Source organism: Poecilia mexicana, unplaced genomic scaffold, assembly GCF_051168715.1.
Source record: "Poecilia mexicana isolate PSO_F unplaced genomic scaffold, ASM5116871v1 scaffold_18, whole genome shotgun sequence".
Classification (NCBI taxonomy): domain Eukaryota; kingdom Metazoa; phylum Chordata; class Actinopteri; order Cyprinodontiformes; family Poeciliidae; genus Poecilia; species Poecilia mexicana.
The window spans coordinates 10566105-10822530 of record NW_028263387.1 but is presented as its reverse complement, the minus strand read 5'-3'; the positions used below and the strand labels follow the sequence as shown (position 1 = coordinate 10822530).

The window sequence follows — 256426 nt, the reverse complement described above, 5'->3', positions numbered from 1 at the left end:
TCTCGTTCCCCTAATTACTCCCAGTGTATTTTAGCCCACCTGTTGTCTCTGTCCTTTGTCAGATCCTTGTCGTTTGTCAGTTGTCGTCTGTAGTTCTCAGTTGAACTGGATAGTCCTGAGGCTACCCTGCTCCGTGATCAGTCTTTTGTCAGTTGCTACTGGTATTTAGTTGTGTGCTATTGTCTCTGCTGCCTGATCTGGACTGTTTTGAGCTACATTCATCATTAAATGCATCATCTTCATCACAACCTGGGTCGTCAGCGTTCGTTCTCACCACCACAAACCACAAATCTTGACAATTTTGGCGTAGAGTTTCTCAAACCCCAATAAATTGTTACTGTACAAAATGATTAAAAAACAGATCAAAATATGAACTGCTGGAATTAGGATTTTCTGGGGTACAGGTTGGATTTGCTCAAATCTGCAATTATACCTTTTTCAATACCACACTTTTTCCTTCTACTCAATTTTCCATTAATAACCTTAGATACAGCACTTTGTAAACAGCCAGCTTTAGTATAACTCATTATCTACCAAACAACATGGCCTTAAAATAGCGCTTCTGAATTAAAATGTTTTCTTTTCAAGTTTTTTCTTTTTTTTTTGTCTCATGTCAGCTTTTCATTATCTCAGCAACTGGGTTTTGTTTGCTTGAATAAAAAATACATAAAATACATGCTTGTAACATAAAATACATGCTTGAACATGGGTCTCGCAGTGGGGCGCGGTGTTCCTCGAAGGTCCTGATCTAGTGTCTGACTGCAATGAGTTTGAACGTTCTCAATTTGAAGTAAGTTACCACAAAACATAAATTTCCAGTCATACTCTAATTACTGAGATCCATTTGCACCTTATCCAACTTCAGTCAAAAAAAAAAAAAAACTTTTAAGGTCCAATTAAATGATACACAGAAACAGCAAATGTTTTTTGTTCCTTTCAAAAATAATTCTTCAGATTCTTTGTTTTAATTTGATGTTTCATCTCACATCCTCATTCAGCGATGGGAATCTATGGGAGCACAGCTGGGCTGCAGCGCATTCAGAGCAGGGAGGGTTTCTGTTATTTCGGTCAAGGTCGCTCCGGCAGCACAGAGGCTTTCAGCGGCAGCATCGTCGTCGTTGTTGCTGTCCGACACGTTTTTACTCTGAAAGCATCTACAGGGATTTAATATGAAATCCACCTGGCTGACACTAAAACACTTCCTGAACGACTGACGCACACAGAGCAGATTAAAAGGCAGATTAAAAGGCAGGGATTACACTGATTCACAGATACAGAGGAAAAATTCAACCACTGCATTTAGTCAGAGGGGAAAATTGAGATTGAAATGGAATAAAATTAACATTAATCTGTCACTTGGTTTTCTCCTTTAATACAGAAGGAGACAGTGATGTGGTTACGATGCGGGTGGTTGCCCAGGGTGGTATTAGCTGGGAGGATGTTTGGTCGAGGCTGGAGCTGATTTTGGGCTCCATCGAAGTTGAATTCAGTTCATTTCAATTTCAGCTTGTTTATGTAGCAAATCTAAACAAATATAAACCAGCAGATTGCACACAGTCACTGATTCACAGCATTCACTCCTCCTGACTTCACTGCAGTCCTTCATTCGGAGCATGTATGTAGCAACAGTGGAGAGGAAAAGCTCCTCTTTAACAGGAACAAACCTCCAGCAGAACCAGAGCCTGACTCAGCGCGAGCGGCCATCTGTCACAGTTTGAGAAGACAGAGCAGACACACAAAAGAGGGAAACATGCTTATCAGGCTTAGGTCTTTCATTCAACCCTGGAGTGATTGTTCCTTATAGAGTCAAATTATGTTAAAGGCCCAGAAGAGTTTACCAAACTTTACTTGTTTATGTTTGTGATGGTAGGGTGGAAAAAGGCATTTACCTGGACTCACTCCCAAACAATCAGTTAGATTGCAGAGTTTCTCCCAGAAAACCTGCTGAGCCCGGTGGTTGGGGGCGCGAGGACAATCATTCTGCCGTGTTTTTGAGTTTAAAATGCTTCAAGTTGACAGGAAATTTGAAAATATCACTTGATAATTGCGTGTTATTGGAAGATTAATGCTTAAATACCGACTATAAAGTCTTAAAAAATGCAAACATTTAAAAAAATTAAATAAAATAAATAAGAAATGCTCAGCCTGGTAGGGGTACAAGTAAAGCCTGGTGGCCCGCCAGGCTTATAAAACACAGAAGGAAACCCTGGATTGTAAATAATGTCAAATGGTTGTCATGGAGACATGGTGACCCTAAGATGCTGCAGTTCTCCAGCCAGCAGTGAACTTTGGGGATTTCCCGCTCCCTGCGTGTGGTAACAGGATGATTATGGGTCTTCTTCCTGCAGATTACTGCTGGAAACAAGCCTCTGTGACATGCCTTATTTATATCTCATATAAGGAAAGTCATGGATTACTAATAAAACGTTCTCCAGCACTCTGATTAAATTATCAAAATTTAAAAAACTAAATCCCAGTCACACAGAAATTAGATGTTTTTTTTCTAAATCTTTCAAAAAATGGATGCAGTTTTCCTGGAATCTGTAGAAAATACGTTTGCTCTTGTGTTTATCACAGGAAGGAGCTCGGCCGCTCTCACACCGTCCATGTTGCTTGCAGACGTTTTGCTGCAGCAGAGCAGTTTCCCTGGACAATTTTTCGTAGGTCATCATGAGAGACAGAGTTCAGTTATTATGGATAATTTGAGGGCAGATGCTGAGTCATTATCTATCAACAAGCCGCAAAATGCCTCTCGGGCTGTGGACAGCCTCTATTTTGGGACGTAACTCCTGTTTACATGTAATGGTGGTTTGTGTAAAATAGTAAAATTAAAATCCGTCAACAGAGTGTAGACCACTTTTTGTTCTCATTCATGAAAAACAGATTTTTTTTAAAGAACAGTAACAAAAGATTTATGTGTTATTTATAATCTAATGGCCTAATAGCTATAAAACAGATTATTTCAGTTTTATATGTTTTTCTTTAATTTCACAACATTCAGCTGTTAAACTGAATGTTGTTTTTGAATGTTGTCATATTTAACTATTAAGTTTTTGCTTGTTTTATTTTTATTTGCTAGCCATGATTGAAATAAATTGAAACTCAGTATTCTGTTAAGCTTTTAGTACGGAGACGCTCATTGAAATAGGATATTTCAGGTAGATATTAAATAAAAAAAAACACATTCAAAGAGGGCAGAAATATAAGCTATTATTTAGAGACAATATTTCAATTAAAAATGTCCAAAACTAGTCACCAAGAGTCTCTAGAGACAAAAAATGGCTGCAGTGTTGCAAAATTAGGGAAAAACAATCTTAGAAGTCTTTAATTATGATGACGAAGATTATGATGATGAGTTTGGTTTGACAAAATATTTGAAACATACTGATCACGTATTGATTAATGTATGTTTTGTGAAGATGTTCTGAACAAATGTGGTTATGTGATTCCAAAAATAATATCTACCAGCTACCAGGCGACTCAGACAGGGACAAGGATAGTTTAAGACAAAATAACCAAAGGTAATTTACATTTAAATTGTATTTGATTGTTTTTTGTTGTTGTTTGTTTTTTTGTTTTTTTTTTGTTTGGTTTTTTCAGAGTCATTTGTCTTCAAAAGTATTTCTCTGAAAAAAAAAAAACCTGACCTGGGCTTCGTTAAAATGGCAACCTGATAAAATCAGGACAGAAAAGATCAAAAATCGGACAAAAATAAATAAATGCAAAATGAGAAAATATACCGTAAAGGGGTCACACATTCAGAGACACGATGCCAAGTTTCGTTTGCTTGTTTTGTGACTTTTTCAGTCTGATTGTCTTTGTCACTCTGCCTGCTATTGTTTCTCTATTCTTCCTTTAAACTTTTCCTCATTAAAATCAGCAAAGGCTTAAAAACATTAACTTTCGTGTTTGAATAGTCGAATGTTCATTCATCGTATCTCAAAAAGAGGAAACTGACATTGTTTCCTTCTTTACCTTTTATCACCTTTTAATCAGCGAGGCTTTAAGAAGTCAGCAATCAAACTTAATCACACTCATTGATCTGATCACGACACTGTAATGGCTTTGACTGAGGCTGTGACGCTTCCTTCATCATCTTCCTCATCTGGTCAGTATCAAATCAATGGCGTCGTTTTGTTTGCTCGCTGTGATTGCCTCTAATTACAGTAATGTGATCAGAGTCGGTTAAAGAGGTTTGATGAAATCATTGTGAGGTGATAGATTTGGGAAATAGTCGCTGCAGTTTATTAGTCCCATCTGAGCCAAGATGTATGCTAAAAACAAGAAGGTCAAGAGGTCAAATATTCTACTGTTATTACTGAATGAGGCACGTCCTCTTCCAGTTGTTGGGTTTGTTGGATATAACATAAACATTGGTTTCTATTTCAGATTTTGATCCTTAATATATCCTTAAATGCATAAAACTTCACAACCAAAACAGTCAGCATTAAAGCAAAGCTGTTCATGAAAAACTTCTTACACTCTGATCTTAAAGTTTTTGCAAGGTATTGCTAATAAAACCTGCATGTTTAGGTGGTAATCAGCAAGTGAGAGGACCACTGTAAAAGCAGGAGTTCTGGTTGTTTGGAGAACTCAGATGTATGTTAGAACAATCAGCAGTGATCTCAGAGAAACAATCATTTTCACAAAATGACGTCAGAAAAGCAACAACAACAAAAAATATATATGTAAACCTATGAGATGAGACACATCACTGTTCCTCTGGAAGAGTTTCCTGTAGTTTGGTCAACACAGAGCAGATGAATTTCCAAACTAATTCAGAATATCAAAAAAATCCTTAAAATTTGACCAAGAGTCATAACTTTCATACAAATCTAACCGAGGATCATGTTTAGGAGGAAGGTTTCTGTCATGACAGGGTTAGAAATTCCTCTTTTTTCTGAGTCTGAGAAGCAGATTCCTGGTAAGAGGTAAGAGACGATGCTCCAGCGTCCTGACTTAGCTGTTAGGAGTTTATCTCTGTGGTAAAAAACAACCCTGGACCCACTTTCTGCCTCGTGCCGTGTGCAGAAACAACACCTGCACACACACACACACACACACACACCCCCACACACACACACACACACACACACACACACACAAGGACACCTTCTGCAAAACAAAACCCCCTCTTTGAGCTTTTTCTGTTTCACAGGCAGAAGTCCACCCCGAGATGATCCTCACATTTTACTCTTCAGTCTTCAACAAAATGGACATTTGAAAGAACATGCTGCACACAATCTGCACTGTGCAGCAATTCTCCAGATGAGGCTGTCAATGATTAACCCCACTACTCCTTCAGGTTGTTTGCTGCTCAGTGGCTGGAAAACTGGAACAATAACATGCAAACATGAGGGGTAATGGCTGTGGTGCCAGGCAGGCAGAGCACACAGAGAGGAGAACGATCCACACACACACACACACACACACACACACACACACACACACACACACACACACACACACACACACACACACACACACACACACACACACACACGTTTGTGTTGATATCTTTGTGGGGACTTTCCATTGACTTCCATTCATTTCTACAGCTTAAACCTTACCTTTACCCTTTTCCTAACCCTAACCATCACATACCTAACCCTAACCAAAACTCAATTCATACTTTAGCCCTAACTCTGACCCCTGACCCAAAAACAGGGTTTCCCCTTGTGGAGACCAGGCTCCGGTCCCCACAAGGAGCAATTGGTCCCCACAACATAGTATATGTCAGGAAAATCGTCCTCACAAGGTATTACAAACAAACGCACACACAAACAAATGCACGCACACACACACACACACACACACACACACACACACACACACACACACACACACACACACACACACACACAGATGAGGCCGCTTCAGGTCGTTTCACTCTATAAAAGTGATTGAGCTGCATTCATCACGGCTACAGTGGAGCAAACTTCACTCGAATTTTTATTTCATTGGAAAAAAAAAGAAGCTGAACTTTAACTTGCTGTAAAGGTAAATATGTGTTTTTATTAAAATTTCATGTGATGGATCAAATTAAAGGGAAAGTACAGAATGGTTCGTAGTTTTCACAAATAAAAGTTTTTTCATATTTAAAATAAAAAAAATAATAAAACCTAACACGAACACGCTATGAGACATGGTGGTGGCATCATGATGCTGTGGGGGAGGAGTGAGGGGGTTTGGATGGAGTTAAATTCAGGAAGAAAACCTGCAAAAACTTGAAACTGGGATGGAAATTAAGGGAGCTTCCTCGAAGCAGCTGTTTCAGAAAGATTTTATTGCCGTGCTGTTAGAAAACCTCATGAACAGATTCAATAAAGCTCTTAAATGCAGATCAGAGTGCAGGAAATAAAGGCCAGAACTGCTGCTCTTGCCTAGAAATGTAATCTTTGCCCTTTGGTCATGTGACGGGATCTTAGATTAAGGGGGGAAAAAAACTGTTCATGTCCAACTTCTGCTGCAACCAGACGGAGCGAAGCAGAAGCCAATTAGTTGGAAGATGAAAGAGGTTTTGTATCTGTTGGCTGAAATAAGAAGTGACACTGCACCAGATTCTTCTGGGAGAGAAATGGCTCTGATGGTGTCGAACCTGGACTGCAGCCAGTTCATCACAATAATGGACTGACCCGAACCAAGCTCTAATCTCTGCAGCAACGTCCTCTTTTCCAGTCCTTTGTGCTTCAGGGCTCCTGTCAGCATAGCGGTGATCAGAGTGATGGAACTGTTTTCAAAGAACTTTAAGTCAAATTTGGAATAAAAGTCTAGTGAAAAAAGCAACATTTTAAAGACACATAGAAGGTTTCAATTCAATTTATTTCATGGGTTAGTTTGTACTAAACAAATAAGGTGTGTGTGTGTTTATCTTCATAAATTAGAAAATTACTAATAGAGGTTAAAATGCTGCTTTTCTAAAGTAAGAAAAAATAATAAAGCAACTTGAACCCTGATAAATAAGACTGAACAGAAACCCAAGTTACGAATCAAAAATCTCCAAAGCCCAATGTGAGAAGATGGAAGCAGGAAGTGATGTCATGGGGTCAGCAGGTCTCCATAGCAACCATTAGAACCCATCTACATTGTCAACCATTTGTTTAGGAAGTATGACAGACATTTTTCTGTCCTACCATCACAAATGTAAACATGAGTATGGAACCTTGTGCTTCGGTTGGTTGGTTTTGTGTAAAAAAAAAAAAAAAAAGAAAAAAAAAAAAGATGATTTTCTGTAAATTTCAGTTTTAACCATAAAAAATGGTTTGTGATGATGTGACATCACCACAAACATCCCCGGGAACTTTGGTAGAGTCGATGACATCATGAAAAGTTTGAAACACCGTAAAGATGTGGACGACGGTTTGAGAAAACTCACAGTGGGCTGAGCACAATAAGGGAATCAAAACGCATGCCCGAATCATCTGCTCACAAATCAACCTTCTTCATGGTCAGCTCAGCTTAAAGGTTGTTTTTTATTTTTTGCAGATTTCTTTCTGTGTGATTATTCTGCTGCCAGAAAGCGGTCAGAAACCTGAAGGTGATGCTGTACACAAGGAATATCTCAATTAAAGAAATTAAGTTTAAAAAAAAAAAAAAAAAAAAAAAGGCGGCGTCTTTGAGAAATGATGTCTTCATGAACATCTTCACAGCTGCAGCTGCTGAAACGCTTTGGGACTTTTCGCTTATAGTGACTACTTGTAATAGGATGCGATGATTTAACTAGGTCATTTTGACTTTAGTCTGTGGTTGAGGTGTTGTCTACTGTTACAACATGCTCTATTTTCAGCTGTTGTTGACCCATTATGTTAACCAACCCCCCAGCCCCCCTTCTACACCCTCCACCATAAGTTATTCTGACTCCAACCATTCACTTAGCTCTTATGAAAAAGAAAAACAACACATTTACGAATCAATCTTGTCTATGATTTGACGATGTTTGAAGGGCAAACAGACAAAGGAGTCTCAGCTCCAGGCTCAGTGTGATGGTATAAAGTGATGAGCCAGAGGAGCAAGTCAAAACCAGCTTAACTTGGAATAAGACGTACATGCAGGGGGAGGAGGTGCGTTTGTCTGAGCCAGATTTCTGTCTCCAGGGGTGAACTGATGAGAGTGCACCCTGCACAGGGTGCCTGTCCATCACAGGGCGCAGGGCCCGAAATTACACAAAAAACGAGTTAAAAATGAGGAGAAAAAAGCAAAAATGTCAGTGAAAAGTACAAATATTAGCATCTTCTTCTGCACAGATTTGAAGTGTCTCTTTCTAGCAAAGACAAAATTGCCTTCTTGCAGAAGTACAAAGATAAAGCAGCTGGTGTAGAACATTTCATTCGAAGATCCACTCAAAGCTTACATATGGAGAAACACAGCAGTTCATAAATGTCCCAGAAACGTATCCGAAGATCGACTGAGCACATGTTTACTCGGACCTCTGGGTATCACCGAAGCGACATAGTGCTTATTTATGAACGGGTATTCATCAGGCTATTTACCGAAACTTAAGATGGGGTTGCTCAACAAACAGGGTCGACAGGAGGGGCGTTACAGGGGGGAGGCATTCGAGGAGGAGCACAGGAAGGGAAATGTCTGGAAAGCAGAAAGGAGCCCAGTGACCTGAGCGAGAAAAAGAGGAGTGTATGAATCCACAGGAAAACAAGCTCCAGGGGGAAAGAAAGAGGAAATAAAAAGAGTGAGGAGGAGGAGGAGGACGAGGAGGAGGAGGACGAGGAGGAGGAGGATGGGAGTGGAGGTGGTAATGCGAGCCTTGTGTTTACAAAGTCCCCAGAAACCTGTGGGCTGCTGGGACAGGGTGTGCGAAAACACAGACCGATCACGATCAAAACATGAGGATTCAGGTGAATCTGTAAACACAAGGAGCCACAACACATTATCAATGCTGGTTGTTTTTAAATGTAACAAAAGGGATGCCATCATTAAAGTATACAATACTGTATTCATGATAACAATCCAATCTGACTGCAGATGGATCCATTCTGCTAAAGTCGACTCTGAGCATCTTGTTAAAGATGCGATGTGGACAGAGCGTTACAACAAATTCACATATTTTAAAAAGAATCTGCAAATAATTTTTTGGGATTTGTGTTTTTCCGGTATGAAATCATCTTATATATATATATACATATAGACTGAAGCTGAACTTTGTACAAAACATAAGGTAGGACATCTGTTTCATTATTCTTTTTGATGTTTTCACATCAGTTTGTTTTGTCTATATCTAACAGCAAAAAACTGTTTAAGTCACAGAGAAACAGGGCAGCAAACGTTTTGCAAAATAAACGTTCCTCGTTTCATTTTGCAAAGTGGTTCACACTTTAGGAGTTGCTATGGTTACAGAAACATTAAAATATGAAATAAAAATGCAGTCCTCTTCAACATCTTAAAATATAATGAATGTGTGCTTTTGATTTAGCCATACATTTTTTTCAAATTATTATTTTAACCCATATTGTACATTAATATCCTGTATTGGGTAGACAGTATTTTCTATAATAATAATAATAATAATAATAATAATAATAATAATAATAATATTTACAGCAAAATCCAAACTTATTATAGTCAAGTTTAAAGGAGGGGGAATGGTATATATTATCATTGTCTCACAGCAGGTCTAAAAACATTTGACAAGTGTTCACAAAGCTCACCCTGGGCAGAAAATATCAAGAAACATTTCAAAAGTGAAACATTCAAAGTTTCCCCTGTTCTGTTTCTGCCATCATAAAACTACACTTCCTGCTTGTTTAGTTTTGCTTTAAGTTATTCAAACTTGAATTTGAGTTAAATAAATTGATTTAAATGACACACTGTCTCGTATCCAGCAGAGTCTCCTTGTAGAAGCAGCCGAGCTTATTGGAAGATCACGTTCATTGTGATTGCTGATGTATCTGAACCAGTCTGAACTTGTTTGTGTTTTGTCTCATTGCTCAATTTTTTTTTTTTTTTTTTGCTGAGTCGCAATTGCAAAATGCATCAGAGTTGACTCAGAGTTTCAATGCTCCTCCTCCAGATTTTAATCAGCTCAGATACTCCGCAATCAGTTTTCCCATTAGGACAGGCTGCTGTCAGGACAAAGGACGTCTGACTGGTGTTTTTTTTCTCGTAAACATGCGTTTCACATATTTTATGATTGGTTCCACTGAAAACCAGGTGTTCATTTCTGAAGGAGAAAAAAAAAAAAAAGATATTCAGTCAAATAAGTGACTTTGTGTGATTCTCTGCTTTGTGCTCCTCGTCCAAAGTGTTCCTCCCTGCAGAAAAACATGTTTCCTGTTATAACCCTGTTTGCTGAGCCAGCAGCACAGATTGTTTTTGTTCTCCTCAAACTAACATGAGTATAACTTCCTGTTTCAGAGCATGTCTCAGAGAACAATGTTTTGCAGATATAATAATGAAAAAAAAAAAAAAAACTTAGACTGGGTTGTTTTTAAGATGAGGAATCCTCTTCCCTCTGTGTGATCGTATTAGCTTCCCCCTCGCTCGCTCAGCACCTTCTGCTCTGGGCTGTTTTCGTGGAAGTCTGGCTGGATCCAGTTCACACTGCTTCAGGACGTGACCTAAAGCAGAGGGTTGCTCTCTCCCCTCTTCTCCCTCTGGACAGATTAAGACGGAGGAATACGAGGCTGTGAAAAACCTCCAGACCGTTAACGTTTGGACAAACTGCACTCATTAAGAGCAATTATTCTCGGGTCTGTTGCGGCTTTCTCTCGGTTTTTCTTTGGGCAGTTCGTCCTCCTGACCACGACAGTGCAGCAAACTTAAATTAGAGAGCAAGGGGAACAAAGTAAGGACAAGAGAAAAAGAGTCAGGGTTAAAACTGCAAAGCAAAAGCTTACAAGGTGTTTTTGGTTCAGTTGTTTTGTGCAAATATCTTATAATATTGATGAAAAAATACTAGTTATATGTGAAATAATCTGCCAGTAGATGAAGGCATTTTAGCTTTTAATATTTGAAAAATGCTTCCACAAGCAGATCATTTCACTTATAACTAGAACCTTTTCATTAATACCAAGGAATTATTGACTTAAGCTCCTTTGTCGTGATGAACGGTTACTTGTATCTTAGTTTTGCCAAATTCAGATGTATGCAGATATTTGCAGTAGAAATTAGACCAAACATATTTGGTTCTGTGTTTTTGCAGCTTAAAAAGCATCTGACTGTGAGAGTCATCGTCACCTTTAAGCTAATATGGGAAAACATTATCAGACATTGTGAAAGTGTAGAAATCCCCTGATGTTCTTCCCTTAAGAAAATCTTTGATGTATTTTGGATTCATGTGAAGTGGAAAGTAAATTAGACAATTTGTCGGATGTGTGCGCAGCAGTGGATGTAGTAAATGATCGTGTTGGTGTGATTGAGTTACACCACTACAAAAATCACAAAAACAGATAAGAGAGAAGAGAGAAGGAGGCTCAATCACTTTTTTTTTTCTGTGTGTGGTAACTTCCCTGTTTTGTATTCTTGAGAAGTTTGGAGCGTGTGCAGAGCGCGACAGTCAAACAAGATGACGCGTATTTAAAAATACACGTTTTATTAGGTGGAACACAAAAAAATAAATCAAATAAGCAGCTTAACGCTTTGCGTTTCTAATGTTTATTCCTTTGGCCCAACTCTGGAGGGCAGCATTCTCACTGTAATGAGAAAGTTAAAGTTTCACCTCATGTTTCAATCATTTTGGTCGATTTTACAGCGCTTTTCAGCTAATGACCCCAGAAATTTGCTGATGCGTCCACACTGACTCCTTTCATGAGTATCTGACGGCGCTGCTCAGCTACGGCTAGCAGACCCAGTCAGATCATCGAAAAGAGACGAGCAGCTGCGTCCGCTCACCTGCCGGAAGAAAAACCAGCTACGAAATAACTGGCAAGGCTAGAAAAAAAAAAAAATGTAAAGAAACTTGTGATAGTTTGTTCTTAGAGCTCAGTTTAAAGCTGCTCTCCTGGATCGCTGCATGTTTTTCTTCTGCTGTGTGTTTGAGTTATTGCTCTAGCCAAAGTGTTGAATCTAGCACTCTTCTTCTTTGTGTATCTTTCCCACGATGACGCTCACTTTCTTTCCTTTCAGTCCCCAGTGTGACTTTTTGTTCTGTGCTTATTTATGCAACTTTGTCGTGCGAGGAAAACTGAACGGGTGCATAGCCTGGAGGCCAAAGGTCAGAGGTGAGAGGGCCTCAGCAGGTACAACTCTTTCATACTTCAAGAAAAAAAAGCACACATGCAATGATGCATAAGATAAGTATGAAAAGAGGTGAGCACTGATATAGAGAGTTGAACTGACCTGAAATGAGAAAGAGAAAAAAAATATTAAAATGTTATAGGTAAATAAAATTCAGGGTTTGTTTAATTTGTTTGCAGATATCACCTATCATCTACTAGATACTACGGCAATGAAATAAAATATCTTGCAAATTCATATTCCTTGAACTTTTCACATTCTGTTGTGTTAAATTCAAAAACCTCAGTGGATTTTATTGGGATTTCATGTGACAGACCAGAACGCCAACTGAGAAGTAGAAGGAAAATAATATGTGGTTTTCAAATCACTTGTGTTCAGCACTTTTGACTCAGATACCCCTAAATAAAATGAGGTGCAACTAATTTCAGTATACTCAGACTTAACGGTGTGATTCTTACCGTGTTTGAAAGTGCTTGTAGAAAAAGATAACATATTTGTTATTTACCACATTAAAAACTAAGTGTAAGTCGGGGCCTGTGAGCGATGCAGGTGCTTCACTTCAGACTGTGACGTAAAGACATTCAGTGAAAAAGGATGGTATGTCTGTGATTTGGGGTTTTAGCTGAAGGACAAAGCCTTCTGCAAAGCTGGATGGCTTTTAAAATATTCAAGTAGTGTGCGAGTGCAGCCTGTGCTATAAATAGAGTCAGCTCCACTATAAAACCTTCCGATCCAGCATTGCTGTCCTACAGAGCATCACAGATACTGTTTTTTTTTTTTATAATTAATCAATGAAAAAGAGTTTGAAAAATTTTGTGCATTGCATCGACTCGTGCAAAAATGCAAAGGTGTGTTTGTTGACATCTGAGCCTCTCTGATCCAATATATTGGAACAGTTACTTGTCAATATTACTGTACTGAAAATGAATTGTATTTTCAGCATAATATTGATAAGATTTATGATAAAATAACTTGAAAACATACCATTCTGTTGCCGTATTGCGCCTATTGGTTTTGTGCTGTTTTTAATGTCAAATACAAACACTTGCGGTTATGTACGCTGACTTATGTCGAAAGTCCTGGGTCTATTGCCTTTTGAAAACTGAATAATTGTTATTAGTTTGTAAAAAGAAATAGTTAACTGCAAACATATTTTTCTATTCTATTCTATTAGTTGCACTGTGTAGCACTTTGAGATTTTTTCTAATGAAAAGTGCGGTACAAATTAAATTGATTATTATTCTATTCTATTCTATTCTATTCTATTCTATTCTATTCTATTCTATTCTATTCTATTCTATTCTATTCAGAAGTAAATCTACAGATTTTGCGATTATATTCAAGCATTACAAGAAGTTTGAGATTCTCGTTTTCCCCGAGTGAAGTCTATTTATATCAAAGGGTGCGTAACTACCCCACCTAGCGGATTAATTAAATCACTGCACTCATGGTAGTGTACTAATATTTCTCTGCCACCAGGGGGCAATGTAAAACAAACTTGCACCAGCTTCGAGAAACGGCAACTCTGGCTTTTACCAGGTTTGTAAGGCTTCAAAACTTTGACACTGTAAATTAGATAAAACTGGGGCAACTTGTGGTTTCTTATGAAAATGGTCATGTTTTATTTACAGTTCGTCCCTCCCAGAGAAAGTCTCTGTAGCGTTTGCGTCAGCCTGGAAATGCTAATTAACTAATTAGGACTATAAAACTAGCTAAATTGAGCGAAAAAGCTAGTTTTAAAGAGACAACTCGGTTGTAAATGGCTTCTGGTGGTTCCTTTTGGCTGTTTATAACATTTTTAAGTGACGACAAAAAGCCTGAAAAGACCAAGAAAGGAACTATTCTCTAATCCAGGGCAGAACCTTTCAAAGGCAGTTCTGGTTTTATGGGCGCAAAGAGGCAGCTTACGTTTAAACTGGCTTGTGTTTTGCTAAAATTAATAACTAACAAAGCAAGGGCCCTGTAGTTTAAGAGTGTGTAATTTGACTGCAGCGTTGTAAGAGAAAAGCGGGTTTGCTTTATGCTGGTAGTTTCGTCAAAAGGTGAAATAAGCACCGGTAAAGGGCTATTTTAACACTTTTGGCTCTGCAGTGACATTTTTAACACAGTAGATGATTACATTAATTAAACACCTGTGTTTTTAAAGCTAGCAAATATACAACAAGAGATTCCAGTGAGATTATAGCCGCTTGCAAAAAGTTGAAGCATGTTCAGTCCGTTTTTTTTCTTTACTTTTTAGTGGATCAAAAAAAGATCACAATTATAACTTTGTTGGGTTTTCTAATAAAAAACATTGTCAGTTTTGCAGGGTGGAGGCTCAGTTTCACCGTAAAGTTTCAATTAAATTAGGAACTGGGCTGTTCGACTTGAATGTGGACTTTATTGTCGTCGTTGTGAAGTTTTTCTCAGTCAGTGAGCAAACTAATTCAATTTATTAACACTTTTAAAGTGTGAATGTAACAGAAACTGCTTCACATAATTCATCTCTGATTTTTGAGTCAGTATTAACATGTTACTAATCTCAGCATATTTGTTTTAATAGAACCTTTATGTTTAATTTGATCAAACCTTTTCTCTTCTGCTGCACCATTTTAAATTCTCTTTTCCTATGGATAAGGCGTTAAATAAATTTTTTGCTGAGTTTTGTATTTGATCCTTTAGGCCTGAAAAAAGAAATATGAGGAATGTGTCATCACTTGTTGCTACTGTATCTGATGCCTCATCCTGCCCTGAGGACACACTGAAGAACCAGGTGTGTGGGGAGTCGGTGGAAAAGCCAAGAAAACAGCAGATTTGACTTCAAAGTGAGTATATATGTTTTTGATACATGCTCACTTGTTTTTTTTTTTTTTTTTTTTAGAAGTTTAGCTTTATCAAACTACTTTTCTTTGAAAGATTAATGGCCATTTTCAAAGTTTGCACATTAGAGCAGACCTTTCCCGTCACCAAAATTCAACGTCATGCATCCTTTCTTCTGTGCAACAGTTACTTTACCAGACTTCCTCTGGTTTTCTGGCCTTTGTGGTATTGTATCACCATATGTATTTGTGCGCTTCCAGACTAAATGGTCTGGTTTTAATGACTTTACAAGAATACCTCCCTGGAATCTCCATGACAAAACGTACACTCTTCCGCAGTCCATGTCCGGAGGTTCTGCAGCACATTTTGGTCTTCACAAAGTGGATCAAGTACTTTAGCTTTCCTCCCAACGGGCATAAAATGGTCCATGTGACTAAAGACTGCTTCAGTTTCCGGAAGAACAAACCGCAAGAACAACACGGGCGGTTCTGCGTCTTTAAGACTTAACCGTCCAGGATTTCGTAGAGTGAATATGTTTGTGTTGACTTTTCGTCTCGTATGCCTTTCACATATTCTTAAGACTTTTAAGTTTTGTTTTTGTAGAAGTCCGTTTGGTACGGTATAATGCTTTGCAAAAGTTTCTATACCGCTTTTACCTTCACCAACTCGTACCAGAGTAAAAGAAAGTACAAACGTGTGATGCACATTTGTATTCAGCTCCCTTTAATCTGATGTCTTCAGAACAACTTTTCAGTTATTCAGCCTCCATCAGAGTCCAATCTGCAAAAGCTGCAAAAGACTTGACGCTGGGACATTGTCCAGCAGAATTAATGCGGCCGGAGGTGCAACAGAAGTGTTTTATTCATGTGCTACAATGACCCAAAGTCCAGACGTGCATCCAGTTTTAAATGTATTGCACGATTTGAAAATTTGAGGGACATGATACAATCTGTCCAATCTGAGGTGTTTTCTAAAGAAGAATGTGCGGACATTGCAGTCTCTGGATGTCCACAGGTTATAGAGACATGAATATTTTGCAAGCATCTTAGTTTTAGGGAGAGTAATCATGAAATGATCAGTTTGCTCTCGTTTGATGTGCAACAGATCTCAGGTCTGTGTGGTTGGTCTGGTTTTTGTTTAATAGATTTGCTTCAGCGCTTCCTTCTTTTGAACAAACACAAAAGTTTGGATCTTTGTGCATTTTATTAAAATATTTGAGATGAATACACAGCCCCCCCTCCTCATCCCTCCCATCAGCACACATGCCCTCAAACTTCCTCTACATCCACCACTCCCCCTGTCTCTCCTGGGAGCCATGCAGAAGTCTGGTTAGGGGTCTCCAAATGCCAAAATGCAGGAAGTCACAGCTGTGCTCTTCCCCCTTTCAACATGTTTGAGGCTGAGAGCGTATGTTTTTTGTCTATGTAGCAGCATCTGTGTGTGAATTTAGGTCAGGGTGCGTGTTTTCAGCCTGAGCACGCCGGTGTTTTTGGGTCCGAGTGGCTCTTCCATTCAGTTTATCTGGTTGGTATGACGCTACTTCCTTTCCCTACTTCTACAGAAGTTTCCAGCATAATTAAAGTATGGCTTATGGGCCAACAAAACACTCTTCGTCTGAGCTGTGTGTTAATTTTTGAGGGTGATAGTGCAACAGAGTGTAATGTACTGCTTTGGAGATGCACACACCGGCCACCTATACTTAACATTCTTCAATAGTTTCTCACTCCTTCACAAAGAATAGAGATGACTATGAACATAGATATTGTTGAAAAAACATGAATGCTGTTTTAATTTAGAATCTTTTTGTTTTCAGTACCATTATCTGGCTGATGTATCAGTCGTCCATGTCTCTCAAAACACATTTAACTCCTACTGGAGTGCATGCTTCTGTTTACTGAGCATAATCATAAAATTAGATATTTAATACAGAAAGTAAAAATAAATTTTAAACACATCGACAACTCATGAAGACCATACGTGCTAAGAAGTCAAAACATAGTTGTTTCTAAAGTTATGGTACCATTGTTATGGTAGCATTGTTCAGGCCAAGCATCATCATGCTAAAACCCACTGCATCCAGGTTCTTCCTGCCAGACAAGTTTCTGAAGATTTGTCCAAAAGCCAAGGACAACTCTTGGAGAGCTTCAGAAAACCTGGTAATTAACTGGTGTAATTGCTTTCAAAGCAAACAAGAAGGTATTCACACAACCACCATTGCCTTTGGCCACACAAGACTCCACTTTTGAACAAACCTGTGAACTGCTGTGAGAGAATGCTCTGTTTAGATGAGATCGATATTAAACTAATTGAATGCCATAATGTACACCATACGGCAAAAGGCCCTTCAAAACACCAACCGAGTGAAGTTGGGTTGGTGTTTTTCAGCATACTGGCTGACTTTGTGTAATTGAAGGGACAAACATACTCAAGACATTCTTGATTCCTGCTTCCATCTACCAGGATGATGAGAATGAAATGAGGGTGAATTTGTTCAACAAGATGATCCCAATCACAGTCATTGAAACTCTGGTTTAGGAGAGAGAAAAAAGCAGCTAGCATGGCGCAGTCAATCATCTGACCTGAATATTTGAAAACAATATCACAGACGAGGTTCTGCCTGCAGGGTTGGATGATTGTGTTGAAGAATGGGTGAAAAGCACTGCATCACACCAGTGTCTTCTAACAGGATCCATCTTGAAGCTGCCACCATTCACTTGGGCCTTTGTATGAAGTATTCAGTAGATTTTGTTAAGCGTGTTCAGTAGTTTTTCCGTGTCTGTCCATTTTGTTACACATAACTTAGTTCATTGACCTCATCGGTTTGATTTCTTTGGACTTTATGAATCGTTAGAAACACCTGGTGAGAATTTCATGTCAGCGACACCTTTAGAAATATATTTACTTAGAAAATTGGTGAGGTTTGATATTTATTGTACTAGCTGAAGACATTCAAATTATGTCCTAGTTATAATACAGCTGACCAGATTATTTAAGCCTGTCCTACATTGTTCTTCAACATTGGTTAAATCTAGACAACGGAGTACCCTCATATCTCACTTGTAACAACATACAGTAAGTAATTTAGCATTTTATGCAACTTTCATGTTATTGATGCGAGACATGCGTCATGCTGCACCAGCAGAAGGCAGACACAGTAAATCAGGACATAAACAATGGCTGAAATTTATAATTTGAACTTATGAAAGAAGTTTGTGTCACTCAAGCACATCAAAACACAATCCCACTACTTCTGGCTCTGACTGCACGTCCAATTAAACTTCTCTGCAGATGTTGCAGTCAGTCCTCCAGAAACTGCCATTAGTTGGTCATTAGGCCATGATTAGTTGTGCTTTATTTTTATTAGCTCCCTTCCTGATCTTGTGACAATATTTCTGGCTCCCATTGCTGAATAAACTTTAAAAACAATCCATAATTCTTCTGTGCAGATCGCCGTAGGGTTGCAAATCGTTCACACAGAAGTCTCATTGTGGTCGGGTTTAATTGGCGGTATGAACCACGAGAAGTAGAAAAATTCAGAATTGAGGATCAAGACCTGCTGTGTGAACGTGGCCAAAGAGATTTAGGGCTTCATCACATATTTTCATTATCGCTTTCTCAGATAGAACCACCGTTATTATGCAGACATTTTTACAATTTTACCCATCTTGCATTTTCATAACTTGCTTACCAACCAAGATATGATCGTCCTCCTAAACTGGCAGGCTGGTTTAGAGGCCCAGACTTACTCTGGAGGAGCTGCAGAGCTCCACAACGTAGATGGAAAAATTTGTCAGAGTTACTAATCTTTAGGGAAGAGTATCAAGAAAAAAAACATCTGATGAAAGAAAGTCAACAAAAGTCCCGTTAAGTTTGTCACAAGCCTCGTAGAGCAGTGCCAGTGTGGAAGAAACTTTTCTTATCAGATGAGGGGGACAGAAAAACACACCATGCCCACTGTGAAACACAGTGGTGACCCCATCATGCTGTGGAGCTGGTTTCCTTCAGCAGGAACAGGGAAGCTAGTCAGAGCAGAGGTGAAGGTGATCGGAGATAAACACAGGACGATCCTGGAGAAAAACCGCTGAACTTGAGACTCTTCCTTAAACATAGTGGTGAGACTTGAACAGACATCCCTCTACATTCAATTTGACAGAGTTTGAGCCACTTTATAAAGAGGAATTGGGACATATTCAAGGCTCTAGATGTGGAAAGCTGATAAAATTTGTACCAAAAAGACTCTTTCCACTTTACAATTCCCCACAGCTTTATGACAAAAGAGCTCTTTACAGTAAAACCAGAGTTTTTGCTTTAATAGGCACAGTGTAATTCTGTCTGCCTTTGTTTTGGTTACAGATAAAAATCACCCAGGAAAAACAGAGGTGGAAAGAAAGCGACTTGGGAGACTGAGGTGATGTTGGAAAATGGCACAGATGGAAGCCTGAGTGTCTGCGTGTGAAAAACCAGACAAATCCAAAGTACAGAAAGGATAGTCTGTCCTCTAGCTTGACGTGTTGGACAAGATATATGCAGAGATGTGGCTGGACAGAGATCCAGATTCTTTCTTCCTAAGTACTAAACCTCAGACGTGTCTGCTAGAGTTTCCCTAGATGTGTTTAATCAGACCGCTTCTCCACTTTCCCTCCTCGGCGTGCTTGATCTTCGTCGGATGCCACCGGTCTGATGTGTGAAAGTGTGGACATATGGAGATGATCACAGCGCCTGTTGCTGATGAGTTTCCTCTGGAATGCTGACTGCTTGACAGGCGAGTTGCCGCGCTGACATGAAGCCTCCGTCCGCCGTCTGAATGGGAGAGATTGACAAATACCGGCAGGGAGACAAGTAGGAGGAGGGGGACAGGAGAGACAGAAAGAGATAGGGGATAGAGGGGGAGGTGGGAGGAAAAGAGGAGGAGAGATGAAGGGAAAAAATGACTTTACGCCACGGCTGGACTGCCCCCTTTTTTCCTCTCAACCTCTCTTAACTTTTTTCCTCCCTCCTTCCCTTCACCCTCCTCCTCCTCCTCTGTTTGTGTGTTTTAAATGATTTGGGGAGAAGAGGGGGACAAGCACTCTGAGCTCGGCCGACGGTGCAGGCAGGAGCGTCACACAGACGAACAGGAGCCTGAGGGGCTGCAGTCTGGGACTGGAGAGGCATTCAGGGGGATTCTGGATCCTACACACAGAGCAGATAGGTGATTGACAGCCACGCAGGAGGACAGATAAAGGAGTATTGACTCCCTGGAAAAACAAAAATAGCACGTTTCAATGTAGGGACTGTACAAAGAGCAAGGGCAAAGATATATTTATTTATCGGACTGCAGGAGAAACGTGTTTTCTTTCGTGCTTTCATGAGGGAAGCAGATGAAAGAACCGCATTTTGAATGAGGGAATCTTCATCCTCTTCTTGCGATGCTTTTAAGGAACTCTGAACTGAGTTACCCTGCGGACTGCTGACGTGACAGGATACATTTACGGTCACTGATTGCTCCAGAAAAGACAATCTACGTTTTACCTCCTTTTCTTTATTCAAAAGGGCTCCGGCCGAGGTGCCGGGCTGATCGATACTATGTTTCGCTCTTTAACAGCACCTTCGACTGCCTGTCTTCTTGTCTTGTGCATCCTGGATGTATGGACTTCAGCCGGGCCGGCCGTCCAGCAGTCCCAGCGGCGGCAGCAGTCTCGCAGGTCCAGACAGATGTCCACCCCAACGACGTCCGGCAACCTGTCGGAAAGTGCCGAGAGCAAGGTGGAGCGCCTCGGCCAGGCGTTCAAGCAAAACGTCCGCGAGCTGCGGGAGAAAAGCGCCTGTTTGGACCTCGTCTTCCTGGTGGACGAGTCCTCCAGCGTAGGGTCCAACAACTTCCAGAGCGAGCTCAGGTTCATCCGCAAGATGCTGTCCGACTTCCCTGTGGCGCCGGAGAACACGCGGGTGGCGCTGGTGACCTTCTCGTCCAAGACCCACGTGGTTACGAGGGTGGACCACATCTCGGCGCCCAAGTCCCACCAACACAAGTGCTCCCTGTTCAACCAGGAGATCCCCTCCATCAACTACAGAGGAGGAGGCACCTACACCAAAGGAGCCTTCCAGAGGGCAGCGGTAAGTCCCATCTTTAGGGGAAAATCCAGACAATTGAGTTGCTCTCATTTGGAGAGCCACGTTCCCTCTCCTGAACGTATTCCCCTTTTTGTGCCGTCTGTGTGTGTGTGTGTCGGTCTGCAGCCTGATGTCTGTATGTGTATGTCTACACGTGTAAGGAATGACTGTGGTCTAGAAAGGTTGATGTTAATGAGGCTTTGCTGTTGCAGCTTCCTCTAAATTACACAGCAGCAGACGGTGAGGGGAAGCTGCTTGCTGGGTAATTGTTCAGGGCTTTCCAGAGATGAAAATACCCGAAAGAGCAAAAAGAAATGCATGTGTGAACAAAAACTGAATTTAGGAGAATAAATGACTAGAGACGGACTACTGTGCCTTGCAAAAAGTATTCCTATGTCTTGAAAGTTTTCACATTTTATCAGCGTGAGGCGGTTGAACATAGAAGAATTTATACTTGTGAAGTTGAAGAAAAATCTATTGTTTCTAAGATTATTTACAGATTTACAGATAAAAATCTTAGGCTTTTCCCTTCCCTTAATTGACCTAATGACTTAATAGAAACTCGGTTCACTGCTGGCATCTCTTCCAGCTGTGCACATTGTTACCTGTTCTGTTTTTGGAAAAATATCTCGACCTCAGATTGGATGGAGCATCAGTGATATTAGTTTTCCTGCCGTGAGCTAACTGGGTTGTTTAGGAACTAAATATGCTCCCTCCTGAGCTGTGGCTCTCTGCAGCTCCTCCAGAGTTACCACAGCTGCTTCTCTGATGTTCTGCTCTCCTTTTCCTGCCTTTCTGTTTAATTAAATGACCAGGTCTCGGTATGTTTGCAGTTGTACCAGATTATTTCTGTTTTCAGGTCGCAGCTTAACTCACGATCTGTCGGGATATATTTTTTTAATCATATTTTAATTCTGCACCGTTTGTGTTGATCAATCAAATCTAAATGAAATACACTTAGGTTTATGGTTGTAATTTGGCTAAAAGCTAAAGAAGTGTGAATACTTTTGTAAGACAGTGGAAGTCGAGGAGTGTCACCTTAGAGATGGGAAGTTTTTTATTTATTTTTTTTTCAAATTACAGTATTTTTTGTTGTATTATGTGGTGACTGTGTTAGTTTGTTGTATTTGGGATGGTGATATGAGCAGTCTCAAACCCTGGGCATCCAAACTAGACATATGGCACAACTCGTCTGTCAACTCTGCAGTAAAAGCGGCCCTGGTGTTGTGTTGTACGGTGGCCACTCCTCTATAAACGCCACCCGGCTCATGCTTCCGATATGCAAATTCCCCAGAAATTCAGCTTTTGGACGAGATAAACAGTTTTCTTTCTAAAAGCTGGATGAAGGGAAAAGTCAGTGACACATCAGGGAGTCCAAACCGTCTGAAATGTGAAACACTTAGTGTGAGTAAGCTTTCTTTCAGCAGGTCCTTGTTCCGACTAATACTGCTGGATTAAATCCTCCAGTTAACTACTGAAAGCTCGGCCCTCAGGCAGGTTTACATCCTTACTCAGGTGCTGAGAAGCAGGCAGCTGGCTGTGTCCCCGCATCTCAACCTCAATGAGAAAAAAACCTTCTTGGTCAAGCTTGTGTTTCTTGTAATTTATTGGAAACACCTTATTGTTTTAAGCTATTTACAAACTGATCTATTAGTAGACTGAATGTGCTCTAGGGCTCTTTAGTTGTGTAGATTCAGGTTTAACAAGATAATAAAACAAAGTAATGATGCAATTTTCTTTGCATCTCTGAAATCAAAGCATTTGAGTCCTTTTTCTTTTGTAGCACATTCAGTGTAAGGCTCAGGCTGACTAGCTGCAGAGCTGACACAGTTTTTAAAATGAAGATAAATGAGCCTGGCAGGTTCAGACCTAGATGTGTAATGTTAATTGGGCTCCAGCAGCACCTTTCCACCTAATAGATTCAGCCTGGTGTTTGCTACGCCTCTTTATATGGTCAATAAACTAAAAAAAAAAAAACCTAGGCTCTCTTTGATTTATTATCTAATCCAAGGTATACTTAATTGCCTGTCTGGATGGGAATAAAAAAAGGGGAGAAAAGTGTTTTTCTGTTCCATTAGTCACAGAGAAGGTAGGTCAGTTAGCTCTGACGAGTCGAAGCTGCTCTTTAACCAACTAAACTGCACTGCTGCAGCATCATGTTGCTGTTAAAATTGAGATTTTACATCCGTTTGTCCAGTTTAAGAAAAAAATAGAAGTGCGAACATGCATGCAAACATCTGAGACGCGCGGGTTTGTGCATCTGTGCAAAAAAGAAATAGTCCAAGTATGAAAGAAAAAGCATAATTGATAATTGCAGTGTAATCATAATGTTATACCGTTTTTTATTCCCTTGGCTGTTCTGAGGGCTGCAGAGAGCTGGGATCCATTAAGAGAGACATTTTTCCACCAGCCGTGCATGTAGAGACAGGGCTCTGCTCCAGCTCTCTTTATTTCTGTCTGTCTCATTCTCACCCCCGTCTGTCTGTCTGTCTGTCTGTCTCACCAGATTCATCACTCAGTGGGTTTAAAGCCTGGGATTTCTGACTTAAACAGACCTTTTAGGATATATTGGGCTTGATTTATTAACTTGAATTAAACCTTTAAAGTGTCTGAAAGCTTGACTATAATATTTCTGATGGGTATGCAGACTATATGCTATACCATCCATTTCATACCCAAAAGGTAACATTTTGTCCCCTGGTACTTTCAATTTGAACTGTTTCACATTCCCATAATGTACATTTTTATTTTTTCTGGTAATTTCAGTTACACCGGTTGTAGTTATTCTCGGCTTTTGGGACATTTGACCTGATTATGACCCCTGATCATAATCGGAGTGGGTCAAATTTATCCCCAAAGTGAGTAAAAATAACTGAATACTGTTAAAAAAAACTTAAATGGTGACGTTATGAAAAAACAGCACCAATGTTAATAAACTTTTAAGGATACATTATTCATACCCCTGTCAGGTTTAGGTTTAATATTTTAGTTTAATCAACACGTTTCTTCTGGCTGGATGTAGTACCAACATTTTAGTTTGAAATCACTGGAGAAAGCAAGATATTATGGTGAGGGTAGAGAGTCCTTCCAACCTCAAAGACTTGGAGCTCATCATCAAAATACCAGCGGAAATATGCAAAACGCTGCAATGATGGCAATAAAGAGTTTTCCATTTTATATTGAAAAGGGTGTTATTTTCAGCATGCCAATTTTTAAAATGTATTTCTTAAAATAAAAGCATGACTTATTTGTAGAAATCCTTTCTATAAACCAAATGATCTTTTGATAAATGGCTCCCTTTTACTCTCAGAAACAAACGTAGTTTAATAAAAACAAAGCTTAAATTTGCCAGGGGCAGTTTTTGTATTAAGTTACCTAAAAGTGGATATTAATGTCTTACACATTATCCTCGAAAAAAGCTTAAACACTCATCAGTAAATGAAAATAATGTTTATTGCTGTAACACAGCAGGACTGTCGGTCAGGTATTTTGGTAAAATATGCGTCTAATGTGTGTGTTGTGCCAAAGCTGTAAAACTGTGCAGCCTTTAATTCAGGAAAATGTTACATTCGTGTTTTATTCTGGAAAAAATCAATACCCAACTCTAAAAATAAAGGAAAGTAGCAACAGAATACCCACAAAACTAATAACTAAGATCTAAAATAAGTTTTTACAGTAGCTGCATCAACCAAATCTATTTTCCTAACAAGCAATCAATGCAAATATGAGAGAGTGGCGAAATGCATAAAGATTTTTTATCACTCTGTCATTGATTAGTAATAGTAAAACAGCTGCTGTTGTTTTTTGTGTGTTTGTGCTGGAGTCCACATTTTATTGTTTTCATTATTTCAATGCCAAATAATGAAAAACTATATCCCATAAAGAAAACAAAGTATAAACAGTAGTTCCATCTCTGCAAAAGCTAACATGACTAAACCCTCATCAGTTTTGTCCTAGAGAGGACGCGATGCAGAGTTAAAATCTGAAATAGATTTTTCTAAACCATCCACAAAGTGTTTTGTTCTAACAGCCCCAGTCCTGCAGAGCTTGGGGAATACCAGCGTTGCACAAATATCTTAAGAAATACTTGGCCTTCCTTCACAGAAGTCGTTTTATTTTTTTCACCAGCTCTGTCTGCCTGAAGTGTGGCGTTACTGTGCTTTCTTCTCTAATACACCCCAGAGGTGCTTTGTTGGAGTCGTATGAGGCAACATACTTGGCTAGGACCTGCATTTTACGTTTTCTTCTTTAAAATATCTGGTGGGATTTTGGCAGCGTGCTTCAGTTGTTATCATAGTGAAATAATTAATTAATCTTCTGATAAGGTTCAGGACACTGTGATTGTTCGCTGCTGCGAATATTTTCCCCGTTTGTAGATGCTCATGATGGGATGTTTTATTGTTATCTGAGCCAGAAAACATTTAAATTAAAGAGAGGAGTTCTGAGTTCAACAATCTTTACTTAATATTCTTTGAGAAATATTGGTCAGTCTTACTCTGTAGCTGTTTGCACTCCTGAAGGGTTAAAGTGGAAAGAGTTTGATAGTTTCCTCTTTCACATTTCTGGACATCTGGATAATAACTTAAAGTTTTGCACAGAGATCCAGTCTCTCAAAATGTCATTCACAATACTGTTCCTAAATAATCACAAACTTCAGTCACTTTATCTTTCTTTTCACAAGTTTATCATTTACAAATACATGAGTCCTAACAGTAGACCTTCTATTTATATCGCCTGAAATAAATGTCTACTTCTTACACATCTTTGATTCACATATTTACCCCAAAGAGTTCCTCATGTTCTTAATGTTCTCATATTCTACTATTTTCATCATTTTTGATGGATTTATTGAGTTGCTTGAACTTGACTCACCAGCTGGTCTTACTTGGATTGAAAATTACTGAAAAATATACAAGTGAGGTGCAGCTACGTGCCAGAAATGATCATTTTGTTCTCTTGTAGAACCTCTGTCTCAATTTTTGGATCAGGCTGAACGACTTCCAGCAGAAACCATTAAAAAGCCGTTTTACCAGATACAAACAGAAGCCACTTCAGAATCTGGTTAAAGTCCAGCAAAGTCTTAACTAAGCCCAACAAATCAACCTTAAACTCTGTTACTTGTAGCTTGTTGTTTAGCCATCGACTGTCTATTTAAAAGCTTCGTATTTTGATGAAATCACCCATTGGAAGTTCATGTTTTTCACCCTGCTGATTGCTGAAGAGGAAATGCCCTCCTGGCCTTGAACGTTGGAGATTTGTTTTTATTGCAGCTACACTTTTTACAACGAAGGGGACAAAACATTGGGCAAAGTTCTTGAGCTTATAAATTATGGAGTACTTGTAATTATCTTGCAACCCAGAAAATGAATTAGAATACACTTAGAATCCAGAGAAAGTCATATAGAGAAGCTACTCATTACCTTTAGGATCAACATTTAGGACCATCTACTTTATAGAATCAAACATGGAGAACCTACACTTATATTAATTTAGCTTATTATTATCCAGAGAAACTCCTCATTTCCTTAAATCAACATTATCAGAAGAGGAATCCAGAGAAACCCCTACTAATTTATAAATCACAGACTACTTATTCTTAAATGTACCTTATATTTCAGAATCTGGGGTATGTTAGTAGGGGTTTCTCTGGATTCCTGTAATGTTGATTATCAGAACTTTTTTGTATTTTTTCTTCTTTTGCTCTGTCCTTTGGTTTGTTGTCTTGTTGCATTTCCTTCTAATTTATGTAAAGCACTTTGAACTGCCTTGTTGCTGAAAATGTGCTATGTAAATAAAATTACCTTACCTTGAGTCGAACCTCTAATCTGCTGGTTGGAGGACAGATGGCCTCAGTGAATGGGACGCTCTCTCTACCCCATGACAACCCATTCCCAATAGACAGTTTCAAAGCTGGTTATCCAACCTCTTGCCACTATAGCAGCTTCAATTCTTTTGGAAAATTTCTCTACAGACGTTGAGTGTTTGTTGGAGTATTTCACCATTCTTCCACATTAGTGAGCTCAGGAGCTGTTGCTGCATGAGTTGGACTGACTTTCAGATTTTGCTCTAATCATTCCCAGTTTGGTTGAGGTCAAGACTCTGTGCAGGCCAGTCAAGTTCATGCTCAACCAACCAATCAGTGTTGTTCATTCTTATATACCCTGCTTAGAGAATGTTGGAGTGAACCATCACCAATCTGTTCAAACCTAGTTGGGAGGATTGATCGTCTAAATGTTGCAGAATATAACCTGCAAAACAAGCCCACACCACAACCATCCCTCCACCAAACTTTATATTGGTCTAATTGTATCGCAACAAGTACCATTCACTGGAGACCATGAACCCAGACTCATTCTTGGGATTCCCACTCAGCAGAGAAGTGCGATTCACAGACAGGTGGAGACTTATGAACACTGGCATGTTCAGCATGTTCTTTCCCCACTATGTGATTTTATGTGATCTACCACTTCTTGGATCAGTTCCTAATATTTTTAGTAGCTTTCACCTTGTACTGACACCGCTAATTGTGTTTTTTAACCACAAAACGACACTGGAAGCTACTGGGCTCCTCCCATTGTCCAGTTGAGACATCTGAATTTAACCGTTTGAAGGGGTTCCTCAATCATTTTGTATATTGTGTATTTGTAATGCAAAAATGCTCATAATTTTCCATGTTTTTCCACTGTTGGCCAACAATCTTATATATCCACAGATCACGACTGTTGCTTTTTATATAACATTGATTTGGATAACTGTTTTACTATAAAATAGGACATAAAGTTTGATCTCATCTCTTCTTGCCTGTCGGAAACCTCCGCCATCATGAGCTGCCAAGTGAACCCCTACTTGCTTTCTTCAGTCAAACCTGGCTTTGGCAATGGAAAACAGTTGGCTAAACCAGCCGTGTCTTGATGTCAATCTGTCTTCACAGTTTCATAAGACGGCAGGGCGTGAAAAGCAAAGATGAAAGATAGACTGGAAAATGAGGGGGAAGCAGTTGAAGATGATTGCTCCCAGTCTTGTTTTCAGAGTGGTAAGCTGTACGGCTGCTTGACTCCAGCTTGAAGCGGACGTTAGTTGTCCCCCGAATGCATTTACAATCACTGGATCAAAGAAACTTCCTGTTAGGACAACCAGACTACTTTTAGGAAATAAATTAGTAGAAGTTTGTTCTGCAAGTGGCTATTCTCCCCTTAATCTTTCAAAGATGTGTGTCTTCATGCTCTTTATTCCTACAAACGTTCACACACACAGTTTATGCAGCAGCTGCAGGAAAGTCAGAAAGGTCACGTCATGGACTGTTAAAGCTACAGTGCCCTGAACCTCTTTCACATGTTTTACTTTAAAAGCACAAATATCAGCTGGTTTTTTTAGGGTTCTATGTGATCAAAGCAAAGTTGTGTAAGCAAAAGTCTGAAAACTTAACACCCAATACTTGTGGGACCATCTTTTGTTACGCTTGCAGCTGTAAGTCTTTGTGTTTCTCTACAGTTTGTGCAAAATTCTCAGTTGGTTTAAGATCAGGACTTTGACTAGACCATTCAAATGCAGTCATATGCTCTTAACCTTTCCCTTATAGCTCTTCCATATTGGCCAAACAGTTCAGTGTTGGTTCTGTGTTGCACATTTCTCTTGTGCTTATGGTTTTCTTTCAGTAGTAGGTTTTCCTTCTGCTACTTTTCTGTAAAACCAGGTTAGTGGACTGCACAACCGATAGTTATCCTGTCTTTAGATAATCCCACTGAAGTTTTGGATCATTAGGATTACTATGAGCCTTTTGGACGCTTTTCTTGCCTCGTTTGTCGATTTAGGTGGATGTTAATGCCGTGGTAGGTTTGCGGTTTTGCCATATTCCTTAATTTTCTGACTGTGGAACATTAAGTGTTTAAAGCTTGTTTTATAACCAAACTTTTCCTTAAAGCCCTCCATAACTTTATCCCTGCCCTGTCTGATGTGTCCCTTAGTTTTTAATACACTATCTATGCACTAATGTTTGTTTCTGAAAACTAAATGTATACATTTTCTTTGATTTCTTGTTTGTATGTCACTGTTTTGTCTGCAACAAAAGCCCAATAAAGTTCATAGAGGTTTGTGTTTGCAACATGACACATTAAAGGTAAATAAATGCTTTTGCAGAACAAAGTAGATGCTTGAGCATGATAGGTTTCTCAAAATTAATAACACAACAAACTGGAATGCAATAATTGTATATTTTTTCAAAGTATTAGGACCTCAACCTTAGCATGTTACTATGATATTTAGCCCTCTGGAGTAAATGCTTCACCTTTCAGACCACAGTGATCAATAGGCTGAAGTTACACACAGCTGAAACAGAGGAGTGGAGAAATTGGGTTTAATAATTTAATACTAATATTGTGACCATATAACGTTGGAATATTATCTAATAAAAAACAGTTTTTATAGGTTAAGCAGTGACATATGTGTCTAGTTTTCTGCTAAACAGTAGTGAAGTAAGCTTTGGTTTTCAAGCATGTAAAACATCTATGTGACGTTTCAGAGTGGGGGTTGGTTATCAGTCTTGTTTTCATTGAGGTTCTTGCCAAGCTATTATCAGCTATTTATTTCTGCAACCAGGATTAAATAAATACTGATGAGTGGGTTATGAAACCCATATCCTCTCCCAGTGAATTGACCTCATTTCTCCTCCTCTGACTCCTTTTTGTCACCTAATGCTCCACAGACCTCCCCTGCAGACCTTTCAGGAAGTGGAGCGTCCTTTCTGTCAGCTTTGACGTATTGCGCTCAAAACATGAAGTTTCATTTTACAAAATATTGTCTCAGGTTAAATGAGGCCCGGCCCGTGAACGTTTCTTGTATCCGTCCAGTGGAGAAGGATCACTAGAGTTGGGTAGTAAACTAGTTGCATTTAATTGAGTAACTTTAAAAAAAAAAAAAAAAACTTTTAGGAGTGTTTTTACTGCGTTGTACTTTTTCCCTTTTACTTGAGTAATTTTATTATGAAGTATTGTTACTCTTACTTGAGCAAAATTTCTGGATTCTCTACCCACTTCACTGAATGAAGAACAAGCTTGTTTTACCAAAAATTCACCAGACAAAGTTGCAAAGCTGCATTTTTGTTAGTTTCATGTTGTACTCTTTGCTTAATTCTTGCTGTTATGTATCACAATTTGTGCAGCAGATTCATATTTATTTGTGGATCTAAATTTGTCCATCTGAGAAGAGGAGCAAAGTTGATGATGGAGCGAGTGGAAAACAAAGTTCCCTCTGCAGCACGCAACAGAAAGGTCCATCTTTGTTCTTGTCCTTGTGGCCAGACGGTGACAGTGATTAAAGCACCGTTTCCTGTCTGGAGAAACGCTTCCCGACATCTCACTCTGGATCACGTCGTCTCCCTGATTCCGTCTGCCTCCTCCCTCCTTGTCAGTATTGCATGCAACATGCAGATGGATATGCATTGCTGATTAGTTTGGATGTTAATGAAAGCCATTTCTCAGTCTGGATGATCCTTTCAAGTGGACTACAGAGGTTCCTCTCAAAGATCAATCTTGAAATAGGAAGTTAGGAGTTCACACAATGGCAAGAAAGCGGATACTAGAAACTTCTACTATAGATGTGCACCAAGCAGAAGACCTAACGAGAAAGATATGAGTATTTTAAAGCTATAGGATTATGATTTGTTTTTGGATGCAATTTAATTTTCCTGCAACACTCTGTATTTTGTCTAGATTTATGGCAGTATTTGTGTTTCAAAACCATCACAGACCCACATAAACACTCAGGGCATACCTGTTATTTGTCCTGAGGTTGAAGTTGGCAAGTTGCTCAGGCTCTGTCATGGTAATCGACGCTGTAGACTCAACATGAACGTGTGCTCTGTGTGAGATTGTATGTTTTGGGCTCTGAAGGAAGAAATGCATCAGTCTCAGGTTTTGCTCTGCTTGGCTTCTTCATACTGAATCACTCTGGCACAGAATCCCTCCATTCCTTCTGATCTGGGTTCCTCAACCACAAATATGTTTTTCACTGAGCGATTCTGCGTTTATAATTGGTTCATAAGGAAGGAATGGCCGTTTTCAGATTTCCTTTAACCTTTTAGTGTATTGGCTGCATGGTAAATCCAGTTTCATTGTTCCTGATTACCTTTTTATCAGATAGTCATTATTATTCTAATTAACTTGCTGTATTTTCTGCCTTTTAATATGGATCAATGCAGTGTAACTTCATTCTTTAGTGCATATTTGATATGATTTCTGAATGAGAATCTAAATTTGAAGATAAAACTGAGGTCAAACCAAATTCCAACAAAAAACACAAAGTGTAGCTATCTTTTACTGCTTATTTATTCTATGTACTTCCTGTATTCTTGTTGTATAACTTTATTTTTACAGACATATTGGCTTTAACTAATTTTTTTCAGGTAGCCGTGAAATTAGTGTTGATAATCTTCGTTGTTCCTCGTTTATCTGTGGAAAAAGGGCTGACAGATGTTCAGGCAGAGCAGCGATTTGGTCAGCGGACAAACGGTGGATTTATCTGCAACTTGTGAGGTGCAGACAGGCTCATGAAGGACCGAGCGTGTCGCAAAGATCCTTGCTCCGAAGGGGGATTTAGTTTTTAGAACATCTGAGGATCCTTGGACCATTGCAACGACCTTTTTAAATGAGAGATTCTGCAGCTTTCAAATCACCTTTCTCTTTTATTGTGCCTCTGTGTAATAATAAAGCAAAGCCAAAGTAGAGATTTATTTTGCATGAGAAATCCGGGGGGCTTTATTCACCCTAACAATGAATTTAAACACCTTTGGCAGCACCAGCTTGCTCTTTGAAATTACTCTACAAGCTCAGCACACCTTGTGTTTGGATCAGCCTTCTTGTTTCAGGCAGTAATGATAAAGTTTGTCCATGTTGGAAGACGAGTAACAGTGCACAGCCGCTTGCTCTCTGTTCCAGGTTCTGGCTGTAAAACATGTAGCAGGATTCATGCAGGTTGAGATTCTCAACACCACAAAGAAGTTTGGCAGCCAAGTCAACAGATCTGACGATGAATCTTAACCTCTGGCATGTTAGAATGACGAAGGCTGGAGTGCTTTTGGTCTCCGTAAAGCGTTATTGTGACTTTGATTTATTTTTATTTTTTTCTTTTACATTATCTCTATCTTTCAGAGCTGCAGGGAGTTTTTCTAGACTTTAAATATACGGCACATGCCTACAGCTGTGTCTCCTAATTATGTCCAATTAACTCAAAATAGATGCAGTTGGGCTTTATGATGCTTGGCTTTGAAGTCTTGCAGATGAAGTGCTGGACTTATAAAGACCATAAACGAGTTTGTAAATAGGAAATTATTTTCTCGTTAATTTTATTCTTGGAGACCGGTTTACTTTACACCAGTGGAAGACTATAATGTAGCCTAATGACTGGAAGGAAACATTTGAATCCACTTTACAATTGCTCTTAAAGATAACAGAATGTGGAAAACTTCAAGCGCTCTAAAAACTAAACCCCCCTCCATATTTCATTTCTGTTTTAGTATTTCTTTCCTTTCTCCTGTGTCACGGTTAATTTTCCTGCCTCAAAGTTATGTCCCAGCATTTTTTCAGCAGACGTCAGTGTATGTAGCATGTGGTGGTTTTGGATGCTGCAGTATCCCGCTTGGCCTCGGGGCAAAGGCTTCTGTGGTCAGAAGCTGGAGTTTGCCCCGGCCAAATCCAGCGATCGGAGCGAACGATAAGGAGGTGAATAAAGTCGAGGGGTATTTGTGTATATCTCTGATCAAGTAAATTGCGCAAAATGGTATTTTCTTCTCCAATAAAGACTTAAAAGTGGCTCTAAATCACATATTTCCCTTTCCTCTCTTCCAGTTAGAGGAATTTATAGAAACTTATAAGATTAATATACCGTAAAATACGGATCTATAACTAATTGACAGCTGTTCTTTTTCTGTTTTTCTTTTGTTTCCTGTTTAATGAGCCACTATTTCCATTTTCAACTTTGCAACATGAGACCCTCAGTTTTCCTGGCTCTGTAAGCCAACAGACGGAAGTGTATATAAACATTTCCACAAAAGTATTATGAATATATCATTGCACCTTCTTTATTTTGTTCGTTGTGAAAATAAATCTGTAGCTGAGTACAGAGAGGAAGTCCAGTAAATAAAGTCTGACCTTCAAGAGAGACGGTGTAGATTTCAGTTCTTAAGTCATCGGTTATATGAACATAAACTAGATAAATTTTCAGATTTTTCACATTAAAGAGTAACTTTCTTTACTTAAAAAAAATTATTAAAAAAATAGCATAGATGATATTTGAGCATGTGGCGTCTGATGTCGTCTCTGTGGTTAAAAAAAATACAGTCCATGTTTGTCTCACTGCTATCCAGTAATAGGTGAGATTACAAAAAGAACCAAGTTGGTAAAAGACTCGAACATAATGTTGAAGTGGACTGAGTGGGTTGAAGTCGACCCGTCTCGGTACAGTTCTGATGGAACGACGGAGTTCAGTGGAGCCCCGGTGTTCAAATTCCTGCGATCCTCTGCTTATTTTTATTAATTCAAACACCAAATATACATTCATATTCATTAATGCACACAATGGAAACCATCTTAGCATTTCCACAGAAGCTAGTATTTAAATCCTTCCTAATCTGCGCCCTTGTAGGTACAGCCAATCAGCGCCAAGGAAAGTAATTGCCACTCCTTGATTGGCTTTTCAAACATCATCTGCGCGTCAAACATCGATATTTCAACTTCCAAAATATTTTATCGAATATTTTTGACATACTACACAAATAGTCAACATTTCTCCCCAAACTATGGAGTCTGAGAATAAATTAATCCTTTATACTGATCTGAGAACAAGCCGATTATTATATGAAAGGTTAATGATTATAATGAAAGTACTTCTTGTAGGATGGGTGACGATACTTGTTTATTGTAGCGAAGGATTTTCTTTCTTTCTTTTCATGCTGTTGCCGCCTCCAACCTTTTTACCCAGTTACGCCTCCCTGCATTAACAGCATTGAGATTAAAGACACAAATCTCACAAATCCCTTAAACACGTGGATTTATTTTGGCAGCTTGAAATTGAAATTTACCAAAAGCGTCAGAGATTGGCATGTGAAGAAACCAAAAGTATTTCAAAGTGCCAGCAGTGGCAAACTAAATAACACGTTTTTATGAGCTAAGGCGTGCAGGTCTATTAGTAAACCACTTGCTATGTTGAGGTTGGAGATCGAGAGTGCCAGATTCCACTGGGTTGTTTTCCTTGGTGAGCGAATGTGTGTTCTTGTTTGTCCGTCTCGACTGAAAGCAGATTACCGCTGCGCCCGTACGAACCCGGGCAGACTCAACAGACCCGGGCATGTTTGTTGTCCTGCTTTGTGTTAATTTTAAGCCTTTTTATGTGAAGTTTTTAGCGTTCCTCACGTTTGATTGTGTAAGATTTCAAGTTCAGAGACCAGTAATTGTGTTTCCAAATGTAGCGTCGTGTTCCAGATAGTTTTCCAAATGCAGAGACAAAGTATGCTTTAGCCTTGGCTTAAGTTGGCTCATTATGAAACGCTGTGAGGAGGCAATAAAAGACTTATCCTCCAGCTTTTGGCATACTTTAATCAGTCTCCATTCACTAACCACTAAATGCAATGTTTCACGGGCAGCCATCTATGTATATAATTTAATTTATCTTCTTTTTTTATTTTTTTGCATTTTGTTCTTGTTGAGGCCACTAAAATTATTTTTGCCCCCTTACCAGACCTCATTAGGTTGTGCTCGGTTGTAATGATGTGAAGTTTAGTGTAATTGGTCTACTAACATGGTAACAAGAGAGTCGATGAGTTAAGCCTTTTCTTGAATACGTGCTGCATTCGCTAATGTCTTATTTTTTTCTGTTAGAAAGTTTTACCTACAGCCATGCCAAGACCAACAAACCCGACAGGAGAGAAGGAAAATGTAGGAAAGACGAGGATGCAGCCCGCGCAACAATCAGTGCATTTTCCTGTTGATGCACGTCTGCAGCGAAAGTTTCGTGGACATTTTATGCCAAGTTGGAGTAGCCAATCACTCATTTTCATAAGCGCTTTCTGCACCCCAGTCTGGAGCTGGGATCATGCTTCATCACACTGTTGCCATTGTTTATTTCAAACTCTGAATTGAGCCTTGGAGATGGTGCGGCCGCTGCTGTGTGCTTGAGCAGTGAGGTAATGAATGCTTTGTTGCAAATATTACATAACCCTTCGCAATCTGGAACTTAAAACCGTGAAAGTCCACGTCCATCAACATAAAGAGAACAACCTAAAACTACCAACTTAGAGGGAAAGTGATCATCATCACGATCAAACCAGATTAGGGAAGTTTACTAAATAAATTCATGCTGAATGCTGGAAATAAATAAATGGTAAATATAGAACCTCTAAAGTCTGATGGTACCCTATGATCAGCAAAAACATCGAGAAGCAAAGAAAAGTTGGTCATTTTGTATTTTAAGTGGTACTGATGATTGCGAACTTGTCATTTTTGCATAAATAATAAATATTTATTTGAATAGGTGGCCCATAAAGTCCAGTCTTGGAGAACAACTTGACAAAGGATGCATCCGAGAATTGCCGGATTGTAGCATCTATCTGATATAAAACAAAAATTTACCTCTTATCCACGTAAAAAGACCTGTGTGGGTTCATGTTGACTAAATTAGGTTGAGACGATGTGACCCAAAGATCCAGCATTTGCGCTGAAAATGCCTCCTTTGTTCTGGTTGTGGAGTTTCTCAGTCAGTAAATTAAACTTGTAGCTTCGGTTTGAGCTCATGACCTTATCAGAGGAACTGTTAAAGGCCTGAACTGTAATTTTGCATCTTCACATGGTGTTTAGGTGTGTTAGCTAATGCTGCAGACCAAATCTTTCCTTTTGCCTGGTGGGTCTTGCTATACAAGTAGTCACCAAAGTTTCTCACTTGTTTGAAGAGAATGACTTCATGTGATGAAGCTTCTCCTAAACTCCTTTTGCAACGTTTTGATGGATTAGGATCCATGTCAGATCTCATCAAAAACACAAGCAGATGTGCAGCCTGATGGTAAATATTTCTATATTTGCTCAACGCCTGCATCTGATAATATTAAATCTATCAAGCACACGAAATAAATCAAGCATGTAAAAACCAAAGAAACACAAGACGGACCAACAAGTCTTTCTGACCAAATAAATGTGCCCAACCTCTTTCACATGGCACACTCTTCACTGCTGAAAATGTTTTTTCTTGTCTTTTTTTCTCCACACACACACTAGACTGAGGCTGTAAAACCCGAGAATTATGAAATGAGCCAGCTAAGATGGCCTTTACTTTTGGCGTCACGGTAAAATTAGCTTCCCTCCTTTTCTTGGCATCTTTCTTTCTCTCTTGCCGCTTCTTGTTGAGTTGAGTTTGATAAATGGTGTTGTGGCAGAACCTGTCAAGGTAACGTACACAGTTTTCCAGCCATTTTGTCTGGTAATTGACCGATTGTCCACACTCTCTAACTCAACTCTACTTTGTCACCCTTGTCATTTGTGTCTCTCTTTTTTCTCTCTCTCTCTCTTCTTCACGAATTTGTAATGTACAAGCAAACCTTAATGAAAACCTTTAAATTATTGGGTAGCATGAGGCAACTTGGTGGTAGCCAAATTTGGGGCAATTTCCTTTAATGCTTTACTTTTTCCAGGAACAGTTTTCCCTTCCTAGCTTTTTGTGCAAACACACCCCAGACAGGTTGACAATTATCTGTGTTGTGTTGCTTATGTAATGTCGAAAATGTTTTGTGGTTTTGCAATAAGTAGCCACAAGTGTTTTGATCGATGTGCAAAAGGAGAAATACAAGTATGTATATCTATATGATCGTGAGTGTGTGCCCTCAACATTTCAGGTCTTTTCATTGTCTCAAAGCTCAGATGGTGTAAAGACGGAGTCTGCAGAACTTAGCAGCTGTCAGTCGGACACAAAATGTCAGTATTTGGGTATTATGGAGCAAAATGGATGCTGTTGTCTGCACTGATTATAAAAACAGAACAAAACTTGGGAGCTACATGGCTACATTGGTATCAGAAATCAAGACATCTTCCGTTACAAAGAAAGATTTAAATAATCTTATAATGACTAACAAAAAAGCCATTTGTAAAATGATTGTAAAATCTTAACTGTGGGAACATTTTCACTGCTAAATGTGCTTTACTATTGCACTGGAGTACCGTCTGTGATCCAAAGGAATAGGATAAACCAGACCAGAATTGATGGTTTTTACCATAGCAACTGAGTTGAGATGGTTTAACGTCCCTATGTTTTAATGGCTGACAATGAAAGAAATAAACTTGGTGATCATCACCCAATGCCTCTTGTTTAATAGAGGTGCAGCCGTGGGACTTTTCCACTCAAAATCTCCTCTTTTTTTAAAAGGCAATTCATAATGTTTACAACTTTTTCTTTTTAATTTTATTCAGGCTCGTCACTTTGTTATATTCATTTTTTTTCCAAATAAAAGAAAAAAGCATTAAAGAGAATAGATGGTGAAGGATGATGAAATATCATTTCATAACGCAAGAAGAAGCCGTTAATTATTAATGTCTCCTGTTTGGATGCGAGTTGTAAGGTGAAGAAATGTATAGTGATTTAAACAATGTGGAGGATTCAGATGCGAGAAATAAATGAGAGCAGTAGCTTGGAGACCTAACCTACCAGCACCCTACCCAGGGATTTAAATGCACGACACCGTCTGCTGGCAGTTCACCACAGTGGTAAATCGATGCTTCAGGCAGAAAAACTGTTGTTCAAAACACAGAAATACTGACAGCATCTTGGGTTCAAACCTCTGGATTGTTTTTGAAATTTAGAAAGAAAAGAGAGAAGCAGCCTCCACCTGCAAAGCAGTGAAAAGTTTTCTGTTTTGCTGAGATTTAGTTCATTTTATCTTTCCCTCCAATAGCTGCAAACTGTCTGAATGAGTCAGGTATTTCTAACCTTTACTTTTTTTTTATTGGTACCTTTAAAAAAAAAAGTAGTAAGAGCAAAACCATCTGCAGTGAGACAGATGGAGCGCAGACACAGTGTAATTTCTCTGTAATAAACAGAAGCCATTAGGTAAATGACTCTCTGTTTATCTTCACAACTACTCAGTAACAGGCAAACATCCGACTTGGCTTCATTTCCACTGCACACAAATAAATCACAAATGAGCCAATTAAATTTTTTTGCTAATGTCAAACTTTGTATGCATTACTGTAAGCCACCCTACTAAACACGTCGTACCAAATTAAAAAAACAAAACACATGTCAGTGTGGATTTTATGACTTATGAATGACGTTTCCTGGTTTACAAACTGACAGCCTCTAATAATGCAAAAAGCTGCATGTATTAAAACTATTACATAGTATTTTTGCTACCTTATTACCCAACATGTTAAGAAGTTGAATTTCAGTCGGTTCTAATTTGCAAGTTTATTTTAAAGGCATCAACTATCCCCATCTGGGTGGCCTGCTGAGAGTGGAAACCCTGAAAGTGTCAGTGCCTCATGGCTCCATACTGAGGAAAACTTAAGCATGGAAAGTTTTCTGAACCTGACGGAGTGAAACCGAGACGGTGTTGCATGGAACAAATGGAACTAAAGCTGAAAGGGAAACTTACAGCAGCTGATCTAGGAAAAATGGTGCAAAATTAAAGATGTCTGACTTTACAGCACTTAACGTAAAGCATTAGCTGCCAAGATGGTATGAAACGTTGGGGTAGTTGGGGAAAAATCTAAATTAATTGAAAATGGCCTTGACTATCTTGAATTATCCTAAATTGTTGCTGAATAATGTCTAGTGTTGCGTCAGTAGCTGTGTGCATGTATGTTGTTCTGTTGGGCCCCAGCAGGAGTTTTGTTTTTCTTGCCACCCAAGCCAAGAGCAGATAGCCTGTCCAAACAAGCCGTCTAACTTCCGACTGACGGGAAGAAAACTTTCCAAACGGATTAACCCTCATTTTACTTTTCTCTCCTCCATGGAGATCCTGTAAGTAAAGTTTTAAGGCTAAACATGCATTGTGTTTGAAACTGTAGTTTTCCTCAGTTAAAAACAGGAAAGAAGACAAGAAAAGCACTTGATTGTGATTTTTTTAAAACTTTTTAACCAGCGTCCAAAATAAATACGTTTTTATTTCACATCACTGGTTAGATTTAGCTGTTCCATTTCTGGATTCTGATTTTCTGGTGTGTTGTAATAAATGAATAGTCAATGAGCTGTGATCAAAGCCAGAGGAGCAGCTAATGGGAGGACCGCAGCATGGTGCCGATGTCGGGTCTGGATCCAGGATGGCTCTCTGCATGCAGAAGCCTTTGATTAGCTCCGTGCCTCCATCAGCAGCTCCTCAAGGTGTCAAAACTTGTCTAATTTCTTCTGCCAAATGCAATCAGATGCCTGCTTCTAATCAGATTAACATCTGTTGTGCAATTGATCATCAGTTCTTCTATTTATTTAAAACTCAAGGTGGATATTACCAGAGATAACGCAATATGAAAAATGTTCTCAATCAGTAATGGTCTAATAATGAAAGTAAAGTAAATAGCGGTGTACGCCACTCAGATTTTCTGGTTGTTTTCCTCTTTGTTTCTCAGTCTAAAATGTCTTTTCACTGTGATTTTTGGGTTATGAAATAACTACATCTAGACAGTCTGGGGACTGGTGAGGAATTTCTTGAGCTCATTGTGGAAAGACCAATACTTCATAAAAATGAAAACCTTTATGGACAACGCTGAGGATCCTCCTCACAACAAATTAAATCAATAATTCAATGTTTTGAGTCAAATATTTATCCAGATATTCTGCAGCTCAGGCCTCTATAAAACCTGCTTCCCAAAGTTTCTACCAGATCTTTGAAGAAACCGGGGAAATAAAGCCAGTAAGGATTGAACTGATCTGTTTGCTTGGCTTCTCCACAAACTATATATGTCTTTACATATCATGGATTTCCTTTATCTGCTCGTCATACATATGAATATCATTGTGATGGATTTGGCTTGTGGCGATGCCGCTGGATGATATTTGGACCCGTTATTGACATCTTTGATTTACATCTTGTGAAAAATATTACGGAAACTCCCATTCAAATGGAATCTGCGTTTTCTTTCTGCGGTTGCTGAACAGAGGGACTTTTTAGACCCTGACACAATAATTATTCTGACACACAGCCAAGCAGAAAACAAGCTGCATACCAGCAGAGGCTGAAGAGATCCCAGATATCCACATGAGTGTCATTAGCATCAGTCCTTTATCCTGGCAAAATTCTGCTTTTGATTAGGCTCCATCGGTCCTGTGTTTTTGTTGTTTTTTTTAAATCATCTTGCATTTTGTTTTTGATTCTGGACTGGTTTGGGTGTTTTTGTTTTTGTTTAGGTGTGAGAAGAGTGGCAGCACATGATTTCAGAGTTTCTTGCTATAACTCGAGTCTTTAACTTGCTTTTACAGCAGACCAAAAGATAAAACTGCAACTTTGCAGTCTGTAAAAACATCTGGAAGGGGAAAAAAAATAATTTCTGATAAAGCAAGGAAACCTCCACCAAATGTAGATGACGTTCTCAGCAGGTATTTTCATAGCTGACCGTACGAGTTTGAATGCATTTCCGTGCTCGGTGCAGACAGTGTAAGTTTTCCCGTGCAGCATAATGGAGAAGTCCCTGCCTCGACATATGGTCGGCTCATCTCTCGGTTGCTTCCTGCCAGAGTGTGAGGGCGTTTTGGAACAGAGGAGAATCCGGTTACCAGTGTTTCCTCCTGGCCGGACAGTCCCTGTTCTGTCGTTACTTCCTTGATAGACGTCGCTGGACCCAAGCCATTTAGACCCGAACTGTCCCGTCACTGATTATGTCATCTTTAAACCCAAACTGTCGACATAAAAGCCTTTCAGGAAATGTCAAATTCCCGCAGAGTTCAAGATAAGTCACTTTCTTTAACTTGCATCACATACATGTGGTCTAGACTGTAAAAGAGCTTGAGGAATATTCCAGTGCCTTTCAGATATATTCATTTTGTCACTTTGCATCCTCCATAGCTTTTGGTGGCCTTTATAAAATTGCATGTGGCAGGATAACACAAATGCATAATAAAAGCTTCTGCAGCAAAACGTTAGGCGTCTATCAAGTTGGTGCATTTCTTTAAGGTTATGTTTGTAAAGGAGTCAGTCAGTACATCTGCTCTTAAGTCTTGTAACAGTTTAAGTTTGGATTTCGGTCTAGATTAGGAGTTTTAAAATTCAGTTTTGGACTCAAGTGATCACATCAAATTCTGCTGTGTTCCCGACGTGGCAAACTGGATGCGATGACTTTCTTCTTACTACTCTGACATAGAAACCACGTTTTCACGTAGGTAATGGTTGTCCTGTGAGCAGATTCTCCCACCTGAGCCTCTGGTCTCTGCATCTCCTCAAGAGTTACTAAAGACCTTAGCTTAAATGGACAGTCATGTTATCGTCGGTTCTCCTCTTACCTCACACTTACTAATTTTCAGATTTTGTTTTGGTTTAAGCTAATGTTAACCTCTGAGGCCTCCAGAGAACAGCTGGATTCACACTGAGATTACAGTTCTGGACTAGGTTTACTGTCCTGATGATATTTAAAGAGAATTACTGGTTCTAGTAGACACAACATAGTGTTTACCTATCAACCAAAATCCCAATACAATACATCAAAGTAGTTGTAATGTGACAAAATGTGTAAAATCCAGGCACTGTATCATTTTTATTTAAAAATGCAGTGTTTATCAAGAATAAATGGGTTAAAAAATAAACATTACGATGGATCCCTTTTTGTTTCAACTTGACGCTTTGATGGCCAAAACCTTGAGGCTTGTATTTTACAGTTGTTCATTCACTTCTCAGCAAACGGACCTTCAAATCAAGATTTTTCTTTTCCTCTGTTAAAGGACCTTATGCACCGCAATACTTGCAAAATGTGTTTCTCTTATCAGCCGTCGCCGTTTGCAGCATATGTGATTTTCCGCTCTGTCTTTTTGTGCCGTGAATGATAAGGTGCGCCCTGAGTGTTTCTGAGAAGTGCAGCGTGTTCCCACACACTGGCATCTGTGGCCACCTTTATGTTAATACTCTGACCTGAAATATGCCACGGCTGTTCGGGAGGCTATTATTAGTGGGCACGCTCCGCTCGGTATCGTCTCCACGGTCTCTCACAGCAGCCACTGACTCAAGGCTAGCTCACAAACCACTGTGACCCAATGCCAAGATGGTGAGCAATAAAATAGCAGCCAAACATGTTTACAAATTCAAAACAGCTTTTATTGTTTTTGAGGGGGTATTAAAAAAGGGAGGCACAAATAACAAGCTCTCTCTTGCTTTAAGGTTTCTTTGGGTTTCTTGATGTGTTGAGTTGGCGACTCGAGTTTGTCGCAGGGAAAATAGAAAGACTGGGTACCATTCCTTGTTTGAGACTCCAGGATCTCGGTGGACTTCCTCCATTTTGAATGGTTTCCAAGGTGAAAGAAGAGGCTCATTTAAAGCACCGTTCATTCATGAACTGCCGCTGCTTATACAGAAAAAAAATTACAACTGATGCTGTTAGTCAGAGCGGAGCAAAGACAGTAGAGGCTTTTCATGTTGGGTGTAGTCAGCATCTCCAGAGTGACAACCAGAAAAGCAGACGACCTGCAGCTTTCCCCGTTTTTGTCTGTTCTCTTTCCATCCTCTTTTTTTGTTTTTCTTCACAAGCTCTTTAATTATATTACTCCTGCCAAAGCTGCTGCAAGTGCAGCCAGTTGGACAATAAAGTCCAGAGCCTTTCTCTGCCTTGTCTCCCGTTTCGTTCTGACTGTGGTCACACCCTTGCACGTCTTCGTTCTCTTCAGCTGTAATCCTCTGTCATCTAGAGCTGCTGTCCCCTTCTTGGTTGGAGAACAAAAGGTCCTTCGTGTTTGATTATGTTTAAGTAAGTCTGCAGGTGGATCACTGTCGTTCCGGCTTCACCTTGGCTGCTTTTGCGTTTCATATTTTGTCGTCCATTATTCCCTGGGTTTTCTCTACACATCTCAACGTCACTTAAAAACCTCCATGCTCGCTCGCTCTCGAGTAACGCTGGCAAAAAGTTGTGTTGTTTCTTTATTCTTCAGAGAAAATAAAGATATGTTGCTCTGACTAATGTTTTTTTTCTAATTGTATGTGGTGGATTGTAAACGCTGGCTAAAGTTAGCTTGAGAACTGTAGCTGGTGTCTGGGGCGTGCGCAAGAGCCTGGCCTGCAAACTCTGTGTTCGCCAGTGGTTTCAGACCACTGGCCAGCAGCTGCACAGTCTGTTGGAGAAATAATTACAATGGTAGAGCTCGCTCCCGTTTTTCTGCTCCCTCTTCCCATCCTTCCCTTGCTGGCTGCGATGCTGATGTAGGGTTTTTTGGAACCATAGAAGTATGGGCTGTTGTTAGTGGTCTCGTGTGACGTTCTTTTGTATCCTATTTAGTCAGGTCACTAAAGTCGGGGCGACGTTGGCAGCAGTGTGCGGGATGTGTGTCTGAACAGTCAGGCCTGTGACACATGCAGTGACAGCAAAGACTATATTAACGTAAACATCATTTTGGACAATTTCTCCAGTGCAAGTGCAATGCTGTGTACATTTTTGAAACATTTGAAGGAGATCATTAAAAGATCTGAAAGAGGTGTTCTGGATTCCTGCGTACCGAGTGAAATAAAGCTCGCAAGAAACTTGTTGCGCTATTAAAAAGTTGGATGCATAATAACTGTAAATGTCTTCTTCTCTTAACAGCAAATTCTCCGTAACTCCCGCGGGAACGCCACCAAGGCGATCTTCCTCATCACTGACGGCTACTCTAATGGGGGCGACCCTCGGCCGGTGGCGGCCGCGCTCAGAGAGCGAGGCGTTGAGATCTTCACGCTGGGCATCTGGCAGGGAAACATCAGAGAGTTGCACGACATGGCCTCCCAACCCAAGGACCAGCACTGCTACCTGGTACACAACTTCGCCGAGTTTGAGGCGCTTGCTCGCCGGGCTCTGCATGAAGGTAAGGAGGAGTGATGCAGAATCTTGGAAGTTTCGAGTTGTAAAGACAAAACCTCTGGCTTACATTTCTGGCGTTAAGGAAATAAAATCTTAAACATGAATAATCAAATCTTACATTTCCTCTTTCACGGCAACATCTTTTTTTTCCAAAGACCAGACACTTCTTGGTCTAACCGATGTAAGAGGGAGATGAGGTTGTCTCAAAATGACCTCCTTCAGTACTTGGTCCTTTTGAGATAATTTCTTATTAATAAAATCAGGCCACCTTTTGAACCCTAAAATCTCCGCCAGGATATTTTTTGCTTATTTTAATTGTGCACAGTTAAGTAAGAAAGGACACCCTCCAATGCACAGTGTTGCTCCCTTTGGCTAAAACAACTTCACTGAGATCAAGATCTGACCTTTCACCCCAAGTATTGGAAAAATGTTTTTGTTGTAGGTCATCTGCAGAACTACAGTATAAACAAAATATTCAGTTTTAACAGGATTCTGTGCAAACAAATATGGCTGCTGGGATATATGGCAAGGAAACATTGACATATTTTGACTTCCCTCTGTGTATCGTAGTCAGCAACAAGACGGGTTCATTTTTAACATTTACTGGTCTCGTTTGTCTATTTTTTAGACAACTTTACACCCAAAGGAACTGCACACCTTTATGTAATATATATACCTTTATGTAGGCAACCATAAAATATATGAGACTTAGAAATAATCTGAAACTTTAGGTCAAAAGGTAGCTAAGATTTTGGCAAACAGAAGCCAAGCTAATATCTTCTCCTTCTTTGAAGCTTTAATTTTCCCATCACCATTTGACCTAAAGCAATCTCTTTTTTTATTGCACCTCGTTTCTTTTCTTTTTTTTTTTTTAACCCAGTCCTCATTTAAAATGATTGGAGTAATATTTCACCTACAATCTGACAACATATGTAGGGCAGATACTTTCTTCTGTTTTTTTTCGCCAATAACCGTCCGAGCTCACTTCCATACATCAAACAGCAAATCCATTTTCTCACAGTAGGAAAGAACTTCCTGTAATGTGGTTAGAAATGGGTTTGTTCAGGGCTTTAAAGGCCGTGCTAGCTCCATAAAACATCCCGGCCGAGGGCATGCCAGGTTCGGAGGGAGCTGTAAATCATACGTGTGCGTGCAGGTAGACGAGGCGTGTGTTTCTGCATACAGTGAAATTCCAGATGCAAGCGCGTCGGGAAAGGTCGGTGAGAAAGCACGAGCAAAGGTCGGGGAGAAATTAAAGTTTAATATGCTCCATCATTCAAAGCAGACAGCCACGTTATCAATAGATTATTAGAGAAGCTGTCGCTGCCTTGTCATTTCAGCAGTTTCTGGACCTATTTGTATCAGTATGTTTATTTCTTTTTTTTCTTTATCGTGACAGTCAACTCCCGTTAAATGGCCACATTTTTTTATGTGTGGAGACTTAAGAGGGGGATTATTTCCCCTCAGAAAGTTGTACTTTAGTGTGATGGAAACATTGTAATTATTGCCCATTTCTCTTTATTTTTGCAGGCAAATTTCCCTTTATTGTCAATTGGTTGTTGTTCAGTTTTGTCTTTCTCCTGGACGGATGTTATGATAAACTCTTATTATCATGAAACTCAAGAACTTTTTGCTATGAACTTGCACTTGTTTTCACCGCCAGACCTCCCGACAGGGAGCTACATCCAGGAGGATCTTTCCCGCTGCTCCTCCCTGTGCGATGAGGGCAAGGACTGCTGCGACGTGATGGCCAGCTGCAAGTGCGGTATGCACACCGGACAGTACGACTGCATCTGCGAGAAGGGATACTATGGCAAGGGCCTGAAGCACGAATGTACAGGTGGGTAATCCTAACCAGTCTGTCAGTCATTCATGCCAACAAAGCTTATCGTTCTCAAACCGCCTCTCAAGTCTTAAAATTCTTCCTTTGGTTGCAAAAACGAAGGTTTTGCTGGAATCACAGCAAGACCAAACGAGTGTATTGAGCCAGGCAAAAAGGCTGCTCAGTTTTTTTGAGAGGTGGACGTTAAATGTTCATCCCGTCTGCTTGGGTGTTCAGAGGACAAATTGTGTTTAACGAATCCAGTGAAATGCTGAGAGGGCTGGAGAAACAATGTTCTGATGTTTTGGGTTTTTTGATGCTTTAGGCAGTGTTTGCTCACCTTCGACTCCGATTCCCAGCAGAACTCGTCACAATCTGCTCTCCTGCTCTCAGCTTCCTCCTTCAAATCACAGCTTAGACAATAATGTCTTTGGTTTATAAAGGCACCAAAAGAAAAAAAAATGGCGGCTGTCATTTTAAAACTTCTTATTGCTTCGCTGTCATACAGACCCATTTGTGAACCAAAGTATCTGTTTCATGTGTTGCCAAAGAGCCCCGGCTTTTAGGGCAGCGCTCCCTCCTGCTGCTTATTTATGCTGCCAGTAATGTTCAGGGGCATCGTGCTCAGTGACTTCATTTTAGATAAAAGGCTGTCATGGCTGCAGTAGAGACCAGCGTCTATTTGCATTCGTGAGATCGTGACTGCCAGTACGTGTGAACGTCTTTGGTTTTTGAACTTAAGATGTTCAAAAACTAAAAATTGTTTGCCTGCTGCAGTAGATTTTAATGAAGTGTAAATAAGATGTTGGATTAATTTGGCTTCATGCATGTTTGGTATGAGGGATTGTTGCAAAGTTAGCAACACCAGTTGAGCAATTTTTTATCTTTTATTTTTTCTGAAGTGCCTTGAGACGACGTTTGTTGTTAATTTGCGCTATAAAAGAAATCAACAGATTTTTTAATGATGCAGAAAGCATGAACTACATTTTTTTTACAGATTAAAGTACAAGTTCAATTAATACAGAAGAAGAAATGTGTCTTAATAATTAAGTCTAAATCCACCATCTTGTTTGAATCTCTTCTATAATTTATTTGTCCCATAGTTTTCTGTCCAGAACATTTTAATAATCATCCAATTTAATTAGCATTTCAGAGGTTTCAGTGAAAATCAAAGAACAAGTCAAATACTTTAAGTTATTAGGACGACTGCCTCAAACTAGAAAGATGTTTTCGCTAAAAGCAATTTTAAATTGCTGCAGGGAAAATACAAGTTGAACTTTTCTTTTTTTACTTTGTGAAGTTTACACACAATTTACATTCTGTTCACTTTTGGTTTGATAATCTCCACCTTTCCTGGTGTAATGCTGCAATCTGACTCTGTCTTGTGATTTTAAGGTGAGGGGTTAACGTGTTATTTTTACTGAATGTGCAATCAGCGAATTCACCAAGGATTATAGTCGTCTGTGAGTGTTGGGGAGCAGAAGAGCCAGCAGATGCACTGGCTGCCCTCGGTGTCTGTGTTTATAGAAGCTAATTGCCGCATTAGGCCTCAGTCATTTAGACAGCTACTCCGTCTTAGACATGTGGAGGGGTTAACGACTTGCAATTATCCTCTCCCGTCTCCCCTCCCGAGACGACTCCGACGCAGAAGTGTGATCTAAAATATTCCCACTTTCACACATTCACACTTAGTTGCTTTCAACCTTAAAGTTAGATGCAAAACATTTCATAAAAAAAAACCAACATAAAACGTAAGAGCTTCACAAGAAGATGAAATGCAAACGAAAGGGCATCTGAAGGCAAAACGCACATTTCCACGATTCTCGTCTCATCTGGAGCGTCCGCCGCGTATTAATCTGTTTTTATGGTTTAATTAATGTCAGGCGTTAGAGCAGATGGAGAGAGGAAGGATGCAGCACTGCACTTCAACCACAACTCAGGGAAACGTCCTCTGGCTCCTCCACAATCAGACATATAGTGGATCTCGTGGGAGGGGTAGGGGGTGATCTTGTTGCTTGATTGTCTGAGGCTCCTTTCATGTTACAGAAGTGAAATACACCCTTAACCTCAGCCAGTGTTGATGTATGTGTCTCTATAGAAACTGCTTGGAAACATTGGCAAGCCCAAAACACTTCAAACTGCGAGCTTTGTTTTCATTAACTCATCTGAATCTCCCTCGTATATGTGCTAAAGACAGACTTTATGAACTCTCACTCGAGTTATAAGGCTGTCTTGGAAATAAAAGTGGCTCCAAAACCAATTAGATTTAGAGGACATAATTAAGAAAGATGTAAAATCTCTCAGCCGACTCCTGCATCTTTTTCTGATGTTGTTTATATGATTGTCGAAGCAATAATCGTCGAACTAATTAACGACATTCCCACAGTTTAGCCCCAATAGTTACAAAATTAGACAAAAGCGTAAATGTTGCAATAAAATGTTTCATCTACTCTGGACGGTCACTGTGGCATCATCAGGTTTTACAGTTGTTGTTTTTTTTATGTGGTCGTTTGAGTTTAAGAGTCTTTGCACTTTGATTTAACGTACTTCAGTCCCTGACACATCTGAAAATAATTGGTCCAAACTATGAGGCCGTCAGTGGGTCGTTATTATCGCTGGCAGGAGGGCTCGGTTGGAAACACTATCTAAATCTCTGCGCCGCGCAGCCGTGCTGTTTATGAATCTGTCGTCAGCCAAGGGAAACAGCCTCTTCCACAAAACACGACTGGAATCCCGGCAGATAGAAACGAGCGATGACCCCAGTTCCTGCATAGTTTGGCACTAACGGGCCGAATCGGACGCCGTCGTCGTTTCCCTTTGAATGCCGAACGCGAGCCCTGGATATCTGCGTCGCTCGGGATCAGCGGAGGAATGGGGAAGTGGGTAAAGCGGAGCAAGAGGGCTGCGGAAGGGCAACATGTTTTCCTCCTGTCACACTTTCTGACTTATCAGCCTCTTCTGTAGCTGTAGAGCATGACAGCAGCTCTGGACTGTGTTAGCGTGGCACAGCAAAGGCTTGCTCTCCTCCAGATGAGCGGAGAATGAAAGGGAAGGAATGGAAGAAATACATTCGTATGTCGAGGCTGACCCCGGCTGACTCGTCTGCTCACGATGTGGTTTTTTTTTCCATTGGCATGAAAATGTCAGCTCTATTTAACCTGATGTTACACACCTCACCTTTCTATTTGGCTGACTTTAAAATTGGCTTGCCTTTATTTAGCAGAACACGTTGAAACATAAGCAAATTTTTACTGCTTTCTTAGGTCATGTTAACCTCCTGACCTTTAATAAAGTCAAGTTACTGGTCCGTATATGAATGTTGTCCTAATCCAGGTCCTTGGATTGTGCTGTCTTTTATGATTTAGTCGCATTCGTGCTGCTTCACAACTAATTGAAAAGCGTGAATTATCTTTAGAGCGTTTCATCATGTTGCGCACACAAGCTGATAAAGATTCATGAAATTAAACCAGGTGTGTTGAAGCAGAAAACGTTTAAATCACACGGGTCGGTATGCCCAGAGGATTAGGGTCAGAAAACAATATCTTATGAGAAAACCGTTTTTTTAGGCTTTTGAAAACTCGTAGAACTGTGCAAAAGTCTCGAGTCTTTCTTTTGGTGCTTTGGACCGTGCAGAGTGGATCATTATGCACTTTGTTTCAAGCACATAGGTGTGGTTTCACCTCATTCCTTTGGTTTAATCTCTGAGGGGAACAAAAAGATAAAATACTATTTTAGCGTCAACAAAGATCTATTAGCTGGAAAATAGGTATACACATCATTTTAAGAACATAGTATCTCATGGGTCTCACTGGAGTTTTTTTTTTTTTAAAGCCCTGACTTTAAGACCAAAAGGTTTTTGATGTGCACGTCTTCTTTTGTCCTCCACTTGTCTGTTTTTCTTGTACAGGTCCAGGCCTTGGCCCTGAAGCAAATGAGAAGCAGCCAAAAACCACGAAACTCTAAAAGACCTGAGAGAATATTTATCTAGACCACTTTAAAAGTAATAAAAAGTCTCCCTCAACAAATGTAAGAAGTAAAAAAAAAGAGATATAAAATATTTGCACAGTATATTTTAGAAGACAGTTTTGAAGTATGGTCAAAGGGGAATGTGTGAAATGCCATCAGCGTTGAATTTTATTACCTTAGACATAAAAAAAACTAATAAAATGTGATTTGGCATAAATGTAGCTGAAGTCGTTACTGAATTAACAGTTGCGTTTACAGACATTTTTGAAGGTTTGAGTTCACTGGTGTTTTCCTCTGGGCAGATCGCGTTTCCCTGAACCGCTGCTGGACGAGTGTGTGTGACCTGGAAATGAAGACACATCCTTAGATTATTTATCCCTTTTTCAGGATATTGACTTCTGACTGGAATGTTGTTGTTGCAGCCAAGCTAATCTTTGCAGTGATGCTAAACAGCAAACACGATTATCCAGTGAATGAAACCCGTCTTCATCCCTTGCGGAGACGCGTGGCGGCATTGAGCTTTGACTCGACCCTGCTCAGAACAACATCCGACCGTCTGTCGTCAAGGACGGGACGCGCTCCACTAATCGGCTCTGTGGAGATTTGTGACGTGAATTAGCAGATTTCTAGAACAGAAAGCTATAAAAGCGATGAAAAATTAGTGAATATAATCATCGCATATCTGCTTCCAGTCTTCTTATCCTGAAGCTTGGCTGTAAGATTCGGTGCATAGTCGAAACAAAAGCACAGAAAGCCACAAAGCAGAGAGGTTGTTTTTGTAAAGGAATGTGGCCAATCTCCACATGTCACAAGTTATCACAGCTCTGGACGCTTTGCAGCTCAAGTCGCTTTGTACTGTCACACTGAAGCTTGCTTACATGGTTGTATGCTACGCAGATGCAGCCTTTGCTGATAAGTGCCGCCTCAGATTTCTAATGAGCTTACTCATATTTTAATATGCCACTTTAAAGGTTCTGATGGGTACCAGATAAAAGCACCGAGTCGGAATAGATCACCCTAAACGTACAGAAAACACCACACCGGTGATCCTCTGAAACCCGATTTAATTTTTCAGAGAACGTTTTGAAAATAATGGCTAACTCAAAATTAACTAACATAAGAGAAAACCCAGTATCAAGTTGGAAAAAAATACTAAATTAGTAATAAATGAAGCTAGAAGATATAATATATCTCCAAATGCATCACTGAAAACATTTGGAGACAATAAAATCAAATTTTATTGGTAATATTCCTACATTGCTGGACTGAGGGAACCTTCTGACAGCTGGCGTTGAAACTCGTTGAATTCCTCCGCGTCTCGGCTGCTTGACAGCGTTTAATTTTCCGGGCTGCAATCCTGTATAAACTGCTCATGAAGTAAGATGACACAAACCTGAGTCCTATTTGTTTTATGTTCTTCTGAGAGAGTTGAGACAAGTTGCTGATTAAACTGCCTGTGCAAGCAAAAGGCAACATTTTTCACCGTCCGTCCAATGAATTGCACTTATTTGAGGTCATTTTGTGGGAACGAGTATTTGTGCTCAACTTCGCATTAGTATCAGCTCGTATGTTGCAGAAATATAAGAACCTATTTCTTTAAATGCAAAATCAATCTACGCAAGTCAGAGTAACAATAATAATATTACTCAAGCAAAAGAAAAAAGTACAGTGCAGTAAAACTAAGTGCATTTTTCCCCAAATGTTACTCCAGTAAATGTAGCTGGTACATCAAAGATAACAAAATTAGTAACCTATTCTTGTTAACAAGCTTATTGGCGTTGGCTAGTTATCATTTAGCTATCACTATCTGCATCCAACAACATTGATCAACTCACTCTGTTATCTTCGGGGGGGGGACTGCAAAGTTTTGGCCTGTTCATGATTCTATCACACACCTGCAGCAGCAGCAGTTCTCCATCGCTGCCGTTCAGGTGTAAAGCCGACGCTCACGTTGCGTTTAAAGGCAGCTCGGAAAAACATGCTACGACATTTTAACAATGGATTAAACAGTTGTTGGAAAAAGTGGCGCGGGGGCGAGGGGGTTTGGACTACAACTTATTTACTCTAATACAGGAAATTTACTGGAAAACACTAATATGGGGTGTCCCAGCCAAAACGGGAGACTTGACAGGTATGTGCACCACATATATACGGTAATAAATGGTAAATGGATTGATAGCAGTCATTTTGACCGCTCAAAGCGCTTTACACTCGGTTAAGCGCCAACATGTGGCAGGAAGAACCTGGAATTTAACCCACAACTTTCCTTTTGCAAGACGGCTACTCTTCCCACTATTCCTCCCTCAGTCAGGTAGAGTCCAGCCGCTGCATAGAGGTCGCCGATTCCAGCCTGTTGCATCCAGGAGCGTCCTCTGGTTTTGGAGGCCTCTGGTCCACTGGCGAAGCAGGACTGTTGGCCGGGATTGGTCTGCGTGGAGTCGGCCCGTTTCCTCTCTCTCCAAACTGTTTTTCCGTGGGTGCTACTCCTAATACGTTAGACGTTGTTTTAAATACAGATCTAATCCCTATTTTTGAAACATTTGGAAGCTGAAGGTCAGCCAGATGAATCATAAATGTCAAATAAAAAGACTGTTAACCAAAGTTTGGCATGTCTGATTGTTGTTGGCTTCGCAGTCTCCCCGAAGATTTAAACTAGACTTTTCTTTGCTCAGTTGCTTGTTCTTGAGTATTTTTCAAACTAAATTTATACCAGAAAAAGTAAGTTTGGTTTAAAAAATGTTATATAAACTCTCTTGTAAAGTCTGTATTTACTTTTCAAGCAAAAAAAAAAAGTTATTCCTTCCAGCGTCAATAGCCACGGCAGTCTGTCTGCTCCTGTCCAGTTTCTTACTCCTCTATGTTTTTGTGGTGGGAATTTAAAGCCCAAGTTGCTCAACATGAATTCCTGCTCATTTTGGTCTCGGGGTCAAACGCCTGGGATTTCCTGACAACAAGCCGAGGAGGGTTTCTATGCTTACACTCCCCATTAATTGCTATAACTGACCGGAGGCAGGTTTAGGTTGGTGTTTTTCTTTAGTGCAAACCAAGTGGGAAAAAAAGAGAGAGAGAGGGAGGGCAGGTCTTTCAAATGGAGACACACATCTATGGATGGAAAGCGTTTGGTAGCTGAATGTTGTGACTGTAGCTCTTTGTTGGGACAAGCAGGAAGAAAAATGTCTTCCTCCTAGAAGTCTTTCAAGACAAGGGGAAGTTTTATGGTAAATAATTGAGCTTGTAGGGTTTGTAAAATCAGAGAATTTGTTGGTGAATTAGTCGTTCTTTGGATGAACCTGTCGCTGCTGCTCTTTGTTTTGTTTCTGTGACAGGAGTGCACTGAGAAAGTACTCAAGTTTATTTGTGTAGCACATTTCAGCAGCAAGGCAGTTCAAAGGATTTACACTGTAAAAAAAACATCATACAGTCACAATTATGAAATAAGCAATAAATAATACATTTTTCAAATTTCATCATCAAAATCACATCAAATACGTTGATCAATGTTTCAGTTTTTATGAATCAAAGGCAACTCTAACTACGTGAAACACTGATTTGAAGGAAATCAGTGTTTCGGTTGTTTTTGCAGTTTTCTGGAAGTTTGTTCCAGATTTGTGTTGCATAGAAGCTGAATGCTTCTTCTCCATCAATTCGTATCATTTTAATTTCCACATTTGTCATAATTCAAATAGAAACGTCTATTTTGGGGATATTTTATGTCGGCTCTTCCAGAACAAACGCATCGACGACGATCCAGCCAAATGTGCAGTACCGTAATTCCGCCACACGTTGGCGCCATCTGAAAAAATCCAGCGGTTTCTGAAAGGGGGTGATGTTGCGCTTTACAGCCAATATCGGGTTATTACTGTAACTTCACTCCCACCGTAGCAGGAAGTGAAATTAATCTAGGGCCGCTCTTTTAATCGACAATAAATTGCAAAAATAACTTCCTAGATACTGAAAGTTCCAGTTGTTATGGATAAATGGACAAATATATTCACACACAGGACATTTAAAGAACTGTGTACAATTAAAATAATTATTGGAAAAAAATACATATATTCGGGCAGAGATTTGAAATTTAGGTATAAAAGGATTAAAGACCAAAAAAAGTAGCAAAGAAGGAAAAGGAGACATTGTTTTTATGATTTTTTACAAATGTGAGCAGCTTGGTGTGCACACACATTTCTGAGTCAAAACATTTCAGAACCTGCTTTGACTGCCGTTAAAGTTTCAGGTCTTTTGTAGCTTATCTGTACCAGCTTTGCACATTTAGAGAAATAATGTTTTGTTTGCATAATACCTCCTTAAATTCAGCTTGTTTGCCTTTCTAATTGACTCTCATCTGTCCAGATTTATTTATTTATTCATTTTTTCACTTTTTCAGTTCGTGTTTGGATAATTTTTGTGTGGTCTTTTGGCTGAAGTGTATTTATTAACAGGAGGTAATGAAGAGGGACACAAATTCATGTTAAGAGTCAGAAAGTCAGCAGCTGTCTTTTTTTTATTGGAAGAGAAACATTTGTTTTGTTTCTACTGCCTTCAAATGTAGATCCACAGAACAGCTTTTTGTTCAGATCACATCTTTAGGCACCTTGTTTAGTAAGAAATATTCACACATGACCTGTAGAAACGTAATTTGTTTAGTTGCAGTTAAATGACCAACCACACAAAATGATTTTCCTATCCTCTAATAACTGCTGTTGTCACCAATGGTGAGGAAAATCCAGGCATACTTTTGAAATTTGAGTGAAACTCCTAAACTAACTGCTTCAAACGACAAAACGCCACTAAAGTAGACGGGAGGATCTGGAAGTGGATGAATTAAATGCCAGCTTCATAGACTGCTTTGCTGAGGAGATGAAACTGAACTCTGGAGCTTCCAGATCTCAAGAAAACGATCAGAAAACAAAGTCAGAGAGGGTGGAAATGGGAAACCAGAGAAAACAAGGATCAAAGTGTTAGTCATCACATAATGAAATGTCAGACTTGCTCATGGTCAGTTAATTGGGTACATTTTATAAACAGCAGTCAGTAATTCCTATGGAAGCAATAAAACACTCAGTTTTCTCATGCAGCTCCTGAGATTCACCTTCTCCAATAAGTACGGCGTGTTTAGTTGTTTTTTTCTCGCCTATATATCGTTTGTCTACAAACAGGTCGAGTAACTTAAGCCAGAGCAGTAAGTGTTTGAGGAATTTGGAGAAATGGTGATATGTCGACTCAAAAGGAAATGAAAACGGCTCGTCTTGTTTAAACATGTTGGTGTTAACCTTTCGAGTGTTGCGCCTCGTGGTTCCAAGCGCGCTGAAATCATTGAGATCATGCCGCGTCCCCTCTATTACGGCATTTCTCAGCACACCGACATCTGTAATCAGGCACACCGGCTTGGAGACCGTCCTGTGTTTGTACAGTTGTTTAGCGGTCTGCCTCCGTCTTCCAGGGGTTTCCAGCATCCCAGGAGCCTCTAATAAGCGAGCGGGGACGTCTTTGCTGCTCTCGGATGCATCTAGCGATTGTGGCGAAATCTTTTCAGGAAGAGAACTGAATAACAAGCGGGACAACAGTAGACGCTCGACCTTTTGCCGTTTCCTCCCAGTAGAGCTGCTTGCATCAAATCTCAACACTTTTTTTTTTTTTCACTGTCTTCTGCAGGGGGGTGAGGGGGCTTGTGGAGGTCCCTGTTCCTCCCAGATGCAGGCGTTGTGTGACAACAGATGTGCAGCAGCCAGACCTCTATTTTTACCCTGCAGCTCGAGTGAAAGAATCACTGGGATTCCTGCGATTTGATTTAGGTCTTCCTGATGTCTAACAAGGGGAAGATTACAAAATATTTCTAACTCCAGATGAGAAAGTTTGTGTTGCTGTAAGGATGTAGACATACAGGATATCTATGTGTGTGTCTCGGCTCATATATGCACTGGTTGTTTTTCCAGGTATAACAGGTTGTTGTACCTTTAAAGACTCACCGATGGTTCAGACTGATGGCTTAAACTGTGACTGTAATGATATGGTTAGGTTGAGAAACGTGTGAAGAGTACAAGAGAGTGACGTTGTAGATAATTGATGTTTTCTGGTCCTGAGGAAGTCATAAGGCAAATAATTTATCTATAAGTGAATCTTTGGTGGCTTGAAAAACACTAAATGCGCTTGTATGGTGGCCCAGAAGGGTCAACAAGATAACTTATGCTACAAGAGGATTTATGCTAAAGCAGGTGTTATGCTGTAACACAGTAATTACACTAAAAAGGGACTTTTGCTTAAACCAAATTTATTCTAAAATAGAAGTTATGATCAGATAACTTCTAACAGGATAACAAATTTTCCCAGACGATAAATTATTCCAGAACGTATTGCGACAAACAATAACATTGTTGTTTTGAGACCATGTTCAAGTAATATGATAGTAATAATACAAGAATATTTCTCAAAGATCAATAAACTTTAAAATTTTGATGAGCATTTAAACATTGGAACTATAAAACATTTTAAATATCCAAAATAAATAAACGAAACAACAGAAACAACAAATAAATTATTTCTGAAGTCTCTGTAGACAAATTTGTCTTTCAAAAAGGGGAAAGTTGAGACCAAAGCACCAGCCTGATAGAAAGAGAAAAGAGAAAAACGACAAATCAAGCAAATGAAAATTATTGACTTTATTTTAGTTTATCATGTTTAACTGATTTATTGTGACAGGCCTAGTTATGAAAGTTATGGCTTTTGATCAGGGATCCCCAAACTTTTTCCTGCGAGGGCCACATAGCTGTTCCTTTCTCTGGTTGGGGGCCGGTCTCAGTTTTTGGAGAAAGAAACCTTAGAGAATTCTTGTCGACGGGGGGGAACACATTCGCGCTTTTAGATAAATTTTTTTACCCAGAATGCAAATGGAAAAAACCGTGAGTGAAACGATGACTGGGACTGACTAGTATATATTCCATTGAGGGAAAGTTAGTTTCACATCTGCTCAAGCCCCCTGGTGGTTGAAGAAAAATCCACATATAAACCAGAAAATACAATATATGAAAAAAAACACTGAATGCTCTCTGGTATGAGGAGGCGGGTCGGATCCGGCATTGTTCAGGGGGCCGGACCAAATGACGTGGCGGGCCGTAGTTTGGGGACCCCTGCTTTTGATATTTGTTTTGTGGCTTTTGTTGCTTTGTAGTTTTTGCAGTTTGTGTACTCCGTACCCTTGAACTTTCCACATTGTTCCTTTTATTTATTTTATTGTACCATTACATGATAAACCAAAACAAAATGATGCATTGGTTGCAGTAATTCAAGTCCTACAACAAATTTCCAGGATTATCCTGTATTTAACTCCATCAGTTCCGACTCCATGCAGAATACAAATTACATCCCACAGCATAATGCAGCCGCCTCCGCGTTTCCCCGTCGATATGATTTGTAAATCAGGATGAAGTCCAGCGTTTGTTTCCTCAACATATTGTTGAAAAAGTATGGTCTTCTAACCAGAGCATCTTCTTCAACATATTGGGTGATTTTGGTTGATGCCTCATAGTTTTGCTTCACCGTTTTAGAACTTAATCAGAGATTCTCAATACCAAACTCGTGATGTGCATGTCTGGGGATTCCTGTGTTTTAGTGGAATAGACTTTGCAGTTTCTCACAAATTTGTCTGTTTATGCACTTGAAGTGACGGTTTGAGTTGTGTGAGGTGACTTTGCATGCTACCATTGTTTTTTTTTATAGTCCAGGGGAAAGCCCTGGAATTTAAGATCCAACTTAACAAGGTCTCTTGTGTGAGAAGGCCTTTGACCGCAAATGACCATGCCTCTGCTTGCGTTCGTCACCTCCTCCTGCAGGATTTTAGGGTTTCCTTCATACCCAGGCTTTGAAGAAGACGGACGGACGGATTTGGATGACCACACGTTTTAAACGATCTCAACCTTTGCTATTTTAGCCACCTGTTTTTCTCACAAAAAAACTAAAATGCTGGTCGCTTGTCTCTGCCACACTCTGTTTTTACAAAATCCAAAAGTATTCAAGTGCTCAAATACTGTAATCAATAAAAAAAAAAATGTTTGTTCAAAACCTTCGCAATACAGGTTTCAGTTAAGTGTGACTGACGGGTGATTTAAAATCGCCAGTATTTACAACTGAGAGTAATTTTAGTCATCTAGTTTGTGGTTTTTAAGTGACTCATCTCATATTTGAGTGTTTTGTCATTGAAATGAGCCACTTTTTCTGCCTTGCCGACTTGCAAAGTTTGAATAAACAATCAACCTAGGATGCATTTCTTTGGAGATCAGGAGGGAATAGGAAGGCTCGAAGAAAACCCTATACGCAGTAACCTACCATTATTAAAGTTGTTGCTTAAGTAGGGTTATAAAAACAAGTAAATCATTTCTGAAAGTCCTCAGTCGTGCCAGTACATTTCAGTCAGCAACATATTTTTTGTACTTCAAAAATGCAGGAGTTGAGCTTCAGGGTTTTACATTCTGGACTGTAATAGTCATGTCTTTGTTCGATCTCATCCTCTTAGTTATAAAATATCAGATTTATGGTCACATTTACATGAGGGGAGTAGTAAACGCTCCAATGTATTGTCTTGACTGTGTGTGTGTGTGTGTGTGTGTGTGTGTGTGTGTGTGTGTGTGTGTGTGTGTTTTAAAGCACATGTTTGTGGATTTAGTTGGACCCTGTTTGTGATTGTGGCTGGGAAGGCAGATGTTCTGCCCCCCCTCTCTGGACCTCCTCTCAGTTTCCGTCTGGGTCTGTTTTTAGGTCTGGCTAATCGAACACACTCTCCCCTCCCAGGAGATCCAGGAGATTCTCGTGTGATAGTAACTTTGGCTCCAGGACTCGACGTATCTGCCAGTTTACTTTGACTTACTTTGTGTTACAACAAAGGACTTTAACAGATGAACTTGTCTGCACTTGTGTTTTTCCACCTACTTTTTTTTCCAGCTTCTTCTTTAACCTTAACAGACTTCGCTTTGTTCAATTTGTCACTGTTTAGTTGAGTCTCAGATTAGCGTTGTTTTCAGAGGTGAAGTTTAAATCTAATTAAATTTAGCTTTAGCAAAAATATTTTTTATGTCTAGTTGACCGGCAAGAATAACACATTTTTCTTCCCTTTTTTTTTTTTTTTTTTTTTTTTACAAGACTAACGTTGATTAAAAAGAGTCAAAAATGAGATTTAATTTCAATATTTTCCAAGATCTGAGTCCGTTTGATATGATCATTCAGTAACAAGGAGCAGCAAATGGAAAAAAATTCTTTTTAGTTAACTAATTTTTATTTTTACTTAAGCTTAAAATATTTTTGCTGCATGGATTCAATGTCCTTATGGCACTTCTGCATGGTAATGATGCCTAATGTTTTGAAAATTCAAAGACAGTTTCATTTAAATGTCATCTGCAAAGCAATAAAAAGAAAAATCATAGAAAGGAAAGCTTGGCTAGAGCGCATAAAAAGAAGAGGACCTTGAGCAGAACCCTGAGGGACGCCACGTCGAAACTACGGATGTAATACAAATGAAGTAGCAGGGTGACATACTGCAGTTGGAAGTGTTTTATCAGTCAATTACTTGGTAGTATCAGGTTGAGAAACTTAATTGGAAAGTGTTTGTTTCATTTCTGGTAAATGTGACATTGCTAAGCACACAACAAGTCACTTCACTGATTCATGGTTGTTATATGACAAATACTTCCTGGTAAGGTTTAGATGTCCTAGTGTTGGTAAATTAAGTGAAATTATGATGTAGAAAAAATAGAGACAGTTACTTCAAATAGTAGTGTAATCACTGTAACTAATTAGTCATTACCATATATTTGTCTGCCATATTCCAGTTTCATCATCAAAACATGCATTAACACAACAATGTAACATTTATCAGCTTAGTTTTACCACATAGTTGCTTCATGGTATTATAAAGGTGTTCTGTGTCTGTACACAGTCCAGACGGAGCAGATCTTTAGGTTTTTGGTCACTTCCTGTCTTTTAGACAGGAAGTGACTCTGCTACATTGCAGCAGAGTTACAGTAAGTTAGCCAAACAGAGATGTTTGGCTGCTGCATAATTCAAAGCAGCTTCATCTCAGCGCCTGAATGTTCCAATAATTTTCTCCATGCCCACCTTTATTTTAGATCCACGTCTGCTTGTCCTACCATCATTTCGTCCCTCGTAGCTGCCCCCCCCCCCTCCTTTCGTTCCAGTTCCCCTCTCCAGAAGCCAGGTCTGGTCTTTTTATGCTGTAGACCCGTGCGTCTGTTTGCGTATGTGCGATCATACCACTGTGTACTTACTACCTGTCAACACATGCGGCCTGCCAGAAAAACTGAAATGTTATATTTTTCAGGTACAGTATTTCCACTGTGGAGCTGGAGGTGACTTATTATTCAGGTTCAAATTAAACAGGCTTCCTGTAAACCTTAAATGAAGCTATAAAACAGATTCTCATGGACTTTCTGCTCTCACTCGGTCTTACGTAAGGTGTCTCCTCTGAGTTTGAAAGCCACAGAAATATGACGGACCGTCACATGCTTTTGTTATCAAATGAAAAGGGGCAGACCGAGACGCAAGTTGTCTGCACCAGATGAGGTATTCCTTCATGGTTTTCTCTCTGCGTTTGCATTTGATGTGGGTTACTGGGTGCATTTCACTGCCAGCAGCTGCTGTGCGCTTTACAGTTGGTTAACTTCTCCTGTCTGACCTGCTGCAGCTGAGGAGAAGGGAGGAGGAGAGAGAGGCCAACCTGGCAGCAGCTCTGCAGTGGAAATTCACACCTAGCCTCGGGCTTCAAGAAAAGTCAACGAGTTGTGAAGAGCGTTGGGGACTGTGGATTCTCTGTTGCAGCCGTCATAATTAAAGCTGCTCGCCGAACGCGTCTGAAAGTTGCTGTCATGTAATTTTTTTATTCCTTCTACGGTCGTAAAGGTTAGAATTACTTCGGTCTTTCCGTTCGACTCAAAGAGCCTCGATTCCCACGAGACTTTCCATGTTTTTGAATTTCTTAAACTTGTTCCCGCCTCGTGTGGAGATTTATGGCTTTCTTGTTTTCGAGCACATGCTGCCATATTAAAGCTGCTCGAAACACCCGTTCGTCTGAGGATAGCTGGATTTGAGCAAGGGTGTAGTCAGCGTTGGAGATCGGCTTTATTAATTGTTGCAAACAATTTTTGGATTTGCCTGAACAAACTATGGAAGAAACAAACTGCTGCGTGTTTGCAAACTAACTTTTTGGGATTAGTGGCTCAGTTAGAGCGACAGCATTTGATACCAACTATGTCTGAATTCAGTCAAAGACAGAGTTAAAAACATTCTGTGCTTGTAAAGTTTTGACCTGCACGTACTGATTTTATCCTATTTCAACTCCTATTTAACAAACATAGTTCAAGAAAATTAAAATGCTGTTTTCTAGCTGTCCTTCTATGAGTGGTGATTAATTATTTACATAAGGAGCACAGGCAGCAACATGCCGTGTGAATCGCTGTGTAAATGTTTCACGGTTTTAACACAAAGACAAATGATTACAGTGCAACATGTCAGTAATTGCATAAATTCAAGTTTCTCCCTGTATTTTTAGAGATTATGGATATTTTCAACTTAAATGTTAATGCAGGTTTTTTTCAGATTTGCTGACATTTTCAAGTCTTGCACATTCCTTAACAGACAGGTTAAAAGCTTAAAAGAATAAGACAAAGCGTCTTTGCTGTTTTCACTTCTCCCTTCTTGCTACCTGCTGAAAGTCGTGCTCTTTCATTTTCCCGAATCTAAAATAAACTTCAAACATGCATAGAAAATACACTTCCTTTTCGATTTGCTTCTTTCACTTCTGTGTGTCCAGTGACTTCAATTTAAACACATCACTGATTATAAACACAGTTAACTTTGCATCAAATGTATTTTATTATCTTTAGTAAGACAGTTTTTCATTCCAGCTCCATTTTCATGTCATAGATCTTCATTATTCTTACTTTAGTCACTTTGTGACTTCTCTCATATGTTTCATATTAAAGCCCTGTGGGATCGGTTTCTGAACAGCAGTGTCTCCCCTGTTCTCTCATCTTCACAGCTTGTCCACCTGGCACCTACAAACCAGAGGGCACTCCCGGAGGACTGACCACCTGCCTGTCGTGCCCTGACGCGCAGCACACGTCCCAGCCTGGCAGCACCGCCCTCCATGACTGCGTCTGCAAGCCGGGCTATCAGCCAATAGGCACAAGCTGTCAGGGTGAGACAAAGCTGCTCTCTGGGAGCAAAACTTTTTTGACATGCGCACCATCTGAATTACATCGACGCTGTCCAGCGGCACTTTATGTGTGGCTACTGTAAATATTTAGACTCTGGCATGATTTTTCCAGGAAAAAGCTGAGCGTGAATGTTATTTTTTTTTTCTTTTTCTTTTCTGGCTTCCAGTCAGCAGTATTTAAACTCAGTAGATCTTAAAAGTTTCACTAATGGTAAACACAGCGATAAAACCATATTGTCTTTTTTTGGTCATTGTGCCTTAGTTGCATGTGTTGTAGCAAAGGTTTACTTTGCCAAAAAAAAAAAAAGAAGCTTCTCTGTAAACGGCTCATTTACGAGAAACTCAGTGCAGCATGAGTCCACACAAAATGTAAAAATACAAAAAATAAAGTTCACACTGAGCTGAAAGCACTCCTCAACATTAAATGACGAGCAAGAAAGTGAGTTGTGTCTGGAGAGCTTGGAGCGATGAAGCATATTGTGAACCAGGTGTGTCACAGGTTTCCAGACTATTTTGTATGTGCACCAAATATCTGAGATGAGAATGTGGCGGCTCATTATCATGGTAGCTGAATATCTGATGTAGCTTTCCAGTTGAACTCGGAATTGGGAAATTCCCACATCCCAGTTGGAAAAATCAACTGGTACGCCCTCCGAAGTCAGACTTCCCACTGGAAACTTGGGGCCATTCCGACTACCCACAGTTTCGACTTGTAAGGCCAGGTTTGAGTTTTAACACAGCCGTTTCTTGCATCAACAGCAAGATTTTAGAAGTGCGTCTAAAATCGATGTTGCTTGTAGCGTCTGCAACTCTAAGCTGAACAAATTAAAAGTGGTGTGGAAACTAAAGCTTAAACTGACGTTCGGCAAGAGCTGTTCAGAAATGTCTGTTGACGTTGCCATGTTGAAATTCTGACTTCTCAACTAGAACGCTGTTACCTTGGAAAGAATCTCTTCCCACAGCTGAGAGGAATAATCCATGCAAAAAGAAGAAGAAGAAAAAAACAGGCAACTTGCAAATAAAAATATGCATGTTTTGTTTGGGAAGAAGTGCACACATCTCCAAATTGTGCATATAAGCTAGAAGCTGAGACACAGAGATAAATTCCAATATTGCTAGGCTGCTATGTAAATGCAAAGTTTACTTATAGTGCTGCCAAAGAGAGGCCAGAAACAGATGTGATATTTGTGTGGACAGCAGACAAAGCTTCAAGGAACGGCTTGGAGACATTCCTTCATGCTTAAAGGACATTTTCTAAATTGTCTGCAATCATTGAACATTCTTGGACCTCCTTGAGTTTGTAGAGTGTTTTTCCTCTGGTGTGAAGAGAACTGAAGCATAGTTTACTTAAGCTAGGATCCTTTGGTTTTTTTGGTGCAAAGGAGCAGAAACTAACTACATATTCAGGGGGAATGAAAACACAGAATAACATAAAAATGGCCCTTTGTAGATGAATCCTTTGCTCTTGATTTTGCTTTACTCAGTAAAACCAGACAAATGCTTCTGCTATTCAGTTGGTCATTATGTTACCTTATTTGGACCTGCAATAAAGCAGTGCGGACGAATTATTATAAGCAACAGTCCTGGGTTGACGGGAAAAAACGCGGATAGATAGTAACTTCAATAGAAACACTTAACACTTTTCCACAGAAGCATAAGATCAGAGCGAGCCATATCTCTGAATTTGCATCCAGCTGTGAACTTCCCTGTTGTTTGAAGAACAAGCCAGACTTTCCACTTGATTTTTCATCTGAAAGCAAAGGTCTATTTATCACCAGCTTCAGACTCTACAGTATGGTTTCTCTTCCTCCCTCATCGTAGATAAGACGGTGAATCTTGACATATAATATTCTGTTAGTCTTTCTCTTGTAATATTTTATGTATTCATAGCCTTTTCCATGAAGTGTAGACTATCTTAGTTTTACCGAGTGCATAGTTTATCATTGTGCAGTGGCTCGTCTCTATTATATTGACTTTTTAAATCTCCTCCAATCTTCTCGTTCAGTGATTCACTGCCCAGCACTGACCCCTCCAGAAAATGGCCTTTTTGTCCAGGATGTGTGCAACAACCACTTTGAGGCTGCCTGTGGAGTTCGGTGTCAGCCGGGTTTCGAGCTTCATGGAACCGGCATCAGACTGTGTCAGGCTGACGGCACCTGGTCAGGGACACCTGCTAGTTGCACAGGTAAGGAACACATCACAGGTGTAGCTTTGAAAAAGAAAACCGGGCCAATGGTCACATTTTACACCCTTACAAACCAATAAATAGTTTTCAAATATAAAACAGACGTTTTTCTGATGCTTATATAATTTCCAAAAAGTATCTAAAGTTGCCAGGTCTACAGGCTTCCAGATAACCAACAACAGTTTTAAGGAGCAGCAAGAGAACAATAAGAAAACGCTTGTGTCGGCAGTTCTGCCATCTGACTCTTTGAGTAACCTGATTTTACACAGGGTACTTTTTTCTTTTTTATCCTGTTTATTAGTCATTAGGCTTTGCCTTGTTCTTTAAAGTTGGTTGCCTCTTTATTAAAATGTAAAGGACTCCAATGGCGCCATTTTACCCAATAAAGAGTTGTGCTTTCCCTTGTAAAGGTTTGATGAGTTTTTTTGGTTCTGAAACCTAAAAAACATATATGAATTGTTCTTTTAGATCCCAACAAAATAAATAAATAATGTTTATTTGTATGTTTTCTCATTCTCTAGTGTTTCTCATTTCCGGTCGTCAAGGACGACTGCCCTGCAAACTTTAGATGTCTGTGTTCAGGAGCACCTGATTGAAATGATTGCATGGCCTCCTCTGCAAGCCATGAAGTGCTGCAGAAGCCTCTTAATCAGCCATTTATTCAGGTCAAATGTGTGGCAGAAGTGTTCCCTAAGGACCAGAACTGAAAAGCGCTACACAATTTCTTTCTTTGTAGGTTTATGGACAAAAGTAGCTCTTTGATTTGTAAAGGTTGCTGCTCCATTGTATGTACTTTTAGAGCCACTACTTTGCACCAGTCAGTCACTTTGCAAGCTGTTTGAAGCAGTCGGTAAATATCAAGTCCCCCAGGTTAGTTAGACTTCTTAGTTGGTGGCTTCAGTCACTGTAAGATTTTCTTAAACTCTAAGTAAATCTAAATTAAATGTAAAGTTTATATCTTTCCCAAACTATAATGAGAAACATGCATTAGGGCTGTGCAGTGGAACATGTTAGCACTGTTGTCTTATCACAAAAAGGTTGTAGGTTTGAATCTCCGCCATGGTTTTCTGTATAGTGTGTACAAATCCATCCTTTGCTTTTCAACAAGTACTCTGACTTTACTATCCCAAAAAATCCATATTAGACTGACAGTCAACCCTGAATAACTCTTAGGGCTGCGTTCACAGCCTGAAGGGACCCAAATCCAATTCTTTTTGCCGTAATGCGACCTTTATCTGATCTTTTCATGACAGTCTGAACGACACAGGTCAGACTTTTTTCGGGTATCCGATACGTTTCCGATTCAAATGTGTCCTGAACGTCCGGGTCGCCTTCATCCGAATACTCGACACATGTCACTATTCTGCATCCTGATAAGCGCAAGCGGGAAGAAAAGCAACAATCATGGCGGACTATGACGAGGATTAAGTTGTTAATATTCTGGTTCCGGGTGGACAACAACTTTAAAATCGTAAACTGCGCTCTATCGTTAGCATCCATGTTTACTTCCGCAAACACTGAGCACTTGTTCTTCTTCTTTGTGGTGATTGGCAGAACACTGAGAACGCTCTCTATGTGTGACGTTATTGCGCCCTCTACTGCGCATGCGGGACATTTTCAGATCGTTTGCCGTTTACACTGGAGATCACATACATGTTGCCTTTATTTGGAAGTGAACGACCACGGCAAAAAAAAAAAAAAAAAAAAACCTGATTTGACAAAATATCAGAATTGGGTCACTTCGGACCGCAGTGTGAACGCAACCTTGGTGCAAAAGCTATCAGCATTTTTGAACTAACCAACTCGGTTGCACATTCCTGTGAACTTTAGTATTTTTTATAACTACACGGTATTTATGTTGACATTTTGTAGAATATTTTTATTCTGTGAGTCTTGTTGCTGCTATTGTCTGCCACTTTGCTGCTGTTGCACTTAAATTGTCCCATTGTCAGACGATAAAGGATATTTTTATTCTGTTTTATTCAACAACTCTGCAAAGAGTAAACGGGTGTAAAAAGTCTATGAATGAGAAAAACCTACAATGCTCACCATCTTAATATTTTCTTTCTCTCAGTACTCAGATGGGATTACCTTACATTACGTTCTGTATAATTCCTCACTCAGCCCAGATACCTTAAAGCATTGCAGCACTTTCCTATGTATGCAGTGCTGACTTAAATTGTCAAAATAAAGGCTATAAGCTGATTTGTTGGCTGAGTTTCTTTTCTTTCTTTTTTTTTTTGAGAGTCTCCAGTGATTCATGTGGGAGTTATCCTCAAATAGCATAGTCTCCGCTCCCTACATGTGTTTTTTAGAGCGGGTGACAAGTTAACATTTCCTGGGATTCCACCTCGTTTTGCCCTGTCAGACGGCACGAAGAGGAAAAGGAGAGGGAGGATTCAGTTGAACAGAGACGGAGTGACCAACAGGAGGAGCAGATAAAAGTCAAAGTTGAAGCAAGCAGGAGCAGAGTTGGGGGGGAGTTTCTGTAAGCTGAAGGAACAGAAGAGGGGGGAGCTCCAGAGGTCAAGAGATTAATGAGGAAAATGCTCGTTTTAGCAGAAAGGCAGCAGCGCAGTGACTCACAAATACCAAGACACTGAATATGTAAGGGTGTGTGGTACAGATTTATAGTATGTGGCTTTGAGTATATATTTTCTAAGTGTGTGTGCATATGTCTGCTTGTATGTGTTTGTCTCGTCTTTGCCGCGTACTGTAGGACCTCCCTGCTAGTTGGACCCTGAGGGAGAGGGGGCTCATCTGAACTGCCTGTCTGTCTATGGGTGGCGATGAGAAATAGCACACCGCACACCCTGTTACCAGACCTCAGCATAACTCAGAGCAGACACACACATACTAGGAGTGTTTTTTTTTCTCCCGCCCTCCTTTATTTTATAGGGACTTTCACAGTTTTGGTTAAATGATAGGCCCCAAGTTACAGCCAAAGATGATTCATTCATGTATTCCACTCCTCTTGTGATTTATGGGTTACAGCATCCGAGTTTATCTGTTACGTTTCATATTTAGTGTTGGCGAATTATGATCTGTTTGAAGAACAAACTGGAGTTGCCTTGGAGAAGCCAACATGTGGGGCTTATCATGATAAGATTTCATTGAGGAGTTTGAGATTACAGTACGTTTCCAGTGCTTGTCATGGGATTACAGGGTAGAGGTTTCCCATTTTCAAACTAACCTTAGATAAATAAATAATTATGGAACAATAGATCCAGCAACAAACAGAGCAGCTTTTGTTTCACTTTCCCTGGTTTGGATCCTGGTGTTTATCGTCTTCTTCTTCTTCTTTCAGTGCGCTCCTGTCCGGTCCTCTCCCGGCCGCAGCACGGCTTCCTGCGGTGCAGCGACAGCGGGGTGTCCTACGGGACGCAGTGTCAGGTTGGCTGTGAGCGAGGCTATAGATTAGAGGGAGACTCCACACTCACCTGTCAGGCTAACTCCCAGTGGAGTGGACCTCTACCTCGGTGTGTGGGTAAGCCTTCACGTTACTCTTTGCCGTCGTCTCAAATAAATGTTCTGAAAGCTGCAGGATGTAACGTTTATTCAAAATATTTTTTCACATATTTGTTGATACTGCCTCTATGTCGTGACAGTTTGGCATGAGACTGACACTCTGTGAAAAAATTTAGCTTCTCTGCCTCCTCCCAGTGCTCCCAGTGCTACCTGTAAACAATCAGAGCCAGTAGGCGGGTCTAAGTGCTGTCAATCACCCCTCTGATTAAAAGAGCCTTTTGTGAACGCTCAAGCTAGTTAGCATGACCACCAATGATGGTTTTCCTGTAATGGTAAGTGGTTTGTCTTCCATTAGCACCAGCGAGTACACAGGGCTGATGGGCAGCGCTAAGATTCTGGCTCTGATTGGTTGTATTTAGTCGGGATTGGTGGATTTCTCAGATGGCGATATTAACTCAGGGAGAAGATAATTTTTTGTAGATTATCTGTCTCATACTGTCACAATATGGTGACAGTTTTAACAAATGTTTTTGAAAAAAACTACAATTTTTTATAAAAATTACATCATATAGATTTGTTTTGTTACCTTCATCTAAAAAGCAAAATCTGAATTTGTAGACTAACAGAGGCAAAATGTGAAACCTGAGAGAAACTTCAATGTTTTTAGCGTAGAACATGTGTTGTTTCACAGTTTGTCATGTATCAGAACAGAAAACATGAACAGCTTTGTTAGCATTGTTGAAGATCTAACCTCTTAAAGGTCCCATTAAAAACCTCACCGTAAAATCCAAGTGCAGGTCTGAATGAATTCAAAGCTTTTCAGGGATAGTCCCCCCCCCCTAAGGGAAACCTGTGAAGGTGGTCTTGGATGCTTTTGATCAAATTAGCAAAGTTTAGAAACAACCTGAGCAGAGACGCACTGAAGGACCACCCACTGGCGTGACGTCAACCGCTTCAAGCAGAAAGATTATTACCTGGATGGCTACCAGAAGAAAAGTTCTTATAAAAAAAGCTTTGTTAAATTAGACATATTCTTGGTCGTTTACAATGTTAAAATACCCACCTAACGTTTAAATGGTTAATGAATTCAATGCTAGAACTGTCCTCCAAAACTGAAGCTTTTTCAAGAAAGCAGGATTAGATGGATCAGTAGATTTCAGGAGTTTTCTGTGATGCTTGATGTGTATTTAGCTTTTTTTTTTGTTTTTTTTTTGGAGACCATTTTACACTCTGTGGAGGCCGGTTGTATAATGTATATCTCCATATCCTGGACTGGTCGCACTCTGAAGGTGTGCAGAGCTGCTGCCAGCAGGCGTTTAGGCTTCACTGCTGCTGGTCGGTATCGTCAGTGTCTGTGCGCCGACATTGACCTCTGACAAGGCCCACTTCATTTATTGTCCTCTATTTGTTGCATCTCGTAAGTCCTACACAACTCAACAAAAAAAATTCAATGATTAATATCTGACTAATAATATCTTACTGTTGACTTTAAGATGAAGTTAAAAACCAGCTGTAAAGGCTCTTATTTGAGGCTGTCAACTTGTATCTGAACTGAAGGAAGGAATGTCAATACCAGGTTTGCTGAGCTAGAAGGAAAATTTTCAATAATAATGTTCTTTCTGCCTCTCGAGTTTAATCAGATTAGGTCCCTTTGTTGAATATTTGCAGTGCTGAGCTCTTTAAGACCCATAACAGACTTGTAGCAGCACATCGTTCTTGTAACCTGACATGTAACTATAAGCTCAAGAGATTTGTTTTGCTTCAGCTCATTGAAACGTGTCTGCCCTCACTAAGCCCAGAGAGAATTTATCAAACGAAGGAGCCTGAAATAACACATGATCTGTATGTTTCTGCCGTAATCATGTGGTTTTACACACGTATGTAAACACACGTGCACGGCGCGGCTAAACACACGGTGTATATTTGGACCTATAGTCGGTGAAAGATATATCTGCTTTCTCCCAGCAAAATCGTGTGCATTTAAAATTGCTCGCACACTTTGAAACTGATAGTTATGTTAAAATAGTTGCACACACTCGTGCCCACCACAAAGAGCTCTCAGGTCAGGCACACAAGCACACAAAAAAGGGACAGTGTGAGAGTGTTTAGCCGCAAACCTCCAACCTCACTGCTCCGGCTCGCGCTGACGCACTGCCAACCAGCCTGCCAGCTTGGTGAGCTATTTAAAAAAAAAACCCGAGCCAACTGCATCCGCTTATCAATATATCCCATCTCTGCTGCTGTGTATGGAGCTTGTTTATTTGATCATCTGGCCCAACAAACTGTCAACACTTTTTTAACACAGACGAGAAGCTTCTGTGGGCTCTCGATGCAGCTGGCTGGATTGTTTTACTGTTTGTTTGTCCTGTGGTGAAGGAGAGACTACTCATCTGGCAGTGGAGGAAACGGAGATATTTTAGTCTGTTTAAAATCTGACTTTATGAATAACCCTAGGAGAATTTTCTCTTTTAAGGCTACAGCGAAGGAAATGCAAGTCCAGATAGGAAGAGCAACCTGTTATCATCGGAAAGCCACCGAGATCCGAAACTGGTTCACGAAGAGAATCAGGTCGAGAAAAGACCTGAACTTATTTCCTTGATTGTCGACTTGGGTTCAGGCTTCTGTGGTGCCATTTAATAAGCAATACATCCAGCACCGAGAACGACAAACAAGAATGCACGATATGAAGTCATATCAATCTACGTATTATAGTCTAAACACAGGTAGTTTAACCTGCTGAGGAAATATAGTAAAAACAGAGCAGAAGTTAATCAGACTGTGGCGAGCGCAGCGTACTACACCCTGCTCCTCTCCAGCGGTTGTGCAGATAGGATCCTATCAATCACACATCCCAGATGACTTGACCTTGACTCACCCCGTGGCCACAACAAGCGACAAAACGGAGCTGGAAGACGTTAAAACTAAAATTGGGAGAACTTACACTGCTTACTCTTAACGGTGGTCTGAAAAGAAAAGCAGCAAAATCTTAATTAAAACAATATGTTGGGTTTGCTCCGGGCTCGGGCCTCTAATTAAAGTTAAATAGTCGGGTCGGATCAGGCCTTCAGGCTGGATTTTGTTTTGTTTTGGTTTTTTTAGGCCTGATGGAGTCTTTTGTCCAGAAGCAAAACCCAGAAATCCCTCTCCCCAAATGACTGCAGCTCGTTCTTGAAGGTTCCCAATGCAAAAGGGACACACGCTGGTTAGGCATACCATTATGACCGCTGACCGTACCTGGTAGTGGATGGGATATATTTACCAGTTTTGTACTCAAAGTCAATGTGTTAGAATAAAAAAAGAATGGATCGGCATGAGGATCAGAGAGTTTAACAAAGGTTAAACTGAGATACCTAAATAACAGGGTCAGATAATCTCAATCTGTAACTCTTGCTGGATGATGAGGATCTATCAAGAGTTGTCCAAGGGATTTGGGACTGGAAAGGTTTGTCCGCTGAACTGCGAATGGACATGTTGGGATCAGAACTGGATGAATCGTGTACATGGCTGGATATAGATGGCCTACATTGGAAACAACTGGCACTAACTATATCGGAAGAAAGCAAGCCAGTGGAGCCAGTGTGTGATTCCTCAGACAATGTTGTGGTTAGGCCTTGACTTGACCTTCAATTTCCCAGATCTCACAGCCCACACAATAAAAGCCTTGTGGGAATCAGCAAAACACGTTTCAGCCGGACATCCTGACTCTGGTGATCCTCGCAGACGATTCCACTGGGTCACCGTTTTACGGCCAGGACAAAAGCCACACGTCTCGTCCCAAATCTGAAAGCTCTCAGTGGGTTATGGCCTCTTTCTAACGCCATGGAGTACGTTTTCCCAGAAAGGCTGAATAGATTCTCTGATCCTTTTTGCCGTCATGTGTTTTTTCTTACTGTTATACCTTATTGCAGTAGCCCTGGTACCAAACAAAGAGAGACATACAAGATCTTGAACATCTTTTATGTGCAAAAATGTACAAGCAAAATTATAAGCTACGTCGTACATTAAAGTAAATTCAGCTTTTCTTATTTTGCCTCCCCAGAGGTTCGTTGTCACCCCATCGTGAATCCAAAGAATCACATCGTGTTGTCGCCTCCTCCCTGCGGGAAAAGAGCTGTGGCTCCAGGCTTCATCTGTCACCTCACCTGTCGCCAAGGTTACAGTCTCCAGGGAAACCGCAGGGCGGCGTGCCTGGGATCTGGGAACTGGACTGCTAATGTCCATAAAGCTACCTGTAAAGGTGAGGAAACTGGCCTTTTCTCTGAAGCCTCTGAAGGTTAAAGGTCATGGCAGGTCAAGCTCTAAACAGACCCTAGACAACAGTAATATTAATGGTGTTGTTGTTGGAGTTTAAGTTTGTGTTTTACTTATTATTTAGTTATTTATTTATCTACAGGTACCTCAGTAAATGAAATTATGCGTTCAGATGAGGCTAATCTGTCAGATTAAAACAACCATTTGAAAGCATTAAACATACTTATTATTAACCCATATTTCTATTAAATATTGCTTTCTAAATTTCTCCTAGCTGATGTAAAAATCTAATCTAAGCAGAAAATCATCACAATTTAAAGTCTCTAAAAACATCAGCTTGTGTGTAATTAAGCTACACGAGTTTCACATTGTGGAATAAATTACTGAAATTAACTTTTTGAAAATCATCAAATTTATTGAGATGTAATCATTTTCTTTTCAAACATATTGATACACTATATCTAAGCTCATTCACATCAATGTGGTTTTTATCCTCATTTATCCAGCCAGCATAGCAAAGTGCCGTAGAAATACAAATAAATCAACATCTTTAATATTACAAAGCAATAAAGGAAACTGTAAAACCCATTAAACCGCTGATACTCTCAGCAAAAAAGTGAAGGCCAAAAATAATTGACAAAATGTTCCAGGAGTTTTAGGACGTCTGAGTCGAGCGGTAAAAGCAGTTCATCCAGAGAATCGCCGTGTCTTGTTTTAGGGCTTAGTTTTAGGCACATCCAGGGAAATATGACTGGATGACTGCAGCTTTGAGTTTGTCTTGGTGAGGTGGTTTCAGTGTATTCATAGATTTAATAGTCGGCAGTAAAACTCTGAAATCAATCCTGTCTTTAATAAGTCTCCAGCAGAGGAAGTGTAAGGAAAAAGCCATGGATGTTTTTCATTGCACGAGTGGAGCTGTTGCATTCAGGACTAGCTGCAGGGCTTTCACTGGATGTATAGTAATCAAGTTAACAGACTGTGCTCACCTTCTGTAAATCTGGACCCGAGTCTCATCTGGAGAAAAACAAGACTTAACAACTGAGGAAATCTCTGATTATGAAGGCAGAGGAGAAGGTTATTACCTCTGCGTAAAAGCCTAAAGGGGAAAATAAACCTCCTTCCTATTGCTATCCAAAACGGTTAATGAGAACTTTTGAGAGAGAAATAAAGAGAATAGGCTGACAAAGTAGAAGCTGTAAAACGGGAACAACAGGGGACTTGGAGAGCGTTCCCACTTTCCATTCTTGTTTTCTGCATTTCTCACTGCTTTGTGAATGATGCTAGCTCTCTTTAAGCAATCCTGCATGTCTTTAACTCGAACCATACCATGACCGAGCTGTCATGTCTCCCCCTTCCTGCTCCAAACTGGTCTCTGGAGTTTATTATAATAAACTGTAGCACTCCAGATGCCTTGCAGGTGTAACAGGTGGTACAAAGCAACTTTTACCATTTCCCTGAATGTCCTCAGTCCACTTCTGCCACTTGGCTAACGGAGGAACAGCTGCTATTAAGAAGGAAAAGAAGTGTCGTAAAGATTAAAACAAATGGAAAGGTAATGGTGACAGGGAAGGGGAAAGCATGGATGAGTCACTCCAAGGGGTTTTTGGAAAGGTTTAGCAGGTTTTTTTTGTTTCTGTTTCATATCCTTTGAGCCTGAAGTGGGCAGTGCTACAAAATCAAACATAAAGCTAAAACCTTCAAAGCAGGCTCCAAATTATACCTTATCATGAGGAGCCACAGAAAGCAAGAATTTCTAGGAAGTTTCTGTCCTTTCATGCGTTCTCCATCCTACCGAAGACATCTAAGAGATGCTTCCCTTGTTGTTGAGATAAATAAAACAGATTGGATCTAAGTGTGTTAGTGTTAGGCAGAGAGAAATGCCAAAGTGAATGGATCATCAGGTCCAGATGAGAACAGTTCTCTTACACAGTCCAAGAGGCATGACCACTTTCAGATGGGAGACTGGACTTTTTGAAGCTTAGCAGCTTACTGCAGGCCTGAACTGAGTTGAACTGGGTTTGTTTCTGATTACGTAGGGTTCAGGAGGAGGAAGCGTCCTTGTGTCTGTTCCACAGAACAAATCGAGAGCTGATATTCATCCTCACATATATGCGTCCTCCTATATTCTCCTCTGCATGGCCAGGCTCTCTGCAGATGCTTGAATCAACCCTGGCAGCTGATTGTGCAACTCTGTTAAGTTTGTGCTTTGTGTCAGACTTTTTATATAATTCTTGTATTTATTTTGAAGCTTTTTAAGAAAAATCCAGCCACACCTTTCCTTTTCAAAAGGCGTGTCGGCCCTAACAAACCAGCAACCCAGAAGAAATTAAGTTGGCCCATCAACTTTGTCTGATAAAAAACAGCTGCTTGTCCTACGCTTTGCTCGGTAGAGAAGTTTCTGGACCCACTTTACTGAGAAACTTGAGACGTAGACTCTGTTGATGTTTTAAAGTTTATTGGATCTGATTTTATCCAATCGCTAACGTTTGACCGTGACATTTGTAGTGCACCAGTTTCTGAAGCTTACCAGAAATTGCCCACGCTGTAAACAACCATCCTCCACCACAAAGAAAGAAGTGGCGGTCCGAATGAGGCGGCTGTTAATGTAAACTCGCGACCAACGCGGACTGAACGGCTTTGTTCACTTCCTCCGCTGCCGCTGCTAAAACTACAGCGCAGAAAATCAGCGGCATCATTTCCCAACTTCTCCTTCTGTTTGCTGATTGGCCAAGGTGAAATGTGTCCTGAGAAATCAAACTCAGTGGGAGAAATCCCAATCGGACCACTGAAGGGAAATGAGAATTGAGTGGTCCGTGTAGGAAGGCAATAGCCAGGCTATGATTCACTGTGCATGCAGATAATTACAATCTCACTTAGGACTCACCTGACTGATTATTCTTTTCTGTTCATGCCACCATTTCACTTTTTTCCCTTATCACTCAATCGAAAAGCACCACGGTGTTGCGGTTATCTTGAAATCTTTCAGATTGATGTTCATGATCAGAAACCTTTAAAACAGGTTGTAACCACAATCCGCTGATCTCTGCTCCACATCAGTGACATCGTATTTTTTTCTTACGCAAACACAATATTTAACATCCTTCACCAGGACCAGAGCCACTGATTTATTGGCCTGCAGGGATTAAGACAATGAATTTTTAAATCCTCAAAGATTTAAGACGCGGCATATTGTTTGGACTTGAAGCCTGGTTGGAACGGTGATGCTCCCTCTTATCTTTCCTTGGATAATGATCAATAATGAATGTATGATGTGTTGGGATTAAAGACACCAGAGGTCAAATGACTTCATGCTGCTACTCCCTCTGTGATAACAAAGAGCAGAGGAAGGTCACTGTGAGGTTCTTGATGTGACTGCATAAAACTCGTAACATTTGGCTCTAATGGAAAGCCAAGAGTTAATCTGCCAGGGAGTCTTATCTTTTTTTTTCTTTCTGTGTCTCTTCAGATACTGAGCCGCCAAAGCTCCAGTGTCCTGCAGACATTGTTGCAGAGACGGATGAACGGCGCGGGACCGCCAACGTCAGCTGGAATGTCCCCACCGCCGTCGACAACTCCAACGAAGAGGTTGAAAACATAAAAACATAAAAACCACAGACTGACAGGAGCAAGCTTAAAGTGTTTCCCTGCTCCTTTAACTTTAACTTTCTCCTCCGTCTGCAGGTGGTGGTGCAGGTGAAACCAGTCTACAATCCCCCTCAGCTGCTGCCCATCGGAAAGGAAACGATCACTTACGTCGCAACCGACCGCACCGGGAACCAGGCCAACTGCTCCCTCACGGTCACTGTGATCGGTGAGCTCATCCTGAAAACAGTCGATACTGCGTGTGTGGCCCTGGTGTTACTTCACTGGTGCATTTAATTACAACAAGGGAGAAGGCTCCGCAGTGGGACGTTCACATGGTTTTCAACGGCACCTGGAATAAAATGAATCGCGTTCTTTAATTGGTTCAAAATTTCAAACATGCTGGATTTTTATAAAAATGCTGTTCAGGATTTTCTTGTTTCAGAAATTTTACATTTTAATTGGATGCCAAAACAAGGACATTTTGTAATAACTTTTCACTTTGTAAGATTAAAGGACAATAATCAGATTTTTGCAACTTCTCCCTTTTATTTTTTTTCAGCCTCATCAATAGTTAAATTATTTTCTATGTCCAAAGTTTTGTAATGTATAAAAAAAAGTGTGTGAGAGACAGAAACTCACCCAGAATCCAGACAAAAGTTGCAAACGAAGGATAAAGTTGAACAAGGGAGACAAAACTCAGGCGTCATTTCATGAGTGAAAACCCAGATTAAACCCAAAATTATTCATACGTCTGACAGACTGGTTGGAAACGCTCCACAACGATGATTCACGTTTTGCAATGAGCTCAAAATATTTGTGTTTTGAAAGGTCTCCATGTCATTACCCTAATCTTTAGCTCTCCTCACAGATTCTCTACACTCAAAAATGTTATTACTTCCAGTCACACAAACTTGAACTCTGAACATATTTTTAAATCTGTAGGTGCCAGAGTAATACATTACTTTGGACGTAGCTGGGTAAGTTGTTGCGATTTTTCAGAGTGAGGACGTTGTACAACAGCGTGGAGGCTGAGCAGACCAGCACTCGACCCGGGCTCTGTGGTGAGCCCAGTCTGACTGTAATTCACCACAGCGGTAAATGACGACTTGTCAGAAAAACTGTAATTTTAAAAGTCTGGCATATGCTGTAATTTCTGCTCTGGTCTCTCTAGCATTGTTACCCACACAGGCGGGCACCATCCCTCCCTTTTCTCCCAACAACTGGGTCACCAGGATGCTTCAAGTCATCGGCTGAAAGTCTCTCTTCTCTTTACATCGACTCCACTCAACCTGTTTAAATCCATCCAGCCGCTGCCTATTGCCCTTTGACCTTTGCCAGGGTTTATTCTGTGGTAGCTCCACTGTTCAGCCCCTTCTTACGTCTATATATGCTAATTTTTATTAGAACAATTTTCTGTCTTATTATTTTTTTGGCTAATTGTCTCCAGTCATCTTGGGCATGGAAGAACATTGAAGACAGCAGTTGTTAATTTAATTTAATAAAACAATCTGTGGATTTTACTGACAGAGGCCACTTAAAAATATAAAAAAGAAACAAAGCAAGGCGGTGGGGAAACTTTGTCTTTCCTCACAAACAACACCCACAGTTGCCTTGACGGTCTGGCTAATCTGTTATAGTTATAGCATGAACTGGGTTGTTTCCTGAGAATGACGATGCTGTTCTATTTTAGAGAGGGGTGTCCCCAAAAGAGCTCTGTTTTTTTTTTTCTGCCACGTACATGCTTTTTAAAACAATAGAATAACTATTTATGTTCAAGATTTACCCACTTATGGCTGTAAAGCATAAAAATTCCCCTTTAAAAAGATTGATTAGTCTCTCATGCACACTGCAACATGTTTAACTCTTTGCAGACTAATTTGTTTTCTTTGACACACTGTCTTTCCTCTTTATTTCAAGGTTAAAAAAAGGTGGAAGTTATTGAGATGTTCTCCAGGAAGGGAGTTTATGTGCCCTAACAGGTGCCAGATATTGTTTCTGTAGAGGATGAAAAACGCGGGTCAGCCTCTCGGTAATCACTGCATTCGGGGGGAGAAACCTCAAGCATGGTAGCCGTGAACATTTCCATGTGTTGTTATGGCTGAGGAAGGTTTTTATTGGAGACATGTGTTCAACTTGTGCCCTCTGCCTTTAAAAAAGTCGGATCACGGCACAGCACTCCGTTATCGAGTGTCAACTCCTCGACATCGTCTAAATCTGCTCTAGTTTTGGTCCTGTTCAAAATAGATGTTTGTTCTGGTGTGATTGTGGCTCCTGGTGAGTGATTTTTGTCTCTGTATTTTCAGATACCGAGCCGCCGTTCATCGACAGGTGTAGGTCGCCCCCAGCAGTCCAGGCCACAAACACAGAAGCAGCAGCAGCCGTCGTCTGGGAAGTCCCGCAGTTTTCAGATAACTCAGGTACGTCTGCTCAGCTCTTCTGTTTGTGCTCTCCTCTGCGCCGCCGACCGTCTCCGCTGATTATGGTGGAGCAGGATCTTTTCCAAAGAGTGATTGGAAAATGTGAATCAGGAAAAAGCTGCGTCTGTGAATGAAGAGTGGAGACAGTGGACATTTCTGTCTGTGTTTAGGAGAGAGAGAGAAAGAGAATAGGACGGAGGGAATTGATGAAGTGGTTACAGTGCCTGCTAATGTCGTTAATGTTAAAACAGACGGAGACAGTGGAGAGACGCAGGTGTTTTTGCAATGAAAAGCGTTATTCAGAGGGAGTGTGTCCTCGTGCCATCCATTTTTCACACAGTCGTTTGTATAATTAAACGAACACACCCAGTGCTGTACTCCCTTTCTATTCTATTCTCAATTTTAAAGTTTATTTTTACATCCGTGCAACTTTGTTACACAACGAGATCGTAAATAATCCTCAGTAGAGGCAAAGCTTAGGCTTTAGCAGAGGTGAATGGAGTTTCCAACAAGTAAAAGTAGCACTGCTTCAACATATTTTACTCAAAAGCAGATGTAAAAAGTATTACTCAAATAAGGACATCAAAGTATTTGGTAAATAAGCAACTCAAGTACTAACTGGTTATTTAGTATTTAAAAAATTACATCAACAGCAGGACCAAAATGTAAGGTTGTGTGAAAATGTTATTTTAAAGATCAAAATGAAAATAATCCATAATTACACAAACAAAATCGAGCCAATATAAAACTTATGAACCTTTAACAAAAACTGCAGGTGTGTCTGATGAATGTTTGGTTAAAACTATCTTGTTCTTCATTTAGTGAAATTGGTCACAGTGGGTAAAGTCTCCAGAAATTTTACTCAAAAGTATCGGTACTTGAAAACAAAATTACTCAAGTAAAAGTAAAAAGCACATTGTTGCAAAAACACTTCTAAAATAAAATCTTTACAAGTTATTCAAGCAAATCTAACTAGTTACAGAGCATTTGAATTGGTGTCGGTGTGTATTTTGTTAGTTGTGACAAATTAAAAATACCAATTAAAAATGCAGGGTGGGGCCTGGCTGCGTGTCTCCACTGAGCGAGAGGCAGGACACGCACACGGCTCACCAGTCTCTAACATACAGTCATGGGAAATTAAAGTTTGCATTACAGTCCATGCTGTTATGGGAAAAGGTGTTCACAACGCTGCCATGGTAGTTAGAATCCGCCTGGATATTTTTGCTCATCTTAATCGTATGTAAATATCCTGTGTGTAAATATATTTGTCCATTTATCCATAACTGGAACTTTCAACATGTATCAAGTTATTTTCGCAATTTACTATCTATTAATAGGGGGGTGAAATTACCGTAATAACCCGAGACTGGCTGGAAAGCGCAGCGTCTCCCCTTTCAGAAAGCACAAAGTGTGGCAGAAACACAGTACTGCGAGTTTGGCTGGATCGTCGGCTCCCCTTTCGGTCTGGAAGGGATGATGTGGATCGTTCTCAGAGCTTGTTTTCTCTCTTCTCATTAAATCTTCTTCAATGTTTCTTAGTTTATCAAAGTTTTTGGACATCTGTGCTTGCATTGACGTCTGAATTTTGACCAAACCATTGCAACGCCTTGTTTTCTTTTTCAGTGATTCTGTTCTGGATAATGTCTCTCTTTCATGAGCCAACCTTTCACTGCTGGACATTTGACTCTAGAACACTTTGACTTTCAGAGGAGTTCATGTTGGAATCAGTGACTGATGGGCTCCCAGGTTCTGAAGCAGCAAACAAGCCCAAATCATCACTCCCATTCCAACATTTCTGTGAGGTATTTTTTCCAGATTGGTCTCCTCAGTGTAACGGATGTTGTTGCAGAACTTTTACCGCAAACAAGGAAAGGATTTTTGAGTTTTTTTCTACTCCTGGGAGGACCAGCAGCTGCTCTAAATGGTTTCAACTCGCAAACATCGTTCTCGTTGACTTTGAAATTGCCTCTGCCAAAGTCTTTCTGACTTTACTTTGTGTTAGCAAAACACCTTTTCATTCTCCAAACCAGCAAAGTGCATAAACTCCTGCCTTAAAGAAGTGGTTGCAGTCGCTGATGATCAGGTTCTGCTTTGCAGGCCATTAGTAGAACGATGATGCCTCTTTCCCTCCTAAATATTATCAAAGCATTAAAGGTGGACTTGGTTATTTCCATGGCTGCACTGACAGTCATAAAAGTTTTTCCTTTTTCCCATGACTGTAGTTCAGACCATGTGTGCACATTTTTCATAGGCCAGTCAAGCCTCATATGCTTATGTGGAAATAAAACATGTAGGAAAACAAAGGCCTTAACAGAGCCTCTATTTTTTATACCTTTATCATTGCATTTTTATGTAAGCATGCAGTTAATTTTTTAACAGAGAGATTGCATTGAAAATTTGCTCGTATTTAAAGTAGCACCTTCTTGTTGTCCTTCCTTCTCAACTCAAACTATAGAAATGCATCTAAAAAATGATCATGGGAAATACTGTGCTAAACTGTGAGATGGTCTATGTTGGGAACACAAAGTTAAAGAAGAGTTAACCTGGGAAAATATAGCTGCAGCTACATTTTACAGCAACAAAATACCGTAAAGCTTGTCTTTTTGTGTGAGGGTTTGAAAAATGTTACCTTTGTGCTTGGAGGCGAAGGAAATATTTTTGACAGCTTTTAGGAAGCCAGCCTGGTTTAGCAGGATCTGCATCGAGTAGCTTGAGTGAAAACACGGAGCGATTGTAGATCTAGAGGTCGTTCTGTACGAGCAGAAAGTTAACGATAAAGTAGCGTTTTGTATTTCCTGTTTTTATCTCTGAAGTGATTTTGACTTGCTGTTTAATTTTTCATTGTCTTGTTGGCACCAGACATCTTCTAAAGATTATTCAGTGATGTAGAAATTGTTTTTTGTTGTGGATTTGTGTAAATCATACATATACGACAGACCCGGTCCATGTAACTCCACTCCCGGTGTCCTGCATGTTTTCTCAGCATGTCCCCAGGTTCAATATAGTCCTGGTAATAATCAATTCATTTGTTTTAGATTTTAACAATAGCGAAATCAAAACGGTTCAAATTGCACCGCGCCAGACGCTCGAAACGCGTTTGCTGTGAACGTACCATAATTAGCCAATGTTGTGTCTGCTTTTTAATGTCCATGTTAAAAATTGTCTGGGCTGACAGAGTTTTCCCAAGTAGCGATGGGAGACGGATCTATTTGGAAATGTTTGGAGAAACTGAAGTCCCCAGTATATTAGCTCCAGACAAGTAAAGGCAGTTATTGATGTTTGAACACGACCAGTATAAAGTTAGACATCTCACAGGGTCAGTGTATTGAACATACCAGAGATCCTGTTAGCTTCATTTCATAGCTGTGTTTCTAAAACCCGTTAGTGAGTGGCAAAACAATCGGTTTCATACACGCCGCATTGCAATAAATGATCCAGATGTTCTCTTAAAACGCTGAGCGCTGGGCTGGACACCTGCTATTGTTATGACGATCTAATAAACAATCTGTTCAGACTAATCTTCCAGCAGAGCAGTGCTTGAAGGCCAGTCTAGCAAACAGACTAAATATTGGACGCTTTCTCTTGGCACTGCAGCTGTTCCAAAACGGCTTGACTTTGCTGACTCCGACTCTCTGTTTGCACATTGGCTCTCATGAGTTAATGAGCCAGAGCCCCAAACCTCACATCCCCACTCACAAACAACTCAAAGAAATCACTTCCCACCTGTCTGTGGAGGTGCGCCCCCATCGAACGACCTCAGTAACACACACACACACACACACACCCCCACGCACGCACACTAATAACAGACTGCTACTGCTGCGGCCGCTCCGGGTCCACACGACGTCAGCGCAGCGCTGCTTCGACGTCAGTGTTTTGTTTTTCCAGGCCCACACCCTGATGCCAACTCTATTTATAGTCAAGACTTGTTAGGCGCACACATACAAACACACACACTAAAATTGAACATAAAGGGAGACTCCAGACGTGCGCCAGTCCCTCTGGAACGATATTTGCCGCCGCTAATGGAGGAGGTGGACCGGAGTCGAGTGAAAGGCAAATCCCTCACTTCTCTCAATGCGTCCTGTGTCTCTCGCTCTTACAGATGTGCTCATTGTTCTTTTTCTTCCCACAGCCCGTTTCTGGCCTGCAGACAAACCTCGAAGCATCACACACCAGCACACAACTCCCAACACAGCGTTGTGCTTCGGCTCCTACTTTCTAACAACCTTTGTGCATTTCCATTCTTTCAGACAGAAGTAATGTATTTGTATAAAGCTCTATAGTCAACCTACAAGAGTGACTCACTACCTTCAATCTAATCCCAAGCCTGCCCTCTACAGGACATGAAGAAAAGCCCTTTTAATGCAGAGTAACTTAATGCAGCTTCTGGTTGTGGAGCTTGAACAGTTGGGATGATTTTGTATTTTTATTTGAATATATTATGATTACAGTGATTTTATTGTGTTTCTCTGTTTGCTCTACAGGTGGTCGCCTCACTGTGACCAGTAGCCACAAACCGGGCTCGTTGTTCCCAGTAGGAGAAACTGTGGTCCAGTACACTGCAATGGACACAGCAGGAAACAGCCGCATCTGCAACCTCACAGTAACTGTGCAAGGTGTGAATTAAAAATCTGCTTTGTTCCATGGAAATTTTTATGTATTTTTTCCTTTTTGAATTGGATTTCTTTAAATTAAAATTACAGTGTTGCACCATATGTTGTATATTTTTAGGTAATATCTAAATATTAATAGAAAAGCAAACATTTATGACTCTAAAAAGATAAAGCAGGAGTGTATTTAAAGTGTTCCTGTTTTCCAGGTCTACCTGTTGAAAGTATATAAGTGCATCTGGATAAACTAGAAACTCATTAAAATGTTAAATTATTCAGGAATCCAAGTATACATATGGTATATGACGATATAGGTATTCATTACACATACAGTGTAGATTTTATGGCAAAAATAAGATTTATTACACAGGACAAATAAAAAAACATTTGATACAGAAACAATGTCCTGCTGGAAAGTGTCCATGGACTTTGAGGCGGTCTTATCCTGAGAAAACAACCCACATTTATTTCTATTTTTTATGTTGGATTTAATGTTGTTCTTTTTCTTGTCCAGGGACTACTTGTGAGCAGCCGTACGTCCCAGTGAATGGAGAGTTCATCTGCTCTGAGGAAGAGGAGGGGGTTAATTGTACTCTTCAGTGTAAAGAAGGCTACAGCTTTGCTCAAGACGCGGTGCAGAGCTACTTCTGTGCCTACAACGGCGTCTGGGAGCCGGCGTACTCTTCAGACAGACCAGATTGCTCCTGTGAGTGCAGCTCATGCTGAACTATCTGTACATTTTACAGACTACAAATTTGTACACAAAGATATTTCTGAGACATCTGGAACGTTTTATGAATGGTAAAATGATAAAATGGCCTTGAGTCGGGTTTTGAACCTGAGCCACTGCGGCTCCAGTTTATGATCAAATTGCACTCAATGGGGTAAAATATCACATATCGTCTTTTTTCTCTCCGTTTCAGTGAACCGCATAGCTAACAATGGGTATAAACCCTTTGAGATGTTGTTTAAAGCATCTCGATGCGACGACGCAGAGCTGGTCAAGTCGTTTGCTGGTCATTTTAATGCCAAACTGGGAAGCATGGTGAGGACCAGTACGCGCACACTCGCAGAAATACACACACGGCCTGATTAACCGCGTTTTCCTTTCCTCTGTAGCTTCCCTCCATTTGTAGCAGTGATGAAATCACCTGCAAGCTGGAGGTCATGTCCCAGGGTCACTGTCTGGAGTACAACTACGACTATGAGAACGGATTTTCAATCGGTAGGCGTCTGTAGATGTTCTTACTCAAAACAAAACATCTGACCTTCAGTTTAAGTGAAGCATCATCAGTCGATTGTTGGGTTTTTTTGCCTCACAAACAGCACCAGGAGGCTGGGCCAACAGCTGGGGCTCTCAGGGCGCGCAGGACTACGCCTACTTTGAGTCGGGCTTTGCCACGGGCACCCGACAGCTCCCGAGTCGGCAGCAAGACGGCAGCGTGAGGCAGCGCTCCAAGAGGCACAGGAAGATCAGAGGTCCAACCAAAGACCACAAGATCCAAATTTATTTCAACATCACAGGTACAACAACATTCTGTGTGTTTAGGGAAACTAAGAGATTATTTTGAATTTGGTTGCAAAACGTGTCAGCAAAAGTAAGCGTAACATTGTGACGGTTTTAAGTATAAACAAATCTTATTGCTAACCATTTTGGTGCAGACCACTGTGCACCACAGAATAGGACAGCAGAAGTGTACACACCTCCAAATTGCACAGACATGCTTTTGGCTAAGCAATACGCACAAAGATGTCTGCATTTAAAGGTTTATTTCAAGATATATCTGTTGTCAATGCACTAATCTTTGGCCGTTCTCCCAGCAAGCATCCCTTTGCCTCTGTCGAGGAACGACTCAGTCGAAGTGGCCAATCAGAAGAGGCTCCTGCGAACGCTCGAGCAGCTCACCAATCGCTTGAAACGGACACTGGCCAAACAGCCGCTGTCCAGCTACCACGTCTCCTCAGAGATGATCGTTTCTGATCCCAAATCGCTGGAGAGCAAAAAGGCCTCATTGTTCTGCCGGCCAGGCTCGGTGCTCAAAGGCAGAATGTGCGGTAAGCTTGAAGAAAGGAATATTCTGACTTAAATTAATTAAATTTTATGCACACTACATTTACAGCATGACTAATAGTGCCGTGTAAGATTTATGTGTTCCAGGAAATCGCTAAGTGTGAGCTTTCTTTTTGCAGTCCAATGTCCAGTGGGCACGTATTTTTCTCTGGAGCATAACGAGTGTGAGAGCTGCTGGCTGGGCTCCTACCAAGACCAGGAAGGTCAGCTGGAGTGCAAGTCCTGCCCCGAAGGAACATCTACAGCCTATCTGCACTCCCGCAGCGTCACCGAGTGCAAAGGTGTGTTTGAGGACAAACGTCAGGCTTTTCATTGTCAGTCAGCATTTTGGCCATCAGTTAGGAGTAAAATGATTAGTTTTAAGCTTATTCTCATAAATAAAAGTAAAGTGTTTTCTGTTTTGTTGATGGTGCGATGTGTGTGTGTCTGCAGGGCAATGCAAACCTGGCAGCCACTCGCTGAATGGACTGGAGATCTGCGAGTCCTGCCCACTGGGTCACTTCCAGCCTGGTTATGGTGCCAGGAAATGTTTAGTCTGTCCTGGTGGAACCTCCACCGTCACCAGAGGAGCAGTGGATGAGACGGAGTGTGGAGGTGAGGCAGTCTGACGATGCTGCCACACTTTGTAGCTTTATCATCTTCAACTCTTTAGAGTTTGACTTGATTTCTGCCTTAAATATGGATGGATAAACCTGGTAATTCAGCAAATTTTATAAAACTATCCTGACAAAACACTTTTTTATTATCATAAAATAAGTTTTTTATATAAATATTAGGCTTCAGTTTGGATTTGCCTCACTGAATGCTACCATCTGATCATCTTGGACATTTTTTTTATCATTCTGAATTACTTTGTTGACTCTTATTTTCCTCTTCCTCCTCCTTGCAGTTCCCTGCATGGCGGGTCATTTTTCCCGCACTGGTCTGGTTCCCTGCTACCCGTGTCCGAGGGATTACTACCAACCCGATCACGGACGCTCGTACTGCCTGTCCTGCCCCTTCTATGGGACCACCACAATAACCGGGGCTTCCAGCATACAGCACTGCTCCAGTGAGTCTTTCTGGCACGAAACTTGTTTTGGTGAACAAATGACTGAACTTGACCTTGTCAGGTTATGTAGGGAGTTTTTCTACCGTCTTTATTGGTAGAAGTTGAGGACCTTCAGAAAAACCACATGCTTTATCTTCCTGTGCAACTACTTTAGCAGTAATCTTAGGATCATTGTTCATTTGGAAGACCCATCTACGCCCACGCTTCAATTCCCAGGCTCATGCCTTGAGTGACGTCTTCAATCTATTTTGTGATGCACACTAAAGAGTTTAAGATGTCCCTGAGAGCTTTTGCAGCTTGTAATCTCAGCTTCGTAGTAATGGCACCAATAGGGGAGCAGCTAGAGTCTCTTACCAGCCTCAGACATCTTCCAGCATCTTCACAAAGTCTTTTGGTTTTGTTCTGGAGTTGATTTTCACATTTCAAACAAAAACACGTTCACTTCTGGGACACAGAACCCGTCTCCTTCCTGAACAGAACGACAGCTTATTGCTGCTGACCTTTGCAGATATTGAGCAGATGGCACCTGCAGGCACCAGACTAGTCCACCTCCACTTTTCTCTTCCTGATTTCTTTTGGCTTCCCCATCTTGTCTCAAAAGGACAGGTGTGCCTCTGGTAAACCCTGATTCTGTCTTAACTTGTCAAGAGCCTTCAAAGCCATGACATCATCTTGGTTTTACCAAATTGTTTAAGATTATATTATTCTTACTGTGTGTATAGATCATAATTTTAAAAGAAAAACCAGGTAAGACAAATCCAGAAGATTAAAGTGGTTTTGTGGGTTAACCGTGTCGTACAGTGTTAGGCTGACATGTGAGTTATATTAACTCTCTGTAGAAAGAGCCAAGTTACGTCAACGTTGCTGTAAAGGAACTGCTTTGTGTCAGCCTTTCCCATGTACGACACCACTTGTGTGGTGGCTGATCTGTGTCTTGACAGCTCAATCCAATTGGAAACAGGATTACTGAGCAGGATCAGGGGACGTGGTAATAATAAGGTTTTTATTGCTGTGAAGCAATAGAAAATAAACCACACTGCATGCCTAAGTGCAAAAACGAATAGTGGTTACAGCAAAGCGCCAGTTATGAATTCAAACAGACCTTTTTCCTGGCTTGTCTGCCAGTCTTCCATCTAATGGCAAGTTTTTTTTATGACGGTTTTGTAGTTTTTTGCATTAATTTGACAGCATGTAGCGAGAAGGAGTTGATCACAGACGGCAAATACGGGGGCGACTGGCAGTAAATTGGGCATTGACTTTTGGCCCCTCTTCAGTTAGTTTTATTGCCCTCCACCAAAATCTGAAACCTCCCACTGAGGCTTTATTTTTTTTACAGACTTTTCTCTGCTTACATTTTACGTTCTCTGGGTGTCGTTGTCAGGTTTTAGCTCAAGCTTTCTCGCTAAGGAGGAGAGCGTAACTCCTGCTCCAGAAGTGGAGGTCATTGAGGACTACCAAGTCAGCAGTCAGGTGATTATTGATTATCGTCTTGCCACTGTGAAATGAAAACATTGAGGACATTTATTCCTGTCATGTCTTCAAATCCTCTTGGAAAGCGTTAAATGTATTCTCAGTTGCCACCTCTTCCTATAGAGCTTAAAACCTGCTTTACTCTAAGAATAAATTATATTTTAAAACTTTATTCCTGCAAAAACACAAAATCTAACAAAATATCTTCTGTCAGTTACATAAACGATTATTTGACAGGGTGTGCGTAAGACTGACATCATCACACGACCATAAACATGACATCACACCTTCATGAATGTTTATGTCGTGAAGTGTCATTCGGTAAATAATGACACCTATAATGCAAAGCTGGCCAATTTCATAGACTTTGTATTAAAAGTGTCATTATTTACCGAATGACACTTCATGACAACAGTGGTAAACATCAATAAAGACTTCTTTATGTTCATTCAATATTGTTTTATCACGTTTATGACAGTGTCATGTCAGTCTGATGCACAAATGTCAAAGTGTTACCCTTCTGTCTGGCTTTTAATGCAGATATCTTGGAGGACTTGAAATAGACAAAACTAAATTACAAGTAACTTTTCAGCAAAATACAGGAGCTTGTTTGAAGTGAAATAATTTGCTAGTGGAACGAGACATTTTTCCCGTATTATCCCGTATAATCTGCTTGTTCCACTGGCAGATTACTAGCACCTCTAGATCGGCTCTGTACCAATTATCCTCAGGTGGTCAAATACTTTGCCACTGAATTTATCATAATTATTAGAACTTGTCTGAAAAATAAGTAGCAATTGAGAAACAGCTAGAGCCATAAATATTCCTTTAAATTAAATAATTTCTTCAGGTTTTCCATGAGTGCTTCCTGAATCCCTGTCAAAACAAGGGGACATGCGAGGAGGTCGGAGCGGGATACGTCTGCACCTGCATGCCTGGATTCACAGGTAAGTAAATAAATCCCTCTCATCAGACATCAGATGCTGTAAGCCACCGCTGTGACGCCGCTGACGTTTCTCCCTCAGGCGCAAAGTGTGAGGTCGACATAAACGAGTGTGACTCCGCCCCCTGCCAGAACGGAGGCCTGTGTAGGGACGGGATGGGGGACTTCCAGTGTCAGTGCAAACCTGGCTTTTTAGGTATCGACGCTGCTAATTTGTTGCTACTAAACAATAAAATTTTTAAAAAGCCTTCACTGATACTTTGAAGGTTATGAAAGGCTTTCTGTTTGTCTGATTTAGGCGCTCTGTGTGAGGGCGAAGTGAACGAGTGCCTCTCCTCCCCGTGTCTAAACGAAGGGCTGTGTGTGGACGAGGTCAATAGGTTCTCCTGCAGCTGTGCTGAGGGCTTCACAGGTCGGTCCTAAATGGGCTTTAAATCAGCTGGACTTCACTTTCAGTTCATGATAACGTTTATATCTGCTAAAAGTCTTTTTCAGTTTTAACAAACGAAAGCTGCACTTTTCTGTTCATCAATCTGAACTAATTCATATCAGGTGACAGATTTTGATCGACGAGCAACATTAAAAAGTGAGGACGCCCCAGATAACATGTGGACACCAGCATGTTTTCTGCTGTTTGTATGCATTTGTAGTTAATAAGGAGTTGGCTCCCCAAAGTTGCTATTGAGAACAGGGAGCCTGTTTTACGCCCTTTGTGTGAAAATGCATTTTATCGAATTTAGAGCACATGTGTTAAACTGAAGGCCGGGGGGCCAAATTCGGTCCGCCGTAGCTTCATTTGTGGCCCTTTAAACTCCAGAGGGACACATGAAAAGAGGCTTCAAGATAACAGCTAAAGATTATTTCCAAAATCAAATCAAAGCAGCTTTTATCAGCATACTGCCAAATTACATCAAATAGATTCTCCAGTTTCTTGTGATTCTGTGATTTTTTTTATTTTTATGTAAAAACATCAGATTTCTGCTCCTTTTTTTTATCTTTGCGATAATTCATAATTGTGGCTTTATTTCAGATTTTGGTCAAAAACGTCGGGCTTAATGATGCCAACGCTGACCTGTAGGTGGCAGGTTTTCTTACTTCTATTACTTTGCAGCCTCAGCTGGACATAATGTCAACTTATAGTCTGTAATCGATGTGGAGAATAACAAATAGTCACACTTACTGTCAGACATAAGAGCAAATATTACAGAATTCCTTGCAAATATTTCTAAATTTGCACCACAAAATTTTAGGTTTTTATTGCAAACAAATAAAAAAAAAAAACATTTGCGAGGGACTGATCATATTTAATTTTAAGAAGAACTTATATAAAGCAGAGACACTTATTTATTAATACTTTAAGAGTTTGTTTTATCAACACATTCAGAAACTAGCGGCCCTGGAGAACGGTCACGATCTTAAAATAAAAACGCGGTTAACTCTCCTGACGTAGAGGAGCTTCCTAACGTCACTGTTGAATTTCCACAGGCTCTCTCTGTGAGCTTGAAATCAACGAGTGTCTGTCCAGCCCGTGTTTGAACGGAGGAGTGTGTGAAGACTTGACAGGAGACTACAGCTGCAACTGCGCCGTTGGATTTTCCGGGGATCGCTGCGAGATCAACATTGACGAATGCTACAGCTCCCCTTGTCTCAACGGAGGCTCCTGCGTGGATGACGTCAATAGCTTCAGGTAAAAAAAGAGAGAAAAAAAAAGGTCATGATAGCAGCTGAATGCTTGCATGCATCTGTGCTTAGAAAAACTAAGAAGGACCAGAGTTTTAAAAACTGTTGCACGTCCTTGTTGCCCGTCCAGGTGTGAGTGTGTGGAGGGCTTTCGGGGCCGGCTGTGCGAGGTGGACGTGGATGAGTGCAACCCGAACCCCTGCGTGAACGGCGCCAGCTGCTTTGACGGTCTGGGCTCCTACAGCTGCCGCTGCCTCCCTGGGTTCAACGGATCCAGGTGTGAGACAGGTACTACTGTATAGGACAGATGCCACAACACCATGGCAACTGAGGGAAACGCAACATGACACGTTTAAAGGGCATAGTTGATCAAATTTACTCTATTTTTTTTCGGTTCTGTTTAGGTTTTTATTTCGTTGCATTTTTATTATTTCATATGTTCTGCTTTAGAGCTTAATTTCATCATGTATTTCTCTTTACTATCGAATGGGATTCATATTGAACACAGAAATGGCCTGCTTATTATTTTCTGGCCTGTCCTCAGAGATGTCCTCCGCCTTCAACCTGGACTTTGAGGTGTCCGGTATCCATGGTTACGTGCTGATGGATGGAGTGATGCCGGCACTGACGGAAATCACCTGCTCCTTCTGGATGAAGTCAACAGACATCACCAACTATGGAACCCCGGTTTCCTACGCCGTAGAAGGCAGTGACAATGCTTTCCTGCTGATCGACTACAACGGGTCAGAAACACAGAACCATCTGGAAAAAGCATCAGTTTAAACTTCCTGTTTGACCATCTTTAACTGTTGTTCCCCTCCCCCCCGTCTGGTTTGACGGTAGGTGGGTGCTTTATGTGAACGGTAAGGAGCGGATCACTGACTGCCCCGCTGTGAACACGGGCCAATGGTACCACATCGGTGTTTCGTGGAGGAGCTGGGACGGCGACTGGAGGATTTACATCAACGGGAAGCCCTCAGACGGAGGCAAAGGCCTGTCAGTCGGCACCACTATCCCAGGTGTAGTGCTATCCTCAGCCAGGACTCTTTTCCTCAAACGCGTTTTATTTTCTGGGTGAATGTTTGTGGGTTTTACCGTAAAGTCGTTAACCCCGGTGCTGCTCGTGTTCTGCAGGCGGCGGGGCTCTCGTTTTGGGTCAGGACCAAGATCAGAGAGGCGAGGGTTTCAACCCCGTCGAGTCTTTCGTCGGCTCCATCAGTCAGCTCAACATCTGGGATCGTGTTCTCACTCCACAACAGGTAAACGCCAAACTTTCTCTCTTTGCAGTCAACGCTGTGACACAAATAGATTAAAGTACAAAAGATGCCGTTTTGTGTTTCTAACTTTGAATTATGTCCAATTAAATCTGTTTTGTTTTTTTGTGAACAAACAGATCAAGGTTCTGGCCAGCAGCTGTCCAGCTTCCCATGTGACCCACAGAGGAAACGTCTTGGCTTGGCCCGACTTTCTCAGTGGTGTGGCAGGCCGAGTCAAAGTTAACCTCAACAGTATTTTCTGTGCTGGTAGGAGAGATTTACCAAGAACTTGCAGGACAGTAGGAGAGCTTCATTAAGCCTGGTGGTGAAGTACAACGGGTTTCTGTTTCTGCAGACTGCCCTAAGTTGGAAAGCGCCGTGTCCCACCTGCATGCTTCCAGCGTGGAGGTGAGCCCCGGTGCTCAGGTGCACCTGTCCTGTGATCCTGGCTTTTACCTGGTGGGGGAGCCGGTGCTGCAGTGTCAGAACAAAGGGGAGTGGAGCCATCCGCTTCCGAGCTGTGAAAGTAAGGCCCAAAACCTCTGCTTCTGATTGCAAATGGCTAATTTAAGACTGGAAAAGCTAGAAAAATGTACAAATGATATACGGAGCTTAAGACATTAATCCTAGTAAATATATTAACACGTCAATTTTTTAGTTTCACGCTTTGATTACACTCTTTGTTGGTTTTAAAACTCTTTCATTTGCTCACATAATCCCATCATTATATTGTTGTTGTCTTGCTCATAACTTTCATAATCTCTGGGCCTTTTACTGAAAAAAATACTCAAATGCAGTGAATGAATACATAAAAAGTCAGAAAGAGCATGTGAATGTGGACTACTGAGGTTAAAATGCTATTCATAAAAAATATACATAAAATATGTAATAAAACTGTAAAAACATGTTAACAAATAATACTTTTATTCCAACACAATAATACGTGTTTCACAGCTTAAAACTGTTATTTAAACAACTGGTATGTTATGTATAATAACTTGATAACTATGGACATTTTGAAAGGGAAAACTGAATCCAGTTCAGTAAATACTGACATTATTTAAAGTTTCATAATTTTTATATTGCAAAGAACATAAAATAAATGAGTAAAGCACTTAGAAAAAGAAATAGTTTTGAGTCTGTAGAACTTACTAAATTCCAGTAAAATATTAAATCATCCATCCTTCCACGGATTTTGTGATTATCACAGCTGTTACCAGATTACCATGTGCCAAATTTTACTCATTTGTTGTTTGTATTTTTTTTCTTTTGAGTAACATTATAACGTAAGATTAAAAACGAAATTTATCATGTTTGATTTCCAGCTGAGTAAATAATTTATCCACAGGGTCAAAAATATTTATAAAAAATAATTTTTTCTTGTTTCAAGTCACCTGTGCCACCATTGTTGGTCCCTCCTAGAATAAGACACAACTGACAGGTTCATTTATTTTAGCCACTCTTTAAAATGGGAAAGAAAACCAACCAGACACATTCGTAATAATTTTAATGTTTGCTGTTGGAATTCAGTAGCAAATTCTTAGCTGGGAGCAGAAATCCAACGCGTCGCCGTATATTTCTTTCTCTGTGTGTGTTGCAGGAGTGTCGTGCGGACCTCCTCGCCCACTGGAGAACGGCTTGTACCAGGGTTCGGATTTCCAAGCGGGCAGCTCCGTGGTCTACCAGTGCAACGTCGGCTTTTACCTGCTGGGCGACGCCAAGGTCCACTGCAGCAACAGCGGCCAGTGGGGAGGACATCCACCCGCCTGTCTGGGTAAAAGAGACGCGACGCTCGTCTGACGCTGGCAGCGAAACGACAAAATGTCCGACTCATTCTGCCCGTCTCTACATGCGTGTCGAGTTCAGATGTGGACGAGTGTGCGGTGGGGTCTGACTGCGACGATCACGCCAGCTGCCAGAACACGGAGGGCTCGTACTCCTGCGCCTGCATTCACCCGTACACCGGAGACGGCAAGAACTGCACAGGTACGACGACGCCGTGGTTTCCGTGCTTAATATTAGCGGATGAGTTATGATGCCAGCAGATCAGGAGATAACGTTGAGCCGTGCTTAAAGCTTTAATAAAAATTCATAAACCCTGTGATTGTCTGTTTTCAGAGCCGGTGAAGTGCCAGAACCCCGGGTCTCCAGAGTTTGGTCACAGAGACAGCAGCAGCAGCAGCTTCCTGGTGGGCAGCGCTGTGGCGTTTGGCTGCGACAGCGGCTATGAGCTGATTGGCTCTTCACGACTCCTCTGCCTGGAGTCAGGAACCTGGAGTCATCCTGTCCCTTACTGCAGAGGTGAGAGCTGCAAGTTTTTAAACCATTGACATTTTTCCTCTTACTTCAAATAAGTCAACATTATTAAGTTAAGCTTGAGATTATTATATGATTTGTTATTACCAACATGTATCTTCTAACCGGAAGTAATATTAGTGAATTGGACTGAAAATTATGGTGATGAAAAGGGTAAATAATGAATGTGGAGTTTATTTATTAAAAATACCAGGAGAAACCAGTAAATCACTGATCAACAGTTAAATTAAGGGCTTGGTGGCTGTAATACCTATAAAAATTATTAAAAAAGGTATAAAAATTGTAGTTTAAATTAATGCTTGTTCTACATTGTTTTATCTTTTGAGAAATCCCCATTATATTCCCTGAGAACATAATGAGAACTGATGGGGCTTGACTTGAATGAAAAGTAACTTTAGATATAAATCTGCAAGGGTTGCTGAATAATTTTGTCCTTCACTGTACCTAAGTTATTCAGTTAAATAGTTTCATATCTATTTTACTTTCATACCACGAGAGGGGAGCTTATTCAAGCAGGAATATCTGCCATTGCTAGTACAGCAATGAGTGGAAAAAATGAGACTCTTGGCTGTGATCTCGCGCTGCAGCACGTCTATTGTCTTTGCAGAAAATCTGCTCTGGGAACAACAATGCGCTTTTATTATGTCCCATAACAATGGGGAACTGAAAATTACTGAATATTTTAGAGTACAAGTATGTGGTTTCACTTGCAAATTATGTCTTCTAGACACAGACACAGATTTTAGATCAAAGCCTCAAATTAAGTAGTAGTAATAAAATCCAAACATAATCTCCCTTTATTTTGTTTTCTGCACTGACTCACATGCAGCAGGTTTGTTTTGGATTCAAATTAGAGTTTTCTTCACATTTTAACGCTGATTTTTGATCTTTTAAATTTAAATGCAATTGTTCTGTTTCAGTGCCTTTCTCAGTTGTAAAACTGTAAAACAGGCACATTAAATTTGATAATTGCATTGAGTTATACAGTTCTGTCAAGACTACAGTATACAGCTGTGACTGTGTGGAAAATGGATATGTGACATACTTCAGGATATAGAAAGATATTTTTAGATTTATTGTGATATTATAGATACACAGCGACAGTTTCGCCGTCTGTTATTTGAGTTGCAAGAATGGTGGATTGCATATCAGCTCTCTTCCTGTCCTCTTTCCCGGCCACTGAAGCGTCTCCATCTTGGCTCGACGCCACGGCGTTACTCACAGGAAGTGACTGTCTGACGTATTCGGCCCATTTAGTCTTTTTACTGCCATGCTGACCACGGCTTTTCTTTTAAAGGCACATATTACACACAACAAATGGTTTTGACTGCCTCACATTACTTTAGCATCAACACTTATATCATGTGGAAAATGCAATAATTTTATAATTGCTGCTGGGTTGTTTTTTTTTATCTTTGAATAATAATATTAACAAACAACGTTTCTATTTGTGACTAGGCACGTTAGAGCCATGTTTATGAGAGGAAATAAATGTTACAGTGAGCCAGTTTTGCTTTTTGAGCTCCACCCTGAATTGAAGCAGCTCGTCTCTTTAAGATGTTTACAGTGAATGGAAAATGTTGCGGTGCATAAATGATGCAAGGCGTCTTGGAGACGACTAATCTAATGAAAAATTGATTCTGCGAGGCTCAGATATCTTAACATAAAAGTTGCAATTAAGAAAGCATAAAAACAAGCAGGTATTAATAATTTCCCCATCTTCTCTCTGCAGCTCTCTCCTGCCCGACTCCAAGCGTCCCTGAAAACTCTGTCATGACAGGAAACAACTTTACGTTTGGAAGCAAGGTGACTTTCAGGTACCACGTGCATCATACTGCGTGTCACTGTGACAAACATTAATCCAACAAAGGGTCTTAAATTTTGCAGAAATTAAAAATAATTTTGTCGTTTGTTGCCCCTCAGCTGTAAAAACGGCTTCCTGCCTCAGATGCCCTACGAGTTCCACTGTCTCTCGACTCTGAGGTGGAGCGGGGCGCCACCCATCTGTTACCCAGTGACCTGCGGGGGGCCGCCACCTGTGGAGCATGCAAGCTATGTCCTCGACACAAACACCTACCTCTCTACTGTTAAATACTCCTGTGTTGAGGGATACAGGTATGGATGAATTACAGATGACAACGTCTCTTTTACTGCAGTAAATTACCTCGTTAAACAAGTGTCCATACTAAGTACTTTGTTGTTGCAAAGACCACAGGGCTCCATGGAAGTGGTTTGTGAAGCGACAGGCGAGTGGAGCCGGCCCATTCCTCGCTGTGTGAGCATCCTGTGCAACGAGCCGCCGGCACTTAAAGACGCAGTGATTGTTGGAGAAAACTATGAAGTGGGAAATAAAGTTCACTACATCTGCAAAGAAGGGTAAACGTGGATCTACTACATCAAATCAAAACTTAATTAGCTCAAAAAATGACTGAATTTACATTAACCAGAGCTGCAATGGAGTGATTTAGATTCTTCACTGTGTTATTTGCTTTAATCTACACTTAAGAGCAAAACAAAGTACATATTCTTGCATTAGAATGGCCTAGTCAAAGTCTCGACAACAATACAAAGAATCTGTAATCTTCTCATGGATCTTTTCATATGCTTTCCATGCAGTCTGACTGAGCCTAAGCTGTCCTGTAAATCAAAATGGCAGCCATTTGATGTTCTCAGTTCAAAGAAACATTCCACAAAATATCTGTAAATGCAGCAAAAGTTTGTTCTGCAAAGTATTAACTGTAATATATTTATATATATATATATATTTTTTTTTCTACTTCAAAATTAGTCTGTCAAAAAAAATCCAATGGCATGAACTTGAAACATGAGAAAATGGTCAAATCTTCAGGCAGTGTAAGAAGAAATAAGTCTATACATTCCTTTATGCTCTGCTCTGTAGGTACACTCTGATTGGCCCAGAAACCAGGGAATGTCTCCCCACTGGCCAATGGACTGAAGGCTATCTGCAGTGTGTCCCTCGCTCTTGTGGCCCACCCCCTGCTGTGGACCACGCTGTGCCCCACGAGACCCACAAGCTGTTCGGAGACACGGCCAGCTACTACTGCACAGATGGATACACGGCCAGCAACAACTCCAAGATGGTGTGCAACGCTAAGGGAGTGTGGGTGCCCCCTGACGGCACGGAGGCCCCTCGCTGCATCGCAAACTTTTGCCTACGCCCGCCTGAGGTTTCCCACGCGATTTTGGATTCAGTCAACAAACCCAAATATGCCAGCAACACTGAAGTGAGCTACAAATGTGAAGAGGGCTTCATGCTAAATACCACCGCCACGCTCCGATGCTTGTTAGGAGGGACGTGGGAGCCTTCGCCGTTTGAGATCGGTTGCGTGCCGGTGAGGTGCTCCAAACCAGAGAGCATCGATCGAGGGTACGTGAGAGGAACCAACTACAGCTTTGGAGCAGTGGTGGCGTACAGCTGTGAGACGGGGTACCTGATTCGAGGGGAGAAGAGGAGGATTTGCAAGGCTAATGGAGAGTGGGGAGGGAATCTGCCCACTTGTGTTCCTGTGTCCTGTTCCTCCCCGCCTGTACTGCTAAATGGATATGTCTATGTTAGTACAAAAGAGAAAAAAATACAAAAAATACTTTTTAATTCGTTTTTGTTTGCTATTTTTATGGATGTTTGTGTTTCCTTTCTTTTAGGTCAGAACTCGATACACTTTCAATAACAAGGTGACTTATGCCTGTAATGCTGGCTACAAACTGGTGGGCGGGCCAGAGCGAGTCTGTCAGGCCAACCGACAGTGGTCCAACAACGACCCACCCACCTGTGTCCTTTTGACCTGCGACCCTCCTCCTGCTGTGATCCACGGACACTACAAGGGCTCCACCTTCCGTGTGGGCAGCAAGGTGGAATATTTCTGCGACGAGGGCTATGAGCTTGGAGGGAATCCCATCTCCACCTGCCTCAAGAACGGAAAGTGGGATCAGCCCAATCCTCCGCGCTGCTCTCCTGTCAAGTGTCCAGAGCCGCCTCTAGAGGAGAGCCACCTGGTCCTGAAGAGCCTGTACTCTGAGTCTGGAACTGTGGAGTTGTCCTGTGAGGATGGCTACATTCTGGAGGGCGCCAACGTTCTTCGATGCACTCCATCTCAGGAGTGGAACGACACGTTTCCGCTGTGCAAGGAGGTGTTTTGTGGACCTCCGCCTGAGGTGACTTTTGGTGCTCCAAACAATACCTCTCATTCTTTCCCTTTTGGCTCAGTGATCACCTACACATGCATAGGAGGCTTTACTTTCAGAAAAGAAGACTCTGTGTCTTGTCTAGCCAGCTCCCAGTGGAGTACTCCATATCCAGAATGCATCCCTGTTGAATGTCCTCAGCCTGTGGAGATTTCCAATGGATTTGTTGACGTCCAGGGTCTGATGTACCTCAGTAAAGCTCTGTATAGCTGTAGGACTGGATATAATTTAGTGGGAGACTCCACTGTTCTTTGTGGAGACAGAGGTGCATGGATTGGTGGGGTTCCATCGTGTCGCCCTGTAGAATGCTCCATCCCTAAACAGATAGCCAGTGGGAAAGTGGTTTACACAAAGCTCCAGTATGGTCACAGCGCCACCTACTCCTGCCACCGTGGTTTCCGGCTCCGAGGCCCAGAGACTCTGAAGTGCTTGGCTGATGGGGAGTGGGACTCAGAGCCCCCTGTTTGCACGCAGATATCCTGCACTCTTCCCCAACCAATCGAAAATGGCTTTGTGGAGGGTCAGGATCACAGTTTCGGCGTAACTATTTTCTACAGCTGTTTCCCAGGGTTCCAGCTCGTTGGCCAGGATCATCTAACCTGTGAGGAGACAGGCTGGTCTAGTTCTGTTCCTATGTGTGTACCCTCTGACTGCGGACTCCCTCCTCACATTGACTTTGGAGACTATGTCAGGGTGACCGAGTCGGACACTGCTCCAAAAGACACTGTTCCAGCTTCCCTCTTGGACTTGAACTTTCTTCATGGGACACTGATTGAGTATCGCTGTCATCGAGGTTACAACATCAGCCGCCACACCAGGCTGGTGTGTCGAGAAGATGGGGGCTGGAACGGAACGGCCCCATCGTGTGTCCCGACAGAGTGCGAATTACCACCCAGTCCACATCATGGCTCCATAAATGTGACTTATGCTCCTGTTGGCAGTGTGGTCAGCTACTCTTGTGAGGAAGGTTATGAGCTGGTGGGAGAGCCTGTAAGACAGTGTGTGTCTGGTCGACTTTGGACCGGTGACGAGCCAGTGTGTCGACCTGTAACCTGTGGCGATCCCGGTGCTGTTGCTAACTGTTTGACTCATGGGAGGGATTTTGTGTACCCTGAAGTTCTGCACTTCGAGTGTAATCCTGGATTTGTCCTAAAGGGGACGGACACCATCGCCTGTCAGGCAGATGGAAACTGGAACGGTCAAACGCCACGCTGCGAGCCAGTGTCCTGTGGTCCCCCAACAGTACCTAGTGACCTCACTGTCCAAGGGAAAGAGTACACCTATAATAAGGAAATTGAACTGAGGTGTCAGCCTGGTTTTATCTTAAAAGGAACATCTAAAAGTGTTTGCCAGGCTGATGGTACTTGGAGCCAGGCGGACCGTTCCTGTGTTCCAGCTCGTTGTGGGAGGCCGTCTCCTATACCCCACGGCCGCGTGGTAGGGTCAGAAACTGGATTCAACAGCAAACTGAAGTATGAATGTGATGAAGGATACAAGCTTACTGGAGATCCCACAGTTGTTTGTCAGTCAGATGGACTGTGGGACAAACCCCCACCGCGTTGTGACATCATTAGCTGCGACCCACCCGAGGACATCAGTCACGGCTTTGTGAACGGCTCAGGGTTCAACTACAACAACGTGGTGGAGTACGTCTGTTTCGAAGGATATGAGGTAGTCGGCGATCCCGTCCTGCGATGCTCAGCTCAGGGACTCTGGGTGGGCTCTGTTCCCCAGTGCCAACCTTGTGCCTGTTCCCCGCCTGAGGTTCGGTTTGGGACGGTCACAAGCCCTGGCCGAGCCTGCGGAGACCGAGTTCAGTTCAGCTGTGATCAGGGCTACAAACTGCTGGGTCCCTCTGAGGCAGTGTGCGAGAAGGGAGGCGTGTGGAGCCCCGGGGTGCCAGTGTGTGGCAGGGGGAGATGCAGCGTTGCCCCGCCTGTAGTTCCCAATGCAGTACTACAGGGCGGCACAACTGCCTTTCCAGAAACGGTCACCTACATGTGTCGCCCCGGCTACCTGCTGAAAGGATCCTCGCTCCTCTCCTGTGGAAGAGATGGCAGATGGGGGGAACCCAGAATCCGCTGTGAGCCTGTGATCTGTGGAAAACCGCCTGCGGTAGCCCATGGTCAAGTGGTGGGGGACGTCTTCACCTTCCCCAACCAGGTCACATACAGGTTAATACTCACCCTACTTCTGCAATATGTATTAAAATCTTTTGTCATGCTCATCAAAACAACATTGTCTTGTTTTATGAGCCAGATGTTTTGTGTCACTCCTAGCAGGTAGCCGTCTCACCTCTGTTTTTCCAATTGACGTCAGACATATTCTTTATTTCGTGTTTCCTGCTCTCCAGATGTGAGGATGGATACAAATTGGCAACAAGTAGAGCCTCTCTTTCCTGTCAGAGTGACGGCACCTGGTCCAAACACAGCATTCAGTGCCTTCCTGCCCCTTGTCTGCTACCCACCAACATCTCCATCCCCCACCTGCAAATCAATGGGAGAGACCTCACTCCTGTTGGCGGCACAATCACCCTCTCATGTCCCACCGGCTTCTACCTGCAGGGGTCAGCACTAGCAGAGTGTCAGGTAGTGATGGGTTTTTCTTCCTAGTTAAAAGCCAAATTGCAGCTTCAAATAGCATAACATACATTTAAATCTGTGTATTTTTGAAGATGGTTATATGGTGATGTAACCATTCTTTCTATCAATTAATCAATTAATTTTGTGGTTAGATGGGAGGAAGCTGGTCTCCGAGCATCATCACGGTTTCCTGCGAGGTGGTGATGTGTGAGAAACCGTCTCCTCTTCTTCACGGTGTCATGGAGGGCGACAGCTACACCTATGGAGACTTTGTGCTGTACTCCTGCCTGCCTGGCTTTGATCTGAAGGTGATCATCAGAGCAAAGTTCACTTTTTAAGCCCCAACAACTGGAAAGATCAAAAGAAAAAAAAAAAAAGAGAGGCAGAAATTTATATCTAGTTTAGAAAAACAAATTTCTCCTAAGAAAACCTGCCATGCTTCTGCTACCATGAAAATAGGAATAGTAAATAAAAACATAAAAATATGTGTCTTTTGTTTCAACATTCGATCCAAATAACTATAGAATTTGAATGATTTCATTGGCGTACACAGGTCCAGCACTACTTTTAAAATGCTGTGTCAGACCATTAACCAGCTGCACACTCAGAGTTATTGGGAAAGAATCAGATTACAGTGAGTCACATGATTTACCCTCAGCTGTTGGAGTGGGGCAGGAAGAGCTGACTCTTTTTCCTGACAGAGATGTCCTGCATGTCCAGTCTGATCAGTTTTCCCTTCAAACATGTTCTGGTACTAAAACACGGTCCATCTATTGGTATCGCTTTATTTGTGTTTAAAATACTTACATTTCATGACTAAAAACGTCTCAGCTAGCAAATGTTTGAGCTTCCTTCTGTTAAATTACTGCTCTCTATAGAACCGCAGTACAGGTAGACATTGCAATGTGTCTCTGCATTTCAAAATTCTGACATTAAGCGTCTCATTGTTCCCACAAATGTTTTAATATCAAGTATTTACTTTATAAACACTGTTAAACAGCCACAGTTTAGAAACGCTTTATCCTTCTAAGTGGTGTTGGATTTGAGAGTTGAATAAAATTTTTAACGGGGTTTATTAAAACCACCTGGGGATATTTGTTCGTGGCATTCCCTCCCTAACCAATCTCGCTGTTATTAAGGGGAAAACTTTATTGTTTTTGTCTAAAGTTCAGCAGGTTTAAAGCAAAGCTAGCTCGTTTTGCTAGTTGCTGGTTCCATGAATTTAGTTCAACTTCCTGGTGAACCTGGTTGTTTTCTCTGGTCTGGAGCAAAGGTGGGTCTCAGGATACAAACACAGTGGATTTGAAACATGGAGATCAGCTTGCTCTGTTTTTCTGTTTCGCTGTTTTATCTCAGGGAGACAATATCCAGACGTGCCAAGGAGATGGAACGTGGAGTGGCGCGCAGCCAGTGTGTGCTGGTGAGTTTATGTGCAAATAGACGATATTTGGAAAAGTGCAGGTCACCATTTCACTATTTCACATCTTTGTTTCAAAGCATCAACAGACAGTGCAAGTACTTTTCTGTACTCTACACATGCTCACCTGTGAGGAAAGATTTTTACATTTCTCCAATAAAAAGGATCTGCCAGAGTATATTTAGTTACTATGTCGTATTTTACATCAACTGGTCTGAGCAGTGAGCAGAGTTAAAATGGGAACAGTATAAATATAAACGGTTGTCTTAAATTACACCGGAGTTCAAAAAAGTAATTATAACTAGACAATATGTTACTCAACTTATCCTTAACTGCTGTCATAAATGCCACAATTACTGCAAAAGTTTTGCGCAAAAGATAAATGAGAAAAAAAGAGATAAACATATTGGAGTTGTGTTTTTAGGAAAGCTGCACCGCGCTCTAAAACCCGATGTTTTGTTGCTACGGTGATGTGTTTAAAACGACCTCTCAATAATGAAATGTGTGAATAATTTCGAGTCCCCACCACGACCTTTGACATCTGTTCTTGTGTGTCTGCAGCCTCAGCAGGTTCCTGTGGGCCTCCACCTTTTGTGAAAAATGCTCAGATCCAAACAGGAGGAGCTAATCTGCAAAACGTCACTTACGTTTGCGATGAGGGGCTGCAGCTTAACGGCCCGAAGACTCTCACCTGTCTGGCTAACGGCACCTGGAGCATGCCGCCACCTACGTGTGCAGGTACGGAGGGCAAGCTTTGAGTTTTAATACGTGGCTCACTATCAAAATCCTAACCTTTTCTTTTCTTCTTTATGATTACACTTGTAATTCCCGTCGCCGTCAACCAAGAGGTCAGAGGTTGCGACAGTCCCAAACAGGTGCTTCACGGTAGAGTGCAGGAGCACAACCTGAGCTCTGGACGCGCTTTGGAGTTCCTGTGTGATCGCGGCTACAGCCTGGTGGGAGACGGCCTGGTGATGTGCATGGGAGGAAACACCTGGAGTTCAACTTTCCCCATCTGTCAAGGTGGGAAATAATTTTCTCAACACGTACGCACACAAAAGGAAAGCAATGTTTTTTACAAAATTATTTTCTTGGCAGCTAGCGTCGGTCATAATTGTGATACTTACTTTTTTTAGGGGGCTGTTCCTTGAACAAATCAGCAAATCCACTGCGGCTGATATTGAGACAGATTCCAGTAGAAATAAAAAGTTTCCTGATCCATAATTAAATAAAATGCCAGGTTTTTGTGGTCTAAAAAAAAGAAGCTAGTTAACTATTTAAACGTCTAATGAGGGATGGGGATATGAAAATTAACCTTTTGCGTGTGCGGACACCCTGACACAAATGCTTTGTTCAGCCAAAACCATAAAATTTGTTTCATGTTTCCTGATTTCAAACTCGACTGAGTGAACCTGCAAATAAGATGAATAGAAAAACATGTTTCTCCTCTCCTCATGGAAAAGAAGACAGAAACTGGTCAGGAAGGATATTTCGGGTTGAAATAGCAACACCGAAGAAGCTGCAGGAAGTTCTGACATGTACAGTTTGTTCGCTACATGAAACAATGTAGAAAACGACCCGTTCTCTTCAGATGAAGAAGATTAAAGATTCCTCCAAAGAAAACATCTGATCACGTTTTCTAAGCAGTGTGTTCTGGTTCATTGAAATAAAACTTGAACTTCCAAGCCACAATTCCAGAAAGAAAACCGTCCACAGAGTGAAACGTGTGATGGTTTTGTCATTTTCTTCAGATGGAATAAAGACTTTTTGTCTCGGTAGATAGACTTGATAGACTACGAAGTTGAAGATGAAGAGGGGTTTTGTTTGAGCATACTTTCACATCAACATCATAATGATTTCACCAAAAACAATTGTCAAATTTTAGAAATAGAGTCACAGGCATCACCTGGAGAGATCTGTGAACTAGTTATCTCCACACAATCTAATGGATTTGGAGAACTTTAGCAAAGCTGAGTAGAAAAATAACAGCAGCTCCGGATTTGGCCTGTAAATAAATCAAATGAATCTTCAAGAAAGTGTCAGTTAGCAGTTTAGCTTACTATTTTTTTTGTGCAGGTTATTGAAGTTGATTTATTTTTACAGATTTTCCTCTGTCAGATTTGTTCTTCAGATACATTGTATCGGATTAAAAGAGAAAAATGTTTTGCGAGAACTGGTAAAAAAAAAAACAACAAAAAAACTTGGATTTGATAGGAATGTGTATAAGTTTGAGACCTTTTGTATTTGAAGTGGGTATTTATGTACGCAAGAGTGATTTTAAGTTTGCTATTCATCTTCCTTTTTGGCTTTTAGCAACAGTAAAATATAATGTGGAAAGCTTAATAAAAATCTAGAAATTTCTGTTTTTGAGGTAAATAGCTTAAAAATCTTTTGGTGTTTGTCCCTCACAGCGAAGTCCTGCCCCCCTCCCCCTTGGTGGATCAAACACACCAACGGCGACGGATCCCAGCCGGAGTTTCACGTCGGGCAGTCAATCCGTGCTTCCTGCCCCAAGGGGCAGCAGGTGAAAGGCAGCGGCACCATCACCTGCAGGCCAGACCAGACCTGGACCCCCCTCAGTTCAGTTTGTGAAAGTAGGTCGTACCTTCCCACCCAAGAGATTCAGACATTTAGACAGACTTGTACTCATTTAGTTTTTTACTTTTACTGTAATAGTTGCTTAATATTTCAGTCGTGACAAAAATCTGCAGAAATTCTCGCCATGTTGACATTAGACAGAACCGCCAGATGGTTTTAAAACTGAGGCAAAGTTAAAACGAGGAAATGCAATGAGTAGCGTCTTCCTCTGTTACATTATGAATATATTTTACAAACAGAGTTAACAGCCTGGCCGTCTTATCAAACACTAATATTAACATTTAATGTCGTCTTTTACTAGCTGACAAATTGGCTGAAGTGAAAATCATCCACAGTAAACAAAACTGTCACCTTGTCAGTTGTTTTGAATGTATCAGATTAATTGTGAATAATCATATCTGTTCTATTCTTCTTGTTTACATGGACTATTCACTCCCACTTTTTTTATTTGGCTTTTGTATTCTGATCTGAATCTGGTCCCTATTTAACCTGCACAAATAAAGGTGAAATTAAATTAACACTTTAGGTTGAAATTTGAGAAATGTTTTACATGTTTTACATTAACCTACCAACCTTTCCCTGAAACATCAGTAGCAATGTTGCTTTTTTTATGGTGAGCATGGAAACCAGGTCATGGTGTTGACGGGACATGTTGTCGATGATAATAAAGTGAACAGCAGACATACTTCTGTGCACACCACTGCATGCTCTCACCTCGCACCAGCTGCTTCTCCTCCCTTCACGGCTCCTTTGTCATGTCGCCGGTTTGTTAAGCTGCCTCTTCTTTCCCTCTTTTCATTTTCTTAATCAAAACAAACGATGCTGCATCAGGCTCTGCTTCTTTGTTCTGCTGGCTGAAATGATCACAGGCCCCCTCTATGGCAACCTTTGCCTGAATACAGAGCTCAGCCGATGTTGCTATGAATCCTTGCATGCATTTGCATGACCTTTTTTCTCCTGTATGCATGAGGCCATCAGTGTCCCTTTTGGTCCAAACCGAACGGTCAGAGACGGCTACAACTGAGCCACAGAAGTGAGCCACATCAAATGTTTGTAGCGTTTAGACACGTTGCATGAAAATCAAATGCAAATGATTCCAAAAAAATAATCATCACAAATCTTTTTTTCTCTGTTTCGTGCACAATTTGCTTCACGCGATCACGCGGGGGCCAGTTAGCTGTAATCGCACGTAACACAAATATTTAACAGCATCATTGTGTTGTATTGCAGGATTTCATATTTGCAACGCAACGCCCTCGGCGTGTTGAAAACTGAGAGAACATAAAAAAAATACCTTAGTGAGTAACTGGTGGCTGTTGTCCAGGGGTGTCCTGTGGCCCCCCACTCCATGTGGCCAACGGGTTGGTGCGGGGGGCGGTGTTCCAGTTCGGGGACTTGGCGGTGTACTCGTGTTTCAGCGGCTACACCATGGAGGGCGCTGACAGGAGCAGGTGTCAGGAAAACGGCACCTGGACGCCCCCTCCCACGTGCAGAGGTAGAGAGACGAGTGGAGGGTTTCTCCTCCTGTCTGAACAGCATATAACTCACTGCAGCTCTTTACTAACCGAACCAAACCACCGCTTCTCTGCTGCAGGTCTTTTCGATGTTTCCTCTCTGCATGTAAGCGAGGGTGGGGGATTCTGGAAAGGGTTAAAAACTAGAAACGTAGCTGGCTGCCTCCTTAGAAGTGAACCTGTAGCCTGGATTCAGCTACGATCAAAACAACCTGGACAACATAGTGGAAGATTTAGGTTATTTATTTTTATAACTTTATTTGTATTACTTTTAGAATATTAGTTTATTTTATGATTGATTTACTTCGCTTTTAAGTAAAACATTACTTAAAAAACATAAAACATTTTTCACAGTGAAAAAAACCTTTTAAATTAAAAAGAAAAATAATTTCTCTAAACAGCATGCAAAACTGGAAATTTAGTTTCTAAATCACTCTTTTACTTTTTATGTATTTACTTACACATTTACAGCGTTGAGTACTCGATTATTTATTAAACTTCTGCGTCTGGGACCTGAGTTTAAATTTCGTACCGCAAGCAAGCGAAATGGTACGACGCTAAAAATCCTTGAATCCTTTTATTTAAAAGAAAAAAGTTGATCAGCTCTACAGTGTAAGTAGAGGAAAGGATGCAACAATATTTGCTCTGTTCTAAAACTGGCCTAGGTGAATTTGAAACCATAAATAGTAATTTAGATTTTTATTTATTTTTGTCGTCTCATATTTAGTAGTATCTGTATATGTGGGCACAGAGAAAAAGAAAATTGGTAAATATAAGTGGAAAATAATCAAATTTTATAGAAATAATTGTTCAGGCAGTATGGAACCTATTTATCACTCCATCTGTCTTGCAAAGCGAAAGCTGAGTCCAGGCAGACTCCTTTATGACTTTTGCTGAGTATGCACTCTTTACCGCTTTGTTCCGAGGAAACGAGTCTGTTGCATGTGACCTCTAGTTCCTGTGTGCATGTTTCATATTTAAGCGATGCATCATATGTTCTTCCAAAGAAAAAAAACAACAACCTGTGGTTCTTTTCTTTCTTTTGCGGGGAATTCATTGTGCAATTTCTCCAAGCTGAGCCTGATGTTCGTTGGTGATGTTCGTTGGTGTGTGCGCGTGTGTGTGTGTGTGTGTGTGTGTGTGTGTGTGTGTGTGTGTGTGTGCGTGTGTGTGTGTGTGTGTGCGTGTGTGCGTGTGTGTGTGTGTGTGTGTGTCCTCCCCCAGCGAGGTGTTGGCTGCAGTGTCAGAACGGAGGCGTGTGCCAACGGCCCAACATCTGCGCCTGTCCCGAGGGCTGGATGGGTCGACTCTGTGAGGAGCGTAAGTACAAGGAAACCTGAGAAACGACAATGAAAGCAGCCAGAGCAGAGGTTCACACCGTCAACCGCCCTGCCTTCTGAGCCGCCGTCGCCCCCCCACTGACCTCACATTGAACAACGTAGATAAATTTAACCTTTATTTTTAAAGCTTGTGTTCAGTGGGGAAATAATCGTCTTTTTAAATGAAGTCTTTTCATACATACTGTAGCTCACATGCACTGGCAGCGCTTTGTGCTGTTCCAGTCGACCCAGCAGCAAAGTAATCCTCCTTTATAAAAGGTCAGTGACCTATGCAGGCCCACAGCTCATTGTTGAAACGCATGCAGTGCCCAGACAAAGCTGTGCCATCCTCACCATGTTGCCATCGGCAGCAGATTCTGCTGATCAACTTATTTCTCCGATCAGGCTTACGTCTACCTCCAGATAGAAGCGGAGAAGTATTTATTGTATTCTGATAAGATTTTTGATTTACCATTGTCATAATAGTTTCCAATTAACTATGTTTAAATATCCCTAAAACTGTCCGTGCTGCGGGGTTCGATATTTTTACTGTTTTTCAATACCCTTTGTTCAATATGATTAAATGTAGTTTTTATTTTAATGACTCAAGTCACACTTCCTAATGTGACTGGTGTCCTAAAGAACCGCACTTCAAATGGAAATGTTTTTCAAGAGCAGCATCTGTGCTATAAATCTTCTGTCATGCAGTCTCAACCATGACAGAAGATGTAGTAGTAAATAGTTTTTATCTACATTTTTATCGCTACGACAACAGCACCACAAAATATCGTCACAAAACTTTGTCTGCATCGCCCCCACCCCTACCTCCAGATGCAGATCACCATTGTAATATTAGTGAACTGGGAACTTTCTAATTCCATCTTGAGGTGTAGCTGATGAAACAAAAGATTATGTTACTTTGCTGAAATATGAATTTAATTTAATACAGTTTACACATCTTCATCAGTGGTGCAGATAAATGTGGGGGGCAAGTTACACATGGTCTAGTGTGAACTTTTGTCCATAATGTTGAGGAGAGAACTCGAATGGATGAAGGGATCAATCCATACATATTATATAATTTTAAAGGGGTACATAAAAGGTGTTTGTCAAAGATAAAGAAAGAAATGACAGTGGTGAATATCACTGGATAAAGAACTTTGAAAAGAGTTCAGGTTTAGTTCAATGATTAATAAAAAGCAGACCAGAATCTTTGTTTTTCACTTCATGTTTTTTTTTCTTGACATACTTCCTGTTTTTCATTGCAGCTATCTGCATCCTGCCGTGTCTGAACGGTGGGCACTGCGTGGCACCGTACCAGTGCGAGTGTCCCTCTGGGTGGACGGGCACCCGATGTCACACTGGTGAGTTCACCCGATCACAGTTTCCGTCTGGGTTAGCAGATTACTCAGGGAGCGTTTGTTTCATGAAGATGGTTCTGATGGTTGCGTTCCTGTGTGTTCCCCCTGCCTCTCGCAGCTGTGTGTTCGTCGCCGTGTCTGAACGGAGGAAGATGCATCCGGCCGAACAGATGTAGCTGCACTCCTGGTTGGAGCGGACACAACTGCTCCAGGTGATCGCCCAACGTTCAAAATACTGAAGACTCGCAACATGAAAGCACATTTCTCTGAGTGAAAAACCCTCTTTTTTATCTTATACTGGTGGTATGAAGATTTTTGAATTTGATACATATTACTATGCATAAGACAGTGTAGTTTAACATCGGGGGTATTTGGTGTTTTGGTAAAATAACCTAAATGCAAAAGGACAAAATGGATCCATTATGTCCCAATCGAAACCTGCAGGGTCTGAAAACATCGGAGCATTAAGAGGCAAATAAATTTCAGCATAAAATTAGGATGCTACATTATTTTAGTTATGATGCATAAAATTAATTTTGCATTATTTTTCAGTTTGTATTACATTTTGTAATCAGGGTTCAAGTCGGTTAGTGTCTATCCCTAGTGGCTTTATACATCTAGAGATCAACATTTTTACCAAATATATCATATTCCTCCTACTTAATTGTGCTCTCCTTTTATTTTACTCATAAAATCCAATTTAAATGCATTCACAACTCCAGCTTTAGGGGATACAAGATGAAGAAATTAGAGTTATGATAACTTCTGCCATGCATTGCCCTCACTAATCTAAAACATGCATAGAAATGAAATGGGCTTTAATTGTTGTGATTTAATGGCTGGTTGTTTGTCGTTGCAGGAAGAGGAAGTCGGTATACTACCACTTCTGAAACCTTCACTCGCCTCCTTGTGGGACATCTTATGAAGGGAACTCTTGTATAAATTACACATGAAAACCATCCACTCATCTCCGCACAGGCAAAGCAAGAACCGTTCTGTAAATTAAAGCTGTATTTTTTTCATATACAGACTCAACAGTATTAAACATTTGCTGCTATATACTTGTACGATGTGTAAAAACTATTTGATGTCATGTTCCAGTGTATATGTGTAAACTATTCACCTTTTTATTAAAGCATAAAATGCCACTAAAAACACTTTGGTCATTTTGTACGTCGTTTCTAGTTATACGTCTTCCCTTAGTCACTCTGTGTTGGGTTTCCTTCTCATTAGTCGTCACTGAGATTCATTCTCTGATATTGGTGTCAAATTTTCCCCTTTTTGATTTGTAAATCCATTTGTGTTCTAGTTCACGTTTCTGTGTTGGTCTCCTTCCTCCCTCCCGTCCCTCTGATTAGACTGGTATCAATTTCACTCCTCCTCACTTCACAGTATTTTTAATTCATTAGTAGATGCATATTCGCTACAGAGGATAAGGAACTTATAGAATCAATAAACAATAAAGAAATTCTACCTTACCTAATCTCCATGCAACACCAGTTTCTGTTCCATGCAGCTCATGCCAGACAGGTTACCAGAACAGCATTGTTCATGGACCGTCTCCCTCCCCTTCTCAGAAATTCCCTCACTTGACTCTTGACACCAGATTTGGAAAGTTACGCAATCCCTCCTTTTTTGCCGCAACAATTTACGACTGATTTAGCCCTAGCATGCCTCTCAGGAATCCCCAACAACTCGTTTATCCGATTTAACTGGATCAGTTCTCAAGCAGTGTCATGCAGTGGAAAGACTTTAAAACTAGTCCATCCATAAATGTCTCAGAAACCTTACTCCGTCACTGAATGTGGGCAAACGGCTAACAGAGTCATGAAGCAGCATGTCGGCACGTCATCCGTTTGTCGAAAATAGGGGTGAATAAAACAATGAACCAATTTTAACAGAAAACACGACCATTTGATGTGCAAACATGATTAAGACTCATTGAATTCTGTCATTGCTTTATTGCTGTCAGAGCACAATTACATTTATTTGAAGTGATTTGAAATCGAGAAGCACTGCTGATGTCTCTTTTTAAAGCATAAATGCGTAACGTAAGTTACAGCATTGTCTCGTCTCTAGAACGGCTCAAGTTGGAGAGCCATGTCACAACATGACGACATGTCGGAGCAGTGGCAAATACCAAAATGAATCACAGCACACTACATATTAGGTTTAGTTTCAGCCCCATCAAATATTTCTGAAGAATATTCAGTGCTCACAGTCTGCAAAACAATTTTAACACACATCGACATTCTTAAGACGGCTCACAACCTAGCTTTGAATTGTTTGATCTGTTCCCCACAGGGAGGGCCTACAGGTGCCTTAAGGCAAAGATGAATAATTCAGAAATTCTTCCAAAAAGTCATTACCTGGGCTTCCACGCATTCTTACAAAGTCTTACATTTTCATATCTAAAAATAAGGTAATTTAAAAAAAAAGAAAATGCACGTTGGCCTTATATGTTAATCACAACTCCTATATGTCGTGGTAGGACTATTTAATCTCATACATTCTATGTAGTTAGTTGTTGTTTTTATAATAATAATAATATTTTTTCTTGTCAAACTTTTCTGTCAGGCTAAAGTTTGAGCCACCCGCATCTTCATCGCGTTCTGTGACTAAAGATCGAGGCTATCGGCGCTAGCTAGCTACTAAAATACACTTGATAACTAATTTTTTCATGTCCATACTGGGTAAGTGCAAATTTATCGCCAATTTGTCGTCTTTTGTACATTTCTGTCGCCATACAGGTGTTAAATTGAATTCATAGTCTTCAAAAGTTTTAAATTTGAGTTGGTGAAATCTGTAGAAACCATGACTAAGTCTGAACTGAACTCCTGAATTTCTTCCACCAACTACTAAACACTGAGCAACCAACCAAGAGCCGTGTCACAAGATGAAGTTGTTCTAGTCATGTTTAAGAAAGTCTTTAAACCTCCCAGTTTAAAGAAGACTTTCCTGTTATGATTTTGCAAAATTCAAAAGCATCGCTTGGAACACATAACTTTCCTCCATTGACATGCAAACTTATTGTTTCACAGCTCTGGCTCCATCTTGGCTCTTGGCCACATATTTAGTTTCATATGACGAGGATGTAACTTACTAAGCACCAACAGACCGAGCCAGTCAGATGTCTTCAGACCACACCTTAGACTGTCTTGCTGATTGAGAGATTGACAGATGACTAGTGTAACAGGTTCCTTGTTTCCTTTACTTATTATCAGGTTCCTTTCCTTGCTGTATATATTGTTGTTAATAGATTCAAATATTCTCTTTTATGTCAGCCCCCTGTTTTCTGGACAACAGCAGCACACTCTGGGCAAACAGCCAGCAATCACATTAGAGAAAACCACGTGATTTCACTGCAGCGGTCAATAGGTGTGTGTTTTCAACAAGCCAGGGGAAAGAGCTGAGTCACTTTTCCTGATGCTAACACACACACTCTGCATTCAGTCTGAATGTTCCCTACAATCAGGCTGCAGACCTCAATGGCTCCCAGGCGTTGGTTTGAATTTTATATTTGATGCCAAAGAGATATTCCAGTTTAAAAAAAAAAAGCTCTGTCGATACAACTACCTCCTCAGGATATATTTTGCGTTTTTAGTTCATGGCATGAGAGTCACAAGGAAACATTTTAAACACCTGAGTAAACAAAAGAAAACACCCTGCAGGTCCTGTTTAAAAACCAGACCATTTTTTTTCATTCTTTTGAAACAAAACCCTGGTTTTACCTCCAAAATCAAAAGGAAACCTTTTTAAAGAGTACAATTGTGAACATAGTCAAATAGTGTCACAAAGCACTACTTCGCAAAAGAAACAAATCCAGGTAAAATACAGAAGTCTTTGGTTGCGACTGGATGAAATGTTGAAGCGTTCAAGAAGTTTGAATTTGTTTACAACATAAATGTAATATTCCCTGTCTCTGCAACATTACCAAACAGGAAAAGAAACAATGGTCAAGAGAGAGAAGTCATGCAAACATGTACTTCCGTCTAAGTTGCGGTGCTTACCGGATAAGGATCCTGTGGTAATAATGGTGTTTTCACAAACATCTGCACAACACAGAACCCCGCCCTGGTCCCCTCTTCGGTTTCTCAATCAGTTTCCCAACATTGACTTGCAGTCGGTTTTATCATCTCCTCTTTCAGATGAAACAAAACCAAAAGCCTTCATAACAGAGAAGCCAATGTTTTTGTTTTCCTTGAACTCTTTTAGAGACATATATGGAGAGTAAATAGCTGCCATTTTGAAATATATCATTCATTTTCCTTTATCTTTGACTCTTTTATTTTAAGGGTTGCAAGGTTTAGTGCATATATACATAGACAAACCTAATCTTTTGCTTTTGTATTAAGAGGAAGTAGCATCATCATCAGCAAGGTTAAGCATGTCTATGAAAGCAGGAGTTTTAGTGGTTTGCTGGACTGGACGTCAAGAAAGAACGATATCAACAATGACCTTGGAGCGCAATTAATCTGGCAAGGTTTGCCTCGTTTTTAGAATCATCTTTATTACTAAAATTTAACGTTTACGCTGCCTGTTCATTTTTTTTAAATTTTTTTTATTTTTCATTTTAGAACGTGATGTGGCCGATCATTTCACAAAGGTACATGAAACTTAACAAGAGAGACACGCTTTGAGCATCCTAGTTTTTAGTTTTTCTCTCTAATGTTGATGATAACTGAGCAAAACTGAGTTTGAGTACAAATCTATCTTGCCTCATCGGTTTCATTGTCAGTTTGCTTTAAAGGGTTTAAACAGAGCTGCATCAAACGCTGCGTCTGTGTCCTGAACTAATTACAGGCCCCCTCTGCAGCCGCAGTGGAAACCTTTGTCTTGACATACTTTGATGTTTAGTGGTCCTGAATATGCAGCTCAGCGCCGATGGCGTTGCTGTGGTTCCTTGCATGTATTTGCATGGCCTTTTTTCTCTTCTGCGCATACTTATCTGTGGCACAGATAAGTATGCTTTAATAAACATGCTTAGATAAACATGCGCAGAAGCGATCTCATTCTCCTCTATCTAATTCTCCTTCGTCTTCTATCCTGTTTGTAGTGCTCATGGGCAAGACCTCATGGCGAAGAGATGCAGAGTTTCCTCTTTCCTTTTCGCGGTTTTGTTGGCGTCGTCGGGTCATGACCCTCAGTCTGCACTGAAGATGTTTGCCGTCACATTTGAAGTTCGCCTGGTTGGGGTCAGTTTCATTTTACGCAAACGGAGGAGCTTAGGACTCTTGGAGTCGTACGCAACTTTAATACCTCAAGAGAAACTGAAAAGCTCTTGTAAATCAGTGCACTAATGATCTACAATTTATGTAATTTGAAGTGGGAATAAATCTGGGGGGGTGTCCTAATTCATTCCTGTCCAAGAAATTAACAGAAAATCTTAGCATGTCTGTTCTTCAGTTTTTATTGTTTACATTTTTTTTTGTATTGTTGAAAGTGATCAAAAAAATTTCCAGCCATAGTAAAAAATAAAGTTGTTGAAATTATTTTAAGAACTGGGCAAAGAGCAAAGCCCTTGGTTTACTGGGCTGTCTACGTTTCAACTTTCACCTCTTCTAGTCGATTCTTTGCTCTGCAATGTTGATTAGTCGCAATGACGTGACAAAACTGATTCTTCCAAGATGAAAGATGATGAACCAGATGAGTTTGTCAGATAGTTTGAGTTTTATAAAAATATAAAGTCATTTACCAAAGTGGCAAAGTCGGGCTAAATGTTCTTAAGGGCTGCTGGGACACACTGGATTAGGGGCGTCCAGAGTCCCAGTGGTTAGAACAGGCGCCCCGTGTCCAGAGGCGGCAGACCTCAATGTGTCTCCCCCGTTTGATTACTATTAAAGGCCACTACTAGTGCATTCTTTAAACAAGAAAAAAGGCTACCAGAGTAGCGTGTGGTGTGATGTATGGCTCTTTTTCATCCATCCATCCAACTGGTCAGCGCCACCGTGAGCGCTGAAGCTTCCAACCTGTTGGCTCATTGCCCTAATGAAGGCCTGGCAACATCTGACTGTTGTGAGCTCGAACTCAGAATGCAAGTCGAGCTTCATTTTGAGGACCTGACAGAGGTCATCTCTGCCGTTGTTGCATCAGGCTTTGTCTAGGGTATCAGAGTGAAGGTTTTTTGTTTTTTTTGTTTGTATTTTTAATTGAGTAAATGAATTATAATCTGTTCCCCAAAAAGTACTTTGAAGTTTTTAACATGTAAAATTGGATTTGAGGCGTATCAGTGCTTTTGTGAGGCCAAGTACCTGTTGTTATCTGCACATATTGACACCCGCAATATCTAACTAGGAACATCTAAGCCTCGTATGAGAGAACAAGAGGAAAGCAGCATGAGATTCTAATCTCAATGAAAAAGTTTGTTGACTGGTTAAACCACAAAACTTAAATCAAAACGGAGTTTTCTCTAAAACCTTCCCGCTTGTCTGCATTCCTAAAGTAGGAGTGTGTTTCCAAAAAGCGGCACATGTCCTAGAGGCTCTTCCAAAATTAAATCTGTAATTTTTTTCTCTTGGTGTGGGTGTCACCTTTGGACTGTGGCTGAGTCTGTATTAAGTTGCATAAAACTCGCATTCATGTTCATATTTCTGTTTCACATTCTGAATGGACTGGCAAGAAATATTGCACTTTTTCACAGTGTTACATTTTTTTTTTTTTTATGTACTAGTAGATGCCAAACACAGGAGTGCTTAAAAGTCATAGGGGACATTTGTGGCCCTTGGAATGATACAATGAGGCCTTTGGCTGCTATTCAGGCATGATTGAAAGATAACATTGTCTTTTATTGAAGAAAATGTAATTATTGTGGTGGTCTTTCTGAGACAACCTAGAACTGGTCGAAATGCAGGTGTAGCAGATCATGGCAGTCAAGCTAAGGAAGGGGGTGTCCTAATTTATTCCTTTTCAAAAAATTGTGTTTATTACACAACAGAAAATCTTCAAATGTCTGTTCTTCAGTTTTTACTGTCTACATTTTTTAATTTTTCAGTATTGTTGAAAGTGATAAATATTTGTCCAACCATGGTAGAAAAGAAACACACTAGTTCTGGCAGGGTGATTTAATTTTCTTCACGTCTGTACAAGTTAAATATATTTTTATACCTTATGTTTATTTTCCTTTCACTTAAATGAAACGGTGCAAACAGTGATTCATCATTTATCAAATCCACATTTTTGAAAACATTCAGAACATTTCAGGATCAAGGCCCACTCATAGAACATCACTAATCAGGTTCAGATCTAATTGTAGCCCATTTTTAAGGGCGATCCATATAAACACTGAAGGAAACAGCGCCGTGTGGTCGTGTGTGGATTGATCAGCAGGACTACTGCCTCAGCTGTTCGATTTTTTCCTTCAGTTTATTCTGGTTGGCACCGGTAAACTCATCCACCTATGAGACAGAAAAGAAGAGCTTCCATGAAATTCATGAAACGACACACCTCCCTCGTCTCCAGTATTTTCATGTCTCTTCTTCCAAGTTGGTTGCTAAAAATAAATAATTAGAAATGAATAGAAGTTCCCTGAACTCAGTGAAGTCGGGAGCTCTAGCACATTTTAAGAACTGCTCACAGATTAGGGAACTTAAATCTAAACTCAGCAGCAGGATGGTACACATTTAATTTAATGTTTCACATTCGCTCATCCAGATCCTCAAGCTCTGAGTGCGTTGAGCTGTTATCACAGTAAATGAAAAGCTTCATCAAGATTAGTTATTTGAAGGTGAAGAAAGAGGCAGAAAAATGAGAAAATAGTATCACTAGTTGCATTTCCCTAAATGGTACAAATTCTAGATCAATATAAGGAAATGTGGCTTTCCAGTTTTTAAATAAAACTCAAGCAGGATCAGTCAACAAACTCCTCCACCTCAGTGTTTGATAAACTTGTCAGTCATTTCGAAACTGGAAAAACTAAGGAAATTAACTGAAAATTAAGAGTATGCTCATCTGCTTTTATGTAGATTTTCTGTGGAAAACACACCAGAAAATATTTTTTGATGTCCTCATTTGTATCATTTTGAAGCTTTGTGAAACATCATACAGACCACCTGCTTGGTTGAGTTTCCCATGTTTATCACTTAAAGAAAATGAATGAATGAATCATGGGGAATGGTATTTAGCTGCCTTCCTATTTGTGAAGCTATGATGTACCTAAAGATTTCCACCCAGGCTCTTTATCTAAGCTAAATTTCTAACCTGATGATCTGACTTGTTTGTGGTTCCAGTAAAGTTGGGAGGCTTTAATTGACATCTTGACAAAACAATTCAGACAAAGCATGTTAGATTTTAGCATCTGGAACAACATGTCTGAAATACCTGTGACACTAAGTCCTTTGTGACGTAGCCTTCACCGAGTGCTTGTACTTACTTTCTCTCCATTTTTGTAGAAGTGGAATGTAGGCATGCATCTGATTCCGCACTTCTGGCTCACATCCTGAAAACAAATAAAGAAGCTCAGACAATTAATGGACCAAACTTTAGGAATGGGTTCAGCTTTGGCTCGTCATAAACTGAAGAATAAACCATCATATCAAAATATGAATTAGTGACATCCCGCAGACTCAAACACGGTAATGTTTGTCCATACAGTAAGGTGGGTCCATTTGCATTTATATGTTATGGATGTAAATACCAGACAAGCTGTCAGGCAAGTGTAAGACTATAACATGGTACTATTCACCCTCCCATCAATACAGGCCACTGCCATGAAATCTTAAATTAGACCTCGTTTACTGCTTTTGCAATAAAATCGGCAATTTATTTGACAGTACAAAAGCAAACACTTGAGAATAAGTTTATCCACTGATTTCCTGATTTTTTTTTTATTAACTGTCAATTAGCCACAAACCGAATCCTGACATTTTCAAATTTAATTGATTGGAATCATTTTTTTTTTTTTGCACATGGATTCAAGATCCTATAAAATGCCGTGTTATGGTGTTTGTTAAACGATATGAAAAAGGATACTTACTGAAGCTTCATCCACATCCACCTTCAAGAAAATCACATCTTTGTTTGCAGGATCCCCTGCCAGTTTCTACAAAAGCATGGATTGTGCATTAGAAAAAAAGTATGTGCAGCAAATTACTGCAAGAGTAATAATGGGAGATATTGTCTAAACTGGTCGAACTTTTCCTTTTTGCAAGTTATTTGAATGATCATTCCAGAATTTGCTTCTTTTGTATGGGTAAGGCAGAAAGGTTTTTCACATTTTGTTAACTTCCTGAGTCTCAACCGTCTACTTACTTCAAATACTGGACCGATCACTCGGCAGGGACCACACCAGCTAGCTGTGAAGTCCACCACCACCAGTTTGTTTCCTGCTTGAGACAGGATGTTGTTGAACTCTTCCTACGAATCAGAATACACAAGCAACAACATATTTAAAACTCTCCCACGATCTTAAGAGATGGGGCCCATTGAACCCGTTGCGTTTTCACCAGGCTTTTTGCTTTCAGGAACTGACGGTTCTCCTGAACGTCACGCTAAGTTTAAATACTTGTTCTCGGATTACACAACTTGACTTATTGTGACACAAATGTGAAGGAAACATCTTAGTTTTTATGAACAAACTTGACCAGTTCAAACAGAATCACAGGTCATTTTAAATCACAGGGAGTTGATTTGAAGAGTCCCAGTTTACCAAAATGATAACTTGATAGCCTGAAAGAGAGAGGCCCAGAAACCAGTTTTTAGTAAGAACAGGAAGGGAAGGGGCACTGGCCCACAACATGGAGCTTTTATAAATTAGTCAAAAATTTATAAAAGCTTTCACTGAAAAGGTGAAAGCTGCAAAAATTGACATAAAAATTATGAACTTACCAAATTTTCCACGAATTTAACCATGATTACTGTTCAGAGATGCCAGGCAACCACTGGGAACTGACGGCTGTAAGGTACAGAATACCTGTATATGTACATTTTTAAGCGCAGAAAACCTGAGTCATTTGAACACACCTTAAAGGTGTTTCTAAATTCAGAGCTTATGGCAAGCTATTTTAGCATTTAATCAATAGCCGCTGTCTGTAACTCCTATACTAGGAGTTTGAGGGGCGACTGTGGCTATGTGGGTAGAGTAGTCGTCTCGCGATCAGAAGGTTGTAGGTTAGATTCCAGCTTCCTCCTGCCATGTGTCAATGTGCCCTTAGGCAAGGCACTTAACCCCAAATTGCCTACCGAGCTGCTTATCGGTGAATAAATGTGTGAGCTTTTGTGAGTGCGAACGGGTGAATGTGACTCTAGTGTAAAGTGCTTTGAGTGGTCAAAAATGTTCGGATAAAGCGCTATATAAGTTCAGTCCATTTACCATTAGACTGCAATAACATCATTTATTATGGTATCATTAACAGACAAAATACAAATTAAGGCTATTGACATGAATATTATCACCACTAGAAGTGATATTCATGATTACAGTTGCACAAGCAAGAGATAAGTGTGAGATGTCTCAAAATCCCTAAAAGCCCCAGGAGGTGAGGTAGTGGTCAGGTGTTATTTCACTTTAACAAAGCATTTTTCCCATGTTATAAGTGAAATAATCTTTCAATGGAACAGGCACTTTTTTATATCAATATTAAGGAATTATGGACTTAAAACAAGTTCATATTTCTTGCTTAAAAGTTACATACAGCTAATTTTGTCTTATTTCAAGTGTAAATTCATTGACCGTTATAAATTACAAATAAGATGACAGTGACAAATTAAAGTAATGAAGGTTCAAAGGAGTGGGTAAAAGTATAAACTTATTTTAAACCCATCTGTTTTAAATTTTCAGATTTTCTATTTTCATGCTTTGTTGGCCACTGTTAACAGTGGATTAGGCAAACCGGTAACACTTTATTTGAAGGGGGTTGAATAAGACTGACATAACACCTGTCAGGAACATGATTAAGCCTTCATGAATATTTATGACTGTTGTCATAAAGCGTCATTCGGTAAATTATGACACTTTTAATACAAAGTTGACATGATTCAAAATGTCTTTGTTATGACAACTTGACATTAACCAAGAAATCATTACTGATATAAATTTGTTATAAATGTATTACTGATTGCACTTTAAAAATTAGGTATCTTTATGTTATTAAAGGTAAAGTTTAAACAGTAATGATTTCTTGGTTAATGTCAAGTTGTCATAACAAAGACATTTTCAATAATGTCAACTTTGTATTAAAAGTGTCATAATTTACCGAATGACGCTTTATGACAACAGTCATAAATATTCATGAAGGCTCATTCATGTTCATGACAGATGTTATGTCATGTTTATGACAGTGTCATGTCAGTCTTATTCAACCCCCTTCAAATAAAGTGTTACCGGCAAACCTTATCACGCATACATGATGGCAAAGTAAATCTACAGGTGTGATGTGCAGCTCTGCGGCCAAGCGGATACATGCAATTAGCACTACACAAAAAAATATTTAGTATTAAGGCGTCTTTGCTATATATTTTATATCTACAATCAGTTTTACATACAACCATTTTACATAGTCTTGACTACTGTGGTAAATGTGAAATAATGAAACTCAGATTTCAGGGATGAACTTACTGTGTGTGGGCAACCCGAGAGAGGCTGCTGATGTTAATTTAGGCAGATCTAATTTGAAGTAGCCATTTTCTTTAGTATCATTGCACACTAACACAGGAAGTGATCCTGCAGAGAAGAAAAAAACATAAATTCTTAATAGTAAGATGTTTCCTATTTAATCTATGTAGAAATAGTCATTACTAGTAACAGTTGAATTGTAGCTATCTGAAATAAGTTTCTCCATGTAAGAATTCAATGTCATTTATCTACAATGGTTATTCCAGATAATGTATGTGTATACACACAATACATGTGTATTGTATACACAATGTAATGTCATTTGTTCTAAGGAGAATTACTTTAAGAAAGTTGTAAAATAATCATATTACAGATAACTATTTTTTACTGGGAATAACTGATGAGATATCTGGAATACAAATCCAGTCTATTAAATGATGAAACGGCTTGCCACAACAGGCTACACACTTCGGAGAAACAGGTATAGGCGATTTCAGGGGTGGGGGAGGGGCCACCCCTGAAATCTGATTGGCCACTCCTTTAACCGCCCTGGATCTGATAGGTTCTCAGGTTCATTTTGTTATGCTGACGAGGACAACACACCAATCAAAGATGAGGGCTCGCTTCAGTTGGATCAGGTATTGTTTACAAGTAGCCAGAGAGATGGTGAATAAGAAAACTGACTTCTGGTCAGTTATACGTCTGTTTTGGGGATTATAGTCTGAAACACAGTGCGTGGCGCATCCCGGTTTTAACAGAGTTATCTGGTGATTGATTGGTTCATAGATTTATTAGTTGTACCTCTTCCCTATCAATGTTTGAAAATATTATCCACTTCACCCAGTGAATGTTATCTACTTGGTCCACATAACTAACTAGCCTGCTGGAAATGTACCACGCATACAATTCTTTGTTCCTTTATTCCTGTACAGCCTAGTTGGAGCTCAGACCTAAATATTAGACATTCCCATTTGCTGATTTAATCCTACAGCAGCTACAATGCAAAATCAAATAGACTTATAGCTGTAACTGAAAAATACGGACATTTTTCTGCTTTGTTTTTGTAAGACATTTTTAAACCATATACTTTCCTTTCCCGTCAGCATGAATCCACCGGTCTGTAGCATTCAGTCTTGTTCACATCTCTGTCAGCTAGTGTTTCTACTTTAAATGAAAAACTGCAACAACAAAAAATTCTTGATTCACCATTTATTAAATCCACTTTTTTTTTTTTTTAAACATACAGACATGTTTAGTCAGTCATTTTGGAATCTAGCTGAAGCTCAGTCTAAAGACAGTCGAGACATACTGAATTAAACAGGACCACGGGTCGTTACATAAACGGTGGAACATAAGTTATTGTTGAAATGGGACAGCGGACATTATGGTTACATGAAATTCAAGAGGGAATCCTCTCCAATGTGTTTAGAGGGTAACAGCTTCTACTGGAGGCTCTGTACAGTGTGGTCGTGTGTGAATTGGTCAGCAGGATTTCGGTGTCTATCTCAGCTCTTCAAGTTTGGACTTTAGTGTCGCCAGGTTGGCTCCAGAGAACTCGAACACCTGAAACGCAGAAAACAAGAGTTACCACGCATAATCGCGACATATCCCATCTCCCACAGCTCCGCATTTCGTGATTTCGTGTCATTTAACGTCTCAAATTGATCTGAAGCCTGGATGACGGTGCTTTTCTGGTTCCAGTTCTTTTGTTCAGTAAAGAACTGGTTTGCTTTTCCACCACCTGAGAGCCAAACCATTAGAGCTCATTCATTTATTGTTTGAGCCTCTCGGTGTTTTATTCTGTGGTTTTTATTAAGTGCAGCGCATGGAGACAACTTAACCACAACTGTGTCTTCACCGCAAAAAAACAAAACAAAAAAATCTAAAATTTTACCTAAATATGTTTTATTGAATCCATTGATATACATGTACAGTGTGGCTGAGGAAGGAGGAATAGATCAGATGCTGACAAGTCAATGTTTTCCAAGTTTCAGGTCACAATTCAAATGGTGAGTTTGAGTCTTATTTTGTGTCTGAATCTAAAGCCAAATGCTACACATTTCTCAGTCAGACTGTTAAAAAATTAAATGTTCCCACAAAAAAAAAAAAATCACACTAATAAAAGACTCAGGGTCACACCTGCAGAGTGACTGCTGACCACCAGCTGGTTTAATAAACTAAAAAGGTGAAACTCTGGTGTTAACTTTGATGAAGGCGACATTTTGAACAAACACGCCACTAGGTGGCGTCAAAAAGCTAATGTCAGAGTCCGTTCCACTTCCTCTATAAAATAAAATGAGATGCAATTTAAAGTAAGTCTAGTTCAACCCGTGAGTGAATATGATTCATACTCTTTGTGGGGGTTTGGAACATGTATCTGAGAATTTAAAAACTGCAATTAAAATTGTTGAACCCAAATTTTTTTACATTAATTACAGATGCCTTAAAATTGTTTCAATAGTAAATCTGTACACTGTGTAGGAAGAAAGAAAATAGTATAAATCTCATCCTTGTGACCATGATTCTGTAGTCTCACTTTAAAGAGCGGGACATAATATCACACTTCAATCCGAGAGTTTGAGCTCTACAGAAACCCCAACCGTCATTGTTTTTACACCAGTCATTGTGGACATGCATGTAGAAAGCTGTTGCACCATAGTTCCCAAAATTGTCAGATGAAATGGACTGAACAAAACCAGAACAGTTCCCCCAACCAACCCACAGCAAGAATCTCCTCTTAAACCGAACTGGTCAAATATGCAAGAATCACGCAGAGCAAATATTCTCACAAAAACGTGTTCGTAACTTTTCAGGATCCTGATCTCTGAAATAATAGACGACTCTAGTGTTCCTCCAAAAAGGGAGGAGGACACTTTTTTTTTTTTTAGAAAAGAAACATTTTACAAATGAGTGTTTGGACTCACCTTCGTGCCATTCTTGTAGAAGTGGAATGTAGGCATGCATGAAATTTTGCAGTGACTGCTCACATCCTGACAAAACAAGAAAACATACATTTTATGGGGTTACCACAAGTGCTTAAAAAAAGAAAAAAAGAAAATCAGGGCTGCTGATTATTGAAGGCATTTTTCCTGCATGCCATTTTATGATAACCTGAATCTTTTTTTAACTAATTTGTTTGTTTAAAATTAAATGCCAATTCCAACTATTAGTTTCATAAAGGACTTTGGATGATGCGATACTAAAATCAACAATGATTAAGAGATAAAAAGGAGACTTACTTCAGCCTCATCTACGTCCACTTTCAAGAAAACCACCTCCTTGTTTTCAGGCAGCTCCGACAGTTTCTGGAAGAGAACCAGTTGAATATATTTTTTAAAAAAAAGTACAAAAAGGATTTTTTTTTTAAAGTAAAAGTATTTTGGTATCCAACACAAGTTATTAAATAAATGTTTTTCCATGAAAAGGTATCAACTTTGGTCAAAGTTGATACCTTCGACTATAGTATCATGTATCCCTGTGTAGCACTTCCCTTCAAGGTGGGGAAAGCAAACAAAAGGTTGCCAAAGCAACAAGCTTCCTCTCCAAACAGATGCCACACCCTTCAGGGCCACCGTTAGTAGAGTTTCACTTTACAATAGCCACCCTTATTTTGAGCCAAATTGAGCTTCTTAATAATACTGCACACACATTTTGCATTCAGACTCAAAACACTTACAACAAACTCTGGGCCAATTTGTTTGCAGGGACCGCACCACGTAGCTGTGAAGTCCACCACCACCAGCTTGTTTCCAGCCTCCTTCAGGATGGACTCGAAGTCTGTCTGTGAAACACATCAACACACAGAACATTTATAAACTGTTAACACTCTTGGGTTTCTGCAGCATTGTGTTGCGTCTTATTTTTGGCATGGCCTTGCCTGTGCGGATGCCAAGGGTATAAAATTTGGCAAGGCGAAACAGTTTGGGGAGAATTTTAATTTTTCATGATTGTTTTCCCCCCTTTAAGCCTTTCACCCGTTTTTAAAAGTAGAGATCAACATTTCTTCAACATCTTTTGTCACGGGGTTCAGGCCCCACGATTCAAAATATCCATCCATCCACTGAAAATAATAACTGCAGTCATTTTCGGGCCGTTGTGTTTGGATACTGTACTAAACAGATCAATGAGTCACAAGGCTGCTACTATCTCACCATATCGGACAGCTGCATTTTTTTTATTGAGCTGTTTAAGTATCATCAGCGTCTCCACCCTTCGTCCTGGGCCTGCTGTGAATGGCGGCGTTGCCTAACGCTGGATTGGTCCACAAGCGCCCAACTTTGAGCTTTGTCTGTTCCTCAACTTTATTTACTTTTTGTGCACAAATGATTCTAGCAAGTAAACCAGACGGGCACACAGTCCAAGCAATACCTTTGAACACATGTTGACAGCGGCGGTGTACCAGATAGGGCTAAAACGGCACGGAATTGGCTTCTCATTTGGCAGCCAAGTAAAGGACTTAATTCTGCTTATTTTAGCCTCCAAATTCCTATATACCATGTCCGCTTATGCAAGCAAAAGCTTCACAACTCAACTCTATAGCCGTCTCTACTATAGCAGAGTCTAGTTTAAACGTATATATTTACATTAAGAATACAAGACTAACCTAGACGATTTAGTTCGATGTCTAAGTGGATTTAATTAAAAAGAAAAAACCGCACGCAATGTTTAAAATAAATAAAAAACACGAGATAGCCCTTTTGCTAACCACAGGATTCAAGCGCTACGAATCGAAAGCCAACTTCATAGTAGCGGCGTGTGCCACATCATGGTAAAAGTCCAGCAGCCGATGACCCAGTAAGCCTCGTGTAACCTGCTGGGACCACGGTGACGGCGGGTTTAAGAGTTTATAAGCTATTAACAGCTACACATCTTGTGTATAAACGTAGCTAAATGAACTCCAAACAGACAGGCCCGGATAAGGGATCAAGCATCACGATAACTCGAGAGCTGCAAAAGAGGCGCGAGGGCAGAAGCATGGATGCGTTTCTATCCTACCAAACCCCAAAGTAATAATGGCAAACATGATGGAAATTAAAGCTGTAAAATCGAGACGCTGCGCGACAAAATAAGTACTTACTAAATCCTTCACTTCCCGGACCATGATAACTGCCTTTTGATGTGTGCCTCAATGGAAAAAGATAGCCTCAGGGCTTGGAAAATACCTTCGTTTCAGTGAACGTCCCCACGTCTTTTAAAGCCTCGGACAAGCTAGTCTAAACAGTAGCGGAAGTCAGGTTAGCAGTTAGCAAAATAAAAGTCTTTAGTCCAATAACCGATGCAAAATACAGTTTTCCGCTAAAATGAAGCTAAATTGAAACTTTGTAATATAATGAATTGTATTTTTATTTTATGTTGTTTTCCATCTATGTTTTTTTTTATTGTAAATTAAATCATCGTACGATTACTTTCATTCTGAAAACTATTATCAATGGTGTAGTGAAGATGAATGTATCCTTGAATTCAGTTTTATATACTTGGAGACGTAAGAAGGAGCCGCGCCAGTACTAAGACTGCTCCTTTCTAGTTCACCGGCGCAAGGCCCAGCCAGAAGTGATGAGTTTGTATCTAAATAGTGAGGTGGTGTCGACCACAAAAGGAAACGAATGCCACCTCATGGTATAACGCTATAGGCCACAGAGAATTTAAAAAAAAAAAAACTTGGCTAAAACTCTCCTTTTCTTTTTCTTCTTTTTTACATTCGATTGGCTGACTTTACTAAATAAATTGTATTTATTTATTAGCAGCTCTTCGTTATCGTGTACATTACTGACGTTTCTCGTACAGCTGGAACTTGAGTAGTTTTGCATGTGAAACGGATTGTGTCGAGTCCAATTTCCGCCCACTCCGCGCGCTTCTTCGTGTACCGGCAAAATGATGCGAACCCAGTGGTACAAGTCATAATGACTTGACAAATTGTTGGCTTACCGTAAATGATTTACTCAGCGCAGTTCGGTTTTGTGGTAAGTCGTCCATGGTTACGCCGCAAAATGACGACGTGTACGTGCCCCTGCGCCGTTACTCTTCATAATCTCTCGTATCCTAGATCTAAAACCAAACGATGGGGTTGCACAAAAAATACAATCTAAAGCAGAGAGAAGCATATTTTCAGCAAGGCCGAGCTCAATTGCCTTTGCACTTATTTGGATCGATTTCAGGAATAAATTAATTTTACTTTATTTATGTAGCACCTTATTACAACAGAATGGCACTTTATTTAAAGAAAACTTAAAAGTAAATTCATTATGCCTTTAAAGTGTAAGAAAAACCTATGATGCTTTATTCCTCTTGGCAGGCTCTCTGACCAGTTTTCTACCAGTACTTTCATTATTTTTGGAGGAACTTCCAGTTCTTGGCGTCATTTCTTGTTGCTACTTCTTCACTGTGATCCATGGTACATGTATTTTTTTTTTAAATGTTCTTTAGTACTTTTTTCCTAACTGATGTCTTCTGTCCGGCTTTGGAGTCTCTCAGGGATCATGACTTTAAGCATGAGATGCGACTGGGAAAAGGTCAAGACGACCTTGACAAAACATTAACACTATCAAAGGAAAGAGCCCGACAATGCAACATATTTTGTTTTCCCCCCTAAAAAATGTCAGAAAATCATTTATTTTTCATAAAAAAGCTTGCAGTACATACCAAAGATAAGCACAATACACTGTGTATGTTAAATCAACAACAGTAGATCAACAAAGTTGTGAGTATGTATTACAATAGTAATCTTTACTTTCTGGTGTTTCATTATAACAAATCACTAGGTTTGTAGTCTATATAACCAACATTAGAAACCTATTGCAAGTACAAAAGTAAACTTTTATAGTAGAGTTAGGCTTTGAAGGCACTAAAGCTTCCTAAAAGTATTCCTGTCTCTTGAACTCTAACATTTAGTCACCACAAACCTAAATTTATTTTCAATGGAGTTTTTATGATGGACCAAGATGAAGCAGTATGAAGTGATGTTAGCGTTGCCTGGGATATCGGTTAGAGGTCATGACCAATATTTACTTCCTAGTAAGACATGGCCCGAGACGCACAGCCAGAATTACACTGCAATAGTTTAAAGTCCAAACTTATTCCAAAACTGTGGCAGGAATAAAAAATGAATGTTTGCAGATCATCTGCATCCACTCTGACCGTGCTTGAGAGATTTTGCGAAGAAATGCTGTGGAACCAGGAGAAGACGGTTCCACAAAGTCTTGAATCAGGAGGACTGAATACAAATGCATCCCCTACATTTTAGGTTTGCATTATCAGCACTACTTCATGTTGGTCTAGCATAGGACTGAATTTGCTTTTTCTTTCTTTTCTCCAGAACCACTAATTATTTTCAGGACTCCTGAATACTTTTCATACAACTTTAGCCATGTTGGACATAAAATGCATGTATACCAAGAAACAGGAAGCAAGCAGAAGAAAACAAAAGCCACAGACTGGACAGTCAGCCAGCTCACCCCTCAATAGGAAACCACAGCTACCTGCAAGGGAGGCAAAGTACAAAAAGATTAAGGAAGTGAGGCTTGGCGGAAGTTACATAACCCCAAGAATGGGTGGAGCCTCTCTGGGCTGCACCCATATCAGCAGCCCTCAAAGGTCATGTTGTCAAGTGTTCAGGTTGGTACACTGTTTCACATTTAATGTCTTAATGATTCCTCAAAGAATGTTCGACTAAACTAAAAGTCCCTAGCTCACTTATAACCCCATTAACAGAAATATCTAAGAAATCTACACTAACAATTTACTGTGAACCCCCTTCATCGACACTGCCTTCTTCATGCGTAAACTCGTCAGCGCCTCCCGTTGGCAAGAGGTCACACTGCAACAACAGCCTTGCCGATGTTGTCTCCGCGCAGCAGCCCCATAAAAGCAGCTGGCATGTTTTCAAAGCCTTTTGTGACGTGCTCCCTGCACTTCAGCTTCCCCTGCAGAGGCAGAATGAATACGTTAGTCTGATCTGGTCGATGCAGAATGAAGGTGAAAGTTTAAACGTTTGCCCAAAACACAACAGAATCTGAACGCGACCCAGGGTCAAAGCAGCTAAAAATAATGACCGCACCTCTTTTAGCCAGGCCATCATTCTCTTGAGGCTTTCGGGGTTTTTGTGTTGCCACCTGTTTTGCATGAAACCCTCCATCTTGAGCTGCTTGACGATCATCGTAAAGTGCGGGTAAGGCCCTGAGAAACGTTCCAGTTGAAACAAATCGGGTCAGAACCGCACCCTGCCTACAGGTGGTAGTGTGAGACTTACCACCTGGTTCAGATGGCAATCTGAACAATGTACAGTTTACACACCTGTCTGAGGTGTGCCGTCGTTGTAAGTGGAGATGCTCCCACACACGGCTATTCTTCCAAAGGTCTTCATTTGTGGAAGGGCGACTGTTGAAAAATAACCTCCGACCTAATAAAAGTACAAATTTGTCACGAACAAAAACTGGACGAAAACTTAAATCTTTTCCAGAGGTGGGCAGTAACTTGCTATATTCATTAAGTTACGTTTACATGAGCAACTTCTTTTTTTTTTTTTTAAATGATGCACTTTTGGGAGTAGTTTTACAACAGCATGCTTTTTACTTTTACTTGAGTAATATTGTTATAAAGTATCACTACTCTTACTGGAGTAAAATTTCTGACTTCTCTACCCACTAGAAGTAACGTCACTGAATGAACAAACATTTTTTTTAACCAGAAATGCGTCAAACGCAGCTGCACGTCTACACTTTAAGTTACAGTCAGACATATTTGAACATTAAATATTAAACCAGACGTTTTAATCAGTTGCTGCTTGAGTAGTCTTTTCACCAAATACGTTTTTACTTGAGTAAAAATGTGTCGAAGTAGTGCTACTCTTACTTGGCTACGACGGTTGGGTACTCTACCCATCTCTGGTTATTTCAAGACAACGGCACCAAACCTCACTTACATTTTCAAAGAGGCAGTCATATCCTTCAGGAGCAGCCTTCTTCAGCGCCTCCTCCAGGGAAGGGACAGTTTTGTAGTTGAAAGCCTCGTCAAAGCCCAGCTCTCTCAGGTAGGCCACTTTGGCGTCTGACCCGGCTGAACCCACCACCTTGCAGCCCTTGATCTTGGCGATCTGCCCCACCACGTTTCCCACGGCTCCGGCTGCGGCGTTCACCAGCAGGGTCTCGTTCTTCTGCAGTCCGAGAACCTCCTCTATTCCGTACAGAGCCGTCAGCCTGCAGACAGGAAACCAAATAAGCAAAAGACAGTCAACTCCCATATCCCGTTTCCCCCACCAGTTCCAGCCTCTTTTGAATTCAGGTCAGGGTTGGTCAAATGTATTCCCATTTCGGGGCCCCGCCAAGATCACGACTGTTCTCAAAAGGCCTGGCTGTGCCAGAATGTATCAATAAAATTCACAAAAAAAACAGTTAAAATATTAATAAGTAGCTTGATCAATACCTCTTGGATTTCATGATTTTTCTGCAATCAGAATAACTGATTTTGTGGAAATACGACAGAAATATTTGCAAGACCTTTTGTGATATTTGTAACTTTTTGTTACTCTCGATTACTTGACACCAAGTCAGGCTGAGGCAGCAGTGATTCAGAGCTAAGAAATGCTGCCACCTGCAGGTGGAAGTTAGCATCATTTAAACTTAACGTTTTCCATAATTTTTGCAAAAAAAAAAAAAAGTTCAATAAACTCCCAGATATGAATGAATGCAAAAATAAACAAACAAAAAAAAAAAAAACTGGATGGATGTGTTGAATTTGTGTGAATTTCGCAGAAAAACTGGAGGGACTAATTGCCGTAATTTGGCATTAAAGTGTCGATTTGAATGATAATTTTTAACCAAACAACTGTTACCTTGAAGGTTTTATTTATGCGTTCCTCTGGAGTCTAGAGGGCCACATAAGAAGCTGTGGGGGGCAGGATTTGGCCCCGGGGCCTTGAGTTTGACACGTGTGCATTAGGTGTAAGCCATAATCATACAAAAAATAATAATATGGAAAGAAACACTTACTATATTTCACTATGTGTGTAATCAGAATATTCATGTTTTACTTTTCAAACTGAATTATTGAAAAAAAAAAATTCAAATTCACTGAGATGGACCAGTATAACTGCAAAGTGTTTCTCCAGGAACACCTGCAGTATGGCATAATGCCTTGCCTAATGTTGGCAAATTTCACAAAAAACAGCGTGACTTATACTTACCACTTTATCTCCCAAAACACTTTATGCAACATGAAACAACAAGCATCAGTCAAGGAACTTCATAGCAGAGAGAGCGTGAATGTGTGACGCATAAATACTTAGATAATACTTCTTGCACTTCTTTACAATACCGAGTCTGTGGTCATGGTAATATTGTGCCGGCCGACATGCAGCCCAGTCTCACCCTGGCATGCCGATGGTACCCAGAGCCAGAGACAGCGAAACGTCTGAAGGCCAGTCAGCCATGATGGGAATGAGGTCTGCCCCATCGCTGACCGAGTGGCTCCTCCAACCACAGTGGCTCACAACGTGGCTCCCCACAGGAAATGCTGGGTTTTTACTCTGCGTCACCCTGCACACAAACAGTTACCTGTCAGTGACATTTCCGATTCCGTCGCAGGACAAAATGCATTTGTGTCATGACAAAGGATATGTCAGGTGCAAGAAAAGTCTTTTCCACTGGGGGCTTGTATAATTAAATAATAAAAATAAATAAATAAAATTCCACAGAAGCAAATGAGTCCCGTCAATATTTTTGACATGTTGGACTTCAAAAATCGGAGTTGGTGAAAAACTAATTCATCTGCATTTGCTATTTTTTCATGACATTGTTTTTCTTTTTCTTATTGTGTTCTTACATTTGGAGAACATTTCTATTCTATTCCATATCTGTCCCCAGTTTTGCATAACTAGACGTGCATTCGCTGGCTCACTACTGCTCCCCCTGGTGGTGTGGTCTCAAAAAGAAAATGTTTTGTGAACTTCAAGGAGGAGTTTGAATGAACTGCAGCATATTTGATTTGTTTTAAATTGTTTTGCAACTTACATGACCAAAATACAACGTAATAAAACTGTTGAAGTTCTGTTTCATTCCCCTTCTTCTTTTTTTTTTTTTTTTTACAATGCACCGCTCCCTTATACATTATACATTCTCAAAAGGAAAAAAAAAAAAGCTCTCATATAGACTATTTATTAGACCTCAGTGGAAACTTGAGGTTAATGGTTAACTTCTCGCACATCTGAAGATCCGTTCGGGTTCTCTGCTATGGCTGCACTTCAACTATGCAGCAGATGTTTTCCTCTGCATTGTGGTAAAGCTTCACAATGTGGAAAATGCAAGACAAAACCGATTTCATTGATTTTTTCTTTTTTTTTTACCTAGAGCTTTATCTCTGGAGGTCACCAACAAAAACATCAACAGATTTGTATCTACAAAGACCCAGCCAAGAATGCGTACTCTCTGCTACAGACTCACACTGAGCCAAAGGCTTTGGTAGTAACCCACAAGTAAAGGCTGAGTTCTGCTTTGGTAAGCGTCAGACATGCAAAACGCATCGTGGAGGTTTTTTCGGTGGGTAAGCAGGACAGCGGCCGTTTTTTATCCTTACTTCGCTACTTGAGTTCCGATCATCACGTCCCCTTCCTTCATGTGGAGCCTGCTGAACGGCCTGCAGACACCAGAAGCAACAACACTCTTTCATTACCGTTTGCTGAAGTCTTAACGTGACTCCTTTCTAAAGCAGGTGGAAAAAATCTATACAATTTTATTTGTGCAGCACATTTCAGCAACGAGGCATTATTTCAAAGTGCTTTACATGATAAAAAAAACAACAACACAGAAACACAAACATCGAATCAACAACTGAAACAGTACATTTGGTCAACTGCCGTCTTTAAATTCGTAATCGTTTAAGCTTCACGGGCAACTCCAAACAGGTGAGTCTTTAGTCTAGATTTAAAGGCACTGAGTGTTTCCGCAGTTTTGCAATATTCTGGGAGTTTGCTCCAGAAAACCCACCTCATGTATGGATCCACACTGAGGAAAACTGCTTCCAAGAGCACCTCTGAAAGAAATAAACAATTTGATGTGTAAAGATTATTTAGAAAGAGTTTGAGAGCATTCAAAGCCCTAAAACCCTTTCGCATTTTGTGACACTACAACCTCAAACAGAGACGCGTTTTTATGTGACAGATCAACACCAACAGGGAGACCTGGATCATTTCATGAAAAACATATTTATTCTGATCAGATGCATAATCGTTTCACCAGATACTCCTGTGAGACGGAATTGCAAACTGTGAAAAGACAAACTTGCAACAGAAATCTGTCGTCTACGGAGCAACTCGGGAATGGAATAACTTCCTGAATTTATTCCAAGAATAAAGGGAATTCAGCCCATTTATTCCTGAAAAATGGAATACACTTTTCAGAAATGTATTCCATTTTAAAGCAAAGATTGAAAAGATTTAAAAAGCACACTTTCTTTTAAAAGAGCACAGAAATTGCTTTTTTTTTTTGTAAATCCAGGTTTATGTGTGTTACCTGTAAAATGTTATGTCTGACTAATCTTATGCATATTATCTGTCAATGCTGAAACTGCCCTATGTGTTGAACGAATATTTTTGAGATTTTATTGGTTGGAACCCAGGAAGATTAGTAACCACCTTGGCGGTTATTCTCCTAATAAACAAACACAAAGGAGAGCATTCTCAATGGTGAAGCTGAAAGAAAGGCAAATCTGAAAAGTGTGGTGTGCATTTGAATTCAGCACACATTGGTCATTAATTTGTAGAAGTGAACCGTGAACCGATTGCAGTTTTCTGGCCAGTCACTGATCTTTAAAAAGCATGATGATTTATTTATTTTTTTGTCTGAAAAGTCGCTCTGTCGGCAACAGTTGGGAAGCTATCGTTAACGGCACATGTGCAGACGTGTCCCGGTGGGCGGGACTGTCACAACGTCTGCCAGGCGTTTATTTATGTCGGGCCCTTTAGAAAGCCAACAATCCTCCATTGTGGCCCTGTCAAATTCAAATCTGAAATACATGAAACAAATCTTTGGTTTTTACAGTCTTTTTTTGCAGTAACAGAGAACGTTTTCTTTCCATTCACAAGGCCCAACCTGCTTTCACACCCTTAGCAAACGGTAACTCCACAGACGCCCATTGTCTTTCACCGGTGGTCAGCTTAGCCTCTTTGCAGTAGAGAGTCCACGTGCGTGTCTTTCTCGTCATGCGACACAACTGTGATATTCTGAACCGATCCCACAAGCAAAACAGACATTTTTGCAGGCGCTCTCGTGTGTAATTTCCCCCTCCAGATAACTCTTAAGTAAAACAATGAGGCACTGTAGAACAGCTAACTGTGCCCAAATGGATCTCTTATAGGGCTAGATTTTTTTTTGTTAATTTCTGTTGACTGCAGTTTTTTGTCAGTCAGCTGTTTCTCACAGTAGAGGAAAAAAGCTGATTTTCAGACTCTGCGGAGATAGATAAGATCGGTAGATTAAATCGGTTTCTCTTTTAAGTAACGGCTGTTCACCAACCACCAGTTTTTTGGGTTGTTTTTCTTTTTGCTGTAGCTGTTCTGCCTGCGTCAGATTTGCACATTGCCCATTCTTCCACGCAAAACAGACGGGTTTGATTCAAGACAGATATGTCTGATTCTGAGGAATATGTGGTGTGAATGCAATTGGTAAAGTTCAGATTGTATTTGCTCTGCCGCGTCTGAAAGCTCTCAGGCAGAGAGGACTCTACCCTGCACATCAGAAATGTGACAGTTATTCCATTAAAATGAGGGGTTGCACAACACCTGCCGAGCCCTTATTTGTGTGAAGAACTATGTTTTATGTCTTTTTTGTGCCTTTTAGAAAGCCGATAATCCTCCATTGTGGCACTGTCAGATTAAAATCTGAAAGAAAAATGTAGTATTTGCAGTCTTTTGTGTTGTATCGGAGTACGTCGTTTTCTTTTCATTCACGTGGCTCAACTTTCTTCCACACCCTTTAGCCAGTGGAAACTCTAGCACAGACGCCCATTGTCTTCAATTTTACTGGTGGTCAGACTAAGCTTTTTGACGTTAGAACGGATCTGGTCTAGGACTAGCTTTTTATCATTTTAAATTAGGGGTGCACCACCGACTGCAGCTTCCTGTCTCAGTCAGTCTTCTCTCACGGCAGAGCAAATGGGACAGTGGCTGATTTCCCTTTTGTGGCAATGGACGATATCGGTTTCTCGTGCAAGTATCAGCCGATTGCTGATCACAAAATTAAGGAAATTAAGGAAATAATTGATAATACCCTCAACGTTTAACGTCGGCCAAAGGCTTCACTTTTGTTCACGCCATCTGACCAGAGCACTTCCTGTGTCTTCTACATGGACTGTAGCGAACTAAAACTTGTCTAAATTTCTCCTCATCACTTTTTTTTAAAGGTCTCATGGGTCAAATGAATGAGTAACAGATGTTTGACTTGTAGCTGTGCCGAAACTCTTCACATTTTAAGATGATAAACTGAACATAGCTCTGTGCGATGATCTAAACAGCGGATGTTATTTTATAACCTAAAGCAGTTTTAAACTTCCCCACATCTTTGGCCTCGACTTGTCTGCTGTGTTCCTTGGTATTTATTATAATAACTAATGATTTCTGACACAACTCTGAGCCCTTTACAGAATAGCTCGACGTATACAGAGTGTAAATAAAAGAAATAAAAATCTAAAGGCTATTTGTGTTTGGCAGTAAAGTGAAAGAAATGTGAACAAGGGATTATAGATTTTACGTTTATTCAAAGTCAATAAAGAATGTTTTCTTGCCTCCATCTTTGGGCTCAGGCAGCTCCTCCACCTTGAGCTGGAAGTCGCTGTCCTTTGGGAAGCCATCGAAATGCTTGACCATAACCCATGACTTAGCCTGAACCATGGTGACTTACTCAGGGCTGCAGGCAAAGAAAGACCAGCCAGTTGTGATCAAAAAGGTACAAACATTAGGCACAGCTATGAAACATTTAGTGCTATAAAGAATAAAAGTTACCTCATCACAATGCATCGGAAAGAAAATATAATTATTCACTTCTGCAACATTTTGAGTTACACCTGATTTCTGTAAGTATAATTCCAAAGAGTCAGAAAAATGTGGTCAGCTCTTTAGGTTTTCTGAAGGTCTTTCCAAGAATTTCATTGGGCATATCCTGCACAAGTGCATTGCTTTCACCGAAGGAAAAAAAAAAAAAAAGTAAACATCTTATCTCATAATCACAGGATAAGGGTCTATATTTTTTTTTCTTTTGTGAAGCAGTGCACTTCCGCAACTTCCTAACCAACAGGAAATTACCAAAAAACGGCTTCAAATCTGATTCCTACAGTTACAGAATGGCGCATGTGAGTCACCGACATAAATTTGACAGAGGACAACTCTTGGTTTGGTCCTAGATTTCTTTCTCAAGAATTACTTTTTTCAATACCCAAACAGCTAAGACCTACATAAGGAGCCCTAAGGGTTCTGCAGATCTGCATTTTATTTAACTCACGAGAGTCCAAAAAGGTAGTGAGATCTAGTTAGTACCCAACCTGCCTAAGCTTTACATGAGATTTGTTGGGTATTTTTGGTCAAGTGTATCACTTTAAAAATCCTTAAAACTCCAACCTGTGAATCATCAGGCATAAAAGCCTCCAACATGAGCCAGAACTGCATACAAATAATGGAAAACTACCAACATTTTTTACTTTATCGTTTGGTTTCATGTTTTCAGTTGAATCTATGAGAAAGGGTTAGCATTCCGGCACAGAAAAATAGCATTCAAGAACCAAAACGTTCATTTTTAAAGGCGCCATTAGCTAAAATGGGATTTATATGCATCTCTTAGGTCTAGTGTTTTATGAATACATCACTTCCAGATACTTTTTGCCTGCTTTTTAAAGACATTTGTTCTTATTTTTTCAAGCCAATAAACTTATGGACAATAAATTACCAAAGTCAGGTGCAAAGACTGGATGAAAACCAAAAGAAAAATAGCAAACAAAACCCAATTCTGAAATCATTACAAACCAGACTTTTAGGAAGCAAAGTGTAAATAGATTAGGAATGGTTTTGCAGAGATCTTAAGATAGTACTGAGGTATAATTAAAACATGTCAAATACCCATTTAGTGCACGAAAACAAAAACTACCTGCCAGAATTGGCCAGTTTTTCATGATCTGCTCTGACTGCAGGTTAAATACTGAAAAATCTGATTTTTTTCCCACAATTCATTAAGTGCATCAACACCAAGAGCTAAAATAATAAATGGTCCAGTTATTTATCAGTCAATAAATGCCTGGACCATCAGTGTGGACTCTCATGTACCGTTTAACAAAAGTCAGATAGAGGTCAAGGAGTGATGATTTCACAATTGTCCAAAAACTACCACCTCCAATAAAAACACACCAACATCAGAACTGGTCAAAAGAAAGTCAGCATTTCTAGATTATATGGTCTTAGGTGATTGCAGTTAAGTGATGACACTTTAGGTTTCTATGAAACTCAGATAAACATTAGTGGGACAAAAACGCTCCGCATTTGCTTCTGTCTTTTGATCAACCATATCTGTTGCTTATGAATTTAATTACATTCAATATTAAAACATCCGTGAGTGTTGATTGCAACTGTTGGTTCAATAAAAATGAAGGAATCTGAAACAGAATCAGAACATGCCCTCACACATCCAGACGTGCATCTGTAAAAATAAAAAACAGGAAGATGCCATTGTTTTCGCCAACTGTGTAGCGATTTGCGTGAGAATAAAAAGCGAACATGGCTGTATTGAAACATAATTACTCTATTCAAAACACAAAACAAACAAACAGGAGGACCAACAAGGCTAAAGCATCGTTAACTTAGTCAAAACACATAAAAGCGAACAGTTCAAAAGCTATGAAATGAGTGCACTCACTCTGTCAGGCAGCTGCACTTCCTTATTTCAGTCTCTTTCTGTAAAACCGTGAGAACTTTAGTTTTTCGGATCTAACAGAGGCTTAGCTACCTAATACAGTTTCACAAGTCAGCGAAACTCTGAAGAGTGTGGGTCCTGCTGAGAAGTGATGTTAAATGCCTCGAGAAGAGAGGGCGGGAAAAACGGGTCCAGCGTGAAACGTGATTGGTCTAAAGTTTAGACAAACAACTTACGTATGACGTAGTACACTGACGGAGCTCAACTTCAAGGGGGTGCACGGCGTTTTAGCATAAAGTTAAAACCACAATGACTGTCGCTTGCTGTTTCAGACGATAAAATGAGCTATTGCCATAGCTTAAATAAACAGATACAAAAAAGGACAGGTATACATCTATGACTTCTGACAGTTGAAGTGAAAAACAGTGATTATCTCTTCAGCATGGAGCCAGTTAGTGGGTGTGCTTATTAAGCAGCAAAACAACATTTTGTTCTCAAAGTTGGTGGAGCAGGAAACACAGGCAGGCATAAGAGTTGATTGAGAACGACATGGACTATGACTGTGTCAGAGAATCTCCAAAGCTACAGCTTTAAAAAGGGTTATAGCTCAGAACCTATCAAAAGTTGTCCAAGACAGTTAGGGTGGTGAGCTGGGTGGTAGATGACCAAGGCTCATTAATGCATGTGGGCAGGACTGGCCTGTGTGGAATGATTTAACTAAAAAGCTAATGTAGCCCAAACATCTAATAGATCAGTTGGAGTTCCCATTTTGACCAATTTGCTCTTCTAAAAGCACCAACAATTGGCATGTTGACCATCAGAATTGCACGATGGATCAACAGAACAATTTTTTACTAAAGTCAGAGAGGTTAGAGTTCTTGTCAAACGGCGTTTTGACTAAAGTCCAAAGGGTTGGAGTCCCAGTTGACGGCGTCTCAGCTAAAGTTCTACAGCTTTTTATTTCTCTTTCTCACTGTTCACGTTTTAATGATGTTTTTTTAAAATCTCTTTCTCTTTCTACATGCTGTTTTTATTTTAATTATGTAAAGTACTTTGAAATGCCTTGCTGCTGAAATGTGCTATACAAATAAAATTTGATTGATTGATTGAACAATATGGCAACATAAAGGCTTTTTTGGGGGTAATCATTAACAAGTTATTTAAAGTTGCTGATGTGACTGACATTTTTAGGGCTTTTTTTCTTTAATAAGGCACAAAACAAGGGGTGTTAATATTTAAACAACACAACATATTTTCAAAGGATGTGAATACCAAAAAAATTCAGCATTTTCTTTTTCATTCTAAAGCAAATTTTGCACACTTTGGATTTTTATTTTCAAATAATGTCCTGACAAAATATAATATTCCCTCATAACGTATCTGTTTAAATGCAGTGGAGTTAAAATAATTTGTAATTGAAAAAATAAAAAAACAACAAATGCACAAAACTGCTTGGATCTGAGGCCTCGAGAGCCAATTTCATATTCACATCAGTCCTGCGTTTTCACTGAACCTGATCCTCAGCATCTCCCCAACCCAATGAAATTCAGATGAGCGGTCTTTTTTACTGCTCAAACAAAAGGCAGCTGTCGGCAACAAAAGCGTAACTGAGCTCATGCAAATATTTCAGGCACCTGCCCCTGACAGTATTTTACACCAGTTCAGACACTGAAGAAAGATATTACACACAGGACATTCTGCTGGGAAAATTTTTTTTTATTAATCAATGCAAAACCTCGTAGTGAATACATATTCAATAATTATTATGTCAGTGCAGCGACATAATATTCACTCACATAAAGGCACAAGAATATAAGAAGACTTTTCACATTTTAAAAATAATTAATGACTAAATAGCCTGATGTTTGTGGTTATTTTATTTCTGGGGTAATCATAAATAATTATTATTGCTCTGTCAAACTGCGAGTGTGTTCTGTAAAAAAGGGTCACTCCCTCGGTGAGGCGTCAAACAGTGACGATAGCCTTGCCGATGTTTTCTCCCTGCAGCATCCCCATGAAAGCAGCTGGCATGTTTTCAAAGCCTTTGGTGACGTGCTCCCGACTCTTCAGCTTCCCCTGCAGAGGCACAACGCAGACATTACGCTCACATGGAAGGACACCTGGCTTAAATATTCACGGGAAAAAAAACGAAAAGCAATAATACCTCTTTGTACCACCCCATCAGTTTCTTGAGCCCCTGTGGATGGTCGCTCTGCCACCTACTTTGCATGAAGCCTTCTATCTTAACCTGCTTCCAGTTTATGGTGGTTAGAGGGTATGGCCCTGGGAAAGATATACCCAACATTATAAAGCTGAAACATGAGCTGGATTCTGCACAATGCACAGCATTTATTGAACTTTAGCAAGGCCAGGTCGCCCTCTAGTGTACAAAACATGTAAAGATTTTGAAAAAACATGCAATGTACCAAAGTGTTGTCACATTTTGGTACATTACAACCACAAACTTTGACATGTCTTATTGAAATGTATGAGTATAATTAACTGTGACATAGAAGGAAATAGTAACACCTTTGAAGATTTTCATAAATAAAAATCTGGCGTGTTTTAGGGAAACGTCTCTTCAAGTTTTGAATATCCAGAGCAGAAACATTCAGCTCACTTTTCTTTGCAAAAACAGCCTAAGCTAGGTGATACCGAAACACGAGAGAACACCAGTTTTCAGGTGTAGCCACAACTTCTCACTTGGAAGATACTCTGAATAAGTTTTTATTTACCACTCCGTTTTGTAAAATATAGGTGAATGGACTTAAAAACAATGACGTTGCGTTCTATCTAAGCATAACAGAATCATAGAAAAGTGAAAAGATCTCCACCAAAATCCATCTATTGCTATTAAAATCTGATTAGAAAAAACAAACAAAGAAATCTGGAACTTTGGGATAAAAAATCAAAGTCATAACATATTTTTATCCATGATTGTACATGGCTTGTGTATAACGAACACAGGATCATTGGTCTTTATGATCCTGGTTGTTCACTAATCAAACCCTTAAGGCTTCGAAAGATCCTGTTATTTTCACAGGATTTTAGTCAGAAGTATCAGAGCTAAAGGGCCGAATACTTATGAACTTCACACTTAAGTTTTTTTGTTTAAACAATTTGAAAAATATACACCAGTTGTGTTACCTTTTATTCACTGCGTTTTGTTGCTCTGTTTAATCAAATTCCAATAAAACACACTAAAGTTTAGGGTAGATTTAAGACAAAAACAACAACAAAAAAAAGCTTTAAAAGGTTATGAGTATTTTTGAAGTTTCACCAGGGACACACCTGTTTGGTAAGCAGTGTCGTGGTACGTGGAGATGCCTCCGCACACAGCTATTCTACCAAACTCCTTCATCTGCTGCAGAGCAAATGTTGAAAACTGACCTCCAACCTAAAAACAAGACAAAACCACAACAAGTTACAAATAAGATTTCAAACAGGAGGAGTTTAAGGACATCTGGAGCTATACCAGCTTACATTTTCAAAGAAGCAGTCATATCCTTCAGGAGCAGCCTTCTTCAGCGCCTCCTCCAGGGAAGGGACAGTTTTGTAGTTGAAAGCCTCGTCAAAGCCCAGCTCTTTCAGGTAGGCCACTTTGGCGTCTGACCCGGCTGAACCCACCACCTTGCAGCCGTGGATCTTGGCGATCTGTCCCACCACGGTGCCCACGGCTCCGGCTGCGGCGTTCACCAGCAGAGTCTCGCCTTTTTGCGCTTTCAAAACGGCTTCGACGCCGTACAGAGCAGTCAGTCTGCAGACAGGAGAGAACGGGAAAACAGAGGTTTCTGAAATCTGAGTTTTTTCTGATATGCATAGAAGCTTGTAGATTTTTTTTTTTTTTTTTTCCAGAACAAAGTTAGTCATTAAGTCCTACGGCGTGTGTTAACTGTATTTCTATTTAAACAGCAAACTAAGAACGTCTGACATTTTTGGTATGTAAACACAACAGCACGCGCTCTGAGTTTACGAAACAGATTAAGGCGAGAGGCACATGTTTGGATCAGAATCCGGCAAAAATCGGTATCGGCCAGGAAAAGTCTGATCGGTGCAACTCTAGCTTACCATTATAATATAATACTATAATCCTGGCAGCCAGATCAAGTATTTCCATCGTACTCGTTTATCTTAAAACAAATGTAGTGAAGCCAACACCCATCTTACCCAGGCATGCCGATGGCACCCACAGCCAGCGACATTGGCACGTTCTTGGCCCAGTCAGCCATGAGGAGAGTGAGGTCCTTCCCATCACTGATGGCGTGAGTTTTCCAACCACAGCTACTCACAACGTGACTTCCCACAGGAAATGCCGAGTTTTTACTTTGGATCACCCTACGCAAAAATTAAAAAGAAAAGAAAAAACATTAAAAAAAAAAAAAACAAGCCAGTTTTCTAGCAAGCAACTTCACTCAGTGTGGTGCCAACTTGACACATTTTTAAAACTTTTAAAACAGGAAAACTGTATGAATCAAAGTACCTTAAGATTCTTAATCTACAAATAAAAGTAACCAGCAGTTATTGAACAGTGACTTCAGATCTATTCACATTGTACAATTTAAAACTACAACTTAGTTCAATCCAGCACTAGCTACACCATGTTGAGTTAATGGGGCTCATATTCATTAGTCAAAAATAGAGTAAGGCAAAAACAGACTGAACCAATACACAGTAGTGAAAAAAGTCAGACGCTCTCATCTGGATGATACTCTACTCAACAGCTGTTTGGTTACAAATGATCAAAAGGATTTCGTGCCACTTGTTGCTTTTATTCAGAGTTGACCCCTAGATGTCTGCATCAAGAAATAATGGCCTCTATACGTGCAGCCTGCTGTACATGTCATCAAGTTTTGGGTCACGATTCTAAAAAAAAGGGATGTTTGACACAAAAAAAAGCAACGCCACACTGAAATATGGTGGTGGCAGCTTGACGCTCTGTCGGTTATTTATCTTCAAGCCAGAGAGCGGATGTAAATCCAACAGGAAATCCACAGATTCACCCGAATATGGCTGTGTAAATTAGAGGCCCACCCAATCTGACTGAATGCTGGAATTGAATGAGACGGTGCTTCAGCTAGGTACATATTAGTTTAGGTGTGTGCAAATTTATTGCATGCTTTATTGATTTATTAACAGATTTGTTTGTCCAGAATATGTCTTTTTATGTTTTGAAGTCATTTATCTCATTCGACATTTTCACAAAGGTGCACACACTTTCTATGTCCACTGTTATGGACAAAGGAAACCTTTAGAAGTAGCATTTCCAAGAAGGAGAAGGCTATTATGACTTGTTGACTTAATCTACGCCTGCATTAAAGGTCAATCAATATAATCCTATAACAGATGGAACAGATTCCCTGATATGTTCTTCTGTGTGAGTAGCTATTGTTTTACAGATTACAAGGCTGGATAGCGATAAATTAAAAAGCATGTTATGGTAATAAGCTGTCTGCCAAGAACAGAAAACTGTGCTCAGCTTCCTACAAAGTTTAGAAATGTAATAACCAACTTTTGTTTCTTTTAAATGTATAACTTAAGCTATAATAGCATAGAATATAAACACGTCTATAAATATAAAATCTGCTATATCATTGCAATATTTTTTCTAAAAATGTGTAAATCCAGTACTAGCTAGACTCTGCCGGAAATTAGCTTACTTAACATATTTTTTGTTCAAGACGGATGAGAATATAATAAATTTCTACTACTAGAATAAGCCTGCAGCATGCGCTAAGGTTATATTTTTTTATATGAGGCGATGCCCCTTCACATAAATCATGCTGCCGCACTTAACGGCTTGCAAACAAAGGACTCTACTACGAGTCGCTCCTCCTTCACCTGATAAAAACCATGTTACACATGCTAAGCACCAGAAGTGGAAAGTTCAAAGCGTTCATTCGGGTCAGGTGTAGATAAATAAATAGAAATATATTTTTTTAGTACATAAAAGCATTCATAAGAAAGAGAAGGAATATTTTAGTAATACAGTCCTTAAAATCCTCTGAGAAAGCAAAGACTTTAATTTTGCTAAAAGCAAAACTCTTGCAGGGCAACACAATGTGGAACAATTACTGGCATTACTGAACAATATACCTACTGTTCATGAATCAAAAACTTTGTATATGTAGGGTGTAGAAAACCAATATCCTATTCTTGAAATAGGAAGTGAATATAATTTAAAGTTAATTTATGTACACATTTAAAATCTGTCAACAAAGGGCCTTTTCTGCGTCTAAGAAAGTTCTCCTTACTTTGCCACTTGAGTTCCAATCATAACATCCCCTTCCTTCATGTAGAGTTTGCTGAAAGGTCTGAATAAAAGAGAAATACAGACTTAATGCATGATACATAAATTATTCTGAGGTGATTTAGTAATAACTGGTAATACTGTCAAATCTGGACGCATGTTGTCATTTTACCTCATGTATGGATCCACACTGAGAAATACTGCTTCTATCAGCACCTCTGTAACAAAACCAAGATGGATCACATTTCATTAGAATAAGCGACGTCAGAGACAAACAACTTTTTGCTGTTCTTCAGTCCTGCAGAGACAGAATGAGAAATCTATTCTTGCCTCCGTTTTTAGGCTCAGGCAGCTCCTCCACCTTGAGCTGGAAGTCGCTGTCCTTTGGGAAGCCATCGAAATGCTTGACCATAACCCATGACTTAGACTGAACCATGGTGACTTACTCAGGGCTGCGGAGAGAGATCAAACAGGTAGGATCATATCAAAGCAGTCGTAATTTATTGCCTGGTTAAAAATTAAAAATTCAAAGGCAGAATCAAAATCGTGTTTAGTTAACAGAATAAAAACTGAGATACAGGTGTTAAAACCCCCCAGCAAGAGGCCCATATTAAGCACTTATTTTACAGGTTGTACGTCAAAATATTGCGAACTATATTTTGTAGAGAAATCTAAATTTAACAGGTGACAAGATAGCACAAGCAACTTCAAAAAATGCTTCAATTAAAAAAGCAAAAACACTTCGCTGTACGTTTTAGTGTTTTTACCGACTTACCAGTAGTATTAGGAGTAGATATAGTCTCACAGAAGAGCTGCTAAGTAAGCAGAGGTTGTGAGATAAGTCAGATAGTAGCTGTATTTATTTGCAGCAAAGGGCGGAACACGAGAGTTTTCCCCACACAACTGTGATTGGTTGAATAGGCAGGTCAGCCCTTTACGTATGACGCAAAACGTCACGACGCTTAGTTTGGAAAGTTGGCGCGAGGAAGGCTGTCGTTGAAACTGTTAACGGATAAAATTGGATCATTTTGAGTCGAACTGTAAGTATTGAGTTCAAACAAAACCAAAGGGTTAAACTCATTATACCTGTCAAGCTAGCAGTACGTTCAAGCCACATACAGTCTCACGTGCTACAGCTGTCTTTTTGTAGCTTTCAAGCTAGTTGCCGAGGTTTGTTGCTAAACTCGTCATTACGACTTTTCATTTTCTTATAAATGGTGTTACTTTTATCTTTCGTAATACCTAATGTATAATAATTAGATGTTTAAATGTTTTGCTTGGAATATTATGCATGTTTTGACGTTAGTATTTGTGCTAACGCAGAGTTTTAATCGACTGCGTCATGTGAACAGCAGTTTGGCCGTGTTGTGTAAATGTAATGATGACTAGTTGATTCTATGACATTTACACATCTTATCGCCATGATACCGATAATATCAAATGTACAACATACAAAGACGCACTAACACCTGAATTGTCGTGTTGTTATACCTCTGACAGACTTAACTGGCCTTTGCATCTAGTGAAGTTTCAATTATATTTTTTTCTACAAAAGTATCAAACCTGCTAATTATCATAGGATGTAAAATCCTGTATTTTTATATTTTTAGTGACCTACTTAGGTGGTTATTATTATTCAGTGGAAAGGGTCAAACTTAACATGTACTTAACTTTCATAGACAGTGAATGTAAAATTTGTAGATGCTCTCCAGTCAGTGGGCTACAGATGGAAATTGGCCATCTTTTACTTGATCATCTTAATTTAATCTTTAATAAACATGTGCTTAATCTAAATTCAAGAGGTCATTAATACATTTACTTATCTCAATGTGTCTTCTGACTGTCATTATTCTTGTTATGCATCGTGCTACTGGATGACTGACCAGCACAGTGTAAGGTTAAACATGTTAAACGGTGCCCAGTTTGTGGAGGCCCTGGGCCGTCTGGGATATCCTGGTGCAGCTTCACTGCAGGCTTCAGAGTTTGACTGGCTGTTTGACTGCGCCCCGGAGAACCTTCATTTCTTGCGCTTCGTCTGTCGCACCCTCAACCAAAGGAACGTTCTCACCACAGAGGAGGCGGTTGCGTTTCAGGAGCTGCAGAACTCCGGCAAACATATCCTGGATGAAACATCCCTGGCGGAGGTTCTCAAAACCATAGGACCTTCTGATGGTAGCAGCACAAACATCCTGGGTCAACGCTCTTCGTCCTCTGTGTTTGCGGTTGAGGGGGATTTGGCCATAGAAGACTTGGAGGTTGAAATCCAGGCGCTGTGTAAAGAGAAGGAGTTAAAGCAGCGGCGCTACAACAAGCTGCAGGTAGCAGCCACATCCCAGGCGGATGTTGACCTGCAACTTGGTGCTGAGCTGGACCGTGCTACATGCAAGCTTAAGGAAGCTATTGCGTCGATTGGAGCAGAGAATGCTGACACCAACGCGGTGTTGCAAAACCTAACGGATGAGGTTGGCAGGCTTGGATCGTTCCTCCCTCAGCCAGAAGCTAGACAAAAAGCGGACCAGTTAAAGCCCTCCATTTCCCAAAAGCCGAAAGTTCTCCTCTCTCAGTTGTCTTTGGATCCCTACTTAAATCAAGAGGAGCTCAACACAAAAACGCTCACCGCCTTCACTCGGAAGCATTTTTTTCATGGCATATCAGACATTGTCGAGACGTCATGTTCTGAGCACTTCCAGGTCCTTGACCTCAGCTCTTATGGAGATGAAAAGGAGAAGAATACTGACTGTAAAAGTGGATCAGGTCGCGTGGTTGAGCACAGGAGGACAGAAATGGCTCGACTTCAGTGGTCACATATTGTGGCTCAGCACCAGCTGATGCAGGCTTTGGCAGAAGAGAAGGCAGTCAAGGCTGGCTTGGACTGGCTCTCAGAAAAGGCTTGTCATACAAAGGTAAGATAAATTAATGCAATGTGCTGTGAACAAATTAATACTTAAGCTTTGCTGATCCCGATTTGTCTTTAAAACATACCTTTGTGTCTGTTATTGTCATCCTCGTAGAGCATTTCAACCTCTTCCTCCCTGCACATGCGTGATGTCGTTACTAAGAAAGAGCTGCAAGCTGTGGAGGCTGAGCTGGAAGCGCTGCTTAATGGACCGGTACCGTCAGCTCTCAGAGAGTCGGCCAGGCTGCTGAATGTTCCTGTGGTGAGGGGAGACCTGGCACTGCAACTTGCCAGGCAAAACTACTACACTTCTAGGCAGGACCAGGTGAGTTGCTAAATATACTGATTTCACATTATTGAACACTTTGAGAGGGTCAGTGTACTCTGAAATACCATATTAGGATTCGTGGGAATTGAGAATCTGTCTGGCAACAGATTCTCAATTCCATTGATATCTAGATCTGTTAGATTGAATGTGCTTTGATCTCAGCTTTTCGATCTTAACTCTGGTTGCATGTTTAGAGTCTTTGTCCTGCTGGAAGGTGGACCTTCACTGCAGTCTGAAAGTCTTTTTGCAGTTTCTAACAGGTGTTCTGAAAGCTTTGTCCCGTGTTTAGCCATATGTTATCTACTGTATCATCAACTTCCCTGTCAAAATAAATTGAAGCTCTGCTAATTTGTGACACTAGAAATGTGCTTCACAATTTAATAACTGCATCAATCTCATCGCGTAGGTGCGTGACTACTTACTTCGTCAGAAAGCGTCCTTTGACTTGCTCCTCTTGGCTCATGAGCTGGAGCTGAGAAGGTGGAAGTGCTGCCAGAATCAACTGATGGAAATTGACAGCAGACTGTCGGAGGAAGACAAGGCAGCATCTCTGAGAATAGAGTCACTGGCTCACCCAGACCTGGCTATCAACCCGAGACCCAACCCAATCATCAGCTCCAAGGATGTTGCGTTATGCAGGTAAGACTTTTTCTTAACAGTTTGAGGGAGAAAAGGATCAGTGGCCAGAGTGTGAAATACAGTGTGGATACGTCAGTCTTCACTTGCTAAACTGGACGGAATTAAACAACGTTGCAAAAAACATGCAGAATTTCAGCAAAACTAAGCAAAAAGTGTGTTTTATTTTCTAATCTTTGCCTCAGGAGTTTATTTCTGTCTCTGCCTTTGACATTTGCTTTAGAACATCTTTTAAGCAGGGATTTTAGTTTTAAGTGTCAGGATTTTGCTGAGTATCACTCAGTTTCTTCTTTAAATCCCATTTTTCTTCTGGTAGATGTAAAAATAACCATTTGGTAACATGTTTGGTACTAGCCTGTGCAATTCTGTGCTGCTGCAACTACAGCTTTTCCTTGCTAACCACAGCTTGCCTTTTAACAAATGACATCTCATTTTTATATGTTGGTTTTTCTTCTCAGACTTCTTCAGATCCTTGACCGTGACTCAGACCGCGGTCGATCAGAGCCTTTTCGAACGTACGAAGGTTTGGATCAAGCGGCCCAAAACCTAAGGACCAACATCCGGCTGAGCCGAGACTCATTAGCCGGTGCCCGCCGTGAACAGCACTACATGGCAGCTCGTCTGTACAGCGACTGCGAAGCGCTCCACAGGGCCACATACACTGAACTTCAGCAGTTGCTCTTGGGCCCGCAGGTACGTCCAACGGCCACTGCAGACCAGGACTCCCTTTGTCCCAATGCACAGGTGGGTGTTTTTCTTTTCACTACTCTTGATCTGCCATGCTCTGTACCCAGCTCTTAACGTGAGTCATTTTACAATCATCGGTCACTCTGGGTGAGGGAAGCTGGTAGCACTATTCTTTTTATTGGCACCTGTGTGATGCAGTGTCACGCTTTGGGTTATAAAGTTCTGCATAGTAAGGGAGTTTCTAGAGAAAATCTGTGTTACTTCTGTTAAACATATAACCAAGTTCCTGAATTAATCGGTATAATTAATTACTTTACTGAGGAATGAGATCTTTATTTGCCCCTAGAATCATTGTTTGGAATAACTAACTAGTTAATTAAATATTAATTAAGATTTAGTACAGTCTTCTTGTTTGCCAGAACGTAGTAGTAAAATGGCTTGAATAAGTGATTGTTCATCTTTTTATTGTCTGGACCAACTTTGCAATGACCGTAATGGGGAGAGAGAACATTGCAGATCTATGTCAAAAAGATTTTATTTTCCTGACACGCCAAGCTGTTTTAGATAACAAATATCCTTGAAACGTGGACATTGTATTGCTTAGTAGTGGTGAGTCATCAGTTTTGTTGGCATGTGTTACTGAGCTGCATTTGGAGTATTTTCTGCCATGTCATGAGTGGGTTGCCATCAGGCTGCCTTCTGGACGAAGAACACACAGGAACTAAGATGTGTGTGGAAAACTTGCAGTTAGAAAAACACTTTTTTTGTGTTTTCAAATAAAATAATAGGGTAGTTAACAGCCCATGTAAAGTGGTGAATGTGTAACATTTGTTTAGAGAAATACTTGTGAAAAACCTAAAACAATTTTTTAAAATAGTTTGATTAGATTGATCCTTATGTGCTTTTACTTTCTCATCCGGCTTTCCTCCCCCTCGACAGGAACTGACACTGAAACTTGTAGAAGTCGATTCTCAGTTGAAGAATCTGCAACAGGTGATGCAGGAAATCCTGGGAGAAGTCAAAGCAAAGCGCTCTCAGCTCGAACGCAATCCCCTGCTCCGGCGGGAAAGGGAATTGTACGTTTTCTTCCACTTGGATGCACGACTTCTGCAGAAAGTAGTGGAAGATCTGGAGAACAAGATGCCAATCAGAGGAGACCAGTGAAACCATGAGGAGCTCTTCCAGCTGTCTCAGCTCCTCCTCTGCTCCTGCTATGACAATTAGGACTTATTACTCTTTTGGATGATAGATATGACTGTATTGGAAGTTTGAACCACTTTTCTTTTGTGAAGGCGATAATGATTAAATTGGGGAAATTGAGTAGTTCTGTTAAAATATTGTGGTATTTCTAAAAAACTTTGTTTCATATTAAAATCCTCCTGTTATCCTATTCTACTTGTTTGTGTTTATCTGTTAAATAAAATTCAGTTGAATCAACATGGAGTGTTAATATTATAATTTTGTTCCCGCATATTTTTATTTTTAGATCTCTGAAATTCTGCTTTAGACCAGGTCTGTGCAGCACTGAAATTCATTTCTTGTCCTTTTTGCCCTGTAAAAGCTACAGCCACAGGAAGCAGACGCTGTAGGGAGGAGATGGAGCAGTCGAGCAGCAGGTTGTACGCTGGTCCACTCTCCCAGGCAGCCCTGAAGATCCTGGCAGCTCTACGGGCCGAGAATCAGGATCAGCACAGGGGCAATCTCCACTCCTCCAGCAGTCGCAGGCAAAGTCAGTCAGAGTAGAAATTAGCATTAAGTTGGTGTGCAAATAACATTTTCTCTCCATTTTGAGTCCCTGCCATAACTTTTTGTTTGATGTTTTAGCCCACATATGATTACTAGTACTTGAAGCACCATCATTATTTGACAAGTCATCCCACTTGTACATTTTGTAGACGTTTGTGATGAAACAAGGCAACTGCATAATCAGTACAGAAATGCTCTTGCTCATTCTGACCTACATACAAGTCATAAACTGTTATGTATTTGGATTTGCTTACTCTGTGTTTTTATGTTAGTGGAAAGGTGTAATTACACCCATGTGGAGTCATGGACTCCAAGCAGCTGCAGTCAGTCGGAAAGTAAAGACACTTTCTCCTGTTGGTAAGTCAGATTAAATTGTGTCTCTTGACAAATATAAACATAAATAAATATATTTTATTAGTCTGCACCTCTCTAAAAAGATGGCCTTTGGGTAATCCGGCCATGACTCAGCAGAGCAGAACCTGGCTGCATATGAGGAACATAAACTACTAGAGCCCATTAGATTACTCATTGTCGACCATAAAATACCTAGCTAGACCAAAGTTCAGTGATAACTGCTATCAACTCTTTTCATACCATGTCCAATGTCAATATAGAGCTCAAATATTGCAAAGTCATGATGGGTAGTTTTTTTTTTTTTTTTTGCTGCGTCACCAACCTAGATTTTATTTAATAGAACAACATAAAGTAGTGTCTTCCTGTGAAGTGGAAGGAAAGAAAATATTTTCAAAATGTGTGAGTAAAAAGAAGTAGTGTGGTGAACATTTGTAGCCTCTTTTCTCAATTCTGTTAGATTTACTGTTTGCAACAAGTAGCTGCATGTTATTGTATGTTTTAACTAGGTTTGCACATCTTGGTCCATCATTTACACAGATTCTTCTTTGTGACATACTAGAGAGGACAGAGAGCATTTGTGACTATACAACAAATTTCAAGACTTGTCAGCTGGGTTTATGTCTGGACTTTTCCATTTTCACACTTTAACATGCTTTGATTTAAACCTTTGCATTGTAGCTCTGGCTGTATATCTAGGATCATTTTCTTGTTGGAAAGGAAAACCTTTTGGGTAGTCTCAGGTTTTTCTACTAAGATGAAAAACATTCCACATCATCAAGCTTCATCATGTGGGGCTGGTGTGCTGTATTTTCAAACACAGCATTTTATATGAAGGCCAATATCAATTTTATCCTGATCTGATAAAAATTATTGTTGGGGCCAGGTCCTGGTAAGTTTGCAGCTATGCCACTCTTTCCATTTTCAGATGATGTATTGAACAGAGCACTATGAGATACAACAGCCTGAAGTCTCTTCACAGAACACCTGCATTTATACTGATATTAAAATATACAGAGCTGGATTCTGGTGTCTAATTAAAGAACAAAGTTGCTCTGGATTTTATCAAGAGGCATCAAAGTGATAGCAGGATGGAGAAGAAGACAGACTACAGTAATTCATTCACTTGTTTGTCAAAAAGCACAGCTCGATTTATTGGTCTATCTATGTTCCTATGGTGATGAGATGTGGATCATATCTGACAGAATGGGGTTCCTCCTAGAGGTGCCCTACTGCAATCCTCGAGAGCTGCAATCCTGTTACTTTTAGATGTATTTCTTCTCTTAACACACCTGAATCAAATGGCTGATAAAAATCACATCATTTTCTTTAAGCTTCACGAAGATATACTTCTTTGCATTGATCTAACACCTCAAATCTGAATAAAATATATTGAAGATTGTCGTTGGAAAAGCTCAGCACTTTTTACCGGCCCTACTATGTCATAACTAGGGTTCATAGATAAGTTATCTTGCTGTGTAGTATTGTGATAACGCACAATGTTAGAAGACCTACAAATATTCTTCTGTGTTGCTGCGATCCAGGCCTATCTGTGACCATAACTCTACCAACGAGACACAGAGTCGTCAGACTCCTGCCAATGTTCAGGCCTCTCTCCAGAAGAAAACTCCTCAGGGGTTCCCCTTTCACCAGCGTTTCCAGACACAGATCTCCCACAGATCGTGCCCAGACCCCCCGGCTCACTTGCACAGACAGGTGGTGTCATCCTCTCAGGAGACAGACTCATCCTCCTACCAACACAACACATTTTCCTTTCCTCTCCAACTACCAAACTGTCTGTCTGATCAACAAACTTCCCCCTGCAACAGGTAAGAAGCAGAGAAAGTGAACCATACAGTTGCAACGCTCAAATCTCCATGCCAATTGTTTTTTGTCTCCCAAAGATCTGCAGGTATATTAAAGCCAGCTTTCATGCTCAGTCAATTCAAAGACGTCGAAGGCCCCAATGAAACGTTTCCCTCGACAACAGAGCAGCCTGATTCTCATTCTGCAGCTTGTCACATGCTATTACCCTTCTCTGACGAACGTAAAGAGACAGTGAACTCATCAAGTGCACATAACGAAGACGAAGCTATCTGGGATGTTGGTGCCGATGAGGCAGAGGGCCTTGAACTTCCAGGCACGAGAGTAAAGTGGATAGAGAGTGTGTCTAACCTCTCAGAAGAGGCTGCCGGTGGTGTAGATAAACATCAGCAATCAGAGCTGAACACAACTGAAACTAAAAGAGGCCACTTGCCTCCCATTGACTTTGTAACAAAAGACGTGGGCCAGACGGTGGCTGATACAGCGGAGAGGGGACTCTCAGAGGGACCACTAGTTCAGTCTGAAGCCACTACATTTATCCTGGAGGACAATAGTGCTCACGACCTGGAACGGTTCGGCCTGGTAGCCGTGGCGGTGGAAAGCAGGACAGAAACAGACTATGAGGGAAACATTGAACACAAGCTGCTGAACTGCTTTGCTACTAAAGACACAGATTCACACAGAATAAACACAAATGTGCAGAAGTTAGAGGAAGTTAGAGTTCTGCCTAAATCTGCAGGTGAGTTTTCTTGCGTTCTTATTCGTCATTTATTGTTTAATTTTCCGTTTTCAGTTTTCTCTATGTATTTACATTTCTATAAAATCATGCTTAGTAGCATCTTAAATAGACGAGTCATCATCCATTTATTCCTGAGTATTGAATAATTTTACATATGCTGGTCACCACCAGAGGGTGCTACAGTCCTTCTGTAAATGCATGCTTTCATCCACATATTAAAAATATAGCACATTACCATAAAAATTCAACTGAGAATATGTTTGGTTCAATTAGGCACTGCAAGAATTAAATATTTATATAGTATGGATAAAGTTTTGATCCTACTTTTTGGGAGGGAACAGAATCTTAAAAATGCAATGTTGAGCTCGAAGTTAATGGCATAAAAATATTTTTTCATATCCCACAGTAGGGAAATTCATAAAAAATATGGCTAGTTTTACATTGGACTGTGAATAATGTAGAATATAGTCTGTGTAGTCTGGAAACGTATTGAATTTTGTTTTGTATTGTCTAGGTTTTGATACGTACAGAAAACAGAAAATGAAAAAAAATGTTATTCTTAGACTGTATCAGCAAAACCATTATTTAAAAGTTCATCCATCCAATTAATCTATCTGTGGTTTTTGCTACTTCCATGTTTAAAGACTGACCTTTTTAAAAATTGTGTTTATTTTCTTGTTTTTGTTGCTATAATTGAACTGAGGATTCTGGAAATATGAATCCCGCAAAGTACAAAATTGTAACAAGGAAAATGTGCTGGAGCCCTGGGAAAAGTAAAAGTTTTTACTTTGTTGGCAAAGAAAGAGAATTTAAATGTACTTTAAATTTGCAAATAGAAATGAACTAAAAATTGATTGAACATTAAGATGCTCGTTTATTTTGCTCTACGTTTGCAGACTAAACAAGAAGGAAGTAGATGGCGCATTAAGAAGTGCTTTATCAATTTTTCTTATTCATCCTGTATTGTAGAGCAACCAATCAAGCCAATAATAGTGTTTTTGGACTGTGGGAGGAAACGAAGAGAGACAATCCACGCATGCACCAGGAGAACATGCAAACTACACGCTGGAAAAGCTAAAGCTGGGACCAGTATCATCTTACTTTAAGGCAACAGTGCTAACCAGCTTTAGTAATAATAATAATAAAGTTTGAGGGAGATGTTGCAGAGAAATACAAAAACATTTGAACTCAAACATCAGTGCAACTCCGCCATCTTCCATTCTGCTGAGTGGCAGCGATGGCATGTCAGTGCTGGGGAAACATCTTTGACATAATGTTGTGCTCACTCAGTTTTCAGCTGCATGAAGGAGCTTGAGTCTAAGATGCACAGACAGTGCTGAATCAACAGACACACAAACTCATGCATAGATTCCCCATCAGCAGCAAGCAGGTTGATATAATCCTGGCAGAGCGCCCTCTGTCGCACTGTGCTGACGCATTCGGCTGTCTATGGCCTCGTACATGCTTACTAAAAAATACGCTTGCACAAGAGAATAGATTTATTGATTCATGATGTGCAAGAGAAGTGATGATCTGATTTTTTAAAAACGCTGTCACTCGCCTTCTTCCAGAGGGCTCGGATGGTGAGCGATGTCTTGTACCAACGCTTTCCCTGGAGTTCGAGCCGCTTGGGTCAGAGTTCAGACCTCTTGATTGTCCCGACAACCAGCAACCTCATGGCGATCTGCAGGTGAGTCTCAGTGGAACAAAACAGAAATCTGAGACGATGCAAAATTTGATGAAAATGCTTTTTTTAATCAGGTGCTGAAATTCCTAGTGAAAACTTTCAGTTTGGGAAAATAAGGCGAAAAGCAGTTTATTAGGGACTTTCTCACCTTTTTCGTAGAGACTTACTCAACCACTACCTCTGCCTCTTAATCCGTGTTCTGGAGACACTTGTTACTGTTACTGCAGGCATCCAAGAAGTCCTTAAATTTTAATCGCTGCTTTCAGCAGGGGATTAGGTCTCTGTGTCTTCACACACTGACAAATTAATCTGTCTAGCATGAAATTGGGAAGTAGAGGAAGTGTTTCAGCACACAGACAACTGAAGGCTCTTTGCTAAGCTGTAAAAGTTCACCAAAAGTTCTTGAAAAGCTGCCCCAACGTTATTTGGTGCTGTTGTCCTTTGTGATAAGGACTACAAAGTCCTTATAAAAGGGTGGGGCTTATGTGGCTCTACAGATAAATCGGTGGATCAAAGACGTGGGAGTGGGTGGAAAAGATGGAGGGAGGAAGGAGATTACAGAAAGAGGTGCAAGGCGATACTGTATTGGTACAAGCAGCAGAGGATGTTCTCTCCCTCTCTTCTCATTCACTCTCTCACAGCTTCGTTCGCCTGGCGCTCGGCTACGGGCCATGGCCTGCCTTGGTTTTCTATCTATATCCTGTAGCACAGCACCCGGGGGAGGTTCATGACTTTGTCAGCAGGAAAACGGGCTGTGTTTACAGGGAAATCAGGAAGATTCTCCTCAGGGAGCTGATTCACAGGAATGCCTGTCCACCGAACACTTTTGCTGACAACCGTACAGAATTTTGCACCTTCATCCACTTGCTCATTATATTCTCCGAAAGTCATCACATCTCTTTTATGTCTCTTGGAGAATTTTAGAGACTTTATACGAATAATTAATTGTAATTTATTATCAGGAAGCTTCTGTAATTAACTCCTTACTACTGCAACAATCACAATATTGAATCATGTAATTTAACTAACAAAACAGGAAAAGCAAACTTTTCCTGAAAAAAAAAAAGTGGGAACAGATGGGGTTTGGTGTTGTGTATGAAGGTGACCTCGTGACCCTGTCCCAGCTTCAGGCAGACTTCTCAGACGAACAACATCTACGCTGTCTGACTTTCAGTCTGGGAAGCAGTGCTGAGGGCTGAGTCCCACATTCATTTTTTTTTTACCCTTCCTTAGTTAGGTAACATCTGAAGACAATGGATGACACTGCATTTTATCTATTTCAGGATGAATGCAAATATGCTTTTTTTTCGTGATTACTTGTTAAAAATTATTGAAAGGCATGAACAATTTACTCCCATTTCACCATAATGTGCTGTTTTTGTGCATCAAAGATATTAACATTTGTGGACTTAATAAAATGTGAACAGGTTCCAATGGTTTTCATATTTTTGCAAAGTACTATATGTTCATCTATAAAGTGTCTTTATTCTTCATTCTTTGTGGATATTCTTTGTGCAACATATAAGATCTTCATAAACACTCATTCTGTTTTTTGTTTTTTTTGTGCTTTGCTTTCTTTTACTGTTTTCTGCTCATCTTTGGTGAAGACCAAGAGAAAATCAGACGTGGTCCTGATCCCGGAAAGGTCACAAAACTCCTCCTTGCCCCAGGACTTGATCACGAATACAACATCACTTGACAAAGAACTATACACAAAACAACAGACTTCTGGGATTCACTCGCATCATCCTCCATCCTTTCCCCAAAAAAGAAGATGTGAGGTTTTCCAGCATCAATGTGTAAATCTATCCCTCAAGAGCCACAAAAAAAGTTGCCCTCCAAAGTGGGAACTGCCTCATTCCTCACCACAGACAGTGGTGGAAGGAGGCGTCGGCGAGGTGAAGAAAATCAGACTTCAACCATCCATTTCTGGATGCCCAACATCATCAGAAGAACAGCAGGTTAAAATCACTCCGAAGACGGATGTTAGGTTTAAAATCCCTAAACAATCGCATGTTCTGGAGCAAACTCGGCCCATTAGTCAGAGCAAACTGGAAAAGTCCTCCAATGAAATGGGAACGATTGGGCCCAAACAGAAGCTCTTTGCCAAACTATGCAAACACAGGTTGGCCAAATTGAGGATTGATCCAGCCATCGTTGGTCTAAAAGGTTTTCATGACGTGGTTACGACTAGTGAGCTACAAGCTCACTCCAAAGCTGGCTTACAACCTACAAGCCTGACATCTGATGGCAGAATAAAGGATTCTGGGAGGCTGAACCCAGAGGAGAGAGTGGAGATGCTGCAGCAGGCTGGGCAGGCGGAGGCGGTGGTGCTAACCATGATGTTTCAGGATGGAGCAACCCAGTTAGACCATGAACAGGTGAGTGGACTCTAGTGGCCTGTACGCTGAGATTGCAAGGTAGGTCACTGGTCCTGAACATTAGCGTTACATATAATTGGCTTGAGTTTTTTTGCTCTATTTGGGTAAATTCAACATGAGTCAATGTATTAAAGCAGTCAGAGTAACTGCTGTTAATACAATGCATTTCTCTGCATTTTGTAACTTTAGTCATCACAGTTACGTGTCAACTTAAGGATTTCTTTTAACAAATGGATAAGGCAAATTCATAAATAAAAAGGCAGTCAAACTGGATTTCCACCTTTAAGTTCCAACTTCAGGGAGAGGGACTATTCTGTTCATTTCTCCAACTAGAAACTCAGTAAAATCCCCAGAAATGTGAGTGTTTATTACTTGTTTTTAAAAGTTAAACACCTGGTCTTACCAGTACAATAATTTGTTTTAAAGCCTTTTTGACACATGCCTGCTGTTCTGTTTGACATGCTCTTTTCTGATTCCTGACATAGAAGCTCGCCCCAGCAGTGTGCGGCCTCCTTGTGCTGATGAAGAATGATCTTTGCTGCGCCACACCTTGTTGGTCACTGGGGCCGAATGACAGCCTGGTCTACTTAAAACTAGAGCACAACCCTCCGTGGGCACAACAGCAACTTCAGCACACTCAGCAGCCTTTTACCAGGTCTGTCTGTCTGTCTGTATGTATGAGAGAAACCTTTGTACGACAAACAGCTTCGCTGTAAATCTCGATTAGTTTGCATCTTTCATAAACATGATGAAGTCCTAAAAGTGTCTTTATAATTGTGTGCCACAGAGATATGATACTATGTGTGCTGTCAAGGTCTAAACTGGTGGTTTGCTACAAAGCCAAGGATTTTCTTCGTACAGTTCTGCTGGTATACAAGCAGGATCTAAGCTGGAAACGAGGTATAGCTCTTGAGATGACGCATCTTCACACTCTTCTCACACCACAACTTGTGCGTTCGTTTTCAGCTTCAGCTGCCTTCAGGGATCGTTGTGTATCTTCACACGTATAGGCTTGTTAAAGTTTATGATGATGTTTGGAAGAATTTTCAGAAAAAATGAACATCAGCTTTTAAGTGACATATATTTACTTCTGAGCGCACCTTATAAGGAGCACATCTTGTCCTCCTACAGAGAGATTTGAGCTATAGGAGGATGACTAGTTGGAGTTTAAACAAATACAAGCAGCTGCTTACATTATAGCAGACAGATGAAGTGACTCTTTATTTATCTGTCTTTTGTTTTCCTTGGTAGTTTCCTATTTTTTTATTTTCCTATTTATTTATAATCATTTTACTTCAATTATTTTTGTCCAACATAACATTGGTTCTTTCAATATAAATTAAATGACATCACATATTGTGGCTGCATAATACATTTTGCTTCCTTTGAATGGAACAAACTCAGGCTGTTTCTGTAATAGTTCTCCAAACACTTAGCCAACCCTTTCTAGACGAGGCCTATTCAGTTAATTCTACCAATCTCTTTTCATATTGGCCTACGCCGTGTGATGTTCTTTTCTTTGTGCTTTCATTTTTACTGTTTGCAGTGGCAGGTTGTCAGATCCAAGATCCACAGGTTTCAGGGTGGCTGCTGGATCCCTCTGATCCCTCCTCCTGCTTCAAAGACCTGCTTAATAAACACTGCAAAAAGCCACGTGCAACACCTTCCCTGAGTCCTGACAAGGTTAGCCAAATGTCACTTAATTAGCTTCTGAGCACAGCAAGTGGTTGAAAGTCACTGCACTGTACTTCTGGAACTGTCAGAGGATCTTGTTTATGCTATGTTTCCATTCAGAGACAGTACTTCTCACTAAAATGTGTACTGCACTTGTCTTAAAGTGGAACATTTGGATCAAGATAAATCTAACTTTTTGGATTTATGAGGGATCTGAAGGTCAAAGTGACATTAGCTAACCTGCAAAACCTTCTGACTCCATTCTTTACTGTTAATTATGGATCATCTGGCTGGGAAAAAGACGAACATAAAAACTTAAATGTATCAGAGCATTGCAGAGGTCCTAGAACGACAGAGATTTCATTTATAGAGGTACAACAAACACAAAAGATGAATGTTTTAGTAAGTTTGTTGAGTTTACTGAACCCAGAGTGTAGAATCTGAATTTTAAAGAACAACCTCATGAAACATTTTGGGGATGTTTGGATGCATTTTCAGTTTAGGTTTAATTATCCCAGAGCTTGATTGAAATAGAGAGTAATTAAGGCAGCGACACACAGACATAATGGCCTCTTTACCAAACTAATAAACACCTAGGATAAAACCATTTTAACACGGATAGAGAAAACATTTTATGTGGCCCTCCTTTCTGCCTTTGTTTCTAATCCAATTTGTTTTTTTATTTTTAATGTTTTAACATAAACGTCAGCTAAAAAGTGTAGGCAACATTACGTTGTGCTTTTTAAAGTGTTTTTATGTATACTTAAATTGCAGAATGTGTTCCCCTTTTGCCCTTCTGCTCTTCAGAGCAACACAAGCGCAACAGTCTAATCTTGGTTGGTTAATGAAATGTAGTTTTAAATGAGTGTTGCGTTAATTAAAGTGGGTGTTGCTCTTTTAATTTCCATACCATTACATGGTGTTTTTGCGGATGTAAATTCACAAAAACATCATAATGTTGAGTAATACTGTTTCTCTTCTCTGCTATCTTCCTCTATTCACCTGTCTGCTCTCTTTTGTTTAGGCCTCTCAGATCATCTCAAGTCTCTATTGGCTCTTTGACCTTCATCTGGCTTTATGCTCTAAACTACAGGTTGGTTGTACACACGGCTTTAATTAACTACGTGTGAAATGACACTATTAACCTGCCTGACTGATTGAATTTTCAGAGCCATGGCTTGTGGGAACTCTACTCAGAAATAGAGCTGAGAATGATCACTGTTCTTGCTGGTAAACACTATTGTTAGTTTCTGAAAAAGCAACAAAATCTTGATTTAAGATACATTTTTATGACTTTTTTTGTTTTAATCCCCATATTAGTAAGATTTTATATAAGATTATGAGACTGTTATTACCAGTAGATAGCCTTATTGTCTAATTATTACTCTTATTTTCAAGTCTTGAGTGTCAGAACATGTGTATTGCATTTCAGTCATGGAAAGCCACTGCATCTATGTGGACAAAGGAGCACTTAAGAGAACTTCAGACCTGCTTGGGGTAAGGTGGATTCAATCTTTGAAATGTTTCACAGGAGATTTTAGCAGTATCCCACAACAACACTGGAACAGATCAGTGTAGTATAAACAAATATTTTCCACTCAATGGCAGCAATTTTAAAAAGTATACCTTTTTAAGCTGTGGTTACACTAGAAAACAATCTGTCAACCATTTGGCTCCAACACTGGGAAAAGAAAGCTTATAAGTTGAAATCAATTTGTTTAACGATGTTTAAAAAAAATGAAAGCCTGCCACACACTCTTTAGAACAGTGGTTTTGAATTTGAAAGTGAGGGTGAAATTAATATTTGTCAGTCCAAGTGGCATTAAATATATTGTTGTTGTTGACAAAGTTACATGTCAGAGGTGTTGTGTGACTCAAGCTAGCTAGAATCGCTACTTAAGAGACAAAACGATGCGATTCTTCCTGAGTTTACTATGCCACCTAATGTTACGTATGTAGGAAGCATCAAAATGATGAATCTGCTTTAAAGAACAGTTGTGGTTGTGGGTTATGTATGATTTATGCTTTTAAGATTTTCTCTGTTTAGTTTATGACCTTTGATGATTATTGCCCTTTAAATGTGTTTGTTTTTTTTGCTGCATCATTCTGGGTGAAGTTTTGGCTACAGAAGCACAGTGTGGGAGATAGCAGGCATCAAAGGAAGGTTAAACAGTGAGACCTCCGGAATGCAAAGTGGAAAAATGTTAAATCTGACAAAGGGAAGGAATACATTTTTGGCTTTCCTTCTTCTGTTGGAGGTGAACGTCTTCTGGGATTGTTTTATTCCTCAGAAATAAAAATGAAGTCTGGAGACTATATGCAATTTATCACAGTCTGAAAAAGACACTGATTGATGTTGTAGATTCAGATCCCTGCAGACTTTTTTTTTTTTTTTTTTCAGGCGCAGAATCAAACATATGCCCTTAAACTCATTCACATCTGTTGGAAGCACCAGCAGGGGAGTTGTTGTGGAGACAGTCTTGGTATCTTGGCTACTAGGACTATAAATAGACTCGATGGTCCTGATTTTCTTTCTCTTTTAAGAGGCTGTGTTGCATGAAAGAACATCGCACACACACACTGGCAGAGACACAGAAGTTCCCAGCTGAGTGTTCGCTTGTCTCTTTACAGTATTCAGTAACGGTGAATGCAGTCAGGTGTGTCCCCACACTGTCGTTTTGGGTTTTCTGTCTGAGCTGTCAGGTTCACCTGTCTGAACATCAAGTCTCTGTTCTGTCAGGGCGTGTCTCGCAGACATGCTCACCTGGTGTTTTGTTTTGCAAGACAGCATCACTAAAATTCAGCAAGACGGGTGTCACTGAAAGAGCCCTTCGCTTTTTGACTGAGCTGTTCAGATCACAGTGTAGATCCTTTTAATTTCTAGTTGATCAGGATCAAAAGGGGAAAAAACTCTGCATTTTGACAGAACATAAAAGCAGTGATTCACGGTTGGCACACATATCTCCTCCAAGCCTGTAATATCTAAAGGGCTAGCATCTAATATTGATGAGGCAGTCTGGAACCTGCTGCAGGCAACGAGAGAGACGGAGAGAAAAAGTCCAGTTTCTGGAGTTTGGGTGGATGTTTGCCAGCTAGCCTCATTTTGCCCTTTCATTGTTAGCCTCTGCATTTCTCCATGTTTGCATCCTTTGTTTGTCAACCCCCAGGGTTCTTACAGAATCTGGAAAAGTTTGGTATTAACTCTTAGTTTTTTCTATGTTTGAAAATATGTGGAAAGACAAAGTTTGATATAAAAATGTTTAGATTTTTAGACCATTTCCTGTTCTCTAAAAGATGGAACCATCCATCCTCTTATCTGCTCTTCCTGCTTGTTGTCCTTTCTTACCCGTCTCTTTTTCAGTTTTATTGCTTCAAATGGCATTTGATATGTGTGTGGAGATTGTCTTTCATTCTTATACTTTTTGTCTGCTTTGTTCAGATGATTCCTCTCACTTTTTTCTTAAAAATAGGTCCCAACACATTATGTTCCCTGACAGTGCCCCACTTCCTTTAACACTCAAATCTGTTATTTTCTCTGTGCTGTCTTGTTTCTCATGTGGTCATCCCTTTTGCTTTTTATACTTTTTCTGGTCTATTTTGTGCCTTTGAAGAGCTTAAGCAAAAAGCTGCTGTCTGTAACCGCCACACAATATGTTGAGGAATAATATTTAAACAACTTTAAATCCAGCTGTTTGAGTTCATATTAAATAAGTAAATAAATATATTTCTGTGAAATATTCTCCTAAATTTTACCTTAGGGTTCAGTTCCTGGTCAGATGAAATGGATTTCCTACATCTTGTAAAACTTAAAATTGTGGCTCTGTAGGTGAGCCTATATCAGAGAAAAATGTACAAAAACCTTTATATTCATGGAATGATTAAACAAAACTTTTCAGCTAAAACAAAATTATGCATTGATTTTTTTTGTGTGTGTGTGCGCGTTTTCTTTTCACTAAAAATGTTTATGTTTCTGGCAGACTAAAATGAAGCAGCTGGAGCAAGAGGCCCACAAAGCAGCTGGGGAAATATTCTTGGTGACCAGCAGCGCTCAGCTACGAACAGTAAGTTAAAATTGGACTTCAGTTTGCAGAAAGCTTTGCAAACTGATTCATTAGCGTAAGGTCCTAAAAAACATCAAAAGGGTAGAGTTAAAATCTGCACGACTGTTCTGTGAGCTGGGTCTTGTATGTGTGTTTTACTTTCAATACGCAATGTTTGAAGGTACTGTTTGAGAAGCTGCGCTTGCAGGAGCGCTGCGAGAACAAGAAGCTTCCCAAGACCGTCAACAAACAACAACAGTCAACATCAGAGGCAGCGGTACAGGAAACACACAAACACACACAGTAATGTCAGTTTGAACTGCATGTCTTTGCTAATTCATGAAACCTTAGGCTAACTTATTATTGCTATATGAATACATATTTTCATGCACATGAATCATAAAGAGCAAAGACAGCGAACATCTAAATATACAGTATAAATCACTCCAGCAGTTATTTATAAAATATCTCCTATAGTTACAGGACTTCAATACATAGAATTAGAGCAAAAAAAGTGATACGTAAAACCAGAAATACAAGCAGATTCACGACAAAAACTACTTTTGAAGTTCAATAATTATGATATTCTTGTTGCAGTTGCTACAGCTCCAGGACCTTCATCCTCTGCCAAAAATCATCCTGGAGTACCGACAGGTCTGCTGTGTTAATAAACTTTACAGTAGTGCCCATTCTTTTCAAATTTTGAATTAGTAGTATTGATATTTTACTTACCCAACTCTGTCAGAGGATCCACCTGACCCTATCTCATTTCTTAAACAAAGTGAATGCATAAACTGTGCAGTAGTGGAGCATTTTTGTTTTGGTTGTTCCTAACAGGTTCTTGCATTGTTTCCTCCAGGTCCACAAGATCAAGTCCACGTTTGTTGATGGGATTTTGTCGTGCATGAAGAGCAAGGTGAGGCAACCGCTGGTTTCATGTGGCAAAACTGTTCAATGTCACAACAAATATGGCTATGAAAAAAAAACAATTGCAAAGTTATTTGCTCACTTTTATGCAAGAAAGAAAGAAGGAATAAATCTTAACTTTTTGGAAGTTCCAATGCTTGTATTTGAATATTACTTGAAAAATCTTTTCTAACCTTTGAAGGATTAGGCCTCCATCGTTATAATGATGTGGTAACTGTAATGCTGTCGACTCGTCTCATAGCATTTATCTCTATGTCAGCTTTATCTACAGCACTTTATAAACAAAGTTTCCCTAAATGGCTGCATAACAAGATGCAATAGAAACCAAGAGCAGTAAAAAAATAAGCTCATAAGAACAGTAAAATAAAACACTGAAGGTAATACAAATACAATTAAAACTAACATAGCACAGTGGTAAATTCCTTCTGTAGAACATAATAAAATAGTGATAAAATTACGATGTAATGCTCTGTTGGAGTCTAAAGCTGAGGGCCAGCATTTTTTATGGATTGCTAAATTCCTGCATAATTTAGAAGCAGCAACCCGAGAAGGAGCAGCTACCTCTGCTTCCCTGTTTGGACCTAGAGACTTCTAAACGCAATTTGTTATTTCCCCTCAATGTTTACGTTACTGTAACATGTTTTAACTGATCCGTGAAATAGGATGTTGTCTGGAAGTGTTACAACCCCACCCTAAAATCCCTAAAGTAAATTCTGGCACTGGGCTTAAACATAAAACGAAAAAGTAATCCGAACAGTTGATGAGTAACAAAAGTATAATTTATTTTACAATCCTGATAAAACAACAACTGCAGGAGACATAAAAAAAAACACAGGGGAGCTTAATGTTTCAGGGTCTCCAAGGCCAAAATAATAAACAAAACACCCCTTATAACTATAAAATAAAACAACCACTTTCTAAAAAAGAACTAAAGGAAAATACAAAACCTAAACTCCCTTACTAACCAAAAAACAGGAGAAAACAGTTCACAAAAAAAAAAAATGGCAGAGAACCCCTACCAGCTTCCACCTCCGAACAAAAACACGCCTTGGACAATTGATCACAAAGATGCTCACAGCAAACTCAGTTCAGTTTCCACACACAGTCAGTTCCCACACAGGTCAAGGCCCAGGACAACAAAAGAAGGGGCCTGGCATCTGCAGCTTGCTGCTTTTTATAGGGTGGCTGACGAGCCCCAACACTTCCCACCTGTGGCAGCCAGGTAAAACTGGAACACAAAACAAGAGAGCTCTCTCATGAAGAGAGCCCCTAGAGGTCAGTGACCGTAACAGGAAGAACCTTAAAAATCAGCTATAAAGTCCTATAAACATGAAGTGGAGTGAGGCCAACTCAAGAATCTATATGCTCGTGTTCCTGTAATCAGTGGTGCAGCAGCACATACCATGGTTGCAATAATCTAAATGTATGAATATAAAAACATGCAAAAATTGATAAACTTTAAATGTCAACTTTTTAATATTAAGGCAGTTGAATGAAGGTTGAAAAAAAATTAGAATGATCACTGTTGAAAAAAACCCCCAAATGTACCAAATTGCTTTGGCGTATTGGGGTATTATTGGCAAACAAAGGGAAGGAATTTATTCTAATGAAACATATATAATTTAAAACAAACAGGGCCTTGGATAGAGCTGTGAGGAACTCCGAATATAACTGGTGCAGCTTCTGAAACATGTGACTGTGTGAGCTGAGAAGCTGTTATAAATAAAATTAGACAAATTCAACGAGAACAGTTCCTATAATGCCCAACAGTGTTCCAGCTGTGCCATCAGGTGCCAAAAGCATCATCTAAGTCTGAAAGCACCACAATTATTGAGTTTATGGAGTGAGCTGTTAAATTAAATTATGGAAAAAAATCATTTAAAATGGACAGTTTCAGTGCTGTGGTAGTTTTTGAAGCCAGACTGAAACCTTTCAGTAACACTTCCCCACTCAAGAAACGTCTGCACCTTTATAAAAGCCATTTTAACAGAAACCTTAGAAAGAAAGGGGATTTTAGAAATAGACCTGAAGTTAGATGGGGTGCACATCCCGAATTAAGTTTCACTAAAACAATAAAACAATTTCAAACTCCTCTTTAAATAAACTGGAACGAACTCTATCACTGACAATTTGTAATAGCAAAGCAATGAAACACCATGTCTGAGATAGTTCCCCAAAGCTGTCACACTCTTTTCCCTGCCAGTGTTGTATTAATTTGTCAGGAAAGTTCTTCATCTGACTGTCGCTTCACATGGGCCTCAGTCAAACCTCACATATGGGAGCGACAGATTTTGTTTGTCAAATCTGTTGTCGAACCTGCAAAGGCTGTCTGTTTGGCTGATGGTGAAAGTGATTCATTTGGTGGTCTTTTAGCCAGAGCAGGCAGCAATCCCAGGACAGAAAAAAAAAAAACATAGAATGAGATGCATACAAATCCCTTCCGTTACATGTGTGGCTTCATGCAGTGGCAAACCTAAACTGGAATTAGAAAGAAATGAAAGTGGAAACAAACAAAACTACTCAAAATGTATAATGTGTCTTTTGACAAGGCGTCTTGTCCAAATATTATCTTTTCTTTTCTTCAATTTATGTACTAAAACGTTGAAGTGTTTAACGGCAGACTTGATCATTATTATGCTAGAAGTTCTCCTTCTTTGTCTATCTGGATCTACAATTTCCAAGTTGTTCAAACTGGGCATGGTCGATGGCCAAAAACACACTAATCCACAAACTGACGGTGGCTTCAGCTGTTCTTCTCAGTTTCAACTGGAAAGCAATAAGCTACATGGAACAGTTCTGGATCAGACATCTTCCTGTTTGATTTGATTAGTATCACCTTAATTTTGTGTATGTTTGTGTCCGTTTGAACACATCAGAACTACATTTCCTCTACGTGGCACCAGACGAGCGCTGTGACCGGGAGAATATCAGCCAAACACCCTGTAAGTACAGCAAACATGGCGTCTCTTAGGATTCGTCTCTGTCTTCATGTGTTGTCGTCCGACTGAGTGGAGCTTTCCATGGTGCTGAACCTCAGCCAGCAGCTCTTGCATTGCAGTTATAAGATCCTGCAGAATATACAAGAAAACATCTTAATATTAAGACATTAAAAGGCTTAAATATATGTTGCAATTAGAATAATATGAGGGCGAAATAAAACTTTGTGAATTTAAATAATATGAAGTTTACTTGAAGTCTTTGATTTTTTTATAACAGAAGAAAATCGTGACTGTTGAACAATTATGTAAATAAAGCAGGGAACATTTTGTACGCTGGAAATGTAATTTTGTTGTCTCCTTTTAATAACTTTTCAGATTTTGTTTCTGAACGTCCATTTTTGTTTTTTAATTGAATAATCAGTTCAAAATATGGTGACAGAAGTTTACGTTTTTTGCTTTTATATGCAATAACAAGCTGAGGGTTTCAGTGAGCTGTGTCTGTCTGTGATGCAGACAAGAACAAAAAGTTTTAAAACCATAAATGTGTGTGTGTGTTTCAGAAAGGGAATAATTCAGACTAACAGTGTTGCATTAAAATGCTTTTTTATGGAGTCAGGGAAACAGTGCTGTTGAAAAATTCATTATTATTCTTTGAGCAGACACAGACTTGTACATACTTCAAAGAAGTGACAATTTTAAATAGTTTGAAAAATATTTCCAGCGTTGGTGACTTTTCCTTTACCTTGCCTACTCCCTCAACCCTCCTAAATTATTTTAGAAATTTGCATGCAGAGCCCTCCAGAAATGTTAGTAATCCGTGAAGAGATGTGCAGAAAGCCTGAAAATACATTCGTCTTTGGTTGCAGTACCATAATCTCACAGAACATTTTAAGGTCCTTGCTTTATATCTTTTACTGAATTTATTCACTGCGGGAAAAAAATGTTTACCATATTTACCATAACATCTGTGCCTTAATTATTGGGATCCCTAACAATTAAACTATTTAAGTTAAAAAGTTTAAGATTATCAGAGTCTCTGGGAAATTTAATTAGTAAATGATGACTTTTTCTTTTCATTTACCCATTAAATTACTCTGCTACCATAAAAAACTAATTAATTTCAAGCCTATTTAAACATCTTTGCAATTTTTGCCAGTTTCAAACAGTTTTCAGCGATCGGCACAAAAACCACTCACACCAGCACCAAAAAGATTGGCTTTGTATTCCTTTTAAACCGGCCTTTCCCATATGAGAGCAAAATACTCTGAAAACAGTGCATTGCAAGAAATGAAAAAAGAACAAAAAAAGTAGGACTTTGAAAAATCTCCAAACAGCTTAGAGAAGAGTTACTCTAAACCACTTTAAAGATATTGCAAGGGAAGTCCAGCATCTGAGATACAAAATACTAAGAAAAGTAGGCGCTCAATATTTTATCACAGTACTGAATATCAAGAGACGACTCAGACACGGGCCCTACAGCTTTTCTACTTCCACTATAAAGCCTGACCACTCCTGCCTGGTATGTGACGATCGATAGCTCATTTCTACATTCCCCGTGTGTCAGGGTCCATTAGTTCCTTCACTTTGTATTTTAGCTCTCATCTGAATGAAATACACATCTATTTCTGTGCGAAGCTATTGGACTTGTCCAATCTCCCTTTGCGAGTCGTGAGCAAAGGAGGTGTAGAGTGAATTGATTGTGCTTCTAGTAAATGATTGATGTGGCTGCTGGTGAACTGGGGCGCAACAACGCTCTGATTCATCTCCTCAAACGCAAATATGGGAATTGATTGATCATCACATTAAGGTTGTTTGCTTAAATGCTTGCGTGCTGTAATTTATGTGTACCTGTGTTGATATGAGCAAGTCGGTTTGATCATGGGGAGTGAGGGTTGGGGTTTGATTTCTAATTGATTCTATAATAAAATAGAACAGTTGTGCAGCTAAATTATCTGTGACCAGATTTAATTAAAGACTCTCTTCTTTTCTTTTTGTTTTTTTACTTGTTTTTGTTTTTATTTTAAGTTCAGAGCCCCTGGTAGTTGCATTCAATTCAAGGTAAAAAGGGCGGCAATATGAGAAAAAGAACAAAAGAAAGAAAATGGCAGTTCAGAATGGAGCATCAGTGCTTAAGACTAGAGGACACTCAGAAAGAATGTAATAATAGTAAAGTAGTTAGCTTAAATGTGAGTTTATAGAGCAAATATTTATGACAATTTGCCCACTAAGAAAGTGGGAGGCAGGAAAAATGTTCGATGACAGCAGTAACTTGGAGACATAAAACAAAGGCACCCTATCCAGGGATTTAAAAGCTGTTTGTGGCAAATCCAGTCTGTCACCACACTGATAAATATGGCTATACTGGCTTATGACAAAACTTTAAAAAAAAAAAAAAATACAATTCTTGTAATGTTTAAGGACATGTAATTTTTCTGCTATAACCAATACTGCTACTCTGATGCTCTTAGGTGTGACCATCATTTCCATTTCTCTCAGCAACTGTCACAGAGTAGCTTACTTTATAGGGAACGAAGCAGGACATTTACTGTAGGTGTGAATGGAAGCAGCTGAAAGTCCCTTTTCTGCACTCTGTACTCACAGGAGGCAAATTGAAAGTGATCAACTTGCAGCTCAAAGTATAAAGCGTGTGATGTTCTTTTGTTCAATCCCTTTAAATTAAAGAACAAAATTATTTCATAATCCTGAGTCAGAAAGTGTTGTCAACACAGAAACCATTTGCAGGTGAAAAGAAAAATTTGTAGAGAATTATTGGATGCTAGGATCTGTCTTTCTTGAAAGATTAAGAAGATTTTGTTAGATCTTAATTTGATTATTACAAAAGGTTCAAATAGAGTAGTAGTTTATAAATTACTACAAATACTATGTGGAACTACCACAACTGCGAATAAACGTAAAGCCTTGTATGTATAATTCAATAAAGCACTAAGCAGTAGGAAGAACTGCTTATTGTTTTTAGTTTTTATTTGGAAAACAGAAAAAAAAAATCTGTTAATTTAAGAGTTAAACTAAAAAAGAGAGGATGTACAGTCAGTCCCCACTCAGATGTAGTTCAGATGCTAATATGAAAATGAGGAGAGTTGAAACGGGATGTGACTTTCATCTGTTATGAATATAGTCGAGGTAATCCCAGTCTGCAGTAAAAGAAGAAGAGACATAAAAGCAGCACTGTGAGAAATCTGTTGTGCTGAACAGAGAAAGAAGTAGGTCTGCGCAGAGCTAGCTCATGTTTTGATCTAAAAAATGGAAAATGCCATGCAGTCTGTGTGATCCACAGTGGTGGCGATATCTGCTGGTGCTATGCACTTCTTTTTCATTTCCTTTAACATGTTAATCTCTTGTCTGCTATTTTGGTGGTTCAGTATATGTTTTTTTCGCAGTCGTAAACTTTGCCTGTCTCTTCTGCTGTATGATTATTTGTATAACTTTCTGTGGAGTTCTTTGCCTTTTCCTTCTCCTATTCATTCTTTGAATCCGAAGAAGACAAACACGTCACCTAATTAGATTGAACTTCCTCCTTCTGCTAATTTTCTGTCACAAACTCAATATTCTCTCTCTCAGTCGTTTAAGTAGGATTCCACTGTTTCATTTTAGGGTTTTTTTTTTGTTCTTTGACAAATTTGCACAATTCTCTCCCCTTTTGTTTTACTAAAACAGTGAAACAGTTTTTGACCTGCTGCTCTGTTTCATATCTGAATGTTAGAGTATTATTGGTGCTGTAGGATAAACAAGTGGAAATCTGTGACAGATTGACACTGTACAAGAAACAACTTTCTTTACCTTTCCTGTGTGAGGCCAGTTAAAATTACCAAAATATTATATTATTGGGGCCTGCCATAGAAATGCATAGGAGAGCATTGAAATGCCTTGCAAAGCATGGAAGCCATCTATTATTGGGGCCTGCCATAGCATTACATAGGGAAGAGCAGAGACTGCCTTGCGCTCCGGCTGTCAGGAAGCTTTTACTCAGGGAATTTGAGCGGAGAAAAAATAGCGGCCAACCTGGTGGGAGTGCCACAGTAGAAGAGAATGGTCAAGTTCCCTCATCAGAGGTTAAAGACAAGAACATATTATGAGGTACGTTTTCAGGCACGTCCCACCAGGAGAGGGCCAAGGGGGAAGACCCAGGACACGATCTAGGGACTATTTTTCTCATCTGATCTGGGAACTAGTGGACCATGTGGCGAGAGAGAGGGAAATCTGGGCCTCCTTTATTTTTAACTAAATGAATAGGTTTTCTCTGGGTGCTCCGGTTTTTCTGACATTCAGGAAAAAAACTGATTAGGCCAATTGATGTCTTTTAAATTTACCTTTGTCTCTTGCTCACTAACTGTTGGAGACACTCTTTAAATGGACACACTTTTTAACTAAATGGATAGGTTTTCTATGGGTGCTCAGGTTTTTCCTACCTTCGGGAAAAAAAGTGATTAGCTTAATTGGTCTTCAAAAGAGCAGAAGAAATCTTATGTTTTTTTGAACAATAATATTTGTTGTTAATCAGTGGCTAAGAGATGAGCAAGTTTTCTGGTAGCAAAGTGCCACAAAGTAAACATCTGCTGTAAATTTCTTGTGTCTAAACAGATAAAAAGTATTTCAAAAGAGCTAATCTTTCATAAATTATACTATTGTTATTAATTTGTGTTATTAATTATCACTGCTAACGAACTGCCACGAATTACTTTATGATGAATGTCTGTTTTATATTTAGAACATATATATATATATATATATATATATATATATATATATATATGTTTTATAAAAAAAACATATATCCATTTTCTACCAAATTCAGCAAATGCACAATTATTGTTAAGTAGCATGAGATATGTAGTATTTCAAAAGACCAGAAGAAACCCTATGTCTTTTGAACAATAACAATATTTGTTGTTGTTAGCTGTTGCTAAGAGACGAGCAGGATTCTGGCAACCAAGTGCCACAAAGTAAACATCTGATTTTTACTTTTGCAAAATTACCCAAATGTAAATTTCTTGTGTCTAAGCAAATAATCAGTATTTCAAAACAGTTTTTAATAAAAAAAAAAACCTCTTGTTTGTAAATTACTTATTAATTTGGTCTTAAGAGACGAGGCTTTTTTTCTGCTAACGAACTGCCACGAAGTATAAATCAAATTTTTACTTTTGTGTTGAATGTCTGCTTTATATTTACCACCAATGACAGACAAAAAACAACAAGCATTTTCTCTATTCTACCAAATTCACCAAATGCACAATTCTTCAGTAGCACAAGATGAGTAGTTTTTCAAAAGAGCAGAAGAAATCTTATGTTTTTTGAACAATAACAATATTTGTTGTTGTTAGATGTTGCTAAGAGACGAGCAGGATTCTGGCAATCAAGTGCCACAAAGTAAACATCTGATTTTTACTTTTGCAAAATTACCCAAATGTAAATTTCTTGTGTCTAAGCAAATAGTTTTTCAAAACTGTTTTGTTTAATAAAGAAAACTCTTGTTTGTAAATTACTTATTAATTTGGTTTTAAGAGACGAGCGCTTTTTTTCTGGTAACGAACTGCCACGAAGTATAAATCAGATTTTTACTTTTGTGTTGAATGTCTTGTTTTATATTTACCACAAATTACAAAAAAGAATTAAAGCTCCGCGGAGCCTCAAGCGGCCCTCGCAGCCAAGCGCCGCTCGAGCCTAGCCACCGCGGATGTTCCAGCACCGCCTCCCGCCGGCCACCGCCGACGCTCGCGCGCCGTCCTCCACGCGATCCGCTTCGATGCCTTCGGCAGCGTTCCCTGACCATGCACCCAAAATCTGGAGCAGATTGGGCCATGTGGCAAGGAGATACAGCTGTTTGATTAACCTAGGGGGCGCAGTGGAGTCAAATTGCAATTAAACTGTATTGGGCTCCTTAGAGGTTAACAAGTGTCACTCATAAAAAGTCTGGTGTAAATCAGATGATGCATGTGTGAATAAGAGACGATCGTATGCATATGGCAAGGGCCAGCCATTTTGCCACGCCCCCACGGGTCAGTAGAGTTCATCATGACAGACGTCATTATCATCTCATTTTATGTCAGTCTGCACAGGGTTGGAATCCATGACGCACCAACATCTTTTAGAGTGTAAAAGTAAGACATACAGTAGAAAAAACAGGTGACTTCTTGTCGGAAGTGGGCGGGGCTAAGGTGATGTCATCAATCGACCACCTAACTGTGATGAGGACTGGTCTATAATGAGACATAGAAAGGCTGATGCAGCTGTGACCTGGCATTTGGAAGTTATTTCACATTCATGTTTCATGGTGAATAGTCAAAGTTTGGGACTAAGCCACGCCCACATCGTTTGACATACAAAAATTCCCGTGATAACCTCTGACCTTTAATGTCTAAACTCTCTGCTGACTGAGATACAGCTGTTTTATTAACCTAGGGGGCGCAGTGGAGTGAAATTGCAATTAAACTGTCTTTTGCTCCTGAGAGGTTCACAAGTGTCAGTCATAAAAAGTCTGGTGTAAATCGGATGATGCATGTGTGAATAAGAGACGATAGTATGCATATGGCGAGGCACAGCCATTTGGCCACGCCCCCACGGGTCAGTAGGCATTTACAGAGTTCATCATCATATCATGTCATGTCAGCCTACACCGGATGAAACCCATATGACTTAGAGAGTAAAAGTAAGACATACAATAGAAAAAACAGGTGACTTCCTGTCGGAAGTGGGCGGGGTTAAGGTGATGTCATCAACTGACCATCTCAATGTGATGAGGGGTGGTCTGTAGTCAGATATAGGAAGTCTGATGCAGCTGTGACCTTCTATGTGGAAGTTATTGCATCTTGATGTTTCATGGCGAATAGTCAAAGTTTGGGACTTAGCCACGCCCACATGCTTTGACATAGAAAAATTCCTACGATATCTTTTCATCTTTAATGTCTCAAGTCTCTGCTGACTGAGTTTGAAGTCTCTATCTCAAAAGCTGCAGGAGGAGATAGATCAGATGCGATGTCTATGAAAAAGAGGAAATGGCTGATTTTGATCCAAAATGGCCGACTTCCTGTTGGGTTTGCACCATGGCTCCAAGAGACTTTTTTGTAGGTCCTGACATGATACACATGTGTACCAAGTTTCATAATTCTAGGTTAAAGCATGGCTTGGGGCTGATCATTTAAAAATTTCTAGGGGGCGCTGTAGAGAAATTAGGCCACGCCCATCAACGACTGTTATGGATTCCTGTTCGGGGATGGATAAGGATGCATCCTAGTGAGTTTGGTGCAGCTGGGCTGAACGATGTGGAATCTAGAGCCAAACGTATGGCGGCGGCGTTACCTCTGCTTCGCCGCGGTCCCACGGCCACGCCCTCTACAGAAGACTCTTGGCGCTTTAAAGCAAGTGAGACTAACATGTTATCTGTCATCCAACACAGAATCATGTTGATTAGGTGCAGTGAGCCAGAAAGGCAGCTTTCCATGGAAAAAAAAGCACTTCCTGTTCTGAGGGGGCGGGGCTTAGATGACGTCAGACTATGACAACATAGGATCGTAGGGGACCCTACCAGGATCACTCATGTCAAGTTTGGTGCAGCTGGCCTCAAAATTGTGGAATCCACAGCCAAACGTAAGGACACGGCGTTTAGGGTCACTTCGCCACGCCGCCACGCCCACCTGCTGGATTCAAATGAGCTTGGCTTGGAATCCTCAACACACCAACATGTTTTCTGTCTGTGGACACAGTTTCACCTCGATTAGGTCAAAGGGGTCAGATAGCGACCGTTCAGCGTAAAAAATGACACTTCCTGTTCTCAGGGGGCGTGGCCTAAGTGACGTCATCATTTGACCGTTGGGTATTGTAGAGCATCCCATGATGATCAATCACTGAAAGTTTGGTGCTTCTATGAGTTTTTTTCAAAGAGTTATAACAGTTTGATGTTTCATGGCGAATCGGTGACCTTTGACCCCCGGAAAGACCCCTTCAGCAAGCCCGAAAACGCAAACCTACGATAACTTTGGATCGGCCATGCCTTATGAACGATCTGACCGAGTTTGAAGCCGATCGATCGAAATCCCTAGGACAAGTTCGATCAAATGCGAACCCTGCAAACGCCCAAAATCGGGTCAAAATCGGAACTTTAATCCAAAATGGCCGACAATCTGTGATACTTGCACTATGACATTAATTGTAAATTCTGAGTGTTTTGGGGAGCTGTACAAGTGTACCAAGTTTCAAGTCTCTACGATAAAGTAAGTGAATAGGAAAGGGTCCTTTGAAAGTTGCTAGGTGGCGCCCTTGAGCCGTTTCTTGTGCGATTTTTGCAACCACCATAAAATACGAAATTTTTCACCGGGCTCTATGCCCCCGCCACGTTTGGTGAGTTTTTGAATATGATAAAGCCCCCAAAAAGCCAATTTATTTGGCACGGGAAAAATAATAAACAGCAAGGTTTCAATAGGCTCTCGCAGCGCTTAGCTGCTCGGGCCTAACAAGCATTTTCACCTATCAGCCAAATTCACCAAATGCACAATTCTTCAGTAGCACAAGATAAGTAGTTTTTCAAAAGAGTAGAAGAAACCCTATGTCTTTTGAACAATATTTGTTGTTGTTAGCTGTTGCTAAGAGACAAGCAGGATTCTGTCAATCAAGTGCCACAAAGTAAATATCTGATTTTTACTTTTGCTAAATTACCCAAATGTAAATTTCTTGTGTCTAAGCAAATAATCAGTATTTCAAAACAGTTTTTAATAAAAAAAAAACAACCTCTTGTTTGTAAATTACTTATTAATTTGGTAAGAGACGAGCGCTTTTTCCTGCTAACAAACTGGCACGAAGTATAAATCAAATTTTTACTTTTGTGTTGAATGTCTGCTTTATATTTACCACCAATGACAGAAATAAACAACAAGCATTTTCTCTATTCTACCAAATTCACCAAATGCACAATTCTTCAGTAGCACAAGATAAGTAGTTTTTCAAAAGAGCTGAAGAAACTCTATGTCTTTGAACAATAACAATATTTGTTGTTGTTAGCTGTTGCTAAGAGACGAGCAGGATTCTGGCAACCAAGTGCCACAAAGTAAACATCTGATTTTTACTTTTGCAAAGGTACCCAAATGTAAATTTCTTGTGTCTAAGCAAATAATCAGTATTTCAAAACAATTTTGTTTAATAAAAAAAAACTCTTGTTTGTAAATTACTTATTAATTTGGAAAGAGACGAGCGCTTTTTCCTGCTAACAAACTGCCACAAAGTATAAATCAAATTTTTACTTTTGTGTTGAATGTCTGCTTTATATTTACCACCAATGACAGAAATAAACAACAAGCATTTTCTCTATTCTACCAAATTCACCAAATGCACAATTCTTCAGTAGCACAAGATAAGTAGTTTTTCAAAAGAGCTGAAGAAACTCTATGTCTTTGAACAATAACAATATTTGTTGTTGTTAGCTGTTGCTAAGAGACGAGCAGGATTTTGGCAACCAAGTGCCACAAAGTAAACATCTGATTTTTACTTTTGTAAAATTACCCAAATGTAAATTTCTTGTGTCTAAGCAAATAATCAGTATTTCAAAACAGTTTTTAATAAAAAAAACAAAAAACTCTTGTTTGTAAATTACTTATTAATTTGGTAAGAGACGAGCGCTTTTTCCTGCTAACAAACTGCCACGAAGTATAAATCAAATTTTTACTTTTGTGTTGAATGTCTGCTTTATATTTACCACCAATGACAGACAAAAAACAACAAGCATTTTCTCTATTCTACCAAATTCACCAAATGCACAATTCTTCAGTAGCACAAGATGAGTAGTTTTTCAAAAGAGCAGAAGAAACCCTATGTCTTTGAACAATAACAATATTTGTTGTTGTTAGCTGTTGCTAAGAGACGAGCAGGATTCTGGCAACCAAGTGCCACGAAGTAAACATCTGATTTTTACTTTTGTACAATTGCCCAGATGTAAATTTCTTGTGTCTAAACTGTTTTGAAATAATCAGTATTTCAAAACAATTTTGTTTAATAAAAAAAACTCTTGTTTGTAAATTGCTTATTCATTTGGTCTTAAGAGACGAGTGCTTTTTCCTATCAAACTGCCACGAAGTATAAATCAAATTTTTACTTGTGTTTTGAATGTCTGCTTTATATTTACCACCAATGACAGAAATAAACAACAAGCATTTTCTCTATTCTACCAAATTCACCAAATGCACAATTCTTCAGTAGCACAAGATAAGTAGTTTTTCAAAAGAGTAGAGGAAATCTTATGTCTTTTGAACAATAACAATATTTGTTGTTGTTAGCTGTTGCTAAGAGACGAGCAGGATTCTGGCAATCAAGTGCCACGAAGTAAATATCTGATTTTTACTTTTGCAAAATTACCCAAATATAAATTTCTTGTGTCTAAGCAAATAATCAGTATTTAAAAACAGTTTTTAATAAAAAAAAAAAAAACCTCTTGTTTGTAAATTACTTATTAATTTGGTAAGAGACGAGCGCTTTTTCCTGCTAACAAACTGCCACGAAGTATAAATCAAATTTTTACTTTTGTGTTGAATCTCTGCTTTATATTTACCACCAATGACAGAAAAGAGCAACAAATATTTTCACTATCCTACCAAATTCACCAAATGCACAATTCTTCAGTAGCACAAGATAAGTAGTTTTTCAAAAGAGCTGAAGAAATCTTATGTCTTTTGAACAATAACAATTGTTGTTGTTAGCTGTTGCTAAGAGACGAGCAGGATTCTGGCAACCAAGTGCCACGAAGTAAACATCTGATTTTTACTTTTGCAAAATTACCCAAATGTAAATTTATTGTGTCTAAGCAAATAATCAGTATTTCAAAACAGTTTTTAATAAAAAAAATTAATGTTTGTAAATTACTTATTAATTTGGTCTTAAGAGACGAGCGCTTTTTTTCTGCTAACGAACAGCCATGAAGTATAAATCAAATTTTTACTTTTGTGTTGAATGTCACACACGCTTTTTTTCTGCTAACGAACAGCCATGAAGTATAAATCAAATTTTTACTTTTGTGTTGAATGTCTGCTTTATATTTACCACCAATGACAGAAAAAAAACAACAAGCATTTTCTCTATTCTACCAAATTCACCAAATGCACAATTCTTCAGTAGCACAAGATAAGTAGTTTTTAAAAGAGCAGAAGAAATCTTATGTCTTTGAACAATAACAATATTTGTTGTTGTTAGCTGTTGCTAAGAGACGAGCAGGATTCTGGCAACCAAGTGCCACAAAGTAAACATCTGATTTTTACTTTTGCAAAATTACCCAAATGTAAATTTCTTGTGTCTAAGCAAATAGTTTTTCAAAACTGTTTTGTTTAATAAAAAAAACTCTTGTTTGTAAATTACTTATTCATTTGGTCTTAAGAGACGAGCGCTTTTTTCTGGTAACGAACTGCCACGAAGTATAAATCAAATTTTTACTTTTGTGTTGAATGTCTTGTTTTACATTTACCACATATAACAAAAAAGAACAAGCATTTTCACCTTTCGTCCATATTCACCAAATTCACAATTCTTGATTAGTTAGTATAAGATAATAGTATTTCAAAAGAGTAGAAGAAATCTTTTGTTTTTTGAACAATAACAATGTTTGTTGTTAGCAGTTGCTATTCCACTACCAGAAAATGAGCGCACTTTCTGGTAGTGGATTAGCAGTAGCATTTTTTCTAAAGTAAGCTTTTTATATATTTTTTTATTTTTTGTTTTTTATTAGCTGTGTTTAGCACACGGAATGGAGAAAGTCAATGTAAGACAACATGCTACTGATGCCCCACATGCCACTGGCAGCTTTTAGGCTAACTTTAGCATTTTGGCTAATTTCGGTTATACACCATTTTTAACATACTGAATGGAGTAATTCCATGTTACTCAAATGCTTGTGACTATCCACATGCTATTGATTACATTGTAGCTTACTTTAGCGTTGATGCTAATTTTTAGCATCAGAACGCTGGGTTCCAACCGACGGGGACATTTTTGTCAATGTCTCATCTGAACAAGACCTCCAATAATTTATGCAAATAGCAAACTTCATTTAATACACGGGGATGTTCTATTAGGGTTCAGTATTTTACAGAAGCTCATTTTGACAAGTCGACAGAACTATGCGTTGATGAAAAAAAAAAAACTTACAAGCTTCCTTTTAATGAACCTCTCATTTTAACTACAGCGCCTGAAGACCAGAAGTCATTCTGTGGGCTGAGCAGATGGATTTTAGTGGGTATGGTGTGTGTTGGTGTTGCTAATTCGTGCCTGCATACTTGTTTGTGTGCATACTGTGTGATGAGTTATTTAAGTGGCGCTGTGTAGATTGAATTACACCATACCAGCTCAGGGATTCAGTTAACCCCATCTGTTTAGCAGGAAAATGCACTTCTGAGAATCCATCTCAGTCTCACTGCGGACCTGATTTGTGTCACATATATATTCATGGTGATGCAGGGGCAAATTTATTGTAACCCTATTTATTACTCAGTTTGTGGTCACAGATCGAGTGTAGTCATTACAAAATCCACTAATGCATTAATCTTAACCCATCAGTTCTTGAGGGTATTATTGTTTGGGAATGCAAACAAGTATGCATCTAAAATTCCAAAAAGATGCTTTGAAGCTTGTGGCTGCAGCGTGGCAAAATGCAAAATATTTCATAGCATATGAATGTTTTTTTAATGCAGTATGTCTTGTATGTTAGAATTCTTCCTGATAACATATAATGCTTAGATCATACTTGTGTTTTATTAAATAACGTGCATTCAAAATCAAGTTGTAAATGAGCAAAAGCAAAACTCGTCTTTTTGAACAAATTGTTTTGTCTGTGGATGATACAAAAAAAAAACACATAAATAATAACAAACTAGATCAACTTTGGAGAAATCTTGAGCAAAATGCACATTGAACAGAGAATAACCGAGCACTTTGTGATTCAGTTGAGCGTCTCATTATGGCTAATTTGCACACTCATTAGCACAGGGACAATATCACCTGTTGTTTCTTTATTTGCCTTCTACCTGCAAATGACTCCAATTTCCCCAAGCTGCCATGAATATTCCAGCCAGAGCAGATTCAAAATCGCTGTTCTTCACTTCGTCAGCGCAAGCAGATGGTTTGAAATGATGCATCATTAGTTTGGCTTTTTGGGGAAGCCAGTTGCTGCGTCATTAGACCATTGTGAGCTGTTATAAGGGGAAAAGAGGGAATAACATATGCAAAAACATTGGTTGTTGAAAACCTGTGATAAGGTACTGATTACTGCCAGAGGTGGAAAGGCAGCATACAAAACACCAAACACATCTCCATGATTAAGAGGCTATTTCACCACACACGCACACACACACGCACACACACACACACACGAGGCAACAACTTACACCATTGTGTTTGGCAATCATAGCTCAGACACTTTACAGAGCACCATGTGTTCGAGTGCATCTTTCCAACAGGCTAATGAAGTGTTGTTTCTGGCGTTTCTGTGGAGCAGAGGGTAATGCTTTCAACAAGTATATAGATGTTAATGCCGTACATCTGAGACACTGATGTAACTGGAGGGAAAATGAGAGCATTGAATGCGTAAATAATGTGAGGGTGTGCCTTCTAGCTCGGGGTGTGTTAAAAATGTTGAAATGTTTGTGCATTTCTGCAGATATGTATGTTGTGGTGAAGTAATTTAGTGTACATTTCACCCTAAATGGAAAGATATGGAATGATTTCTTCACACAGAATCACACAAAAGCGTGAGAATGAAGAAAATAAATGATAAGCATATTTTTTATTTATGCTGTTTTCTTTTTTCATTAAGCCGAGCCACGGCTAAAATTTTACTAAAATTGAATCAGTTCTTATTCAATATGGAAGCTAAAGTGTTTCAAATATCTTAATTAAAACATCACCATCTCATCAGGCTCTAATTTTTTTGATTCAGGTGTGTTGAACCAGGTGAACTTTGAAACCGTGCCGGACTTTTGACACGGTACTCTAGGTCAGGGGTGCCCAAGTCCAATTCCCTAGAGCTACAGTCCACCAGACTTTTTATTCATCCCTCCTCTAACATTCCTGAATCATAGCTAAATTCCCCCATCAGTATTCAGTCATTCAGCTGAATGCTGATGACAAGCCATACACGTGTGTTGATGAAGGAATGTAAGAGTTACAGGACGGCTGCTCTCGAGATCTGGACTTGCTGGCACTCTAATATAGATCGGCTGCAGTCTGGGAACGACTCATTCCACAAGCTTTTCTAGAGGATTCAGTTTTGTGGACTGAGATGGCAATAGAAGAAGGTTGCTGGGGCGTCTGATGAACCATTTCTGTAGCAATTAAAAAAAAAAAAAAAAAAAAAACATGCCCTAGTACTTCACAGCATGACATAAACCTCCCCTTTGCCTCACTGTGGTTATGACTGCTCTCTCACATATTTATTCTGTTTCAAACCGTATCCTCCTGCGTTGTTTGCTGTTGAAAACTCAATCTTAATCTCAATTTAACAAAATACACAAGTTAAAATACCAATAAGACAATTAGATTTGATCAGACTGAAAAATGCTTTTCCAGCCATTGTGCTCTTAAGCAACCAGTTGCCGTGTAGATAGTGTCAAATAGTTGCTATGGAGATCTGATGACCCCAAGATGCCCTTTTCTTCAGCGGGCTTTGCAGATATTTTTTACCTTCCCTACTATCCTGTTTACTCTGCATAGTAACAAGATAAATCCAGGCCCTTGAACAGCTTAGAGGACAAAAAGCCGTGAGCCTTCATCTAATGCCATATTTACCTCAGCGAAACAGAAAGTTGTGGATTGCTAATTAGATTACTTAGTAGCATAAAGTCTAAATTAGAAGCAATGCTTTAGCTCAATTTATTTTAAATAGTTTATTAAGAGTATTAATAATATCTTTTTCCACTGGTGAGTTTGTAAAAAAACAAACAAGCATTTCCTTTTTTTTTTTTCTTCTCTCAGTAAATGTACTCAATCTAAAAGTTTTTCTTAATTTTCCCCTTTGCGAGTGTGCTGCTTCTTTAAATGAAGAATTTGTGTGAAGACTTTTTCACACATCTTTACCAGAGGTGCCAGTAAATTAGTCCATGTCTATATGTAGTTCTAATCAGTGTTGATGATGTCTGTGACCTTGGACATTTCTGCATTGACTGGATTGGTTATGGACAAAACATATATATATATATATATATATATATATATATATATATATATATATATATATATATATATATATATATATATATATATATATGTTTTGTCCATAACCTATATATATATATATATATATATATATATATGCATGTGAGAGATTTATATTTCACCAGCAGTTTGATATAAATCCCACACTTATTTTGTGTCTGCTGAGCAAACTTACCTTTTATGTTCATTTTAAATGTCTTCTTTTTCTATCTACATATACTGTAGTCTACATTTGGATTGCTTGTGTTTCTTATCATTGTGTCTTTGATTTCTTCTTCATCTCGTCTTCCTTCTACTTTATTTGAACTTCCAATCTCTATGCATTTTTGTTTGTGTTTGCACCTTTGCCGTCTGATATTCAGATCGCACTTTGCATTTGAGACCGTAAGGTGCGTAACGAACCAAAACGCAGACCACTCACGCCATCTTGCCTTGCCATAATCAAACGAGTTCAGCCAAACATAGAAGCTTTCATCCTGGAGAACTGAATGTCTGAGTTGACTGCCTTGCAGGTAATTTACTCTGGTTTCCATCTTGGATGTAGTGTGAGTGTATTCCCATTGATTTATACGTTCATGTCGCTGTGCAGCACATGTGGAGAAGTTATTTCTTACATACTGAATCACTTGTTACATCACAGGACTGAAAATCCATACAGCCCAACGCTCACAAACCTCCAGACTCTTTCAACTAAAAGACCACAGAGCCTGAATGTGTGTGAGTGTGTTTGTTTCTTTTGTGTTTCACAGGGTATTTGATGCCCAGTCTTTCCACATCCTACTTCTCTGTTGTCTTTATTGGCACGCACTCTTTCTGCCCCGTCTAGTAAATAATGAATAGGTAGTGGAAACAAGGACATGTTTCTTCTTCTGGATCTCACACATTTTTGAGGCCTTTGCTCTCACTATATATTCAGACTGAAGAGGTAGATTTACACCATGAAGAGAAACACAGTTTTGCTTTTACCTATGTGGTCTCTGTGCCTATAACACTTTTTTTTTTTTTTTTTTCCTTTTTCAGGTTTCCTAATCTATACTAATCTATCATGAGTCTGCTCGGGTGTGTTCACACAGGTTTAGATGTCCTTCCCATCTTTGAAAGTGACCCTAAGCATCCTAACATCCCTTTATATCCCCATTCTCTTGCTCTCCGTGTGTGTGTGTGTGTGTGTGTGTGTGTGTGTGTGTGTGTGTGTGGGTGTGTGTGTGTGTGTGTGTGTGTGTGTGTGTGTGTGTGTGTGGGTATGTGTGTGTGTGTGTGTGCGTGCGTCGGGGGTTATTTGAAAGGGTGGATAAAATGGGATTAACAGGGATTGAAATGAAAGTGCTGAGTTTGAACTAGTTCTTTTTCTGCAGTGCATCAAACTGGGGGTATGCTTGAACATTTCTGTGCAACAGAAGCTTTATTGTTTTAGTTCTTTATCCTTCTGTTTAGAAGAAATCCTGCAGAAGGTGTTGAATGTTTGAGCAAGAACTCAGATTGCTTGTTGGGTCCAGGCACATTTAAAGAAGTAGCTTTATGTAATTATTGTTCCCTTTTCCTCTATTGGTTGTTCCAATCTCCATTTAAGCCGGTGTACTCTGAAATTTGTCCGCGTGTGAGAGCTGATCAACCTTTGAGTGACCTCCTGCTTATAAATGGAGTTACGTTACCTCTTGACTGTACAGAAGAATACGAGTAGATTGGATTAGATTGTTGTAAATGAATTTGTGTCAACGCATGCAGACAAAAAAAAGACACGAACCAAAAGGAGACACGTGACTTTGCTTCAAAGTTTGTGGCGTTTAATTAATGTAAAATTGTCTAAATTGACTTCAGATCTGAGTCCACGCCAGGGCTTTTCGAAATGTGGGGCGTGCCAGAATAAACCTGAAAAAGTAACTGTGGACATTTAACCAACTTCACAAAGCTTCTTCATCATTTACCAAAATGGGTAAATGTTAATACCTAAAGCTATGGTGAGTAAGAAGACTGGGCCAAACAAAATGTAAAGGAAGAAGGAAGTACGTTGATTATTATTTAAAGTTGGGATTTTAATAGGTTGGATCTGAAGATGCTGCACTGCCAGTGTTGTCTGCAAACAGTAGTTGATACTTTTAGCACCTAATATCAGGATGGGCATAATTATTAGCCAACTTCTTTCCTCCAGGCAAAATGGTCCAAATAATAGATTTAACTCACTCTAAAAGTGATAAATTTAGCAAGTAGAAATGTTTTTGGTTATCCGAACTGCTTTCAAACAGGAAACATTTATGCTCAGTGGATGTCAGACTGTTGGTAAAGTGATATAACACCCGTCTTTATTCACACTCGATCCTTCTAATAAATTTAATTGTTTCCTTACTGTGTTAATAGAGCTTAATGAGGATGTCTGCAGTTCTATGCAGCTGACCCTTTCATTCTCATGTAGAGCCAGATTAGTTTCAACTGCAGAATAAGGTATCTTAATAAAAATGCGCTCAGACCTGTTACCTCTGTTTGACTGATAAAGTGTTTTTCTCCTCTTAACTAGAACTTCCAAGCCTTGCCAAGGCAGCCGCTTCAAATCAGCCAGAAGCAGAACATTCAAGGTAAGGCACTGTCATTCCTATTCACACACACACATACACAGAGGAACATCCCGAGCACACATTTCAGAGGATGAGGGTGTGATAAATGTTGAGGCGTGTGGCTGTGTGTGGGCAAGGCAGCAATCTCCTGAGGTGTGCAGAAACTGACGAGCAGGGAGCCAGAAAAGAGGGTTTATGAGGATAATAAAAGTCTACAGCCGCAGTCTACAGGGTCCTCTGCTAAAAACTCTCAACGGCGTCCCACACTCCTCTGTCTCCCTCCAGTGTGGCCTTCGATTTACTCATTGGAAGTTTTAAAACCACTCAGCTGCGTACAGTAATTGTCTAAAATTGCAGGCTTAGGTAATCAGATGACTCAGCACCAAATATAACAAAAAAGAAGCCCAGAATATCCGTGAGGCTAGGATGATCACTCTTAGCCTCGAATCATTTTCTCATTATCTTATCTTTTGTTTGGTAATAGGCTGATTTACCATATCTAATATATGTAATTATCTAGTAGAGGTTGATTGTAATTCTCACATTCAGAAGTAATGGCTAATACATAATGAACTACATTTATGGTATCTAGAAAACTGCAGATATTTTTAAGGGATAGAAATGTTGAGCCTTTTCATGACAGGCTCTACTGTGGGGAGTTGTACTGCAGAGCAAGTGGGAGGGTATCAGCAGTGCATACACGAGCATTATTGACAGTTCTAAGACCCTCCCCCTGGCTCTGATTGGTTGTTTCTGCAGATGGCAGTAAGACCAAAGGAATAAGGTAAAGGAGTCTGATTTTTTTCCTACAGATTATCTGCATGATGTCAGGACATAGTCACAGTTTTAACAAATATGTGAAAAAACAAGCAAACATATTTTTATAAAAGTTTCGTACTTCAGGCTTAAAGTGAAGTAGATGTGATCTGAGTCAGGAAATAGCTACTCACCCAGCTGCTAGCTGGGCTGGATGAGGAACAGTGTGCATCTTTTAACCACTACTAACAAAATATAATTCTCTCTTAGAGAACTGTAGAAACCGGTGCAGTTGAGATTCTGCTATGGCAATTAACTTTTCTTTAAAACTCTGCATATATCATTATGGAGCCTGACTTATTTGACACGTTTTACAACAAACATATATTTTAAATGACTTACAATATGATGATGTAGCTGAAATTTTCAGTCTATCAATAGCCAGTCTGAATCTGCTTGACAGATGAGCTGCTTCTAATTAAGCACCGTGTTAATTAGTTTCTATTAACTCCTGTTATGCGGAGGATGTCGTATGAATAAAACCTCAGCGCAAATGAAAAACAAGAGAACAGAAATTGGCCGGTGCGTGGAACAACAGAATATGTCCGTCCATCTGCTGACTTGACCTGCAGAAGGACAGACACTGACATGTTGCCGCTCTAAGCCCGACCTCAGCACCCCTCTGACTCTGATTCTCACAGCACGCCGTCATCAGTCCTCCACTGCTTTCATCCCTTCTTCTTTCTCTATCCGCTATCTCTAGAAGGGGAGGTTTAGACAGCGATCACAACAGTTTCGTACAGTTCCAGTTGCACATGTTTACACCTGTGTGTGTGTATGTGTGGCCATGTTTTTGACGTCAGCAGCTCTCTAGTGGTGTATGTGGTTGCAACAGCACACGCAGTTTGCTTAATTATGGTTCGAGATTAGACCAAGTTAACCAATTTAAACAGTGTTTTTAATGGTAAAATGTCTTCCGTCTTTCTTGGACTGATAAACAATAACAGCTGTAAATGCATGTGCTGTTATGTTGCTTATAAAGCTACCTTGCAAGAAGTTATTCGATGTTAGTGCTAGACTCTATATGTTTCATGTAGCGTTCGGTTTGCTGGTGTGACTCTCATTAGCCGATGGTTGTTTGATCTTCACAGGAAAGGAGGAGGAGGTTGTGACGATTCATCCTCGAGACATGTTCATTCCCCGGGAGGGCTGGTCTTTTCTTGCTGCGGGTAGGATAATATTTTGTTGTGCAACATTTCAGTGTCATTTTATCTTGCAGTACTTGCTGTGCATTTACTACAGAGCAGTAAGCCTGAAAGAATATTTTGAAATATGATCTATTCTTGATTAAATATTCAATCAACACACAAAGGTGTTCCACATATAAATTGTAAAGCAACACCCATTATTATCCACCTGCTAAAACAATAGGACTGAGGTATCACATTCTCTGTCCACAACAATGAAAAGAGTCAAATTTCACTGTTTGATAAAATAGAGGAAATTTACATGAGCTGGAAGATGGAAGGTAGGAAGATGAGTGGTGTGTACTTACAGTGCCAAGTGGCTGTGACTCTTAATTGTCTGTGGACCCGTAGATAAATTGTATAATTAGCAGTTCTGGTTTGAGAGTTAATGGCTGAATATTTTGTTAATCTAAGTTCTGATACTTTGAGAGAAGTTCTTGTGAGCTTATTCCGGTGAAATACGTCTGGTGTTTGCCGTTCAGATTTACGGTCACCCTAAAAGTTCCCCTGTCCTGACGTGGCCTCTGTTCGGAAAAGGTCATTTGAGTCTTTGTCGCTCAGCTGTGATGCACCAGCCAAAGGAGCACGTCGGGACACTGTCAGCCTGGAAAAGGTTTGTCTGCTGCTGGGTGTCTGCTGGGCCTGACAGAGTCGCACTCTTACATAACCAGACAGATAAAACAGGGCTAGCTGCAGGAAAACTGCAGGATAGCAGTGAGGATGCCACATATGCGCAGACTGAGTTGGACAGAGTTGCATTGTCATTCCAGCAGGCAGAGTCATGTCCTCAAAAGCACATACACACTGACCGCTTGGGTTCAGAGGAGACAAGCCTGTCATAGGAATTAGGTTTTTCCCTCAAAGAAATGCTCCCTTCCTGTTCAGTCCAGACTGTTGTTCAGAACCGTTCGTTTGCCTGTTTTAGACTTTAACGCTACAGATATTGAGGCGTTCACGGTCTTTACAAATCCAGACATCCAAAACCTCATTCAGCATGATAAAGTTCGTGTTCCTAACGACGAAGCAAACTTTAAAAACATTCTCCCTGTGCTGCTGCAGGCTGTGCGTTCGTGTTTGTTTATTTTTTAATTGTCTGAACTCAGATATTTTCTGTTCCCTGCTGGTGTGTGGGAGATTTTGAGAGAGAGAGAGAGAAAAAAACCCAAAGCTTAGCCAAAGTGAGAACTGATTGCTGCTGATGTAGGCAGGAAAAAAAAATAAATTTAGCTGAGAATAAAATTTTGGATGAGTTTAAGAATATTGTTTACCGTAGAAAAGTCTTGACCAAATAGCTTATTTGAATGTAACTTTTAATGTCAAGATATCTTTGCTATATAACTTATGTACAACTAAATGCTTTTCTTTTTATTTACATATAAGGACACGATGAACGTCGTCTGGTCATCGTAAGTCTTAAAATTGGTCTGTACCGATTAGATTAAAACAGAATATAGAAGCAGTGTGTGAAAAACTAAACTCAGAAAAATGTCGATTTGCTTTTAGAAGCAGTAACTTGATTTCAGTGCCCTCTATATATGGCCTTATCAGTCCCTCTGTGTTTGTTTAAAACTGACTGAATGCTGTCGTCTTTAAGAAATGTTGCTGTTCTGTATTTACCTTTTAGACTTTGACGTCTGATGGATTTAGAGACGTTACCTTTCGCAGCCCTCTTGCATCCATATGCATGGGTTTCTTTATTCTGTGTGCTGATCAATTCATTCCTCCTGAAAGCCTTTGTACGTCCACCACAGCCCACAAGAGGCATTTTATACAGTCAATAAGCACGTTGAGCTCTTAAGCTTTTATCTATGAGCCCTGAGCTTTGGTGTGCTGCAGGGCATCACCAAAGGTTGTTCAAGGGAATATGAATGATGATGTTAAGAGACATGAGTAATGGTTGTTGTTCAAATGTCGTTTTAATATCGGTACATAAATCATATTTTGAGTCAAGACAAATGTAAAACAGTGCAGATTTCTGCACTTTCCGATGAGTATTAACGAAGGTGACAAACCTTAAAATGAGATTCAGCTGCATCTTAAACCTCTTTACTTGCTGTTTGGTGTTTTTTTTTTTAAGCTTGATTCCAATAATTAAAAAAAAGCATTTAGTTATGTATTAGTTCAATATATTAGCTTTGATGTTAATCTGGTCCAGATTTAATGATCGGTCTTTAGAAAGCCAGAGTTATTTTTATCTGGATCGATATGCAGACAGTCTCAGGTATATTCAGGCTTTCAACAAGATCACGTATTCACATGTGCTGTGTGTGTCATTTCACCCCGCATCGTACTGGACATGAATCGTTTTTCTTTCTTTACAGCTGCCTCTTTTCCTCACATCCCGGTCAGCAATATGTTTCTGAACTGCCAGGCTGGCTCGGGGGAAGTGCTCTGGAGCTCATCAAATATTAATAAGACGGTATCTTTAGAAACTTGCTCGCTTATGTCAGCACAGCCAGAGCCAGTTGTATCTTTTTCCTTATCTTTCACCTCATCGTCATCTCTCAGAGCATCTTAGTTTTTCTCTCCTTCCACCCAAATCTTACAAGATCTTTGACAGTTATTTACCTGACAGATGTTTTTACTGTTTGGTATTTAGAGATATTCTTCATCAGTGTGGTTATTTAAAAGGAAGGAAATATGTGAAAGACTAGGAACTCTTCCAAAAAATGTTGAAATTTTTTTTCAGAAAACGTGAAAAAATTTTAATCGAGACATTTTGAAGTGATTACAAGAAAGTTTGACTCCTTACTAGCAAAGCACAAAGGGAATGAGTGACGACTTTAGGTGTTCACACACCACTGAACAACTTTACGGCATTAACCGAAAGGTTTGTGTTTGTGACAGACTTCTGCCAGGTGGAGCTCCGCTTGCTGGCCCACTTCTCCTCGGATCCGGAGCTGCTCCGCGTTTTTAACGACCCGCAGGCCGACGTCTTCACCTTGCTGGCCTCTCAGTGGTGTGTCCCCCTCACACACACACACACCCACGCACGCACACACACACACACGCACACACCACTCACACACACTCGCACAACCCTGATCCCCCTGCCAAGGTGACCGTTGCTGCGCCGCAGGGAGTCTCCGATAGTCTCCTTCTCTCAGACTCACCATCTCCTTCACTTCAAACGCTAATCGCCTTGTTGTCATGACGACCACGCCAACTGCCTCCGTTTCCATGCCCAGGGGGCCTCTGGGATTGTCACCCTGGTGATTGCATTGTTTTGCTTTTGATGTATTTTGACGACTGGTGTGTTTTCCTCCTCCTCTCTATCGCCGTATGTGTGTGCGTGTTTGTGTGTGTGCGTGTGTTTGTGTGTGTGTGCAGTTTTTACTCGCTGGGTTTATAGTTTTGATCCTGCCTATGAGTGGCGTGTTAAACTAATAGTCCTGTCTCAGACGCCTCTCCAGCGTTGACCGACCAGTTAAGCAGATTACCACGTTAACAGGCCTATTCAGGCTTTACACTCTTTTCACCTTTAAGCATGTTAACTGGTGTCACTTGAGCTCTGCTGGGATTACTCAGTCAGAGCTTCTTCAAAGTTTCCTCTCGTATAGAGTTCATTTCATAGCCTTATGCTATGTTTTGCTGAGTTAGCTTTTGTTTCTATCCATTCTTTCTCAACATAGACGTGAACTAAATGTTCACATAAAACGCCTTTTGTACATGTTGTCTCCTAGAAGATGTTTAAAAGTTGTTGTTTTGGAACATTTTCTGCTGAAATAACCTCTGACGACCTATTTTCAGATTTCTGACTTTGCACTATAAAGATTTTTGATTTAAAATATGATGGTATTTGAAAAAAAAGAAAAAAACTTCATGATGTTTTTAAAAAGTTTGGATAAGAAAGATCCTCCACCTTTCTTAATAGTGGGCATGACTTGCTTTTCCATGTATACTTTGTTTTAGCTGCTTGAACAGCTCCTATCTTAGTCTCATAAAGCAGACATTTTCTAGTTAAAACCCTGGTAGCCTTTGTCAAACTCCAGATATTGACGTTTGTTTTTGTATGGCAAAAAAATAGCTTTCCTGCTGCCCTTTCCAAAGAAATAGTTTACATGTCGATGACATCTAATGGAGACTTGGTGATCCCATGAAGCCATTCTTTGCATCGTTTCTCTAATTGAGACTTTTAGACTTCTTTCAATGGCAGCAAAATCTACGTTTGCAACAACTCCAGTTTTTTTTGACTATCCGATTGTTGCTTTGCCTACACATACAAGCAGGGTTGGATAATTAACTTTTTTCTTGCAGCCTTTTCTTGCTTTATGAAAATCAGATCTGCCTTATTTGAATGTTGTTTTCTCACGTCTTTCCTATTTTGTTGCATCCTCTTTTGTACTGCAGGAGAACTGGTCAAAGGTAGTAATCTCCCCCAAATTACTGTACAACACCAGTCACTTGTGGACCATTGCCCAGCAGGGGGCAATAAAAATCTAGTATGAGCACTTCTTTGGCCAGATGCACAACAGGGGGGCAAATATTCATCTTTAAAATGTCGGTACTCCCAGTCAGTCACTGTGTAACAGGCGAGTAAACAGAGGAACATATATGGGTGATGAGAAAGGCGGCCTGAGAGGCATTTTTTGATTTGATTATGCTTTTGAAAACCCTGGAGCGTTGAGGATCTTCAGGCACACCAATAATTTAGTGTGTGTGTGTGTGTGTGTGTGTGTGTGTGTGCGTGTGTGTGTGTGTGTGTGTGTGCGTGCGTGCGTGCGTGCGTGCGTGCGTGCGTGCGTGCGTGCGTGTGTGTGTGTGAGGCTGTCTGTCTGTCAACATGAACAGTGACGGCAGTTTCTCATGAGCCCCTCCAGAAATGCCACTTTGCAGACGTGTCATTGCATCCTGTCTGATCTGCAGTACCACGGCTCTCTCCGAGTCACATCACATAACTGTCACTGCATGTCCATCCCCGCCACTCCTCTCCTCTGCTCCTCTGCTTTTAGTAGTCCTTTATGTCCGTTTTGGCTCCGCAGCTTTTGTAGCGACGTGTATGCATGCTGCTGTCCACATGTAACTTTCTCCACACAGCAAAGTCCTGCTCTTGATGTTTTTCCCTCTTTTTTTGCATTCAAAAAACAACCATGATCCACAAAATTTTACGTTTTTTTTTTTTTTTCCAAATATACCGTCATATTTTAAATCCAGAATCTTCATAGTGCGATTTCAGAAAACTGAAAATTGGCTCTTTTTTTTTGTTTTGTTTGTTTGTTTTTTTTGACAAAAATGCACTCAAAAATAACTTTATTGTAAAATAAACTAGATCTTAATTCTTGAAGATATGCTGTTTGTTCTGATCAACCTGAAATTGAACTGTTTGGCCATAATGATGATTGATACTGCTGGTGGAAAAACAGCGACACTCGCAAACTTGAGAACACCATCACCTGTTATGTAGTATGGTGGTGGCAGCATCATGTTGTGGGGCTATTGTGGTGCATGAACTTCATAAAATAGATGACATCACGAGGAAAGAACATTATGTGGAAACACTGAAGCAACATTTAAAGATGTCTGCCAGGAAGTTAAAGTTTTAGAGACAATAATTATATGGTCAAATTGATTACAAAATGGCTTAAAGGTTTAAGGACAACAGAATAAATGTAGAGTGGTCATCTTGTGTTGGCAAGGCAGCCTATAAACCTGACTCAGCTCCACCAGTTCTATCAGGAGGAATGGGCCGAAATTAAACCTAATTATTGTGAGAAGTTTGTTAAAGGACGCCTAAAATGTTTGACCGAAATCATACAGTAAGGAAACTTCTGGAATTGGGAAACAAATGATCAGTAATCTAATTTAGACAATCCTTAGTGACATGTTTAGTCTAAATGAACGAAAAACCACCGAAAAACAGGGTTAAAATAATTTTTTTTACGCTGTATTTAAAAATGTTCAAAACTGACCTTAGATCAAACTCTTATTTGTTATACAAAATTGTAAAGGTGTTTTTCTCTGTCACCCAGGAAAGTGGTGGATGTTGATGAGGTGACCCCTGAAGACAGGGAGCATGCCAAACGCATCGTATATTCTGTGGTTTATGGAGCAGGTGAGCACAGACCGCCATTCAAATAAGAGTAAAAAAAAGATGCACACTGCTATTCAGCTGAATGTTTGGTCCAAAATCAATAAAATACTGTCTGATTAACAGTAAGAAATAGACGGAGAACATGTAAACATTCAAATACAGAAATGGGAAATGTTTGGAAGATACCAAAGAGAGTACAATTCGGTCCAACAGTTGTATTTTAGCAACAACAAGGTCATTCTTAATGAGCTTTTTGCTGAAAACTTGGCAGACAGTTGATGACCAAATAAAAAAAATCATGCGTCTCATAGGTTACGACCGTCTCTTACTGTTCATAGACTGCAGCTTTTTTTCAGCTTTTATTTATCCATTGTCCTCATTCTGTACACTTGACAGTATGAAAAGGGGTGTAAAAATAAAGTTTGGTTAACGGATTTTTTTTAAGACCACATGTACATTATGTGATGAGGAATAAAACGTAACATAACATTTATGAAAACAGCCAAAGTGCAAAGAAAATCTTTCACAGACTAATGAGCCAGACAACTTTAAGAGATTACCAGAAATACAGACTCTTTAAAGCAAAGTAAAAAGATATTGATGGTAATTTAAAATGTGTGCGTTTTTTTGAACATACGCTCGTGTGGACGAACAGGAAAAAATCAGCATCAAGTTTCACCACTGACTTATTGCCAGTGAGAGTAACTATCTCTGTTGTATTGCTGTTTTAATAAGTTCTGGTGTCGATCAGTTACTAGAACATATTTGATATATCAAAGTTTTAGAGCCACATATCAAAACAGCTTGTAGCCTATTAAAATCACTGCCAGGCTGTTTAATTTCAGCTTTTGTTTTGAAAGAATTGAGTTTGCTCCAAATGTGTTGCACTAAAATGACAGCTGGGTGTAAAAAGTAAAAGTTTTCTTTGACTTGAAGCATACAACTAAGTTAGTAATTATAACATTAACAAAAAAATAAATACATTTATTAGTAAATTAATAAAAAAAACCAATAATAAATCTAATAATAAATAACACCCAATGAATAATCAAATAATAAATTAAAACATAAATCTTAAATTGTAAATAAATTAGATGAACATATTGAAAAAATAAATATGCATAAATTATCATATTTTGTTGAAAAATAGTGCAACAAATCGCAACAGCAAAAGATCATCGATCATAATTTAGGGGAGTGGGGAACAGTACAGAGATACAAAAAGGAGGAGGACTCGAGGAGATCCTGATCAGCGTAGACAGACCGCTCTTTATGGAGGGATGCGTTGCTATGGTTACTAAATACCAAGGAAAGCTCTCTCGATGAGGCAATCAGGCCAGGGAGGAGGGGCACAGCAGCAGCAGCAGCAGCAGCAGCAGCGCTATGGACTCATGCACAGACATATGTACACAAATGGGTCATAAAATAGTGGAGCAATGCAAAGATGCAATGAACTAAGTGGCAGTCAAAGGTAAACGTTCTGCTTATTAAACAGAACAGATACATATTCAGGTTTTATTGTATTAAATTTGACTGAGCTTGCATGTTTTTCCTCTTTTTTTTTGTTTGCCTCTTGAATGAGCACATCTGAAAGGCAGTAGTAGTTTTTCCCATTTCAAATCTACAGTTAAACAGGGACAAAGGCATCAGACACAGGGGCAGGGAAGTTGAAAGAAAGGAGGAAAGAAGACATGAAGTGGTGCTAGAGGTGTGAAAGCAAGCAGCACAGAGGGTATTGGTAATGAAGGTCAAAGTTCACCCCAGTGCTGACCTCATTCAGCAGGAATGTGGGGCCCTGCACACACACAAGAGCAAGCAAAGCACAACAGGCCCAAGTAAAGACCTCACTTTTGTATTTAACCTCATCAAACACCTTTTTAAATACAACAAAGTTGCATAACAGTGGATAATATCTCAATACGAATAAACAAATCAATACATTTAGAACACGTCTTTATCCACTTAAGCCAGTCGTAATAATAATTAAATCATTAAAGGTTTTTCTTTATTCTCAACACAATACACGTATCACAATGCATTATTCCAGCCACTCTCCTCATAAAGCTGCTCTTGTGAAAAGGACAGTATAAACTTCACCAGCGGGACCTCAGTGCTTTCTATATTTAGTAACTGATCAAACACACCAAAAAAGAAACAGGCAAAAGAAATAAATTTAGTCTTTTTGGTTTTTAGTCTGAATTCACTACTAGTAATTTGAGTGTGTGAGAAAATGGCGTAGTTTATTTCAAAGCTATGCATCTATTAACAGTGAGTACATCAAATAGACTGTGTGTTTTGCTATAGCCGGCTCTATAATCCCACATCATGTTGCTTTGTGTAGGCCGTGAACGTCTGTCAGGGATTTTGGGGGTGAACGTTGAGCAGGCTAGTCGTTTCCAGGACAGTTTCCTCCAGACCTACAGAGGAGTCCAGGCGTTCATCCAGAGAACCATCCAGCAGAGCCACAAGCAAGGTCTGACTGTTTTACCATCAGGGTTATTAAATATGTGCTCTGAAAACAAACTGATGCTGAAATTAATGTGTAATACGGAGTAGAGCTGCAAAATTAAATACGCTCTTTATCAGCAAGAGACACCACTTTATCAAAAATCAACAGTTTATCTTACATCTCTGCTTAAAAGTGGAAAGACATCAGACATATATACGGTACACATATATTTTTATATATTAAATGTAATCTGCTATTTTGTTTTGAGCTGGTGACACCTGCAGAAATCCAGTTAAAACTGGACCGCAGCCTTCTTGAGACACCAACAGAGCTGTGCAAGGACAAATGGGACCAAGCGTATTTCACAGTAGGATAGCAACAGCTGCTTTAAGGTATTTCTGCTACAGATGGTTGTCCAAGTCTCTGAATCCTGCTGGATTTTTCCCAGTGACAGCAGCTGTCTTCGTCCAATAGCTTTATACGTGTTGATTAAACACGCTGTTGACAGTCGGGGTGCTCTCTGAATTTCTCACATGCACATCTCTGTGGAATGTGTTTGGCTAAAGAGTTAGGAGGATGTGCTTGCATTGGCAGGAATGAGACAAACTGCCTCGGGTCAATACTTGAAGGGTGCTTCAAGAAGGAGGGGTCGGACGGGAAGGGTTTGATGGTTCCGACGGGACACTTTATTTATATATTCTGACTGAACTGCCAGCGCAGCACACCTCTGATTTGCACATGCTCACACAAAACAGTGTGAAGTCTGCACTTTAAACCCTCACTGAGCACAGCCAAGACTGGACATGAAGCACAGTGATGTCACAATGCACCAAACTGGATCCCCTTAATTCATTTCTAACAGCTGTGGCCAAGCAGCTCAGGTTTATTATTCATACTCCAGGTGGATTATTTTTGCCTTCCTGAAAAAAATGTAAAGTTTAAAAATATAAAGATGCATTTGTGTAACAGTGTTTTAATGGAACACTATTGTTAATGACTTCTGAAAAGCATTGGAAAAAAAAAAACTAGTTTTGTGGCTAACATCAAAGCTTTAGATACTTTTCAAGTCATCTTTTTTTCATTTTATACTTTTTTTTTTTCCCCAAACACTGCTTTGCAGTCACACGCAGACTGGTGCTGCATCGCCCAGCACAGCCCGTCAGCAGCGACACACCCCGATTCCTCGCGCTACACGTCCTCTTTCTCCGGAGGCAGCTCCCTAATCGATGTGCTGTAATAAAATGCTGCGCGCAGATCGGAGAGGCCTGCGCCTTCTCAGGTGAAGAACGATGATTCACCAAACCTTCAGCTTCAGAAACTCTGCTGGGTTTGTGTTCACTATTTCTATTTTATCTTCACTGGCCACTGATTTTCAAATTCTACTTCCTGTCTCGGCCTGATCCCGTCCTGAAAATGAAGATTAAACGGTCCTCTGCTTGGCGGAAGAATTAAAGTCTTGACAGCAAATTGTCTGGCTGTCTTACTGTCTGGACTTGGGGATAATTTGTGCTGCCGCGTTTCGGCCACTGCGCCACGTTTGTAGTTGGCACCTGATAGGGCAATATTTTGTCTAGGAGGATGGATGATGGCAGGGTAAGCGGAGATGAGGGGGAGCGGTGCAGGCTCAGCTGCTGTCACATTTGGTGAAAATATATTTTAAAGGGCGTTGTGAAGGTGAGCCCGGTCTCACAATGCAGCTGTAACAGCTGACAGAGAAGGTAGGAAAGCAAAGCAGTGACAAAAAATATCAAAAGAGTTTTGCTGATTTTCATGCAGGTGCATTTTTTGTGCTGTTGTGTTTGTCATGTTTTAAATTCTGTTTGACTTTTTTTTTTTTTTTTTTTTGTCTTGATGTTAAAGTGAGTTAAAGCCACCACTGTGAATAAGATCACTGTTGCTCTTTATATCATGCAAATTTCATCAAAGCTCTTTGGATAAATGCTACAGCATCACCTCTAGGAATGCCAAAGATCACTTTCAAAGGGAGGATTTTCTCTTTCTATTTTCTTTAAAGTCCCAAAGACTTCAGCTTGCATCTTCAAACTCTTTGCGGTAAACACGTAAAAACAGATTGGAGGCATCTGAAGGCTGTCAAACAACCAAATCTCTCTTTTTGTGTGCTTTTAGCAGCCCTAAAAGATTTTAGCAGCTTCATGATTATGACAAACAGATCAATTGTGGAGAAAAAAAACAAACTTAAACTTGTTCAGTTTAAAGATACAGCGCAGTGATTTATTTTATATATTAACTATTAATAGGTGGTGCTAAAATGTTGACACCAATTTCAACATATGGCTGAACAGGACTTTGAAGAAATTAGAAAAAAAAAAAAGCTGAAATCATTTCTCAGCATCTTGGCTTATGTAACGAAATAGTAATGAAATATTTACTGTAATAGACTGTATTTTACTTTTACATTATCTCAAGCTTTAAAGAGACAGCAGGGTGGATGAATAGATAGGTAATTAGATATTATCAAACCATCAAAAGAACCTAATGGGAGAAGAAGAAAAAAAATGAAAAGACATGTTTTGTTTTTTTTGTTGCATTTCTGTCCTAGCAAAAACATCTGGAGCTGAAAACACATTCCAGCAGGACTCGGGTCACACCTGTCTGCCTACAGAAACACTTCCTGTGATCTTCTTTTACTAACACTCACTAGACATCACACTCACTGGGCCCCATAACAAAGATCACATTCCTTGGGAAAGGTCACCAGAGGTCAGCAGAGCAGCAGATTTGTGGGTTTTGCTCCCTGTTTTGCACCATATCTCTTACTGGATAGTGGATGTTTGTGAGGATGATTGTGTTGATAGGTCATTCAGGTTTCATGTACTGGGTGGCTTAGCTGACACTAAGGGCTACTGGAGGGTTTTAGGTGGAAAGCCTCATCCATTGTCCAGAATGTTCTAGTCACCCATGTGTACCAGCATGTGTTGGTTTTGCAAACCTGTATGTAATAATGTGTCTGTCCATGTGTTATGCATAACAACTTTTTTGCCTGTATGGAAAATCCCATCCTCACTGTGACACATGGTGGCAGCATTATGCTATGGGCATAATTGTGCCTGCAACTGTGTTCATATTGCTTTTGTAAATGTTTAAATTATGTATATATATATTTATATTTTTGATCATTTTTAAACATCTTTAAAAATCTGTGGACGTTAACATTTTTGCAAGGCAATAAATGTTTTATTGTGGAACTCTAAAATATTAAGGAAGTGCGAGCAAACATTAACGAATTTTGTTAGGAACTTCTTCTTGTTAACCGTTGCTTTTAGACTTATGGGTAGTTTTCTAATGAAACTGATTGTCTTCCTTAAGAATAATGTACATCACTCGCCACTCAGAGGAACACCACGTTTAATCTGTGCATTTCTGTTAAAATAGCAAGTGTTTTGATTTGGCTTTGTGTTTTTTAGGTTATGTGGTGTCGTTAATGGGACGCCGGCGTCTCCTTCCCAACGTCAGCTCCCCGGACTGGGGGCTCCGCATGCAGGCTGAGAGGCAGGCCGTCAACTTTGTGGTTCAGGGTAGGAGCTGTGAAACGTTCACCACCGGTCAGAACCGGCTCCACTCTGATCCAGCTGTTGGCAGCAGGTTTCACATTCGGTCTGAAAAAGTCTACAAGTGTTGAAAGAAAGTTGAAGTGCATTTGTGCGATTAACCAAAATACTATTGAATGTTTGCTGCTTTATTTTGAGAATAGACAGGTGTATTTGTGTTTTGTTTTTGTTTTTTTAATCTAAATCCAGGCTCTGCTGCAGATCTCTGTAAGATGGCTATGATCACCATCTTTAACCTGGTCTCCTCCTCCAGCTCGCTCTCTGCCAGGTACCAACAGTAAAAATGAAACTCTGTATTAGCTTTCTTTTATTTGTGGAAAAAAAAAAGACTCAACAGTAACACAGGATCTTAGCTTCGTGTGCCTCCAGGTGGTCTTGTTGTCTCACTGGAGAAGTGACTGAGTCTTTCACACCAGAACAGAAACAACACTCTCAGGCTCCCCAGCCAACTAAATTAGTTGAGACTGACTGCTGCTGCCAAGCAGTCAGCTCGAGTAAACACACTTGAAGCATTCGCCAAATGTATCAGTCTGATCATGTGTTAGCATAGCAATGTGCAAAGTAAACATGGCTGCACTGACACACTCACTCTGGTTTATTTGACAAAGACTGCTCCGCTGTCATCAGTAGCTGTTCATTAGCAAATAGTATTTTATGTGCTTCTGATTGTTTTATGTAACTGCAGGCTTTTAGCTCAGCTTCATGATGAGCTTCTTTATGAAGTGGAAGACTCTCAGGTGGAGAAGTTTGCAGGTATGCCAGTTTCACCTAAACAAAACACACTAATTAGAAAAACATCCTATTAAAAAAAACAAATAAACTTTATTATAGGCCCCTCTTTTTGTTATGTGTGTGTGTTAGACATGATTGAATTGAATTTACTTTATTTATCCCTCTCAAAAATGTATTACTGCAATATTGTAAAAAATATCAAAATATATTGACATGTAAAACATTGAGACTAAATGCTTGTCATTATAATATTAGGAGGCTGATGCGATTCAATCCGTTGAAAGCCAGATGGAGGTTTACTGAAGTCTGTGGCTGCAGCTACATCTGAGGGGGGGGAAAAATCATTTAAACACATATTACATTTCTTCTAAACTTGCTGAATCATCTCTTTTACTTCCAGTGGTTTTCACATTCAACATTATACTTAATAAATAAATAAAAAAAACAAGTTGAAACTTCCTTAGAAATAACACTATTTACCAGTGGTCATAACAAACTGAATTTCAGTGCTTTGCTTTGAAACTAAGATCAATTTGGAAAATAACTGACTTTGTGTCTGTCTTTACGATTGGATTTAGTTACATTTTTATTTCTGTACATGAACTGAATCTGTTTGTAGGCTTCCTTGAGATGTTTGTTGTGAAGCTACACATAATATAGCTTTAAATATCTATTCAGAAAAGAAGAGTTAGTGCGCATATATTGATGATTTTGATGATGGCATTTATTAAAATATAATGTTTGTTACTGTTTTCCTCAATTGTTGACTGTGTTTAGTCTTTTATGATGTTTTTTCCGTTTTTATGATGTAAGGCACTTTGAACGTCCTTGTTGCTGAAATGTGCTTTACAAATAAACTAGATTAATTGATTGATTAATAGATTTTATTTCAATACAGTCTCATGCTATGTTTATTGTTTGGTTACCTTTTTTATTTTTATTTCCATAGATTTATTTAATTAATTTGCAATAAAGACTTGAAAAACAAACAGTCTAATCATAAACACAAACCCAAAGTTAATGAAAAGGTGTCGACTGAAGCAGTGCTTAGTTCACCTTCCCTTTATCCGTGATATTTTTAGACAGGTTCTTTAGTCCAGATATTTAGAGACATTAATACAGTCTAAACTTGTATTGTTATCTGTTCTTCTGGACTTGCATCTGCATGTGTTTTATTTTGTGCAGCTCTGGTGAGAAGCACCATGGAGTCCCTTCAGCACATCCACCATCTGGGAGTCCATCTGAAGGTGAGGGAAGTGAAAAGACTCTGCTAACATTTTGATGAAGTAAAAATGTTACTTTTTGTTGTCGCCTTGAGAACAAACTCATCAGAAACACATGTTTCCTTTAGTTGTTTCAGAAAAAGTGGATCTATCTTGTGGCTAAATGAGTTTAATGAAAAAGTTTTCACACCTCCTTGAACTTCCTCAGATTTTGTGACTTTACTCAAACTTCTGTTAGGAATCTGTGTTTACAGGCTTCCGCGTAGCGCTGACTGATTCTGTGGTGAATGGAAACGTTTTCTACAAATAGAAAATATTTTTTAGAAAAACACTCTATAAATACTTGATATAAATACTTTGCGTTGGGTGGGTGAGTATTTGTGACGTGACGCCATCATTTCCCCTCTGCGTGTTTCCCAGGTACCCCTGAAGGTGGCGGTCTCTGTTGGCAAGTCGTGGGGATCCATGTCAGAGCTTCACACTCCGCCTTCTGTCTCCTGAATCTTCCTCTGCACCTCCGACACCAAGATAAATGATCTAATCTCCTCCTTTCTCATGGCCCGAGCTTTTTTCCATTGACCCTTCTGCTGGCTACATACTCATCTTTTGACCCTTACTTGATCTCTTATGCTGTTCATCTCTCTCAGCTTCCAGTTTCTGCCTCCTCCTTCACTCGTCCAGCATCCACGTTGCTATGGAAACCAGGCAGCTGCAGCTCGTGGTTCTTGCCTCCACTCTTTCTGTTTCTGGGGGCAACCGCTGACTGGATTGGACCAGTTCTGCTCTCTCTCTCTGTGTGTGTCTCTCGCTCTCTGTCTTGTCCACCTCCTCCTGTTCTCCCACTCATTTTCACTCACACACACAAACATCTCGTTAGGACTAAAAATGTTTCCTCTGCCTCGTTACCAAGGTGAAGTTTCATGTTTTAAAGAGGGCTCGATTTTCATTGGTTCCTAAAATTGGTTGTTAGTTGAGCTTCTAGATAAAACCAAATATTCTTTAGTCTCTATCGTTAATATATTTTTGATGCCTAGACTTTTGGATCTACTTAAACACGCCAGATTTTAAGTAGATTTTAAGCTAATTTAAAAACCATCTTTTATTATTCCCATATTTGATGTTCTGATGAAAGAAGTGTAGTCCATAATGGATTATTCACAAGAGAAATTTGAGCCCAGGGAGCCAATAGACTCCATGAAATCTTGGTTTCATTCAGTTTCCAGTAAACTTTACCTTTCGTTGCATGCGCTAACATGATTTAAAGCAGCTGATCTAATTTTTGCTCGTCTTTGAGCATCCATTTCTTTGCTCTCTCTGGCTCAGTTTTTATCTGCTCACTTGGCTCAAACCCACTCACCCTTTTTGTATTGTATTGCCTTTCTCTCTTTCACTCTCACACATTCCACAAATGCTCACACATTCAGCTGCTCTCTGGCACACTGACCGAATTTCTTTTTGTCTGACATCCACAGCAAGACTCCCTTTTTATATCTCCCTATTTTCCTACTGGCCCCTCAATTAGCCTTGGAAATAAATTGGCAGAACCCAACATATTCACTCAATTTAAGCCAATTGTAGACGTTTTTAGTCATTTTTAATGGTCCGTTCGTCTTCTAATGTGAAAAATGCGCTCTGAATTTACTGACATAAGAAAAACTTTAATCACAAGTCCTTCATAGCAAGAGCGGAGGATAGTGTTATGGAAATTTGGCCCTCTATTCTTTCATTGTTTGGTGGGTTAAGTGTGCAAGCCCCCCAGCCTGCCTCTATTGAAAGGGAGGCGTGAGACTGGTATGTGCATGTAGGCACTTGTGGAAACGGGGATTTTATTCAGTAAAATAAATACTGATAAAGCTGTTTTCAGTGGGAATTAAAGGTTCTTGGAGTTCATTGCAGACACTGTTATCCAGTTTTTTTATTCTCTTTAATACAGGAAAAGGGTAACGGCTACATTTTGTAGATGTAACTCCACACTAATCTCAAGTCTTTTAGCATTTTAAAGGTTTTTTTTTTCTTTTTTTCCAAGATTGAATTAAAAAGCAACATTTACTAAAACCGACTTACCATCAACTCTGACCGGCTTTACTGTTCCTAAAATAAAAACATCTCAAAGCATAATGCCGCCCCCTCTATGTGTCAGTGCAGGGATGGCATGTCCACCAGACATAATCATTTGTTTGTTTCGACTTTGGGATAACTGCAACAAGTTTGTGGTTCTAACATTGCAAAACATGGACAAGAAGTTTGAATATATCTGCAGGGTAGTGTGTACCTTGTATTTTTATTTGTATAAGGTTCCTAAATAGTCTTCAAAGTCTGAAAATGTTGCTTTTATAATTTCTGCAAGTTCCAGATAACTATTGAAAAGAATCCTTATTTTATGTAGATAATAAGAAATGGATTTTAAATAATTCGCTTTATTTGTAATTTATATTTAGATTGGGTGCTTAATTGTGATTAACCACAGCACAGCTTAAATAATTTTTTTAACTGGTTAATTAACTATTTGACTTTTAAAGCTGCTGTATGTAGCTTCTATTAAAATTACTTTTTCTTTTTTTTTTTATACATATTCTTAGATATTTGTTAAAACAATCACCATTTCATGACAGTACAGTATGAGACAGATAACCAAGCTGCTCTGCCTTCTCCCAGTGCTAACTAGAAACAACTAATCAGAGCAAGGAGGCGGGTCTTAGCGCTGTCAATCAACCTCACCACGTATTCTCAGGCTAGTTAGCATGATCGTGAATAAACAGTTTTTCTGTAGCGATAAGTTGTTTCTCCACCATTGAGATAACCAACAGCACGTACACAAGATGGATTGACAGCACTGAAACCCTCCTTTTGGCTTTATCTTTGGAATAAAAAAAAAACACAATTGACTATTTCAAGCATGTAAAAGCTCAATGCATTGTCTTTAATCGATACAGCATATGTACACCATGTCATCTTTCAGTCAATCTTTACAGCTATACAATGTCCCAGTTGTCAGTATAAAAGAAATGGGGTAAAGTCACAATAATAATAGCAATCCTGGTGTGATAATACAGCATTCTGTCAAAGGAATGACACAAAGGGAGCGGAAGGCTAACAGACAGCTTTCCAGTGCAGCCTCACTGAGGATGGGGCAGACTGATTGAACCTGCCATGCCTTCATGGTGTTTTACTGCCTACTCGGTTTTATTCCCAGTTGGAGATCACTAAGGGTGTGTTCACACCAGCCCTGTTTAGTCCACTTCATTAGAACTCTGGTCTGTTTGCTGAACAAGTCTGGTTCGTTTGGGGAAGTGTGAATCCACAATCAAACTCTGATGTGGACCAAGAAAGCGAACTACAAACCTAGGTCTCAGTTCGGTTAAAGTGAACTCTGGAACGGTTCAAATGCATATGTGAATGCCAAGCGACCTGGAGACTGCTTCAGAAGCAGGGCATTCTGGGTAAATACAGCCAAAACAAACGTGAAAGTCTAGCGTTAGCAGGAAATGACCCGCAGTCTTTTACCAAAGACAAAAGACAAATCCTGCAACTGCTAAAATCTGTTTACATTTTGTGAAGAAGGAAGTAAGCTCATGTCTTCTTCTGAGGTTTTTGTGTCGTTTCCTTCGGTGGCTCTTGGTACAGCGCCACCACAAGCGAAGGTTTTTTTCAAAGGGTTTGGATCCTTGACAGTGCAGAGTGAAAGCGAACCACTGCAGTTGACAATATGACAAATTTTGCGAGTTTTGTTCCCCAATCGAACAGAGTCTAGCAGGTGTGAAAACATCCTAAATGTGCAAAGCTTGACCTGTGTTTACAACAGTTTACACCTTACTTTTCTCAGCCAGTGCTATTCCCTTCCTTTCTTTTTGTGTTTTAAACTTTGAAACAGTTGTTAAGGGTTCCCCTTGTGGCAACTTCTGACATCCCACATCCCTCCGTCCGTCCCTCCATCATGGCGTCCTGTCTGACCAGTCTGCCTCCCCACAGCGTGGCTGTGTGTCTGTCCCCCGCTGTGCTTTTTGTGTGGCTCGGTTTCCTGGTAACAGACAATAGCCACGACAGCGCTCCGGGGCACAGAGTGCATTTGCATCACAGCAGCTCCATGTAGCTACACAGGCTCGGTCCTGAGCTACAAGCTCACAAAGCCGCTGCCTCCAGCGCTTTGACACTCGTCTGCAGAGTTCAAGCAGACAGGCATGAAGAGAAAAGGCCGTGGCCGAACCCGTCACTGCGGGACAAAGACTGGGTCACAGGAACCAGGGCTAAGATGGCGCACGCCGCTGCCTCTGAAAGGGTTTGCTGCCACTCATGGTGGGTTTGCGGTGAGGTAGCACCTGCACCACTGTTGAGGCTCTGAGACCATTTGTAAATATAATTTTTAATATAAATTTTAAATCCATATTCACAGTTATAAAAGGTGTAAAAATGACCCAAAGTGCTATTTACATTGAAATATACTTTACAGTTTTACAGTTACTAACAAGGAGATTTAAAGAAATGCTGTCAGTCTCACTTGTAGTAAAACATCTGCATGATTAACATGTTCGGTTGTCTTGGCGGAGAAAATTATCCGGGAGTCTAGGAGCTGAGTTGAGAGGCGATTACAGCCGAAAACGCTTTCAGAGCAGCTGCACCGTTTCTTCCTCGTGTCTGCTTGAACTGTGTGTTGTTTAGCATCCGTCATCCCTCTTCTGTCATTTCTTTTTGGCATCTTTACAATTATTCAGAGGTACACCTGTGCACTTCAGTTTTGAGTAAAAAAAAAAAAAATACAAAACAAGAAAAACACTTTACAGTCTCCCCTTCAGGCTGATTTAATGAGAAGTCATTGCCAATAGTCTGCTGGCATCTGTGCCACTGCAGTAGGTGCCATAAAAGGGGTGTGATGTGAATGCAGCGTCTCATCTTTTCCAGGAAAATCTGCGTAGGGGATCGTTACTTTCATGTTTTGTCTGGTTGTACTTATTGCTTAATTAGATGGCACGTGGGCAGGAGTTCTTTCCAAAAGAAAAAACAAAAACAACCAATATTTTTAAGAGAGTATGACAAAAGATGTATAATGTCAAGGGGGAAATAAGCAACACTTAAAATGCCTCACAAAGATATTCACACCCCTGGAACTTTTTTACATTTTGCCACTTCTGAATCCCAAACTTCAATCTGTGTTATTGGGATTTCATGCGATAGACCAACACTCTGAAAAGTGTGATGTGGATTTGTATTCTGCCCGTTTTGCTCTGAAACCTACAAATTAAATTCAGTGCCGATACCACATTATTGATTAACGTAGTCTGCCTTGTGTTTAATTTAATCTCAGCATAAATCCAGCTGAAGGTTGTGCGAGAGCATTCGTAAAAGAATAGCATCGTGAAGACAAAGCGACAGCTGTAGTCACAGCTGCAGAAGAAAACCAAAACACAAGATTCTGTGGTCTCTGCTGAACTTAGTGGTGGCAGCATCATGATGTGGGGATGCTTTTCTTCAGCAGGCAACTTAATGGAGCTAAACAGCAGACAATATCGAGTGGGAAAAACGTGTTACATATCCTCCATATTTGACCCTTTGTGTCCTAAATTTAAATTGATATGTTTGCTTATTTTAATTGTACGCAGTTCTTTAAATGTCCTGTGAGTAAATATAGTTGCCCATTTATCCAGAACAACTGGAACTTTCAATATCCAGCAAGTTATTTTCACAATTTACCGTCTATTGAAAGAGAGCCCCTCAGATTAATTTCACTTCCTGCTACAGCGGGGGTGAAATTACCGTAGTAACCGAATATTGTCTGGAAAGCGCAACGTCTCCCCTTTCAGAAACCGTTGGGATTTTTCAGGTAGCGCAAAGTGTGGCAGAACTGCGGTACTGCAAATTTTGAGGGGAAAATTCAAACTGTATACTTGCAAGGCTAGTAGAGACGTTGGTAATTACAATAAAAAGACAAGGTGTTGACTGAGGGGACTGGATGGACAGCACAATGATTTGTGAAAAATAAAAAACAATTGATCCCCCCTCTATCTTCTTCTTTGTGGGTCTCTATCACATGAAGTACAACAAAAATTGATTTTTTTTTTGAAGTGACAAAATCTAGGAAAGTTCAAGGAGTATTAATACATTTTGTACGTCACAGTACTGTCACCTTTGGCAAATTTTTACCTCCACAAAAAAGCAACAGCCTGTGTAACCCTGTGTATATCTGCTTATCATACATACAGCTGATAATACAGGAGAAAGGGAAACAGCATCCACAATCTTGATGGGAAATGTTAAGACCAAAGAGAAAAAGCAGAACAATCAGTACTCTGTACAGTAATAGCAAAACAGGACACAGTTGTGCTACAAGTGCTTAGGCGTTCTTGGAACGTGTGACCTCAGTCCAGAGTCCAGCAACAGCATCAGAGAGAGAGAGAGAGGGAGTCAGCGCTGAATCCTGCCAAGCCCCCTCTTTTTGACTGCCAGTGTTGGCACATTCCTCCCTCATCGTCCTCTTCATCAGGCGGAGCGTTCCCCGGCGACACAAATACAAACTCATCAGGATCCGTCCAAACCAGCAAGGCTGACAGGTAACTAAGAATAAAAAAGCAGTCGGTAGAGATACAGCTATTTACAATCACTCGAAATGCTAGATCATTAGTAGGGTGGCTGAGTTAATTATTGGAAACCATCAGGTGCTCGAAACCTTTTGCAAAAGGTCTTGTTCATTCAGAAAGTAAAAAATAAATTGCAACTAACAATTAAAGAAAAAAAAAATAAGGAAAAAGGTTGGCAGTTTACATTCATACCAGCGAGCGTTTGTTCTTAATGCTGCTGCTTAAGAACGCCTCACCCAGAGTCCGTACATTTGTGCAGCTTATAACATGAGCTTCTTTCCTCAGTCATAAACTGAAAGAAAACTGATCACATTTTTAAACGTAATGTGGCCGCTTCAAAAAGCAGAACAATCAAAGGAGATCCTCCCCTAAGCCCATCAAACATCAGCGTCGTAAAGAAAGCGTACTCTCTCCCTCAGACAGAAAAATACAACATAAACTCATTGTTCGGATTGTACATCAGCAGAATATTTAAAAAGAATGGAGCATAACTAAATGTACAGCAGATGCCAGCTAACACTGATGTTCAATACAAGTCACTACATTCTAACATTAGATATGCAAGACCAAGTCTTCAAAAGAGGTAAGATTCACAGGGCAAAGCATTCACGTGAAGTAGAAAACATACATTGCTCAGACCATAAGTAAATGCATTATAGTATAGTCAGTGCACTTCGTCTTTAGGAGTCAAAATTTGCCCTTAGACTAGTTTAAACCATGCAGTCCACATGTTTGATTCCTGTGCATAAAGGCCTTGGCAAAAGCGTTTTGAATGATGTTACCTAATTATGCTTGTCAGCATGAATGATTTCTCTCCAAATGTGTGAAAGAGCTTTTCAATCTTAAAGCTGGGAAAATGACAGCAGCAGAGCTGACGCGTTTCTCCTTCTTCCCACAGCGATCAGAAAGACCGTCTCATCTGCAACAAAGTAAGTCGTCTGACATGTTTCTGCTCCAAACTCTCGTCTGTCAGCGCCACTGACTTCTCGCTGTTGTGACACCAGAGTTGGATCTGGAGTAAAATGGCACGGTCCAATTATTGTGATGCTAACATGTTGCCTATCACTGTAGCTAGTTTAGTGGATTTGGAGTTCAGTGTGAAATCAGGAAAGTATTGCTCAAAAGAGTGTGAGGAAACAGAGTGGTTGTGTAAGATGAGTGTTTTGTTTCACACGGCTTAAACAAAAAAGAGGCTCCTTTAGCTTCTGAGATATAAAATGTGTGTTTTGAGAGCAAACTGAGGTTAGCATTTTATGTCTGTTGGTTTAATGCAAACAAAAATCATTGCTGTGGAATTCAAAACTAGCTGAAATGTAGGCATGGGCCAGTTACAGATATCTAGGGTGTGCCAAGATGTATTTTAAAAGTAAGATTTTAAAATCACTCACATTTTCCATCATTATAACGACTTAAATTTGAGCAATCCTTTACCCTCTTCTTTTCCTTCACTGACAAGTTATAGAAAGTTGTTTGAAACATTTCTGGCCAGAGTTAACGTGGAAACCATCAGTAGTGATACTGTTTCAAAGCTGCAGAAAGAGTTTTTGTTAAGCAGCTGACTGTCTTCTCTACCGGAGCAAATAACCTGACTAATTGACCAGCTGACATCAACGCTAATAAGCACTGAAAAACTGCTCCTAAAAGTAGCAGGTGTTTATTCTGCATTTTTTTCAAAGTCATAAATAAATGTTATCAGCAACATTATTATAATACACATGATTACTGTAATTGTACATGTAATATATATGTATCAGACTATTTCTGCAGCAGGAAAAATGACAGTTGCCTTTCTGAGTTAAATAAAGCAAATAAATTATGTGAAATTTTTTTTTTTTTTTGCGTAAACAATGTGATGCAGTGAAAACATACTGAAGGTTACACCCTGAGAACCTCCCACTGGCCCATGCCTAGAGTAAACAGTGTTTTAGATATTTAAATACACTAAACTTGAAGTTCAGCTTTTACTTTGGTCCGCTGGTGCATGTAGTTTTGTAAACACCTACAGGATTTTGTAATTTGTGCTTTTTGCACCTCGATCCAATGCCTTCTAAACGTTTCAAAGCGGATCTAACAGAAGACAACGAAAGAAACAAACTTTCTTCTCCCTCAGTCAGTGATGAATTTACTCTGAATAACTTGCAGCTGTTAGATGAGGTTAGTCCTCATAAAGATTTGTAGTACTGACTTGTGGCTGGTAATAATTATCACAGATCATTTTGTCCATTCAAAGTAATGTAAACAAGTGTTTTCTGTAGCCATGTGGTCAGAGTTCCTCTCCTTAAAGTTATATTTGCATTCAAAGACACATTTCATGCAGATGGTACAATTATTCTTTTCTTTTTTTAAAGAAACACATATTTATCCCATATGTTTGTCTTAAAAAAGCGTATTTTCTCTTATTTTATATATGTATATAGATATATATATATCTTTTATATAGTACATATGTTTGTTTTTTTTTCTCCTATGCATTTCCAGGGCAGGCACCGGACACACACTGGGTACAGAGGCATGCCACACTTGCATTGCTGTTTGCATTCTACAGTTGGTGAGCTGGCGGGCATAACGTCGTCCAGGCAGCGCCGCAGTCGGTAAGCGTGATCTGTACGTCTGCACCAACTCTCAGCTGCACAAGCGCGCACACGGCCCTGTGCGCCCGCCTCCTCCGCATCACGCCCGTGCACACACGCAACCGTACATCATGTGCAACCTGACGCCAGTCGGTCCCCTCGCTGCAGAGGCGGCGTCGCATCGATCTCTGACCGGGGACCGGGTCTTGGACTGGTCCAACCAGTTTGAAATGAAGTAATTAAAGCTTTGCAGCAAGGCTCTGGGGTTGGGGGGCACATGCAGAAGGTCGTGGAAGGTTATGGGTGGACATTGGCTGTTTGGTCCAGCCCAGGGTTGCAGTCAGATTCATGAATAGGGAGGAGGGTAAAGGAAAGTGAGGGATGGTGCTGATTTGTGACGATGACGTTCCATTTTTTTTTTCCATTATGTGCTTTTTTTTTTAATGTTTTGCTGTACATCTAACTTTATAAAATGGTTTGATGACACAACTTAGGCTCAGAGTCATGGATTGCTGAATCTGCTGCTGGTTGTTCGGTCGGAGTAAGCAGGTACGAGAGAAACTTCGGCGTTTGCTACATGAGTTTTCAGCTCTATACACAGTAGGAACACAGAACAGAAGGGATGATGGTCATGCCAATACATGGGTTATAATACTGGGTTGTAATTTGTGCTCAGTCATGTACTGTACATTTCAAAGTATTGCTAGTTAGTCGTGTTTTACCCAATAACCTGAATGTTTGTTAAACGTAGACTGCAGCTACTTAGTCATTGTCGTAGTTTTGACAGTAAAATTTGCATATTTAAACGTGGAACTTTGTTAAAGTTAGAAAATTACAAATTTTCCAGTTAGGCTGTTAACGTATTCAAAATGTTAGACTTTAACTTGATTTAATCAGTAAACAATTTATAAGCACACGTATAAAGCAATTTAAGTTAGTTAACACTTGACTTTTAGCCAAAGAAAACGGTTCCTCACACACTCTTGAGGCTCGGTGTCACGTCAACCACACTCGCCTCGTCGTGAATCTGCATACATACGCCATGACAAGCTCTCAGTTATCACACACACACACACACTCAGGCTCTGAGCTCCACCCTTCCTCCACCTTAAACCAGAAACCCATCCACAGCTCCGGAGAGATAAAACGAGCGGTTCATCAATTAAATAAGTTAAAAACAAGAAGAGAAGAAGTTTAGTAGTTGGTTTAAAGGACAATAGAGACGAGCGTTTAAGGAGGATTCACTGCTGAGTGTGTACAGGACGCACTGAGCATATTCTGGTGGCCATCCTGTCGTCCTTAAACCTCACTGCGGGACTCGGCTCTCGCTGTGCTCCAATATGGTTTTTTGAGACGGAGGCCAGCTGTCAAACGAGTTCCCTGTGTGTTACATTAAACATCACAATGCACACACAAAGTACCTGTGCACCCCTGGTAGAGATGTGTAAAAGAAATCTTAAAATGTAATAATTAGTCAACAAAATCACCACTTACTTATTGTCAATAAAAATAATTCCTATTACATCAATTTAACTGAAGCATTTTGCAGTTTCTACCCCCTTTTTTTTAGTTTGTAAGCGCATTTCAAGCTTTTAATTTGTAATCTGTGACTTCCTCTTTCCTGAGGTGTTAAATAAAGTAACATGGCCTGTGTTTTTGTTAATATCACGCTAATGTAGAAAAAACACAATTTCGCAGTTTTGCTGCTTCCTTTAACGCAGTCAGATCACGTGAAAAAGATTGTTCGCCAAGATCCTTCCACCACTTCCTGTCGTTTTCTTCATCGTTTCTGCCAGTAGTAACATCCGGTTGTTGGCAGAAAATGTTTCTGCAGCAGTTTTGTGAAATACACTAATTTCATTGAGGTTGAAAAACAACCTCATTCTAGCGCAAAAACTTTTTTTTTTTCTTCCAAAATTACCATTAAGCAAATCTATTTTGGATTCAATTTGCCAAATTATGTGGCCAATGGAAACGCAGCCACTGAGGCCCGTTTCTCTTAGCCGGTCTTCAGAATGGGAAAAACAAGAGAACGTAAATAAATCAGGAAATTAGTGGGGAAAATGTGTTTGGACTCTTATTTTGAAGCAACGATGGAAGTAGGTCTTACTTTTTTCCATTGTTTCTCTGTATGGCAACGTTTTTAGAGGAACGTGAAAGATAAAACGAGAGCCATTTACTTTGAAGATTTGTCTTTTGTACACTTTTTTACCAGGGCTGCTAATAATTATTAAACTTCTTCACCTCTCAAGAAAACCGTATCTCAACCACCTCGTCGCGTCCGACCCCCTCCGGTGGGTTTGATCTGCCCCACATAATCTGGGGTCAAAGGCCGGACAGTGATTGGTTTGGATGCCAGCTAAATGTCTAATACCTAGTTTTATTACTCCGATGGAGAGGGAGGGACAAGAATGCCAAAAAGTTAGGTTAATGAAACTTAAAAATATATATACTCAGAGTGTGTAAACTTAAAATACAAAAACTATAGCAAGAAAAGTGTAACGATAAAAAACATTAGTGACTTCACCATGAAATAGCAAAAGGGTTACTCAAACATAACTACGACTCAAAATAAATAAAAACTGTCAGAGGAGAGGATGCAGTTGGGGTTCAAAGGTGAAGGAGGGTGTTTGCTCTCTCTGTCCCTCTCTCCCTCCGTCTCCCCCTCCTCCATCTCTCTCTCTCTCTCTCCGTCACCTCTCACTCCTCACGGAGCTGCAGGCGGTAGCGGCTGTGGCGGATCTGAAAGAAGAGCCTCTCCAGCGGCGAGCGGCTCATCCCGGGTAGCCTGTAGTCCTCGCTCTGGCTCGTCCTGCAGAAGCCCAGCGACTCGTACAGCTTGTGGGCGGCCAACTTGACGGCGGTCGTCCCGAGGACCACGGCGGCGTAGTTGTTGCGCACGGCGTACTCCAGAACACGGCGGCCCAGGGCCTTCGCGATGCCTTTGCCCCGGTAGCGAGAGTCCACTGACATGCGCCGCAGCTCTACGGTGTTGTCGTCCTCGTGGCCCTGCGCTGCCACGATGCCCACAACGCGCCCGTCCAGAACCGCCACCCAGAAGCAGGAGCCTGGTGGGGGTTAAGAGGAAAAGCTTAGAGATTACACTCGCTGAATATGTGGCCTTTACAATTCTTAAAGCTATTAAAGACAAATGAGATGATTTAAAAGTCTTAAAAAGTAAAAACCTATGTCACTGGAGCAACCCAGAACCTGTAGCTTAGCTTGTTAGCTTAATGAGAAAGTAACCAATTTGTACAAGGTTAGACTGTTTCTTCTGTAAATCTAGCCTCTATCTGCTGTTTGTACTTTAACAATTTACAAAAACTCTAAAAAGGCTTTAAAAACGTTGAATTATTCCTTTAAGATAAACGCGCTATTTTATTTAATCTCAAAGATTTGGTGTCTAGATAAAAATCAAACACTAACCGTTTGGCATTAAACTGTTTAAACTTTTACCTTTTATATTTATGGCTCTATTTATATTAATAAGTCAAACATGAGGCTGCAGTGAATGCAGATACTATCCAGGATGCAATCAGGCTAATGTAGATCATGTAACACTGATTACATGTATTTTACTGAACTCCATGGATTTCAATCACTTTAACTTAGTATCAGATCGGTACAGACAAAATGTTTAATCTTAAATTACATTGTGGGGAAGAGATGCCTAAACTGCAGCTAACAGCATATTGCTACCAAACTACACTGTAAAATATCTGACTTTATTTTCTCTGACAGAAAATCCAAAGGTAAGCGATCAGAACATCCTGCTGCTGCATTTAGACAGCCCTGAATCTGCTTAAAACACCAAAAGATAGAAAACCAGAGTGAGGCGTACAGGGATTTGATTAATGACCAGTCTCTGGTGTCTAATGACATTAGCTATTCATTAAGACTCCACTAATTAAAAGCTCTGGGATTACAGATGGTCAATATGGACTCAGAAGCTAAGTGGAAAAGCAAAGAAACTGAAAGAAATTAAACCGTTTCCGACCTGTTGGCTGCAGTTTATCAGTTGCATTTAAATCATATTTGTCAAATAATAATAATAATAAAAAAAAACTACAAAGTGAAACACAAAGATTCAGTCTTTTAGATCAGCTTGCACTGTAAATGAAACACAGAGACAAAAAAGACTTTGTCACACACACACACACACACACACACACACACACACACACACAGGTCCAAGGTTAGGGCAACCTGTCAGAAGATTATGCAGCTCCACCATGAGAACCACAAATATCAACTTTCATGTCATCCAAGATGCCACTTCTGATGTGTTCAGCTGGGCAATAGTGAGCTAATTTTCCTTTTCAAAGATAATAACACGCATTAGACTGACATATAGTAAGAACTTTCATAAGATCTTTGTTATAATCGTTACTTTCTTTATTTTTAAAACAGCTTTCTGTAACTATGCTGAAACGCCCTTTTGACTAAAGCCACACGTTGGCCGCAGTTACAAGCTTTCCTGCCAAAATCCCATCTGTTTGCTACAGATAAACTAACTCAGACGATTCCATGACGGGCTGAGCCTGACCTCTGACCTGCAGTCGATTACCTCTAAATCCAGCCTCTCTCTCTGCCTTTACACAACTCCTCTGTCTGTTTGTTTGTTTGTTTCAGCTGAGCATCTCACGCCGTCACACACAGAAACAGCTGATAATGACACCGGCCTGCGCTGGAGTCCCAGGTGTTAGCAGGGATTTGGATGCCTCTGCAGGCCCGTGTTAAGCCCATCCGGACGCCTCTGTTGCGGAACAAAACCTCTGTGATGTGCGAGGCGCGGCTAGCAGCAGGCGGTCCCATGTTCCCTCCGTGCAAACACTGGTTCGCTAATGGCTCCGTGTCGCTGAAGGTGGGATTTCTACATAAACGTGATAAACATCCTCAGCTCAAGTTTAAAATGAAAGCAGCTTCAATGGAGAACAGTTTAAAAATTAAAAAAACTAGATAGAAGAAGTGAATAATCATAAAATTTACCTCAATTATAGACTTTAATAAATGGCTGGCTATGTACAGCCAGTTGTCCTCGCTACAGGCTTTTTCCTTCCTTCCTGTCTTCTTTTTTTAATTTCTTTATTCCCACCATTAGTTAGTTATGTGGTGCAATAAATACAATTGATTTATAAAAGAATCGGTCACAGAAGAAAACAAGTGGTATTAGTTTTGTGCAAATACAAGTTGGTGTAGCTCACTCACTCCAGCCTTCCTTCCTGCTTCCTCACTGATTTGCCTTTTTATTTCTGTCCATTCATATTTTAAATCTAAATTAATTCTTCCTTTCTCTTGGGAGCCTAAGCTGTTTGATTCAATTCAGAACAAAGAACATTTTAAGTTAATGACAGCACGTTAACGTGAGTTGATGTTTGGTAAATCAAACTCCTCTCGTAGCTCACGGAGTCGACTCGTATCGTGAGCTGAAAGTTTATCCTGAGCAGCAGTCAAAGCTGCAGCGTCGACTCCTTTACGCTGTGCCTTCATGAAGCCCTCCTGACCATCTGTCTGAGCCGAGCCTGTGCCAGGCCTGAGGACAGCAAGCGGCGCTCTGACTCTCTGCTCACAGGACGGCGCACATTACTTAACCTCACAGACAACGCGTGGGACAGAGAGCTGCACTGGATACCTGAAAACTGCTTGAAATATCCCTTTTTTTCCTCCCCCAACTACATCTCTTATTTTGTTTTGTAAAAGAAGTTAGAGAGACATATCGACTGCAGCTGAGAACATGTTTACAGGTGATGCAAAATAAAGCATCCGCTTGTGATTCTTTCTGACCCATCACCGTTTTTAAGCGTTTCATAAAAGTATGTGTGTGTTACGTTAACGTGTGGACTGCAGGTTGTATTTGAGCAGACAGCATGACGGTCTGACATCAGCTTGTTGCGTTGCTCTGTGAAGAACAGAATGACAAAAAGATGTGATATTCTGCCCTGTCAGCATTTGGAAAGAACCGCTAAATATAGCAGGTGTTTATAATTTTGCTGAAATAAAATGGTGGCATGTTGACTTTGGTTTACACCGGCCCGTGCATATTCGTCATTTTCACTCCTCACAATGATTTTGAGGCATTTGTGGGAATATTTAAACAGAGATCAGTTGATACAAATGTTGCATTTTTTAAAATAGATGTTTCAGCTGAAGCTGTAACTGTTTAGTCAGACTTTGCGTGTAGTTTTTGGGTCTGAATTTATTTTTGCTTCTGCTCATTAGTGTGTGCAGAAGGTAAAAAGCCAAGCCGTGCAGTTTGTGAAGCCAGGAGACTGTCTGCACAGGCATGTGAAGGGACAGCTCTTTTTTTTTTTTTTTTTTTTTCATTGAGGCATTGAGGTCCCTGTTGATGCAGCTTGGCAGCTGCAGGAGCTCGGGACAGCATTGCTATAGTTAACCACCAGTGGTTTAGTGTTTGTGTGCAAGTCGAATGAATGAGCTTACTCACTCGGGGAAAAAAAGACATGGAAGAGGGGAGGAAAGGAAAGAGGGACAAAAAAAGAAGAAATTATTCATGTCTCTTGGATAAGAAGGAGTAGAACTAGAGGGGCTTCTGTGTTGACGGTAATAGTGATGATCCCTAAAGGACATCCAAGCACAAAGAGGGGAGCAAAGAATGATGAATAATCTGCAGGGGAGGGGACGTCAACAGATGAAATACACGAAGGCAAGAAAAAGAGGAAGAGCAGTGGAGATCCTTTGTAATGCATCCTACATGCAGAAAAAAATCAGATTACTGCACTGAACTGGCATCAGTGTGGGAGTGTCAAACACTCAGTGATACTCTGACTGGAAGCCTATATGAAATCCCCCCAAATTGTACGCACGCACACACACACACCCAGAGGAGCGCATTGGGGATTGGATCTGATCGCTAACAGGATTATTCTTGTTTCCTTCAGATGAAACCTGCAGGGCTAATTCAGTTGATAAGCGTTTCGTCTAGACTCAGCTTCACTTCCACAAAAAGACGAGCGCTGCGTGAACACGCTCAGAACAGGAGAGCGCCATTCTCTGCGTCGCATTGTTTGTCTCTGCTTACTGTCATTTTTGGAGAAAGCGATTTTAATTTGCAAGTCTTCTTTAATTCCACGACACAACAATAAGAAGCTGAATGAATTTATAAATTTCATTGCTTTTATTTAATCTATTTGTTTTATTTTTTTTACATTAATAAAATTATCTAGCCATGCATAACAGCCTCCTTGATGCGCTCTCTAAGAAACGCCCCGCGCTTTAGGTCAAAGTTCACGCTGCAGGAATGGATTCGCCTGTCACAGGGAACTCAAGCATCAGCAGTTTCTTTCTCCTCCCCCCGTTAAATGAGAGCCGACTGTCAGACGTTGTGCACGTGTGCAGAAACGCAGTAAGTAAATAAATAATTCATTTGTTGAGAAGTGAGGATTTGAAACAGAAGTCGTTTTCATCACAGCCTGAACGGCGCTGCAGAGAAGATTGCTGCCTTGATGTGACATTTTGCAGACATTCTCGCTCGCTCTCTCTCTCCCTCTCTCCCTCTCTCTCTCTCGCTCTGCTTTGAAATCTCCATCAGGAGCTCTCGCTGTGTGCATTTCAGTTTTACAGCCTCGCTGCCCATCAGCATGCAACCTTTGCAGGTTGAATGACTTGTGCCTTAATTTTCAAACACGCTATTCTTACAGGGTGCCAGTGCATCCGTAATCTAAAATTAAGGCCTTAAAATGTCTTAATTCAAGAAGATGTAAGTTACCTTTAAATAAGTAATTACAGGTCTTAAATTTTGACGTGGCAGGATTTTTTAAACTCATATATTCTATGTAGGCTTTTGCTCACTGCGCCTACAGGTAACAAGCTGCTAATGCATTCATTGTTATATAGTGATTTCGGCCTCAGATGTTTGTCATAATGGTCTTAAAAGTTTGAGTTGGTGAAACCTGCATGAACTCAGTCTTAGCTGTGTCCAGGTCATTATTTTCATGTTAATGCATTCATCCGAATGTTCAAAAATCGTCAAAAAGTTACTAAACTTAAATCTTACATGCAAGACCAAAACAATATCACTTACAATGGAAAAAGCTCAACAAATGCATCACTGAATCTGTTTTCATAGCGATCGAAAATGTACCTTAATGGCATTTTATGTGACAGACATCCCAAAGTAGAGGAAAGTTACAGCAGGACAATAACTCTAAACATGCAATAAAACCTACAATGTGGTGGTTTTTAGATTAAAGTAGGGTCAAGTGTTGCGATTATTTAAAGTCTAAGTGAAGTTTTATTGAAAGTACGGCAACAATTTCAGCCTCAGCCTCAGAAGCTGGTTTTGTAAAGTACTGACTCAAAGGATTGAAAACATTTGAGAACCATGCATCACTTTCCTTCCACATCACAACCACATAGTGACTTTATGTTGGTTCTACATGTCCTGATGAGAAAGATTGACGTTTGTAGTTGTGACATCACAAACATGGAAAATGTTCATGAGGTTTTCCAAGGCTCTAAAAACTAACTTTTCCCATCAGTGCAATGTCTAGATTTATTCGACTTTAACTGCAAACTCTTAATCTTTACAGGGGACAAGTAATCGGTCAGATAAAAACAACAGGCTTTTATGTAATGATTAATCCTTTCAATTTATCGCCTCAGAAAAAGCTCAACATGACAATTAATGAAGCTGCTGATGACGCACCATTTAGTCTCTCCAATGTGCGCCTCAGTTAAGTATTGATTTAATGGCAACGTAAAACAGGATAGTGAGACTTCAGTGCATTATTAATGATTCCCACTTCTTACAAACACTGGATAAACCAGACGCACGTCTGCATCAAGGATGGAAGGAAGTGGAAAGATTTCTGCAGTGTTGTCGTCTTTAAAGTCTCACAACATGTGTGTGATGTTTCAGAGAACTTGAAAATTAAATTGATTGGTTTTTAATTTTTCTACTGATTCACTATGTTTTTCCATAATTGTAATGTCACATTTTCTTTATCCTCTTGCCATTTATGTTTGTGTATCCAAGAATATATTTTGTAATGTTCCATACATGGGGAAATTAAGAACTGTGAATAATTGGTACTAAATAGGTTGTGCTATGTTTAGGACAAAGTTTGGCCATAGCATGGCTATCTTATGTTTCTTTTTCTGAACTGAAGCCAAATAATCTGTAGCAGAAAGCTTATTTGTCCTCTTGATTGTCCCTAATTAGCTGACTTACTTTAGAGGTTGCCAGGCCCCCTGCTGTGTCAGCTACTTCAGGCTTTCAACATGTAGGGGTGACTGAATCTTCATCAGTGCAGACAAAGCCGCTGCATAGCTTAACAAGAGATTAAATAGCATTATTATGCAGTCAGTACAAATAAATTTGTTTTTATGTGTGGTATATATATTACAACTCAGTTGTGATGCTCATGTTGCTGGTTTTATTCAACATTGCCAAAAAACTCTGCGGGAGCCTGAGTGAGCTGGTGATCACATTGTGCTACAAAATGGTAGAGCGAAGAAAGTCAATGCTTGTGGATTATTTACTTCAGCTTATCCATCTTCAACACTTAGAAATGCAAATCATTCTGATGTTTTCTATATCTGCATTTTCTTTTGTCTAAAAAAATTATCTTAAAACTCTTCATACATTTTTTTGTTGAAATTAGGGAACTACATCTGTATCCTCCTACCAATCAACACTTTAGACGGCTTTTCACTGGGGACATTACTTCCTTTGTGTCCGGATCGTGGATCACGTGGAAGAAAGGAAGCACAGTGGTTCAAAATACAACGACAGAAAGCGCTGGAGGAGGTGTGCCTTTTAAATCTGAGATATTCTCTCTCTTTATCTAGCTGGTGACCAGGAAGCTCCTGGTGTCTTTATCCTAATACATATAAACATTAATCCTTTTCATTGCCTCTCTTTCTATCCTGCCTCTCCTTCAAGCACTTTTATTTTTGTTTTCTCTAATCTGTCGTCTTATCTTGTGGTTATGAAACCACACCGGTGTTGGTACACAGCAGGTGTTGCTGGAGTCGGACAGAGTTTGCTTTTATTTCCAGGGTTACGTACTGACGGTGTAACCCTGTGCTCGTTGCTTTTTCAGTCAGCTTCACGTGTTTTAAACCAGTTAACCCCATGGGTTCAATCATTAAACAGATTCATTTGAAGTGAGATAAGAAAAGCAGATGAACATGAATACATAATGACTAAAACTCATATTGACCAATTTAAAAGGTTAAGTAATCCAGCTCCTTGTAAATGTTGACTGAGAAAACTGCAGTATAGAGTCAGCAATATAGATTTTTGATGATAGAAACCAATAACTTTGAATGTAAAATTAAATGTGTGTGTGTATATATATATATATATATATATATATATATATGGCACACGACTGCACCACAATCAGTTTAAACTGTCATGTCGCTGCGCAGCTTTTAGCACGTTAGCAGGTAGGAATCAATAAGCCACAGTGTTTATGGGAATCGCTGCAGGCGTTTGCATTAAAACGCTCAGCAGAAGAAGAACTGGAACAGATGAAAAGGTTAGAGGTCAGAGCTTATTTCATCTGGAGGTGGGGACAGGCTCACGGAGACTCGGACCAGTCATAATGTGGCAGGTTCTACGTTTAAGACATCTGAGCAGTGGCGGTTCAGAAAGACGATGGATTGTTTCATAAATTAATCCGACTTTAAACGTCTTCACAGCTCTCTCTCCCTGACCTGACTGCTGCGTTCCTCCTTCTCCAAGATGCTGCTTGTTTTCTAATGTTCTCTAACAAATCTCTGAAAACTTCACAGAACAGCTGGATTCATGCTTGAGTTTAAATCAAATAAATAAAAACACCAGCTGAGTTTCCAGCAAAACTTGGTTGATATTTACCTAATGTCATAAAAACACAACATCAGTGTTTCCACTAAATAAGAAACACAATCAAAATCACATGTAAATAAGTTTGTACACGCGACAAGCGGTTCTAAAAAATGCTGCGCCGTCCTCCTGCTACCACTTCCTGTCGTCTTCTCCGTCTTTTCCGCCAGTAGCAGCATCTACTCATGTCATGTGATCATGTTTTGATCACATGACTCGTGTGATGCATTGCAGTTTTGCAAAATAATTTTGATGCAGCCGGAAAACCACCTCATCCTATTGGATAAACTTTTTATTGAAAAATCTGAGGGGTTTTTTTATTGGCTTGTTTCCAGTAAGTGAATTTATTTGTATAATTATATATTTAATCCCAATTTGCGCAATTATAGAGAGGTGGCTAGTGTTTGCTAAAGCAGTTGGTTGAGCTGGATCTTTTTCTTGAAGTTATTGCTGTAAAAGGGGCTGAATATTATCTCCATTTATAAAACAATTGTCCTTTTCCCATCTGAACTGTGCTCTACTTTGTGTTGCTCTATCCTATAAAAGATTGAAGTGTTTGGTTGTAATGTAGCAAAAGCAGCACAAATTTCTGTAACGAATGACAGCAGCGTTAAGTCGTGCCTCTCCATCGGACCCCGGCGTTTCGTCCCTCTGGGTCCGCTCGGCTTGCGCGGCTGTAATCATTAGCATTGTCCAGGAGCAGCGACGCCTGACCCCCTCTGAACCGCCGCGGCTCTGCGGCAATAATGGGAATGCTAAACTGCAACTGTGCGCTGTGGATTACCAGGCCAGCGGGCGCAGCGCTGGAGAGCGGCACACAATGGGAAGGCAATCGACTGGCTTTACTCACACCTGTTTTCGGTGTCGGCCATGTGCGTCGAAGGCGAGGCGGGGGAATGTGGTAAACCCGACGCATATTTGTAGGTGGCCGGAGGAGGATAAATAGTTCGATCGATCTTTTCTAATTAGAAACCTTAGTGGAGGAAATGAGGCTCGACGACACCGAGCTCGCTGCAGAGAGAGTATCAGCAGTCTCCTCGGTGCGATCAATAGGCCTTGCGGTGCCCTCTACCCCCACTCCAGAGGCCGAGAGCAGCAAGGAGAGGAAGCCGGTGGGGGGAAGGAGCAAGAAAACACTCAGGGAGGAGGGGTGAGAACAACGAGGAAGGAAGGCATATTTAACTGTTTTCCTCTGCCTGAGGACTAAACTGTGTTCTGTCAGTCACACTGACTTTTATTTGGCTTCATCCTCTCCGCTAATTTAAAGCTGCTGTGTAAAGCGAGCCCAGGCGAGCATTAGGCCTAATCTTCACCGGTCCTTTGGATTTATTTCGTAACACTGCGGATGGAGCCTCCTACTGACAAAATCACACACACACACACACACACACACACCAATGGGACGTCAGCGAGTAGAAGCGGTTCCTTACCTGTGGGTTTCATGTAATAGGCCTCAATGTCAGCCATGTCCGTGTTCAGAGCACAGTCCAAATAATTCTGGATAACTTTCCTGCTGTAGTAGTAGCGCGCACCCATGAGAATGAGCGGTGCACAGCAGGTCAGCGTGACAGATTTGGTCACGTAAAAGCACATTACTATGGAGAAATGGAAGAAAAGTAAACGAAACCTGTCAGAAGAGAGAATCACAAGTTTGATTTTTGGCAGGGTTTGAATCCAACAACAGACACAGAACAGCAAAGGTTCAACTTAGACAGCATGGCGACATCACAGTGGAGAAACGTGAACAGTTTGTTGATGATGAGTGGAGTTATGCTGTATCCAGCGTTCCGACACACTCCGGGGACGTTTGGCATTTCCAGCTGAAACCACTAGCTGCTTCTAGATTTCGATTCCTGCCTCATTATTTACATCATCCACAAATTCATCCATTTTTATATCCATCCAACTAGTTTTTTTTATTGAAAGCCTGACCTCTACGCAAACATTTGCAGTTGATTTTATGGTGAACTTCATACTCAGTAACTGATCACCACCTGAATTTTCACATTAAGGATGTATAGGAACCCTGAGAAAGACAAACGAGTTTAGCTGCAATACCAAGAGAAATTTCATTGTTATTTTTACCTCTTTCTGAATCTTCCAGAGCGGAGCGTGCTAGTAAGGTGTGATTGCATCAAATCAATTTTTTTTTTTTTTACGTGATTGGAAATTAGTCGGGTGCGACGCTAGGGGGCGCAAAGGGAAACAGACAACTGTGATAGATGGGACGCATCGCATGTTGAGCTGCACGCAACTATTTACTCAGCAGAGTGAAACATTTTTAATGTTTAAAGCAAACATTTGTTGTTGCTTTTTTCTCTAATAACTTTCACAGGATTTAGCGGTAGGAATCTGTTATGTCTTCCTGGCACCTCGCCTAGTCACGAGGTTTTAATTTGAATAAACAAAAGAGAGAAATTCAGTAGCGCATGGAGGGGATTTAATTCCCTTTCTCTCTTTCTTTCTTTGTTTCTTTCCTTCCTCCTCTCTTTTTCTGTCCGTCCTTTTGTTTTAATTTTCTGAGCGATGGGCGCACCCTGTGGGCCGATCGTCAAACTGACTCCCTCATTCATTGAAGTCACGCCGGCATGTGACCACAGCATCAGCACCATCAGCCTCTCTACACATGCTCCATGAGTAGAGAGGCATGCCTTTTGTTGGCTGCGTGGTGGAGCAGAGCGCCGGTGGGCCGGTGGGCAAAGTTTAAAAGCGGCAACAGATTTCTGCGTAACTAACTGCGCATTGTGTGGTGCTGGATTGCGACTATAATTAAATCAGATTGGAGCTACCATATAGATTTACAGTGGGGGCGGAGGGGGCTCCTTTGACCGCTCACCTGTCAGAAAGGCGTATAAGAACTGGGTCCGGGGCTGCTGCCAGATCCCCCTGAACGCCGAGTTGGGTATCCGCTCCATGATGCCCTCGTGGAAGATGCGCAGCACCTCCTCCTGGTCCTCCCGCTCGAACTCGCGGATAAACACCCCGTCCCTCCGCACATCCTTGGGCTCGGCGGCGGGGCTCAGAGCCGCGCCGGGGGCCGCCGGGGAGCCCCACATCATCGGCTCTTTTTTGGTCCCAGGTATAGCCTCGTGTTCGTCCGCAACGATTTTAGTCTCGCAAACCATTTTGGGAGACGAACAATGCATGCAACTGGCCTGCAGAAAGACGGTCCCGCTACAGTTGTGGAGTGTGGTGGTGGTGGTGGATGGGGTGAAGATGGATGATGCGTAAAAAGAGTCTCCTAAAAAACAGTGAGAGGATGATGGAGAGGGGAGGGATAAGACGGAGGAGGGGGGATGTTCTGCTGCAACCCTGAGCGATTCTGAAGACCCAAGACTTTCCGGCGCGATCCGGGCCGGTTTTATAAGCGCGCAGGGGCGGGTATAGACGCGGGTTCAGGGGTTGGGGAGGTCCTCCCGCCCACTCAGATTGGATGCCGGCGGCCGAGGGAGGAGGGCGGTGATGAGGGACGAGAACAAGCTGGTGTGTGCTGCGCGAAGGATGTATTTCGAGAAAGTGGGCTCATGAGGAGGGGTGAGATGGTGATGCGCAGAGAGGCTGGTTTTTCTTCAGAGGCGCCACCAGGGGGGGCTTGGGGGTGTCTTTAGTCATCAAATAAATATTTAAAATACATTATATCCTTAAGTAATTCAAAAAAAAAAATTAAATCCCTAATCAAATAATTACGAATGGAAAATTTTAGTTAAAAGTTAAATATAGTTAAAATGCATTATTTCAGTGTTGAAATAATTAGTCATGTGAAAGCACATCTTGAATTTATCTCGTCTTTTAGCCTTACAATGTAAAAATATGTCAATAGCAGCCAATAAAATGTCCAATCAAATGTTTGGATCACTTTGACTATAAATAATTTATCAAAACTGCCATAATCAAACAAATCTAATAAAAAATAATTTGTAAATGCAATGTTTATCTAAAATTTTAGACAACTCTTTAAGAAAGATGTCAAATAAATACCACATATTTGCATAAATGTGTCAACTTATTGAATATTCAAATAATTAAATATGCAAATTATTAATTCAGTCTTGAATTTTTATTGTGTTTAAGTCATAACATGATACCTTATAATTAGTATTAAGGACCAAGTGTATTAGTGCCATAATTCAATACACAAATTACTTGATAATTATATTGATATATGTTCAATAAACTCGACAATACCTGAATTAACATAATAGATTTATGCATCTATATTATCTATGATTGTCAACAATTTTCTAAACTACTTTAGTAATTAACTGTAGGTCTTTAATTAAAAATGTAAACCTTTTCAAAGTCATGATTTATTTAATCTGTCAGCTGTACTCATCAGTGGGCGGGTCTAACACTTCAGTGGGCAATGTGATTGGTCTGCAGATAAACTGCTGTGCAGGTCAACCAATCAGATGTTTGGCTCCGTCTGATGAGACAGACTGTCATTTGTGATGATTTCCTGATGGACCATATCAGAAAATATGAAATAAATAAATAAAATGGTAAGTTTAACACATAATAAATTACAGCTTAAATAATAGTTTACATATTCATATAAAAAATATATCAATATGTTTATTTTTTCCATATTTATTCAGTTTAATATAAAACTGAATAAAACGGTTCAGTAATTAACTTTAAATTACAAAAATAAATATTTTTTATAAATAAAAAAATACATTTGTATTTTATAAATTTTATAAATCTTTATCAATGTTTTTTTTTAATAAATGTTTGGCATTTAAGTTAGAAAAGTAGAAGCTTTGCAGTATTTATGTATGTAGTTTTTTTTGCAAGACATCCTCTTGCAGCTGTTATTTATTTTATGAAATGGGGAGAAGTCAATATCAGTTTAATAAGTACTGATCAATACACGGACAGAAAATAATAGATTCTCTAAACACAAATGATGCTGTTTTACAGAATCTAAGTTTACAGCAGAATAACTAACCCCAGATTTGACCAACAGAGATTTTGCTTCAGTCCTGGGTGTTTCTGCTTCCTGCCACCCGCCCAGGTCATTCTGCCCTGGGCGTAAAGCCCCGTCGCTGCGGAATCAGAGGCTGACGTTTTGTGGGATGCAGACAGGAGGCGAGCTGCATCACAGCCGGATCGACTGCAGACCATTCGAAACAAGGATTGTTTTACACTGTCAGCGTTCTTTAGAGGAACTGAAATACAGATGAAATATTCTTGTTTTGTGTTACACACAGCTGCCCTTGTGTGATTTCTTTAAATCTATATCAGAGCAGGAGTTGTCCACAGAACGAGCCCCGAGGAGGCTGGCTGTGCGAGCCAGACTCACAATGGGGCTGTGAGTGACAGCTCTGCTGCACTGCAGTGATCCCTCCGTCTCTCCAGCCCGCCGCGCCACCCTGCTTCTGCCAGAAATCTCTCCCTACACGGAGATTATCTTCGCCTTGCTGCCCCATCCATTAGCATCTATTGAACATTGGTTGCAAATTAATAACCCACAGCTTTTTTTTTTTTTTTTTTTCTTTGAGGCGACGGTGGTTGGGTTGATGATGATGATGATGATGATGCCGGAGCTGCTTCTTTGTTGTCTCCTGTCGCATGCTCGGCGGTGTTTAACCGCTACCGGTGCAGCTCACTCGGACGAATCAGTAATATTGCATTGATTGTTTTTCGATTACTGAAGTTGTTTATTGATCTGAATTCACATTTACATCAATTTATGACGCACGCACAGAGATAAAACGTTAAGGAAGAGGACTGGAAAACCGAAAGGCTTGCTGGTTTGCGTAAAGTCAAAGTGCAGATCTCTCCCTGTGCGATTCTGCCCTCTGTCTGCAGCATTTAAAGTGGAACTGCGGATCTCCTCGCAGCCTAATAAAGCAGAACTAGTTTGAACTGGATCAGAACTAGTTTTCTATTGATGAGGCTGCATCTTTCTCTCCGCCTCTTCCTCCTCTCCCTCCTCCTCCTCAGTGAGCAGCAGGAGGATGAGGAGGAGAAGGCTCAGGCAGACATCCTGCAGAAATCCTCATACCGTTGACTCAGCGTGAACATTTTCTCCTCTAAAAAATACCTAAGAAGATGTTCTTTTTTTTTTTTTTTTCCATTAGATCGGTACATCATCTACAGCGGATTCGACCGGCTGCTGGACGCTCTGAGCATGCTCAGTGGTGCCTGCCCGGTTGGAGTGGAGCCTTTATGTGCTGCCAGTAATGTAGCAACACGAGGCTAGTGTGCATGATGGATGGGAAGGTTGTAAACACTCCTAGTGATGACACAAAAACCAGGCAATAAATGTTACATTTAATTTCATAACTAATTTTTGCCATTCACTCCAGCTGTATGCCTTGATTACAGGGAGAAAGAAATATTCCCTTTCACCTTAAAATCGACTTTATTCTTTGAGATTAAAGTCGGTTTTTGATGTCAAACAAAAAAGGTTTAAATCAACAAATATCCTGCCAGTTATTCACAGCAGGGAAAGTAAGTTTTGGACACATCTGTTTACATGTAACTCGCCCCACATGTCTGTTATAATCCAGGTAATCCATGCATACACAGGAATGGAAAAATAATCCTTCAGTTACCTGGAATAACAAGGGAAGATATTAAATAAGTTTTGAATGTAAGTTTTTTCAATACTTGGTAGGAAAGTTTGTGCTGATAGCTTTAAGACATCTCCTGTTTGGAAGAACTAGTTTTACAAATGACTCAGGTGAGCTCCTGACCCATTTTGACCCACAGTTTGCCTTCATATCTTGAAGGTTTTGGAAGCGTCTTCTATAAACTCTGATCTTAGATCTCTGATGGATTCAAGCCGTCTGATCAGTGCTTTCCTCCTGAAGAGAAAATATTAAGAATTCATGGATTGTTTGAATTGATTTTTTTTGTTTGTTTTTTTTTTACCATATTTGTAGTAATAAGTTAAAAATATAAATCCTACAACGCGTGCCGTGGCTTGTTGTGCGACAGCCGTACTTTGGGCTTGTTTGAGTCCCTGTTAGTCGCGAGTTGGAAGATGAAGTTGGGATGCCACTGATTCAGCTGACATTTAGGTGACGTATTTCACAGGAAGTTACAGAGATCTGATGCAAAAGCTTAGCAGGTTGTGAATCATTTAAGCTCAAGCAAAGTGGGGGTCTCTGCTAACAACATATTTGGGTTTCCTCAGCCGACAGAAGGCTGACAGAAAAACTTTATGTTAGAAGTGGAAGTTGTGGGCATTTTCAGAGGAGCGTTGTGAATTACACTCAGCATAGGATGTTTTCCAAACTTCTTTAATGAAAAAACTCAGAGAAAACTCTCAGCTGCTTTCTTTTAGTGTAAACATAGACATCCGAATTAAGGAGTTTTGTATGACCATCGTCTCAAACCCGTTAAAAAAATAAACTGCTTTACTTTTTGCAGATGATGTAGTTCTGTTCACAGCTGGGATGAGAGTCTGCTGTCTTTGGCTCAAGGCGAGGAACGTAAGTATCTCTGCATCTTGTTCAGGAGCAATGGCAGAATGGAGGAGATCGGTGGACCATTTGGACTCTTGTTGGCTGTAATTTGTCACTACTCCAGTCTGTTGTGATGAAGGAAAGTTGAGATAAAAATGGAAGTTGTCCATTTACCGGCCTGTCTAGGTTCTAACCCTCATGTGGTCATGATGTTCTGGATCAAGACCGACAGAAACTAGTTTCCTCTGTAAGTTGGGGTGAGAGTAGAGCTGCTGCTCCTCTGTTGATGTGGCTCAAATATCAGACCAGAAAATCTCCTGGCCGGTCTCACTTAGAGGAGACCGAGGAAGACCCAGAAGTCTTTGGAGGGACTTTACTCTCCTTATGGCCCATTGAATCCCCCATGAAGGGTGTGGCTGGTTAGAGGTAAATCTGGGCCTCTCTTCTGCATCCGTTACCTCAGCAACCCAATCTCAGAGTAGTGGAAAACAACCAGTGGGATAGATGGACACCAAAATGTGTATGAATTAGTAGAGCAGCCTGTGTGAAAGCCAAAAGAACTGAATAATGATGCTGGTAAGATGAGTGGATGTAGTTGGGGAGGCTGCTGAAGGAACCAAACACACACAGCGTCTCCACTCAGGACGGCTGTAGAGGTTGATGGTTTTATTAAATAGAGATTTAAAACCGCTTCAGAGTTTGAGTGTGTGCATGCCTGGGCGTAAGCCCTGTAATAGACTGCTGTCCTGTTCAGAGTGTACCAAGAAAATATGTTTTAGCTGTTTTCCATCTTTCTTGTGACACTGCCTCATAGTGTTAATTAATTTATCCATTTATTCGCCACATCTACAAGGAAAACACATCTGAGGGTTGAAAATGTGAAAAGTTGAGCAGGTTGGTTGTGCTCACGAAGAACGGCGACGATGTGTGATGGTATTTCCCTTATAGCCTCGTCGTCTTGATTGAAGTGCAGAGGAAAATACAAAGCTGACATTCTGCAACCAGTGGCAATCCCATATCTTAGATCTGCCCTTCGAGATATCAGCGCCCCCCACAGAGCGGGTTTTTATCAAAGATGCCCCTGGCGTGTGGGAACGGACAAAATAAATGGCTGCCTGCGGCTCAGTTGTGAACATACTGTTTAAACTGGAGGGCAGAGCCGGCCCAAGGTGTGTGAGAGTTGTTTAGGGAGAGAGCACCGGACGGATGCAAGAGTCACAGCTTTAACACTAAAGTGATAATCTATATTTGGTGACACAGTTCAGGATCATCACCCGGTTGTGGTGTACACTCATAGTTTCTTTCATTTATCAGTTTTTTATAACTTGGGCTGGAAGGAAATGTAAAAAAATAAATAAATAAAAAACTTAATTGGGGTGCAGCTGATTGTTTTTTTTATTGTCGTTTAGCATTCAAACCGCTCCCTGACGCTTTGACGCCCTGGGGAAGTGCCTTAAACTTGGTCTTACTTAAATAATTAGTTGAAATCTAAATAATGATGCCCTTAAAGCGCTTTCTAATGACCATTTCTGCAGTTATATTGTGAGCTTAACAACTCGGTTTGTCCCGCTCAGCGGCTCTGCCTGGGTTTCCCTGGGATTTGCTGTGAGAAGCTCTGCAACAGAACAATGAGTGGACGCCTCTGTGGTTCGGCCGTCCCGAAGCGAGATGAAGGGTGGATTCAAAGGGACTGGAAGTATTGAGGATTTTGCTCCGGAGACTTTCTGACAGCTGGTTGTCGATGCAGTCAGATTCTCCAGGAGAAGATGAAAGAGAAGTTGGACTGGGGGAAGAAGTTACCGAGTTTAAACCCCCACCTGCCCCGGCAGGCTGGAGCTGCCTCAGCAGGAGCAGCAGAGGAGCCTGCCAGGTCACTGCAGGCTCCTCACCGGCCGGTGGGGCTCCTCGGTGTTTCCCTGCCTGTGTCTGTATACAGAGTCTCGCCCTGGCTGCTCTTTCGGAGCCAGCTTCCACACACCAGGAAGCAAGAGAGTGGCGCAGTGCTGCGACACAGCTGCCCGCCTGCCTGGACTCGGAGCGCCTCCTGCTGGTGCAGATAAGAGCCTAACAGCCGTGATGGATTGCGTTTTCTGTTTTCCTTTTCCTCCTGGTGGTAATCATGGCTGTAAATAAATGTATTTATTTTTTTAAAGATGTTTGTGTGTCTAGGAAGACATGAGGTAAGCAGAACCAGCGTTAAGTTAGAGCTTTACTTTTGTTGCCTCACAGGACAAATAAACCCAGAACTAAAGAGGCGCCAGGGTTCAGAACGTTCTAAAACATTTTTTTATTTGTTTGGAGGAATGGCAAAAGAAATCCTCAACTTTCTTCATATTGTTCCTTTGACTTATTTTTCATGTTACAACCACAAACGTCAATGCAATTAACTAGAGTTATGTGGTACTAAGGAGGGAGGAGGTAATAATTATAAATTAGAAATGTGTGACATTCAAATGTTTGGAACCATCTCTACCCCGATACCCTAAATAAAACCCAGTGTGAGCGTTTCTGTTTCCTCTTCCTTAGTTATTGTAACGTCTTCTGGTCGAGAAGAAGTTAATCCTGGATATAAAACTGTTCCCACACAAACATCAACGTGGCTCTCAAAGCTGCAGTTATTTATATTGCTTGTACCTTTTTCCTTCCTCTCAACTTTCTATTAAGATGCTTGAAGAAAGCACTCTGATTCTAAAAGGTGTCAGCGACCGTCTTCTCCAGGTTTGAGTAGACCACAACTTTTTCCTGAGATCACATTTTGTATCGATAGTTTGGAATATTCAGACCTTCAGAGAAACATTTTGGGTTTGTCCTGATTAATTAACAGGAATAAAGTCTTAAAACGCATCATTCTGTGTGTGATGACTAATTGCAGTGAATTTACTTTTATCCTCATGTATTAATGAATAACTGAAATTTGGTGATGCTTACTGCAGGAAATACTTGATGAACAGCAAAAAGCTTTTGGTTTATTTCACTATATAATCATACTTTTTGTTGGTTTTAAGCATTTGCTGCACCACAGCTGCTTCCTTTTCCAGTGGCACTAAAATAAATTGTTGCGTTTATTCATGAAAGCAGTCACAAATCTGTATTTTCTCTCTTTTATTACAGGTCAGCCCCCGCCTCCCACAAGAAGACAAAGAAAAAGGAGCAAAGACAACCGTCTTTGTTTGGTGAATTTATTTATAGGTACAACATTAACACTGTAAGTGGAGCCTCTCGTGACTTGCAAAGTACATTGTTAATGAAACGGTAAGACGGTTTTCTGTTCCCTGCTGCAGTTCTCTTCATCCCCTCCTCCGCCTCCCTGCTGACGCCGCAGCTCATCCGATCCCGCCCGCCTCATCACTTTTTCCTGCAGACGCCTCGAAATCGGGGCCGAGCGCCGCAGACGTACGCCGAAGCGCGTTCACACCGTTTGCACACACCAACCTTTAGCCACGTGAAACGAAAGTGCTATAAATTCATGCTACAGTGCTGTGCTAAACCAAGACCTACGAGTGTTCTTGCTAAAAGTACCTTCACAGAAACAAAAAACGCCTCCACGGCTGACCGTGGAGGAAACAGAACTTTCCTTTGTAAGTGACCCATCCGCTCCCACAGGCTCTGAGTCGGCTAATTACAATTATTTAAATTACAGTCAGATTGTTCTCGTTGTCTTAAATTACTATGTCAAACTGCCATTATTGTGAGCAGTTAAATAAACTCTGATGCTACAGTTCGAAGTGTAAACAGTGACCTCATACAACACAATCATATACAGATGCATCCTACTGCGTCTACGTTTTACAGTCAGTTACTAGAAAGTAGAAAAACGTGTTTATGCTTCGACGAGGGAAATTCAGAGATGTGGGGGATTCGCAAACGTTGCTGTCAGCGTCTTAAATGAGGCAAAAAAACAAACAAAGAAACAATGACGCCCCCTGTGGTGGAAATCAGAGCTGCATCCAAATGTGATGAAAACAAATCATATAAAGTGCCTGTCGTTCCGAGAAGTTCAGATGGGAGTTTCTGTACACGTGTAGAGGTTGGAGACGGATCGTTGTCAGCGCGGCTCAGCGCAGCGTGGTGGTGGGCATGCAGTCGCACAGAGCCCTCCTCTCGGCCCGCAGCACCAGAGTCTCCGTCTGCAACAGGAAGCAGTCCAGTGTGAGAGACGTCAGATATCCGATTTGCCTTCAGATGACATCTGTGAGATGCCTTAATACGATTGTTTGGATGGTGACTGCCCAAAGAAAAACAGTTCTGGTGAGAAGTTTCCATAAACTCATTATCTGAATTAGTCTTCGTCCTAATTTGGACATTTTAATAATGCGATTCCAATTTTCCAGCAGTGGATTGATTATTAATCTGCAAAGGTGCAACATTAAAAAGCCAAGAATAATGGATATTTTCTGATTTGAGTTCTAACAACTAAGTAGAGATGAGCAATATGGACTTTAAGTTTTATCACATTTTGTAGTATTGTGATAACAAAAGTGACAATAAGATCTAGTTATTGCTTCCCTTTTAATTACCGTATTTTCTGCACTATATATAAGTGCGCACCTTCAATGAATGACCTATTTTAAAACTTTATCCATATATAAGGCGCATAGAATAGACGCTACAGTTAGAGTTGCCACCCGTCCCGTATTGAACTTATACGGGACGCGATTTGTTCCGTACTCTACAAATGTGGATGTATAATAACAAATAAAAACAAATAACAAATATAACAAAGTAGTGGTCCCCGAGTAATTTATATAGTAGGCTGCCCCAGTCATTGTTTCACTCACGGTGTTGGTGTTGTGATATTGTGCCCAACTGCTTTCTGGGTAACACCGACACGCTGCCGCTGCGGTCTCTGTCTCTCTTCCCCCCCAGCTTTAAATGTATAGGGGCTGGTCCCTTGGTAACCCTAGTCGAAGCACCCCGGATGAATGTCTAAAGCCACTTTGTTGACATAAAGAATGTCAACAAAACAGTTGTGGCCGGACGATGGTCACCCTTCTCCGTTCACGCACAGCATGTTCGTGGAGAACGTGGTGCTAAATGACCTGCAGACGACCTGATTTAGACTGTCGGTAGGTAGATAGATCAGTTAAACTTTATTAACAAACCAGCGTTCTGACAACTATCCCAGCATTCACCGTGCGCTTCTTCTTCTATGGGCGAAAATGAAGTCGGCGGCTGCTTACCGTAGTTGCTAGACCTGTTGTGGCTCAATATTGGCCCATATATAAGGCGCACCGGATTATAAGGCGCACTGTCGGCTTTTGAGGAATTTGAAGGTTTTTAGGTGCGCCTTATAATGCGGAAAATACGGTAACTATATGGTTGTGACTGCATGACACAACAATTATAGCACCACAAGCACAAATCCTGCTCTTGAAAAACACGGTTAATACGGTTCTTTATGACACCAGTTGGATAAAAAAAAGTGTGATTTAAAACACTAAACGGCACATTCTAACTGCATTTGATCATAATTTCAAATTTATTGGTATTTTTTGGTGCTTTCATTGAACAAACAATGGAGAAAATAGTAAAAAAAAAATAACAAAATTAACTAATATGGACAGTTTTTTAAGCATAATTAATTGCATGAGAACAATAAATCAAAAATTATCAAGAAATTCGTCTCAATAAAAGATAAATGATATGAAAGTCAGGTTGGACTTATCAAACTCAAGAGGGAAGAGTGATCATTTAGTTGGGCTTTTAATGACTTGATATGTCGTCTAGTTTCAGTATTTGCTGCATTAAATATATTCTAACAATCTCAGACATGAAGCTTTAAATGTTTGTTTTCTACTCACTGAAAAGTGGCAGCAGCTCCACTGGTTGTACCTATGTTATAATGCCTCATTCAATCATTTTAAAGATCAATATTATCTCTCTTGTAGCTAACATGAAGCACACCTTCATTATTATTTATTTTTTTGTCAAACGTAAATGTTTTGGATCATCTGAGTAGACACAAAAAGCCACTTTTAAATAATGATTTCATTTATTAAGAGAGAGGAAAAAAAGCTACCCAATCCAAACTGGCCTTTTGTGAAAATATAATTGCCTTCCTTGTGTTAATAAACTGTGAACAGACACAGTTTTGGTTAAACCTGTCAACACCCAGATCTGACAGGTAAAACCAAGTAATCACTTAGAACTCATCTGACAACATGAAGCAGGCTTAAAGGATCTCAAAAATGTGTGAACCAAAGTAAATTAAAATTGTAATTCTGATATTAAAATCAGCTTGACGAGTAAAAGCACGATAAATCTTTAAGACGAAAAACCGTTTTTCACTGCAATGTGCCTTATTTTGATTCATAAACTGACCCTATAAACTCTTCAGACGGTTGTTAAAATGTAAAACTTTCAGCAGGAATTCAGTCAAGCGCTCTACTTACAACACCCACAAGGTAAAGCAAAAAGATTTACAAAAAGATGATGTTCATGCTGTAATATTCTGAGCGGATTAAAAGTTTCCCTGACCCTGGCATCAAGGTTAAAAGCCGTCTTCTTCAGATCTTGCAGCGCCCTCTGCATGAACTCAAAGGCATGGCAGTCAACGCATGGACGACCTGCAAGCACAAAGTGTTAAGAAATGGAACAAGTTTAGCTTTTTTTATTATTATTATTATTATTTATTTTTCTACATCAACAGGCGTAAGTAATGTTAGTACAGAATAAGGTCAGCAGGTCCAATATGAGACAAAGCAGTGATCTAATAAACTGCAACAGGAGGCAAATTTAACGGGAAATGGACACAAATTTTAAATTGTACTGAATAAAACTGGTTCGAAAATATTGGCTAGTTGTCACTGAAAGTGTTCAGCCTTTGTCTTGAATTCAGTTTCCATCTTCACGCGGAGCTACAAGCATTAATTGTTTGTTTTTTTGTTGTTGTCATCTTTGGTTTTATTTTTAAACCCTCGGGAGACAAAATGATCGCATTCATTACAAAGAATGACCCATCATTTCCACTGTGTGCTCCCCGTGGGATGCGGAATCATTAGCGGGTGAAAAACATCACGAAGGCAGACATATTTCCACCTCTTTCAGCGTTTCACGTTTTATTTAATTTATTTTTTTTAATCCACCTACTTTCGGCAGGGATCACGGTCCCCGTCTCCTGATCCGCCTCAGCGGCTCCGACACAGACGAGCTGGACCGCCAGCAGAACCAGCGCTACCTGCACATATGATCCACTGGACGCCATGGCGAAGGTCCGGTCAGCCTCCTGTTATTTATAGATTACAGGGTGGAAGGAAAAAAAATCATTTCAGATGAAAAAGCTACGGAGAGCGTAATAAAAAAAAGGCCGCCAGTAAATTAAATCACAAAAATATTACGGGCTTTGTTGATCAAATTTTACGCGTTCAGTTCGCAGAACACCGCCTTTATAAATGCGCTATATACAGAATTATTGCGGCTTACTCCGCAGTTTTTATATTGAATTACCTTCAATGAGCCGAGGATGCTTTTTTTTTTACCCACTTGATCAGCCTTAAAAATGCCCACCGAGCAATGATTTATATAGATCAGCGAAGTGCGCATGCGCCGAAGGATACCTGAAAACAGCTTTTGCAGAACAGAGTTAAAACTTCCGGTGGCAGCATTCAAAATAAAGCCTTATGCAAATAGGGGGGAAAAAATAGGGAAATATGTTGTGCATCAGTCAAATCAAATTATACATTTGTGAAATTCTACTTATTCTTATATATTAATTATATACAAATAAAATTATATATATATATATAATTAATATATCATAATATTGTATACTATAATTATAACAAATTCTAAATTTAGATATGTAAATTTAGATAGAATTTGAGTTTTGCTTTTGTGCCTTGTTCTAAAACACTTAGTGATTTATAACTTGAAAGGTGCTATATAAATATATATTGGTATTTTGTTATAAACCGACATAAAATCACAGTATAAAGAAAACTATTCATTGATATATTTTATTTAAATATTTGCAAAAAAAAAATATCTAAAATGTGCACAATTATTACGCAAGTTGAAGTTTTCAGAATTCATTTTATTGTTGAACAACTACAGCGCTCTCCGTCAATCCACCTCTCAAACCTGAACATATAAGAAAGTTAAAGTTAGAGTTAGGCTTTTTTAGGACAACATCTATGTGTGCACGATTATTGGGTTAACTATTGGTGTGAAGAATTGTTATGCAACTGTATTCAAACTGACAATTTTCCCATCTCACTTGTTTAAAGTGAGAATAATAGACATACAACTCTAAATTGACAAACATTTCTGACATTTAAAAAAAAAATAAATCTGTCGGTTTATTCATAAAAATAAAAAAAACAATAAACCGACAGACTTCCATTCATGGAGTCTGTCGGTTTCTGTTGACGATCAACTTCATTATTCTTTCATCTTCAAGGCTTGGGCTTTGAAGTACATAGTCCTCCATATCGTCCTGCATAAAAATCATGGTCTTTTTGAAAGATGCACATTTTTCTGAAAAAAAAGTGTCTTCTAAAAACTGGCAGCAGTTTTTGGGAGTTGATTTTGAGTCCATCTTCAACCTGAAAAGGCCCAACTAGCTCATCTTTTGTAATGCTCGCCCATACCAATACCCCGCCTCCACCTTGCTGGTGTCTGACGCGAAGTGGAGCTGCCTAATAATTATGCACACCTTGACATAGGGTGTTGATCTCCTTAGGCCCCGCCTTCCCTCATTAAACAAATACACATCAGCTGATATGTTTATTTTCAATAAGCATTCAAGTGTATACCGCTTGGAGTTTGCATAAAAATGAAGATATGGTCCAAACTAAAACTTGCCTGCACGCAGTGTACAGTATACTTTTGTATTTCGCTCCCCTTTGTCGAACCACCAAGTTATGCAAATGTAGAATTCAAAGCGCCAATTAAAACTGACCTTTTAAAACGCAAAGAAAAAGACAGCAGGGATAAACTGCTTTCCTTCCTACTTTTCATAGTTTTGTTTATATACGTCGCCCGGACTGGAGTGGGCGGGGTCCTGAATGCTGTTTTTCTTAGGTAGCCTGTTAAAATGCCCGAACTCAAAACACTTCTTTTTCCAAGATGGCGTCGATGAAGGACAGCGACACCGGCCTGTGGCTTCACAACAAACTAGGATCCACGGACGAGCTGTGGACGCCTCCGAGCATCGCCTCCCTTCTCACCGTGTCAGTAATCGACAATATACGGTTATGTTTTTCGAGCCTGTCGCCGCCGGTGAAGCTCAAACTGCTGCTCGGGATGCTGCATCTTCCCAGGCGGACCGTTGACGAGGTGGGTCGCGGAGCTTCAGTTAACTTACTCTCGACGGCGTAGAAGTGAGGGGCGCAGGTAAAACCCCGTTTATATCCAGGAGAGGAGCTCCGTTCGCAGATGGCTGAACCCAAATCACAACGCGGCGGAGAAGTTTGCTTTCTAATTGAGAGCTAAAGCTAAAACTGTTGTCGTTAACCGCTAACAGGTCGAGCTAACTTTCGAAGCAGCAGACTGATTCTTTATGCAAATCACCGAGGCGTTTCTACCGCCGTTTCCATGTAATATTAAAACAACGCGAACGGCGGGCTGCTCCGTGACTAAATTAGCTACGCAGAAAGTCTGGATTTCTCCGCAGAAACTCTGCAGCTTACGCGGGCAACATTAGCCTGGCGGCTTCCTGCAGACATTGTGGTGGATGAGGGGCAGACGCAGGATCTGGCTGCGCTGGAGGGCGGTACCAAATCCCGGCCCGACATATCAGCTTTCAGCTGCGCAGAATGCAGCTTTAGGTCATCTTGTTAGACACGCAGAAGCCCCGAACCAGAACCTGCTTTTATATTGGTTCTTTATGCCTCATTTGTCTAGATGCCAACTCGAGTTGGGTCTACAGTTTAAGACGAGCAAGAAACGATGCTAAAGGTCACAAAGTTAAAAGTAATCACTAAAATAACATTGCTAAGATTTACAATACATTTGGAAAATGAATTTTTAAAAAGTAAATTTTATCAATAAGTTCAATAAATGAATACCAATATTAATTGTTTAAATGAAATTAAGTTAAGTAGATTGTGGTATTAATGACAATAAATTACATTCACACTCAAATTATTTTGGCTAAACTAGCATTGTTTGTAGGGTTTCATATTTTAATCTGCTTGCAATTTGGAAATCACCTTGTTTATGTTAGAACATTTTTAAAAAAATTCATTCATTCAAATACCTTTGTGACAACCTGCTGATTGCAATTAAAATCTATACTTTGCCAAAAGAAATGTACAACAATGTCTCGTTCCTCACGCTTAAGAGTTTTTATGTCTCAATGCAAATATTGATTGTGTTTTTGACCAATATTTCCCATTAGTTTGTCAGTTTCTCTGAGGAGGAATATAAAGAAATGAGAGGTGACTCAAGTATTGTGCACAGCTCTGTAACAGAGCAGTATTACTTGTCAGAAAGGAAAAATCAATCGACTACACACCAAAAACCATTCTTTATCTTTTAGCATCTTTGATGACGACTGAAGCATCCATTTGTTACTCCTCCCCTCCATGTTTGCTTGTCCTTTATCATCTTCTAAACTTTACTTTCTGCACATCAGGACAAGTAGACCAGCATATTTAATCAACATGAAATTAAAATTCTGACAAAGTTGCCATCAGTAGTGACTTATTATTATAACTTCCTTCTCTTTGAATGCAGCAGCTGTATAGTTTCTGCTGAATCGATCAATATCCACACAGCTCTCATCAAATTCATTTGAAATTAATTTGAATTGAGCCCCAGCTGCGGTAAACGGTCAGCGACTGACCGCTCCCTCCTGTCCCAGCAGATGAAGGAGGCTCTGTCTGAGATAATCCAGCTGGCCACGGTGGATTCAGAGCCCTGGGTGCTGATGGTGGCCGATATCCTCAAGTCCTTCCCGGAGACCGGATCTCTCAACCTGGACTTGGAGGAGCAGAATCCGAATGTGCAGGACATTCTCGGTGAACTCAGGGAGAAAGGTTCGGGAACCGTTTGACCCAAACTGTTTTAACCAAATGAATGAAGCCGTTTGCTCCTGTCAGTAGTCACAAACACATACCACTCTCTCTCTCTCTCTTCAGTGGGCGAGTGCGAGGCATCCGCCATGCTCCCTCTGGAGTGCCAGTACCTGAACAAGAACGCGCTGACCACTCTAGTAGGACCACTCACTCCCCCCGTCAAACATTTCCAGCTCAAGAGGAAGCCAAAGAGTGCGACGCTGAGGGCAGAACTGCTTCAGAAATGTACGTCAACCAGGATTTCCCCAAAATCTGACTAGAAATAAAATCTTTGCCTCGTTGTGAAAATGTCTGTAGTAGCGACACGGAAACGTCTTGACGAGTTCAGTTTCTCTTGCAGCAACAGAAACGGCGCAGCAGCTGAAAAAGACAGCTGGAGTGCCTTTTCACGCCAAAGGGAGAGGACTGGTCAAAAAGATTGACACGACAAGTGAGTCATGAAATCACCAACTTCAGTTTGTTTCAGCCTTTTCAAATTCGTTTTTTTTTTTTTTTTTTTTACGTTTTGGTTACTAAAGCCTTTCTGTTTGCGTCGCAGCTCCTCTCAAAGGAATCCCCAAGGCCCCGTTTCGCAGCCCCACTGCTCCCAGTTTATTCAGCCCTCCCAGTAACCGCACGCCCATCGCCCCCCCACGGACTCCTCTGCGGAAGGAGAGAGGGGTCAAGGTTGGTAACTCATGACAACGCAGAGCTGCAAAAACTTATTCACACGCAGTCGGGTTCCTCCAGTTTCTGCTGTTTTGTCACTTTTTCTCAGCACTGGATGTTGATTACTTTATTCTGGTATGAAATGATTTTGGGGCTAGTCTGTGTTAAAAAATAATTAAAGTTGTCTTTTCTCTAGCTTTTAGATATTTCAGAGTTGGACATGGTTGGAGCTGGAAGAGAGGCGAAGAGGAGAAGAAAGACTTTGGGTGAGCGTCTTCTCACGTTTCCCCTCCTGTATTAGTTGCAGGCTGTAGATTTCTTCGCGTGTTGATGGGCTGGACGATGTGTTTTCCTGACCACAGAACCAGAAGCTGGAGAAAAAGCAGCCAAAGAGGAGTCGGTGGTGGAGAACACCACACCAGATTACGCTGCTGGCCTCGTCTCTGCTCAGGTATTCCACACACGGATCCGGTTTCCACCGCATAAAACACCTACGTCCGTCTTTGTCAGCTTTCACTTCTCTAGAATCAAACATCTTTTGTTCTGGTTTTCAGAAACTTGGAGCGCTAAACGAGAATCCCCTGCCCTCTACCAGCTACCTGCCGGCCACGCCCAGCATGGTTCCCTCCTCCTCTTACATTCCCAGCTCCGAGGTGCAGCCAGGTTGGTGAATCGGCTCTCTCTCTCTCTCCCCCTCTCTCTCTCCCCCCCATGTGCCCGACTCCTGGAGTGATTTGTAACAAAAACGTTTTCCAATCCTCCACAGCCAACGCCGGTGGTTCTGGACGGGACACGCTGCAGGCAGCTCGCCAGCCAGAGGAGTCCACCACAGCAGCGGCCGGCGCCGGCTCCACCTTACCCAACCAGTACAAGCAGCGGACACCCATGTACAACGCCGGCTCCACGGCGAACCCCGCCACGCCCACGTCCCCCAGCACGCCCACCTCCACGCCGGCCAACAACGGGCCGCCAGCGGCCGCAACCGCAAGCCAGCCGGAGACGCCCACCCAGCCCCCCACCACCCCTCAGACCCCTACGCCGACACCAGCACCTACGCCAGCACAACCCCAACCCAAAAAGAACCTCTCACTCACGGTATGGAGAAGGGGTGGGACCCTGGAGGTTTAGAGTCAGAATGATTTAGGAAGACGTGTTGCTGAATCTCTGCTGTTTCCGCTCCTCAGAGAGACCAGATGTACGCTGCTCAGGAGATGTTCAAGACCGCAAACAAGGTCACCAGGCCAGAGAAGGCTCTCATTCTGGGGTTCATGGCTGGATCCAGAGGTAAGACGACCAGCTCCACCTGTCTGTTTAAGACCATTCGCATCAAATATTGCTGAGACCTTTGAAGATGAGCCTTTGTGCCATAACTGCATCAGCCTTGAATCATAATTTAATTCCTGAGCTCTTGTACTTCCTGTTCGGGGCTGAATGTGACCCGTTTTCTGTCTGGATGCCCGTACAGAGAACCCGTGCCCAGAGCAGGGGGACATCATCCAGATCAAGCTGAGCGAGCACACGGAGGTTCTGCCCAAAGCCGACGGCACCGGCAGCACGACCATGCTGGTCGACACGGTCTTCGAAATGAACTATTCGACAGGACAGTGGACCCGCCTCAAGAAATACAAACCCATCACCAACACTTCCTGAAGGAACCCAACACGCTCAAAATCCCCACGCCCCAAATTTCACACACACACACACACACACACACACACACACACACACACACACACTTCACACGCAAAAAACAACACATTTATGTACACAAACATTTGGGCCAAATCAAGCTCGAACAGGTTGTCAAGGAGAGAAAGAATCCTCCCTTTTACCAAAATGGAGACCTTCCTTTTTCCTTCCCTCTTTTATCGTTTGTTTTTAAGTCCGCTACAGTTGTTGAACGATGCCGGTTCAGGATGGGCGACGTTACGGCTGGCACCTTTGAGCGCCGAGGCAAAAACTCTGTATTCTGTATTAAAAAAAAAAATAATTTTCAGCTTCGGCCCTTCAAGATTGAATGTTTTTCACTAAACGGAGACGTTCTCATTGCAGGCGACGCAAAAAAGGAAAAAAAAAAACTTCAGGAGGGTAAATGCCTCTCAATATTGTCAAGTTGTGTTAGGAGCCTTCTGGTTGGTGTTAATTATTTTTCAGCCTTTTTCAAAGGAAGAGAAGAAAATAAAGATACAACAGACTCCATGTTGAGAGCATCTTTCATCATTACTTATCCTTCGATTCAGTCCAAGTTGTCAAAATGATTTTTATTTTTTTTAATCTGGTTCTAAACTGAATCACGTCGGCGGCTCTCCGCAGTGTAAACTGACATTTCATGGTTTTAAGGTTTTTTACACATAATGTGACATCTATCCTGTACAAGTCAACTAGAAAACAAGAGTGAAATAAAAACCTTCAGTCCATTGGTTGCATTAATAGGTACAACTTTAAAACTGAAAGTTTTACTGAAGTGCCTGCTTGAGTTCATGCGTAATGAACCATAAAAACAGTTCAGCTGGTGATTTGTACCATGAAGAAAAACCGTGGTGGTGGTGCCATATGGTGCCATTTTGGAAGTAATTTTAACTTCATGAATGAAGTTAAAATTACTTCCAAAACCTTCAGTTTTGATTTAGAGACCTTTGGATTATCCAGATCAATGTTTGATGCTGAAACTGATTTAAAAGGTGCTTTAAGAAATTACTAGAGTAGAAAATGTATGCACCCAGCTTCTTAAATATTTTTTCTTTTCTCTGAATTTTTTATTTTATTTTATTTTTTGGTTGAACTGTACTGTATCCATGTCACATTAAAGGTGGAACAAGTTTTAAATAATTCATCACGGTCTCGTTTCTTTTGCACCACGAACTCTGACGCTTTAGCGGAGTGTCGACCTTTAAGAGACGTTTCCTTATGAAGCAGCTACACATAAATGAGTCATATTTTTTTCTGGATCTGGGGAAACAGAAGTTGAAGCATCTTGCCGTGATCAGACGGATCGAGTTAAATGAAGGAGCGGAACCAAAAAGCAAAGCATTCGTTTACCAATCTTTCCCAGGTCTGATTCATAGTTTCGATCGAAAGAACGAGAGCTCTTCTTTTAAAGCAGTTGGCTGTGGTGGTTCAGGAAGAAAAGGATGGATTTATATTAAATCTACAGTCACACAACTCCAGTCAAGGTAACCATCAACTGTTTGTAGTGGAGCTTTATTTAGATTTATATATAAATTAGTGGAAGATTTATTAACACAGCGGTGGTGAAAAGCAAAGTCTGCACAGTGCTACAGCTCAACACTCCAACAGTGTTTCCACTCACCTAGAACTTGGTCTGAAAAGGGAAATTGCCTCAAAAGTTGCTACAAAACCTGAACAGGCTTCACTGTTAAAACATGATTTGGTCTGAGGCCGTGTGATGATGTCGATGCTTGAACCGGCTGCAGTCAGCCACAGCTTCCTTCTCACTCTAAAGGCTTAGAGTGTAAATGTTTTTAGGAATTAAATATCAGAAATCTGGTTTTAATTACAGTTTAGTGACCGTAGGCCACAGTCAGGACCATATTAAGGCTCATTGTTACAACTCCAGTAGGAAGTTTATGGGCCCTCATTATGAACATTAATATAATTAATGTTTTTTTTGTTGTTTTTTTTTAGGGCTGTGCTTATTTGTCAGGGCGATTGAAAAACAAAAGAATTGCAAAAAGAATTGTTTTAATTTACTGTGGCTTTTCTAAAATCCAGATAAGTACAAAGTTCTCCATACAGGCTCAGAAATATACAAAAAACAAACTTCTCATCAGTAGATAGTTTAAAAAAAAAGCAAATAAAATTGGGGATTCAATCATAAAAAAAACCCATCAAACTTCTGGAGTTATTTCAACCTTATTGAATATTTTATAATCTGCTTAAAATCTGGATCAGTACCAGGAAAGCAACCAATTAAAATGAGGAAACATCAATTTTGGGATCAAATATCCAAGCAGAATTATGACAGGAGCTTGTTGATGCTACAGAAAGCATATAGTTTCTCTCAATTAGAGATTATTATGCACATCTGCCAATATATTTGAGCCTGTATGTTTAATTTTGTAAATTAGAGGAAATCTCACAGTCAAGTCAAACTTGTGGAAGTAATTTTTGTTTTTGAAACTTCATTCAGCCAATAGAAAACAAACCCAACGTCAGTGCTGACACTTAGTGATCTGAGGACTTTTTATCCCTGTGTTGTAAATGTCAGCATGAAGTGGCACCTTAAATATTCATGATAGTAATAACTCAGTTTTAGATGGGGAATAAGAATCAGCAGCAGATTTAAAGTATTTCAGTCAAACCTTCTAGTCAAAACTAGAGAGAAAAATCCTCTAGTTTTAATTCACTAAAACGAGAAACTTTCTCATCTGATGAAGATTGTGCTATTATTTCTCTGCTTTCTGCTTGTTTTTTTTTTTTTTAGTTTCTCATGTTAACACTTAATTAGCATCACCTTCACCAACATACATCAACATCTGCATTTCATTCCTCTGGTTCGTTAGATCCTCCAGTTTAATCTCTATAATGCACTTTGGTCAATGATGAAGTTACTGTTTCGATAGAATTGAATTTTATGTCTAAGCTGTTTAGACCCTAGAATGAGGATTTCGTAGTATCGACCGTACAAGCTGCTCTTATAAAAACAAGCCAGATGTGACAAAAAAAAACTGGTCCCCGGTGAAAATGTGAATGATCCGACGCGTCCGAGATAAAAACATCAAACTGAAACGAGTTTTTCCTTATTAGTACCAGACTTGCTCGTCTAGCACACAGGCCGTGTGCGGTCGGTCGGTCGGTCGGTCGGTCGCGTGCTGCAGCGGTGCGACGAGGCAGAACGAGGAGACGGCAGCTCTCTCTTCAACGCACCGTCAGTCCGTAGGCAGGAGGGGCTTCACTTCGCTCCGGGGTCCCTCCATCCTCCGAAGGCCTTCTCCAGGTAGAGGGCCACAGCCAGGGTCAGGTGGTCCTGCAGCTTCCCGGCCACGACCTGCACGCCCAGAGGAAGGCCCTCCTCACCAAGCCCCAGAGGACACTGGGTAACCGGCAGCCCCAGGATGTTCAGGATACCTGGAGATGGACAGTCGGACGTAACGATTAATGGGTTACGTGTTTGAAATGGAAAAAAAACAAAAAAACACATGGCCAAATCCTTCCAGAGTTTTGCTGATGATATTAACAGCTTTGAACTTAACATGCAAAGCTCTCTGCAACATTTACCTATCAGGAAGTGACCTGCAGCTGTAAACTGTGACTTTATTGTCTTTGTGTAGAAAGGAGCGGCCGATGTTTATAGGAGGATCTGGATCCGATTGGCTGCTAATTACTACTGAGCATTGTGCAAGTATTCAATAGTTTGGACCAGAACTCAATTCTTAGAATTCAGTAAGAAGTTCTTTTTTTTATGAGAAGTGGAATGGTGTTAAAAAAATTCACGATGAGCACAAAAATAAGTGATTTTCTTACCGAATCTATTGTAAAAACAGCATCTAAGTAAGAATACAGAAATTTCTAAAATTCATGTTTTTCAAGCAAATTTGAAAATTATAATGCATTTGATCCAATTGTACCATTTAATCACACGACTCATCCATTATTTTTTTTTTAGATAAAATGAGTTACAACTTTGAGACTCCACTATTGAGAGTTCCTGTCACAATAAGGTATTAATTGCATGATAAATTAACATGCGCTTGATTATTTCCATTCACATAGTACTTCTTGAAGGGCAATTTTGTGTACAGAGACATAATCCATTTTGTTTATGGTTTTGTTTGTAAGTGGGGGGCTTTTTCTGCTTTATTTACTGTCTTTGGTTTCAAAAATATTCCAGTTACAGTGTTAAGTGCTCTCTAAAAATATTTAAATTAACTGGTCGCATTATTATGGCATTATCAATGCAGTACTTGACAATGGAATCAAAATAACAAGATTACCATTTATCGCAATAATTACTGGAACAATTTATCGTCCGGAAAAATTTGTTATTGTGACCAACCTAATTCCACACACGTGTTAAATGACCCATGATAACATTAATATATCTCCTGCTAAGCTATGCAGGGGCTCGGTCTGCACTGATGAAGATTCACTCAGCTTTCTGATTAATTCAGACGACAATCATTTCTTTCTAAATTAAGAATTTGAGCCTTAAGAACAAGAAGAATAAAGCATCAGAGCAAAAGTAATGCGTCTTATCCTGACCGGCTGAACGCTGAACTTTACACCCTTAATCCCGACACACACACTCAATACACAGCAGTTGTACATTGAGCCTGACACATACTTTAAAAAAACAAGACTTGATGTTCCACACTTCATTTCCTCAAATCGAGGTGACGTGTTTTCAGATAACACAGAGACAGCAGCGTTAGCTTTATTTGCTGCAACCAAACCTTAAATCGGCACTGGTCGATTCTGAGGGATCGGCTCGATCACTGACCCGTGTAGGCAAAGTCAAAGGGTCTGAAGAGCGGGTGGTGGTGCTTGGGTGCCACTCGGGGGTGAGGCGGGTAAAGCAACACCCCGTCGGTGCCCAGCAGCTCTTCCATCTTCTTCTGCAGCGCCTCCTTCTGCTGGATGATGAAAGGCGACGGCTTGGACAGGTGGGTCTTCTCGAAGAGGGCCAGCACTAAAACCCGATTGCACAATGCACACATTTCTCATGAATCATGATAACAGTGATGTAAATGAGTGCCAGGCCTCTTTTTTTTCCATCTGTCCTCTTCTTACAGATAGCAGGTATGGTGTGCTCGGATTTTCCCACCATCCGTTTCAGCAGCTCCCAGAACGCCCACGCCGGTCGACCCGGCTCCCCCATCAGCTCCGCGAAGGCCAGAGGAGGCTGGAGGGGCAGGAAAACATTTGCTCCTGTTTTTAAAATCATAGCGGAGATTTGGTTTTATATTTCCTTAGCTCTGGATTTCTACAAAACCCTCAATCCCTCAAAATCCCATGCAGGTTTTAATGTTGTTCTTAAAACACACACTTTAAACTCACAAAGGGAACCAATAAGATGCTGCTTTATGTGCTGCAAACAGTGAGGTTGTAAATGAGTTATGGTATGGACTGTGAACTCCACAGAGAAGGGCGTGTAAATCCGTTTGGACAGTGAAGACTCAACTCTTGTTTGGTTGCATTAAATAAGTCAAATTGAAAAGCTGAAGCGGTGATTGGTGTAGGACGTTGGGTCGACGTCGCGGCGATGTTGAAATGAGTCCAGGTTCAGTTGTGGTATGCAGTCTGCCGCCAACTAAACAGATTAGCTGCATTTCTGGGCTGCAGACTACAATAGGTGCTGTGGCTAATTCTCACAAAGCTTTCTGACGCTCTGATACATAAACCTTCATATGTTTGAGACAAATTCAAACCAAAACATCCCCATGGTGGACTCAGTTCTAAAGTTAAAGACAGTTTTAGGGGAACAGGGATGCTACTTGTTCATCTCCACATCCAGTCCTTTGCATTTACAAACATGGACGAAAAAGTTGGAAAATACATTTTCATATTCTGTTTCCTTTTCTTTATTTTTGCTCTCTCTCTTAAAACTCCACTGTCGCTGAAAGTTTCTCTAAATTTACATAAAAACTTTTTCCTTCTCTCCATCCACAAAGTATTTATGTGTCCTTCTGCTTATTTCCCTTTCATACTGACAAGTTCAATCTATATCTATAGATTAGTTTAAATAAGCTAAACATTTCAATGACTCAGAGTTGCTCTTCACTGTAAACATGAACAGCTGGAGGATTGATCCGGCTCACAGCGCGGTGCAGAACGTTCTGCGGCTGGACGAAAACACTTTTCTCTCTTCTCATCTCGCTCATCAGTGCAGCGGCTACATTATTGTTTCTTAATCTTACCGATTCACTAACTCAGAAACCAGTTCAGGAAAAGGTACGCTTGTGTTAAGCTGGATAAAAGAACTTGAACGAGGATCTCAAAACCTAAAAGTCAGATTAAAAAAAAACAGAAGAAATTGTCTTTTTAACTGTCAAAACAGGCACTAAAGGGTGTAATTGGTCATTTTTTTGGTTACTGTAAAAATCACAACCGTTTATCCTTCTTTAAATTCAGTGTTTAAGTGTTTAGTGAAGCTTAAAAAGCAATTAAATTCTACAAAACCATTTTACAAGCTTGTCTTAAAGAGTCCCACTTCGCAGTAAAATTTGAAAGTGATTTCCATGTGATCGCCGCAGCTGCGAGTGCTTGGTGAGTTTATTTTAGCACGCTCGCTCCGTCAGACGTTCGTACCTTGCCTTCTTCATCAGGAAGACCCATGTATGTGTCCCAGATCTGGAAGCTGTAGCGCAGCTCAGGAAAGCATACCTCCTGCACTTTGACCCCGAGGTCAGCCTCCAGACGCTTCACCACCTGCAGGACGTCACATCTATAAATCAGAGAGAAACTTCCCCGGCTTTTGGTGTGTGTGTGTGTGTGTGTGTTGCTTATCTGTAGGTGTTTCATTTATTTATTTATTTTTTTTGCGCAGACCTTCTCCTGAGCGTCCAGCAGCTCCTTGCTGACGGGGTACGAGTAGGGGGAGCCGCCGTCGTGAGGGACGGAGAAGAACCGCAGTTTCTTCAGGTCCACAGCTGCATTTAAGGACAGCCTGATCGGACACATGCAAGCTGATTAAAGCGCGCTGATAAAAACAAAAGAAAAAAAAAGAAAAGAAAATCACTGATTGAGTAACACCTCCAGGCTCTGGGAGTGTCTGCTTGTTAGCTCAGGAGCTAAACTAAGCTGAGCTGAGTCGCTGTAAAGAGAGTCGCTCTCGCTCTTTTATATGGGAAAGAACACAGTGCACTGCGAAAATCAGTAGTTCATAGAATAAAAGAACAATGTTCATTTTAACTCAAACATAAACCTATAAACAGTACAATTAGAGAAACTGATTATTTTAAGTGGTCTCTTAATTTTCTCCGGAGTTGTATCAAACGTTATGCAGCTCCAAACGTTTCCTCTCCAGCTCCAAGTGCTGCAGGTCTTCCTACCTTATCTAATCAGTGGAGGAAAAACAGAAAGATAAAAAAAACAGCAGTTTACAGAACATTTGCAGAGATAATGAACAGAAACATCCAAGGCAGAGGCAGCTGTGTGTGGGGTTTTTGTTTTGTTTTTGTTTTTTACAAGGAAAGCTGATACCTGTAATAATTATCCACATGCATTAGCCTCTGACCGCAGTAATTTGAATATACACACAGTATTAAAATGTTATAATTTATACCCTGTGAGGACATGAGGACACATCCCCACACTGTGATTAGGGTCACATCCTGACTCGCAACTGAATTTAGCTCAACATAATTCTTCCTATGTGACTTTACAGAGAGCAGCACATGGAGAAATGTCATCCTAACACTCATTTGTGTTTCACACTAACACACACTGGTAAAAAAAAAAAAAAAGAGTTAAGTGAAATGTTGCAGATGTCTTACTTGTGAGCGTTGGGTCCTGCCATGATCTTGAGCATGGGCAGCAGGTCTTCAGCGTAGCGGCACATGGGCCCAGAGCTCAGGTACTCATGCTGTGTGCCAGAGGTGGGAGGGTACTGGTTCTCACAGGACACCACACCTGAAACACACCACCGACAACTCTGAGCTCCCCCAGAAACACACACCGTTTCACCATAACGATTTCCTGCCTTTGAAGAAGAATCAGAAAAGTTAAGGGTCCAGGTTTTACGGTAGCGAAACTTCGAAACGATTGTGCAAACAGCTGAGACTATTTCAGAGACGGAATGACATGAACTGAGCAGGTAGCTTCAGATCCTGATAACTCTGAGCTTTTTCTTCATTGAAACAACATTTTTGTAATATTATGACTATATTCTTGTAATTAGACAACAATTATCGTAGCCTGGCCGTAATGACTCAACTATACGACTCGTAGAAGGGATGACTAAAACAAAAGTCACTTTTTGAAAATATTTCCAATCACTTGTTTTTTTTATTTTAGAAAAGAAAGAAAATCGATTAAAATCTGACTTTTCTTTTAATTATCGCATTACATCCAAAGATAGATGAGTCAACAGATGAAAAGTCAAACAGTTTTTTAGCAAAACGTACTTAAAAACTGCACCAGTCAGTTCCAATACACCTTTGAGCGACATAGCCGCTAATTCAGGTTATAAATCCCAGCAGGTGTGACTCTTTTTACACACATTCTTATTTGGAAATCCACATAAAGTGAAGATTTAGGAGTACGAAATGCATCAGGCAGCTTCTTTTACCTGGAGTGGTTTTGTGGCCGAACACGCCGTTGAAGAAACAAGGTATGCGGATGCTGCCGCCGATGTCCGAGCCCACGCCGATGACCGCACCTGCTGCTCCCAGAATGCTGCCCTCCCCTCCTGAGGACACAAAGACAGAGGACACTCCCACATGTGATGAGGTCATTCCTGGAAGCAGAGGAGGTGGCGACCTGACCACGAGACGAAACGTTTCAAGGACCTGAGCTTCCTCCCGCTATCCTCTCCAGGTCGTACGGGTTGCAAGTGATTCCGTACAGGTGGTTGTGGGACTCCAGCCACATGCACAGCTCGCTGGTGTTGGTGACGCCCAGAGGGACGGCGCCGGCTCTCTTCAGCAGCGCCACGGGGGGAGCGTCGACGGAGGCGATGACCCCCCGCCTGGATAGCAACCCTGTGGATAAGGGCATGCCTGTCGAAGGGGAAGGGGGGAAGAAAATAAATAAATAAAAAACACTGGCTGGTTGGTCAGAAGTAGCTGCATCATGTCGCAGGAATGTGGGTGTGGATGTTAAGCGGAGCATTTACCCTGCAGGGAATAGGACTCTTTGACGGACAGTGGGACGCCCAGAAGAGGAAGTCTGTCCTCCAGAACGTCTTCTCCGCCCGTCTCCTCCTCTATGAGCTTATCAACCTGCGCCGCCTCCTGGAGGGCCGCCGCAAACCTGAAGGGAAACAAGCTAATGTCCTCATGCGATTCATGTTAAGGTGGCAAGTTTGGCTTTATTGATTATACATCAAATCTTTTGACAAGAATTTTAATGTATTATTATTGAAATTTAGTGGGAGGCCAGCATAAAAATAGTGCAAATAGTGTTTGTTTTCAACCAATACAAAAGTGAAGAGTGTGACCTGCGTTTGTATCCACCTCCTTTTTAGTCCAATTCGTGTAAATAATGTCCATCTACAGGCAAAATACACAACACCTGGAACACACCGTCCCCATGGTGAAACATGGTGGTGGCAGCATCATACTGTGGTGATGTTTTCCCTCAAAAGGGAGCGAATGAGCTGCTCAGAGTTGGTGGAGCTAAATACAGAAAAATCCTGCATAGGTTTGCAGATGTAATGTGACAAAATTGTTTTAAATAAATATGTAGCACCATTCATTAAATAACAAGAAGAAAGTTATTTAACTGGAAAAGACACAGACACGTTTACCATTTATCGTGCAAGTGTTTTTATAAGAATTTCGATTTTCATGTTCTCAATAAATTTCAATTAATGATGTTAAATAAATAAAAAACTAAACTAAACTAAACACCAGAGTTTCCTTCAGTGTATTATAAGCCTGGTGGGTCACCAGGCTTTACTTGCGCCCCTGCCAGGCTAAGCATTGCTTGTTTATTTAAGTCTCTTTTTTTTTAAATGTTTGAATTTTTTAAGACTTTATAGTTTGTGTTCAGGTGTTAATCTTCACATAAATTTCAAGTGATGTCTTCAAATTTAAACCTTGTTTAACTCAAAAACATGACAGACTGCTGGATGAATGACTGCTCTAACACCCAACCACCAGGCTTAGCAAGTTTTCTGGGTAAAATCTTTCAGAATCATCAGAAATGTTATTTTTACCATCTTCTCCACTGCTTGTTTCACAAGAGCATCGATAAATATCAGTACATTCAAAAATTATCATTTATATATGTTTCAAATAGGAATGTTATGAACAGTATTTGTGTTTTTGGTGCTATGAATGCAGTTCCATACAGTCATAGCCACATAGAGACCTAAAAACAGTAATAAGTAGTTGTTAATCATAATTTTTTTAACGTTATGTTATCACAATAGTCCCACAAAATATCACAATAAGACCCCAGGCTCATATCTCCCACCTTTAGTCACAACATTCAGTCTGACATCAAGAGTGCATATAACAACAAAATGTTCGATAATGTTCTTCTTTCTCACCTGTCTTTCACAACAGCATTCACAAAAGGGTTAACTTCCTGGATCCTGTCAATGTAAGCCTGCACCACCTCCACACTGGATACCTGCAGATACACAACATTTAGACTATTAAAGAGTTTGTGTGAAGACGAGTCAAGGACACATTAAGAACAGGACATGTATGCAAGTAAAGAGTTTTTAATCGTATTTTAAACCAGTTCAGTGTTGCAGTTTAAGCTACAAATATTTATGTTATAAACATGTAAAAAAAAAAAAAAAAAAAAAAAAACCTCTAACGTCTGGGTAATATCCCCTGAGCGTTTTGATGACCTACAAAACAGTATTACCTGGCCTCTGAGTGTAAAAATGACCTGAATGTGTAGTTTACAAACAACAGAAAGCAACACCTCAATGCTCTCTGTCACTAAAGACAAACTAATCATAGTTCTCTTGTACATACTGACTCAACAAAATAGTTGAATTACACAGGAGTCTGTTTCTACTGAGCAAACAGTGGCAGAGGTGTGTTGTTATTCAACAGGTGCCGTGGTGTCACTTAAACTACTTCGCCTGTTCAAGTCGCAGCACTGCCGCTTTAATTATAATGAAACGTCACGGCTCTATAACCGTTGAGCTCATTCCTGAGGTAATAAAGAAAGCTAAATATAAGTGAGGCCAAGTTAATGCTAGCTTTACAACATTTCTGTAAAGACAGAGGGATAAATGAACTGGTGTCCGGCCTGGCTAAGTTGGGTGCACACCTCTTTTCTCCGGATCTTCTTAGCGAGCTGCGTCGCTGACTGGAGCAGCAGCGGGTTGCTGACGGGCGGCAGCTTCCTCGCGGAGGTAGCGGGGCTGGAGAGGAGCTGGAAAATCATGAAGAAGAAGGACGTGACAGCTCTGAAGAGCCACGCCTGAGCCTTTTCCAGGCGGCTCAGAGCCATGTTTCCACAGCGAGTTGGAGGACGGAAGGTCAACGGCTGCTCGACCGCGGTGAGCCGCTCCTGATGTAGAGTACCTGTTCCTGCTGGTCAAGATGGCGCAGTTTAGAGAGGCTGGAGGAACCAACCGGATGTAGGGTGGAAGATTTCAAAATAAGATAAACTGAGTTGTTTTCGCTACTCTTCAAATTGGTTAAACCAGTTTTTTTATTATTATTTCTGTATAAAAGTGTTCATAGTTATGAGTTGAAATTTTCTGGCTTTAATCAACAGACATGTTAATTCAAAGAAAAAAAAATATTACTGTAAGTGAAGGAGAGCTGTAAAATGCCGTAAAAAGTTGGTTTCAGTCGACGAATGAAGACGATCAAACTTTGAAAATCCATTCCGGAAAATGTGTAGCATACAAGTGGTTTTCCTAACTGAACCTCAATCACAAACATCAAATGTAAAAGTTGAATTGAAAACGCTTTTGCTTTGTGTTATTTGATATTTCAATTTAATACAGCTGCATGTTGGTGTATTAGATTTTCCTTTAATAAATAATTACTTATATATATATATTTTTTAATATCAGACAATAAAAGCCGAGCTTGATTAAAATTGTGTTTTGTTTTCATCAAAAGCACGGTAGTGATAATAAAACAATATAACCACATAAATAGTCACTAATGAAAAACAGCAAAACTCTTAGCACAATCATTAAACAGCAAAGTCATTATTTTCTTTCCGACAAGGCTTGTATTTATTGACCTACCCCGATTAAAAGATCGTCTCAATTAATGTGCAATTGTGCATTTTTGTAAATATCCAATAGGAAGCACTTTTTAAAAACAGTGAAGTTCTATTTGTGCACCGAGTATTCATCCCTTTACGTTATGCAAATGCACATGCGCATTTTAAGTGATCAATAAATCGATCAGCAGCGCCTTTATCATCTGACGCAACATTAAATTAAAGCACATGGCTGCCGAAACAGAGCGACTAAAATGAGCAGAGTGAGGCTATATCATTGTGAAGTGAAATGTTTTTGACTTTTACCTGTCCACATGCAGGACTCGTGACTCGACAAGAAAATGGCTTTATAGTGCAGTAACTATGCGTGACCGCTAGAGGGAAGCACTGCAGAGAAAACTTCAACCACTCTGGGCTCTGAAATGAAAACTATTGAGACAAAGAAGAACCACTGCATTGCAGGTTGGTTTTAGTGGAGAATCCATACTGTGTTTTGTTTTGGACAGACCTGCTGATTCTGCTCATTTTTCCTCAACACACTTTGTTTTTGAGTCACACTTACCAAAATAAAAGCTTTTGGGGCAAATCATTGGAGGGTCACACTTTAACTCTGGTCCTCTATCTACTGCAATAAGAAAATAATTTATTTCTTTGTTACTACGTCTCACGGAAACCGCCTCAACGCTAGATTTTGTTTTCTACAGATTTAGGTAGATTTAAGAATGAATCTTAAACAATAAATGTATTTTAGAATTTAGAGTTGAGCATATTTAAACGTGAGCTTTATTATTAAAAGCCTTGTTTTATAGTACATAATTTAATTTAATTTAATTTCACCTCAATTAAACTTTATGTTCAGCTTTGTGCTGATTGCTCACTAAGTTATAAATATCTCACCCTATTTCTTGTAGCAACACTTTTTGGTGACTTTATGTGCATTAAAATATTTTAGTAATTTTTTGGTTTCTTCAGTTATTGTGGTTCCAGCAGTGAGAAAAGGGAGTGTACACAAAGAACATCCTCTGTTTTTGTTTTGTTTTTGTTTAGTTGTTTTTTTTTTTGCTTGACTGTGTGAATAAAAAAGACTGTGATCATTTCAGTTGAGTTTTTTTTTTAATTGACTCTCATTTCTCAGAATGAGCTTCATTTCAGTGGTAGTTTGGGAATGACGCCTTAGAAACAGATGTTAGAAATGTTCTCGCATCCATTGACTCTTTCCGCACTTTATCGCGTTTAAACTTTAATCTACTTTTGTAGGATTTTTATTTAGTACATTATTGAATTTTGTTCGATGATGTGTTGACAGGACAGGCATTTGTTGTGCACTTCACAAATTTGACTCTTAAGGAACAGCAGAAATATTGTTAAAATTTTGAAAGGAGGACAAAACAATTCCTGTCTGCAGGTTTCCACATATCACACAGACAGCATGAAAGCAAGTTTATTATTTTTGTCCTACGTCCAGAGTGCTGCATGTGGTGGTAAAGTCGCAAGCCCACATCACCCTGAACACACCATCCTTATGGTGAAACATGGTGGCGGCAGCATCATGCTGTTGGAATGAATTTCTTCAGGATGGACAGGAAGCTGGTCAGAGCTAGCCAGAAAAGAAAGCTACAAAACTGTATGAAGACTGTTGGCGAACTCAGAAGAGCTACAATTAAAATGATTACATGAAACAATATTTTGTAAAGTTTGAAAAGAAGAACGAGGAAATTTATAAGACTCTGATGACTCTGTGTTAAGCTGATGGGCATTCACTCCCCAAAAAACTGGTGCTAAGGAGTGTTGACTCAGCACAGCTAAAAATAAAACCACATTTTTTATTTCTTAAACATTAAAAAAAAAACTTGTAATTTTCCTTCCATTTCACAATTATTTGTTTGCCACAAAACCTTGTTAAAGTACATTGGTTGTATTGTGTGAGAAAATGGGAACAAGTCCAAGCGGCGTTAATACTTTTGCAAGACATTGTAAATACGAGGCACGCTTCAAGAGCTGCAACCATCCTGTCCCATTAGTGCATACCTGAGAGGCTTTACTTGGGTAAATAAAAGACAAAAAAAAAAATCAAGTGTTGCTAAGAGAACCAAAAGATAAATGCTCTGTCAGAGGGAAACGCCCCAGTCTTTAAAAAAAAAAAAAAAAAAAAAGCACAACACAAACATGTCCCGATCCCAGCCGGGTGAAGAAAAACACTCTGATCACCTGTAAGGCGAAACCTGAGGCTCGCACGTCTGCCGAGCGTGTTGAGACAAGAGGGGAAAGTGGAGGAAACACTCAATCTGCAGGGTTTATGTCCTGGAGCTGCAACAGAAAACGCCGCTGTGCTCCGACTCCTTCTCGTTGCAGGCTGCGCTGCGTTTTGCACGGGGTGCTGCGTGCATGAATCATTGAAAGCTTTATGAATGCGTGCCCTCAGGTCAGAATGATATAGGATCAGCGAACAACAGCAGAATGACTTCAGGCACTTCTGTATTGATTTCTGCCTTGCTGCCCGTCTGCTGATGGACACTGCACACCGAACGTTGTGACGCTTTGACGTCTGCAGCACAAACATGTTCGACATGTTGCAGCGCAATTAATAACACGGCTGATGATATATTTTTATATATATAACCTGACGTGCAGCATTAACCACACATTTAATTTTCCTAATGAGTTCAACATCCACACCCCCTCTGTCTCCTACTTCCCTCTGAGTGGGCCGTAATTTAGTTTTACTGTTTGTTTGGAGCTTAAATTCCCCTTTCATCCACTTTACAGCACCTTCAGTCTTTCCCCCAGAGGTCCAAGCAGACTGACTTGTGGGTCTCCAGGGTCATTCAGGATCATCCTGTAGTGTCCTCAAATTCATCCTGAAATGTAGTTTTATGGATTTATGATGCTTTTTAGTTTAAAGGTTAATGTAGATGTCTTTAACCCAATACTAAATTCAATTAACAGATGTGTAATGGAAGATGATGAAGAAATTTAGTATCCGAAAGAAACAAACACATAAGCTCCAGCGTGAAGGTTTAGCAGACAGCAAAAATAATTAAGGCTGTAGTTGTGGTTGTAATTAAGGCTGTATGGTGAGTCATAATGACAATAAAAGCCACTAAAATTACTGTGATCTAAGGTTTTTATGACATATAAGTTTTGGTCTGCACTCCTAGCAACAAGTTGATACACATGAAGCTACACAGTGTTATCATCTGTGATCTGTTTGCTTTCAATTGATGTGAGTTTGTGAGACTCCTGCCTTTTCTTTCTGGTTCTGACTGATGGTGTTGCTGGATTCAGAGAGGCGGAGAAAGCGGAATGATTATCAAATTTGCAGTTTTATGTAATAATAGACATCCAAGTGATTGGAATTGCCCGTCAGCGGTGTTCAAACTCCATTTGAGAAGTGGAAGGTGATGGCTTCGGCCAAAAGAAATCTGTTGCTATGCCGATGCTGCAGAACAGCCACTTGCAGTGCAGCAGACAGCACAGAGACAAGCCTCAAAACCAGATGAAGTTTTAAGGCTAGCCTCAACCATAAACGCTAAATTTGAGTCAGTATCTCGGGTGATTAAAAAAAAAAGAAGTGCAATATTTCTACTGTGAAACATGAAGGTGGATCATTGATGGTTTGGGGAAATGTGAACACCAAAGGCACAGAGAACAAGATCAGAACTGACAGTGTAATTTGCTGCAGTTGATGTGAAACAACCCAAGAAACTACAGGAATTTGGAGGCTTTCTTTGCCAGAACTGGTAGAAATGTGAGAAAATAAAATGTCTAATCCACAAATACAACAAAAGACTTCAAGCTGATGTTGAGCAGTATCAGGAACTGAACTTTGTAAACTTTAGACCGTCATTATGACGTCACCCTTGACGATGAATACATCATCGTCCCCTCTT

General features: G+C 40.2%; 11 protein-coding genes across 17 annotated transcripts; 4 read left to right on the top strand and 7 right to left on the bottom strand.

Annotated features, from left to right (window-relative positions):
• Positions 1–20021: 20021 nt before the first annotated feature.
• On the top strand, positions 20022–109529 carry svep1 (sushi, von Willebrand factor type A, EGF and pentraxin domain containing 1). Of its 2 annotated transcripts, XM_088015305.1 has the most exons (49): positions 20022–21084; positions 43821–44076; positions 45736–45912; positions 61898–62056; positions 64080–64259; positions 67567–67746; positions 71767–71964; positions 75445–75563; positions 75660–75789; positions 77867–77980; positions 82468–82599; positions 83108–83299; positions 83517–83638; positions 83713–83818; positions 83920–84117; positions 84415–84648; positions 84784–84945; positions 85097–85258; positions 85554–85715; positions 87097–87185; positions 88036–88132; positions 88211–88324; positions 88427–88540; positions 89614–89815; positions 89939–90096; positions 90353–90551; positions 90652–90827; positions 90943–91067; positions 91202–91331; positions 91420–91590; positions 92665–92838; positions 92931–93050; positions 93183–93365; positions 95113–95197; positions 95304–95495; positions 95589–95756; positions 96280–96952; positions 97044–99757; positions 99937–100171; positions 100318–100473; positions 101522–101585; positions 102144–102320; positions 102429–102605; positions 103994–104176; positions 105505–105675; positions 106919–107014; positions 108282–108377; positions 108493–108586; positions 109234–109529. In XM_088015305.1, the coding sequence occupies exons 1-49, from the start codon at positions 20554–20556 to the stop codon at positions 109262–109264; spliced, it is 10878 nt and encodes a 3625-aa protein (XP_087871431.1). In that variant the 5' UTR covers positions 20022–20553; the 3' UTR covers positions 109265–109529. The 2 variants fall into 2 exon arrangements, with proteins under 2 accessions (XP_087871431.1, XP_087871432.1); XM_088015306.1 differs by lacking the exon at positions 105505–105675 and having other exon boundaries at positions 20023–21084.
• A 5891-nt stretch (positions 109530–115420) lies between these two features.
• Positions 115421–118345, bottom strand: LOC106918826 (thioredoxin-like). Its single transcript, XM_014988852.2, has 5 exons — positions 118197–118345; positions 117621–117725; positions 117346–117411; positions 116743–116808; positions 115421–115768 (listed from the first exon to the last, which is right to left on the bottom strand). Exons 1-5 carry the CDS (start codon positions 118218–118220, stop codon positions 115703–115705), a joined length of 327 nt encoding a protein of 108 aa, XP_014844338.2. The 5' UTR covers positions 118221–118345; the 3' UTR covers positions 115421–115702.
• A 2771-nt stretch (positions 118346–121116) lies between these two features.
• Positions 121117–125158, bottom strand: LOC106918827 (thioredoxin-like). Its single transcript, XM_014988853.2, has 5 exons — positions 125000–125158; positions 123599–123703; positions 123162–123227; positions 122847–122912; positions 121117–121485 (listed from the first exon to the last, which is right to left on the bottom strand). The coding sequence occupies exons 1-5, from the start codon at positions 125021–125023 to the stop codon at positions 121423–121425; spliced, it is 324 nt and encodes a 107-aa protein (XP_014844339.2). The 5' UTR covers positions 125024–125158; the 3' UTR covers positions 121117–121422.
• Positions 125159–126493: 1335 nt separating this feature from the next.
• Positions 126494–136949, bottom strand: LOC106918824 (prostaglandin reductase 1-like). The gene is made up of 9 exons (XM_014988849.2): positions 136806–136949; positions 134692–134813; positions 131898–131943; positions 131488–131547; positions 130284–130451; positions 128840–129113; positions 128212–128317; positions 127976–128094; positions 126494–127841 (listed from the first exon to the last, which is right to left on the bottom strand). Exons 2-9 carry the CDS (start codon positions 134795–134797, stop codon positions 127731–127733), a joined length of 990 nt encoding a protein of 329 aa, XP_014844335.2. The 5' UTR covers positions 134798–134813; positions 136806–136949; the 3' UTR covers positions 126494–127730.
• Positions 136950–138497: 1548 nt separating this feature from the next.
• On the bottom strand, positions 138498–143949 carry LOC106918825 (prostaglandin reductase 1-like). Its single transcript, XM_014988851.2, has 9 exons — positions 143825–143949; positions 143380–143501; positions 143222–143267; positions 143054–143113; positions 140970–141137; positions 140286–140559; positions 140094–140199; positions 138967–139085; positions 138498–138878 (listed from the first exon to the last, which is right to left on the bottom strand). Exons 2-9 carry the CDS (start codon positions 143483–143485, stop codon positions 138768–138770), a joined length of 990 nt encoding a protein of 329 aa, XP_014844337.2. The 5' UTR covers positions 143486–143501; positions 143825–143949; the 3' UTR covers positions 138498–138767.
• Positions 143950–143990: 41 nt separating this feature from the next.
• On the top strand, positions 143991–149033 carry haus3 (HAUS augmin-like complex, subunit 3). 4 transcript variants are annotated; one of them, XM_088015753.1, is made up of 6 exons: positions 143991–144089; positions 144936–145952; positions 146061–146270; positions 146680–146912; positions 147368–147602; positions 148536–149033. In XM_088015753.1, exons 2-6 carry the CDS (start codon positions 144954–144956, stop codon positions 148758–148760), a joined length of 1902 nt encoding a protein of 633 aa, XP_087871879.1. In that variant the 5' UTR covers positions 143991–144089; positions 144936–144953; the 3' UTR covers positions 148761–149033. The 4 variants fall into 4 exon arrangements, with proteins under 4 accessions (XP_087871879.1, XP_087871876.1, XP_087871878.1 ...); XM_088015750.1 differs by having other exon boundaries at positions 147368–147653; XM_088015752.1 differs by having other exon boundaries at positions 144006–144089; positions 144941–145952; positions 147368–147653.
• A 2592-nt stretch (positions 149034–151625) lies between these two features.
• Positions 151626–200193, top strand: poln (polymerase (DNA directed) nu). Its single transcript, XM_088015749.1, has 24 exons — positions 151626–152256; positions 153828–153946; positions 155614–156324; positions 156810–156979; positions 157112–157224; positions 157871–158007; positions 159023–159091; positions 159168–159228; positions 159431–159495; positions 161976–162059; positions 162220–162315; positions 162636–162692; positions 162898–162954; positions 165842–165907; positions 183612–183669; positions 185556–185633; positions 188499–188610; positions 191621–191703; positions 194024–194155; positions 197557–197667; positions 197890–197968; positions 198386–198453; positions 199618–199679; positions 200076–200193. Exons 1-24 carry the CDS (start codon positions 151626–151628, stop codon positions 200154–200156), a joined length of 3300 nt encoding a protein of 1099 aa, XP_087871875.1. The 3' UTR covers positions 200157–200193.
• A 7643-nt stretch (positions 200194–207836) lies between these two features.
• On the bottom strand, positions 207837–223424 carry aspnat (aspartate N-acetyltransferase). Its single transcript, XM_015010732.2, has 3 exons — positions 222462–223424; positions 221056–221220; positions 207837–211862 (listed from the first exon to the last, which is right to left on the bottom strand). Exons 1-3 carry the CDS (start codon positions 222769–222771, stop codon positions 211495–211497), a joined length of 843 nt encoding a protein of 280 aa, XP_014866218.2. The 5' UTR covers positions 222772–223424; the 3' UTR covers positions 207837–211494.
• A 6781-nt stretch (positions 223425–230205) lies between these two features.
• Positions 230206–236762, bottom strand: nicol1 (NELL2 interacting cell ontogeny regulator 1). 2 transcript variants are annotated; one of them, XM_088015234.1, is made up of 4 exons: positions 236345–236762; positions 234130–234265; positions 233518–233606; positions 230206–231167 (listed from the first exon to the last, which is right to left on the bottom strand). In XM_088015234.1, the coding sequence occupies exons 2-4, from the start codon at positions 234242–234244 to the stop codon at positions 231096–231098; spliced, it is 276 nt and encodes a 91-aa protein (XP_087871360.1). In that variant the 5' UTR covers positions 234245–234265; positions 236345–236762; the 3' UTR covers positions 230206–231095. The 2 variants fall into 2 exon arrangements, with proteins under 2 accessions (XP_087871360.1, XP_014866217.2); XM_015010731.2 differs by lacking the exon at positions 236345–236762 and adding an exon at positions 234487–236109.
• Positions 236107–241535, top strand: nelfa (negative elongation factor complex member A). Of its 2 annotated transcripts, none has more exons than XM_015010727.2 (11): positions 236107–236316; positions 237848–238019; positions 238122–238283; positions 238399–238488; positions 238597–238724; positions 238903–238972; positions 239069–239157; positions 239261–239369; positions 239473–239801; positions 239891–239990; positions 240172–241535. In XM_015010727.2, exons 1-11 carry the CDS (start codon positions 236107–236109, stop codon positions 240354–240356), a joined length of 1644 nt encoding a protein of 547 aa, XP_014866213.1. In that variant the 3' UTR covers positions 240357–241535. The 2 variants fall into 2 exon arrangements, with proteins under 2 accessions (XP_014866213.1, XP_087871359.1); XM_088015233.1 differs by having other exon boundaries at positions 236109–236316; positions 237845–238019.
• Positions 241536–241888: 353 nt separating this feature from the next.
• On the bottom strand, positions 241889–251917 carry faah2b (fatty acid amide hydrolase 2b). The gene is made up of 11 exons (XM_015010729.2): positions 251622–251917; positions 250882–250964; positions 249502–249638; positions 249176–249385; positions 248956–249075; positions 248162–248297; positions 247215–247332; positions 246975–247094; positions 245457–245568; positions 245167–245355; positions 241889–243794 (listed from the first exon to the last, which is right to left on the bottom strand). The coding sequence occupies exons 1-11, from the start codon at positions 251802–251804 to the stop codon at positions 243619–243621; spliced, it is 1584 nt and encodes a 527-aa protein (XP_014866215.2). The 5' UTR covers positions 251805–251917; the 3' UTR covers positions 241889–243618.
• Between the last annotated feature and the right edge of the window lie 4509 nt (positions 251918–256426).

Bases quoted from the DNA above. Each gene is read 5' to 3' on its own strand.
- aspnat (XM_015010732.2), bottom strand. From the start codon at position 222,771: ATGCATTGTTCGTCTCCCAAAATGGTTTGCGAGACTAAAATCGTTGCG. The intron at 221,221-222,461 runs GTGAGCGGTCAA...ATTTCTCCATAG, and splicing joins CTTATACGCCTTTCTGACAG to TAATGTGCTTTTACGTGACC. The intron at 211,863-221,055 runs GTAAGGAACCGC...AACCCCCACCAG, and splicing joins CTATTACATGAAACCCACAG to GCTCCTGCTTCTGGGTGGCG.
- haus3 (XM_014988847.2), top strand. From the start codon at position 144,924: ATGACTGACCAGCACAGTGTAAGGTTAAACATGTTAAACGGTGCCCAG. The intron at 146,271-146,679 runs GTGAGTTGCTAA...CTCATCGCGTAG, and splicing joins ACACTTCTAGGCAGGACCAG to GTGCGTGACTACTTACTTCG. The intron at 147,654-148,535 runs GTGGGTGTTTTT...CCCCCTCGACAG, and splicing joins CCCTTTGTCCCAATGCACAG to GAACTGACACTGAAACTTGT.
- poln (XM_088015749.1), top strand. From the start codon at position 151,626: ATGCTCAGTCAATTCAAAGACGTCGAAGGCCCCAATGAAACGTTTCCC. The intron at 185,634-188,498 runs GTAGGATAATAT...TGTTTGTGACAG, and splicing joins CTGGTCTTTTCTTGCTGCGG to ACTTCTGCCAGGTGGAGCTC. The intron at 197,668-197,889 runs GTAGGAGCTGTG...ATCTAAATCCAG, and splicing joins CGTCAACTTTGTGGTTCAGG to GCTCTGCTGCAGATCTCTGT.
- LOC106918827 (XM_014988853.2), bottom strand. From the start codon at position 125,023: ATGGTCCGGGAAGTGAAGGATTTA. The intron at 122,913-123,161 runs GTAAGTCTCCTT...TTGTTTTGTCAG, and splicing joins TGGACGTAGATGAGGCTGAA to GATGTGAGCAGTCACTGCAA. The intron at 121,486-122,846 runs GTGAGTCCAAAC...TCTGCGTTTCAG, and splicing joins TCTACAAGAATGGCACGAAG to GTGTTCGAGTTCTCTGGAGC.
- LOC106918824 (XM_014988849.2), bottom strand. From the start codon at position 134,797: ATGGTTCAGGCTAAGTCATGGGTTATGGTCAAGCATTTCGATGGCTTC. The intron at 131,944-134,691 runs GCAAGAAAACAT...TATTTCTTTCAG, and splicing joins GCCTGAGCCCAAAGATGGAG to AGGTGCTCTTGGAAGCAGTT. The intron at 127,842-127,975 runs GTGCGGTCATTA...CTGCCTCTGCAG, and splicing joins TGATGGCCTGGCTAAAAGAG to GGGAAGCTGAAGTGCAGGGA.
- faah2b (XM_015010729.2), bottom strand. From the start codon at position 251,804: ATGGCTCTGAGCCGCCTGGAAAAGGCTCAGGCGTGGCTCTTCAGAGCT. The intron at 247,095-247,214 runs GTCTGCGCAAAA...GACGTCCTGCAG, and splicing joins TGCTGGACGCTCAGGAGAAG to GTGGTGAAGCGTCTGGAGGC. The intron at 245,356-245,456 runs GTAAGAAGAGGA...ATCGGGTTTTAG, and splicing joins GCACACCATACCTGCTATCT to TGCTGGCCCTCTTCGAGAAG.
- LOC106918825 (XM_014988851.2), bottom strand. From the start codon at position 143,485: ATGGTTCAGTCTAAGTCATGGGTTATGGTCAAGCATTTCGATGGCTTC. The intron at 143,268-143,379 runs GCAAGAATAGAT...GTTTTGTTACAG, and splicing joins GCCTGAGCCTAAAAACGGAG to AGGTGCTGATAGAAGCAGTA. The intron at 139,086-140,093 runs GTGTGTCCCTGG...TATCTTTCCCAG, and splicing joins CGACACTGCTTACCAAACAG to GGCCATACCCTCTAACCACC.
- nelfa (XM_015010727.2), top strand. From the start codon at position 236,107: ATGGCGTCGATGAAGGACAGCGACACCGGCCTGTGGCTTCACAACAAA. The intron at 238,489-238,596 runs GTGAGTCATGAA...TTTGCGTCGCAG, and splicing joins CAAAAAGATTGACACGACAA to CTCCTCTCAAAGGAATCCCC. The intron at 238,973-239,068 runs GTGAGCGTCTTC...TCCTGACCACAG, and splicing joins GAGGAGAAGAAAGACTTTGG to AACCAGAAGCTGGAGAAAAA.
- LOC106918826 (XM_014988852.2), bottom strand. From the start codon at position 118,220: ATGGTTAAATTCGTGGAAAATTTG. The intron at 117,412-117,620 runs GTAAGTAGACGG...ATGCTTTTGTAG, and splicing joins TGATCGGTCCAGTATTTGAA to AAACTGGCAGGGGATCCTGC. The intron at 115,769-116,742 runs GTAAGTACAAGC...TCTGTCTCATAG, and splicing joins TCTACAAAAATGGAGAGAAA to GTGGATGAGTTTACCGGTGC.
- svep1 (XM_088015305.1), top strand. From the start codon at position 20,554: ATGTTTCGCTCTTTAACAGCACCTTCGACTGCCTGTCTTCTTGTCTTG. The intron at 83,300-83,516 runs GTGAGTGCAGCT...TCTCCGTTTCAG, and splicing joins AGACAGACCAGATTGCTCCT to TGAACCGCATAGCTAACAAT. The intron at 93,366-95,112 runs GTGAGAGCTGCA...TTCTCTCTGCAG, and splicing joins TCCTGTCCCTTACTGCAGAG to CTCTCTCCTGCCCGACTCCA.
- nicol1 (XM_015010731.2), bottom strand. From the start codon at position 234,582: ATGCGCACTTCGCTGATCTATATAAATCATTGCTCGGTGGGCATTTTT. The intron at 234,266-234,486 runs GTAATTCAATAT...TATAAATAACAG, and splicing joins GCATCCTCGGCTCATTGAAG to GAGGCTGACCGGACCTTCGC. The intron at 233,607-234,129 runs GTAGGTGGATTA...TTGTGCTTGCAG, and splicing joins GACCGTGATCCCTGCCGAAA to GTCGTCCATGCGTTGACTGC.